Source organism: Camelus ferus, chromosome 1, assembly GCF_009834535.1.
Source record: "Camelus ferus isolate YT-003-E chromosome 1, BCGSAC_Cfer_1.0, whole genome shotgun sequence".
Lineage (NCBI taxonomy): Eukaryota > Metazoa > Chordata > Mammalia > Artiodactyla > Camelidae > Camelus > Camelus ferus.
The window spans coordinates 111,049,813-111,306,629 of record NC_045696.1 but is presented as its reverse complement, the minus strand read 5'-3'; the positions used below and the strand labels follow the sequence as shown (position 1 = coordinate 111,306,629).

Genomic DNA, 256,817 nt, shown 5'->3' with positions numbered 1-256,817 from the left:
GGGAAACCAAATTTACTTACTCTGGTTCAAAAGGATTGGGAAGGGATGAAAGGATGTAAGAAGGTAGGGTGGGGGTGGGAAATATGAGCAGCCTGAGGAGACACTGAGGGCATGTTAGATAAAGGGGACACCCAAGGTGGGCTACATAAAAAGATCATGTTAGGGATTCCAAAAGGTAACAGTCTCATAGGCTTTCATTAACCGTATCAAGCCATTCTGAGGTAGAATTGGAAGGACCAATGCTTCAGCTTTCCTGAAGTCCTCCTATGGCCAGTGGTTTTCAAAGCAGCATCAGCATCCTCTGGGAAGGTGTCCAAGATGTGAATCCTTGGACCCAACTTCAGACCAACTGAATCAGAAACTCTAAGAATGGGGCTCAGCAACCTGGCTCAACAGATACTCCAGGTGTTTCTTACACCCTAAAGTTGAGGATAATTGTCCTACGGCCTGATTTTAGACTCAGACATTTTCACTGGGCCCCAGAGGCAGACAACTAGGATGCTGAACTGAAGTCAGGTGTCTCTGCCTTAGGGCCTCCCCAGGGAAAGGACAGGGGCCGGCTGGGTGAAACACCCAGACCAAGGGCTGGATGGAGAATGCAGACACCAGAGGCCTTTATGACACCGATTAGAAGACTGGCTGAGACCGTAAGGAAACACTGAACCTTGGCCCAGATGAGAGCAATCTCCCTGCCAGCTTTAGGTGAGAATGCAAATAGGACACACGTCGTGCAAGCTACCAGTCAGGGGACATCTCCTCCGAAAGATACCCGAGGAAGCAGAAGACAACACGGCATCACAGGAGCGGCTCCTCTTTCCAGCCAGGATATTCCGCTAAGGACACAACTCATCTCACTCTCCACACACCCAAACAGCATCTTGGAAAAAGGAAAAGGGAAGTCAGAGAAAAGATGAAGGCACAGCTTCCTTATCTGGAAAGTTGTGTTCTTCCCGAAAAAGATCATTTAGGGGCTTCAGAGGCCTGATAAAAGGCTCAACTTTGAATGACCTAATGTTTATAGGGAGAGGAAGGTATTGAATCAGAAGACTCTGGAACTTGTTTAATTGGCAGATCTAAGTCGTTCCCACTCCCCAGGGGAATGGGGCTCATAAGGAGCTTAGGGCAGTGTTAAGTAAGAATAAACTGTATGTGACTCGCAGCATAGTAAACAATCCTATGGTTACTGGAGGAAAAGGGATAAATTGAGAGTTTGAGATTTGTAAATATTAACTACTATATATAAAAATAGATAAAAAAACAAATTTCTTCTTTATAGCACAGGGAACTATATTCAACATCTTGTAGTAATTTTTAATGAAAAAGAATATGAAAATGAATACCTATATATGTATATATATGTACGACTAAAACATTAGTCTGTACACCAGAAATTGACACATTATAACTGACTATACTTCAATAAAAAGAAAAGAATAAACTGTATGTATGAAAGCCAGATGCATGAATTTGTAACCGTGCTAGGCACTCCTGCACCCTTGCAGTACAGTGCTTGCTTTTTTCCCACCCAGAAGGCTCTCTGGAAAGCAAAGTATTTCAGTAGAGAAATGCTAGAATGAAATAATTTTAAAGGGATCTTAAAACTGTGAGGACAGATCATGGATTTTTACTGTTTGCCCCTTGCAAATTCTCCTCCATTCTCCCCCTCCTGTAGATAAATCATCATGCAGACTTGCCAGCAGAGGCTTGACTCAGAGTGCTCAGGTGGAGAGAGTTTGGCAAAATTAGAATGATGGGCAAATTGAAAAGAGTCAGGCAGGAATTCCATATTTGGAGACTCATTTAAACAAAATGAATATGATGGGCCTAAAATGCAGGAATATAAAATATTTTTAAGAACGCAAGAAAGCAATGGATTTCTTTGTTGCTAAGATTAGCCAATCTGCACAGCATTTTTCAATTATTTCAATGTCGAGAGCATAATCTCAGAAAAGCACACCAATGTACCTCTGTTAGAAAGCATGAATAGCTCTTTGGAAATGTTTCCAGGCAGTATGTTTAAAAATGTATGAACAATGTCTATAAATGACTGCTGGCCAGTTGTAATAATTAGACATATTCAGATGAATCGATAATCTTCTCACTGCCTGAACACATGCTGACTGTCTAACATTTACCCTGAAACAATCTTCATGTAGTGTGCTGACCTGATATTTTCCTCCCTGGAAAGACTGGCTTTTTAGTTACCTTTAAAAAACTTAATTGAGGTACAATTTTTATGTAAGCTAAGTGCATAAATCTATATGTATAGCTCAGTAACTTTTTACACATATATACACCCATATGACCACCACCCAGATCAAGATATATCCAGAAGGAACCCTACTTCAAAATGACACCTGCACCTCAATGTCCATAGCAGCACTATTTACAATAGCCAAGACATGGAAACAGCCTAAATGTCCATCGACAGATGACTGGATAAAGAAGATGTGGTATCTTTATACAATGGAATACTATTCAGCCATAAAAACTGACAACATAGCGCCATTTGCAGCAACATGGATGTTCCTGGAGAATGTCATTCTAAGAGAAGTAAGACAGAAAGAGAAAGAAAAATACCATATAAGATCACTCATATGCAGAATCCAAAAAAAACGAAACATAAATACAAAACAGAAACAGACTCATAGACACAGAATACAAACTTGTGGTTGCCAAGGGGGCAGGGGGTGGGAAGGGACAGACTGGGATTTCAAAATGTAGAATAGATAAACAAGATTATACTGTAAAGCACAGGGAAATATATACAAGATCTTATGGTAGCTCACAGCAGAAAAAAATGTGACAATGAATATATGTATGTTCATTTATAACTGGAAAATTGTGCTCTACATGGGAATTTGACACAACATTGTAAAATGACTATAACTCAATAAAAAAAAAGTTTAAAAAAAAAGATATTTCTAGCACCCCAGAGGATCCCCTGTCCACCCTTCTAAGGAAACGACTCCATCCCTAAGCCAACAATTATTCTGACTTCTATTACTGTTGATTACTTTTTCCCTTTTTTGAATGGATGGAAATGGAATCAAATAGCTATGATGTTTTCATGACTGGTTTCTTTCACTCAGAATTATGTCTATGAGATTCATCTACGTTGTTGCATTTGACACTGGTTTGTTCCTTTCCAATGTGTAGTATTCTGTTGTATGAATATATCACTCTTCTTCTGATGGGCTTTATGGTTGTTTCCAGTTCTTAACTCTTACTAATGACACTGCCATGACCGTTCTTGTGCTGGTCTTTTGGTGAATATGTTAGCGTTTGTTTCCATTGGGTATAAACCCAGGAGTGGAATCGCTGAGTCAAAAGATAGATGTTTCTTTAGCTTTAATAAGCATGGCCAGACTTCCAAAATGATTGTTCCAATTTATATTCTCACTCGGGCTTTTTAAATGAAGGAATGTCCACTGAACGCTTTCAAGATGGGCCTTTCTCAATCGCAGCTGCCTAAGGATGGGTTATTTAAAGTCACTTAGGCAGAACATAAGCCCTCTAGAAAGGAAAGTTTTTTTCTTGCTTTGTTTATTTATTTGATGTATTTTATGGGGGGGGGGAATAGTAAGAGGAATAGATTTAATCATTCTTTGAAAAATAAGACCCAGGACAGTATATATAGAGAGAATTTATTTATTTTATGTAGTGTAAATATTAGACACAGACAATAGAAAATGTATTCTCTCCATGAGGCTGAGGGAGCAGTGAAGGATGGTGGTGGAATGAATGACACAGGCGGGTCTGAGTGGGGGAGGGCAGGATCCAGAAGCTGGGAGAAGAGGAAGACCATATCAGCGCTGGGCTTGCAGTGGGTCGTGGGTGCAAGGGTTTCCCACTGGCTGCATCTCTGCCCCATTAACCAACTTGGTCCTGGGAGAGGTGAGACAAGGAAGAGGGTGGCTGGATTCTGCAGAAGGAGCTCCCCTAACCCTTGCTGGGAGGAATCACCACTTAGGGAGGCCTTTTTTAGCACACAGCAATTTCAAGGATAGGTGCGGGGTAAGCACAGTGTACATTTTTATAAAATTTGCATAAGAATGGGAGGTTTCACATGGGCCTCTCACAGAATGATGAAGGAGAGGCAGATACAGGGCCTGAGCATCTGGGAAAGGGAGGTATGGCGAGGTGGACCACAAGCAATCTGCACAGAAGAAACATTGGCTTTCTTCATTCCCAGCAATGAGACAATTTGTAGGGATTCTGGATCTTCACTCCCTGGAAGTTTGTAGGGTGGGGGGAGGGCAGTGACGTCAGCACATGTGTGTCAAAGGACGGTGCTCAACAGTGCGAATTCCCTTCCAGATGACTCGAGGGAGAGAGAAAGAGCTGTGAGGACTGCACCAGGTAAGGTGCTCAGCTTTTCTTAGAGAGACAAACCCACAGGGTCAGTACACAGCCCAAAGCATACACTCAGTGAGGATTAACATATCACTCTAGCTTCCAGACGTTTAAGATAAAGCGATCAACAGTCACTCTCGACCCTCTTCCCTACAACCGCCCCATCCACCAGTCTGTAGCTAAGTCCGATTCCTAAGGACAGTCTGCCTGGGAGAGATGCTGAGAGGAGCTGCAGGCAACAGCGACAGCCCCTGCTTTGTTTTTAAGTTCAACCATGTATATGCCCATCAAGGAAGATGGCTTATGCAGAAAGTAACTTAACTGCTTCAGAACCAAAAAACCACGTTATTATAGGGGGCCATTCCTTGGGTATAGAGTTTTCCCTACATTGAGCAATATATGGGTCCATCTCACCTCTCAGGCTTCCCTATCCCCCACATAACACATTTCTTCTTAAATCCTCCTTTTTTCCATATTGAAAAGTATATATGGAAAATAGAGTAGGCTATGCATGTGTTGAAATAGGGAGTACGTGGGACATCTCTGTACCTATCCCTCAATTTTGCTGTGAACCTGAAACTGCTCTAAAAATACAGTCTTAAAAAAAGCATATATGCTCTGTGCAGAAAATCCAGAAAACATAGGAAAACATTTGGAAGAAGATAAAGACCCATAACTTGACTATGAATATTCTGTTCCTGAACTTATTTTTACATGAAAGAATTTTAGCTGTATGGAAATTGTTTCTTTACAAAGGTTTTGTAACTTGTGTTTTTGCTTTTGTTTGCTCCTTTAAAAAAAAACCTATTCATAGACATCTTTCCATTTCAATAACTATAGATGTGCATCATTATGTTTCATGGCAGCAGATAATTTCATTGAATATAAATCTGTAACTGATTTAGCTTCTCCTTCATTGGTGGATATTTATATCAAAGCTTTGTTTCTCTTTTTAAAACAATGATAGGATCACCAAAGACCAAAGATCCCTTGTAGCCGAAGAAATATTGAGAAAGAACAAAGCAGGAGGCATCGCAGTTCCCAATTTCAAGCTGTAATGTAAAGTTATAGTCATCAAAACGGCATGGTACTGGCATAAAAACAGACAAATAGACCAATGGAACAGAATCGAGAGCCCAGAAATAAACTCAGGCACATATGGTTAGCACAAGCAACAACAACAACAACAACAAAAAAAAAAAAAAAAAAAAAAATGGGATGACATCAAACTAAAAAGCTTCTGCAAAGCAAAAGAAACCATCAACAAAGTGGAAAGACAACTGACAGAATGGGAAAAAATGCAAACCATAAATCTGATAAGGGGTTACTATTCAGAATATGTAAAGAGTTCTTACAACTCAATAGCCAAAAACCAAACAATTCAATTTTTAAAAAATGGGCAAAGGACCTGAATAGATATTTTTTCAAGGACTATATATGAGTAGCCAATAGACACATGAAAAGATGCTCAACATTACTAGTCCTTAGGGAAATGCAAATTAAAACCAATGGAAATGACGTATCACCTCACACGTGTTAGAATGGCTATCATCAAAAAGACAAGAGGTAACAAATGCTGGAGTGGATGTGGAGAAAAGGGAAGCCTCGTGTACTGTTATGTAATTATAAACTGATGAAGCCACTATGGAAAACAGGATGGAAGTTCCTCTAAAAAATTAAAAATAGATCTACTATACGATCCAGCAATTCCACTTCTGGGAATATATTCAAAGGAAATGAAATCACTATCTTGAGATATCTGCACCATAATGTTCATGGCACTATTATTTACAACAGTCAGGATATGAAAATAACCTAAGTGTCCATCCATATATGAATGGATAAAGAAGATGTGCTGTGTGTGTGCACATAATGAATTCTTATTCAGCCATAAAACAATAAGAAAATACTATTATTTGTGAAAAAATAAAATATTACATATTTTAATAAAATATTTAAATAAAAATATAAAATATTAAATATTTAAAATATTTAATATGGAAAATATTAAAATCGTTACACTAAGTAAAGTAAGTCAGAGAAAAAAATACACTATGGTCTCACTTACATGTGGCATCTAAAACGAACAAGACTCCCCACCAAACACAGAGAAAAGATCAAATTTGTGTTTCCCTGAGGTGGAGGTTGAGAGGAGGGGGAATTGGACGAAGGTGGTCAAAAGGTACAAGCTTCCAGTTATAAGATAAATAAGTGCTAACGATGTAATGTACAGCATGATGCCTGTAGTTTACACAGCCATATGCTAGATAGGAAAGTCGTTAGAATAGATCCTGAGAGTTCACTTCACGTTATTTTTTCCTTTTCTTTTTATCATACCTATACGTAACAATGGATGTTAACTAAACCTATTGTAGCAATCATTTTATAATATATGTAAATCAAACCATCATGCTGTACACCTTAGATTTATGTCGTGATGTATGTCAATTATTTTTCAATAAAACTAAAAAAAATAATGTAGTAAACATCTTTTTGTATACATCTTGTGCACGTGTCCAATTATATTCCTTAGGATAAACTTTCAAAGTTTAATTTCTAGGTTAAAAGTGATGTGTACAGTCAATTTTAAAGTATATTTTAAAAAATACCTCCCCAAAAGCTGCGCCAATATACATTCTTGGGGGTGCATAATTCCCAAACTCCCAGTCAGTTGCAGTTTCTTTTTAATCACGAATTTATTGACATTCAATAGTACTCATTTTCATTAATAATTATTTAATTATAAATAAGACTACATTTTTTCAATAATTTGTAGGTTATTTGCAGTTATCACTTGAAAAATTACCTTTTTTGCCACATTAGCCCAATTTCTTATGCTATGAAAAAATTATGTAGAAAATCTATTAAAATGTGTTCACCACATTAAAAAAAAATCTACCTTTTTATTTTTAGCAAATTAGTATTCCATAATTCAAATCTTAATCTATATTCCTTAGTGGAATGTTGTATTTTTATATTCATAGGTTTTCTTCACAGTCCTCGTTAAATTGATTTCTGATATATTTTGCACAATCATTGTTAATTTGAATTGAATTATTTTAATTATATTACTTTATTATAGTCTATACTAGTTATTTATTAAAATAATTAATTAAGTTTTAGTTGGTGTTAGTTAATTAGTTGAGTTGATTATTGAATTATATTAATCTCTTGTTATTAATATATTTCTGTGGTCAATACTTTCTTTGCCTAATACTTATTTTTAATTTGTAAACATTTTTTATTGATTCTCTTGGTTTTCCCAGTAAGATAATTAAATTCATATGCAGATAATAATTTCTTCATATTCAATATTTATAGTTTTCATTTTGTTCTGCTGTCTGATCACAATGGAAGTGCTCTAGAATATCGTTAGATGAAAAAATGAAAAAAAACTCACATTCTAATTTAATTTAATTCATTTTACTACTAATCTTAATGCTGACATTAGATTTAAGATACAATGTTTTTCTAAAAAATCATATAAAGAGAATATTCTATTTTTCCCTATTTTTAAGTGTATTTGCCAGGCATAGATAATAATTTTTATCAAAAATATTAACATGTTGAAGTGATCATATAAGTTTTTAAGCAATAGTAAGTTGATTTGTATAAATAAAGCTTCTAATACTGAACTAGTCTTTCATTCAAAGTATAAACTCTACTTTGTCATGGAACATTTTTCTTTTCTTATACCCTGGGATTGGCTTGCTCATATTGGATCAAAAATTTTAGACTTTATAAGTAAAATGGTTAAGTCCACAGTTTTCTTGCTTAGTAATCCTATTAGGTTTTCTATCAGAGTTATGCTCGCTTAGTGAAATAAATATGATAGTATTCATTTTTTTCTTTTTCTGTGAAACATTTTCAAGAGCAAATGCCATTTCTAGTTTCTTCCAACAATACCTACATTACATATTACTCTATGCCAGGCGCCGTGCTGGGTATTAACAGTACAAATGTAAGTAATAAAGACAGTGTGCCTCTCTGAGAACTTACAGTGGAATCTGTCCCCTTTGAAGTTTGAAAGAATTAGCCTGGCTGCATTTTGGAGAAGTGAAGGAAGAGTGAATGCAGTTTTGACAAGTCTTTCTAATTTCTTTCATTATAATGGATATAGTTCAGCTTTCTGCTTTTGTCATTCACATTTTCTTGAGAGGAAAACTATTTCTCTCAAGGAGAGTTTGACGTTGTCTTTTAATAGATGAATATTCTCCATGTGTGGTTATATTCCAGTTTCAAATTTGTGTGTTTCTTTTCAGCTTTTTTCTTTTCTTCTCTTTGATGTAATTGTAGTAGATATATATATTTTTAACTCTAAGGTGAAGAATAAATCACCCTCCTATCACCACATGGTCTATTTTTGTCACCTTATTGGTAATATGAGAATATTTGCCAACTTCAGGAGAAACTCATGAATACATTGAAGATGATGTTTTTTAAAGATCACTGTGCTGTGTGACCTTGAGCAAAGAATGAAACTGCCTGGGATTCTGTTCCCTAATCTACTACTTGAGAAGAATTTGAATTTCTCAAAACCAGGAGCCATGTCTTCTGAATCTGCTCCAGGATTTAGAACAGTGATTCTTATGCGGCAGGCCTTCAATAATAATTTGTTGAATTGAGCTTTTGCTGGAGGGCAGAGAGCTTGATTAGATAATTTCTTGAGGTCCCAGATAGAGCTCTTCTTTCTGTGAAACCGTTCAGCAACCTTATTACTCATTCTTTTTTCATCATTTACCGGCCACATTGGTGGGAAAATTTTGAATTATTTTATTCTGAACCTAATAAAGTTGATTCTTTAGCTATTGTATAAGGGGAAAATGAAATAGTTTAACCAGATGCTTAAAAAAAAAAGTCCTTTCACACTTGTACTTAAATCACTTAATTTTCTGGTGCCAAGATTTTTTTATTTGTAGGTTTTTCTGAAGCTCAACCTATAGGGTGTGTCAAGGGAGTAATTCACATTGTTTCGAAAAAGAGATAAAGGAAAAAGAGATCTCACACTTCAATATATCCACAATTTCCTATTAAGCATTAATTTGAGAGTTGGACTTAATAAGTTACAAAAGTTAGGTATTTTTCTTACTATTCTCTCTTACTAGCACATTGATCCATGGCTACCATTGCATTTTTTGTTTTTTTTCCCTCATGGAACATTTTCTTCCACATTGAAGGTTATACTTCTGAGAGCAATGCCTAATGGCTTTATTTTCAGATTTCCATCTATTGTAGCTATCAGTGGTAAATGCTTTCTCTCATAATCACCTACAGTAAATAACTGTGTATCATCAGCCCTACAGTTGGGACAAGATGTGTCACATCAGATTCTCGCTTCACTCACTGAAAATTCCATGGGGACACAATCATATTGAAAAACTAAGTGCTGTTATAATCCTGTAAAGAGTATTGGTCATATTAGACAATGTTCTTTAAGTATTTAGACTTAGAAGATCGTGTTATACAAGCAAGTTAGAAAAACAAGATCAGCCAGTTGAACTCATTGGATAATCATGTTAAATTTTTTTAACTATTATTTTGATTAATTATGTTAACAGAGGCTATAGTATTGAAAGGACTCCTACTTTGGACCCAAGCCCACTCTACCTTTTCAGATAGAGTGATGGATGAGCAACCTAATACTATTTTTGTCTGGATGTCTTCCTCTCCAAAACTAAGCCAGTTTTCCCGCTGAAGTAAAGTAAACACATATGGTCATTTTTATGTCTTCTTTGAAATAACACACAAAAAAAGACATCTGATAGAACTTTTTCTAGAATCCCCTCCTGCAAAAAAAAAAATAAGAAAAGCATACACTGGCTCAGCTCCAGGCAATAGTGATTGCAATATTTTGGGGGGCAGGGGAGCTAGGACTTAAAGTAAAGGATTCATCTAAGACATCAATGCTGAATTTACTTCTCATGGGATAGATTTACAAAAGCGTTATGGCAAAACTCCATTTCAGTTTTTATATCCCACACTGTAAAGAAGTACTTAATAACCTGAAGTTTCTTCTAATCTTAGGTATTTGGTGATCCATGAATCTGTTTCCAAGAGCTCTCAATACTGATGTTCTTACCTGGAGCAATTGTTGGGAAAAGAAAGATAAAGTATGACCTGAATGACAAAAACGATTTGAGGGAAAGAACAGCAGATTGTTGGTGCAGGAGATGTGTGTGTTCCCTGAGGGTTTGGTCTCTTGGCTTTTGTTCAGAATTGATGATGAGAAATATTCATGCATGGCAGTAAACTGAAAAGGCACGAATCAGAAGGGGCTGGTGGACTCTGCATTCTTGATTTTCATTACGTAGAGAAGCGTGAAAGGTATTTTTAAACTGAGTTCTTCCACTTACCTTCTTTGAATGACGAATGCTCCTTGATAGACTTCAGTGATTTTACTGAATACCAGGGTGAGCAGAATGTTTCATGTGGAATACTGTCTGCAGAATCCTTCTCCTGAAGCCCTGACACTTCCCCCTTCTCCTCCGAGTAACCCCATTATGATGGCACTTCAGCATGAAAGCGAATTTCCATTTCACTTCTTGCTAAATTGAAGCTATCTGATAAACGGCACACATGCCGCAAATGTCTACAACAGTGTATACAAACTCTGTGCTGTTCGACAGAAAGCAATTTTTAAGCTCTTACTTTTGCATTTTATATCCATGCTTATAGTCCACACTACCTTGGGAGGTGACCAGGGTATCATTAAATACATTCCAATATGGGCTTGAAGGTACATTTCAGATAGGAAGATACAAGTTTCTGGTCTAGTTGCAAATACATACATAAATACATACATACATACATACATACATGCATACATACATACAACAATTGTGTATTCATTCATCGCATAATATCAAACTTCATTACGTACTTTGGATTTAGAAATCAGTTTATCGGAAATTAACCTTGTGTACTTTTTAGAAATAGGATGGATTTGGAGCATCACACTGATGCCTTTCACGAACCAGTGATGGTGTGAATGATGTGATTGATGACCCAGGTTATACTTTGATGTTGCTTGGCTTCTGTTCTTCAAAAACATAGTTCTGAAGATCAGCAACTCAAAAAAATGCTGGAAGGCAAATTAATTTCCACCTTGTGCTGTCAGCTTCTTTTCTTTCATTTTTGATATTTCATTGTCAAATTTAACCTTCCTTAGTATCTTAGGAAGGGAAGAATGCCTAGTTACTCTTGAGAAAAATTGTATTAAGTAAAAAGTTGGTGATGGAAGTTCATAAATGACAGTAAATTGTCAGTATTGATCGCAAGTCAGTAAATTTATACTCATGTAACTTGGCTTAAAAATTTAGTGTGACTGTCATGTTCCCTTTTCTATTATTCTCTTTCTCAATTTGAAAGAAAGAGAAAAAGTGGGAAAAAACTTTGTGACATCGAGGGGAACTGTACACGCGCACAGTGGTACACAATTATTTGTGAATCTGTGGGAACTCCATGCCAAACTAAGGAATATTTCTTCATGGGTGTTCCAGACACAAAATAAAGTGATTTCTTTTTTCTTGTGTGAATTCTCAGAACACTCCTGGATTGGCAGGAAATAGAAAAATCCACTGACTGTGATGGAGGGCACTAGGGAGGTGTCTATAAGTCTCAAAAACTTCTCACACAGTGTAGAAGGGATCTAATGTGGTGAGGTGGGAAGCAGGTAACACACGTGCCTGGTTCTAAGTCTGCCACTTTGGGGCCATCTCATCTTGACTAAGTTGCTTGGGCCTTTCTAAGTGTCCATCACCTCTTGTATAAAACTGGCAGGGATGTGCCTTGGAGGTAGAGTTGTTAAGATTAAAATTGATAAAACATAGATTGTGCCAGACTTAGTGAGTCCTCAATAAATATTATGTCTTCCCCATATTTTCCAATTACTAATGTTAGAAAATTTAAAAAAAAAAAGAAAAAAATGTAACCAGCAGAATTAAATAAAAAAAGGTCAGGCATCTGGAGCCTCCAAATAGCAAAAACTACTGGAAGGGGCAAGGATTTAACCATTAGTGAAATTATTCTTTTTATGCTGCATGAGCGCTGATTAATTCAATGTCTGGTTTCATGGCAGGAGTGAAACAGAGATGGTTCCAGCAGCATATACTTGACCATTTATTGATAATCTTTCATCATTAAAAACATATATATTAATTTTACAAAAAGACACCAAAACAGAGAATTTTATTTTTAATTAACTTCAGTTCCATGGTTCAAAGACCCTTTCTAGCACTCTTCCTTTAAGATACCATTGCTCTGACTTTTCTTCCTTTACATTTCCTTGGCAATTATTTTTCTCCTTTGGAAATGAGCTCCAAATCAAAATAAAAATTTCCCCTTTGGCAAACAAGACTCTGGCTAGAAGAGATTCTGTGCTGAATAATGGAGTGTCACACCAATGCTCTCCTATCTGAGTTTGTGAGCCATCCAAGTACTTTTGTTTTCATGCTTATAAAAGATGCAAAACTATTGAAAATTTAAACTTCATCATTAACGTAAGTGGTAGTCCTTCCAGTCATCCTGTATTATCAAATAATCAGACTCCAGTGCTCAGGAAAGCCAGCATTGTTATCATTAAAGGACCTGTGAATCTCTACACAGTGGCCTCCAGGTATGCACAGTTTTTAGACAGTTTACAAGGTGATGATGGTGATCCATTAAACATCAAGCCAAATTTTAGAAAAAAGATTTAAAATTGTTAATTCCATTAAGATTTGATTTTGAATTTGAATCATAAAGGTTTCTCTAGCCTAACTAGAATAAAAAATATATTCATTAAATGTGAGCCACTACATGGTGATATTTGAAGAAAATTATAACTGCAGATATAAATTACTTCCTGATCCTTCCCTATAGAACCAAAATAAAAGAGGAAACAATATTTATTATAGCGTCAACATTTTTTGGTCCCTTTTTAAGAATAGTTGCACCTGGGTGTTTTTTTTGTTTGTTTTTTTTTTAATTATCCATTCTCAAAATGTGAAACCAAGCAGAACCTTACAGGGCCCTCCCAAGTGCAAAGGTCCCTCCATGTCCCCTGCCTCTTGTTTGTAGAAAAGCTGAAGTCCCCCAGGCCTCCCTCGAGTCACAAAAGAGCAGGCTCAACACTTACTAATTAGGACGACAGAGTCACAGCATCTTTAAAGTCCCCCTAAAGCACATAGAAGACAGTGTCTGCTGCACGTTCCTGAGTCGTTAAGTGTCACCGGAGGGAAAAGTCTAACTGTACAATGACCAGACTGTAGACATGACATAAGTTGCTCCATCTTAAGAAATACTGAAGCTAGGGCTTGCCCGAATCCAAGAATTGGCCTCATGAGGATGGGATTCACACTATTGCTCATAGTAATGTCTACCTTTGTGGGCATCAATGTAATTGCAGCTTGTTCTCCCTGAATATGCAAGCAGGCCAACTGATGTTGCAGGTAAAGAAACGCTATAGACCCATATTGACATCTTCCACTCAAAGACCTTGACACCCTTTCTCAGCCTGAAGCAGCTACAGAAGACAGCCCTCTGCTCCCGAGCCCATAGAAATGGAATGTCTGTACAGTGGGGATTTGCAAGCAACCCATAAAATCTAACAGATAATAGACTTCAGCAAGATATATTTTAATTTAACATTTACGCCAGGTGCCCCCATGATCCACTGACCTCCAGCCGAAGCATACATCTTTAATCTCTTGATCACACAATGCCTTGCTTAACCTGTTGATTCTTTTTCAGTTTAAAGAAGTGGAGATAAAGAATAAGTAATTAATGGAAGAACAGACCTTTTTCTCAGCTTCCCTTTCAGTCACCCCAGGAGAAAACTGTGTGAACGAGATAGTGCCTAGAGGAAGACCACGAGCAGTCAGCGAGTCTGCCCGCGGTGGGAAGTGACACAGAATCTGACCCCCATGCTTCATGATTACCTGACATCATTCCCCTCTTTTTCCCTTCCAAAGCTGCCATGGCCAGCAGAATCTTCATAGCTGGTTCTTAGACACAAGTCTGCCTTCTCCCCCTGTTGTCAGGCTCCTGAATAAAGCAATCTTTCATTTCCTTTTCCAACTAACACTTGTCTCTCAAGTATTGGCTTTTGAGTGGTGAGCAGCCAAACTGAAGTTTGGTAACACATGGATCATAACATTTCTTGTTTCATCATATTTTTATTAATAATATTTGAGTTTTACAGTATGGAGATTCCTCAAAAGACTAGGAATAGACTTACCATTTGACCCAGGAATCCCACTCCTGGGCATATATTTAGAAGGAACCCTACTTCAAAAAGACATCTGCACCCCAATGTTCATAGCAGCACTATTTACAATAGCCAAGACGTGGAAATAGCCTAAATGTCCATCGACAGATGACTGAATAAAGAAGATTGTGGTATATTTATATGATGGAATACTATTCAGCCATAAAAACAACAACATAATGCCATTTGCAGCAACATGGATGTTCCTGGAGAACGTCATTCTAAGTGAAGTAATCCAGAAAGAGAGGAAAATACCATATGAGATCGCTCATATGTAGAATCTTAAAAAAAAAAAAAAGAATATAAATACAAAACAGAAACAGACTCATAGACAGAATACAAACTTGTGGTTGCCGGAGAGGAGGGGGGTGGGAAGGGACAGACTGGGATTTCAAAATTTGCAGATACTGACAGGCATATGCAGAATAGATAAACAAGATTATACTGTATAGCACAGGGAGATATATATAAGATCTTGTAGTAGCTCACAGTGAAAAAAAATGTGACAATGGATATATATATGTTCATGTATAACTGAAAATTGTGCTGTACACTGGAAATTGACACAACATTGCAAACTGACTATAACTCAATAAAAAATAAATAAATAAAAATAATATTTGAGTTTTACATGGAAATGTGATTTTTATAGGTGTGTTTACTTTCTATAGAAAAGCAGTGTATGCTTATTGTAGAATATATAGAAAATACAGAAACTTATAGAAAGGAAAATAAAAAGAATCACATCGCCAGATGTAATAACTGTAATTATGTTAAAACATTTCTGTCAATACATTTTTTATTTTTGATTGGTTTTGTTTTTGATTTTTTTATGTAGTCAAGTTCATGTTAATATACAATTTTATAATAAGATATTGAAACTTTGATCTTTAACACATATTTCTCCATCTATTTTTTAACACTTTTTATTGATTTATAATCATTTTACAATGTTGTGTCAAATTCCAGTGTAGAGCACAATTTTTCAATTATATATGAACATATATATATTCATTGTCACATTCCTTTCTCTGTGAGCTACCATAAGATCTTATGTATATTTCCCTGTGCTGTACAGTATAATCTTGTTTATCTATTCTACAATTTTGAAACCCCAGTCTATCTCTTCCCACCCCCCACCCCCTTGGCAACAAGTCTGTATTCTATGTCTATAAGTCTATTTCTGTTCTGTATTTACGCTTTTTTTTTTCTCCATCTATTAAAAAATACTTAAAAACATTATTTTAATTGGTACATATCATGGTATACATTTATGTAACCTTTCTTTTCTTTTCTTTTTTGTTTACTTGTTTTAGTTTTTTTGTGTGTGTTTTCTTTTTGGAGGGGGCAGAGAGGTAATTAGGTTTGTCTGTTTGTTTATTTATTTATGGAGGAGGTACTGGGGATTGAACCCAGGACCTAATGCATGCCAAACGTGCGTTCTACCACTTGAGCTATACCCTCCCTCCTTATTTTTTTTAAATATTAGACTTCCTTCTATTTTTAAAAAATATTTTAAGTAACATGGCAATAAACATCTATTGCATAAAACCTTTTTTTGAATTTGATGTTTCTTCTTTTCAGTATATTTCTGAAAATTATTGGATCAATGGGCATAAGCATTTTAAGGCAAATTGCATTCCAAAAGGAATACACCTGTTTGCTCACCTGTGAGTACCTTTTTCCCACTGTCTGGCTGGCTCTGAGACCTGTAGTGTTCATTTTCCCCTTTCTCAATTAAAAAGTTCTTGACATTCACATCAACTTTTCTTTGCTCTCAATAGAAGGACAGCAAAGCCCAAAAGGAGGCACTCTAAGACATAATCCCAGAAACTTTAGTTAGGAAATGAGTGTTGAAGATAAATGAGACCACTCAGGTCCCTAACACATGCACAGGGTGCTTGGAAGGGGTCAGAATATGAAAAGGGGCTAATGTCTGTCTCTAGAAAAAAGAGACAAGAATTAACTTCAAAAAGGTGAACAAAGTGTTTGATTTCTCACTCGAAAATCCAGTAGTCTCATTTCAATCAATGAGGAATAGAATGCAATTTCTGAAATTTCCAAAGGAATTTGGTAGTAGGAAAAAAAAAATCTTTAGTTCTAAGTTCCTTCTAGAACTCTTTCTTGCTTTCCCCAGAGTCAGAAGTGTCATCAGCTTTTGAAGGTGATTGATCCCTCTGGGGCTTGTGAAACTCCTCCTCCACACCCTGGTTTCACACTCAGGTTCAAGGCTTTACAGGTAACTTTCAGGTTGATCTTCCACCGTTAGGGTTCAGGCTCTCGCACAGTAGCTCAACCAAATTCTCCCACCTCAGTTATTACCAGGACCCCAAAAGCCTTTCTTGCAATGATTACCAGCTGTTACTTTTCAGTCTGAAAACCTTTCTCCCAATAACTGTCTCCTTGGAAAGTTAACTACTCTTAAAACACTAGAGAATGTTTGCCTGCGTTAAAATGTTATATAACTACCACACAGTATACATGCTTTACGTTAGCCTTCCTTCATTCAACTTATACTTGCTTTTGTGTTTTTACCTGTAATGAGTTTGTTCATTTTTTATTGCTGAATAGTATTTCATTATATAAATATATCACAACTTATTTATCCATTATATTATTGATGGACATTGGGGTCATTGCCACTTTGGAGCTATTATGAATAGTGCTGCTATGAAAATTTTTGTGTATGTCTTCTGGTGAGTATACGTATGTATTTGGGAAAGTACATCATAGAAGTAAAATTACTTGATCATAAGAGATGCAAAAGTATTAACTTCAGTAACTACTTCCAAACATCTGTCAAAGAGGTTATACTAATATACACTTCCACCAATGATGTATCAAAAGTTCAGTTGTTTCATATCATTCACCAGCACCCAGTATAAGTATTTACCTGTCTTTTAATTTTTCCCATCTTGTTGGGTATATTATGATATTGGATTGTGGTTTTAATTTTTATTTTTTTATTGGCCAATGGATTGTTCACCATTACATATGTTTACTGGCTGCTTATACATCTTTTGTAAAATAGCTATTGAACTATTTTCTCTTTTTTTTAGATTTCTCTCTTTGTCTTATGATATATAGGAGATTTTTGTGTATTCTGGAAACATCTTCTTTCAAATATATGTATTGTATTTCAAGTACCTTATCTCATAATCTTGTTCTTTGACATTTTTCTGTCTTTTGATGAATAGAAGTTTATAATTTTAATATAGTCCAATTGATAAATTTTCCTTTATAGTTAATACTTTCTGCATCTTACTTAAGAAATCTTTGCTTACTCCAGGCTTATAAAGATATTCCCCTGTGTTTTATTTTAAAAGTGTTTTGTTTTACTTTTCACATTTGGATAGCCATTCATCTGGATTTTTAAAATGATGTGAAATTGTGGTCCGAATTCACTTTTTCCTTATGGTAGCTAATTGACTCCATACAACTTACTGCAGAGCACTGTCACCTTTGTCATTTATCAACTGACCATAGAATGTGACAGACTTAAGTTTTAAAATGTCGCTTTGGCCACAAGGCAGAAAATGGAGGCGGGTTGTGGAAAGAATGGCCATGGGCAGGTCAGGCAGGAGACTTCTGTAACAGTACAGGAGGAAATGGTGGTGCTTCAGTTAGGAAGCTAGCAACAGTGGTGGCAAAGGGATAGATTCATCTGACATATGCTTTCAAGGTCAATAAACAGTATTAAATGGAGAATGAGACAGAGGGATGTGAGAAAGAGGAAGGCAATGAAAAAGTACTTTCATGATCCTGGTTGAAATATCAAGGTGATGGTGATGCCGTTCACTGAGATTAAAGGTTTTTTGATCATCTTAATTGATTTTTCAAGATTTACATCTTTCAGACCAGAAGGTTTTTACAATGCCACCAATAACTTATAGAATGGCTCTCCTGACACCCTGATTTTAGATTTTTAGCTTCCAGAAATATGAAAGACTAAACTACCAGGTTTTTTCAGTCTTGAGGTATAACTGACAAATAGAAATCATATATATTTAAGTTGTATACTTGATATTTATGTATACATTGTGAAATAATCATAATTAAGGGAATTAACAGATCCATCACCTTCTATAGTAAACATTTTCTATCTTTTTTTTGTGTGTGTGTGGTGAAAACAAGTTAACAATACTGTATACATGAAATTTGCTAAGGATGAATCTTAAATTTTTGGTGTTTTAAGCCACCAAGTTTGTAATATTTATTAAAGCCATCCTGGGAAGCTAACACACACACTCTCAAATTTTTCATTATAACAAAAAATGTTTTATTTTAAAGTTTTACAAAAGTTGTGTATGTAATATTATCCCAATTTCTGTGTTTTATTTTTATTCATCTTTATATAATATTAAACATATTATATAAGGGAACCAAAATGTATGAACTTCCATCTATAAGATAAATAAGTCCTGGGGATGTAAGATACAGCATGGTGACTATGATTAGTGATATTCTATTGCATATTTGAAAGTTGCTGGGAGTAGATCTTAAAAGTTCTCATCACAATAAAAAAACATAACTATACATTGCGAAGATATTAACTAGACTTATTATGGTGATCATTTCCCAATATATACAAATATTGAATCACTATATTGTACATCTGAAGCTAATATAATGTTGTACATCAATTATACCTCAATTTAAAAAAATAATGCATTTTCAACAAACTCCATATTAATGTACACAAATCCTCTCCAGTTTATTAGTGGATATCAGATAATTATTACAATTTTCTATGTGTGCAAGATGTGAAAAAATTTGGGAAACATGGCTCTTATACCTACAAAGACAGTTTATTTTGCAGTCACTGCGAAGAATATTTTATCAATTTATTAAATTTAGTTGATAGTTTTTCAAGTCTTCTATATTCCTCATGATTTTTTTTTGTCTAGTTGATCTATTATTCTATTATTTATACCCAAGAGCATCTAAAAAAATTAGATTTGCCTTATGAGGTTGTTACAAACACTCATAAAGGTTTACTAAAATAATAATATTATCATCATTATTATTATGATGATGAGTCTCAGTAACAATTACTTTTAGTTTTCTTAGTACTCCACCTCTAGATTTTGGGTCATTTGCAGCTTAAAGCCTTCTAAGAAATCCTGCAAAGGTGTGGATAATATAAAACTTTACATAACGGTGTTTTGGGAATAAATAGCACCAAACTGGTGTCCCATCTCTTACCCTGAGAAATGACAACTACAGATGAGATGGAGAATACAAATGAGCTATAATACTAGGTTGGGAGGCTGATTTTACGGTGATACCGTTAAGTGTCATAGAGGGAAAATTAACTGAGCTTTTGCACATCTACTGATTCTAGGATGAGATGCCCTTGAGTCTTAAAAATAACTACATTTTCTAATTTTGGGAGTAAGTTGGGGATGAAAGCTTGTTGAAAAAAATGTACCCTAATTGATTTCTTTACAAAACACCTCTCTTGTTTTTTCTGCAACTCTACACTCACACCCACCTGGCAGTTTCACTGCCATCTCATCCCAGAGATTTTTGAAAACTGACCTTAATATATCTGAATAAGCCAAAGGTGCCCTAAATGACCATAGTCCTTGATGCTACACGTGTCTCATTCTGATTATCCAGACCTCATTGTCGCGCGGTTGAGAGACCTCATTTCTTTGTGTCTCTGTTTTGTGATCTACAATATATTAGAGTTAGACTAGATAGATGAGTTATTGCTTTATGATTCTGGACCCTGGTCTGCTTCTGTTTCTTCTGTTGCTTATTTAGGCTCTACAATTAATTCTTCTCATAACTTAGATTGACTTAAACCTCTCTCCTCCTCTGGACTTTAATCCCAGAAATTGTCACTAGTCATGACCTATTTTTTGCCTGCCTGGATCCATTCTGACTGCTATCTTTTAAGCTGTAGGTACCAACAATGTATGCTTTCAAAGACCAGGCACGCGATATAAGCCAAGCTGAAAGTCACTGGGAATTATGGGATCTGAGAACACGTACCATGTAGAGACAAAATAAAATAATCTGCTCAAAAAAAAAGTCGAAGATTGCTTTATTTTTGTCACCTGGACTTTTGTAATCCCTTCAAAACATTTCTTTATATAACTATTATTTTATCTCCAGTGAGAGAAATGCTACAAGTATTAATTACGTTTTGATATTACAGTGTGTTCTCTTATTTATTCAGCACTTTGGGTTTAAGTCATCACCAGCATTGACTTCTCCGGCTTTTTATGCTATTTATATAGTCAGTGTCCATAAACGCTTCCTTAAGAACCAGAGACTTCAGATAACAGGACTTTCCTTTATCATGAGGAAATAATACTTTCAGTTGATACAGAATAAATGGCAAGCATGGATACTGCAAAAGAAATAGTTAAGAAACCCCCAAATTGAAAAATCTACACCAGAAGAGTGGACCCAAGAAAATGCACTCGCTGTGGCCACCAACTAACCTTGGTTCATGATGACATCACAGAGTGAGTGCTGCTCCCAGAGGGCTGCATCTCCAGGCTCGGAGTCCCAGGGGAGTCAGCCCTTGTCATGGTTAAAATGTGAGCAAAGATGAGGTTTGGCTGGCTATCTGCTCCAAGGATCTTCTCAGAACTGACAAACAATTGTTTGTCTAGTCTTCAGCCAATTATGATAAATGTCAGTCTAAAAATCTCCCTGGGAAGAAACCACCACACATTGAGCATTGAAGCTCTTGATTTTAAATGATTAGTAAATTGTCAGTTGTAGTGAGAGCCAGAGAAAGGTGGAGGATTTTTTTTTTTTTTTTTTTGCTTTGTCCTGTCATGTTTTTGGTGTGTATTTTTCTCTTATTGCCCCTTTGTATTTCCTGATATATAAAATTCGAGGTCTTACTCACTCATCAATTGAGAACTACCAAATGATTATTTTATGTTATTATCTGATTCAAGGTTTCCTTATACTCTCTGATCTCAATGTTGAGTCTCCTTTTTGGTTAGTTAAACTTTTTTTCTGGTGAGCTAGTTTATGGTTACCATTCACTTATTCAAAATAGATTTTCTATTCCTGCTCCCAACCCACAGAAGGGCCACTGAACAAACCCAGATACCAGCTACTCACAGCTCCATAACTGATGGGTCTTAGTGCATGACAATACAGTAGTACCCAGATGGCCCTGGCCACTGTCCTGAAACCTCTTTGCAGTTACCGTGTTCTTGGCTTTCTCCTACCACTATTGCCCTGCATGGTCCTGATGCTTAAGCCACTAGATCCTCTTCCCTAGGTCTTTAAATACCAGGTAGATGTTCCAAAGAAGTCCTTTAATGTCGTTTCTCCAAATCTGAAAACTTACAGCTAGTAACCCCATTTTACATGGAAGATGAAACCAGCTAGCATAATTTCTCCATCTTTTCTCTTCATTACCCCAGCCAACATACAGCTATCTCTGCAGATTTTCTCTGATCCCACCCAGAGGTTTAGGAGAGGAGGTATAGCCTTTCCACTTTTGTAACCCGAATCCCTCTGGTAATCTGAATTGTACCTCACTTCACCTACTCAAGGGTTAGTCTTCAACTCTTAACCTCTTCTTCTCCAGTAACTAACTTCCCCATTTGACTTCAATCATGCACAGTTCTTCTGTACACAAGAAGCACACATATTTCTTTTCTTGGTCCTCCAGTCCATTGAATTTTTTTCCAAACTACTCTCTGTAAGGACACCAGAATCACCTTCTAGTCAAATCCAATAATTTCTAGCTGTTTCTTCCCACCTTCCTTCTGTATGGCCTATTGGAAATGACAGACTTTGTTGATATCCTAGTAGGTAGAGCAGATGGAGCAGTCCTTCTTAACTGGAGCAAGGGACATGGCACTGTGTTCCACTCAGCACGATGCTGGCTGCACTGAAGAACCAGGGTCCCATGTTGCTGCCGCAAACTGAGAACTGCAGAATATGAAGAAGCTTATGGATCAAAATGACAAAGCACGTATTTTTTTTAACCACAGTTTTGGTGCAATGGCTTATTTTTTTTTAATCACTCATCTGCACTATTATTGAAATAATGAGCAAATTGACATATACATTAGTCATTAGTAGCACTAAATAATCATAAAAAATATCAACAGACCAGAACCCTGAGTATTTTTACTTCAGTTCAAAGCAATAATGTGAATTCGCTCATATGAAAGGGGAGACCTACCTTTGGAGAGATCTTGAGAGAGCTGAGCACCCAGGGGTCAGAATTTTGCTCCAGGTAACTTCTAGCACTGTGGCAAAATGGAACCTCTCTGCCTAAAAGAGGGACCAGTCCCCTCTCACTCTTTTCATTGCTACTACCCTGATTGGTATGGCTCCTTTATCCCTGGTCTGAATTTGCAAATACTTCCTAACTAGTGTCCTCACTTCAGTGTTTATTTTTCTAAATTCAACTCTTCACAGAGCAGCCAGTGATTCTATTAAAACATAAAGTCATGTCATTAATTTGCTTAAAATCTCATGCAGGAAATGCCTAGGCTGTAATAGTGGACCCCAAGACCCTGTACAACCTCACCCAGAACAAGCTAATGGGCTGTGTGGGTTTTCACTCCGTCAGATCTTGCCTTAGACAATGAGAAGGGAAACAGCTGTACTGGCCGAGTGTTGGCAGGGATGAAGAGAAGGAGGAGACTGGAGAATTGGTGACAGCATGATTAAAATAGTTACTTCTAGACACATAAACTGAATCAGGAGAAAGCACAGGAGATAATAGGCTGAAGTGACGTTACGAGTTGCCCAAAATGAATACATGGGTTGGAGTGAAACACCACAGCCTTGATTAAATGCGGAGTTAGTGGTGAAGTGGCAGCAATGCGGATCAAGATGGAGTCATGGGAGGAGGGTGTTTGAGTTAAGGAAACTGAGCTTTGCCCAAGGGCGTGGGCGAGTAGTGGTCTGGAAGGATCATTGTGCAACAAGGAACGAATTAAGCCAACTCCAGCACGATTGACACATGAAGTTGGAGAGAAAATGTGACTTGAGATGGATGAAAAGGAAGCAGAGTCTTCAAGGATCACCCCTTGTTTCCTTTAAATGAAGGAGCTGGAGGGGCTGCTCAAGAGACTGAAGAAACAGAGAATATTATTGTGGGGTATTGCCTGTAGCAAATGAAATAAAAGGATTTGGGAGAGAAGGAAGAGATACATCAAGCGGAAAAGCAAGTTGCAGAAAAGTGTGTGTGTTACAATTCTATTTTAATTAAATATGTATGTCAAACCCCATATCTACATGTGGAAGGATGTCAACACCAAAGCCATAACAACAGATTTCAGAAAGTATCCACTGTCAGCATTGTTGTGGGACTATGTGGGCTGGTGCGGGGTTGATAAAAGAATTTACCAGAGACAAAGGAGGAAGATAGCAAAGGAGCTTGCTAGATACACTGCTGTAGGCACCTGGGAGGTGTCCATGCGTCCCAAGGTTGCTGAGGTCTTTTATAAGGGAGGACAGACATCAACGCCTTGTGCGTATGTGGCCTTGGGCACAATCGAGTGCAGGGTGCGTGCTCAGCTCGTGCACAATTCTCTGATTGGTTGATGTTAAGGTAACAGGGAGAGGAAGTGTCATGAAAGTGCAGGGCTGGGGATTCTGGTAGGAAGTTGTGACCAGTCCTGGTGGTCAGGCTTCCGGGCATCTTACACATGACCATTATCTCAGCTAAGGCAGGTGTGTGATAGGAAAGAATGTTCTCTGTTATCTTCGAAGGGCAGCAGCCGGGTGCCTGAGGGGCCCTGGAGCAGGCATCCGCCTCATGTCTGTAGACCCCACAAACAATATGTGTTTCTGTGTTGGTTTTATTTTTAGCAGCTATCGTATATTACCCCTGTGGTCAGAGTAAACAAAATATAGTTTTAAAAATTACTTGAAGCAAATCAGAGTGAATATAATTGTGCCTCAGCAAAGATGGAGACTGTCATGGAGTTGTCACATAATTTTAAGAAGCAGTGATAAGAGTGTATTCTTCTAGGGGAATGTTCATCTTTTGACTTAGAGGTTTATGGGTAAAGTTATTCTGTTGGATGCAGTAGAGGCAAGTGCAATAATCTTTTAAGAAATTTTATGTTCTTTGTTAGGACATCACTCAACTTTCTGGAGTGTCAATTTATCAATTAAATTATAGGGTCTTTTGGTTTTGTTTTGTGTTTTTTAATCTGTCTTTTTTGTGGGTTTTTTTTTTCTCTTGAAGAGTTCTGAACTCAAATCTTGGTTCCGCCGGTCACTAGCTTTGTGACCATAGGTATGTCACTCAATTTTTCTAAACTACAATCTATTTATGTGTAAGATGGAGATAGTAATACCCACCTATAGGTCTGTTGTAAGAATTAAATAAAACAAGAATGTTTAAGTGCACAGTACAGTGCCTGGCACTGTAAGCCCTCAATAAACTGAGCCTGTTAGTGGCTATTCCTGTATGAATTAACTCTGAAAACATCGTAATATGTCAATTCTTTGTTAATTGCAATGCATTTTCAAAAATTTGACCAAAAATATAAGCATAATAAAATTGTAATATGCAAAAATCTATGCCATTTGTCAATAAAATCATTGGTCTTCCTTACTGATTACTATTACTTGGAATTAAAGAGATCTGGAGTTTACAAAAACATTGTAAAATTTGACAAATATTACTGCAAATATTCTTGTTGGTATTACTAAATTAAAATTGATCCTTTTTATAACTTCTCTTTATCAGATACGAGGTATCATACTATCCTTTCTAAAGAATTTAATGTAAAACCAGAAACGTCTTTGAATGTCTCATTTCTACTCAAGTGATTTTCTTCAAAATCAGAAGACAAAATTTATTTTTTGTCGTTCAAGAGAAATTGTGAATATTTAAAAAGTTTTAAGGATATCACAGTGAAATGTTATGCCCTCGAGTCTTCAAATATTTCAAAGGCAAAAAAAAAAAAAAAGATGCTTTTCAGATAAAAAAAAAAAATTTCAAAGAAAATAAATTCTGAAGAAATAAACTTCATTTTATTGCCTTTCAGTTCTCCCGTGCTCTGTTTTCTTCATCCTTGAATTCTAATTTAAGGAAATTTGAGACTAGGATATATTAGACTAGAATTTGACAGTGGTGCCTTCTGGGAAAGTGTGATGTTTTAGGCTGATAGACATTATATAAATTTAAAACAAAGGATAGTGTTGCAAAAAAAAAAAATGTTATTGGAAACTACAGAAACTACCTGGAGCCAGAGAATCCTAAAAAACAAATAAAATTCCTGAGATTAGGAAAAGTGGGTCAGTAAGAATGGATTTCATAGCATACCCAGAAAGTGGTTCTGACAACCATCATATCCCGTGGTTACCCATGATTGCAGAGTAAAATACCTCAACTTAAATGCCTGAAGCAACAGCCATTTTGCATGTTCATAACTCTGAGGGGCAGAAATTAATACCAGCCACAGCAGAAATGACTCATCCTTGCCTCACATGATGTATGCGGGGGCTGGAATATCCAGTCGTGCTCTCTTATTCACATAACTGGACCACCAGCCAGGGCAGCTTGAAAAGCTGGGGCCTCTCCAAGCATCAGTCTCTCTGGGAGGATAGAAAGGGCCACCAAAGAGGAGGAGATGATTGCTGTTGTACCAGTTTGGTACCTATATTCCATTTCAGTTTAAGGGGTTAGAGAAATTAAGTCCATATTCTGTTGGAGAAGTAAAAAAGAATTTAGCGTCTTCTTAAGTCCAGTACAGCAGAGGTTAAATTCTGTCTGCTGAAGGATCTTAGTAAGTATTTTGAAAAAAGGAAGTAGATTTTATTTTATAGAAATTGGCATTAAAGCAATGAGCACTTCAAGGACAATTTCTTGTCTTCAGATTCTCATTACTGAGTCCTGTGGCTGGCACACTGCGAGCATTTAATAAGTGGAAGTTAAGAGAATGAATACATTTTGTAAATAAGTGTGTTTCAGTGCAGGCTAGGTTATGCTGTTGTAAGAAATAACCCCCAAATCTTACAGGCTGTTGTAGGTGAGTTAAAGCTCTGCTCTAAGTTGCCGTCATTCTGGAACCCAGACTGAAGGAACAGGCTCTCTTCGGAACATTGCTAGCTTTGTGGAAGAGGGAGAAGAGAAAGTGACAAGCTCAAATGGCTCTTGAAGCTTCACCTGGAAATGGCACCTGCTACTTCTGCTCGCATTCCACTGGCCAAGCCTGACTGCAAGAAGGCAAGGATGTTGTTGGGCTGCACCTTGCAGGCCTGCAAGCCCCGTACTTGCCCAGATTCAGGACCGAAGAAAGAGCCCAGAGTCAGTGACAGAGACCGTCCGTGGTTTAATGGATGGGAGATCTTACATGTCTGAAGCAAGGTCCTTGAGTGACACCCCGCCGTCCTGTGCTGCAGATGGCAGGCAGGAAGTGGTGGCAGTCTTCACTGGGGGGGTGGGGGTGGGGTAGAGGGAGGTTTACCAGTTATAGTGGGGACTGATGTCAGGTTGGCTCATTGGCTACCAGGGAAACCAGCAGAAGGGCACGTCCCTGACCGCCCCTTTGATAAGCTATCGTGGTGGCTAAAGTTAGACCATTAGCTGGGGTGGGGGCCGGGGCGAGTCTGTAGGAAGGTCAGGCACGTGAGTCGGGTGTAGGTGAAGCACGCACTGGAGCAGCGGATGTACAGAGAGCAAGACAACAGCCGCCTTGGGTGGCCTGACCATACAGCTATGTAATCCTCCACAGGGGGAAGCAGTGACTACGCTGAATAATAGCAGAATCCATCATACCAAGATATTGATAACAGCACATTATTATTGGTTTATTTTTTTCCTGAACAAATGAGATTGCAGAAACATTATGTTTTATAGAAATTGTTAGCATATGGTTTTCATGTGATATTGTTTCAGAAGCTCTTTCAAAAGAATCACTGAGATGGGTTTCTTCCTTGAAAGAAGGTGCTGACAGTCACAGCAAAACAAGTCTATTAAACTAGGAACCTGGTAGATAGTAACAAATTGCTAGATCGCTACTAAAGGTTATCTTTTTGTTGACGTTAGTAGAAAATAGAAAATATATGTTAACCTAATTCACTAATATGGTTTGCATTGACAACCACTTCCTGTAACTGAGTTGCCTTGAAGGGACAGGTCTGCAACCAGGGTGGGCCAGTTAGCGTAAACAAGTTGGTTTCATTTTTAAGTTGCCTTTGTGCAATTCTGGTTTCTATGATTTCCACCTCAGTTGTGAATGAAGCACTGAAGTCCGGAGGAAATATTCTACATGTCAGTAGCTTCAGAAGGGGTGCGGACTTCTAAAGGGGGTCACATGCAGTTGATCTGAACTTCATGAGGCATACTGTGCTCTGTTTTTAAATACATGTAGTGGCCATTATTTTGGTATTTATCTACATATGATATTTCTCTCCCACAGGTTTGAAATAAAAAAATGCTGACTGGCTTCAGAAAATATCTTCAAAGGATTAGATGAAAATGCTGCATGTACCCTGGAAATATGGGAGATCATTAGTAAATTTCATTCCTTGCAAGAGCAATTTACATCCTTTTTCATTGTTGCCTTTGGACCAAAAGTCACAATGCATGGAAAGGAAACGGCCTTGCTTAATTGCGGATGTCTGTGCCTGTCCCATCACTTCCCTGCCTGTGTTGCTTTCAAAAAGGGGAAAAGCCTTTCTGCCAGCCAGAGAACTGATTACTGTTCTGAAGTTGGTTGGCAGCTTAGTTTACAGATTCACATTTTGTGGATGCATATATTTATGGTTTAGAATCCCAAGTACTCCCTTTCTAATAGAATGTGAGGGAGAGATGATACAGTGGCACAGCCCAGCCCGTCATCCCCATGGCAACAGTATCACAATGAAAAGTTACTGCTGTGAAAAGGCAAATGCTTTTCTCCTTGATGGAAGATACTGCCTTTGAAATCTGCAAACTGGGAAGGGGCTCAGAAGAGCTATCTCTCTTTCCATTTCTTTTTCACTCTCTCAGTAGCTTTCTTTTCTCTCGTCTTCTCACCTGTTTACCAACTTCTTTCTCCTCTCTTCTAAGTGGCCACAAATAGTCAAGGAAAATGGGCATCCTTTGTTTTCCCCCTAAGTATTCTCATCGTCCCTAAGTTTAATAGCCAGGAATACAATTGTAATGATGCAATTTTCAAAGAGCAAGGATGCCATCTCAGAACCATGGAGACATCCTACGTGTTTGGGGTTTTTCCTTTCTCCACAGTGCTCTGCTCCTTTGAATATTATGTTCTCACTAAATACACAGAAATGTTTGCCTAACGATCATTCTGCACATCTGTCATTTGTCCAGGTGAATTATTCTGAGCCCTATTATAAATTAAAGGCGAGAAGTTCCCCTAAACTTGACCTAACTTTATTAAGTACTGGATAGCTATTTCTCTTCTGTGTGTTTGGTTATTTCCCTCCTTTCAATAAGTTTGGCATTCAAAGTGCCCCCTAATTTCAGATGGTGTTTTATATCTGTTACCTGTATATCTGTATACCTCCTCCATACTGGAGAAGCAGAGAGGAACTTTTTGCTATATAAATCGTGCTTTATAAATGCAATTATATATATGACTCTCTGTCTATATGGGCACTTATGTCAGTATTTGCTGGTGATAACTAACAAAAACCTGCTCTTTTCTCCCCAAGCAGTTACTTCCAATTGATTAGAACTGACCTATAACAACAACAGCAAAAAAAAACCTATGTACTATTCATAAATAAAGCAATCTATTAACTGAAAAAGGCAATAGATAAAATAAAATCCTTGCCAAAAACTGAACCCAGTTAACACAAGTTCAACTGCATGTAGAAAGTCAAGCTTTTGTTACCAGACGCAAATGCAGGAGAACCATGGACTCAGCAATGAATGGGAGCAGATCCCACTTGGAGCAGACGGTAAGGCCGTCAAGGGACGGGCACAGGACTTGCTTATCCTCAGACCCCAGGCTCCCCCTCCACTAACGGAATCGTTGGCCTGAATCAATGCTTGTTGCATTGGATCAAAGTTCCAGGGCAGCAGACAAAGAGAACACAGCACGTGGACTAAGCAGTCGTTTAGGAAAGCAGGTGAACGCCGAGATGGACACACATCAAGTGGCCATTCTGCTTAAAGCCATTTCCCTGGCTGCAACATTTGTGCTCTTTCTTCTTTTTCTCCAACTCCTTCTTTGCTGCAACCGATTCAGGTCAACCTTAGAGTTTTCGCCTATAACCACGGGGAAATGGACAAGGGAAAGTCATAATCTAAGCGAGGCCAGTCAGAACTCTTCAGTGGGGCTTTTCCAACCAGAGTATATCAAGAGAAGCCCTCTTTCCCCTTTGATCACTGAGCTGTGAGGACAGGAAGTCTGAATCTTCCAGTGGACACAGCCCTTACTAAGGAGAGGAAAATAGCATGAGACGATGAGCTTCTAGAAATAGCTGAGGGGCAAAGAGAGCCACGAGGGCATTTGAAAATCTGGTTCTCATTTTTCTGAGCCCAGAATATCCCTGCCTTTTGCATGATTTGACTCTGCTGGCTGAAACCTCTTTTTTCCGTTAGTTTGGGTTGGGTTTCTATTTCTTGCGTCTAGAGGAATCCTGAGGTGTTTTCCAGCTTTTATCTCATCTTTTCCTTTCCAAGGAAAGGAGGGATTTTTGTCCTTAGTTAGTCTTGATCAGAAGTGTCACGGTGCCATTATATGGTGGGTACTTCTGAGACAGGAGGGAAGGGGACCAGACACAACCATTAAAGGAATGACACAGCCATTGAGGATGTGACAAAAACTGGTTAGAACCAACTAGGCCCAAGATGGCAGAAAATTTGTCTTGAGACTCATTATACACTCCCTGTATACATTAGCTGCTAAATGACACACAGGTATTATGACAGTTCTGAAGCTGACCGTAATAGACCAAGAAGTGGGCAGCGGCCCAGTTCCTAGAAATCCCTGTTCCTTCCCCAAGAGTTGGTTGTTGGTTCTAACCAGTTTGTCCTGTCCTGAACTGCTGTGTCATCCCTTCAGTGGTTGTGCCCTGCCCCCTTTCCTCCTGTCTCCAAAACCTGTTGCATCTTTAATTTACTCCTCCAAGCCCAAACACTGTTTAGATTCTTCTCTAACTGAGCACCTAAAACTTGTTTCTTTGTCCTGTTAATTTCTCACAAAGTTATTGTTTCTTTGTCTAAAAAGTGTAAAAGCTGCCTGCCATAGCCACTACTTAGGTCTCATCTCTATGAGACTTCCCAGGCACTAATTAAAATATACTTCTTTTTCTCTTGTTAATCTGTCTTGCATCAATTTTATTATTAATCCAGCCATAAGAATTCAAGGTTGTAGAGGAGGAAGTTTTTCCTCCCCAACAAAAATTTTTCTTTATAAAAGAGCTAGTAAGCAGAGAAACGGTGGTTAAAGTCCAGCTCTGTCTAACCTCAAAGCATTAAACTGTGTCCTAAAAATAAAACAACAACAACAACAACAAAAACCAGTAGTTCAGTAGACCCTCCAAACCAGTGTTAAAAAAGCGAAGCACAGTGGGGAAGGGTATAGCTCAGTGGTAGAGCACATGCTTAGCATGCACGAGGTCCTGGGTTCAATCCCCAGTGCCTCCATCAAAAATAAACAAACAAACAAACAAACAAACCCAATTACCTCTCCCCCCAAAATTTAAAAAAGCAAAACACAAATGAAGAATTCAGGGACAGATAAGAGTAAAGTTTTGAAGTGGAGAATAGTTGAGACAGCCTAGAATAATTCCAGCACAGTGTTTGTATCAGTTTTTTTGTTTTTTTTTCCAAATGTTTCTGCAACTGGGACAGGGACGGGGGCTTAGGGATGCAGTCTGGGGGTTAACAGAATGGAGCCCACTGGTGAGAAGCTGCAGTCCCTTCTGGAGGGGAGAAGGAGCACCAGCTGGGACAGGCAGGTGTGTGGACATCTCCTCCTGTGAGTTCTGGACCTTCTCCATCCTCCTATGGGCATCGTCACCATCAATCTTTGCTTTAAAAACCAAATTGTTTGTTAACTATGAAAGGCATATATCCATCCTCAAATCCCGCCAAATCCTCCTTAACAAAAACCATAAAGAAAAAAAAAGTGTAGAGAGTTTCTTTCACCATAATTTTTTTTATGAATAAAACTCCATGAGATGATAAAAGAAATTATGAAACTAGAAATCATTCTTTAATTCTTAGAGGAAAGACATTTCACACAGTAACAATAAAATGATAAATACTATTTATTCAGTACTCACCACATGAGAGACAATGTGCTAGGTGCTTCCCACCACGCCATCATGCATTTATTTCTTTGTGGAAGCCAGTGAAGTAGCAACTAGCCCTATTTTACAAGCAAAGAAACTAAAGTTTAGTGTTGGGGCAAAATATTCTGATCCCAATAGCCACTGTCCTGTTAGCAGTTACATTATATTCCTGTTAGCAAAACGTATATTTCCTTTAGTCTTGGAAGTGATTCTTCATATATTTAGCAATGGCACTCATTCAGGAGGCTCACAGTGTTACTGAAATAGGCTCATTTGCCCAGCACACAGCAATCCAAAACACTGAGGTGCCAAGGTTTGCCACAGAGAAAGGGATTACTCACAGGGCAGCCAAGCAAGGAGACAGGAGAGCAGATCTCAGATCTGCCTCCCCAAAGGTGAGGGGCTTGAGATATTTATGGGATAAAGAAGCAGGGTGGTCTTAGATGTGGGGAAAGGTGATTGGAGGTAGGGAAATGCAAGATAATCAGTGTTTTGTGCAGGAGCATCTGAAGAAGGTTACAGGCTTCTTCATGGGATGCATGTTCAAAAATAGAGGTGCTTAGAATAATCTGAAGGTGGGGTTTCTGGCCCTGTGAAGTCATTGGACATCTATGCAGGCCCAGTTTTAGAATCTGTGGTCCCAGTAGGTCTTAGCCAGCTTGAACTGGGAGGGAGCCAATGCCAAGTTCCTAGACAACAACTCAAGCCTCCTGTTACTATAGTGACCTACACGTCAGAGGCATTGTCTATAAGGGTGGTTCCATCATCTTCTGATGTATTTCCTAACTACATGAAGCTTGGAGGGTATGCAAAGAAAGAGAGAGAGAGAGAAAGAGAAAGAAAGAAAAGAGAGAAAGAAAGAAAAAGAAAGAAAGAGAGAGAGAGAGAGAAAGAAAGAAAGAAAGAAAGAAAGAAAGAAAGAAAGAAAGAAAGAAAGAAAGAGAGAGAGAAAGAGAGAGAGAAAGAGAGAGAGAAAGAGAGAGAGAAAGAGAGAGAGAAAGAGAGAAAGAAAGAAACCAAGAAAGAAACCAAAAAAGAAACCAAAGTGAATTTAATCAGTAAAGGCAAGTTACAAGCAGAGGGGTTTTTAACAAGCTGTTCCTTTATCTGATGTTCTGTAAGACAAGCTCAAGGATTCTGTTAGTCACCAGCTTCTGTTAGCCATAGAGGGCACAGTTTTAATAGGGTAGAAGTATAAGTTACTGGCCATTAAAACACAGCCTGGATACTTGCTTGTTCCCTACTGTATGTCTGTAGCAGTGCTTTGCAACCTTCATGTACATGGAAGTCACCTAGTTTTTTTTTTGTTTTGTTTTGTTTTGTTTTTCTTAAAGGCGGGTTCTGATTCAGCAGATCTGGGACGAAGCCTGAGAGTCTGCTTTCCTAACAAACTTCCCAGTGGCTGGTTTCTGAGCCACGCTTTGAGTAGCAAGGGTCTAACGCTTTGCTTCTGAGATTCAGACTTGCAGTGTTGAATGAATTCTGAATGTCGCTGAGGGCATCCCCGCCATAGGTTGTTGGGTGGGTCCCTAGGTGTTGCACCACAAAACTCATGAAGATGTGGGTGTTGGGGCTGAGAGGACAGTACTTTCTGAGGGTACACACAGCTCAGGAAGGAGGAGATTTGACTCTGCCTCCTCTCCAGTGGCAGCTACAAGCTTAAACTACTGAGCTACTACAAGCTCACATTAGAATGTTTACATTAGTAACAGTACCTGGCCCTAGGTTAAGTTATTTTCTACTGGATTTATCATTAAGTGCTATCTTAAGATTAAGAGTTTATAGCTGCATGGTTGATGTTGGTGAACAAGAGTTCTGATTATTATTTCCATCTTTTCCTGGTGGCCAAATGGAGACCAGGTGCTTTACATTCACGTGAGTGAGTAGCAGCATAGTTCTGTTTGGTGACTCCTCAGAGAAGAGTGACCACAGGCTTGCCTCACACAACAGATGGTTTTGTAAATTATCTTTACCCTGAACGTGTGTGAGGTAAGTATAATTTTCCCGATGACTTACACCATGATTTCTGATTGAGCTGATTTTTTTTTATTGCTGTGTGATGAGTAGACAATGAGCTTTAGCTTACTGCTTTCTTTTTGTGTAATTAATTCTGTAACCTTGAGCAGATGGTCACTGTCCTTGAGAAAGAACATACTCAAGAGGATTGGCAAAAGAGCATTGCGCACACACAACCATACACAGCACACTGAGCTCTAGGAGAGTTTCTGTATCCACAAAATGACAAGAGTTCCTTCCACCCTTATGAATTTGTAATAAAATTCTAGAGCAAACTTTTTAAATGTTAAAGAGTGTCATTCACTTGGAGGTCTTATTGTAATGCAGATCCTGATCTGATAGGTCTGGGTTAAGGCCCAAGATGCTGCATTTAACAAGCTGCCAAGTGATGACAGTAATGGTGCATGAATCAAAGCTCCACTAAATAATTTTGATGCTCCCTCTGCCATCAAGAAATTAATGTTTTCTTTATATAAACAGGGAAATATACAATTAGGAAAGTTTTTGTTTAAAGAAACTCTGATAAATCATTTTAAAAATCTAACTATGAAGTGTTTATCCACCTTTAAAATATATCAACTTTACCACTACACACTTATTAATTAGAATGACTAAAGTTTTTTTTTTCCAAAAATTAAAACCTGAAATTGTACAAGATGGCCTGGAGAATCTTGTAGCGCCAGCAATTAATGAAGTACTCAAACAACAACAGTAAGAACGAAACACCTACAATTATGGAAGTAAATCAACGGGCAGAGGAGCCAACTGCAAAAGCTTCCTGCTGCCAAATCCGGAACAATTTGAGCAAAAAGTGAAGTTGTATTTCATTACCATCTAGAGCATGAAACAATCCCATTAAACTTACTAAAATCAAGTAAGGTAATTGTTGGGCTGATTTTGATACACAATTTGCCTTCGTGTAGAACTCTTATCTCTTTCTGTTAAGTAATTAGTTGTCTCCTAGAGAATGATGCCCTTTGAACATCACAGTTTGCTAATCTATTAGGCAGCCAATCACTCCACAAGCTGGCTAAGCCAAAGGTACTGAACGTCTTGGTTATGAGGGATAATTATGTGACAGTATCCAATTCAATGGCTCCTTGCTGGTAAATGTTAAGTTATCAACCTTGGGCAGGTGTCCTCGCAAAAGGGCAGGCTACGATATTATGGTGCATCCTTTGTAAGAAAGGTAAAGGGATCACGTAAAACTGATATACATGCTTATCCCTGATCTCCCTGTGAGCCTTGCTGCTTTTGTCTGGAAATGTTAACGCCTACAGAAGTGTTAACACTTACATAAACTTCAACCAAAGAAATGAAACTCTTTGAAGGACCCACCCTTCTTTATTATTGCGATATGCTGAGATCTACTTTATGAAATAGCTCAAGAAAGCAGAAGTAGCGAATCAGATATTTTGCCACTCCTGAGACTTCCTCCCTTCCTTTCTTTCACAACCCGTGATTCTCAAGCCAATTGACAGGATTTGATTGGTCTCAACTTTAAAAGAAACTCAAGGTAGGTCAGGTGAACAGCCTCACTGGTCCAATTTCCTTCCATTGCATGCAGGACACATCCTTCCTATTTGGAAAGTGTGTTGCTGATGTCTTGTCACTAATGATCCTGGCCTGCTGTGAGTAACTGGGGACAACAGTGGTTTTCAAGCAAGGTTGTAACTGTTAAACTGGAGATCCTTGTTGTGCACAGCACTTACCTAATACTCACATTGCCCCCTGGAGAATGAAGCTAAAGCCTACCTGTGCCATCTGGTGTATACAATTTTTAAAAGAAAAAAATAAATAAAACCTCTAGTATGAAGCTGTAATCCAACTATAGTAAAACCCAAGGAAGGAAGAAATGAGTGATAATTTAATCAGAACAAATATATAATAATTGCCTTTGTATCCAAAACTCTGCTAGTGAAAAGGATGTGAGGCTCTAGAAAAATATGGTCTCTGACCTCAGTAAACTCACAGTCTGGTGGGAAAAACCGATGCCATAAAGGCAAATCGATCCCTAACACAGTGAGAGAAGGGGCTCAATTGTGTTTGGGTGGAAAGGACTGAGCTAACAAGGAAGGACTGATTCTTTATAGGGCAGAGGAAGCATTACCAAGGGCTTATCAATAAATTGGGCCCAAATTTTGGGGAACAAAACTTTCCCCAAATAAAGGGCCAGGGAAAGACTGTTGAGGTAGTGTGCTCTGCTCTTCCCTAAAATTCTGCTTGGGCACCTTGTATTTCCCTCCTTCTACTTATATCATCTTTCTCAGACCAATGTGAACTTTAGACAACAGGTAGCCAGATTTGAAAAATGAGACTAGAGGCCACAGACAAACAATTTCACTCTCAAGGTGGTCGATACCCTCAAAATAGAAAAAAGTACTGGAGAATATGCTGCAAACCTGCTATTTGTCGGGACTTGGCCCATCCTGGTGAGGTTAACTGCATCATGATGGGGTGCACCAGGAAGGGGCTCGGGTCTAGACCCATCCTCTGGCATATGGCAGGTACTAGGGAGAAGAGTCAGCCTAGAACATAGAAGGCAGCTGCATCCAGTGGCAGAATGGACCAGCAGAAGAAACAGGAGCACACAGCAGGTGATGGTTCAAGCAGTGTTAGGGAGTCCAGCATGCAGTATTTGAATGTCCCGAAAGGGAAGTCAGAATCCCAGATACTCACTCAGTATCAGGGTCTGAACAGTTGATCAAATCGAAGGATGAATCTGATCCTTGGTGAACAGAGTATAGAAAGAATCAAAAGTACAGAATAGTAATGATTGCAATTCTCAGTACGAAGTGGGGAAACTCTGGAGGAACCATAAGAACAGAAGAATGTCCAGGGTAAATGTTGAATATCACAAAGTAGACAATTCGGACCTAGATCAATTTCCAGGTAGAAAAGGCATGAGCTAATTTACAGAGATAATCTGAGCACTTGATGGGAATCAGTGGCAGAAGCTGGATATGTCCCAGCTGATAGAGACTCAAAGACGTCTGGCAACCTCACCTTGTGTAACCGTTTGCAATCAACTCTGTTTCTGAGAGAGAGCCAGATGTGCTGTAGGGACAACAGAGGCTGGTTGATAATGGTGCAAGGACAGGCAATTTGTCTCTAAATCTGACATTTATTGATTTAGAAATTATTTATTTGTATATATATGTGTATTCATTCAGAAAAAGATATTATTTTAATCCACTTAAGCTGACTTTTCTTTAGTTCCTTGTTTGTGTTATGTGCTAAATCATGTGATTACATTAACTCCCCTGGCCTAACATTCTTCTGAGTGAGCGTGCCTTGCTCCAGACTGTACTTCAGGAATGACCTGGACTGACATGGGGCTGAAGTCCTCTTGGATCTTTCAATGCAGCCTGCTGAATGAGGCTAAGTAAATGACCCCAATCAACCCCACATGGAGCAGAAGAGTCACCCAGCTGAACCCAGCCTGAAATCCTGGCCCACAGAGCCATGAAAAAGAATAAAATGCTATTTGCTCTGCAGTCCTCACCTCACCCATTACTCTTAGAATAGAGATTTAATTAGAGGGAAGAGAAACCATGTGTAACGCTGGGGAAAGCATTCTAGGAAGGGTGAGTGCACATCTGTGCAGGTAGAGGAGGTTTGAAGGTTCACAGACCCAGAAGCAGGCCAGTGAGACTGGAGCACAATGCCTAAGAGGAAGGTGTAGACAAAGGGGAGGAGGAGGGGCCCCCCAGAGACCTTGCAGACGATTATGAGCAGTTTGGGGCTTATTCTATGAATAGGAAGTCATAGGGGTGTGTGTTAAAGATGATCTGATTTATTTTTGAAAGATCCTGTGGCTGCCGTATGGAGAAGGAACAGTGGTGGGGCAGGAACAGATGCTGACGGAGCACTTAGGAGCGGACCAGGTAAGACAAGATGGTGAGTTGAATTAAGAAACTGGCTCCAGACTTGGAGAGAAGTGAACAAATTAGAGATTGATTTTTGAAGGTAAAGTGGAAAGAACTTAGTGACTGTTTAGAAGAGACAGTGAAAGAACAGGGAATCAAGAATGACTCCTGGACGTGGGGCTTGTGTTACCAGGTCGTGCAATTTAACAACGGAGCAGACTAGTCCTGGTAGGAGGGACACTGGGGTGAGGGATGTAGGGAGCTTTTCAAGAGCCCTGTTATTTGAAATAACTATTACAAAACCTGGACAGATCTGGGCTGGATTCGTGGGACTGGATAAGATCTCACAGGGGACTATGTTGATGGAGAAGAAGGCGATGCTAGGCCAAGCCCTGGGACAGGTTGACCTAAAACGGCTGGCTTGACAAAGACCAGCATAGGTCAGTGGGGATGGATCGTTTTTGAGGGAGAGGAAAATGAGGAGGCTAAACCTTTTAAGAAAGGAGGAGGAGTGAACTGTATCAGGCACTGCTGAGAATCAGACAAGGTAAAGGCCCTTACTGGACAAAATGGAGGATGATGATGGTTTTGACAAGAACAGCTTCCTTAGTGTGATGGGGCTAAAGCCAGATTTCACCTGATTGAAGCAGCAAATCTGGACAAGTCAAGAGATTTTGGTATAACAGGAGAGAAAGAGGCGATGGGTGCAGAGAAAGGTGGAGTAAAGGGAGGGTGCTGTGGTTGTTCATTGTTTTATATGTTTATTTATTAATCAAAGTCATACACGTTTTTATTTTGAAAATTTTTATGGTATTAATAAATTTATATTAAAAAAAAAAACAGTAGTTTCCTGGCCCTACCCAAGAGGGTCACCACTTTTAAACCTTTTAACTCTTTCTTCTTGTCATTGCCTTTATATTTCTATATAATGAGTTATATTCCTATTTCTCAGTTTATTGAGATATTTTCTCTTGACTTACTTCTGTACGAGATTTTTCTTTTTCATTCATGACCTATACTATAGCAGAGGTTGACAAACTCTCACTGTGAAGGGCCAGATGTTTTAGGCTTATGGGAGCCGTTTGGTCTTGGGAGCAACTATTCGATGCAGCTGTGAGCATGAAAGCAACTTTAGGTAATACATAAATGAATGAGCCTGGCTGAGTTTCAGTAAAACTTTGTTTCCCAAAACAGGCTATGGGCCACACTCAGCTCACAGGCTGCAGTTTGCCAGGCCCTCTTCAGGGCATGACTGTGCACTTATGGGACCAGCTAGGAGAGACGAGTGATGGGTGACTCAGATCCTAAATACCGGGTTTGAAATAGAAAACCGCAACCCAGCACTGCGGCGGGAGAGTGGGAGCTCCCTGGTTTCCTCAGAGTCTGCACAGTGTCACTGTAGGCATGCCTGCCCCCCTGGGCGTGGCTCTCACTAACATGCTATATTTCCAGTAGGCAATGCAGCAAGCGAGCTCCACTGTGTATCCGGCTGTATCTGCCGACCCTGCCCTCCACTCACCCAGAGCTCAGAACTCAGAGACAATCAACATAGTCTATTAATGCCTATAAAACCAAAAAAGACACAGGAAGCCTCTAAGTTCCCTCAGGAAAGTTTGGTTAAATGGCAATTATACCCCAGGTTCCCCATGCTGCTGCCTGGGAGCTGTGGCGCCTTCCTGGAAATGGCTCTGGCTTTCTGGGCCTCTTGGCAGCCAGAGTCAGGGTGGTAGGGCGCCCATGCTGTCTCTGCCGCGCCACGGCAAAAGCAACAAGAAAGGCCACCAGGAGTACCGCGTTTGGAGAAAGCACGGATAACTTAAGTGTCTGTTTTTAAGGCTGTTTGCAGTTTATCCATTCTGTCAAGGCCAATACCCTGTATCAGCTGGTCATGTGGTTCCAGCAGCCTGAGTGGAGTCCTGTTGAGAGACAGCCACATGTTCTGCCCTTGCAGAGCACATGGAAGCCAGAGAGGGCAGACAACCGTGGTCAGATACTCATCTGAGAGGACCTGGAGATGCTCAGAGCACGGACGTAGTCCTCCTTGGCGCATTTAGCAAAAGTGAAAAAAAAAAAAAAAAGACAAAAGACACAAAACCTTCCATTTGTTAACCTCTCCACTCTTGTGAGGCACTGTTTTAAATACTGGCATACATGACCTCCCGACTCTATCTAAAGGTGAACATTACTGTTCACCCCCTGAGAACAGCAGATGAGGAAAGTTAGAATCAAAGAAATTAACTTGCCGCATGTCAAACAGCTCCTAGGATGCAAAGCTGGAATTTGACTCCAGGTTTTCTTGACCCCACCATCTATGTTCTTAAGTATACAGTACACCTTCTCAAAACACTGTCACTGTACACAGGTTTGCCAAACATCACATGAAATTTGACCTTTCTGTGCCGTTGCTTGGCAGGCCTTCTCTCAAATGCCCTTCTTCTGGGTCTGTGTGCTGGCACCCCTTTCCTTTGTCACAGCCCACCTCCCTTCACTGTCAAATGTGCTCTGACAGCACTTCAATCAGTCACTCTTCCTTTTGTGCTTCTGCCAGCTCTATGTCACCTCAATGTGAAACCAAGAACTATGTGTCTGAAATATAGGACAAGTGGGAACAGACCAAGAAAGTCAAAGTGTTTCAGATCATGGGGAGCTTTGGATGCTAAACCATCTGCTAAATGGGATGGTTTTATTGTGTAGACAATGAAGAAACATGTTTTATGTTTTTAAATGAGTGAATATATATGCAGTGGTTAGAATCGTGCCTGATACATAGTAAGTTCACACTAAAGGCTGACTAACACCTTTATGATTTTGAGCAAGAAAATGTAAGTAATCATGACTATATATATGTCATAGGGTGGATGGACAGAACTGAGCAGGGAGATTGGCTGGAAGGCCTTTATCAATGGCTACAGCCAAACTCATGTTGTCTGCACTTTGGTATCAGGCAACAATGGAGGTAGCTGCTATGTCCCCCAGAACAGAAGACACCCACCACAACTCCAAACAAGCAGGGGAAAACAAAGATGAGGCCGGTGAGCGCAGTAAGGCAGTCCACCCCCAGGACTAGGCGCCCCTAGCTCTAACACCGGCTTGTGTGCGTGATGCACTGAGTTTGGTTCATTCTTCATACACCTGACTTACGCTTGAGGATGGATTCCATTATAACTGGGCTGAATTTGGGATAATCCTTTCAGAGTCCCGGGGAGTGGGGTCAAAGGTGGTAGCAGAAATCTTTATGATTCTATTCTTCCCTAACTGATGTGGAGACCAGTTCTGGCCATATAACTCCTTCATTCCAACCGCCACCACCCCAGTCTCTATCCCTCACCTCCCCACTCCAAGTCCAGTCTCGAACCAGGAAGCCCAAGTGGACTCCATCAAACAGGAGAAGAAGACCCATGATGCCTGTGTCTCGCCCTTCCCTAAGAACACTCTTCCCTTACAGAGGTGATGCTTGTCAGAAGCTTCTCAGTATCTCTTTCTCTTTACAGCAGGCTTTGAATCTCCCAATTCCTGCAGTTTGGAAGGGAATGACTTCGTCTCCTTCTCTGGGTATGGACCCTACCTGGATTTAGCCAAGCCTCTTATTCCGTGTCCTCCTGCAGCTAATGGTTCAGGGATGAGCCCATGGTCCAGGTGAGGACAAGCAGGGACAACTCTTTCTCTTTCCCAAAGCATCAGAGAAGCCTGTAGCCCCCTGAGTGCTCGCATGACCATAGGAGGAAAGCATCATTGATGAAGAAGCTGAAATGAAAGAGGGAACCTGCGTTCCTGTTAGATTGTTCGACTGTTGGATGAGGCTGACTTGAAGCCATTTCTACCATTTCCATGATAGGAGAGAGCATTAAAGCAAAACAAACAAGATAATAATCGTCTATCAGTTTAGATACTGTTTTTTCCTAGTTGCGACCCAAATCATCCAAACTGATACACCCCGATCTTCCTTTGCCTCACCTGCTTGTCTGAATCACCTGGAGTACACTGTTGTCTACCAACTCACCCTCTTTTACAGCATGAATGCACAAAGTTGTGAACAAGAAGATATGTTTACAGGCAGCTTGGAAGTATAGAGTTTGAGTCAGTTACAAATGCCATAACAACAATATCCTACACAGTTGGGACAGTGACAATCCTGAGTCATCATCTGCTTTATAAATAACAGACAAGTTTCTATTCACAATGAGTAAAACCCAAATGTTTTCTTAACTACATTTCTTTTGAATTTTATTTTAAAGATTTTCCCCTACAATAACACAGTTCAATATAATTTTTTTTTTTTTTTTTTTTTTTTTTGCCATCAGTTCAAACACGTAACCAATAAATAGTTTAGCAGCAAGGCTTTGCTGATCTGTCTACTCAGTCATATGACATATAACTTCTGGCCAAGGGCTCCGCCCAAACTTGGTATTCATCTGAACTTCAATTTTGAAGAGATGTGGTCATTACTAAAGATTGCTGTCTGCTTTTCCACCCTTTAAAAACAAACAAAAAATGAATAAAGAAACCAATTTTGAATTTATTTTGGAGGAAATAATTCGCAGAGGCACAGGGATCCTTGTAATAGGAGGATTCATCTGACACTACAATACCGACAGCAGGCTAATTTACTAGCATTTCTCATCATTTAATTAGATTCGAAACCTGAGAGATGCTCTTCCTGAAGGGTGTTTATTTCTGGACCAACTTCAAAATACAGAGAATATCCACGCATACCCTACCCTGATTCAAGAATATGTTCTAAACTATACACCCAGAGACACTCACCAGGACTGAACCCACCAAATAAAGGACGCATTGGGACAATCTGTTTCTAATTTGGGCTCTGGGAGTTTTACTAGATTTAACATTATCTAAGTAGGACCTCTTGGGGAAATAAAAATAAATCTCCACAACAACCAGCAAATGTTTGTACCAGGAAGTCTTCCAGAAGCATCATAGGCTAGTGGCTAAAGCATAGGTTTTTAAAATTTTTTGAGATCTTCAATCATTGGGTGAAGCCAGCAGATCTCTTCTTGAAACATGTTTTAAAACCCATCAAATAAAGCACATAAAGTTACCAAGGAAATTAATTATATTAAGATTCAGTCATCAAAAATATTGAAACAGTGTGATCGAGTATGTTTTCTTCTTTATTAATAATTTAAATAACAAAATCTAGCAGTGGGTCTGAAAAGAAGTGATAAAACAATAGGCAAAAGATTTGAACAGCATTTCACCAAAGATGGCAAATAAGCACATGAAACTCTACTCCACATTATTAGTCCTTAGGGAAATGTGGATTAAAGCTACAAAGAGATACCACTACATACTCACTCACAGTAAAAACACTAACCACACCAAGTGTCGGCAATGATGGGGAGAGTCTGGGATGGTCATACGCTGCTAGCGAGAATGTAAAATGATATAATGACTTTGGGAAAAAAAATGTAGCAGCTTCTTAAGAAACATACCATTTGATCCAGCAATTTATCTTTTAATCAAGAGACATGGTATCATATGTTCATACAAAGCCTTGAATATGAATATTCAGAGCATCTTTATTTGCAATTGTCAGAAACTGACATGCCCATCGATAAGTGAACAAGTAACCACTTGTCCTAAATCAATGAGGTGGAAAATATTTGACCCTGAAGATAAATTATTGATACATGAAACAACATGAATTAGTCACAAAATTGTTATACTAAGTTTTAAAGAGCCAGACCAGAGTGCATACTATATGAGTCCCTTTACATACAATTGTCTAAAATGCAATGATAGAAAATGATAGATCAGTGGTTGCCTGAAAAGAAGAGGGGATGGAAAAGGATTTACAAAAGGGTATAAGGAAATTTTGAGGTTAATGCATTTGTTCACTATCTTGATAATAAATATATTTATACATCAAAATTGATCAAACTGTATAATCTAAACATATGCAGTTTATTGTGTGTCAATTAAAGCCATTAAAAATACGAAAAAATATTCCCCTGTTTTAAACATGGGAGAAATTTCTCTCTCCCCCAGGTATGGCAGTTCTCAAAATGCAGGTGGGAAGTGGCCACCTACTTCATCTGCTCACAAGGTCACAGTTAACCTGCTCCCCCCAGATTTCTTATAAAAGAAATGTTAGTAAAGATTCTTCAGCCCCTGAATCTGTACACGTGTTTATATTTGTGCGTTTCCAATTACATTGGGATTAATGCTTTAAAGTCTCATCTTCATGGTCATTAATCCCAGATCCAGATGGCAGTGTGTCCAGAGAGATTAAACTTCATCCTCATCTGTCTTTAGAAGGCTGGACAAATACTTCCACTCGGAGGTGCTCTGTGTCTCACTGGAAAGAAACACGCTTATCAAGGAAGACGTTCACCCTTATAAAGGAACCCTGCATTTTAAAAATAAAGCAAACACTTGCTTTGTAAATAAGATACTTATATAAGGAACTCTCAAAAGTCAATACTAAGATAATAAGCAATAAAACAATAGGCAAAAGATTTGAATGGACACCTCACCAAAGAAGATACATAGAAGGCAAACAAGCACATGAAAATCTACTTGTGGTAAATGAGTGGATTACAAATTAGCTAATTAGTGGCAGATGTTTTACGTGGCCCATGTCACAGCCCACCATGGATCTCAGAGTGGCTGTGGAGTCCGTGTGCTGGCCACTGCTGCTATGCCCCTGTTTTTCTGTGTCTGGGCTATCTTCAGATGCTAGGAAGCCCTCTCAGCCAGTGACACAGGCCAGAATTGACAGGATTTAATGCCCTGTGGGCAACCCTCAATTAACGGTGCATAGGACTTGACAAGAAGAGCTACCTGCATTCAACAGTCTTTAAGATGGGAAATTCCAAGGCATAGTCTACGTGATGCCTCAGAGGTACCCTGGCAAGATTGAATCCCGGTGCACAGTGGTAAACAAATAAGTTACACTTCCTGATTGCCTTTGATAACTTTTCTTTCCCTCTTCCTCATTCTTGCTTCCATGAATCGCCTCCCAAATAAAGTTAAATACATCTTAGTCCTGGTCCCAAGTTCCAGTTCTCATCACTACCACACCAGAATCTGCATTTTCAAACTGTGGAGAGGACCAACAACTAGCTTACGAGTTGGTCTGTAGAATAAGTTGAGCAAAGAGCTTTGGTAGTAGAGGGGAGCATGCTTGGTAAACCCTAAAGCCTGAGAAAAATCTCGAATTTTTTTTCCTTTTAACTTAATTCTTTGTAAATAAAATTTTGACGTTCCAGTCATAGTTAAATAAAAAATTACTTGAGCAAGAAGAATGAGGAATAAATATTTGCATTTAAAATCAGAATAAGAGAAACTCCAAACAAATGGGGCCCTTTGGGCTCATTATCATTTGACAATCAATGACACAGATACGCTTGAAAATATCATCTTAAAGGTCACATTGCTGTGCCCCAAATGGGCGTACTGACATTAGAATTCTCACTCCATGCCACTGCATCTGTTTCTGCCTCTATATTGACCGTTTATTTTGCCCAGAAGGTTCTTGCTGTCATCAGCTACAACTTTGAATGGAATTAGCAGACAGGAAGATTAAACACCTATTATAAAATATGCTCCAAAAGCTAAGCAATTATGAGTATAATGAAAAGAGAAATAAGGCTATAAAAAAGAACCAAATGGAACTTCTAGAGCTGAATATTACAATATCTGAAATGAAAATTCCACTGTAAAGGCTTAACAGCAGACTAGTTGCTAGCAATAAACTTCAATAAATTTGAGAACCTAGCAGTAGAAATAATCCAAACTATAGTTCAGAGAGAATAAAAAATACTTAAAAAAATGAATAGAGCCACAAGGGTCTTTGTGACAATATCAAATGGCTTAACATATATATATATAATTAAAGTCCCAGAAAGGAAGGTGAAAGACATAAACATCAAAAATATTTGAAGATAGAACAATGAAAAACTAACAGTTTCCAAACTTGTTGAATGGTAAACCATGTAGATCCATGACTTCAGTAAATCCCAACCAGAATAAACACAAAGACAATGATACCAAAACAAATCATAACCAAATTGCTGAAATAAGTGATAAAGAGGAAATCTTAAAAGCACACATGTGAAAGAAAAAATATATTATATACAAAGGGAAAAAGATAAAAATAAATGTTTACTTTTCATTATAAACAATGCAAGGGTGAAGACAATGAAGCACCCTCTTTTGTGTGTTTAAAGGGGAAAAAAAAAAAAAACCTGTCCAACTAGAATTCTATGTTCAGGGAAAACAGCCTTCAAACATAAAGCCAAGATAAAGATTTTTGTTTTTAGACCAAAAGAAACTGAGTTAATTCATCATCATCTGTAGACCTTCCCTAAGTGAAATAATAAAGAAAGATTTTAGGCTGAAGGTGAAATAATATTAGATAGGAATTCAAATCAATAAAAAGAAATGATAAAAAAAAATAGCAAAGATGTGGTTAAATACAAAGATGCAGGAACATAGATGGACCTGGAGATCTTCATTCGAAGTGAAGTAAGCCAGAAAGAGAAAGAAAAATATCATATGATGTCACTCATATGTGGAATCTAAAAAAAGAAAAAAAAAAAAAAAAAGAGGACACCAATGAACTCATCTACAAAACAGAAACAGATTCACAGACTTAGTAAACAATCTTATGGTTACCGGGGAAAAGGGGGTGGGAAGGGATAAATTTGGGAGTTTGAGATTTGCAAATAATAACCACTATATATAAAAATAGATGAAAAACAGTTTTCTTCTGTATAGCACAAGGAGCTATATTCAATATCTTGTAATAACCTTTAATGTAAAAGAATATGAAAATTAATATGTGTATAAATATGTATGACTGGGGCATTGTGCTGTACACCAGAAATTGACACATTGCAACTGACTATACTTAAATTACAAAAACAGATAATGATCTAATTGTTTATATCTTTAAGATATTTTGTTTAAACCAAAAATAATAGCAAAGTACTGTGGGATTTTTAGTATGTGTATAAGTAAAATCTATTAAAACTATTAAACACAGCACTGGAAAGGTTAAAGGATTGAGTGTTTGTAGGATGGGTCTCATAAGTGAAATAATACACTGATATATGAATATACATGTACAATATATACAATAGCAGAAGAAATGCATTGTACATTTTAAACTATTAATAACAATTAAATCATTTTTAAAAAATAACATGTAGCCAATAAGTTAACAGAGGGGATAAACTGAACATTAATTCAAAGGAAGACAACAAAAACTGGGACAAAATAAATGGGACAAATAAAAAAATAGTAAGATGGTGGGTATAAACCCAACTTCTAATTTTTTATCTACATATTTATATAGATATCAGTGTAGGTCAACTAAATAGTCCAGATAAAAGCAGAGGTTATCAGATTAGGTTAAAAGGCAAAACTCAACTATATAGTTTCTACATAAACTGCATTTTAAATATCACACAGGTAAAAACTTGAGAGTAGAAAGTATACACCATACAAACACAAATGATAAAAATGGCTACACTAGTATCAGGGAAAGTAGACTCCTCACTAAGGAATATTATTAAAGACTAGAGGTACATTTTATAATAAGATCTAGTTCAGTTGATAGTATTGTACAAGGTCCATTTTTTACTCTCGATAAATGCATGATGGTTGTAGGATGTAAGATGTTGACATTAGAGGAAGATAAGGGAAGGATAAAGAACAACACTTTATATAAATGTTGCAACTCTTCTGTAAATCTAAAATTATTATTTTTAAATTAAAGGCATCCTGATTGAAAAGGAAGATGAAAAACTGTCTTTATTCATGGATAACATGATTGATTCTGAAAAAAATCTTAAATAAACTACAAAAAAAAAAGGAAAAAAAGACTAGACAGATTAGATTTTTATGGCTTCACCATTAACTCTGTATTCAGAAAGAACAAATTCTTCTGGGAAAATTAATGTCAGAGCTTCCAAATTCTCAGATTGGACTGTGCCCTTGAGTTTTCAGAACATTGCACTTGGGTCCTCCTTCAAATAAAACAGGCACACAAGAGCCTATTTGTGTGGAGCAGACTCTGAGCAGAGAGTGTGTTAAGTATTGTGCACAATTATCTCCATCCTCTAGGGATTTGCTGTTTCTGAGAACATGTACAAAGTGTAAATTGAGTAGCCTTGTCAAAAAAAAAAATACTCAAAACTGAGTACATGGGAGTGACTTATCTTTTCCCTGATGTCATTTGGTCAGTGCTGGGGAATCATTTTTGCAACAGATTCCCTGGCTTTTAACAAAATAATGTGTTTACGTGCATTTGGTTAGGGAGTTTGCCTTCATTTTAACATTTTTCATTTTTGTTCAGGTTTTTAGCTAGATATGCAAGTAGCTTTACCAATCAGTTTGTATTTTCTATGAATATTGAGAGCAGTAGCTGATAAACCTGAGGCAAACACAAGGGGTTTTAGGAAATCTATACGCTATAGACAGAGCACCTATAGGGCTAGGACAGTGTATCTCAGGTACCTCGCTCATTTTCTGGTATGTGATGGACACCCCATGAATGAATGAATGAATGAGAAAAAGGAAGGAAGGAAGGAAGGAAGGAAGGAAGGAAGGAAGGAAGGAAGGAAGGAAGGAAGGAAGGAATAAAGGGATGTATTCATTCTTCAAAAAAGTATATTTCCACTTGGGAGATGTGTGTGTGTGTGTTTGTGTATATATGGAAAGTATAGGTGGTTTACCACATGTATGAGTTATCTATGCTGTGTAAAAATGTACCCTCAAACGTAAAAGCTTAAAACAACATTTATTATCTCACACAGGTCCTGTGGGGCAGGAATTCAAAAGTGGCACAGCTGAGCTGTCTGGCCTGGGGTCTCAAATCAAATATTATTGTCAATATATCAGCCAGAGCTGCTTAGAAATAGACCGACTGGGACTAGGAGATCCACTCCCAAAATAGCTCACTCACTTGGATGTGAGTGATTCTGGCTCTTGGCAGAAGGCTGCCTCACCGTGTGGCTCCTCCATTCAGCTACGTGAGTTCCTTGTATCACATGACATCTGCTTCCCCCAAGAGCAAGTTGTCCCAGAGAGCAAACGGAAGCTACAGTGGTTTTTATGATCTAGTCTCTTAAGTGACACTCCATCATTTCTGCAATATCTTCTTTGATTCACAGGCCAACTCAATTCCCTGGAACAGACTGCATAACGGCATAAAATAGCAGGAACGGGGCATCCCTGGGGGCTGCTTTGGAGTCTGGCTACCACACCAGGCTCTGGATTCTTTAGGGCATTTCCCTAGCATTGACATATAAGCACTACTTGGACTTTGCAAAAAGCACCATGTTCATGATCACCATGGTTCTGCGCCCTCAGTTTACGTGTCTATATTAACTATAGGATCTTTTGGTAGGTGGCCAACAAAAAGAACCAATACATCTTTATTTGAAGGCTGATGGATCCGCCCAGCTGATACAGCCAGTATTCCACCCAGACCTCCTCCAGTCCCAGTCCCTTTTACCATTTATACGCACGCCTTTCCTGGCTTCAGCTTTTTCTTGTTGTCTACTTCTTTCATTTGTTTGTTTGCTTTGTCTTTGGCTGCCTATATCTGCAACTCTCTTTGAAATATTATCATTGTGCTGGTGGAGTCACTTCAGTTTCATGCGCAGACAGCTAAAAGTGTCTTGGATTTTATGTCCCCTTGGGCCAGTTTTTAGCCAATGACTGACTTATACGGAGGTATGATATCCCGGATCACTTGCTTTGGGTTAAGGATAAATTATGAGCAATTTAACACTACAGGTTCCATCTCAGAATAAGACTGAAGCTGTCCCCTGTAGAACTTAGCCTGATAACATCTCTGCTTTCCCCACTCCCTGGTTCCTCCTAGAATCCCTGCCCTAATAAATAACGTGCACATGAATCCTTGTCTTAGGGTCTGATTCTGTGAAACCTGACCTCAGGCAAACTAGGTGCTTACAGTCACAAGAAATAAAAAATCAACTCAAACAGGCGTAAACAATAGAAGTTGTTTATTGGTTCAGACAACCAGATATTCTTGCGATAGAGAAAGTTTCAATGATCAGTGATGACATGAAGGACATGGTTTCTTTATGTCCCTTTGCTTTCCCTTATGTTTCATTTTTAAGCTGCCATCCCTCGTGGTGGAAAAATGGCTGCAGCAGTTCCAACCTTTACATCTTCACATTATCATCCATGAGAGAAGAGGTGGTCTTTTATGACAATTACTTTGCACAAGCAAGAATGATTTTTTTTTCAGTTTTCTCCCAGAAAATACCTCCTTGTATCTTTTTGGACATTAGGTGCTATGTCCAACAACTAAGTGATCCCCGTGGCCCAGGGAATGAACTGGTCTGTTACCTGGACCACTCACTACGACAAGGGAAACTTGGGTTAACTGATTGAGTTGGTCTTACCAGTGTCCACATCTGACTGAGAGTGAGTCTGCTTATCCACAGGACAGACCTTGAACGTCAGTCAGTATCCTGTGAGAAAGTGGGAACTGAGGGGTAGACAAATGAATGCCGATCATACTTACCTTGGAGTCTTCGGATCTATTTAAGGACCTTGGCTTTGGAAAGAAAAAAAAAAAAAAGATTCAGGACCTCATCTCCACATGGACTCTCCTTTCAAAGTTCTACTACCTTGAAGTTACTCAAGACCAGTAGCTCTTGTTCTGTTTCTTCATTCCAAACTTTAAATTCCTCAGAGATCAAATCTGAATCAGATATCCAATCATCCTGGCCAAAAGGGTGGGATCACTCAATAAACTCACTGCTGCTAAAATTTCATTCCTCTTATGCTGAGGCCATTCCTAAAAAAGACAGCTGCTTGTCTGTTGGAGAGGTAACCCCAGTGCCCTTAGGGCTAGGAAATTAATTCGGCTCTGACTGTGTTCATCTTCATCCTCAGGGCTGTGTTAACACCATTAGAAGCCCTGAGCTCTGGTTACCATGCCTCCCCAATCACCAGCCCAATCATTCAGAATGAAAACAATTCTAACAATGAAAGGAGGGTTGATAAAATTGTATTATTTCCTGTGATCATAGTTTCAATGCTTTTCTCAAAATCTTTTTTTTTAAACCACTATTAATACCCTAAGCCCTCATTTACTGTTCTCCAGTGATTCAACATGGATCAGTTTCATAAATTTACTATAGAATTCAGGATCAAAGTCAATGAACACAGCGAATCAATAGGCTGATGCACGGAATGCAAGAGTGCAGTCTCACATGTTGTTATCTCTGAAGGCTACCCGAGAGACATCACCAATGTCCCACCCAAATCTTGTCAGAGCTCACTTTTTCCATGCACCCTGGGAGTGTCCACTGTCGATACCAGCGACTCTGTGGCTAAAGGCTTTATCTGGCCAAAGAAGTCTACACAGCCTAAACTGGATCCCCAGGAGTTAATCCCCTGGGAGCAATCCTCAGCCAATGAGGAAAGTGATGAAGAGTAAGTTCTTCTCCCGTGGGACAGCTCTGAGGCAGTTCAACAGTCTTCCAGAGTCTTCCAGAGTCTTCCAAAGGGACTGAATTTCAGTTGACCACGGTGGCTTCTTCCCTCCTCTGACTCCCTCCTCCTCCTCCCTTTTGGTGCTCCTGAGGATCATTTCCAAAGCAAGCTAACTGCAGTCAGAATATTTTCTCAGGATGCTGAGAATCCAACCAAAGACAGACAGTCCCCAAAGAGAGGCTATAATCAAGGGAGGGCTGTGGCCTGGCCATTTCAAACCCTTACAGGGTACCATTTCCTAGATGAATTAATAAACCAAGGCTGGGATTCAACCATATAGATATAGAAACTAGGCTTTCTCAGTTCACTGGCAAGATCAGTGTTTAGTGTTAAATATCTCTTAACTAAGTACATATGACTATAGATGAAATGCCAGAAACTCAACGCATAATGTTATGGAAAGACAGAGCTTATTCTAAGAAAGTGCAATTTTCCTTTCCATTGATAGTATCCCCATCGAGGTGCCTGGAGCTCAGTAAATAATCAGACATGTGCTAGGTTGGCACTGATATAGACCAAAAGGGAATGCATGTTTGTGGAGCTGTTTATCCAGGCCATGGTGAGGTCAGATGAACCTCTCCCACCCTGTAATAGAGACCTCCCTGGCCAATGGCCAGAATTTTTATGACCACCCCCAACCCCAACCCCAGTTTATGTTTAGGAACTTTCCCTACAATAATGGTGGACTGTCAGGTTGGGATCTTTGAGCCCAGTTTTGTACCCAAGTTACCTGTTTCGGTTGAACTTCTGAGGGTACATATTCCTGTGTACAACCACACCCCGTGGGACACAGCGTCCCCTCCATGGCATGGGCTCCCTTGATGTTTACCTCTACAGGACAACCTTCTTTCCAAGTATTGAGTGGACCTCTCATTATGGCTGATTTTTTTTTAACTTTTTTTTTTTTATTCCTCATTTTCTTCAAAAAATAACTCAAGGTAGCTCACAATAATGTGTAAAATAACACAATAGACTAGAAATTAGAAAAAGTAAGGGAAATTATAGGTCATATCTAGGAAAGTGTCACAAAATGAAGCTAGGAATAATGTTAAAATCAATACAATAGGCCATTCTAATTTTAAGTTTTCTTAACACCATAAAGGGATTAAGTCTACAAATATAAACCCCCCTAGTGGGAATGTCAGTACTCACAGCTTCTGGATCCTGACATTTGTTCTCTATTTGGACACACGGTCTTTGGCTCATCCACACAGGCGCCTCCATCACATTAAAGACAGCACATGTTCAAAGGACTTATGAGCTTTCCTGCCACCTCCAGTCAAAACAGCAGTAAGAAAAGGTGTTCTCCATCTTTCCCCAGCCCCCTCCTGCCAACAAGAAACAAGAGTCAGAGAGGTGAGAGCCAGGAAAATAGACAGGCTCAGTGCTCACGAAAACAGTAGCTGAAGCTCTTTGTCATTTGAAAAGAATCAAGCTGAAAAGATGTCTTTGCTGCAGTTCAAACTAATGTGGGCCCTTCCCCTTCCTTCCCTCCCTCCCTCCCCACCATCTCTTTCCTCATTTATTTTCATGGTGACAATTTCCAGGACTTTTCTCTTTGATTTTCTTATAATGAAATTCACTTAGGAGAGAACAGAGAGGTTTTAGAGGAGAATTAAAAGTTTGACAGACTATGGCCCTTTCAATTATTTTAATTAAGTCCTAGCTGCTTCAAGACAACATAACACACTAAAGACAGTAACAAAAAACAAGGTAAGGGCCTCAGCTTCACTGCCAGCAAAACAGACAGAAGGAAGTGGCCCCATTCTGTCCAACACAGATCTCCCTTCCTTTGCTCCTCAGGTGGGGCTCACAATGAGTCTGTCCTGTCTTATTGTTGTTGTTATGTGGCCCAGGACAGAGCTGACCGAGGAGCAGCCTCTGGTTGTGTTCTCGCCCCTGGGCGCTGAGGTCTTTGCAGGCTGACACGCCACCCCCAGCTTTCCTTTGTCGTTAGAAAAGATAACTGTGTTTCAGAGATGCCCAGTCCAAGCTGAAGGCTTCTTAACCCATCTGATTTCCCCTGCACAGCTTGTTCTCGGACTACAGTCACGGAAGGACTGCTCTTTGACATTTAAGCTTAACCATTGTTTCGCCGAAGAAGCAGTTATTAAAACTATGTTCCCCTTCTGAAATTTTTTTTAAAAAGGATGTGAATTTTATTCTGAATGATTTGCCACATCTCTACAATTGTGGTGAGGCCAAGACCTACCACATAAGACTAGTGAGAGAATTAAAAGAAAATAAAATGTATAGTGCTATGCAGTGTGTCTGCTACATAGTAAGCACTCATTTAGTTAGTAACATTTATTAGCAGCATTTTCTTGATTTTTAAATGATCGTATATTGAGCACATATTGTGTCATGTACTGTAATAGACAGTTTTTTTTGGTACAATTATCTATTATTCTCCCAAGATCCCAGAAAAACGGGCTTTATAAATTTGCCTTTTTCTAGTTATAGTGTAATAATACTCATTGTAGAAAACCTTAAAATGGAGAAATTATAAATCAAAATGATTTTCTCATCACCCAAAATTAATCTTTCAGCATTTTTGTCTTGATTATTGCCCTTGTGTATAAAATATATGTACTTTACAAAATTGGACTCATACTGCAAATCAATGTGGCTTCCTATGTTCATTTAACTCTATAGCATGAGCCTTTCCCCAGGACATTTAATATTATTGAATAACATTGGTTATTGTATATGCCATCAGAAAGGTGCAAAATAATTTACTTAATATTCTGTGAGATAGCAGCTACTGTTGTTTGGGTTTATAGCTGGAAAAATTGAAGACACAGAGACAGGATGGCAGGGAGCAGGGCACAATTATTAAAAGAATGACATAGCAATTGAGGATATGACGTAAACATATACGAGTTAGAACCAAATCAGCCCAAGATGGCGGAAGATTCAACTCCCAGTGGACCTTGAACCTCATTGTAAATTCACTGTAATACATCAGCTGCTAAATGACACTCCCACAGATGACAGAACAGTTTCAGGACTGATCATAAAAGGCCAAAAGGTGGGCATGGGCCGAGTTTCTGGAAATCCCCACCCCTTCCCCCAAATAATTAGAACAATCCTCCCATTCATTAGCATATGAAACTCAGCCCATAAAAACTAACAGCCCCATTCCCTGGGGCCACCTCTCTTGCCTTCTGAGACAGCCCGCACTCTGGCTATGGAGTGTGTATCTTCAAGAACCTAATCTCTGGCAACAGTAGGGGAGCTTGTTACCAAATGCCAAATTCATGATCCTGACGCATAGTGAGACCAAACAAACTGAAATGTCAGAGTTTGGAGCAGAGAGAGGTTTATTAGGAGAGGAAGTGTGAACCTGGAAGACGGGAGACTCAGACTCCTCTCAAATCCATCTCGCTGGCTGGCCAAGGCACAAGGGGAGAGAGAAGAAAGGGGAGTCTCTGTGATCCCTTAACTTCATTTTAAGAGAGAGCAAAAGCAATGGTTGAGGCTTTTATTATTTCATAATTATTTAAGAATTTCAATTCCTGGTTGGCCCACGCTGCTTCAAGACCTTTTGGGTTTGCTCTTCCTTTGCTGCTTTGATTTCTCCCTTCCCTAATTAGTGGCCGCTTGAATCTGCTCTTTGGAACCACGGGGAAGCTTAGGAGACTAAAGCCTTTTTCCTACAACAAGAAATGGGGGACACAGAGGGGCTTTTTCACCCAGGAGGCCCCAAAGGGTCCTGCTCTGTTTCACAGTTAGCTCTGTAGGGGAGGGAACAATTTTCCTCTACCCATCTTAGGGTCACAACTGAGGTCACTGTAACAAAAGGCAGATTAACAAGAGAAAAGCAAACTAGTTTATTAACACGTGTTTCACACACGTAGTGCACAGGACTGCCCAGAGATGAGCAAGGCAAAGAGGCGGCGTAGAACTCCGGGTTTTATAGCATGTTCAAGAGAGAACACCACACCTGCAGAGAAAGACCTGGACGATGGAACATGGTTTTGGCTTCCCAGGCGGGCAAACTGCGGGAAGGTAAGTGTATGGGGGGAAGTGAATGGAGTATGCTTTGTTTGTAGATTCCTCGGGTAGAGAGAGCTGTCCCTGCTTTTGCTGCTTATGAGTTGCTTCCAACTCAAAATAATTTTTACATCAAAGAAGTATATTTTGGAGTTACATATTCTGGTTTATTTCAGCTCCAGCATGTCACAGCCTAGAAGTGCCAGGAGTTAAGGCCGCAGGAGCAACCCTTCCGGGTGAGACGGGAGGTGGTGGCTAAGTATCCAGCTTCCTCCCCCTGCAGGGGGACATTCCCAGGAGTGCTGTGCGCAGCCCTGCAGAGAAAGTCTACGGTGGCGTCAGCTCATATGTGCCCCCTTCATTGCCCTTCTTGCCCCCGATCGGCCTTTCCCACTCCCTCAAAGTGCTTTCCCAATAAACAAGGTGAGCAAGCCACTTGCCTTAGAGCCTCCTTTTGTGGGATACTCAAAGTAAGAGAATCTCAGATACACCCACATTCCACATCCTGCAGAATGTTAAGAGCAGGCAGATAGCCAGATGTAAGCAGAGAAAGTGGGGCACAGGCCAAATGGCAGGAACTGGACAAAAAGGAGAGACACACGCCTAATACAGGAGACCATACATCATGTAAAAAACAAGGGTTCCTGGGCAGACAAAAGCGGGAAACTCTGGGCAGATAAATGATCACACATTTTGGGGTGACAAGTGGCTTGGAAATCCACAGTGAAAGATAGGAAAAGGCAGGAATCTCCAGTGTCCAAATGTAAACTTTTGCTCATTTCAATAAAATTAACCTTGCAGATTAGAAGTATTATGCACCGAGGCCATGACACTTGTTATCCAGGACAAAAATCCCTCCTCCTTTCAGAAAAGTGGAGTTGGGATGAAAATACGACCCCAAACCCTTCCCTCCCCAATGCATATTCTGCCCATTCATTTTACACCCAATGTAGCCAACTTGCCAAAGAAACTCAGCGCAGCCGCTCACCTGAGCCTGCCCGCTCTCCCCTTGAGTGTCCCATGCATCCCTTAATAAATCCCACTTTACTTTCTTAACCTCCATGTCTCATCTCTGAACTCTTTCTGCCACAAGATAAGAACCCAGTCACTGGCGGCAAGAGTAGCTTGGTGGCCTGCCCACCGAAAAGCTCCCCTTTGTCAACCTCATCATTATGCTGAGAGGAGCATCTTGTAATCTTAACGCTGAGGACAGTGATAACCTTCATGCCCGTAAGCTTCATGGCTTAGAAAGTTTTTTCATACGTTACTCCCTTTTTTAAGATCAGCCTTCAAAGAAACCTTTTAAATGAGCAAGACAGTTCTTATCAGGCCCATTTTACAGATGAGGTAAAATTAACCCAGATAGGTTTGGTATATATCTCAGCATCTCAAAGAGAGATAATTATTATTTTATATAATTTCCTGTTTTAATCCCATTACATATAGATTATCTGCTAAGTATTCCTGGATTGCTCCATATTTCATAATCTGAAGTAGAAAGGAACTATGGTTGATTGGCAATTGGAGGAAAAAAAATAATAATTGGTTGATTAAAAATAAATAAGATGCTTAAAATTCTTAGTACTACTGTTTCAAGATTTTCCCGGTGAATTCAATGAATTAGTAATACAGTTTAAATAACAATGAGGTTAACCTTATCTGCTAAAAAAAAAGGTGAATAAAAAATGAAAGGTCACAGTTTTCAAAGGTAACTGTCTCTCCCTTTTTTGTATACATTTTTTTAATGTCTGACAAAATGTCTTGTTAGAGCTAATTGGTCAACATAGAAAAATGTGCAAAAGGAATTTCATTCCGTGTGGAAGATTTTGAACTGATGGCATAAAATGGAGTTGCTTTGGGCAAAAGTCTGAGATTTCAATCTCAATAAAATTATGTAGGCAACAACTTCCTGCTGACTGTTTCCCCTTTGAGGCTGCCCCAGACCCTGCAGCCCTCTGTACCCCTTTTCTTGGGTTCTCAGTTGTAGAGACCCGATCACCTCCATCACTTTGATGTTTTCTTAATCTAAAATTCAGGATCTCTTTTATTCAGACTGTAACCTCTTTTCTTCAGCTATGAACTGGGAATTTTTATTTGGATGCCCTAGAATGGCCTCAAACTCAATGTCTTCAGAAGTAAATTTTGGGGTTTCTTTGAAACATCACTGTCCTATGTCTATAGCCTCATTTACTCCAGATATTTTGCATCTTCTCTGACTCATTCTTCTTCATCGTTCTCCATCCCCAAAGACTAATTCTTATAATTTTTTCCATCCAAAATGGGATTCCATTGCCGCACAGTCATGCAATGACATCTGCTTGAGTTACTCAACTGCATCTCAGGCCACTCCGCCCAGCCCCTTTCTCTGCTTGTACGCTGCTCCCAGCACCGTCAGGCATTCCTCTGAACCAGTCTCCCAGTGACTCCCTTTACCAAGTGTAATTTTGTTTGTTGGATTCTCAGAACTCTTCCTAATAAGCTCCTATTTTGGTCAACCCTATTCTTCTTATCCTGTTACGTGTACTCTCTGTATTTGTCCAAAGTCCCAGAGATCACAGCTCTTTCAACTCAGTTTTTGTAGTAGTTCCCACAGGCGCACAAAATAGATGTTCTCTGAAGTCTGTTAACTAAATTGTCTGTGTTGCACATAGTAGAAATTCCACAGTTATTCATTGACTTGTTACTGAAATCAGGTTCGGCTGTTCGCCATCACTCAAAAGCCAATAATCGAGAGGCAAGTGTCAATAGAAAGGAGAGGTGCTTTAATCAGAAAAGCCAGCAATCTGGGGAGAAGGTAGACTTACGTCCAGAGACCAGCTCCGAAGATTCTGCTCAGCCGTGACAGTTTTTAAAGGGAATAATGCCCAGGAGAGGGGAGGGGGGAGAATCTCAGCAAATCATCGAGGCAGGAGTTTGGGCTCTGCATCACCTCCACTGCATGCATACTGGCTGACTCTCTCTTCAGATGCCATCTTGTCCCCGTGATCTGCCTGCAGGATTGCTAAGGGAGCTGTTGAGCATAAAGAGCTAGTCATTGTTTAGCTACTTCATTCTTCATTCTTACTCCTTCTAATCTTGGTAAAGAATCAGCAGGTCAAACAAGGTATGGCGTGCATCAGGAGACATAAGTCAGGAGTTAGTTTCGATTGCTTAGTGATCTCATTCCTATAATTAGGTTCTTTTAAGGTTGGAGGGGGACAGAAATGGGCAAACAGGAAAGGGGCAAAGAGCTGCTTTCAATACCCCACTGTCAAACACCATTCCATTTCTATGGGATGAGGGGCAAAGACCCATCTTCTGTAACTTCTTCATTCTGACATAGGGCGCCATGTTCTCAGAGTGGAAGATGTTGACATGCGTCTGTAGCATCTCTTTGCTGACAATTTTAGTTGCCCACTTACATATACAGGCAGAGCAAGCCACGACTATTTTGATGCCCACAAAGACACGGATTATGATAAGCAATAGTGTTCATCCCATCCTCTTAAGGCCAGTCCTTGGAATTGTGCTAAACATAGATTCAGTGCTGCTCAAGATGGAGCAGCTTATGTCATGGTTGCAGACTGGTCACCTGATACAGTTAGCCTTTTTCCTCTGGGGACAGTTGTAACATCTGTAAAAATAATTCAGTAATATGCATCAGACACCGAGTCTGACTCTATTGTCCTAATCATGAACAATCTGGTTTTGTACTGGGGTTGGGGGGAGACTTGCAAGGTTCTGCTTGGGTCCAGACTCAGTAAGTTTAAATGTTAAATTCTCATTTTTGAAAGAAGGGAGTACATAGTGTAGAGGTCAATAAACCAATGTATTATACCAATATCTTAGGCTGTAGATTAAGTTTTAATTTATACAAATTATAGTCACTAACTTCTTGTGTCGGCCTTTGTAACTATTATAACTGAAGCATTGCCTCAGGGCTCGTAGGCTGAGAGGGACCCTGGTAGCCCACTCCCCGGGCAAAAATATATCATTGCCCAGGTCGGGGGTGTGGCAGCCAGCGGGCACCAAGTCCAGGCTGCACAGGATGCAGCGGGCTAGCTCCATAGTCTCTGCTCAGACCCCAGTTGGCTTAATGGGATTGTCGCTGGTGGAACCTTGAAGAAGAGAAGGAAACTGTCTGTCCTCTCCAAGAAGTGGCTGGTGGAGAAGACCTTGCGTACACTCCTCTCTCCCCACTCAACCGAAATCTCAGCCTCGCTTAGTCAAGCTCTTTTCTCCTGACTATAGAAGAAATGGAAAAATCAATTCTGTATATGGAAAGAAGAAAACAAATTAAATACTGCATCAGGCCTCATTTTATAAGTTAAATCTCTTATATGAGTCAAGTGTTGCTTGAATTTGACCACTTAGAAGCAGGGTATCAATGGTAGAAGTAAGTTTGATTTCCAGATCAGTGATTCCGAACTCTGGCTGTTCATCACGGTCACAGAGTGGAGGGACGCTTTCAAAGGGACTGGTACGTGGGCCCAGACAACCACAGATTTTAGCTTGAGGGTGGGACTCAGGCATGTGTATTTTTTTTAAAAAAGCTCCCCAGGGAATTTTGATGAACATTCAGAGCTGGAAACCATCATTTTCCGATGTAATAGCACGGGGTAAATATACGTTTAAGTCCCTTTCTGTCTTAGGAGTCCAAGGTTTGACTGAATAAACCAAGTACTATGTCAATACTATGTCAAAGAAGGTAATTCTGGGCCAGAAACATATGACTTGTTGGAGAAAGAATATGTTCTGTAGCCCATATCATTAAATTTTATTTTCCCTTAGAATGGACTGTAAAACAGCTGTACGTTTAAGCTATTCCCCTTCCGAAAGTTAAAGGAAACAGACCTGTTGGCTGACATTGGATTCTGAGTGGCCACAATTTGCAACACCTACTGACCTCCCAACTCAGAGCTAGGAAGTAATTTAAACCTAATTACAAACATCCTTTTCAATCTTTTCAAGTAAGAAAGGTTCAAAATTGAATCAACAAGTGGGAAAGGTTCAAGGAGGAAATCTGTCAACAAGGACAAATTCAAGGACACTGAGACCTTTAAAATGAGGGAAAGAGAAACCAGGACTTTCTCAAAATAGTGAACGCCGTCCTAAGTCCCCTGTAATCCCTGGAATGTTTGTCGCTTCCTCCTGTGGTCCTTTCTGTGTTTCCTATTCAGATAAGATACTGAATTTCCATCTAATATGTCAGGTGACGTCACTAGTCCATCACTGACAAAGTTACATGGAAACACTTTGATCTTTCACAGGGGGCTTTTGTGCATTTCTGTAACTACCTTTAGTGTGTTTTCGATGTAAACCACCACCAAATGAGGAGTAGTCACTTTGAAACAGTTGTGATCATTCTTAGAAATAGGAGGTTTTGTTTCAGAACTTAGATGACTCCTATGCCTGGACTTGAAAATACACGTTGGGGAGTGTCTTTTACAGACCACTCTTAGCCAATCAATGGATTTTTTTTTTTTTTTTGCCTTGGTTTCTGTTGACTTAGGCTGGCCCCACAGAAAGGAAAAGATGTATTTTCCACTTCAAAGTAAAGCCTCCATGGATCTGAAACTCCCCCTAAGATATTCGTTCCTCTGCATTAATTTGTTGCTGAATGTTAGACAGTTAAACCTATTCATAGTCATTTACACCATAGCATGAGCTAGTTCATTAGCCACGTTCTGCTGTGACTGCCAGCTGTTATTTTCATTTGGATCAGAGAGAATGAGATGGATGGTGTCATCTCCAGGATAGCAAATTGCTCTGAAGACCACTGGTCCCTTGGGGAAAGGACAGGAATTCCTCTGTAGCAATTAAAGACTTCTGTCTGAAGTAGCAATGATGTAAGGCAGCCTGGGGCCAAGGAAGTTGTTCCTCCAGCAGCAGTGAGAAATTGTCTGAGATGCAAAGGCATACCCTCAGCCTCTTTGTCTACGCCCCTTAGCTACGAGCTAGAAAAAGAAAATTGCTATGTTTTTAAAATCCACACCTGGATTCCCAGCATTCTCTGGGTGAATTTTGAAGGTCCTTTTCTTCCTGTGCTTAATTGTCCCTTTAACTGATTTTCAACTGTTCAGTAGTCGTGAAGCGGGGAGAGTGAGATGTAGAGTGAAGTGTGAGGTAGTCCTGGGCTGACGGAGGGGTTTGGACTGTCAATCTCTTAGCCAGGTCTGACTGGGGACATCTTTAAGGTCAGGGCACCTGAAAGTCAGAGGAAGAGGCTGAGAGCCTGGGAGAAGATAGACATATTCAGAAAAGAGCAGTGGAAACATCACCTGCAGACAGAGATTTCTCTCTGTCACTGTGGGGCCATCATTTTCCTTCTCACCCAAGCTGGACCTTTGGAAGGCACCTGAGCTGCTTTCTCTGCGCCGTCAGTCACCAAGCACGATCTACGTTCCATCAATGGCTTCCCTCCTCCCCAGCTTCACGGCACTTCTCAGGCAGCCTGCATCGCCTCTCCCCTGGGCTGGGGCAGTCTTCTACCTGATCTCCTGGCCACCAGTCCCAGTCCCCATGAACCCACACCTCACAATATAGCCAGAAAGATGCTCTAAAAAGGTAATTGCTCCTCCCTCAAACGCTTAAAAGAGGTTCCTATCAATCTCAAAAAGTTCCCCTAATTGTGAGACCCTTGCCACCAGCAGCTCTGAGGATCCTTTTAGACCCTCGTGGTGACAGCGTCACCTCGCAAGATTCTACATCACCAAGCCCGTTCCCTTTCCAGCTTCATTTCCATCCTTCTAAGCGAAAAGTTTGCCATATGTGCCTGATGGCTTTCACACTCTTCTAAAACCTACTGATTTCCCTTTTTAGCCAAGAGACAGTGGGCTCAGAGCCTTTGCAGGCAAAAGTATCCAGCAAGGGTTTACTAAAGTGCTTTGTGTTCACTCTACTTGTTCCCCCGTTATATTTAGGGCAAAAGATACGGGTTATTACTTACAACAATAATAAAGCTCTTTTATAAAGTAAGTTTTTTTTCAAGTTAATAAAAGCAAATCAATTTAAAGAAAATATGAGATAAGAGTTTGAGTAAGAGATATTGCATCACTCGGATCTGGCAAAGATTGTGAAGGTGAAACTGACTGAAGCTCAGAAAACACTGACCCCGGGGGTCATAGTCCACGCTGGTCACCTCGCCACCCACGTGGTGGTCTCCAGCCACGCTGAGAACCACCTCATCCTGGGGCACCCGGTCCCTCCTGGAGTGGGGGTTCTGGCCACGCCTTACCCAGCAACGACTTCTGCGTTCTTCTTCTCGAAGTATTTCTCCTGCCCCGCTCCCCTTCCCCCAACTCCTGTCCACTAGGACAGCTGGCCTTTCTGGGCTTTTTATATTCTTCATCTACTCTAAGGCAGACCCCCGCCCCTGCTCTGCCCCCATGGAAGACGCAGCTGGTGGGGCTGAGACCCCCGTGAGAAGGAATGATAGGACTGCCCTGTAGGGCAGTAAACGCTATGCCAACAGTGGTTTACAGTTACAATATGCTACTAGCTAAGCAATATTTATTGAGTGTGTATCATGTGCCAGACATCCAGCTCGTATACAGTATTTTAAGTAACTTTCTCAGGGCCACAGAATCACCAACAGTAACTAACCATACCAGGGAGGCAGTGGCGTGGGATATTTTTGGATGTGTGCGATTGGCTCAGGGCACGTTTAAATGTCCGTGCACCTGGCTGTGTCTCTGTCTCTGTCTCTAACATTTGCTAGGACACAGAGGGACACAAAGGAGATCAGAGACCTTGCCGGAGGCTGGAGTCAGCAGTGCCTGAAGCACTTCTCTTCTGCCCTGGACTTGTGGAGGAACGAGGTAGAGGAATGCACAGAATAGTGTTTGTGAAGCATCCCAACTGGACCCCTCAGGGGTCACGGTGGTAGAAGCTGATTGTATTTTCCTGAGATTCTAAAATGACACTGTGATCTCTCGTGTAGTCTAAAAGCTCACTGCTTTAAGATAGCAGTGTGTTTCCCTGCATATCGTCTCTTTTCTGCTCACACTCCCCCTGCAAGGTATGCTTTCTTAGCCCATCTTACCGTTCTGAACACTGAGGTTCAGGGAAGGTACGCGCTTTTTCTAAGATCATAGAACTGCTTAATGCAAAGTGCTGGGGCTTAAATCTGAGTTGTTGGTTACAAAACCTTTTCTTTCTTTCTTTCTTTCTTTCTTTCTTTCTTTCTTTCTTTCTTTCTTTCTTTCTTTCTTTCTTTCTTTCTTTCTTTCTTTCTTTCTTTCTTTCTTTCTTTCTTTCTTTCTTTCCTATGCTCCCATAATGAAGAGGTAAGAGTTTTGTTGGTTTAGATTCGTGTTACTTCTGATAATGACATTGCCAGATGGTTGGGGATGATTTCTACCCTGGGAGGCAGGGTGTGGAGAAACATGGATGAACCCAGACGTCATTCTAAGTGAAGTAAGCCAGAAAGAGAAAGAAAAATACCATATGATGTCATTCATATGTGGAATCTAAAAAAAAAAAAAAAAAGACACTATAAACTCATCTACAAAACAGAAACAGACTCACAGACATAGTAAACCCTCATTGGTTACTGGGGAAAGGGGCAGGAAGGGATAAATTTAGGAGTTTGAAATTTACAAATGTTAGCCACTATATATAAAAAATAGATTTTAAAAAAAGTTTCCTCTGTATACCACAGGGAACTATGCTTAATATCTTATAATCTTTAATGAAAAACATGAAAACAAATATATGCATGTATATGCATGACTGGGACATTGTGCTGTACACCAGAAATCGACACATTGTAACTGGCTGTACTTCAATTAAAAAAATAAAATATATAGAGAGAAGAAAAATGCTACCCTTGATACCTCCATGAACTCAGTAAAACGCCGGCTCTCTGTGGAATGGCTGGGTCCAGACTGGCCTCGCTGTGGGGCATCATCTGTGTTGCCCTCAGGAGCGAGAAGGGACGCCTTCCTGGCAGATCCAGTCCCCTCTCTGCCTCTTGAGCCACCAGGCTCAAGTCTGAGGTTCAGCTCCTCCCTGTGTTCTCCCCTGCTGCCCATTTCCCATCCTCGCACCCCAGTGGCTGTGCCCCTTGCGGTGTCTACACTTCCGTGTCCCTGTCTTCAGACAGTGATGCAGGAACTCAGCATCAAACTACGGGCAAAAGGCTGATGTGGTGGAACGTTTCCTATGTGAGGTGCATCCTAGGACTTTCTCCATCCTCCCAGCCCACCACTGCCCCTAGAGATGGGCTGGCATTTCTGTCAGGTTGAAGATGTCCCTTCTTGACCTTGACCCTAGCTACCTTTATCTCCCACCACCTCCCCAAGATTTAGCCACATCAGACCCCTCCCCATTTCCCTGGGAAGTTCAAGGCTCCAGTGCCCTTTAGAGATTTTAACATTTCTTGGTCTCAAATGACCTGCTTTATCTTTTCCACACGTAAAGCCCTGCCCATCTTTAATACTCAACTCAGATCACCCCTCTCTGGGGAAGTTCTCACCGTCTCTCCCTCTATCCCATTTCTGAAATTTTGTAACTCCTTAGATCTGCTACAACACATCACAGTCATTACAAGCACTTGCTTCAGAGTCATGTAGATCTAGGCTCAAAATCGAGTTCTTCCCATTGCTAACAATAACATTGGGAAAGTTATTAACTGGTCTGAATATCTCCTCATTCATCCTAAAATAGGAACCACAATAATAGCTTCCTCGGGAGGCTGGTTTGGAGCGAAATGACATGGAATGAGACATATATAGCATGATACCACATGGTAGACACAGTGCCATAACAATTTGTTTCATCTCTTTTGCTACAAATCAGATTTCCCACTTCATCCTTTGTAGAGTGGTTACTTGGCTACCTGGCTACACCGACTGCAACCTCAGTTTCCCCGGGGGTGCAGCCTCTGGGTCACCCACAGGGAGAGGGTGAGAGAGGGGAAAATGATGACGACATGGAGACTCAGCCAGCACAGGTGTTATTTGCCATCTTCTGCCCAGGAGAAGGCTGCTGCGGACTAAAAAGGCGCTCCTGCACCTCCAGGCTGCAGCCTCTGAAGCCGGAGCGTCCCTGAACTGATCGGTACAACAGCTTCCTTCTCAAAGCTTCTGATCCCTTGAAGATCTGAGATGCTTGGCTCTTGTTCCTGCTTCTGGACAAAAGCTCTCAACTCTGGCTTTTCCCACTGGTTAGCAATAAAGACTCCTCACGTCATCCCCGCAGACCTTCTCAACACCGGTGTCTTGACTTCCCCTTTCATACACCCTGATTTTAATTCCCAAGACCCAGGAACAGAACTGTGAGGCGTTCCGATGGAAAATTTTACTCTCTCTGTAGATGGAAGTAACTAATTCTCAATTAAAGCTTATTTATGCTAGGCACTCTTTTGAGCACTTTGCAGATACTCAGCCATTTAATTCTCATAATGACCACAGTGACTCATTTCTCTTATTATCCCCATTTTACAGATGAGGAAATGAGGCAGCAAGAGACTCACTTGCCCACGGTTGCACAGCTAATGAGTGGCAGAGCTGGGATTCAAGCCAGAGCCCCCCTGAGTGTAATCTTAATCCCTAATGGGCACATCCCTTAATGGATAGATAGATGGAAAGTCAGTTATATAGATGTGTATTTAAAAAATGATTTAAACTCTCTGTTTAAGATTCCACTGCAAGTTCACTTCCTCTTGAAACTCATCCCTCTCTCCTCTTTCTCAAACTGAATTTTGTACCTCCTTTTTTCTTTCTTTCTTTTTTTTTTTTTTCTTATCATTCTGGATCCACTTCAATCCTAATCCTTCACAAGACTGTGAACTCAGGAGAATAACTGATTTATCTTTGCCACAACAGCGTCTAGCACAGTGCCTGATATAGAAGTGTTTGGGGAATGAACAAATAAGTGATTGAGTGAAGTCTGTCTGGCACATCTAAGGGAATCAATCAATAATATCCCACTTCTGAAAAGAAGGGTTTGTGCTTTAATATATTTTAATATGCCCCCAAATGCTTAGCAGCTGTCTCATATTCAACACTACCTAAGAGCTGGTTGAAGGAGTGAATAAATAAATGATTTCTTGGAACCCCTGATACACTCCGCCCTGGCTCCGAGGCTCGCTCATCTGATGCTTTAGCCCCTGCAGGCTCCATTTGTGTAGCTTATTCATGTTTCAAAATGAAGATGACTCTCCTAGACATGCTCTCAACTCCAACTGCCATCTTTAAGGGGCTGAGTGCAGTTGTGGTTACTGATCTGTTTGAGGAGCAGCGGGAGTTTATCATTTGTTGATGCTGTGGAATAATTCCAACACCCAGGGTTCACTTCTCCATCTCTTTCACTGGGTTTCCTTAGTCCCAAGCTGGATCATGTCCTCCATGTTATGAGAAAAGCTGTACTAAATGTGATGGCGAGTCTGTGTCCAGGGAAATGTAAGTTCTCGCTTTCTCTTCTGTCTCTTTCTACCTCTTGTCAAAAATGGGCGTGTGTGTCCTGAGAAGGATTAACTACTTTCAACCTATGGCACCCAATTAATGTTATCAGAGGCACCGTGAATGATGTGAAAAAAACCAATTTTAGGTAACCCTCCTCTTCCCCTTTTTCCTGGTGTCTTATTAAGGAGAAGATGCCTGGAAAAGCCTTCCCCCACATTCTTCAGCCAGGTATGAAGCTGTAGGGACACCTCGAGTCACAGTGGCTGCTGGGTCCCCTTTCCAGTGATGACATCAAGCTCTGGTATGCAATTAAACCCAACATCCAAGGCAGCCCATGAGCCTGTCTGCCTCCTGGGAGGGACACCCTGCTACAGCGCCCTCATGTTCTACCTCTGCGAGCAGTAACATTTTATGACAAAAATGACTGTCACTTCTGAGATTAGATTAGCCATGCCCTAGAGCATTCATCTTGGTCAGCTTCTCTCTCTCAGATCATTCGCTCTGAAGAAGGCAGCTGTCACATTGATTGCAAGCAGCTCCACGGACAGGTCTACACGGTGAGGAGCTGAAGTTTCCTGCCAGAACCCGTGTGAGGGAGTTTGGATCTTCTAATCCAGTGAAGCAATGGGTTGACTCCAGCCCCGGGAAGCATTCTAACTGCAGCATCTAGAGTGATTCTCAACCAGAACCACCCCTCTGAGGCTCTCCCAGACTCCTAACCCTCAGAAACTGAGTGAGATCATCAGTGTTGGTTATTTTAAACTGCTAAATTTAGGAGTAATTTTTTTATGCAGAAATAGTTAACTAGTACAGCCTTGCAGTTGAAATTAAACAGACGGGGCTGGCATTGCCACTTTCTTGCAGTGTGACCTCTGTGGGCTCTTTCCTTGTCTGAGCTGCAGCTTTCTCATTTAAAAATTTCAGTTTTATCTCATAATTCCTACCTCATAGAGATAGGATTAAATGGGGGAAATCTGTGTGGCACACTTAACACTGGGATTGCCGAGGGTTAGTGATACTTCAGTGCTCATTAATTCTTAATTAATTTAAAGGAACACCAGATATTAATCTAAACAGCTTTAAAAACACCTCTTAATCTACATTTGGTGTGGATTTTTTGGAGAGATTTTTCAGCTTTCCAGCGGGACCTGGAAAGTTTTTGCATGACAGCCCATACCTTAGAGGGATGTCCTGCTCAGGTAGACATGAAAAAGATCTTTTCTCCTTAAGGATGTTGGGTTGTAAATTTTAAAAACCTCCTGTTTACCTATAGCTTCGGCACCTCCACAAGCAGGCTGTGAGCACCTCTCCCAGGGACCAGATGCGCTAGTGTTAGAGGGCTGGTCCCTGCCACAAGTTCCCCTCCTGCCCTCCCCTGCTGTGACCTAGTGACATTCAGATGCACCAGTGAAGTTCCCTCCCTTCTTTGCTCCTGCCTCCACCCTGAGCCCCAGTAAAGGCACTTGCCCACAGGTCCTTGCTCTCCCCTGGCTCCCCACCTGTTGGGTTGAGTCTCCTGCCGGGTCCCTCCTGCCACGTGGCCCCTGCACCGTGTGCACTGCCTTCCTCCGCTAGGACCTGCAAGTGTAATAAATGTCTCACTTTCTTACACCTCTCTCGTGTTATTTTGTGTCTGCACCTGACTATCAAAAAATCTCATTTTAAATAACATAATTATTACTTACAACATAGACGGTTTATCCTCAAGAATATTTTTATTAGAGATGAGGAAATAGCTTCCCATTGTACAGAGAGAAACACTGAAGCACAGAGAGTTTGCCCTCTGGCTAGACGTGCATGGGGTTAGAAGCCTGGTCCTACTCTCTGCATCTTTCCTCATCTCTGAGTTGCAAGGACACATCCCAGAATAGCAAAAACACATTTAATCCCTTATTCTTGCTTCACTGGAAGGAAAAAGATTATAAAGCCCAGCATGGCAACCTGTGCCCAGTGCTTGGTAGATAAAGCTCAGGCCAAATGCATCCCCTGGGACTTCTGCTCATGCTCTGCTTCATGGTCTCCACGTACAAACTGCAGTCCAGCAGAGCGCCTGCGGATGAACGATCTGCATCTAAGTGACCCTCAGGGGGTGCCGATGCAGTCTTAGGCCAGCTCCATCATCTGGGGTTGCTAATGACACCCTGATGCTTCTGTGCTGTTGGGGACAGGCTGCCCTCCTCGCGGCTCTGCGATGCACAGGACGCTGCGGAGCTGCTCATGGCTCCTACAGCACCAAGGATGCTGCTGACTTCCCCGTGGTCAGAAGCAGCTCGCTGGAAAGCAGGGCTTCCCTGTGCAGACCGTGCTGGGGAGGACTCCCAGCTCCACACTTGCCCTCTGCGTGATGACTACAGTCCTAATGGGAGTTCAAGAGTCTTGCGATGGTAGCAGGTTTTGCAGAATGGTTCCGTCAATCTGCCAGTTTCACGCACACTTTTTCATTTGTTTTCTCAGGTTTCTCAGACTGGGGTTCCACATAAGACAAACTGTTAGATTGCAAGTGGCTTATCTAAGGGACGGAACGGTTTCCCTCAGTTCTCTTAGGGTCCCTGGCTGGGTCTGAAAATGAAACTGACAAAGACAGATTAGGAGAAAAGCATGCACATTTCCTTGAATTTTCACATGCGCATGGGAGTCTTCACAAGAGAATGAAGACCCAAAGGAGTAACCAGAGCAGAAGGTTTTTGCTTTTAGACAAAGAAACAATACATTTGTTAAAGAACTGCAAAAAGATTGGGGCTGGAGGTTATAAACGAAGAAGTAACTAGGAGCATAAGGGTTATTTGCACAGATTTCTCAGCCCCAGATTCCCTGCCTCTGCTGGTAAGAATGTCTTGGGGGCCGGGCACCCTTCACAGGGGAGACTTACCTCCTGCATTCTTGAAAGAAGGGTGAGGGGTGGGCCAGAGTGATATTTTGGTTTCTGCCATTTAAACAAAGTCCTTCAGCTGAAGATATTAATATGCTCAAGGTATTAATACTGGGGTAGCATGTCCTGGACCCCATAAGTTACAGCATTCTCAGAATCGGGGTCAGCTAAGGTCACTTTTCTCTTTGCTGGACAGAGACACTCTCTGCTTGCTCCCAAGGACCACAGCCACGGAGAGAGAAGGTGTAATGAGCTGGGGCTGGCCACCAGGGCAGTGCTTACCAAAGTGTGCTTCTTGGAACCCCAGACTGCCTGACCTCCTGCCCAAGCTGTTCCTTCATGGTCTGTACTCTCACCTCCTTAAGGTTTTACCCAAATGTCATCCTCTCAGTGAGATCTGAGCCGCTTTATCTAAAAATGCAACTATTGCCCCCAATACTTCTAGCCTTTCTTCTTTTCTTTTCCCCTCAGGACTTAGCACCTCTAACAAACTGAATATTTACTTATTTTGTCTATACTAGGATGTGTGGCAAGAAAGTGTTTTATTTACCCCGTGTCCTCAGCACCTAGAATGCTGTCCAGCATCTCACATATACTCCAGAAATATTTGTTGCATTAATTAATTCTGGCAGAATTAAGAGGAGGTGCACACAACTTGCTTTGCAATATTGCAGTTCCCTAGTATGTTATAGCATCACGTTTGCCAAATCTTTCCTACGCCTTGCCCCGTTATGATCCTCACCTTAGGCTGCCAGAGCCAGCTCTCCTGTCACCAAACCAAACTTGGATCCACTCACCTGCACGTAATAAAGCCAACCTACTGACACCAGGTAGCGGTGAAGGAAAGTGCAGTGTTTGTTTCAGGAGCTGAGCAAGGAGCACGGTTGCCTCATGCTCAAGAGACCCAACTCCCCAATGGGTTTCAGGGGAGCGTTTTTAAAGGCAAGGTGAGGGAGACGGTCGCAGGGTGCATGATCAGCTAGTGCACATTTCTCTGATTGGTTGATGGTGAGATAACAGAGGGGTGTCACAGGGGTTAACATCCTCAATCCTCAGGCTCTGGCAGTCTGGGGGCTACGTGCTCATGGTCATCATGCAGTTAACTTCTTCCATTTGGTGGGGGTTTTAGTATCTGCAAAGCAACTCAGGAATATGTATCAGACACTATCTGGGTCCTTCAGGGAGGAACTAAAGATTCTGTGAGTGCTATATGGCCGATTTACTGTTTCAATTGTCACCAGTTCTCCTGGCCCAGCTGCTGCTTTTGTCATTGTATGTTCACATCCTTTCAATCATTAATTCTTGAGCCGGACTTTTGTGACTCAGAGGAGGCCTGAGAGACCAAAACTTATCTACAAACAAGAGGCAGGCAGAGGCCGTTGGGGGCTGCCCCAGGAAGGCCCCAGAGGGTGCTTCTTAGTTTCACCATTACGGCCCTCACTTTGCGAAGAGTCAGGCTGAGAGGTGAAGGGATTTTGCTAAATTTGCGCAGCTGAGAAGTGCCAGAGCATCCCGCTGCCGTGTGCTAGCACTCAAGCGTTTTCTTCTTACACTTGTGGTTAGTGATACAGGGGAGATGCAGAGAAGAATTCTGAAAACCTTTGATGCTTTTCAAAGAAGGCTTTGATGTTTTCTTAAAGCCCAAACCTTATTCTTTTTCCCCTTTCTTTGGAAGAAGAATAAATTCATCAAACAGCATGTATTCTGGTAGGATCAAGGGTCAGAAACGTTCAAAGCAAAATCTTCTTTTATTTCTTGTTGAGGAATTTCACGTTTTGGAAAACATCCTGGTGGGAGTGTGGGCAGTGTCAGGCTCCGCGGTGGCTGGGTGATTCCCTCCGATTCTACCCACAGGGTTGATTTTCTTCTCTGCACAGGATTGTTGGGCGGAAGGAAGCAAACTGTCACTGAATGGGGCTCCAGCTGACATGACCAGTCTTGTTCCCCCAGAGAACCAGGCTGAATGCATTCAGGGGCCTGCAGGAGAATTTTGTTAATTACAGCAGGCAAAATGCAACGGTTGCCGACAGCCATGGGTTCTCATCTCAGCCTTGTTGCTTGCCATCTGTGTGACCTTTGGCAAGTTAATTAACTTCTCTGAACCTTGATTCCTTATAGGAAAAAATAGCCAGGCTGCCTGGCTGAGAATCCTGGTTCCTCTCCTAGCCAGTTGTGTGACTTTGGGCAAGACAATTGATGTTTTATGTCTTGCTGTACAATTTATCTTTAATGGAGATAATATCAACACCCAGATCATTATGGTGATGTGAGAATGAGATGAGCTAATACGTAAAAAGCTCTTAGAAGAGGAAGTAATCATTATCAATATTATATTACCTGACTTGGCTGTTTATCATTAGCATCAAATGAGAGGTATAATTTGTCATGCGTATGCCTCCCTCAGAAGTAGATCCTGCAGCAAGAATCTGAATATGAACCGTTGTCTGGGAGGTGGTCCCAAGTGCACTGCTGGGGGCTCAGGAGGTGGAAGAGGCGGGCCCAGGCGGCTCCCAGGTGTGGTCTAGCGGTCAGGATACGTCTGTGGGGACTGGAGACTCAGACCTCTGGGGCCCTTTGGGAAACTGGGTAAGACGTGCCTGAAAGCCGTGTCTCTGGCGGCTGAGGGATTTACTCATCCCCTGGTTGCCATCCACTGCCATTGAGAGTTGCTTCTCGATCACTCAGTTCTGAGCAGGAGCTGGAGGGATCTGTGGTGAGCAGCTCCGTGTGCAGGGGCGGGCGCTGAGGGCAGGCAGACAGCGCGGTCCCAGGCCTGCCCCAGGGCAGGCGCCAGGCAGAGAACCTGGCTCCTGTTAAGTTTTTGATAAATGTCTGAAACTTTCTGCCTGCCCTTTGAAAAAAGTTTCCATGGCCAGATTTTATTTTTCAAGTTGACCCTGGTTGTAGCAGGCAATTCCTTCCAAAGGAGTGAGACGGAGATGGAGGGCAAGTGTTTTACTTGACAGGGGGAACCTGAGAGCAAGGTTAGGGTGGCAGGGGTGAGGCAGGGGGAAGACAGCCACCGGGAGAAGCTGTCTTATTATCTACCAGGGTCCTGAGGCGGGTGCCTGGGGCTCAGCCTTTCGGGGACTCTGGAGACATTGCAGGGAACCTCAGAGCCATCTCTGCACAGGGCGTGGATGTTGGGCGGTGTTCAACTGCCAAGTCTCCATCGTCACGGGATATTGGTTGCATTCTCTCCAGTGTGAGGGAGAAACGCTGCCAATATCTCTCTTTCCTGTCATATTTCAGTGCTTGGTGACTAATAGTTAAAGCACCGATCTCCCCAGGTTAGGAACTAGGTGTTAGTGCATTTTGCCAGCTCTTAGCCACACACCCTCTGCTGTAGCAGAAAGCAGTTTGAGCAAGTTCTGGGAAAGGACAGTGCCCTCGGGCCATTGCCACTCCATCCGTAGCCTCTCCATCCCCATCCCCATTAAGCAATGCTGCACCGAGCCTGTCCCTACCTGGTCTGCCAAATGGAGACGTGGTGCCTGACCCTGCCTGACCCATGCTGATACCTACATGACCCAGACAGAGCATCCCCCAGGCTCTCAGGATGAACAACCTGTCTTTAGTGGGTCTCTCCCATGTGCTGTTTGCAGGTCACATCTGTGTGGCAAGAACATCCCAGAGACTGGACTTGCAGTTGCTAATGCCAAATGCATTTTCAGAAATGCTCTGGGGCTGAGTCACACTGGGAGGGATTTCGCTGAATGAAACGTGAGGCTGACATTATGATGCCTCGGCTCAAGCAGGCTGGGTTACATCTCCTTCACGATAGTGAAGACACAAGAAAGCAGGATGTATGAGAGTCGGCTTTGCACACGCTGGCTTGGGCTGCTGTGGGCTGCGGGGTGCTCCCTGGGATGGGGGCAGGTAGCCCGCTAGGTCAGTCCAACTCCGTTACCCACGGAGGCTCCCTATAGCAGGATGGTCTTGGCTGCCACTGGTTTGGAAAGTCTCTGTACAACATCCTCTTCTCTGCGTATACTCTTCCTCCTAAAAAGAAACAATGATTTTTTAAAAATATCATTTCCTATTCCTGGCTATTCCTTTTCTACCTCTAGACTGTTCTCAAGCACTCCAGTTTATAGGCAGCTATATTCAAGGGCTTGTAGTAACCTATAATGAAAACGAATATGAAAAAGAATGTGTGTGTGTATATATATATATATATATTCAATTACATATTATATATTCAAATATATATTCAATTATATATATATAATTCAATCATTAGGCTGTACACCAGAAACTAATATAACATTGTAAATTTTAAAAATGCAAAAAATAAAAATTAAAGATAAGAAAGAAATAAAGAATAAAGTCCAGTTTCTCAGCTTGGGGAAATCCTCCTGGGATGATGATATTCTGATGATGGCAGTAACAATGATTCTAATACAACACCATTGACAGCTATAATGATGATATTGATCATAACCACCATTCACCGAGAACCTGTGATTTACTAGATGCTTCGCTCAGAACTTTACACATTTTATTCTCTCAACAATCCTATTTCACAAGATTTATTATCATTCCCATTTTCTAGATGAGGACGCTGAGGGGTGGGAAGCTTAGGTAAGTTGCCCAAGCTCATACTGACAGTGGGAACTGTACCTTTGCTCTTAGAGAGCCTGGCTGCAAGGAAGTGTTCACTATGATGGTTGTCCAGAAATCAGGCATAGGGAACTGGAAACAGACAGGAAAACCAGGTGGGAGACTCTTGTGAGAGTCTTGGCAAGAGATAGTAAGTTTGAACATGCACAGTTCCCACAATGGAGAAGAGAGGATGAATTCAAGACACAGTATCTGATGACTAGTTGGATGCAGTGAGGGAGAGAGAGGTGGTTGAAAATCACATCCAGGTTTCTCTTGAGGCAGCTGGGTAGCTGTTGACGGTATCAACAGATGTATGGAGAAAGCAAGACGTTGCAAAGAAAAATAGTTGGGCATACCATAGTGTGATGTGTTGGCACTGAGACATCTGTGAGGCATTGGTTCTGCTATAACACTTGTTTTGAAACCTCAGATTTGTTCCAATGTTATTAATATATTAAGAAACAGTTTGAGGGTAACAGAATTTTGTGCTTGCTCATGTGTGATTTCAGCCACAAGAAGCACTGGGTGAGTGCAGAAAGCTTCACGGAGTTGGACGGAGCCACGCAGGAGCCACACCCACACCTACCCACACACACACACACACACACACACATCCACCAGCTACCTCAGGTCATCACACGTGTTATGAGCCACATGCATGCACGTCTAGTGCTGCAAGTTTCTCAGTGATCTCACATCACCCTCTTTCTGCCACATCACCCTCTTTCTGCCACTTCCCAGGAGCTCACAAAGCACGATGGTTCCAAAGCACATTTCTACTGGGGAACTTCAGGTCTTTTTCAAGGTAAAGTGCTGTATTTATTGTAGCATTGTGTACTCCTTAACCATTTAACATGTGTAAATTGTAACATCACTTTGATTAGGTTCCTATCTTTTTCTCTGTGTCACTAATGGAATTTTGGGTTGTTGTCCCCTTAACCCTACTTTTTTTCCCTATAAGCCCTATTGTTTTTATGTGTAATTTTGCATCATCTTCCATAAGAGGGCCCTTGATCTGAGGCTGGCAAACTATGGTCCACTGGCCAAATCTAGATCATTGCCTATTTTGTGAATATAATATTACTGGAACTGTTTAATATATTGTTTATATCTTGTCTATGGCTGCTTTTGAACTACAGTGACAGACTTGAGTCTCTGTGACAAAGACCAAATGGCCCACGAAGCCTAATATACTTACTTTCTGGCCCTTTACAGAAGAAGTCTGTTGATGCCTGATCTGAATCAAAGTTAAGAGAGTGAAGCTACGTTCCCCAGTCCAAGCTCATAAACCCTTTCTTCCAAGATCAAGGTCAAGATAATTGATTCAATATCAAGACGTTTGCAGGAGGTTGAGGAGCTCAGAGTTATCAGCACTGCATACCCAACAGACAAACTACATACGGGAAAATATTTTTGAAAAAATGTGATATTTGATGTTTCCAAAAGATTATCTCTATATTCATCATGGGAACCACTAGTACTTTCTCGGGATTTCCTACATTGATTTCATATTGTTTATCATTTTAATTTGAACTGCATATGGCACGTGGGGCAAATCTCCCATACTTAGGGCCAATAATGTCTTAATTTGAGGCAAAATTGTATCTCTAGGACTGGACTTTACAGGCAGGCCAACAAAGGGCTGTCAGTGCATTGTGGCTATTTCTCTAGGTATTCGTTTTCCCAAACCACCAGCTGTCTTTGTAGAAGCTGACCTGGCTTGTCTATTTTCCAATAGACCCCTTCATTTTCTGTTACTTGGGGGAAATTGCTTAAACTCTCTCTGCTTCCTATTCCTCATCTATGAACTGGAGATGGCTGTACCTACAGATAATCCATGTTAAGTGCCTGGAACAGTTATCTGGTACACATTTAAGTGTTCAGAAAATGTTACTTTAAATGCCTGGGTAAATTTCCATCCTATTTTCCCTAAAGAATATTTAGTAAAAACTGAAAGGGGACAAGTAGGAGTGACATCCTTTCCAATTAGAAGGAATTAGTTTTTTTCTCTATCAACCTTAGATCTTTGAAGTTAAACCACACTGCCTGTCTTAATTTGTATGAAATGGTCCTTTAATCACTCTTTTTCCCGTAAGAATGCAAACCACTTTTGAAAGTACTTTAGTCCAGAAGGAGGAAGAGCAGTGACCGACGTGGACTCATGTGCCAGGATCTACGCTACCTCAGGGCCCTCTACCCAAATCATCACAACTATCCTGCAGGGTGGGCATCACTCCCACTTCACATTGGATTAAACCCAGGTTGAGAGCAGCTTGTTAGCTTGCTCAAGACACGCAGCTAGTCAGCGGCCCCGCCCTGACTCCACAGACTATCCTGGGTTTCTTGGATGGTTCTCAATCAGGAGCAATTTTTCTCTCTAGGGGACATCTGGCAATGTGAGAGGGTGGAGGTGGAGCAGGGGTACCGAAACCTCCAGTAGGCAGAGGACAGGGATGCTGTAAACATTCTACAATGCCTAGAACAGCCTCCAATTACCTGCCCAAAATGTAAATGAGGCCGAGTTTGAGAACCCTGGGCTCTATTACGCTTCTCCAGAGATAGTTTTGTTTGTTGTGTTTAAAGAAAATAAGTGGAAAGAAAATATATGCCAACAAGATTTCTAAAGAACTTGCTGAAATGGTTTCAATTGATTATTATTCAAAAATTGCTGGTAAAATGGGACTCCTTTTTGAAATCTTTAAGTTAGATGATTTAACATCTATTTTTAACCTCTTCCACTGTTCTCTGAGACTCGTTAACATGGCTTTTTGTAAAATGCTTGGAGCACTTCAAGGAGAGAACACGATGCTTTTCGACATTGCAGATACCATGTGGACATTGCCCTCCTTTAGCACAACTCCCCGGGAAGTAACTCAAGACGCCAGACGTGGCGATGCTCAGGGCCACTGAGAACAATGCTGTGGCAAGCAGTGCTACTTGAGAAGGTGCTTTGGGGTATTTTTCTTAAAGCTGTGATTACGGTCTCTTTGGGACTCTGGCAGACAAGAAGCAAATGCTGTTTGTGCCTCATCTAAGTCCTCTTGCAGGATCGGGGGCCCAGTGCTGTGACTGTTGGCAGCTATGGGGCCACAGCTGCCCCCCGCCAGGGAGGTCATACCCCATCCCACTGAGAAAAGGCCCCAAAATGGAGGGACAAAGGGGTACGAAAGGAGGGTCCCCCTGCCTTAAGGGAAACCAACTCCATGGTACACTTCACACTCCAGAGCCCTCCATGTGATCAGGTTGAAGCTGGACTCCAGCTGAGATTTGGCTTCGATTTCTCCCCCTGTTCTATTCTATACCTACACTCCTAGTCTCCTGAGAGTGGCCCCCAATAAATCACTTTCACAAAAATACCCACTGAGGCCCTGGATCTGTGGGACCTGGCCCAAAACACATGGGGCAGCAAATCCCCGCGACGACGAGGACGCCAGGTGCCTCCTTCTCCATGGCACACTCTCCTCACTCTGCTACAGGCCGGCCTGAAGGAGACGCAGGGGGCAGTCAGTGCTCAGAATGGTGTGGTCCAGGAGGATGACAAGCTCTGCCCACTGAGCAAAGGACTGCTGGGAGCTTGTCTCCAAACTCAAACCTTTCCCTGAGAGGAGCAGTCTGTCTCTTTGGCCTGAAACCAGGCCTCAAGGCAATCGGAGCTTTGCCAGACACCCAGCTCCCATCAAAGTTAATGCAGACAAAGTCTTCTTACTTCATCATTCCTATTCAATTTCTACATTTAAGATTATCAGCCCAAAACAGTCCATGAAACTGCATCCCTTAGTAATACTATTAATCATGTCTTATGGGAATCGAGCTAATGGAATGTTACCCTTTTCTTCCATGATTCCTGAAGTTCTAGAAAAATATCCTGATCTTGGAAGAGAAATGAGTGAGAGAGAAATGTCATGGAGAATGTTAGTTTGCGGCTGTGATTGTTTTTGTTTTTCTTAGAAGAAAGTGTTAGAAATAGACAGTTACTTTATCCTTTTTCGGTCGTGTGTGTGTGTGTGCAAGCCTTTGCATTTGAATGTCACTTCTATCCCTGGGTCTCTAGGCCTCGACACTACTGTGCTGATGGAGAACTGTTTTGTAAATTATAGGATGTTTCAAAACATCCCTGGCCTTCACACACCAAGTGCAAGAGATCAGTACCTTCCTCCTAATGTGACAACCAAAAGGGTTTACAGACACTGTCCAATTTCTCTCGAGGAGCAAAACCGCCATCAGTTGATTGGCAAAAGCCACATGGAAGCTGTGATCATGGCTCTGCCCCTAATGCAGTGACCTGGGGCAAGCTCCCGATCTCTCAGGGCTCTATTTTTTCCTGTATAATTATCGTAAATATAAGTAAGATGTTTGATAACCCAAGTTGGAAACGATGTAAATTAGTTAATCAACTCTGTCTTTCTGAGGAATTAACTTCCACTGAATTTCAGATGAAGAATGTCTCAAAACTATCCTAATATAAACATTAAAAAAAAATGCCCCCACTAATTATAGGACTGATTTTCTCAATGTAAGCCAAATTTGAAAAGGCGAAATTTGCTAATAGGCATTCTGAAAAAGCATCTGCAATTTCCCTATTTGCAAAGGACAACTGAGGACTTGTAACCATAGCTGTCCATATGTGGTTGTCCGTGGTCCTTACTGGGCAATTTGGTCTAATAACGTTTAGCTTTTGATTGACAATATGGGATTATGGCAAGGCCTGCTAGGGACTGTACAGCTACATCATGTCTGCTTCTTTGCCTAATCAGAGCTGTTGGTAATAACTGTATGTGTTTTCTTATTTACCCTAAAGTTTGAGATTGAGAGTGTTCAAAATCAAAAAGATGGTACTCATTGGAGTCGCTGAGGCTGAGATGGGCTCATGTCTCCCCTCTAAGCAGGGTGGAGCTGGAACCGGAGCCCTGGTCTCCTCACCTGAGGTCTAGACTTTGCTCAGCACACCTGCAATGTCTGCTCTTTTGCCAGATGTTGAGGAAGCAGGTCAGCACACAGATTTGCTGTGGGCTATGAAGCTACATTTACAAAACCGTGGATACAACAGAGAGTCAATCCACATTGTGATGTATTTGTGTGTGTGTGTGTTGTAAGATGGCTGAAAGCTATTCTGTGTATGTGTGTGTGCGTGTGTGTGTGTCCTCTATTGGGATGACCTACATGCAGGGTTTCCATGCTATGAAATCTATGGATGCTTTTTATTAAATGAAAAAGAGAAATCAATTTTCTATGTTTAAGCCCTGCATTCTAACTTCTCTAAGCTTGGCCACTGCCAGAGATTTTTAAGGAAAGCAGAGCCAGCTGAATGGACCTACCCTTTTTGGCTTTTCCTGAATTCTAGATGGCTACGGATTCCCTTCCTGGCCACACTGAGTGGTCAGTGTTCAATGCTAACTGGTAGATTGATCTGTGGCATTGATCATTTTATATTAAGCAGCATATGCACAGAGTGGTCCCAAGAGGGTTGAAACTGGTGACTTTGACATGGGGAACCTTGAGATGACTTTCATTATTCCAGTGACAATAAAGCAGCTAAGCTTTTATGGAGATGGCAGTGGTGAGGTCCACCATGAAGAAAGCCCAATAGTTACTGGGCATCTTGCCTCTGAAGAGCTCTGTCAAGCAGGGTTCTATCTGGAAGAGTGGTTGAATAAGAAAACAGAATACACTTACAATGCAAGGCAGGGCAGCAGCATGCCTTAGAAGCCATTATGTCTACTTCTTGGACGTTCTAAAATTTTCATCGGCCAGAGGAATTGCAAAGAAATGATTACTCCCTTTATTCTTTCATTCAACAAATATTTGAATATTTGTTGTCACAAAGCTTAATGCTAGGCATAAATGGGAAGCCGAAAGTCAATAGGAAGTAGAGCTTACTCTTAAGGAACTTATGAGGTTTTACGGATCAGACTGTCATGGACAATTCTAACTGTACTACATATACGTGACAAAATAAAATGCATACTGTGAGAGAGAGGTGGTCAAATGTTGCAGAATAACACAAAAAGTACAATTAATTCTAGTTATAAAAGGAGCTGTATCTAGTGAGTATATTAATTAGGATGTTTCAACACAAGTGACAGGATACTGTACCCAATTAAAAGTGGATTAAACTAGTGCTGGGGATCTTGCTAAAATGCAGATTCTGCTTCAGTATGTGTGGGGTAGTGCCCCAGATTCTGCAGTTTTAATAAGTTCTAGGTCATGTTGATATACTTGGTCCACTGACTACCCTTTGAGCAGCAAGAACTTCTAAAACAAGATTTTGTTTACCTGGTATAACAAAAGTCTGGAGGGAAGCAGGTGATTTCAGGGCTGATTGAAAAGCTCAAGCAACCTCAGTAAGGATCCGGGTGCTTTCCATTCTTCTCCCCCATTCTCAGCATAATGGCTCTGTCTTCAGGCTTTTTCCTCAAGGTCTCAAGATTGCTGCCAGGGTTCTAGGCATCACACTCAGGTATGACAAAGTTCATGAGCAGTAGAAGAGGAATGTTGTTCCTCTTGTGATTCTTCTTATAAGAAGAAAGGCTTTTACTAAAAAAGTTCCAGCAGCAAACTTCCCCTTCGTTTCCATTGAGTAAAATCATGTCTGATGCCCTTCCTTCACTACAAAGTCTGATGGGAAAGCAGGAGTTCAGCCTCTCCAGTGAGATCTGGGCTCTCTTGGAAGAATGGTGGGGAGGAGAATGGTCATTTGATTGAGCAGCCACCTGCGTCTGCCATAGTAGGGTTGGGATACTCTTGGCCATGGAAGTCTTGAGGGTCTAGGAGCACCCAACTGAGTTAGCATAGGGAAGGGAAGATTGGAATCCATCATATCATGTGTCACTTAGATATTGTCAGATGCCTTAATTTATCTCGGCGCCATCTCCCTCTATAGGTGCATGCCTTCTATCGCCTTGATCTGGGACACTAACATCTCTCACCTAGAGTATTGTGATAGAGTCCCAAATGATCTCACTACCCCATCCCCTCAGTTACACCTCTCATCCACCCTGCACAGAGAGTCAGAGATTTCTAGTCTGCAAATATGACTGTGCTATACCTTGTTCAAAATTCTTTAACAGTTCCCGTATCCTTCATGATGAAATATTAACTCCATAGTATAGTCTTCGAGTCTCATTATAATTTCCTCACTACTACTGGTCCTGTCTCACCTCCCAGCACTCCCCATTAAAAGTCAAAGCCTTCGATGTTAAAGAGAATAATAATTTTATTAGGACCAATGATTAAATTCCATGGGTATAAACTCACCTACTTAAGAATTCCTTTCAATATCTCTGCAGGTCATAAAAAGTGGTTACTGGAATTCCCCTGATTTGGAACATCTACATTTTCTGATCTACTTCACATGCTAGATGTTTGACTATCAAGGTCATCTTCAAATATGCCAGGAGGCTTTAAATTGGGGATTCCAGAGCCTTTCCGTTCACTGAGGGGGCAGGAGTCATTTGAAGTCAAAGTTCTTATTTCCTTAACATTACCTTTAGTTTGACTTTCCTTCTATGATTTATTAAGTTCTACCCAAGTCTAGAAGACTTTCTACTTTACTGACTTTTCAACATGCATTTTTTTTTTTTATTGATGTCTCTGCTCATCTTCTCATTACTTTTATGGTTCTGCCAGATGTGGATCATAGACAGCTTTCTTTCCCTTCATGTCCCTCACTGCCCACCCCACCACCAAATCTAGCATGGAGCCTGTCACATTTTTGGGTGCCTAGTAAATTTTCTTTTCTTTCCTTTCTTAGGAATTGATTGAACTTCTCCTATCTGGTCTGGTGCTAGGGGTTGAAGATCCAACACATGGTCCCAACTTTCAGAAGATCACACTGTTCTCCACAACAATATTAGTTTGATTATTGCCATATTGAAAGCATGTACATGGAACATTGGAAATGGGGAGGAAATAATCCTTAGGCCTTCCTGGTGAGTTATGAAGGACAATTTGGAGAGGGCGTTGGTGTTAGAAACCCAAAAGCAAGGAGAACTTGGCAATGCCAGGCAGTATCCCAGGGGGAGGCACAAGAGTGTGGAGAATTTGAGAGAACCATGAGCAGCTAAGCTCGGCTGGACCCTAGAAGAAGGAGGAGTGGCACTAGGTGAGGCCAGTGAAATGGGCAGCAGAGATTATAATGAGACTTGTAGGCTGAGTAGGGGAGTGAAGATTTTTATCGTGAACCACTGGAAAACAATTTTTTTCAAGTGTGTTGCATTGATTGATTGATTTTAAGGGGGAAGTCAATTCAGTTTACTTATTTATTTTTAGAGAAAGTACTGGGGATTGAACCCAGGACCTGTGTGTGCTAAGCACATGCTCTACCACTTGAGCTACACCCTCCCATCCCACTGAAAAATTTTAAGTGCAGCATGTCACAGCCACACGGGCAGGCTAGAGGGTCACCCCAGCTGCTGAGCTGAGAAGGGAGGAAGCCCGGAGGTGGCTGGGGCTCGGAGACTGAGCCTCTCAGGAGGGAGTTTGGTGTTCAGGTGAGAAATGATAGTGTTCTGAATCAAGACAGCAGTGGAGGGGGCTTGAGAATGTGCTGTGGACCATTGGAGAGCCACTTGGGAGGCACACTTGGCTCTATTAGGTGATTCATACGGAGAGTAAGTGAATGTGACTTAAGAGTAAATATGTGGTGGGTAGAGAGAATATGACTTCCGGGTTCCTTCATTTTGAAAAGACCGCTCCCCTACCCCCTTGCTGAAATCGATGCCTGGCTTTTTGTGTCCCAAGGTGTGTGCCAGACGGACCCGACAGCCTGCGAGTGTAACTCAGCCTTGACTCCTGGAGAAACTCACTAGCAAATGCCTCTCCCGTTTTAACCCTTCAGGAATTGAACACCGCCGCTCATAGAAGCGGAACATTGGCCACGTGTGACTATTGCACTTTTCCTCTTGGGTATGATCTCTATTTTTATTGAACAACTGTCAGTAGACCATGCAGCATTGCCAACAACACACTGAAAATAGAATGAAGGCAATTACCTCAGCAAAGATTAACGCAGAAAGTAAAATTGCACTTATGTAATGCTCATCTTCCAGGCACTGAGACCAGCCTTCCGCTGGCTTCTCTGTGTCTGTGTCAGCATCAAAACAAGACAGCACCATCCGTGTCCACGATGGAGGGACCAGCTCTCTCCATAATCCCCTCTGCCTGTGTTCTCTAACCCTTTTCCCGGAGCAGAGCTGCTCCCAGCGATGAGTTCCCATTGAGATGCTGCAGACAGATGAGAAATAATATTAGCTAACAACATTTCCGCACTCCTCTGGTGTTTGGCAACTACTTGTCAGTGAACTTCAGGAAAATACTTGTGTTTTGGAAAATTGCAGATGTTTTAGGACAATCTTCTCATTTTACAGAGGAAAACACAGAAGCCTGAGGGACCAAATGACTTGCCATGACTTCCTTTCTGTCTCTGAAGTTTAGAGGGAAAACTCAAAGCCCAGCCTCCACTCCAACAAGGGCATTTCCCCTGCGCCCCTGGCTTCTTACAGTGAAACAGGGATAATAGGAAAGGCTTCTGTGTCAAATCCCTAACACCCCCAGAGGGTGGAGAAAACTGGAATACAAAAGAAGAAAATCAACCCCATAATTAGATACAGAACTGACTCCAGACCAACCAGCAGAAATCTTGTGCTGGCTTCCCTAAGTGTTACAGAAGGAGGAAAAGAAAGCCTGCGTCAGCAACTAGAGACTTACATGTGGGTCTGATGGAATGATACCATCTTCATAAAACACAAATAATCACAAAAATAGCTGCGATGGAACGCAAGAGGAACAAGAACAAACTAATTGCTAAGGAGGGCCACTTTGGCATCAATTGTTAATGTTACTCTGATTCCCCTCCTCCCCACCCCCCCCCCCCAGACCTCTGGCATTGCAAACTGAGCTGGCTCATGGCATCTATTAAATTGTAGTAATAAAAATATTAACCTCACTGTTGGAACTCTGACTACACCTTGTCAGGCCAAATCTTATATTAGAAAAGTAACAGGGAGACGTGAAGGGTTAAGGGAGATCTTACTGAGAAATGGGATATGGAGGGGGGAGTGTATAGCTCAGTGGTTAGAGGGCATGGTTAGCATGCACAAGGTCTTGGGTTTCATCTCCAGCACCTCCATTAAAATAACTAAATAAATAAATAAACCAATTACTCTCCCCAACCCCCGAAAAGAGGTTTAAAAAAAACCTAAAACAACAAACAAAATAAAGAAAAAGAATGAGATGCAGTGGTGACTCTGTCTCATACACATGGGTCCTTATGATTTTAGTTCAAATGAGAGAGACAGAATTTGCCAGATACACTGATGTCACATACACTATCTTACTTATTCTTACAACCACCTTGTGGGTTGCCCATTAGAATATCTTTTTCCCTTATAAGTAAGAAAACTGAGTCTGAGAGGTTTTGAACCTCCCCAAGTTTGGACCTTCTCAAGTTTAGACCCACTTTAAAACACTATTTTGAAATAGTTTTACATTTATAGAAGAGTTGCCAAGGTTGTACAGAGCATTCTCATACACATTTTAATCAGCTTACCCTAATCTTAACATTTAGCATCACCATGAAATGCTAACTTTAACAGGTTTGTTGAGGCGTAATTCACATACCATATAATTCACCTATTTAAAGTGTACTTTTCAATGGTTTTTAGTACATTAATAGATGTAGACAACCATCACTCCAGTCAATTTTAGAACATATTCATGACCTCAAAAAGAACCCCCATACTTTTTTGCTCTCACTTCCCTTCCCCCTCCCTCACCCCAACCCTAAGCAACCACTAATCTATTTTCTGTCTCTGTAGACCTCCTGGTCATTTCATATGAATATGATCATATAACATGTGGTCTTCTGTGACTGGATTCTTCCACTTGCCATAATGTTTTCAAGGTCCATCCATGTATCAGTACTTCATTTCTTTTAATGGCCAAATAATATTCCACACATGTGGATATAACATACTTTGTCTGTTTTTTCTCTTGATGTATATTTGCATTGTTTCCACCTATTGGCTTTTATAAATCATGGGGGCCTATTCTAGATAGAATCAAAATGTTCACTATATTGCTAATAAAGCTGATTGGAGAGCATGATCTGAGCTCTATTAGGACTTGGAGGGTGTCCCAAAATATCACTCCTGAATTAAACTGACTTATCCATCAAGTTGCTAATTAAAGACCTTCCCTTGAGGGCAAGCCCTTAAACACATGGAAGAGGGCAGTCCAAACATGCTTGTCCTATGGACTTACCATCACCAAAAGAGAGGACTGTAATGAACAATGCTTAGTTGCTTCTTTGAAACTCATCGATCAGGTAATTTGACCCTCTCTTTTAGGGATCAGTAGTGAGGGAGCAAGAGGGAGGACTTAGCTCGGGTTACCCCAGAGGCAGACCCTTGAGATAAAAGTGAGAGTTCACATAGTTTACTTAGAAAGTCCCATTAGAGGTTTGGGAAATCCTGATAATGAGACTTTCCAAGGAGATGTTGATTAGTGAACACAATGAGCAGCACGTCAGACCTGCACTTACGTGTCTACAAAATGTGGATAATTCTTTGTTCACTAAATCCTTGATAATTAGAGCTGAAAAGTCGTATGTGAAGCAATATTCCAGCCCAACCAGACCCTCTTTCAGCTTACTACCCCAGAGGACATTTCTGCCCTACAGATACAGAGGTTAATATGTGATTGTGGTACAGAGAGAGCACACATTTTGGAAACCGATGTTCCTGGGTTCAAATCTTGACCCCTATTATATATATAAAATCTGTGTGCAAACTGTTTAAGCAAACAGTTTCAGTTCTCTCAACCCAAAGCCCCTCACCTCCTCTACAAAGTCTGGTAACAACTTACCCGAGATGTTTCATGATGTTTATTATTATTATAAACAGTGGCTAGTTTATAATGTGAGTTCAATAATAGTCGTTTTCCATATTTCTTACTGTGAGTAAGGAAGAAATGCAACAAAAATATATTAACTCAAAAAAAAAAAAGAAATACGTTAACTCATTCAAAAATATTTATTAAACCCCTATTATGTGCAAAATCCTATCGTTATCATGAAGCCACCATTCTAATAAATCACCAACACTAGGACCCCATTTCTACATGTCAGGTCCTATCTTTATTGCCTAGAAAAATAAGGTTCAATTTATGTGACTCACTGGGCCTTTAATGTCTCAAAACATAAGCTTCGCATCAAAGTGTCCCCAAGTGTTCACTCTCCAACCTTCAATCAAATGTATTCTGAGAAGCATTTCTCTAATATTTCTTTGATGTTACATTAGTTGGAAATTTTTTGGTCCCAGGTGATAGCAACCAAATTTGAACTAGTTTAAGCAAAGAGGCAAGTTTATTGAAAAGGGAGGATGGATAAGAAGCTGTGGCCGGCCCTCCCAACAGCTGGAGCCAGGGACTCAGCTGCTTTCCCTCCCACACCCGTCCCTGTGCGGCAGCTCCATCTCACACTGCAGGGTGGCTTCCTCCGCCTGGCAGACAGCGTTCCTGCCCATGGCTTCCACGATTTACATCATGTCGCGTTAGCCGCCAGAGATACCAACCCAACCCTCCCAGTTTTCTGGTCCAAACTTCTGATAATTCCACCTTGGGACAAGGATTCTCTATTGGGTCATCAGCTTTGTAGTTGCATGACATTTCTCATAGTAATTATAGGGCTGGGGGATTAAGAGGGTACCCCTAGCATCCCAGAGGTGCCCAAACTACCTGTCGAGACATAGAACCCCCAGAAGGCTGATTCTTACAGCATGGCCACCTTTCTGGCAGGAAGCATATAGAAGCAGGAGGTCTGAAAGCCGGAGAAATGAACAAACAACAGAGCTAGAAGAGGCCACCACTTACTTAGTCCACACAAGGTGTCCATCAGCAGAAATGAGCCAACAATACATTACTTCCTGCAAATTGGTCTAGTATGTTCAAAACAAACACATTAAAAAGAGATTACTCACCATTTATGTGTCAGGGAAGTAATAATAATGTCTTTATTGCACAGATTACTGTTCTTGAGTGCTTCCAAAGGACTATGGAACTTGAAAACATTTTCCAGTTTGAGAGAATTAATTAGCTCCCCTGTGGAGCAGCTCACGAGCAGTATTGCCATTCTGGAGATAGAATGATGGAGTTGGAAAGGCAAGGGGTGTTAAATTATTCATCTTTGCCATAAGTGTGTATCAAGCACCCAATCCGTGCATGGCTCTGGTCTTAGGGTTTGGGGGGCATAAACTAACTGAAATAAAGTCTTTGCTCTCAAGGAACTTGCAGTCTAGTAGGGGAGGTAAACTTGTCAACAGGTACTCTAACACAAATCAAAATGTATGTCCCAGATAGAATAAGTAAACATGAGATGCTAGAGGAGGTTATGAGAAAGGGCTGGGAGAAAGTTAAATTGCAGAGGCTCATCAAAATTAGGAATTTGGTCTTTCCCTATGTGGAGTCATCATTAAAATTAAAATATAAATATAGAAATTACTATGGATTCATTTACATTTCTTTTAAATGCTAGCCTTAAATTTGTTTTGCATTAAATAATAAACTCATTTCTCCCATCCCACCAACCCTTACCTCTGTCAAATACCAATCTGTTCTATGTATCTATGAATTAGGTTTTTTTTTTTTTGGATTCCACATATGAGTGAGCTCAAACACTGTCTTTCTCTGGTAACTTATTTCACTTAACATAATGCCCTTGAGGTCCATCCATGTTGTCACAAATGGCAGGATCTCCTTCTTTTTTTATAGCAGAATAATATTCCATTGTGCATACATACACTACATTTTCTTTATCTATTCTTCTGTTGACAGACACTTCAGTTGTTTCCAAATCTTGCTTATTATAAATAATGCCACAGAGGATGTGGTGGTGTAGATATCTTTTGAAGACCATGATTTTTGTTTTCTTCAAATAAATACCCAGAAGTGGGATTACTGGATCATATGGTAGCTCTATTTTTAATTTTTTTTTTAGGAATCTCCATACTATTTTCTATAGTGGCTGTACCAATTTATACTCTTAGCTAGTCCTCCAATTTTTAACAAAATATATAATCTCAAAAAATGGAAGAAAATTTGATCCCGTTGCCTAAATCAGTCATATGATTAGCTAGTTCAATAGTTTGCTTTACCTGGTGAGCTCTGGACTAAAATTTGTAATATTGATGAAGACTGGATTGTCTGTATAATGGGCAACACTTCGTTCAGGTTTTCATTATCCAGGGAAGGTCTGATTCCTCTTGGGGCTGTCTGAACCAAATTGCCATGACATGAGGAAATTTATGAGAAACTGTGGAGGGACACACGTGGAGAGGTCAACATGGAGAGAAAATGTGGGCCCTGGCCCTAGCCCCTGTTGAATGCCAAGAGCCTGGCGCAGCCTTCCAGACACATGAGTGAGCCATTTGGGAAGCAAAACTTTCGGTTCCGAGTTCAGTGGGCCTAAGCTGACACTGCATGGGCCAAAAGTGAGCCTTCCTCCCTGAGCCTTGTCCAAATTCCAGATTCAGGATAACAAAAGATTGTTATTTGAAGCCAAGTTCTAGGCTGGTTCATTTATTAAAAGATAGTTAATTGGAACACCTTCCGCAAAGATTTCATGACAATAACTCTTTTTGCTTTGGTTTCCCCTTCATTCACTAGACAGCAGAGTTTTAGGCACGGCAACTATTCAGATTTCAGAAAGGCTCAGAAAAGTGCATTTCCATTTCTGTTGAGGGTCTCAAAGGGAGACTGCCATTCAAAAGTCAAGGAATTTCCTTTACATGCAAAATTACTGAAACATTGATTTTAAAACAATTGATCCCTATTTCTAAAAATGTCAAACTGAAACCACCAGTAAATGATATTTGCCTTCATATTTCTGTAACATTTGTAATATACACGGACAAGTTTTACCAAAGCGCCACCTCTAGCCCAGAGGGGTCACTACTGTAAATGTGAAGGTCATGGACCTTCATGGCCCTTCAGTGCTAGGCCTTCTTCTCTAATTCATTAATCAAAAGTTAAAGTACAGCTTCTGATCCCTTCTCTTGCCCCTTCTTTTTTTAATTGGCCCTCAAGACAAGGCAGGGCTAGCAACCAATCAGCTCTCCATATTTAATAGCATATTTTGCTGAGCTGGACTTGACTCCTGGTTGCTACAAAACAAATCTAAGTTTATATCGAAGGTGACAAACTCCATGCCCTGTCATTTATCCTTTTTATAGCATGGGTGACACCAATAGTCAGCAAGTCTTGTTGATTACGTGAATCAACTAGAGCAGAAAGCATCCTAGTCTAGAGATTTCCCGTGTCCACAGTTAGAAACTGTTTGTTTTAATTAAAGCAAAACTAATTCCACTGCTTTTGATTACTACATGAATTTTTAAAAAGAAACCATAATCCCAGTATTAACAGGGATAAACACTGTTTATCCCTGTTAATACCGGAGTGCATATCACTCTAGACATGAATCTAAATACATATATGTAACCAAAAGTGTATTATACCTCAAACTCATCTTTAAACATTTAATGATTGTCCAAAGAAAAACATGTTGAGATTTTACTATGCCTTAGGCACTGTATTAAGTTCTTCATAAATACTATTTCATTTAAAGCACACCACCACTATGAGGTAAATAATATAAACCCAATTATACAACTGAGGTATTGGAGGTCAAGATCGCAGGTAGCAGCAGAAATGTCTGGCTCCAAACCGAGATCTGTCAATTTCAGATTTTAATTTTCACTATTCTCTCATCTCATGCAGCAGAGTTTTTCAATAAAATTATATTATAACCATGATTCATGATGATATTCACCTGTCTATTTACAACAACAGTTTAATGACTGACTAGTATCTTACTTACACTTTTTCAAAATATTTCACCATTCCTCTCTTGTTAGACATTTGAATTTGGTTTTGTTTGTTTTTAGTTTTCTACTAATATAAACGAAACAGCAATAAATATCCTTGTAGATAAAACTTGTTGTAGATCCTTAATTATTTCCTGAGGATGAATTTCTAGAAATAGAGTCATCGGGACAATGTCATGCAAACATCTTACTCTTTCAGCAGTAATGCCAAATTTCCCTTCAGAAAAATTATAACAAATTACACATCTGCCATCCATATGTACCTGCGACCTCATTTACAAAACAAAACCAAAACAAAATAAATACACAAAACTTCAAACTACTTTTCCAATCACAGTATCATCTTAGAAATAGAAGATACCTTTGGAGTCATTTCTTTCTAATCTCCTACACATTATGGACCTTTTTCATGGCGCATTCCTGATCTGGAGTATCTGTGCTATAATTCATAGAAAGTGGGGACAGAAAATAAAGAACAATTTAAGATAGCCCTAAACCATAAAACTCAGACTCTCAGCAGTGCAATCCTGCTCAAACAGTTCTAAAATGCATCCAGAATCAGAGAGCCCCGTCGGAAATGAGGCAATCCTGGCAGGCTTTCAACATACTTGACACAGGTCACAAAATGATAAAGATTTTCTGGTCCTTCTCCACCTGAAGTGGGTTTGCTTTAAGTGTTGGAAGCTGAACACATATCTCTTGCTCTATGCAGCTGTGCAACAGCTTGGTGTTCTTTGCCTCTGGGAATTCAGCACACAGAGGTGGGGTGGTCGGTGGGAGCAGATTGTTCAGAAACAAAAATGAATTAAATGATTTTACATTTCTAGGTCGTAGGGTCTGTGAATTTAACTTTTTGTGGCTTCTCTTCCCCCTAAACTCAAAAACTTTAACCCCGAGTTCCTTTAATTCTAGAGACACTGGGATTTAGCTATGTTTGAAGGAGAAAGTGACCTTCCACTGGTTAAGCTTTCCTTAAGTACCATGCCCTTTAGATGCAAAACATTGCTGGATATTGCAGTGGAAATTGGTGGGGGCAAGAAAAGTAATGCAGGTAAGTGAAGCAATAGAAATCTATAAAAAAAAAAAAACTATAAAAATGTAAATTCTGCAAGTGATTGCCAAACACAACTGTGAAAGCAAAGAGCAGGCAAAGATTAATTCTGCCTGGGGTGAGGATGAGGCTAGGCGTGTGAAAGAAGGTGGTATTTGGGTGGTAATCGAAGACACTAGGAAGCAGGGTCCTCGGAACGCCCCCTTTTATTTGGTGCATATGTGATGAATAATTTAAATCATGGAATACTAGCATTATTAAGACAATTTGCTTTAATTTTACACATACTTTCTTAAGGGACAGATAGGCTCTATTTCGGCTGCACATTCAAAGTCATCCCTGGAAAGGGAAGGAAAAACTGAAATTTCTAACATATTCTGCTTTGGGAAACGACGGGTTGGGGGTAGGGACCAGGGCCCAGAAATCAACCCCAAAACTTTGGGCTTCAGAACTGCAGGGGACCATTCTGGGATCTAATCTTGGAGTACTGGGGGCGAGGGACATCCCACCTTTCCACCTTCCCGAAATGCAACCTAGTGCAATACTTGGCCCCCAGTAGGTTATCGTGTATGGAATGGATTTTATGCAATCGCCTTAAATGCACTGGCGTCTGACTGTCCATTAGAGGACAATCAAATCAACTCAACACCACGTTGTGCTTCTTCTGTCAGCGAAATTTCAGCTCTGATTTCAATAGTTAGAAAAACAGGAGAAAGAATCGGGCCATAGCATCCTGAGAGTGGAGCTATGCGAGGGGTTGGGAGGAAGGAGGGCGAGGGCGGCAGGGAGAGCTAACAGTCCCACCTCGGCTCACCTCCTCCTGCAGCAATCGCTCAGCCCCCGCCCCCTCTCTCCATTCCGGACCCCCCACCCGGGAGGCGTGAGGGCCGCGCCCGCGAGGCAGTAGCCGGGCTCTGGCGGTCACGTTCGTTCCCTGCTGCTTTTCCAGTCTCCAGCCTCCTCGCTCCTCCTCCCTCCTCCCCGGCCCGGGTTTGGAGGCGATTCCCCTCTAGTGACTGAGCCGAACGTATCTGGGCGAGCGGCGCTTCGCCTCCCTCCGGTCTTTGTCTCCTCCTCCTGCAAGGCTCCGGGGCCCGGCGCAAGGTCTGCAGCGGCCGCCGCAGCAGCGGGAGCCAAGCGGTGCCTCGCGCGGCCGCGCGGGGCCGCGCCCTCGCTCGGTGGAGGCGCCGGAGGACGCCAGCCTGGCCACGCACCGCCGGCGTCCGGCGCTCCAGCCGCCGCGAAGCAACGCCGCGGCCGCCGCGGCCGGGGAACTAGCCCACCCGGCCGGCCCGCTCCGAGGCAGGCAGCCCAGCTAGTAGTCGGGTGGGGATAGCGGCCGCTGCGGGTCTGGCAGCGCACACAGGGCGCCAGGCAGACGCACCCCACGCCTCATCCCTGCGCCACGAGGATGGAGCAGGCACCCCGGCCCGGGACTGGCGCAAGGTAAGGTGCAGACGCCTGTTGCTTTTCGCAAAGCGCGGTATCGTCCCCTCTGCCCGGATGCCTAGGGCACCCTTCCCAGAACAGGCAGAGGAGAACTATCACCCCATTTCTGAGCCGTATCCAATCCCCCTGTTTCCCCGGAGTAGATCCTTGGAGAGATCCCTCCTGGCGAGGGCGGGGGTCCACCCGCTTTGCTGGCGTGCAGCTTGGCTGCAGTGCAATAGTCTGCAAACTTTTGTGCCCCCTCCCTGCGCGGTGCTCACCCAGTGCGGTGCAAGTTGCACGTCTACTTTTCGTTTGCTCCCTTCCCCCAGTACCCACCCCCCCTCTTTTGCCGTATGCATCTGCCCATTTCTCACTGTGTGTTCTTGCCAGTCGACTTTTCACTCCCTGCAGCTCCCGCTAGAGAGGCGAGGGTTTGGGACCCAGCAGTGCTTATCCTGCCTGTAGGGGTTGGGTAGGAGCCGAGATGGTGAAATAAGATAGGTGGGACAAGGGGGAAGGCTGTCCCCACCCCTGGGGCTCTGTCCAGCGCGGCGGGAGTCGGTCGGTTCTTACGTAGGCCACCCCCAACTCGGTAATGAAACCCTTGGAGTGGCTTGCGGCTGTGCGCCGTGGGAAGGCAAGTGCAGATCCGGGTGGGTGAAGTAAGTGGTTTGGTGAGGGAAAGGTTGCTGGTGGGGTGGGGGAGGAAGCTGAGGGTGGGGATAGATCTGGTTGAGGGGGGACCAAAAGGCTCTGCTAAAGTGGGCGAGGGGCCAGCCCAGAGCCGTCTTCTGACGCGGAGGAAAAGGAATTTGAGTCTGGAGGGCGCTGGCCCGGGTGTGTAAATAGAGATGGGGGAAGGGTTGGGCACCTGGGGAGGCGCAGAGAGGCAGATTGGAGCCCCGGAATGCTGGGGCCCAGGGGGACTGGGGAAGGCAGGCTTCTGGGTGCCTGGGATGGGGCGATCTTCTTCTCCAGGGGAAACAAACTGCTCGATTCAGAGTACGTTGGCGTCTTGGGCGGCGATTGAGTGGTCAGGTCATGGACCAGGGAAGCTTTTCCTAGCTGGAAGAGGACCAGGGTTCCCTTGTTTCCCCCACACCCGCTTCTATACCCCTCCACCTCCGCAACCGGGTCGGCAGACCCACCTTCCCTGCCAGGAGCTCGGGAGTCAGGGATGTTTCCACAGCCGCAGGGTGGGAAGGGGATTCCGGGACTCGAGGAAGAGGCTTGTGTGCCGGGTAGGGGGGAGTTCCCAGCGCCTGGCGAGTAAACCGGTGTCCCAACCGGTTGGAGGAGAGCGCAGGGGCGGAGGCTGCAGTGGGAGCCACCCCCCCCCCCTCCGCCGCCCCTCTGCACAACGCACCTGGGCGGAGCAAGGGAGTGGGGGGAGCCCCGAGCCGCCGGGGAGGCTCGGGAGCGCAGACCTGGAGGGCGTGCAGCGAAACGCAGGGCCAAGGGGGTGTGAGCATCGGGTGACGGGAGGCCCGGCTCCCAGACCCGGAGCCCCGGGCAGAAGTGGGTCCGTCCACCTCTCGGCCCCCAGGTATATCCTTTCGGCTGTTAGAGACGGTTTGGCGGATGCCAGAAGGCTAGGCGCTTTCCTCCTTTGCACCCCAGCAACCTGGAAAGGAAGGCCATTTATGCGAGGGGACCTCGCCTGCTATGGCGAAGAAGGGGCAGTCCCCGGGCTCCATTTATCCTGCTGGGGGACACACTGGGCTGTCACAGGCCTGGAAGCACCTCATTTAACCCTTCTCTGTCTGAGAAGGCGCACGCCCCTCCCAAAGTGGTGCCTTGAGCTGAGAATCCAATCCTACAGGCTCCAGAGAAGAGGAATTTGGGGGTTGCGTGGGCCCGGATCCCTGCAAAACGCCCTGGACTTCCCTGTTCAGATCTCCCACGTGCAGGCTTTTAGGGCCGCAAACCGTCTCTGCGGTTGCCCTGCAGACAACATCCCCGGCTCTCTGGACCAGAGCTGGGAGAAAGCGGAGCACAGCGCAGTCCCATTTTCTGGGCCTGCCGCCTTGGCCAGACCCTTCTGAAAGAGACGTCGACTGGCCAGGGCTCCAGAAGGAATCCTGAGTTGAGTCACTCCCCTCCGGGCCACCCCTGAAGCAGCGAGCTCCCTGCCTCCCCACCGCCAGCTTCAGAGCCCCAAGGAGGGAACGGGGATTCCCTTGGGACAGGCTTGGGTGCAGCTCCTGAGCGCAAGGCCAGGCGTGGAGGGGGATAGAGCTTTGGCTTCTGAATTACCTGGATAACTGAGGTAGGATTCCAGAATTAAATTCTTTACTCCGCCACGTTGAACTTTTGGCGCCCCAAGGCCAGGTTCTTTCTGGATGCTTATTGCTTGGTTCTGTGCTCAGGCTGGTTCTCTTTGCTTGTAGAAACAGGTTGGAACATGTCCCTTGGCAACTCTTGAAGCAAGACTTCAAATGCACACCATGGTGTTTTGTCAGGTTGCTGAGCTGTTCCGGGGAGGCAGGTAGTCATGATAGTAGTCAGCCCTGGCATTTACTGAGCTCTTACTTTGTGCAGGCAATAGATGTTTCACGTGCAATTTGGGTTTTAATCCTTATGACAACCCTGGAAGACAATTATTTTTCCCATTTTGTTGGTAAGGAAACTAAACCATGGAGAAATTAATTTGTTTGCTCATTGTCATCCAACCAATCAGTGGTGGGACTTGTGGATAGAGAAGTGATGTGTCCCATGCTTTCAACCCCACTTGGTACCAGAGATCCTTTGTCCACAGGAAGGGTGGGTGACAAATGAGAAACCCCGGGGGCATGCTGTCAGTGCCAGTCCTTGCCTGGGAGCCCCTGTGGCTGTGGAAATGGGGAGACTGATGGTGCATATTTCCCCTGCTTAGAGCCCGATGGGGTGCACCTAGGGAGGATGGGGTCCTGGGACTGGGAGCAGATTTAGGGAACTGGCAGCTGTCATTGGACTTCTGTTCTGAATCTTTTCGTGGACATTCCCTTTTTAAATGTGAGGAGAAATGAAAGAGGGGATCCGAATGTGAGCAGAGATGTGCTCCTAGGACAGAAACTGTGGAAACTATTCTGCAAATGCATCTCTTTCTAGTGACTGAATCACAGACTATTAGAGCTAGAGTGATCTCAGATATCACCCCTTCCAATCCAGAAGTGGGGAGGAGACTGAGTGATGTGCTCAAGGCCACTCTGTGTTCCTAGCATCACTAGTGCTAGAACCACTGTCTTCTGACCCTTGGTCAAAAAAACCAATATTTATGCAAAAATGGATTATGTTCACTGTGGCTTCTTTTCAGGCTCTTAAAATTAATTAGGGAAAATTAATTAGGGAAAAACTTGTTTATTTAAAAAAGTAGACGATTTTGCTCATTTTTCATAAATGCCTTGTTCAGCATAACCAGAAAAGGTGACGATCATACAGTGGATGAACCACCACAAGTATGTGCCTCTTTTGAAAAAAATTACAGCAGAATATTTATAAACCTTCGAATAAAAAATTAACTGTGCAACCCTTTAGATTATTCTAAATGAAATGAAATGGATTCTGAACCATTTCAGCCAAGTCCCCCTGTCAAGTGGAGAGGCGCTGTCCTGCCCCACCCCCAAGCATTTGTGAAAATCAGAAAAAATGTACTGCGTCAGAGGGAAAAATCCTTTTGAATACAATGAAATGATTTGGGATTATTTCTTCTGGCTTCTGACCGTTGGGTTAAAGTTTAGGCTGATATAAATCTGAGATAAGCCAACATCTTTCTAAGTAGACATACTTGGGGCTCAGAAAGGGGAATGATAGTTCTTTACCATCTCGCTCACTGAGCCCCTTTGCAGGGGAGACTTGGTCTGGCAGTTTAGGGATTCCATGTGCCCCTAGGCATTCTCGTAGGACAGAATTCTGATTTCTAAGAACGTTCTCTGTCTTGTCTCTGTAGCCACAGTACTACATGTCCCCCCCCCACCCCGGAGTTGAACCAACAAAAAGTCAGCTAGAGGAAACGCAGAGGGGGAGAACTTCGAAAAGCCTGTTTCTCAGAATCACATCGTGGCAGGGTGGGTGGGAGTTCCAGGCAGATGGTGGAGACTTGTTGCCTTTTCTGTCACCTGGAACAGGATTTCTATCCCTGATGCTGTGACAGGCCAGGCCAGAGGCCCCCAGGCGGTGATGGGGGAGGGGTAGTGAAGGAGGAAGGGGGTGAGGGTGAGGCATGGGTTGGGGGCTTGGCTGACAAAGGGCTTTGGTGTGGCTGAGATGGCCCAGGAGAGAGTGCCTGAGAGATGCCGTCTTCCCCCTTCCTCTCTTACCTGCCTCTTCAGTCTTGCCACCCATATTGGGCTGACTGATCTGAATCTGAGTTATCTCAAGGGAAGCATTCACTTTCTAGAGAATTCATTAGCAATACGTATTGTCTTTATGTAAGTAGAGAAGAAAATACAGACAGCTGCCCCACTCCTCAGGGAGAGCCCTAAACATCAGGTCATCCCAGAAGGGTGATCTTCTGAGGCAGAGGGTCTGCATTAGCCGGATTGCAGCAGTGTCAGAGAATAAAGGACGTGACACTGAAATCAGGTGTGGCAGCAGCCGAGAGAAATGGTCTTCTGTGAGGGACCAAATGAAGGAAAACCCGTTTCTACCTGGGCAGATGTTCTGGTTCCCAATTGCTAGCTTTGCAGGGGTGATAGTGGAGTTAGCTGTACCCTTACCCCACGTATGTCGTCCATATCCTCCACTTACTTCCCTTTTCCCGTGTGGTGTAGCGTTAAAGGGCCCGCACAGCACTTCCGCTGGGACAATTCTTTGGTGGTGTATTTATCTTAAATCATATAAATACGCGTTTGTTGACAGAATAACAATTACTGTTAAGCAACATGGTCTGGGACAAGGTTATGAAAAAATGAAACCTTTTTATTCAGAATATAAGGAATAAATATTTTTATGCAATACATCGTATGAATTAAAATTCTCAGTTTTGGTTAGAGATTTAAATATAAAAAATCATCAAGAACCAGAGCATCTGATCTTGACCTACTTTTAATAACAGGAGAAGCCAAATAGTAAGGATCTGTGGAATTTGAAGAAGAGGACAGGAGGAAAAAGAAAAAGAAGATATTACCAAGTAAAACCTGAGATGCTTTTCCCTCATGGATTTTATTTTAAATAAAAATATAATATCTTAATCTATTTTGAGATTTAAGTAGATTAACCCATAAGATTAATAAATTTAGTATTTTATCTTCAGATTGTGGCTTTGATGAGCTGTGTTCTACAAGTGGTTGATGCTCTTCTATCTGACAGACTAGTATGTATCTATATATTCTTTATAAAAACTTAGTGAATTAATGCATGACGTAAGAAATGTCCATTGTACGTAAAAATGAAGTCTGCAGCCTTCTCAAGATTTGGAATGTATTTTCCCAAAGTGGTGAAATTAATAGTAGTAGCTGTAAAATTCAATTAAAATAAACAAATGAATAAATAGTGAAAAAGAACCACCCTGATGAAAACAAGATTTTTTTTTTCAAGCAGATAAATGAACAATTAGTTAAGTTTATAAAATTTATGGTTTCAAATTTATCCTAAGCTCTCTCGGCTGCTTTTTATGGTAACACTTGTCTAGTACAAGGGTCACTACACTTTTAGACAGTTTTTGAAAAAGCATTTGTGCCTTTTGTTAGAAGTAAAATGGAGACAAGCATAAAAAAATAAAATATTGTGAGTCATTCTTAAGCATGGAGTAATTCTTGACAAAACTAAGTATGTTTTCAAATTCAATTTGATTTCCTTTTTTTCTTTCTTTTCTTTTCTTTTCTTTTCTATTCTTTTTCTTTTCTTTTCTTTTCTTTTTCTTTTCTTTTCTTTCTTTTTCTTTTAATCTCTTCTTTCTTTCTTCCTTTCTTTTTTAGGTCATTGATAGAATTTTCAGTCTGCGTATAAGTCATCAGTACCTTGCTGGGAGAGAGCTGTTTCAGTACAAATATCTCCCCTGGTGAAGGCAGGGAGAAAGAACAGTGTTTATTTGTCCGGAGCTAAAGCACAAAGGTCATGAAGTCGCACTGGCTTCTCCCCTTGGGCTCCAGCCTCAGCTCTGGTTTGGGAAGGCAGCCCTTGCTAGGGCCTGCCTACAGAGGGCTCAACCTGTTAGTGGTGACTAAGCATTCTACTTGCCTTGGCTACCCTGGGGATTTATGCTCTGAGAAGAATCCCGGCCCAGTCTGCTGACCTTCTTCAGCCGTCTGCTCATGAGGGATTATCAAGCAGGAATGTTTTTCATCCTTCCTACAAATTCTATTTAAGCCTGGGTTGGCAAAGTGGTATAGTCTCTTTCCACAGAGTGTTTCGTGGTCGTTTATTTGGGTGGTCAGTCAGTCTGTTTTTTCGTTGCTTCTCAAAAGCACTTCCTATAAACAAAATTAATATGCTCCCCTAGTGGAAGGTATGGTGTAGACTCTTGGTGCCCGAAGCATTGGCTTCAAGACCCATGAAAGAGGGATGGTGGGTAGCCAGCCAGGTCAGAGGCCCAAGAGAGAGGCAGCAGAGAAGCAGTGGAGGTGGAGGTAGGCAGGAAGAGGAGGCAAGAGGGGCAAGCTGTCAGGGTAAACGGACTGCTACTGAGTCCAAGCTCTTTTTTGCTCGCCGCATGACAGGCCAGTAAATCGGGAGATGAGGTGTTCCGGCAAGGAATAGCGACTTTATTCGGAAAGCCAGCAGACCAAGAGAATGGCAGTCTAATGTCTTGGAGAACCATCCTACTCAAGTTAGAATACAGGCTCCTTTTATACAAAAAAAACCAGGGGAGGGGGTGTGGCTGGTTGTTGCAAACTTCTTGCTGCAGGAATTCTTTGTTCTTGCAGCCGTCCACGTGGGTCAGGCCATGGTGTCCCTGTAAACCTCCAACAAGACAAAGGTTATTCTCTGTTTTGCAACTTGCCATCTCTGCATAAGTGCAGAAATGCTAACATCCTTAAAGGTCAGAGCCCCGAGAATAGGCTCTCCTGTGTATTTCAGGCTAAAGGCAACATTGTTTTACAAAAGGTGCAGAGCCAGCAAGACTGAGCCTAGAAAACAGGGCACAGTGGTCAAAACTAAAGGAACAGATCCAATATATGGAGTCAGATTTGTTCTCCTCTATTACAAGACCACCCAAAGGAAGAGGACCCAGCAGTTAGCCCGGGAAGACTAAGGCATATTTGGTATAAGCCAACCTCGAAAGATAAGACAAAAAGGCATAAAAATAAGAGAAGACGGAGAGAGCTAATGGGAGTGATAGGGGCCTGAAGGAGAGGCGTACAAGTTAAAAATAATGCACCTAAATCATTCCTCAAGGTCTAGCTCACCTCAAAGGTAGGCTCAGCCCTCAGCCAGCGGGCAGGCATGCTTTCCCACATTCCCTGCCCCTGGTTAATGCGGCTTCTCAATCACCAGACCAAGGGCTCTTAACCTGAATTATGCCCTGGCGCCCTTTGCCAGTCTGACAAGTTTAGAGACCCTAGAAGGATGTGTTTAAATGTATAAATTGCAATACATTAGATTATAACAGAAACCTTATTGAGATAATTATATGTAGTATGTAAGCCACTGTGACCTCATGGGTGCCCAACAAGCTCCAACCTGTGGGAACCGCCGTTTTGAAGCAGGGATGAGCTTAATGCCGCTGTGAGGTGCCTGCAGACCCGCGCTGTGACAGGAAAATGTCCAATTTGGGTTGGTGACACTGTCACGGGTACTGCTCTTGGCGTGTAAGTGTTGTGGCCTGCATTTGCAATAGAATTAAATGCTAAATTGTAGTGCAGTGTTAGAAAACAGATTTGTGGCTTTTTTTCCGTTCAAGTTCACGGATTCCTTGAATCCTGTTGATAGACACTTGTGACTAGGGGAATGTGTCGTCCCTAATCGGGGTACTGTTGAGAATGAAATGGAGTGGGGTTGTCACTCTTAAGAAGTGGGTGTGAACTGGGACGGGCCTGGCAAATTGGAACGTCGTAAGGTCCTTTCCGCCACTGTCACCTCTCTGGGGTCTCTTTCCCCGGATCAGTTTTCACTTCCCTGGTGCAAAGAGTTGGCGTCATCCGCCCTGTTCTTAGGGGTCGTGGCCTTGGATACTGATGGGCTCGGGGAAGTGGACACCAACTTTCGCTGAAAGAAGTCACCTGTCAGGGCCCCCTCCAGGCCGAGGGACGCCGTTGTAAGAGCTGGGAGGTGCGCTTCCTTGGAGCGGCCGCAGCCTCTGGCTCCCGGCTGGGTGAACGCTGGCCGGCGTTTCAGCTCCCGGTGGCTGCCTTGGCCGGGTGTCCTGGCGCTTTGGCCAACTTCAGCCTCAAGTGAGGTTGAATTATGAGACTACGCTGCACTTCAGCCGAAAGTTTCAGCTTCTCCAACATTTTTATTTCTTTTCTTTTCAATTTTTGTTTTTTTAAAGCAGAGCTCCCACAATAGCTTTGAAAGTTTTCTTTCCTTTCCCTGCCCAGTTCCTACTGATCAGAAAGTGGCCTCAGTGCAGGCAGATGGAGGGAGACCCACCGGAAAAGACCAGAATCTGGAGAATGGTTAAACTGGATAGCAAGGCCTTGAGTGATGGCGAGGGCCTGAGGGCCTGGAGTGTTCCCTACGCACGCGGCTCGTGTTGTCCCGTGTTGGGGGAAGGTGACAGGGCATCCCTGCTCCTGGAGATCACGGTGTTTCTTTCTGTTCTGTGGGTGATGTGGAACTTGCTTAGAAGAATAAAAGGCTCTTCCAGGAAAGCTTTTGACTTTGCAAGGGGGATGCAGCCTCTCAGAAATATATATCGAATATTTGATTGGGAGCCAAGCCCCTGGGTTCTAGTTCCAGCTTTGGCCCTAACCAGCTCTGTGTCTTTGGACTGGTTAAGATGACTTCCCCAGTAAGTGGATGATTGGAAGCCAGATGGTTTCGAAAGCCCCTCCCAGTGCGGTGGCTTCCAGAGGCATTGTTTTATTTACGCTCCGGATGATGGTTTTCCTCTTCAAGCTGGTTCTGACTTCTTTGCTTAGGCCTTCCAGCCCTTGTGTACCACAGATCCAATAAGGATAGATGGAGACACTCCACAATCCCGAGGCTCTGTGACTAGAGTCAGGGGGTGGGAGTGGGGAGGTGGAAGGGATTACAGCCAGCAGGCCAAGGGACAGAGTAGGAAAGGACTGGAACACTCTATAACTTTCCTCGCAGCAATGACCATCACTCAGGAAGGGCGTAGGAAAGATGGAGGAGGAGTTCCGAACATTTCGACTGTGTGCTCATCTGTGTCTAACTCCTTATAACCGTATAATCATGTCACTCCCTCCTAAAAACTTTCAAGTGACTCCTGGTTGCATCTCAGAGGATTACATCCTTATTACGGGTTAATAGGTCCTTCATCACCCGGTCCCACCTGTCTCTCCATCTGACATTTTCCTTGGCACACCTACGCCCCGATGTGTTAGAGCTGGTGTGTTAGTACTGGCTAGTACTGACGAGGGTTCACGTGTCTTCTCTCAACTCTGCGCTCAGTGATATCATATTGTAGCTTGAAATCTGGTATGGTAGCGGCATTTACACCACAGAAACTGACAGACGTTATAAAGCAATGCCTTTTTTTTCCCTGGAGTGTCTCTTGTTAAAATTTACTAGCACGCACCGCTGCCCCTGCCCCGTTCGCCATTCTCGACTCCTGACAGTTCATCAGACAAATGAACTCTCTCCTTCTCGCTCACTTTCCCTTCTTCTGTCCCTCCCTTCATTCTGTCTTACTCTTCATCTACCAACTCATCCAAAGGTAGCCAGACTCTATTCTCATTCCTCTTCTGCCCCTTAATAGCTGAGTGAGTGAATCTGGGAAAATTTCCTAACTTTTAATATGCCTCAGTTTTCTCTGTGTAAAATGGGTATAATAATGGGTCATTGTGAGGCTTAAGTGAGGCTTACCATATGTATAAGGTGCTTTGAATAGTGTCTGGCACAATCTTATTTTACCACTATTTTAGTATTTGTTATTAGTATTGATCATAACATTATTGATTGCTTATTATGTCCACAGCACATATGAAAAGAGGTTCAGTAAAACAAGCACAAGATAATGTTTAAGAGTCTTGAACAAAGCCTGGTTAGTTCTCGCAAGGTTATCAGAATTGATTTCTTGGAGCCAGGGGCATTTGAACTGAATCTCGAAAGACTGATTACATATACCCACCAACCGCGCAAGCCTGATGGTGGCATCTCGGGAGAAGGCAAGTCACGTGAGCACAGGCCCAGAAGAGGGACCGGCATGCTCTGCTAGGGTTTTGTGTAGCCAGGCATGAGATCATGGAGGGAGAGGAGTCCTTGATCATATTCAGGTGGCACAAGATCCCCGGGGAAGCGAGCTCAGGGTCCTGCTAGCTCTGCCTTCCTGTTGCCTGCACAAGCGCTGCAGGTTTGAGCTTCGGATTTTCCCCCCAAAGTCAGAAATCTAGGTTTTACTGTGGAAGCTCCTAATGTTTAATGGTAAAGCTAATTCAATTTAAAAAATAAACAAAACAAAGCACATCCAGAGGCTGTCTTCAGGCTCCTGCTGGAGAGTGGGACTCTCCATCCCCAAGCTGTGCCAAGCTAAGGCCTGCAGTTGGAATTTCTGATTTTGAATGTGATCCGGCCAGTCTCTGTGTGGCCACCGTGAGAGTCACCCCAGGGCTCTGAGCCCTGGCTGTCTGCCAGATGGCTCTCCTGTTCCCTGTCCTACATACCTTGCTGTAAGGAGCTAAAAGCCCTTGCAAAGAACCAATTCGAATTGTCCCTAGGCCCTGTGTGCTGTGGCCGAGCGGTACTCAGGACAGCCCCAGCCTGATTTCAGTTCACCCAGAGACACCCGAATATCCTCACTTGCCTCTTCAATTTTAACAGTAGATGGGGGAAGAGACATGTAGGAGTGTGTTCTCCCCCTTCGTTCTGTTGAAAACATCACTAGGAGCTTGACATTCCGTTGTGGAAGTCTGGATGTCACAGACCCAGCTAAGAGCTATTGATTGCTTCTGCATGGATTCAAGATCAAGGGGAAACGGTGCACCCAGCCGCCATGTGGTGTGTGTGTTGATTGTTTGCTTGCGGGGGGCGGGGGGGTGATTCTCTGATAGGTCAGTCGCCCTGGGTGTTAGTTGGGGTCATGTCTAGATTTGCACTTACATGGGTGAAATTTCCCCTCTTTTACTCCCTTTCCATTCCAGGCTGCCTGCGATTGTGCAGGCTTTTAAGAAGTGATCAGACCTTGGAAGAGCTGAATTATTTCCAGTTGAGGGGTTGAGCTTGGTGGATGCTGGCTTCTACAGCCGAGAGGTGGAGGAGCACCCAGCCTACTTCATCAGGCCTGGTTGAAAGCACTCTGTAATTGCAGCTTTGTGAACATCTCAGGCTTATTATAATACAGTGAATCTGGGTATTATTCTGATTTTGTGTTATTTTTGTTTCATTGTATTGCCTGATTGAACTTGATGTTGAGAAGCGTTAGAGCTGCAGACAGGCCTTGAAGGAAGGATTTGTGACTTACCTGGATTTTGGCTTCACTACGGGGATCCCTGCTGCAGGAGCTGACCTGGGTGTCAGAGGCCATTTCACTCTCCTCCAAGCCCTCAGCCTCTTGGGCCCTCAGGACTGAGCTGTGAGATGCTGCAGGAGCTCTCACCCCTGCTGGTGTCTGGGACCCTGACCCCCCCCCCCCCCAACCCACTGCAGGAGCCAAACCCCAGAGAAGCCAACAACCTACTCTTCTGAGGTGGATTTGAAGCAGTTAGGTCTGTTGAATTAACAGAGGTAAAATAGCACATTTGCTGTGAAGGAGGTGTGATGGTGTTTGGAGATGGGGCCTTTGGGAGGTGATTAGGTCGGGGTGAGGTCAGGAGGGTGGGGCCGACAGCAGAAAGCTTGCCTCCTCTTGTTTCGCCCACACACCCCATCGGAAGGCCACGTGAGGATCCAGCAAGCGCACGGCCTTCGGCAACCCAAGGAGAGGGCTCTCACCAGACACTGACCATGCTGTCACTTTGATCTTGAACCTCCAGTCACCAAAACTGGGAGAAATTAATTCCTGTTGCACTCCGTCTATGGTATTTTGTCACGGCAGCCTGAGCCGACCAAGACAGAAGTCGCCATAGCTTAGCCAGGCACCTAGCCACCTTGTGCAACATCTCTGAGCAGAGATGTACCTTTTTCATACCGCCGTATCTGATGCTCGCCACCAACCTGGCACACAGTAGGCCCTCAGTAGCTACTTATTGAATGAAAGAATGAATAAATACTAATGCATGGAGTGGAAAACCTCCAATTTATAAGCAAACATTTGAAAAGTTCATTTGAGTGTTGGAGATTTCCTTCAATTGTGGCTTGAGATGAAGGAAAAATAAATTCTTTTAGAGAAGAAGCTGTTAATAGCTTGCACTGTTTACCAACTCACACCTCGTAGGGTCTCCTACAACTCTTCTCCGTAAAGAGATGCCGCGCTGGGCTGCTGACCTCCCAAAACCTAAGTTTAGTAAAATAGCAAAGAAAAATCATTTCTTTATGAGAGAATCATAGAACCGCAACATTGGAAAGGACTTCTGAGGTCCTTTTTAATTTAAAATATCCAGTGGGCAGATGGCCAGAGAAGGATGTGATGTCTTTTCTGACAAAATGGTGGCTTTAGGGGGTCTTTCCTTCCTCTGAGAAATTCCGCAGACACTGTGAGCAGTTTGCTCCATGGCTTTTGCCATTTGAGAATGAAAGAGCTATTTCCTCAAGATGCTCTTCATCTTTATTCATATCTGGGAGCAGATGAGTTCAGCGTGTGTGGGTGTGGGATTTGAGGAGCTTGAACGGCTTAGGTAGCAGTTGGCGTGCCGGTCGTGTGATGAGGAACATGTATCGACAATATTAAATTGTGGGCTGAATCTTGGTTTTGGCGTTTAAAAAAAAAAAAGAATACAATTTCTAAAAGCATTGTTTTTATGCCAGGGGTGTTTCTCAATGTTGGGTCAACAGTGCTGAGAAATGCAGGCCTCCAATATGCATCACGTTCTTCTCCCTTGCCTGGTTTTCCTATGTCAGCCCTGCTAAACTTCTTTCTGAACTGGAAGGTGCTGTGGAGTTTCTAAATATACATCCATATGGGACTCAACTGATGGAGGGAAATAGCTTCAGTAATAACAGGCAAAACTTTAATCACTTTTCATATTGAAGGTGGAAGAGCCAACTGGGTTCCAAGAGAAATTAATGGTATTTGAGTCGCTAGGAAGTTGCTGTTTGCTTCCCAGGCTCTAAAATCTCTGTCATCACCAGCTTCCAGGGCTTTCTTGGGTGAAGCTGTATACCATCGCTTCTTTAAAAAGTCATCTTCCTTTCTCTACCATTTCTTTGTGCTGACAGTAACAGAGGAGGAGTACAGAGAAACTTTCTTATACTTGGTGGTGGGTGGCGTAAGCAGTGTGAGCCTGACCATGTGCGGCTCTAGGTAACAGTGTGGAGTCTACAAGGAGGAGGTGTCTTTAGTCAAGAACACGTGGCTTTTCAGGGCCCTGGATTAGGAACAGAATGCTTAGGTTGGGGGTTTTAACCATTTTTCTTGATATGTATCCTTTTGGCCGTCTAGTGAAACCTATGTATCCCTTCTTATTTTTTATGTAAAATTCATATTTTTAATTTATTTAAATAAAGTGTAAAAACATTTTTCAATGTAAAAAGTACATAGAATTAGAAAGAACAACAACAAAAAAATACACAGATACACTGACTTTCACAGAAGTTAACATTATGCACGACCTCTCTCTCTGTCCGATCTGTCATCAGTATTTTAAAAATGACTTTAAATAACACACTTTAATAGTTAGCTTACTCATCAGATGTGCTTGAACTTGCCTGGTATAGACTTGTAACTCACATGCCTATCATATTTCCAAAGACAGTGTTAACTTATAAGTAATCCAACATTCTCATTTGAACTGTCCATGTTTGCAAAACTGTAACAAATAATTTAAATGGTTGACTTTTTTCCACACGTGTCCATGAAGGAGAAGCAGGTGTAGATAGGTAAGACCATAAAACATCCTAGAAGTCTGGATCACTAGGTAGAGAATGCATTGAATGACTACCACATTAGAAACTGACCAAGAGTTTTCCTCTGTATATTATGAAGGGCTATGGTCAGGAAGAATTAACTATCATGATTTTAAAGTCATGATGTGCATAAATGATATTTTCAGGATTTCTGGAACAACGGTGTTTTCATGTGAAAAAAAAAAAGCTGTGGTGACATCATAGGTACCGATAATAATAAAGTACTTTGTTGCTGGCCTTTAAAATGGAAGGAAATGCTTAAATCCAGGTGGAGATCAGTGGAAAAAAAAATCAGAAAAGACCTTCCACTGTTGTGGCCCTCTGTATTTTAGCCATGGCCACACTGTGGGTGTGGACCTTGAGTTAAAAACCTCTGCCTCAAGGTGTGAGTGAACACCTGAGAATAACCAAAGCGGTTTTCAGATGGACGAGACCCGTTAGAAGGGATTATAAAAGAACGTCATTTTCTGTTTGGTAGTTTATTTCACAAACATGCCAGAATTTAACCTAAAGACTGAGGTTGGCTTCATAACTGATCCCTTTGGAGAGAGATGCCGTCGACTTTATTCAAAATAGTGCTGGATCTTCTTTGAGAGCCAGTAGTATAATATTTTGAATATATTCATCAATGTTAATTCTTAAAGTGTTTCGGGGTGGGTCTGGTGTTTTGAAATAAGCCAAAGCCATTTGAGGTAAGGCTGCTGAATACAGAGGGTGATCAGGGTGTGGAGACATCAGATTGGACTTGAGAAGCCCCAGGCTTCTTTTCAGAAGGGACTGGTCCACGCCCCTGAAGGATGCTCCATCACGGTGGAGGTGGGGTAGGGATGAGATCCAGAAAAGACTACATTTCCGAAATGATAGCATCCTTGGAGTCAGTCTCTAGTTCTCTAGGGTGACAACTTTATACACTTATGTCACTCTGTAAAGTCACATTCCAAGATGGCTTCAACATATTTAGTGACAATATCCAGGATCACAGTCTGTGCAGTCTTGAGTAGAACTGCATTGTCCTGTAGACCTTCAATGCTAGGTTCTTAGGTGATTTAAAATCTCCTAATAGTCACGCTACACGTGTAAAAAGATAAAGGTGAAATTCATTTTAATAATGTATTTTACTTAACCCAATATATCCAAAATTATCATTTAAACATATAAGCAACTTAATATTTATTAAATTTTCTTTCACACTGAGTCTTTGAGATCTAGTGTGTATTTTATACCTACAGCACCTTGCACTTTGGACACCGAATTTTCCTCGGAGACACTTGACCTTTATTTAGATTTCATAAAATTTACTGTTGAAAAATCAGACTCACACATCCAAGTTGTTTCAGATGTACTTAAATGTTTTCCAATAACTACACTGAATGTTCATTTTTAAGTTTAAATGTAAATAAATCCCATTGAAAATCCAACCTTTAGCTCCTCAGTCTCGCTAGCCACATTTCAGGTGCTTGGTGGCCACATGTGACTTGTGGTCACCATATTGGATGGTGCAGGTCAAGGTTATATGGGGCAACAGTTGGAGAGGGGTCCCGAGGCACAGTGTGGACAGTGAAACTGGAAAAATGAAGGCGAGAGGCTTGGCCCTCCAGTTGTTTTTCCTTTTTGTGAATCAGTTCTTTTAGTCTTCTCGTTAATCCAGTATTTTTCCAAAAGCTTCGTATCCCTTCTTTAGAATCTTTCATACAAACCCCCTTAGGGCTTCTGCTTATGACTGTCGACCATCTGCATCCAGGGGCATCCTGTGTCGCTGCTTCCGGGAGGGAAGGTTTGGGGAGAGGGTAGATTCGGTGGGGACAGGAAGCTCGTGCCTCTGCCCCAGGTTCTGATGACCGAGCAGTCAGACCACAGGAGTAGAGTGTCTTGACTCTAAGCCCCACTGGTTGCCCACCTCTCTCCTAGTACCTCTGGTTCTGATTCTGAAAATTTGGGGTAGGGCGCAGGAAATCGCATTTTTATGAAGTCTTCCTTGCTTTCCCTCTCTCTCCCCACTAAGTGATTCAGAGCGGTTTAATTTAAGAACTACTGACCTAAGCATCCTTCCGCTGACTGTATTCTTTTTGCTAGAGGTTTGTCATATTTGTTCTGAAGAGCCAACCTCCTGTGTCTCATTAACCTGGAGAGTTGTAGGCCCTGCCCCAGACCAGCTAAATCAGAGTGTCTGAAAGTGTGGCGTTAGGAATCTGCATTTTTAACAAGGTCCTGAAGTAATTCTTATGCCTGGTGAGCTGTAAAGACTTTAACCTTTATGCAGCCCCTCCAGCTTAGAAATATGCAATTCTTCAATTCCATCCTTTCTTATGCCTCCCTTTGCCCCCACCCCCGTGCCTGACATTTAGAAATCCACATGCCATATTTATTCTGCCTCCTCTGGGTTAAGGTTATTTAACAAGTGTGCATTTGTCCCAGGGACTGGGGACACAGAAATATAGATCATGGGATTCCGTCTCTGACTGGTGAGAGCTTGTAGAAATAGGAGGGAGAGCCAGATCTACGGGAAACTGAGGTCATGGAGCACCACAGTGGAGTGCTGGGTGCCCTGAGGTCACAAAGAAGACTTGAGTTATATGCACCTGGGTCTTGAATTGATGAGAATGGCTTTAAAAAAGGAGCCTCAGAGACCCAGAGTTGATTCAGGAAAGTGACTGTTGATATTCCATCAGACAGGGGAAGGGAAGGACACCTGAAGACTCAGGATGAATTAGGATGTGGGAAGGGGAGCAGAGCCATTATGGATGACACAGCACAATGGATTTATTGTAGAAATCAGACCTTACAGAGTTAGGTGCTCAGGATGCAGAGGTCCGCAAGGGCACAGGTGGAGGAGCAGAGCAAAGTCCCTGCGCAGGGACCAGGGAGGGAGCTGGTGAGATCTACAGAAGGTAGGTCTGCAGGGCTCACAGGGGAACGATGAGGGCTGAAGTGAGGGAAGAGAGGGCAGCTGGAATCGGGGGGGATGGAGTGGAGGCTGCGCCTGCCGGAGGAGCCGGAGGAGCTGACCACACGACTCAGAACTGACGGAGGAAGTGTGACCGTGCATGTGGGTATATGTATGTTACCTACATGTGTACAAATACGGTTTCTGTATGTGGATGGTGTATATGTAGGTGGTTTTAAATCTAAATAGCTGCGTAGGCTGTGGCCTCAGCATGGGGAATGGAGTGAACTGACATCTGAAGCTGTGAGTGAAGTTCCTGGTTTCCACCAGCCTGACCTTGGACAACCCCCCAAGTATCTCTGAGCCTCGGTCTCCTCATCCGGGAAACGCAGACGGTGTGAAACATCAGGAATCATGCGACCCAAGGCATGTATGTTGTAGACCTCGAAGAGTGATATTTTGGAAGACACAGTAGTTCCATCCGTGTCAGAGTTTGCTGAGCAGCGTTTTCCTGGCCCCATTTTCAGTCTTTGCTGAAGGACTGGGAAATGAATAGAGGCAATCAGCCTGATGTCAAGGGACAGCAGCTGTGTCTCTCAGGAGCTGCAGATCTTGTCACTTGTTTGGAGGTTGTCCCCAGCTTGGCCTGGCAACCCTGGCACTTTCTTGTTTCCTTAATTCTTGGGAAAGCCTTTTGCTCTAACTCTGTACTTATACACACACGCACACGTCCACACGCCCATAGACCAGTTTGACCGCATTCTACAGTGTGTCCCCAAGTACCCCAGTGTGCTAAGGGAGGTAGTTTTAGATAGGCATACTTTTTTTTTTTTTGGTTGTATGTATCCTTTGACAGTATAGAAAAAAAGTAAGCATAGCTAAATCATTTATACTGATATTAAGTAATCTTGAATTTTTAAAAAAGTGCATAAATGCTAATACAGATAAAGCTTGAATGTAGCAACATTCTTGCAGGTAGTATGAATGACTAACAAGAGGGCAACTCTGACTTAATTGTGTTGATGAGGCTTTTAACACATTCAGAAAAGGAGACTCTCTTATCAGGTATTACCTGATACTTATGTCAGAAATGTTTTTATTCTTCATGGGTTTGGTATTTCATCCTAAAAAATTCTTTATAGGGACCTGAGTTTTTTATATCTACTTTATATTGGCCACGTGAGGCACTTAAAAGGTTAGACTTTAACCTGGATTTAACTAGGGGGAAATAATTAGGCAAATTAAAATGAAGAGAAATTCTAGAAAACAGCTAGTCCTGTATTTTACAAAAATGTCAATGTCGTAAAACACCAAAAAACAAAACAAAACAAAACAAAACAAAACAACAGGGCTGGAGAATCATTCTAGATTAAAGGAAACTAAAGTGGTCTAGCAACTAAATATAATGTGTGATCCTTGATTGGACCCTGGATCAAAGATAAGAAGTTATAAAGGACATGTTGGGACACTTAGAGAAATTTGAAAACCAACTGCTTATTAGACAATGATGGAGTTATCAATTTTAAATTTTCTGAGTGTGATAATTGTCATATAGGGGACTCAGGGTGAAGTATTTATGGATGAAATACATCGGTGTCTACAACTAACTCTCAAATAGTTCAAGCCCAAATATACATCTGTTCACATACACTCATACACACACTCATAGTGCCCGCATACACACAGATATATATGCACACAAAACATGCAAATGCATAGACACGCAGACGTACATGCCCATGTACACAGACACACATCGACCCATATGTGTACATGCACACATACGTAGTTACATAAGTACAAGGAGAGGGAAAGCAGATGTGACAGAGTATTAACTGCTGGTCAAGCCAGAGGGCCTGTTGTGCAATTCTTGCACCCTTTTGGTAGACTCAGACTTAAAATATTTCAAAATAAAAAGTTGCAGAAAAAATTAACTTGTAAAATAGAGAAATCTGAGAGATAATCTAAGACTTTCATCATGTCGATCAAGAAGTTAAGTGTGGAGAATTTGGATTACATTTTCTTCTTGACCTGACTGAGGAGCATCCTTACCTTGCACAGAGACCTGCAGTTGCTCCGCAGCTAAGATCCCCTCCTCCACGTAACCACTGGACATAAAGCCGGTCTCTGGTCAGCAGAGCCAAGGGTGGTCCAGGGTGGCTGCCTTGATTCTAGTTTGCCCAGGCTTTACTGTTACAGCTGTTAGAGACAATACTGTTCCACACAGAATAGCCTCTGCTCTGGTGTAATAAGATTGTTGTGAATTCAGAAGTCCTTTAGTAAATCTTCGTTGAGTGCCCACTGTCCTCCGGGCATTGTTCTTAGGAGCTGATGGAAGACAGTTGAGATCCCACTTCTCATGGAGATTATGTTCTGGAGTGGGAGGGATAGAAGCAGCTAAGCAGGTAATGAGATGATGGGGCAATTTCAGAACTTGCTGAGTCTTGTAAAGGAAGGTTTATGAGGGTAACATGAGACGGAGGATGATGAGGCAATAGGGTGGCTTCTCCAAGGAGATGACCGATCGTTAACATCTCGGGGAGGAATTTTTTTTTTTTCCATGTTTCTGTTATTTATTCCTGATTCTCCCAGCCTTTGAGTTTCCCCTGATGTCAAGGTCAAGGATCTTCTGAAACGTGACTGTTCTGCTGGGCTGCCCCCCGGGGTCTGGTGCTTCTGGTTCATCCATGCCAAGCGACCCCAGGGCGGGGCCGAGACTGGGTGCGCACCTGTCTTCACTCTCTTGGTGATGAAGGTAGACATTCTCTGTGCCCTTTTCATCTTTATGGTGGACTTTTAAGAAAGTTAAACCCCAAAACCAGAGCAAGCCCATCGTTTGCTCACACTGACACGTGGAGATGAAACTAGAGTTACTGTCCCTGAATAATGCTTCAGGGAGACTCCCAACCAGCGATTTTCAGTAATGCCCCCCCGGCACCCCTCTGAGTTACTAGCTGCTTTTGCTAATTCACTATGACAGGTTTCTAAAGCAATCTGAGTTCATGTAAAAGCAGTGACACAGAGAATATTCAAACTTGCTTAAAGGAGGGTGGGGGAAAGAACTTCTATTACGTCTTCCTTGTAACACCTACCAGGATCCATTTAGATTCATTTCCTGGAGGCATTAAATATGTTTTATTTTTTCTTTTTCAGTCACCTTTCCAGTTTCATCTGATAATTATATTCTATCTGCAGTGCTTGAATTTATCCCAGAGTGTAGAACCAGTCAGCTGATACTCCAGCCCAGAGGCCACCAAGGATAGGCAGGAAAGACAGTATTGCTTAGCATTAGAGAAATTCCAATTTTTAAAATTCAGGCCAAAAGGAAGTCGCTCATATAAAATCACTCAGGAGATGGGCTGGGAGGTGTAAAGGATCCTATGTAGGTTTCAGAATATCAGCGTTCCTTTTATTTCCCCCGATCCCACCGAGGTGCACGAAAGCCGGCCTTCCAGATGGCAGGGTGTGGGCCAGGCAGCACGGTGTACGATAGATAACACATAAGGGGTTTCGAGTCAGAGAACCTGGTTTGAGTCCCAGCCCCGCCACTTACAACTGTGATCTTGGCTCAAGGCCTGGCCCAGAGTAAACACTCAGCAGACAAGAGCCCCGCCCCCTGCTTCTCCCTCATCTTGTTGCTTTAAGCTTGGTTGCGCGCCAGCCTCCCCTCAGCTGCAGTCAGTCGTGCTGGCCCTTGTTCTGTTTGCAGAGCACGGGGAAGCACATTCCTGCTTCAAAGCTGCTGATCGTGCACTTGCTGCTGCTCGGGGTGGCCCTCCCACAGATCACCCCATGGCTTGCTGCTCACCGCTTCCCGTGCTCGGCTCAGATGTCACCACTCCGGGCAGCCCTGCATCTTGGTCACTCTGACACATTGCCCTGATCGTCTTCCCCATGGCTTCTCTCACTGTCCCGAGTTACCTTGATGATGGCTTTGTTTGTTTTCATTTTCTGTCCTGTCCACCCTGAGCTTTGTGGGCTCAGAGGCCTTGACTATTGTGGGTGAACTAGTTCCTGGTACATACTCGTTGCTCCACAAGTATTTGTTGCATGGAAGTTGCCGGAACTCCACTGGAGATGGAAGGGCTTCCCAGGGCTGTTCCGAAGATGAGGTGATACCAGGTTTCTGAGAGTACTTTGGAAACTGTAAACCCTATGCAAATAACACATCATTAAGTCTTCCCTACCTCGTCTGTGAAGCACTCCTTTCCTGTTGCCCCAGACCAAGGCATCCTCTTCATAATTCTTGCAGAACGTGAGTATATTCTCTATGACTATAGACTGTTCCGTGGAGATCTGGCATTTCTGGCATGTGATTTAACTCCTGACACATCTCATTAGCAGGAGTTTCAAATGAAACTTGGAGGGATTCAAAGCAAGAGGGAAAATCCTCCTGCTCAGAAATCGGTGGTCAGCAAGCCATTCACAGGTGCGGCTTCAGGGCTGAGAGCACACAGAGCGGGCAGCATTTCAGCGATGCCCAGTATTCAAGCTACACACCGCTTCCCTGTGCCAAGTCTGGCTTAAAGAAAATGACATCACGTGCCTGGCTTGGGGGGGAGGTGGACATAAATGCGGAGGGTTCGGCTCAGAGGTGACCACAGCTTGTGTCCCTTCAAGACAGCAGAGCTGTGGTCAAGGAGGGCAGTGCCAAAACGAGCCTCTGAGCGCGTCTGGTAAGGGTTGTGCGCGGCGCATCCTGGGTGCCATGTAAGGGTTGTTTCTTCCATCTACCTGCTTTTGTGGAGACTTTTCCACCTTTACTATTGGTAACCTTTCCAGGCTTCAATCAAGATGCAGTATATTGGCTTTGAAAGAGCTTGATTTGAATTGTGGAGGGACATGAAGGGAGTTTCAAGAATCTCAGTCCATTATGCATGTTTGGCAAGATGTGTTTTTTCAGAAGCGTGAAAATCACCCTGAGAGAGACTGAATCAGGCAATGAACGGCGCTGGTCTCAGAGGGTGAACGCCCTTAAAAGGGGTTCAAGTTTCAGTGGAAACTGAAATCTCTAGTTGAAGAAAATAAAACCAAATCCTGGATTACCTGTGGCTCTCAAAATGAATAGTCGCTCTCTTTAGTAATGATTTTGGTAAACTGAGTCAGAAAATGAGCAACCACTCTGTTCCTCTCCCCCGCCTGCTGCCTGGGACAGGGGGCCTCTTTCGCAAACCTACAGAGGAACCCTCACATAAATGCTCACATTCACTGAAAATAAAAGTATATAGTACAAGGATTTTGATGCTTGGTGCACGAATGTTTTAATTATATACTTTTTAATTTGAGTGACTTAAATTAGGATGAAAATTGGAACACCAAATTTCTAATACGGACTATGCCTTCAAATCAACAAATTATCTGTAATAAGGATAAATATATTGACTGGATAAAAATTCTCTTAGATTTGCACTTATCCCTTAAGTCAACTCACAAATAAGAACAGGGCACTTTTCTTTTCTGGAGACCTCAAGGGTTCTTATAGGAAGCTTTAAAGAGGAGAGATGAATTAATTAGCACAAGAGAAATACAGCTCACTCAGAGGATTAAAATGCAACTCTTTTTTTCTTTTTTTTAAATTTAAAATTTAATTTTTGTATTGAAGTATAGTCAGTTACAATATATCAATTTCTGGTGTACAGCACAGTGTTTCAGCCATCCATACACATGCATATATTCGATTTCATACTCTTTTGCATTATAGGTCACTACAAGATATTGACTGTATTTCCCTGTGCTGTACAGTATAAACTTGTTTATCTATTTTATATATACTAGTTAGTATCTGCAAATCTCAAACTCCCAATTTATCCCTTCTCACCCCCTTTCCCCCGAATAATTGTTAAGTTTGTTTACTATGTCTGTGATGTTTTGTAGGTGTTCATTAGTGTCTTTTAAAATTTTTTTTCAATTGAAGTTGCTTACATGTTCAAGAAAAGAGTTCGAAAGAGAAGGCAGATCCTATGAAGGGGCCCCAGGGTTTCACTTTGCAGCGTCTGACTCAAGGCCAGGCTGTCCCGGGGAGAGGGGGTCCCACCACCACACAGAATCTCCTGAACATTAGACAAGTGACTCTTTTTACTTGTTTGCTTGTTTTGGAGGATGGAGAGCTTGTGTTAGCTTTTGTGGAGAAACTAACATTTGAGCTCTAACGTTCAAAGAGAATTCCGCGTTCCTCTGACTTCTCTATGCTGTTTCTTCTGGACTCTTCAGTTCAGAGTATTTCATCTTCGATTCAGAAGACTACGACGTTCCATTGAAGACAGCTTTCCTAGAGGCCAGCTGTGTGACTGTTTTCCCCATGCTCTTACCTTTATATTCTCCAAGTAAAAATAAACTCAAACTCTAGAGTTTTAAGTTTGTGGTGTTTGACCCCTTGTCTCACGTCGTACATTTCCATTGTATCTGAAGGAGAATTTCCGCAGCTCAGGTCTTTATCATTTTTTTGCCTTTACGCACCAGATTTGTTCCTTCTTTACAAACCCCTTCTTCTACGTCAGTTCTTACTTTATATTGCCACCAGATTCATGTTTTGAAAATACCACTTTGAGTGGGTTAGCTCTTCCTTTAAAGCAGTTGGTGACCCTCAGCTATTTATAAAGTCAAATTCCTTCACCAGGCGCTCAAGGCCACCCAAGGCCCGTTCTACTCCTGATCTGTGTCGTGGTGCATCTCAGTGTCATGTTGTGCCATCGTCCCAGCTGTTGGTTGACCCTTCAGCACACTGTACATTTTCTCTCTCCTCTTCCTCTTTTCTTACCCAGTGTTACTGCATCCTTTTGAAAGCTGGGTCAAATACTCAAGCAGAAGTTTTCCTTGACCACTCCTGATTAAAGTAATCTCTCCTTTTTAAAGTAAACTTCTATCTCTTGAATTAATTAGCTCTGTTTTTCGCCTTTTATAAGCTGTGTCCAAGACTATATGTCTTAAGGTCCCAGACCACATCTGATAACTCTGTGTACCCCCTGGTCACTGCCTAGCTTGCCTGCTTCCACATCTCAGGTATTAGTAATGTCTGTTAATTGCTCTCAAAAGTGGGATGATGCTCTTTCTAATAAACAAAAAGGCTGAGTGGCTTCCGTTTCTAAGGAGTCAAATGAGCTTTTCTGTTGAGCTTCAGCAATGGTGTCTGATCACTTTACTTTCAGGATATGAGCTGTTGTATTCCGGGTTCTGAAAGATCCATGAACAACAGCATGAAACATATTTGAAAGAAGGAATCATGCTAGATCTGGAAATGAGGGGAGAGGGGTCACCCATCTCAGCCTGTCAGTGGCATGTCTTGGGGGGCGGTGGGGCAGGCGAAAGCAGACACACCGAGAATTTTAAACTATTGTAAAATGATCTTAGAATTGTTCTGCTTGTAATTATCACCAAACACTGGCACTTCTAAATAATGTCAGTGATAAAATAATGTTTTTCTCCCCAAAATAGGTGTTGCTGTGGTTACTGTTAAATTTTAATGATATTCATAAGTTCCCAATTAACACATTATTATCACTATTTAATAAACTCTGTATTCTACGTGGGGGTCAGTTTGGAGAAGTCCCACGTATGCAGACGTCTCACAGGACCTCAGTCATCCGCTCCGCAAGGGCAGAGCTGTCCTGGGACCCTTCTCTTGCTTCAGGCACAGCTCACGTCTCCAGCACCTGTGATATGGCTGCATTTAAATGATAGATTTGGAATAAACAACAAGAACACAATGGTGGTAAAAATGAACACACCTTGAGTTACAGTATTTCTGTCATACGCTGCGACCGCTCACGGTTTTTATTTGTGTTTAACATTTGGGTACTTCAAGTACACGATTTTGTTTGATGAGGGCACATTTTAGTTTACACATGAAATAGATTTGTTCCGTTCCGTGATTATCACTGAACATCCTTTTTTCATCTAGCCGAGGGGTATGTTAAAACCAGCTTACCCGGAGAGTCATCGATGCTAAGGATTCCTGTGCATTAGTGAGCTTGTTTTCCTGAAGAACAGTTTCCAAGAAGGTCTCCAGAGAAGGGTCTGCACAGATGCCACTGCACCAGAGAGGCCTTTTCCATCGGCCACCTGCAAGGTTAATCACTCCCCTCCCTCCTCCTGCCCCGCTCTGCGTCATTCTGACCCCAGTTAGTTTTTCTCCATTGAGTTTATCACATCCTGATACATTATACATGAGCGTGTGTGTGTGTGTGTGTGGTGGTGTGTGTGTTCCCTTGTTAGAATGTGTCCCCTCTGCTAGTCTCAGGTTCCATGGGGTCAGGAAATGCGCTTTTTTGATGCTGTATCCTGGGCACCTGTCAGATCATCTGGCATGTGGTTGATGCTCAACAAGTATTTGTTGAGTGAATGAATGAAGGAATGAATGAATGAATGAGTGAGTGAATGAATGAATGACAGAAGCATCAGAATAAATCCCACAGAGACCTTTCATTTCGCTTCTTCTCTCTGGAGCCCATCCAAAGTGGGGAGAATGAACAGCCCTTCAGATGGGTTACAGAAGTAACTTTTGCCTATCTTAAAGAATGTGGTTTTCTTGAAGTAAAGGGAACATTGTCCCAACTTACCTACCCATCACTTTAACCCGCAAACCTAACTCAGAAGGTGGCAGGGTAGTAAAAACTTACCATATAGTGAGAATTGACTGTAGTTAGGCCCTTGAATATGGATTATCTCGATATGGATTCTCAAAAAGCTATTTTATAGATGCGAAAATGAAAGCAACAGTGTGATCACCTGGGCCCGCCCAGTCCCCGGGGTGAGGAAGGAAGGAGAGCTGGGGCCTGCGAGGCAGAACCCAGCCCTTCGTGGGATCCTCTCCATTTCTCACCCTCTCTGCTGCTCTGGCACCTGCTCCTGCCAGCATATGCCGCCGGGAAGTGTTGGATGTCACCGCACAGCTGTGAAGTAGGGCGGAAGAGAAAAAGGAATAGCACAGAAGAGCTGGGGAACCTAACGCAGGGCTCCGGAGAGGTGGGGGAGCGATGTCGGCTCAGATTCTGCAAGAATAAAGACGCCCCCCCTGGGGAAGGATGTGTGAGAAGCCTCTAGTCCACAGACTCAACTGTGCACAAGGTGGACGGGCCAGCTTCAGATGTCCATGTAGCAAATTAAGTCCACCTCTGCAAACTTACTCATTATTTTCTGTCTCACTCAATTCAAAGAGTATAAAAAAAAAATCGACAGATGTTTTAGAGCTGTTAAGTCAACTTTTTTAAAAAGTTGCATGCTTTTTTTATTCAAAAGTTTACAATTCTACTAACAAATTATAACAACATAACAAAGTTATAATAACACTAGGGAAAGTAAACAAAGCATCTCCATAAGTATCACAGTACTACAAAGTAGATTCCATTTGTCTTTCTGGATCCTTCCCCTTCCCATTCTTGTCCACAAGCATGCCTGTTTTTATCACGGCATACACCTGTATCGTTAATGTGAGAGAATCTGTTTCCAGAAGGATTTGCTTCCACTGCAGCCAACGCAAGCAAGGTTGTCAGGGTCAAGGAGGAGGGGGAGGGATGACTGTGCCCCCGGTAGATTCACATTTAGGGAGAGGTCACCGCAAAACCAGAGGCTGAGCTTGTGAGATAAAAGAACAAAGGAGGTATCAGAGAATATACTAAGGAAGAGAGAACAAATGTGCCTAAAAGACTGGCTAAAAAACCTTGAACGTAGGTGGGGACAGAACAATGAGGGAAGAAGAAGATACTCGTGGGAATTAATGAAAGGAAAATGACTTGCATCTTCCTGACACTTAGTTCGACTGCCCTGTGTTAACCACAGCTTATATCTGGACAGTTTCTCCATGAAGTCTGGGATTTCTGTCATTTTTCTACAGGCAGAGTAACAAGGATGGCAAAAAGACTGATTTAAAATATTCTCAAGGATGGACTTAGGTATACATGTGAGTTCAGATGTTGCAGAAATTGATCTGTCATTAATCATGTTTTAGGAGAAACTGACATGTCATTTCTTACCGATTTCAGAACCTGGGAGGCTGAGAGAGATGGGAGTATAAAACAAAACATGTAAACTGTCAGACGGAAGAACTCATAGGAAAGAAAGCCTATAGTGTCTTTTAAACACCAGGAAGCTAACCTAAAGTCTAGCAGAGATTTTTGAGAGTTCTTGATCATGCCGGGTGTTTTAGGCTCTTAAATTTTTTCTCTGATCATAGCTCGTAGCCAGGTGTGAGATTTTGCTATGAATTATAATGTCATGCATTTCAGTGCACTCTGAACTGTTTATTTCTGAGAACAGACCATACCCACGTGTGTGCCATATAGCAGTTAGGCAGAGCCGTACTGAAAGACGCCATATTGAAAACAATGGTTCGTCTAATCGAGAGCATTTGGTTTGTAGAGGTGAATTATATCATGTGGCTATGGGAGAAAAAAGTTTATGGTGTCCATACTTTGTGGCACTAGATGGCTATTTTTTCCCCATGTTTAATCAACAATCTGAAATAGTCTGCATGATGCATTTCCTAGATGGGGAAGCAGCCAAAAGCTTGGCTGAGCTGTCGTGATGCCTTCCTGTTCCCGGTGGTCTGTTTCTAATAACCGGCGCTATAACGTAATAGAGTCATGATTGAAAATCCATCAGAGATTTGGGTGTCCTGGAACCAGAGCAGGCCCAGATAGTCCACGATGCTGAGACGGGTGCTCGAGTCTTTCTCATTGCCATTCCGTCTCTACCAAGGTGAGCAAAGACAAGAAACTGTCCAGCAGTGGGCACCTAGGGGAGGTCACAAGTGTCTATGGCAATGGTTCTCAAACTTCGCTGCAGACCGGAAACTCCTGGAGATTTTCTACAGTCCTCCAAGGCCTAGGCTACACCCTATACACATTAAACCAGGATTTCTAAAGCTGGGGCTAAGGCATCAGCAGTGTGAAAAATCTCCCGGGTAGTTCTGATACACGACTGTAAAATGAGAAAGGCAGATTGCTCTGGGAGTACGTCTGAGAAAAGAGAAATAGCAAAGACTTCTTTGACAGGGAGTAAGGAGGGCGTTCTAGGCCAGGGGAAAACACAGGCCGAGAAACAGGTAAGAAAGCACGCAGGGGGACAGCGTAAAGCTCTTCTCGGCTGCCGTAAAAGAGGAGCGAGTATCTGAGCAATGCTGTGTCGGGGCTTGGACGCCAGGCTGATGAAGTCTTAGTGGGAGACGGGTATCACTTTTCATAAGTAGAAGCTCAACCCTAGGAACCACTACCATAAAAATAAAACAAGGTGGTTCTTGTTACACACTCTCACCGGCCAGTCATTCTGAGTTTGAGGCCTGGTCCCTTTGTGAGAAGAGGACGCTGGCAAGTGGTGTGTAAGACAGAGTAGCGCTGAGTAGGGCGGCGGCCGGGAGGATGGAGGAGAGGTACTGGGAACCAGCCGGCTCAGGGACGGACACGCCCGGTCTTTGACCAGCGGCCCTTGTTGGATCTGCTCGGGGTGCTGGGCGTGCTGTCAGTGTTTTCTCAGAGAATACCCTCAGGGTCTGCCATGTGTCAGGTGGATGCTGAGATGTCTAGAAGGAATTGGCGGAGAAACACGGTAAAAATCACAACAGCAAACTTTGGAAGGCACGCTCGTACCTAATCGTTTCCTTTCATCCTGCCTGCAGAAAAGGCAGCTCCTGATGGTTTGGTAGCCCCGAGAAGAAGGTGCTTGTTCTCAGTGTGAATGAACTTCACTGGTAACATACAATTTAACTAAATAGACTTGGTTTTAGAGGTTATCATTTTTAAAATGCAATACTGAATAACGTGAGAATTTGGAATACCATGGAATTTGAAAATAATGTTCTGCATGGCTATAATTTTATGTGGGCACATTTTATTTTGGTGTTTGGGATTGAAGCGATGAGAAAATTACAGTGTCCATATGCGTATGTGTGTGTGTGTCTGTGTGTATGTGTGTGTCTATGTCATGTTCACGAAGCACCGTGTGAAATGAGAACTTCCCAAAGTGAAGCTTTAAGATCACTAAGCAGAGAAAGTAATGGAAGGCGTGAGCCTGCAGTCATGGAGCAAATGGTACGACCCTATCTTTAGAGTCAGCGACCAGTGCATAAAATTCTCTGTAACCCTCTGGGGTTCTCTCAGAACCCACAAGAGGCATAATCATGTCTGTATTTGGGCTACAGGCGTCTTTGGTTTTGTAGACGGTTAGTAAAACCCAATCTAGAGCCTCCTACGATTGCATGACTAAGGCGTTTGCTGATAAGTGGATCTTACTTGACAGCTGACCCAGGATTATTAGTGAAAGCCAGTAGTACTGGAGACAAGTACGCTTCTGTTCATTTCACTTACTCATCTGTCCCATTTGCATCAATGGCACTTACCTTTATCTTTTTAATTGTCTTAACTGTCTTTCCCAGCTGTGTCCTCTTTAGAATGCCAAATGCAGAGCTCCTGTCTCTACTTCCCCATTACAGACCATCCATATCACCTTCGGCTGTCATTCTCCTTGTGTTGTGGTGACAGGAGGGCTCAGCAGTGCACAAGCTAAAGATGAATGATGCCTCCTGGTTACCATGGGTCCTCCATGTGCCATGGTCTGTGCCAAGCATATCACTTCAGTTGTGATATAGCTTAAAATTCACCACAACGTTATTGCTGTTTATGATCACTGTGATACAGATGAGTAAACCAGAGAGGCTGAGGGACCACCTACCAGCTAGCTAGCAGATGATAGAGCCGGACTTCAGAGCCTTGTCTCATCTGCTGCTCTGCCCTGCCTCCGAATGTGCCGGCTTGCCCAGCTCCCCCTCGTTATTTTGGTGCAGCGAGCTGTGAGAGCCCGGGAGCATCCCTGCAGGGATGGATTTGGAGTCTCTGTGAAGCAGAGCAAGAGAGCATGGTGCTGATGCTGCCCCAAATGAGCTGGCATGTGTCATAGCCAAGAAGATCCAACAACAGATCCACCCAAACGTGGCATGACCCAACACAAGTTTATTTCTTAATCACATGATTGTCCAATGAGGTGTTGATGGTGACGTGGAAGAGGAAGGGGACTTCGCTCTGTGTAGTCACCCAGGGACCTTGGTTGGCGGTGGCACTGATTTGTCATTGTTATCTCCATTCCAGTCAGCCAGCATGGAGCAGGCTTAGAGGTGTGAACCTGGGGGGCTTTCATGGACCAAGCCTTCGGAGAGGCGTACACGCCTTACACTCCCATTTCATTGGCTAGAATTCAGTCCTATGGCTATACCTAGTTGCAAAGAAGGCTGTGAAATATAGTCAAGCCCGACATCCAGGAAGAAGAGGACAAAGATTTTAGAGAGAACTCTCATCAGGGAAGCAGAGGAAAGCTTCCCCGTCTAGGAATCCAAAGACTGAGATTTTGGTGTTGATAACCCGTCACAGAGCTACTTGGCAAGTTTCTCATCTGAAAATCAGAATCTCTGTCTCCTGCTGCTTTCCACTCCATAGGGTAACTGAAGATCAAAATGAGCCCTAAGTAAGGTATGTGGATATGCTTTGTAAACAACTAGGGACTTAGCATGGGAGAGTAGGCAAAGCCCTAGACTGGGATATAGAGTCGAAGTTCAAGTTCTGTTTTCTGCTACTTCATACCTGTGCAAGCATGGCCCCCTCATTTGAGGTCTCTGAGCTGCAAAACCTTACCTTCTTTTTACCTTCTTTATAGGGATCCGGAGTATATACAAATCAGTAGCCTTTGTGAGAGTGCTAGAAGACCATTAAAGGTCAAAGTTTTGTTTTTGGTATCACTGGGGACTGTTACCTGGAGAGTGCTTCCTGAACCCCAAACTCCCTGCTCTGTCCTCTCCTGACTTAATGAAGTAGGACATTTAGGCATGAAAATTTTTTTTTCAAAAAACTGAAATAGGTGTTTACAATCCCAGCACACACCACGTGTGACTATACACTCCCCAGGGAACAGCCTGCATCACCTCCATGTTTGAAATTTCCATCACGCCAGGTACGTATAGTCACTGCCCGATTGAGGCTTTCTGAATTACATTCAATTTTAAAATATACTTTCTGGCCACAGACTAAGTGACCAGGGGGCTGCCACAGTGCTGGTCAGTGACTCTGGCACGTAATGCCACGTCTTGTAGCTGCCATTCTCTCGTTGAAGGTCAGGTTTATCCTGAATGGTCACATTCCAACTTGATTATTTGCTAAGTCACTTCTCTGAATGGACGGTGTTAGTCACTTAAACAGACTCGTACTTTCTTTCTGCGCTGAGTAGTTCCAGAATTAGAGTGATTCATTAAGTTACTTTCCTTTTCCTCTTTTATTTTTTCTCGTTGGAGTCTCTTGATACTTCTTAATTCCAGCCAAGGCACTCATTAAGTTCCAGGTGGCCTTCTGGGCCGAGTTGTGCAGAGCGATGATCATCTGGCCTGAGTTTTCATTCATTTCTGGGCTCGCTCAGCTATGAATCGACAGGCAGAGCCTGCTTTTCTAATCGCGGAGTGGGATGACTCACACTTTCATTTTTATGGGTTGTTACAGGTAAGGCTGCATCTCCTTTTTTGAGCTTTCGTAAGTAACGAGACATTAAAGAAAATCAGGAAGAGAGGGGCTACCTTTAGTTCTAGAGTGTATCATAGTACTGATTATCAAATTTAGGCTAATCTTGACTTTACCCTCCCACGGGACAGCTAGCAGAATGGCATTCTTTAAATGGCCCCTCCTTTAAAGAGAAAATTAAGGCTCTGGGTTGGGATCAGATGCTAACTTGCTAATAATTTTGCATAGTACATTGGGAATTTTGAGATACCCAATTATAACTATTGGGAACATGACTTCACAAAATATTTGTATGTGTAAAAGGGGAGGTGGAGCAAAACATCTCTACTTATGGTAATAACAGCCACATGTATAATGCCTACTGGGTGCCGAGCGCTTTGCAAATATCCACTCATTTTATCCTGACATCAGCCTTATGAAGTCGGTGCTATTATTGTCTCCACTTTATGGATAAAGAAACTGAGTCCCAGAAAGGTTAAGTACATTTTCCAAATCAGCAGTCTTCAGATTTTGAATCCAGGCAGGCTGGCCGCTGAGCATTCTCGCATCATGCTTCTCCTGGACCCACATGCAGCAAGGACATGTGGGTTCAAGTTCAGATTCTGCCATAAGCCCTCTAGTCTTTCTATCTTAATTCCATCCTCTGTGAAATGAGCCTAATGCTGCCCTGGGAACCTCCCAGGATTGTTGGAAAGTTGAAATGAGATAATGCATGTGAAATTTTATAGATTACATAGAACTGTACAGACAGATGCAAAGATTAGAAAGATGCCTTCTATTACCATTGTTAAATTTTGAATAGTATTGTGTAAATAGCCAGTTTATGTTTCTTTAGTCTCTATTTTTATACATCTGCTGCTTCCTCAGGAAGAACTAGTTGTGCTTGGACACAAACAAAGGACAAAAATACCTTTTTGGATTTGTTTTCTTTAGGCTTTTTGAAAATAGACTATTCTGTTGAAGCTAAAAACTAGTAGACGACCCATCAGCTGACTTCATTCATTCCTGTTTTGTGATATGATTTCCCACAGGTTGTTCTCTGAAGTGTCAGCCCATCTGGGTTGAAATGATTTTCCGACGCCTCTTACATTTAGCTCTTCATTTGGAAAGGTGTTCCGTGGTGACATCAGTTTCACCATAGAATTTTACACTTGGATTTAGACCATGATTCTTCTTGTTAGGTTGCCTCATCCCAGCCTATTTATCATTCTTTAAAGCCCTCACTTTTCTTAGAGTTTTCATTTTCCAGCTGCATGCATTTTTCTCCTTCTGAATTTTAGCTGGAGTTAATAGAGAATTTCTCTCCTAATTATACTACTCCATTCCTCCTCAGCACAAGAGTTTAGGGGAGATGAGAATCCAGAATTGTGAGACAGAAGGATGACCGGGGTCTTGCTCGTGTTGCTGGGGCCAGGATTTCTTATGTTTTTGGTTTCTGGGTACAGATGATCTATCGGTGCCTCCTGATTATTAAATCATAAAAATCATAATTAGAGATTAATTTTCTTTTCTTTGTGTCAGAAGTCCATGGCTGCAAAGCCAGTGAATTTTAAACCAGAACTTTATTCCGTTTCATTTAATTTAGCCAGATCAGAATCTATTTCCTTTTCGGCAACAGATCATGATAAGTCTTTCAGAGTAAATGTTAGCACTAGATACAATTAGCTCTCTTAAATAAATCAGCAAATTCAAAACAGAATAAAGATGGAGTGAATTTTATGGATGCAAATAGGTAACATTCTAACGCTGATTTAATAGAAGCAGAACCATCAGACAATTGCATCATCCTTTTCTTTGAACTGTGGTTTCCAAGATAGGGTTCACTTAGGTTTCTGAAGTGGCTAGTTAATATGTGTGTGTCTTCCAGAACCTGGCTTGCCTTCTCCAGGCTTGTTCTAGAGCAGACATTGGTAGGGAAGGATGGTCTGTGAGGACTACCTACTTCCAAGACATGTAGGTGTGTATTATTGGTGTCAAACCGTGCAGACAATATAGAGTAGTGGTCAGAGACGCAGACACTGAGGTCAGAGAGTATGCAGTTCAAATCCTGGTTTTTCCATTTCTTTCTCTTTTTTTTTTCCTTAACTGAAGTTTAGTCAGTTTACAATGTGTCAGTTTCTGGTGTACAGCATCATGTTTCAGTCATACATAGACATATGTATATTCATTTTCATATTCTTTTTCATTATAGGCTACTATAAGATATTGAATAGAGTTCCCTGTGCTATATGGTATAAACTTGTGGTTTATCCACTTATATATAGTAGTTAGTATCTGCAAATCTCCAACTCCCAATTTATCCTTCCCCACCCTCTTCTCCCTTCTGGTAATCGTAAGTTTGTTTTCTATGTCTGTGAGTCTGTTTTGTAAATAAGTTAATTTGTCTTTTTAAAAAAATTTTTAGATTCCACATGTAAGTGATATCATATGGTATTTTTCTTTTTCTTTCTGACTTACTTCACTTAGAATTCTTAGCTGTGTGACCCTGAGTGAGTTACTCATGTTGCCTAAGCCTCTGTTTCCTTATCCTTACGATGGAGATGATAATGGCACTGAGCTCGGGGTGTTGGGGAGGGGGGCATACTATCACAATGTGTAGCAAATCATGTATTTCTCAAAAAGTAATAAGATAGTTAAGATAAAAGTTAATTTTGATATAATTTTTTTCTTTGACCTACTATTAATCCGTGTGGGGTCCTAGTAGCTCCAATAAATCTTCATAGACATTTGAACACTTTCAAAAACACTCTGAATAGATTATGAGTGTGTTTCAAATCAGCCCATAGAGATGCTGACCCCAGAACTGTGCGCATGTTTAGTTGAAATCTCCTCTCTACACACACACACACACACACACACACAGATTGGCCTTTGTTTAGAGGAAGGTCTTACGGGAAGAGCATGCAAAGTGTTATGGCTTCTAATATGGAGCCAAAAGAGTATTTTCTCTCTGAAGACCACATTTACTACCTACAGAATTAGTGTAAGCACCTGCACTTCGTCCAAAACACACTGTTGGTTTTAATTCATTTCGTTAATACATGCTTATTTAAAGTAAATTGGGAAAATACCAGTAAATAGGAGGATGAAGAAAGGACACTCAAAATCTCAATTCCCACCCACAAATATTGTTAGTATTGTGGTGGTTTTTTATGACTTTAGGTATTTTTTTGTTGTTAGTTATGATCATACTATGCAGATAATTATATATCCTCCCATATATATACATATATAATATGTGTATATGATTATAAAGTTTTTTACAAACATCATTTTAATGGCTGTGTAACCTCACACTGAATGGGTGTGAGGTTGATTATCTAACAGACTTGCTAAAGTAAACATTTATGCTTCCCCAGTTCTTTGCTGGCATGCACACTGCTGCCATGAACACCTTTGTACACAATGATTTTGTGTTGTTTATGTCAGTGGTCATCCACGATCAGCGTGTGCCAAACTGTGAAAGCTGTTGGAGCTTGGTTGATGGAACCACTGTCAGTTTCTCACCCTGCATTTCCTGATGTTCTTAGAGTCCTCGGGCTCAGGATCAGAGTGCAAAGTTGGTCTCTGATGTTTCTGTGCTTTTTTAAAGGCTGGAAAGTCAGGAAAGTGCAAAAAGGTTCAGAAAAGAGAGAGGGTACTCATCCTACTCGGATAAGTTGTGCTGATAACTATCTTCTTGGAATTAAAACTCCAGACCCCTGTGACCCCTCAGAAACTCCTAGTGATTATCTGAGGATCCTGTGGCTCCTTTGAAGAAATGCTTTTGTCCTTGACATTATCCCCCCAGCATTCCCTAATCTGTTCCAGAAAACCCGTCATGTCAGCCTTTAAAGAAGTAAAAATTTCAGGTTTTTCAGTGAAAGTCTTCCTTTAGCCTCTCTTGAGTTGGATAATTAAGTCATTTAGTTTAGTTTATATTAAAGCTCGCCTTTCCTATCTTTTTTTTCCCTCCTCTACATCATTGTAGTCAATAATATTCATTACTGTTCTTAAACTCTGCCATGCCCTACTTGTGATCCACATTCTGGGATTTGGGGAGTTTAATACCAGAAAAATACCCTTGTTTCCTAGGACTGATATTCATCTGATAGACATGGGACCAGCATACCAATTGCTGAAATGCTGAAATGCATTGGTACTAATTAATGAATACTTTCTGCCACTAGGTCCCCTTAAAGGGCCCCCATTCACCCCTAACTTCCTCCCACTCCCACCATACCCTGGCAGCCCCAGCCCCTCCTGTGAAATTTCTCGACCATCCACCTCCTCAACTCTGCTGTAACTGTGGCAGTGTCCGTGCTGGTTGGTTTCTGTCTATGTCTTAAGACAGACAGGTAGCTGTGCATGTGTGTGCGTGCGTGCGTGTGTGTGAATACCACCCTTTGCTTTTTTCAAATTGGGATCTGAGTCTGTAACTATAGAGTCCTTGGAAAGTGTGCAGCTAACCTTGGTGGATCACTTGATTTCTCCCACCGCTTCTTGCTCTTACCCAATTCTTTAGCGGAAGTCTTTCCTCAGATTGATGGTGGGATGATGAGGCCAATTGACGTCTCCACTATTTTTCGGAGAGCCTGAAACTGATCTTGCCTTTTGCTGTTTCTCTCATGTTGCATGCCAAGTTGTTGAAGTCACATAGAGCAGAAAGGAGGAGGGACGTGAGTGTGTGCATCTTTGTCACTCGGGGGGCTTTCTGAGAGTCAAGAGACTGAACACTTGGCCAGAAGGGCAACTGAGTGCTTGCGCTGGCTCTGCCATTCTGTCATTTTTGCCCCCAGTGCATCACGTACAAGAGGATGAGGCTAGATTGGGTTGTATTGTAGCCCTCCACCCCCACCCCAGGCACAATGACATCAGCCCAAAACCTCTTCCAAGCCATTTCCACAGGCTTCTCCCTTTCTGCAGGCAGCATTTGGCCTGATTGAGTTCTGCTTCTGGGAGAGGGGAACATTTAACGGTTAGTATTCATGAACCACAGTTAGGTGTTGCGTTTGCTTCTGTCCAAATACTAGTGTGTGGGACTCATTTTGCAGTTTGCTGGTTGATGGCTCACACTGATTCTGTTTTTGCTTCCCCTACATTACTGTTCATTTTACTGTTTCCTCATCTAGTAAACTTTCCCATGTCTCTACGTCTACTCTTATCAAGACTTAGAATTTTATTAATGACTTAAATACTGGGAAATTTTATAAACTTTCTATTTAAAGTAATCATGCCTAAATTGTGTTTAACCAGAAGGACTCGAATATTAATTGTGCCTCGTGTTTGTTTTGACTAGGTGACTGTACCAGCGCTAATCAGACCAACAGTTTTGACTTAAAATATTAGTGTATTTAACTTTCCCAAGGTGCAGGAGCCATTCTCAGCATGATTATTTTCGGCCTAACTCCAGACTGGCAAAGTGGAAATACTTATGACTCTAAGTTAAGCATCACTCGAGCCAGAAGCCTGTTTTGGTCCTTGCCTCACTTGGTCCCTGTCATTATTACATTTATTCCGTCAAAGTCCTGCCAGTTTCACCTCCTAAATATTTCTGGGTTCCATACAGTTCGGGCCCTTGTTATATCTTGCTTAGTCTGCCACTGTAGTCTTTGACTTCGTCTCCCTGCTATGGAATTGCCCGTCTTAATTCAGCCAGGAGAATCCTTCTCTATGCTTCCAAGCATGCTGCTCTCATGAAGGACTGACTTGTCTGAGTGTGAACTTCAAACCGAGCTTCGCTTTGCTGTGATTGAAAATCACACTTGGCTAAACTATTTCTTCTTACCATCTTTAGTTATCTTTTTTCCTTCCTCTCTTCAGTTCTGCTAAAAATATTTCCTGGATGTGCCATTGCTTTGCCTTTTTGATGTTTTTCTTCCCAGCTGACCCTTTGTGTGTTATTTTATTATAATTTACCTGAACTTCAAAATGTTTTTATTAGAAAAGAGTAGAGTTCAGTACTAATAAGTATAGAAAGAGAATTGAGGCAATAAATCATAAAAAAATGTACGATGTAAAAAATAAATTACAAGATGCTAAAATTGGCTAAATGAGCAAGAAAGAACCTAGAATTTAAAAAAAAAAAAAAAAAGCATTTTGTTGATTTGCCAGACATTCTTTGGAAATTGTGAGGAATCTTTTGGCAGTTGTGGGAATTATGGTTAAAACTAAGGCATGCTTTAATTTTACTAAGAGAGGACTTCCTTTGCTGTTTTATCCTGCTTGATTGAAGGAGTTCACAGAACCCCCGGAGGCACCTGGTGTTCATAAGAGTAGCTCATATACTGGAAAACCTGTCTAACTTGGTGCTTTGAAATAAATATGACAGCGCAAAAGGTTAGTGTTGTAATTAAATCTGACATCATGCTGGAGTGCTTGCAAAGGTAATAAATGATTCAAAAATCATGAAACAGACCTTACACTATGCTTTGTGTTCATTAATTTAAATCAATTTAACAGAGACAACCTGAGAACCTACTCAGTTTAAAACCTTGGGAGAGAGAGAGGAGGAGGGAGAGCCATGGGAAAAGGGGAACTTTGTCCTTAAGAAGCTTACCGTGCGATGCCTTTGTGAGAGCAGTTCCTATGATTTGGATCCTAAATCTAGTCATATGTGTAGAAATGGAAAAGACTACAGAGAAACAAGCCTTCAAGAAAGGGCAGGAAAACATACAGCCATCTTCAGATTCACAAAAGTTTATGGCAAGAGGTTAAGTTTTTCAGCCACGCCCAGACAGAAGTACCTGTCACAGAATTTATCTGATAACAGAAGGCCCAGAGTGGGGGGTGGATTTTAAAGGTTTCCTTGGGAGAAAGTGTATTAACATTGATTGGCTTCCTTCTACAAGCCTTTCTACCGATTATCTCGACAAATCCTCCTGGCTACTTAGCAATAGATATTGCTGTTTTTATAAACAATTTAAAATTTAGAATAATTTTAGACATACAAAACCCTTGTAAAGATGGAGCAGAGATTTTTCTGTATACCATCATCCAGTTCCCTCTGCTGTTCACATCGTCCATTAGTTCTTTTTATTTGTCACTGTTGCATCTCCAATATTGGCACATCATTGTCAGCCACATTCCAGACTTTATTTGGGTGCCACCAGTCTTCCACTATGTGCTTTTCCTTTCCAGAGTCCAGTCCAGGACCCAGACTGCCTCTGCCGTCACGCCACCTCATCCCTTCTGGTCTGTGACAGTAACTCAATCCTCCCTTGTTTTTCATGACCTTAACAGTTTTATAGACAACTGATTAGGGGAGAAGGGTGTAGCTCAAGTGGTAGACGACATGCTTAGCATGCTCAAGGTCCTGGGTTCGATCCCCAGTGCCTCCTCTAAAAATAAATAAACCTAATTACCTACCCCCTGCCAAAAAAATAAAGACAGCTGATTAGGTATTTCATAGGCTAGCAATTGCTGGTTTAATAGAAATATATCAACTATAACATTTTCATCAAAGATAGAAATTCCAGCTGAGAAAGTTATCACTAATAATGTTTGCTAGCAACAACATTTAAAACTAAGACTGGAAGTTTTGTAGCAATAACTGGGTGCCTTGAATTCTGAGAATTCTCCTCCTGTGAGTTTTTTTTTCACTGTTACTAAAGGCCAATTCCCAAGAAAAAGAAAAAAAAAAGCCTTAGTTTAAACAGGAATACCCAATCCCATGGCCTTTAAGCCCTTGGGAGGCTCAAAGAGGATGCTAACTTTCTAAATGAATTCTTAAAGATCACTAATAGTTGATAGTCACTAACTTAACTTAGTGTGTTCTTAAGTTTATTGCAGGTTCTAATTCTGTATTCTGCTAAAATGCTTGGTTGTCACGCAAAGCTCCATATATCCTATAAGATTAGGTTTGGCTGAAAGTACAGAGACGGGAAAAAAAATTGGCCTGCAAATACAGAGACTTAAAGAATGTAAATATTTAGCCTTTTCTTGCCTAGAAACAATTCAGAGTAGGCAATCCAGAGCTGGAATGGAAGCTACAGAAATTACTCATTTGGGGACCTCGGCCCCTCTGAGCTCACAGTTCTGTCATCCACATCCTTATGGTCCAGAAGTGCTGACAATACTCTGGTCATCACATCCGCATCCCACGTAACAGAACGCAGCAAGAGAAGAGTGTGCTCTCTCTCTCGTAAGAAGACGTACACACACCATGCTGCCTCTTTATAGCTCTTTAACCAAAACTTGGTCACACGGACATTCCCAACCACCAAGGAGGCCGAGGTGTATGATTCTTGTTATGGAGGTCATCTGCCTGGCAAAATGAAATATCTCTCACCAGGAGGAAGATGAGACTGGAAACTGGGAGATAATAGTGGTCACTGCCACCCTTGGCGGTGCTGTGCATCCCCTCGTGCACGCATACACACAGATAATCGGATTACTAACAGTTTGCAGTACGCCAGCAGTGTGCAGTTTGTGGACTTGACATTGTTTTGGACCTATCCTAAATTTCTGCCTGAACAGTATTTTGAACCTGTACTTTTCACAGAACTAGATGATGAGAACATATCTGGGTGGTAGTTCAATTCTAAGGAAAATAGATTTGCTGGCTTTGTAATTTGTCTTGGGGATGCAAGACAGCTTCCCTTCTCCCTGTGTGAATACACCGTTAGAAGAATTAGGGAGCCTTTGTCCAGAGCATGTGCTCTGGGAAAAGCTAGACTCCTCTAAGAAGTAGCAAGCAAGATGGTTCTGGAGGGCCATGACAGATCTAGAATTGGTTACTCAACACAGTGGTTAGATATGAGGCTAAAGAGTTTAGTGAGCAGCGTCAGACAGTTTTAGGGACCATGATGCTACCATAACAGTCAATGAGGTGAAGGACTTAAGCAGAAGCAAGACAGGTTGATTTTTGCAATGAAAAGGTCCTTTTCTTTTTTGTTTAGATTCCACATATGAGTGATATCATATGGTTTTTTTCTTTCTCTTTCTGGCTTACTTCACTTAGAATGACGATCTCCAGGTCCATCCATGTTGCTGCAAATGACATTATTTTATTATTTTTTATGGCTGAGTAGTATTTCATTGTATAAATATACCACAGCTTCTTTATCCAGTCATCTGTCGATGGACATTTAGGTTGTTTCTATGTCTTGGCTATTGTATATAGTGCTGCTGTGAACATTGGGGGTGCATGTATCTTTTTGAATTATAGTTTCTTCTGGATATATGCCCAGGAGTGGGATTCTGGATCATATGGTAAGTAAACCTAGTTTTAGTTTTTTGAGGAAACTCTATGCTGTTTTCTATAATGGCTACACCAAACTACTTTCCCACCAGCATAAATTTTAGCAATGTTGTTTGCTTTTACTACAAAAGGGATGAATAATTATTGCTGAAATTTTGGAAAAACACAGAAAAGCAAATTTTATGAAATAAACCTTCCTAAACTATTTTATTCAGCAATGGGCATTGTTTATTTCAGTGTATGATACTCTGGCTCCTTATCAATGCATAGAGACTGCAAATCTTTGCTGGACAATGTGCTGGAATACCTTCCAAAAATCTATTTTTAGACCACAGTCTTTAGTAGAAGAAAAAATGTTCAGTAGCTCCCATCTGGCAGCTGAAGAATCCTTGGGAGCCATGGATTACTTATAAGGGTCTTCAAAATCGCAAGCTCATCAAACATTGTCTGTAGATTGAACAAAGTAATATGTCACACACACACGTTCATCCACTGGGGAAACATACAAATATGCTATTCATTGAGATTCATAAATGCAAATTTATTCAAAAGCGCTACCAAATTTAGAGTAGCTTGCCGCCATTAGTTATTTTTTTTCAGTCAATGAGTATTTTAAAATGTTCAACTATTTTGCGGAAGGTCCACAGGTGTGCTGATATTCCAAAGGGGTTCTTAACGCTTTTAAAGATGAAAACAAAAATGTGATGAGGGGATGAGTGCCTTGCAGAGTCACTGCTGTTTCCACCAAATCATGTCAGTGTGTCCAGAACACCTCCTTTGCCTTTGATTTTCCCATTTAGCATGATTCATTAAGGGCGAGCAAATTTCTCACATTGTTGGGTGGTCCTTCTTCCATAGTTGGATTCACAAACTTTAACTGGCTTAGCTAGATCCAGAAAATGAAAGATTTGATCATTGGAGCAAAAAATATTATCTAAATGTACTAGTATTTCTAAAATAAAGAGATGGTGATTTTTACCTTTTTATCCCACAATGATCCCAAGGGTCCTAAAGCTGAACCTCAAGTTTTACTTCTTACTCAATACTTACTCTTTAAGATTTACTCTCTTGGTAAAATCTCTTATTTAAAGACAGCAAACCAATAACTTGAAAAATAAAAGAGGCTTCCTATTTGCCATTCTAAAGGAAAAACTGTTTCACACTTCATTACTTTTCTTTCCCCAAAGTTGAATCTGACTTAAAGTCATACAGTTGCTGGTGAAAGATCATTTCTTGGATTTTCCATAAGCAGGTTGTGCTAAAAGATACTCTGTCCCAGCCAATTATTTTCTCTTATTTTGTTTCAGTCTGGTTTGGTTCAGTTCAGTTACCTAGGGTTGGAAACTGGCTTCCAGAGTGAAAGATTGAGCCCTCCTCATCCACTCCAGTAAATTCCAACTTTAACTACTTTTTTTTGAGTTTAATAAAATGCTCTCCCCACCCCTACCTTGCTTAGCTCTCTCTTTGTAAATTATTTGAGTTAATATTCCCAAGTATCTCTGTACCTGACTGAGTTTGTCATCAGTTTAGTGCCTCTTCCTAATTATTTCTCTCTCCTCTGCCCCATTCATTTTTATCCGGTGTGTGCTGTTAGTTACTTTCATCACAGGAGCAGTGGGGGTGGTTTGGGAAAGGATGTACATCTACTGGTGGATGCTCAGTTCTGAAGAGAAGCAGTTTCATCACTTTGCCTTTCAGTAATGAGGGATGGGGGAAGTGGTCTCCTGGAATACGGAGCTACAATAAGTCATGTGTACCCCAAAATAACTAAAAAGATTTGGTTTTGAGTCCTGTCCGCTCCTTCCTACTCCTCTGCTTGCTAAACGTTCACGGTGGGTGATACAAGGGAATATTCATGTTATTATTATGAATTCCTTTTCACTCTGTCTCTTATATCCTTGGGCACATTGTTTCTGCTTTCTGAGCTTTGAGAGTTTTAATCTATAAAATGGAGCTAATGCTATTCCCAGGCTATTTGGGTCATGAAATATCACATGTGCAATAAAAAGATTAGGAATTATTACTGCATCAAAAATTTTATTAACAAGCTGAAGGCAAAAGCCGTTTGTTTCTTACTGGTTTCTTTATTGTGGAAGGAGCTAATGAGTCCAGGTACAGAGTCCCTGTCCTATTCGCTAACTACATGGCCTTAGACTAGTGACTTGACCTCTTTGTGTCTCAGTTTCCCCAAGCATAAAATTGAGATAACCATCGTTACCACCTCTTTAGGTTAGGAGAGTGGAAAGCAACCACCAGCATAGAGTTCAGTGTGGGGTTGGGAGAACCGCACGTGAGGTGAGGGTGCTGGATGCGGGCTAGTGATGCTCAACTGTACAAAAGTTCCACTCGCCTAGCCGCCTAGCACTTGGGATTCCAGTTTTAGCCTCAGCATATGGAGATGCTGCCATGTGAAATCAACCTTAGAGATCGCTCTTGAGTTGTCCGAACAAAGGTCTGCTGTAGTGGTGAGCAATCCCTTTTATACAAATATCAACTCAAAAGAAAAAAATGTTCAAAGATTGCTTTCACTTATTTTTTAAATTGAAGTACAGTCAGTTACACCGTGTCAATTTGTGGTGTACAGCACAATGTCCCCAGTCATGCATATATATACATATATTCATTTTTGTATTCTTTTTCATTAAAGATTACAAGATATTGACTTATAGTTCCCTGTGCTATACAGAAGAAACTTGTTTGTTTTTTATCTATTTTCATAGATAGTGGCTAACATTCGCAAATCTCAAACTCCTTAATTTATCCCTTCCCACCCCTTTTCCCCCAGTAACCACAGGATTGTTTACTAAGTCTGCGAGTCTGTTTCTGTTTCATAGGTGAGTTCATTAGGGTCCTCTTTTTCTTTTTTTTAGATTCCACTTATGAGTGATATCATATCTTTTTCTTTCTGGGTCCCTTCATTGTTTTCTAGAAATCATAACTTTAAACAAACGACCATGAAGTATGTAAAAAGAGCTTACACAGTCTTTTACTTCTCTTACGCTAAGGTGTTCATTTCAGGCAGTGACCGTAGTGCTGTGCCGTTAGATGTGCCCTGTGTGAGATGACAGCCCAGCTGTGTGGAGGGGCTACTGTGGAATTTGTAGATGGAGAGGAAAACTTGGCACCCGCGTTGAGCCACAGTACAATGACAATGTGCTTCTCTAAGGTTTTCTCAGCTGGGTGGGGGCGGGTTTGAGACAATGGGGCAGTGCGATGGGGTAGGGTGGATGCACATGCCTACTAGTGAGTGCTGGCCTGTCCCCAGTCTGTGACACCGAAGGGAGAGAGTAACCCAGTGTTCCCAGTCCCCCGGCGTGGGATGACACAGAGGCAGTGCCCTCAGCCTTGCTTCCTGATTTCCATCTCTCTGGCTATTCTTCCTTCTACTGTGTTATAGGCCCTGTGAGTCCCGCCTGCCAGTACCCGGCAATGTTCCCATGCCTGCTTCAGTCCCGGGACAATGTCCTCCCCAACCTTCTCACCAGGTCCAACACCTGGGTGTCCACGTGGACCAAGTCCTGTCCATTGTCCCTCCTGACTATGTATAGAAGAGCATGTGCTCAAATCCAATTTAAAATGGATTCAGAGTAGTTTTGTATTGGCTATTTATTGTGTTGATGCTCCATGACTTGCCTTGAAATAACTAGAAACACCCTGAGGTATCACAGGCAGAAAGGACAAGAATCCTTCTCTCAGTCTTTCCTAGTGCGTCATGTATGTTTTCTGTGTGCTTTAGTACAACGTCTTCCGCACAGCGTTCTCCCCGATTTCTCTTGCATATAAGCAGATCTCTGTAGGGGTTGACAGAGACAGTACAGGTAGAAACTTGCTTGTGTCATTTTCTTAAAACAAAATAGAGTCTTTCAGGCATAGCACGTAAACAAAGCCAGTGATTCTTACAGTCGGGTCTGCACTGCGATACGGTGACCGACGACTTGCAGCTGACGAGGCGGTGGGGCTGTGCGTCAGGGCCATGCCCTCAGTCCTGGGTCTTTGCCGTGGCTCCAGGTGCCACACCCCCCTTCCTTCAGCACTCGCTACTGACGGCCAGACACATGCTCTGCCAACTACCCACTGCCTTCCTGGCGCTCCAGAGAGAGAGCCGGTCAGAAAAGCAGCTGGTGGCGTGGAAACAATTAATTCCCAACTTCTTTCTTTGCCCAGAATAGTCAAAAAAGCTGCGTGAGGAAGCGCCAGAGAGTGTCATTTCCAAACAATGTATGAACCTGGAGATTTGGTAATGATATTGATCAAAATGAAGTTAATTGGAGTAACGGTTTTTCCCTACGTTGTTGAATATATATTTACACATGTATTTGTGTGTATATATACATATATATATATGAACTCAGATCAACAAACTTGTGTCGATTAATAATTATATACAAAGCATAAAGGAAAATTATTTAAATGTTTCTGCATTTAAATTGAAAAATATAATTATATTTTTAAGAATGGAATGACCTAAACTGCTTTAATGGTTGTTTCTTAGGAAAGGCTAAACCCTGATTCTAAACTATTTCCCTTCCTATTTTTATGGTGAACATGTCACTTCTTTAATGAGATAATGGTGGTAGCTGGCGCAACAACATGGGGCAACCCTCTCTCCGTCCTTGGTCTATTTCATTTTCAAATCTTGCATGCCTGTGAACACTGGTCTACAAGCATGGTTTTGGGAGTCTAGGCTTCCCTGCAGGCACTCCCTGGATGGATGTGTAGAGCGAAAATATTTGCAATTCAGAGCCACAGTATAAAGTAGGAGTTGGGTCAGGCGTCAGAGCAGAATAGAAATGACGCTGGTCTAGGGGTGAGAGAGCATGGATTCTCATTCTAGGTCCATCGGACTGGTCCTCAAGATGAGTTATCCACCTCCTCATCTGTAAAATGGAGGTACCATGTCCCCTTTCCTCATAGAAATGCTGAACAATCAAAGAAAGTGATGGGCGTGAAGCACTTTGAAAGCTGCAGGCTACTCTACAAAAATAAGGCATTCATCACACAAGGAAGCCATGCTTTCCTCTGGGGAAGTGGGGATGTGTGGGTTGCTATTGAAAATATTTAACCCCCAGTGCCATGTGCCACAGAGACCATACTTCCTGTCATCTTTCACAGGAGGGTGAAGCTGAGTGGGGCCCTGCTAGGCGGGTGACTGGGGTGGGCACTCGCCTGTCTGGGACCTAGCACTGCCACCGGGACCGGCTCCTCCACCATAGTCCTGGCCACGGCGGGGGGTTGCGGGGGAGGCTGGCCGGCTCGTATGTGAAGAAGGGAGAGTCTGTGTGAGTCAGAGCAGACTGGCCAGTTGGCTGAGGGATACTGGGAGCACCCATGTGTCAAGGCCATAGGTATTTGAAGGATATTCAAGGTGGGCAAGGACAGTAATCCTGTAACCCCAAAGAAACACGTTGTACACATCTAACACAGTCTCACTGTTAGTTAAAATGGAGCTGCCAGTATGATGAGTAGCCAATTGGGATTTTTAAAAAAATTGTTTTCAGTAAATATGAAAGCCCCAGAGAGGTCTTCCTGGTGAAACTTCCCGGTGATCATCTGGAGAAGCAGCGGGATTATCGGTTAGGCTTGGTGCCTGAGGCACCCCGGGCCCCTCACAGCCACACGTGATGCTAGTTCTTGACACTTCCTCTCGAAAAGGGGTTGGAAAAAGCACCACAATAAGAGGACATAAAATCACAGATTCCTAGAACCAGAGATAAAAAATGGCTTTGGAGGTCACCCAGTACCCAGTTCACATTCTGCTGAAGCTCAGCATGAAACCTCTGGGAGTAAAGATGGAAGAAGAGTTTTCTGGGAGGAAGGATTATGAATTTCTTTCTTAAATCCTGACTGAGAAAAATGTGTATTTTTCTTGTTATCTCCCATTACAAACAAAGTGAAAACTAGAATTCTCCTCAGACGTGTAGATCTTCCATAAATATTTGGGTGGACTTTCTGTTGACAACACGTCTGCTGGCCTACAACAAGTCCAGACAGATTTGATGAGGAAAGGTTTTAATGAATATGAAATAAGCACAAGATTATTTGCCTTGGGGAGCCATAATCTGGACAGCTAGAACCATCCATTATACATTCATTCAGTTATTTATTCAGTCATCAGATGTTTGATCAGGAAGGCACAGAGTCCTCAAGGATGGATACACTGTGGCTTTGGAGGTATTTGTAGGGGAAGTGATGGCAGGTGGTAGCCTCGGTGCGATCACAACCACCAGAGTGATTTTCTAATGTATTAATCAGACCATCTTGCTCTTCTGCTTACAATCCTCCAAAGGCTTCTTACGCTTAAAATAAAACCCAGCACCCCCACAATGTTCTTTAGGACCTCCATGGTCTGGCCCCTGCTGCACTCCCCAAACCTACCTCTACCATTGTGTTCCTGCCCACTTTGCTCCAGCCGCACACATGGCACTTCTCGCTCTTCCTCAGAGAGTCTTGGCACATGCTGTTCCTTCTGCCTGGAACACTGTTCCCCCTACTATCTTCATCAGTCATTTCCTCACTTCAGTCAGTCCTCTGCTTAAAAAGTTACCTCCTTGGAGAAGCTTCTACCAACTGTTGTATCTGAAATAGCACCATCGCACCCCAACGTGCTCCTTTTATTCTGCTTTATTATTATTCATGTTGTTACTCCTTGATAGTAAGTGGTTCCTTTATGTATTTGCCTCCTGGCCACCCCATCCATCCCCTGCCACCACCTGATCTGTCGTGTTCGTCAGCACGGGGAACAGTGCCTGGCCTACAGCGGACTCGTAAGAAAACATTTACTGAACGAGGAAATAAGTGAATGAAAGCAGAGCGATATAAGCACTGCGGTGGGGAAGAAACCAAGGAAGGGCGCATAAAGGCTAGTCAGGAGGCCCCGAGCTTCCCGTCTTCACTGGCCACTGCCCTCCCCTTGACAGTGCTCGCTCCTGCCCCCCGCCAGCCCGCAGCCGGGGTCTAGCGCGGTTCCAAACCTCCTCCTGCAAAAAAATATCTGGATTTTGGGGAAATACAGATCCTTACGTAGTAGGGCTGGGTGGGGCCTGAGATTCTGCTTTTCTAAGGATCTCGAAGGTGATGCCCACGCTGCAGGTCCACCGCGCAGAGGAAGAGGAGGTAACGAAGCCCCGCCCCTGCCCCCGCGAGTCCCCGCCCCCGCCCCGCCCCACCTGTGGTCTCAGCCCAGGTGATCTTAGTCTGATCCGTGAAAGGCGAGGGGGAGAATCTGAGGAGGCTGTGAATCAGTTTGTCACCAGCAGTTCAGACAAACCCCCCACATCTCCTCATCTGAGGCTCTAGTTCATGCTGTTTTTTATTTTTAAGAAAGTTATTAAAGGGCAAAGAAACTAAAAAAATAACAAAACTCGGACTACCTGGTATTCTAGGGTTTACGATTTTTCGACTGTATTTATTCAAATAAAACTTGTGTTCCCAGGTGTTGCTTTGCATTTCAAGGCAAAATAAAAAAGTTTGTCCTGGGTCCCCCTCCTCCCTTAAAATCACATAATTTCAATTTCCATGTGTCTGATCTTTGCTAAGGAGTCAAAATAACAAAAGTTTTTTATTTGGATAGTTTCTTAATGCATTTTGGTATCAGTTTATAAAGGGTTATTTGTCCTTTTCACTCTGTTTCTACTGGTAGTGGAAAAAGGCACCTGCTGGGACAGTCTGGTGATGAACTGTGAGCATGATCGCATAATTTCTTGAACAGCTCAGGGTCCTGGGTTAGCCACTGAAAAGTGATGGTGAGTAATCTTTTCCTCTAGGAAATGAGAATTGTATTTTGGACAGAGTTAAAGATCCTTTGTCGATAGTCCTCCTGAAGATTTTCTTACCAGAACAAGAAAGTAGCTCCTCTCTGTGTTTCATTTATGATTTACATGAAAAGACTATGAAAGATATGCAAGAGACCGTATGGACTTCTTTTTGTTTTGTGGATAAGTTCAGAGAATCTCAGATCGGTTAGGTCATCAGCCTGGAACCGCACTGCTGAGCCCGGACTGCGTGTCCATCAGCCTTGAACTTTTCCTGCCTCCCTGTGATGCCTTGTTGTCACTGAAATTTAGACGTAGAAGCTATTTGACAAATAGGGAGGTGGTACCCATCTTTCTTTTGTGATGTCTTATAGTCCTTGATATGAAGGCGGGGGCTCACTTTATTATGTTTATTTCAGCCTTCATAGCTCCTTAACTGGGGCCTAGCATATAGTAAACCCTCAGTAAATAGTTGCTGAATGAATGAATGCCAAGTGCTATTTGCTAAGATGAATATTCCATTCTATGGAAACTTATTCCTGACTCACAAGTTGCAAAACCCGTATGCTAAGAAGAGACTAGGACACACTGTGGTTATGCTTCACTGGTCACGATTTTTTCCCTCGTAGTGTTTCACATCCTCCTTGTACTCTCAGGGTTTATTCTCCTTCCCACCCCACTCCCCCTCAACCCGAGAGGCACAGAGGCACCCCTGGCATCCTCATCCAGCATCCCTTAATAAAAAGCTTGGCCCTTCCTCTTACCACTACCTCTCTGCAGCCAGATACATGGAAGAGATGCAAGGCCCAGCACAGGGGCCCACTTTGTGAATGAAAGCTGTAATTTAAAGCCCAGACACCTGCTCACCACCTACCTGTTAGAATTCAGCATGGAAATCCGTCATTTTATAACCTCAAGGATACCTTATTAGATTAATGCATGTAATGTCCATGTGATGTTTGGTGGGCTGCAGAAAAAAATAGCTGCCTGGAGGATCCATTTCATTGCAAGGTTGTTGTTGTTGTTGTTGTTCTGTGAGAGGGGTATTTGGAGCACTAACTACCATTACAGTGGTATCAGAAGTGACCAGGCTTGGATGAGACTCTCTTCCATCTCACCTGCAGGCTTGGATCACCTATCCTTACAACTCCACTTAAGAGTCAAATTACAAGCATAGATTAAACAAAAAACAAACAGGTTTCTTCTGTATAGCACAGGGAACTATATTCAATATCTTGTAATAACCTTTAAGGAAAAAGAATATGAAAATGAATATGTGTACTTATATGCATGACTGAGACATTGTGCTGTACATCAGAAATTGACACATTGTAACTGACTGTATTTCAAAAAATTAAAAAAAAAAAGAGTTAGCAGAATGCCATGGAAGCACATATGTACATCTTGAGACAGGGGCAATTGTTGTCCCCATTTTACAGATATGAAAACTGAGGTTCAGAGAAGTTAAAGTAACTTGCTGAAAGTTACACAGTTGATAACTAGTAAATTCAAGCCTAGGATGACAACTGTTTTTGTGGAAGAAATGTCAAATACGTTTAAATAACCTATTTTTTTTTAATTGAGAAAGGGATGCATAGAGCTTTATTATTAACTGAAATTTATAGGAGAGCCTCAGCACGTGTCCATAGGAATCTGGATCTCCTGGTTCTTGTCATGTCAGAATATTTTCTCCTTATATTAATCCAAAAGTATCAATAAATTGTGATTATTGTCCCGAAGTTTCAAGAACTTTCTCAGTAAAAATATTCACTGAGGGAAAACAAAAATTACATGCATAAATGCTCTTTTTGAAGTTTCTATGTTTAGGAATCATAAGTTGCATTTTGAAATATTTGTCTTCTGAATCTATGTAGAAATTGACTATGTCTTTATTTCACAAATAAAAAATAAAAGGAGGTTCTGATGGAATTTCTCCTGGATGAGGTCTAATGCCATGGACAGAGATTGTAAATTTCCCAATGGGTTTGGGAAATAGGATTTTACATTTTATCCATTTGCTGAAAGGGTATATCAGAAATGTCACACGTAAAGTGCTTCTTTAGTTTCCTGAAACCTCTCTGGCTTCCTAACTCAAAAATGTTCAGTTTCTACTCTGCAGCCCAGAGTTGTTCAAACAATTGATCTTTCACATCTTCAAAAAGAATGCCTGCCAAAAGCCGATGGGTAATATGCAAATATTGTCTGGGAATTGCATTTGGTAGAGGAAACTGTAGTCTCCAGGACCTTTCGTTTCCCTGTGATCAAAAGGATCAAAGTATGTTCCAGCCCAGAGAGAGAACCTATTTTGGCATATCTTAAAACATAGATTTCCAAATATTTCAGACAAGTAGCCTAATCTAGAAAAATGGCTTTATCTTTCCTATTTCATTATTAATCATAGAATTTTCTTTTGGAAGCTAAAACCCAAAAGTAACATTGGACAGAGGAGAGAAAACTTGTTCTTTTGTTCTCTCAAAAATATATTTTGTCACTTACATACTATACAAGACAATTTATTTTTCTTTTTTATTGAAGTGTAGTTGATTTACAGTGTTAAACATATATATATATATACACATATATATATATATATTCTTTTCAGATTCTTTTTCATTATAGGTTATTATATTGAATATAGTTCCCTGTGCTATACAGTAGGTCCTTGTTATTTATCTATTTTATATATAGTAGCATGTATCTGTTAATTCCAGATTCCTAATTTATCCCTCCCCTATTCCCTTTTGATAACTGTAAGTTTGTTTTCTATGTCTGTGAGTCTATTTCTGTTTTGTATAAGTTCATTTGAATCATTTTTTTTTAGATTCCACATATAAGTGATATCATATTATATTTGTCTCTCTCTGTTTGATTTAGCTTAGTATAATAATCTCTAGGTCCATCTATGTTGCTCTAAGTGGCATTATTTCATTCTTTTTTTGGCTGAGTAATATTCCATTGCATATATATATATCTATAGATATAGATATATATATATATATCTCACATCTTCTTTAGCCAATCATCTGTTGATGAATGCTTAGGTTGCTTCTATGTCTTGGCTATTGTAAGTAGTGCTGCTTTGAACATTGGGGTGCATGTGTCTTTTTGAGTTAGAGTCTTCTCCAAATATAGGCCCAGGAGTGGGATTGCTGGATCATATGGTAACTCTATTTTTGATTTTTTAAGGAACCTCCATACTGTTCTCCATAGTGTCTGCACCAATTTACATTCCCACCAACAGTGTAGTAGGGCTCCTTTTTCTCCACATCCTCTCCAGCATTTATCATTTGTATACTTTCTGATGACGGCCATTCTAACTGGTGTGAAGTGATACCTCATTGTGGTCTTGATTTGCATTTCTCTAATAATTAGCAGTGTTGCAATTCTTTTCATGTGCTTGTTGGCCATCTGTATGTCTTCTTTGGAGAAATGTCTATTTAGAACTTGTGCCCATTGTTTGATTTGTTTGTGCTTTTTTTTTTAATATTGAGCTGTTTGAGTTGTTTGTATATTTTGGAAATTAATCCCTTGTCAATCACATCATTTGCAAATATTTTTCTCCCACTCCATAGGTTGTCTTTTTATTTTGTTTATGGTTTCCTTTGCTGTGCAAAAGCTTTTAAGTTTAATTAGGTCACATTTGTTTATTCCTGGTTTTGTTTCCATTACTCTAGTGGGAGACAGATCTAAAAAAAAAATGCTGTAATTTATATCAAATTGTGTCCTGCCTGTATTTTCATCTAGAAGTTTTATAGTATCTGGTCTTACATTTAGGTCTTTAATCCATTTTGAGTTTATTTTTGTTTATGGTGTTAGAGAATGTTCTAATTCCATTTTTTTACATGTAGCTGTCCAGTTTTTCCCAGGCCATTTATCAGACTGTTTTTTCTCCATTGTGTTCCTTGCCTCCTCTGTCGTAGATTAATTGACCATAGTGTGTGGGTCTATTTCTGGGCTTTCTATCCTGTTCTGTTGACTGTGTGTCTGTTTTTGTACCAGTACCATACTGTTTTGATGACTGAAGCTTTGCAGTACAGTCAGAAGTCAGAGAGTGTGATTCCTCCAGCTCTGTTTTTTTCCGAGATTGTTTTGGCTATTTGGGGTCTTTTGCATTTCCATACAAATTAAAAATTTTTTCCCCAGTTCTTGCACAAGACAGTTTAAATACTGTGGTGTAGGTCAGGCTTTTTTTTTTTTTAAATAGCATTTAAGGGAATGAGAAAGAAGCAGAGAAAGGTTGGAAGATGAGACAGTTAATATATGGTTTCTGTTCTCATTGGCATTTACTTGTCTTTTTTATTGTTCTTCTGTGTTTACAGAAGTTCTTTTAGGAATTAATCTCATGTCAGTCCTTTGAGATCACAGTAAATCATGTTAACAAATATAATTACAGGTGTTGATTTTATGGCTAAAAGACATATAATATTGAATATCTAGTTACAATAGGGAAACCAATTTGAAAACCAAGGATGAATTAAATATACTTAGGAGAAAATATTGACAACATGTGAAATCTCTCTTCCTCACAGTCTCATAGGCAGGAATAGATGTAAACCCCATCAGTCTCACTAAGCAGGAGATGATATTCCATAACGTTTATGAACCCGGGATTCTGAATTAGCAGATCTGGGTCCAAATCCAGGCTGTGCCACCAACTCAAGCAAGTTTCTCTGGGTCTTCATTCCTTCATCTGTGAAAGGGAATGCTGGTGGTTTGCACCTTTCTGGATAGCGCTGAGGGTGGAATAGGAGGATGTGATGTGTGTAAAGCATTTGGTCCGAAGTAAAGGCTTTTGTGTCAACCACTGCAGTTATAATCATCATTCTCACCACTGTGTTATCATTAATGTCAATCACTGGTACTGGAGTAGCAACCAGATGGTTGATGAGCCTGGGATGAATAAAAGTATTTCTGAAATGGGCAAAGACTCTTAAACTGGAAATCTAAACAAAATGATCCATTCAATAAACCAGTACGTACAAGGTGTTTACCGTATTTAGCAGTTAACCAGCCCCATTTTACGCTCTAGCCAGGTTACACAATTAACCCCCCATCCCTTCTCACTCAAGACTTGGCAAGAATTTTGCAGCCACTCCTTCCTCTGTGTCCAGCCCATTTATTTTATGCTCACTTTGTTTCTCTCATATGCTGCCTAGAGTTTAGACCCCTCTACCATTACCTGTGTCCAGTTAGCGCCACCTTTCCCTCGCAAACTCTCAAGTTCATTCTCCCTTTCTCCTTTGCTCCCACGCCCCATGCATCCACACATTTGTCTGCTGCAGAAGAGAACTTCTTTGGTTGCTGTCTCATCACCTGGTTTCCTGTCTGACTAAATTTCCTTTTGCTTTTGTTCCTGGTGGGAAGAGCTATTTATTTTCCCCCAGGAAGTCAGGTTGTTGAGATGGGAAAATATGCTTCCTGCCTAAGTGCCACCAGGACAGTCCCCTGTCTGGAGAAAAATGAAACGCTCCCTTTGGTGGTGGCATTGTTCACTCTGAAGCACCCCTGGACCCATTCAGCATCCCCACTCAGGGCACTCACACCGGGGGCATCGTTACCCCAGTGGGATGGCTCGCTCTCTTCCCATTGCTTGCTGCACATGGTGTTCGCCCCCAGAACACTAGCGTCAAAAGATTGCTGTTTTTCCTTCTTCTACGTCAACTATTTCCTATTTTACTTTTCCATTGTGTTTACTCAAAACAATGCAAGAGTTGAGATTTCCTAATTTACACCCCGTGTTTCTCCAACACAGGCATTCTGCAGCATGTACGAAGAACGGCTCACCGAAACAATTCTGTCTGCATTTTCCAATACCAGTGAAACCCGGGCAACACAAGTCTGAGATCTTTTATATTCCAGTCAGGCAGAATTCCAAGGCATGCTAGGGGTTCAGCAGCACCTTTGGGGAATGGAAGGAGAGATTAGGAAAGATCTAGATTTAGGAAAGAGAAACTAATGAGGCATTCAGGCTTTCCTCACCCCATCCAGGAAGGCGACAGCAGCTCAAATCAGAACGTCAGGCACGTGGTTTGATACAATGTGGCATTAACACCACACCTGTCTCGTCTGATGGGTAAATTGGAGCAGCAGCAGCTGGAATCTCAACCGTTAGCAAAGCCAGGTTTGAGCAATCACAGCATCACAGTTCCTGGGGAGCCCTAGGGGTTTAGACCCAGCGTGAGCTCTAGCAAGTTCTAGAGAATTGAAGAAGAGGATTGACGAGGATAGGCAGGGGGTCGGATCCCCAAGGAACAGGGAGGTTCCTGGCAGGACCCCACCAGGGTTTGTAGAATGCAGATGAAGAAGGAAAGCATAACCATTTTCAAAAGATGAGTCCAACATGGAAGGACTTTATGGACTCCTCGGCGCCTGAGGGTTCTGCCCTCCTGAAACAGAGAAGGGAATCCCAGACTGCACTCCTAAAATTCTGCAGGATGCTTCCACCCCTCTCTCCAGCCCAGTGGTCATCAATTCTTCCAGTCCAAGAGAACAGCCACACCAGGCTTCCAGTTTTGTATCTTATTTAACAGCACTGGGGTGCCACTTTTCCTGAAACACCTGCATCCGAATTTCCTGGGAATAAGCCTCTATTCTTACCTTACAACACTTTTCCAGACAAATCTTGGCACCAGCTCTTTGGGCTCTTTTCTGAGCGTGAGGCATAGTGATATCTGACCGAGGCTGGTCCTCAGTCTACAGGGCTTGCTTCTCTCAATAGTTTCCCAGGATCCTCCCATCTGAACTGTCTGCCGTGGCCTTGTCCCATTTCTGCTGGTGACTCAGCCAGTTTAGATAGTCTGCCTGGCCTATTCAGTCAGGATCAAAGCTGGATGAACAATTCCCTTGAAAACTTTCTCCTTCCTCCCTTGTCAGGAACAAAGTTGATAAAGTTCCAGCCCTCTCTGTGAAGGCTCTGCATTTCCTGATAGTGGCCAAGGAACCAAAGGCAAAAGCAGATTGCATGGAGCTGGTCAGGAGAGCTGGTTCCCAGGACATCAAGTCCAAGAATCAATCTAGGTGGCATTTAAAGGACTGGACAGCGTTAGGAATTGGGCACGTTGGTAGGAAAATCTCGATGGTGCCCTGGCCTTGACCACAATATGTGTTGCATCTGTGTTTACACCTTTCTGTCTCTTTTCTGAGAATTTCCAGTCCTTTGGTCCAACTTTCTTCCTGACTTTCTAGAAACATATTTAATAGTTCAAAATGAACTTGAGGTTCAGGTGGAATTCAGAACTTTGATTTTGCCCCAGTCAGCAGCTCTCCATTCCCACACACTGGAATGTTTACAATTGCTTAAATGTACCCTTTTGCCTTCTTGACTTCGCTGGAGTTTGTGTGTGTGTGTGTGTGTGTGTGTGTGTGTTGCTTTCTAATGTGATCCATCTCCTCAACCCCTGCATGTCAAACGGCTTCTCATCTTCCTAGCTTGTGCCCATGGACCAGTTGGTAAACTTCTCTGAACCTTAGTTTCTTCAGCTGTGGAAGGAAGATAAGCTCTTTAATGGTGAGAGCGGGCTTGGTAATGCTGCAGTCATCAATGATTCCCCATATCTCAGTGGCTTAAAATGATAAACGTTTCTCATTCACGCTGTATCCAGCATGAGTCAGTAAGTTACTCACTGACCCAGGAAGGCGGAGGTGGGGATGAGGGAGTCCTTAAAACTCACTTAAGTTCTGCTCTGAATTCATTCGCCAAAGTGATCGTATGGTCACACCCAACTTCAAAGAGGGTGAGGAAGTGCACTGATGATTTTTTGAAGCACTGTGATGACAGCCACACCTCCGTCAAGGCGCCTGGTGAACCCTGGGGTATCATACAGATGGCAGGTGATGTCACTATTCTTCCTCTTTGCATGGGCCAGCCTCAGTTTGGTGACGAGAGAGACAGAACGTGCATGAGTGAGCGCGCGCGCACGCACACACACACACACACACACACACACACACAGATGAGAGAGAGAGAAGTGGTTTGCATGGATTCTGCATCAGTTCAAGCCCTGCCTTAATCAGTTACCTACCCTGTGACCTTGGGAAAATTGATTAACTTCTCTGGGCCTTAATTTCTTCACCTGGAAAATGAAGACAGTATTGTAAGTTCCTTCAAGGTGGTTATGCATGTTACATGTTAGTGACCATGAAATTATCAGATGTCGTACCTGATGCCATATACATATTTGCTTATTCAGATGGAATTATACAACTGGCGTTTTTCTTTTAATGTTAAGATGTGGTAGACTTCATATGTATATTTCTGTGTATATATATGTGCCTATGTGTGTGTATTCATCTTGCTTTTAAAAATAGCTGCACACTATTCTATTTTTTGGCCATATCTTAATTCTCTTACGCAGTTCAATTGATTGAAACTTCCTATAATACAAGAATATCTTGGTTTCATGAATCTCCATCCATTGAGCTATTTCCTGCTGCACATCCTCAGACGGAGTGTCTAGAGTTTGTGTCTAATGCCATTCAGTGGGGAAGTATTTGTCCAGATCTACTGATAATTTAGTCCAGTCTCTGTTGTAACATCTTCATCTGGTGACAAACATTCTCTTAAGATTGTATTCCCCAGAGTTCCCCCAAATAGAAAGCACCGTGTTCTTAGGTTTAGTCCCAAATGGTTACTTTCCATTAATGGACTCAGCTCTGCTATAGGGTTCACGTAGACTATACCCCTTGCCTTCACCTGGTGACCACCACGCTTGTCCCCTTCACTCTTCTCCCCACAGTGCCTGGACCTGATACGTGTGCCGTGAACATTTCCTGAATGATGTAGCTCTGACTGCTTAGTGCCTCATATTCCTTATGGTTACGTCAACACTGCTTCTTTTAATATTTCATTTGAAGCCCAGTCTCGTCATTCTAGTCTCAGTTGGCTCATGCATAGCCTTTCTGACTCCTCCATCCCCCACCTCCCCAACTTATTTTTCTTCTTTGATGCTTTTTATAGCTTCTTTTGTATATACTGATAGCATACACAGAAGTAAATCTCCAGCTCAGAAAAAACGATCAGCTTTACATCCCAGGCAGGATGGGGCCATTGCTTGTCGAGCTTTCCAGGGAGAAAACTAGAGATGGGACTTCGCGTGTGAGAAGTTCATTAGCAAGAACTCTTGAGATCAACATTTATGGATGAGATGGGATGGGCTGAAGAGAGGGAGAAGTTAAACTGTGATGCAGACCCAGTGATGGCCTCAGCCAACCCCATGGCAGCTCAGAGTTGTCCCAGATTGAGCCAATATGGCCACAACTGTATCCCCTACATTGGTCAGTCATTGGATGTAGGCTGTTCCTGGAAGGCCAAGTGACTGCTGTGGAGACAGTGCCTGAAGGGGATCCTCCTCTCCAGCAGCACTCCTGGTAGCTAGGACAAGCCCTTCACTGAAGGGCCATGTGGGTGGCAGATCACAGTGTCCACTACAGAGCAGGACAGGACATTGGTCACCATAGCTCAGTCCCTTCCTATATTATAAGTTCAGAGAGAAGAGGACATTTCCTGCTGCTCCAGTGTTCCATCCTCTCCTGCCAGGCCGCCTGTGTTGGTGATAGTGGGCTTAAAGGTCTTACTTACTGTGTTTTTCTGACTTTTCATTATTCTTTAAGGTTTGCATGCAGTCCTTGTTTCTGCTTTTACTGTCCTTGGTATAATCTTTTAAGAAGACTTTTCTTTTGTTGCTATGACAATCAGTGCATCTTCTGCATTATAATTGCTCTAAATATGATCTCAGCATCCTTTTTCCTCTAGTTCTGAGCGGATAAGATAATTCCAAACATGAACTTGCTTAATAAAACCTGGGCTACTCTGGGTGGCATCCTTTTCCTTCTCTTTGAAGAAGCTGCTCTTGGAGTGAGCTCCCCCCTCCCACTCTCTTCTTTCCTCCCACAGATCATTTCCATTCAGCCCACTCAGTATTGCCTGGCAGCAAGGGGGGACGGGAATAGCGAGGAGAATGGAGACCCACAGAAGAGCTGCAGCCTCCTCCCCCTTGTATACTTGCAAACTGAGCTGCTAACAAGTGGCAGAATTGATTCATTTGAATTTCATCTCCCATTATTTCCTCCGCCTTCCCTCTGGTGCTGGTGATAATGAGCAGTGAAAATGACCCGGGACCCAGGAGGGAGATGGAAGCGAGAGAGAACCCAGGGGCTGAGAGAATCCATAGCTTGACTAATCAAGCATTAGCCTTGGTTCCTCCACCTCCCACGGCTGTAACACTTTGTGGCCCCGGGCAGAGCCACCAAATAAGGAGACATTCCCAAAGTGGCCTCTGGAAAGCTTTCTATCAGATTCTTCCTTTGTTGACACTATAACGTCATCTTATTGAAGCTCCCATCTTGGTCATCTCAGAAAGAGGCTCGGGTGCCCCAGGTGCACCCGAGAAGATATAACATGGACGTTTTATGATGACAGATCAATAGAAAAAAGATCTTTAAAAATATGTCCACAACCAGACACGCAGGCTTCTGCCCTTCTCAGGTCAGCAGATAAGGGGGAAGAGGGGTGGGAAGGGATAAATTAGGAGTTGGAGGTTTGCATATACTAACTACCGTCTATAAAATAGATAAGCAACAAGATCCTACTGTACAGCACAGGGAACTATAGTCAATATCTTGTAGTGACCTATGATGAAAAAGACTATGAAAAGGAATATATATATATAGTGAAACATTACGCTGTACATCAGAAATTGACACAACATTGTAAATTGACTCTACTTCAATTACGAAAAGAGTAATGTTCCCCTGAGGAGGAGAACAGACACACATTTTAAATAAAGGACCACAGGAAGACTAGCGCTTGCTGCTGCTTTGTGTGAAGGGAAGAAGTTCAGCCCAGTCAAGGGGTATTTGCCAACACAGATCAGTAGAGGATAACGTCCTTTTCCAAATCACCCCCCGTGATCACTACTTAGAGTATGCTTTTCAGCCACTCCTTCCTAGTTCTGGCTACAGAAAGGCATGATCCCCACCTGTCCCATTGGAACAGACCTACCTGTATCCCCAGATAGTTAAGAACCTCCCACCTGGACAGTAGAAGAATCAGTTCTTCACGTGGCCAAGGCCTCGGTTTCCCCGTCATGGGATGTGTGCCATCTGTTCCTGCAGCTGGAGAGAACTTGGTGTCTGAGTCCTGCCAAGCTTGTCTTGACTCCGGGGAGTTGCCGGCAGCTGAGCACAAAGAGGCCTTGCAGACTCATAGACGCTCCATCTCCCTAAGGGCTGATGCCGCGCTGAGACAAAGTATAGGCAAAGAGGGAAATGCTGCAAATTTAAAGTGAAGAATCCACTTGCTACAGATTCAGGGTCTATCTGTCACGTCACCGGCTCCCCATAAAAATTTTACCTTCATGTTTTGATGATATTTTTCTGAAACTTGTAGGCCAGGCTGGTGTCACAGGCTCCATGACAGTGCGTCTGGGAGACCAGGAACCATCTCGATGTGTTAAACGATGGTGAACCCTCCCAGAGCCCGACCTCCGGCGACTGTGGCCATCCGGGGTGTCGTCCTGATCTTTCTAGGTGTTGCTTTTCATGCATTGGACGCTGCCTTTTCCGTTTCCCCCCAGTGGGAGAGGCAGTGTGTTTTTATTTGGAGCCTGCTTACAAGAGAAGCAGCTCCTAATTAGTAGCTCTCTCTCTCATCCTGCATTTCCATGTGGACGTCCCTCTGGGGGAAGGAGGGGAAGTCCACACTGGCAGCAATGGGGGCTCACTCCCGAGTCTCCAGCCCCCACCCTGTCAGGCTCTTAGGTCCTTCAGAAGCTTCCACTTTGTTTGCAGCCATTCAGCCCTTCATTGAGCAAACAGGTCCTGAGCACCGACTGTGTTGTTGACCCCAAGACAGCTCTAGGGATGGCCATACCCCCACCCTGACGCATGGGTGTTTTGCTCTGCTCTGTCCAACCGTCCCACCAGCAGGTGGGATTTACTTTAAGAATGGCTGAAGTGGAAAGAGCAAAAAGGAGAGAAGTGCTTGGGGTTGGGGGGAAGCAGACTCATGCTTAGATCAAGTGTTAACTGAATCAGGGAGTCAGGGAGACCAGCCCAGCCTCACCTCCCTCCTGTTCTCACATCCTGAGACCATACAAAAGCAAAAAGCCACAGGTGGAGTAAAAATAACACACTGTCACCTGACCAAACATTATTTGAACTGAATAGGTATCAAACTTGGTTTAATGCATAGTAATTTGGTCATAATTCCTGAAACCATCTTATAAGCAATGGGGTTTGTGACTGCATCTTAATATTGTGATGGTTTACATTTTTTAAATTGGACAAACATTTAGAGGAGACAAGATGGGAGTTCACCTTTTTCTGGGAATGCTTTTCTCTTTCTTATCTTCACCTGGATGGATTCTTACCTTTTTACTCCTCTTACCTGGCTGGTTGGTTCACCAAGATAGAGAAAATGTAGGGTGGAGAATACTAATTTAGTTTTATTTAAACTAACATCTTACATCTGAGCAAGGAGATGAGGAAATCTTACTGCATCCTGCAGACAATTAAATGAGTTTGGAAAGTTTTATTTGGTTTGTTGTTGACTAAACCTAAGTCCCTGGGTAGCTGTTAATTTTTCCGGTGATTCCCAGAGGGAAATGGAGCCAACACAGGGCCCCACATTTCCCTATGAAACTTTAGTGAACTCAGTTCTGATTTCCTTTTTTTGTTTGTTTTCTGGAGTTTCCTTACTTTGAAAGGAAGTTTTTTTTCTTTCTTTCTTTCTTTCTTTCTTTCTTTTTTTTTTTTTTTTTTTTTTTTTGTATTTGGGAGAAGCCTATGTTTAACTGAGAAGGTAAAGGACTCGTGGAGAACAGGAAAAGATAAGAACATTTCTAGACTGTATCCAACCCATTGATCTAAAAAGGGCTGCCTCATTCATCCACTGGCATAATTTCATAAACAGGAGGCAGCCTGTCTGATGATCCTTCTGTTAGAATTAAATTCTCATCTGTAGCATCCAAGCAAGTTCTTTGAATGACTTTATAGTTCTACAGATATTGGTTGGTTTTTCCATTCTAACTTCGTCTTTAAGGAGGACTTAAGTTTTTTGAAAAACGTATGCCATGGGATAAAATTAACGAGGAAAACTTTGATCTTACATGATCCCCCATGTGATCATTGAGAAGATGAAATTGTAAAGTGTACATTAGGGTACTTAACAGAATGAAGAATCTAAGTCTGAAATCAAAGGCAAATCACATGAAGATTGAGGATGATTTAGGCACCACTTGGTTTCTGCTAACAGATTGGAGGGGTAGCAATTTTACTTGGCTTGACAGGCAGTCATTCTGGAAAGGAAAAATTTATGAGGCTCTAGAAGGAAGGATAATCTGAGTGCAAATGAGTTATCTATTCACCTTTAATTGAAATCAGAGTCCAGGTGTCAACCTCAGGTTTTCAGCCTGGATTATACAGTGACAATTTGTATGAAGTCGTAGGTCTGGGGAGGGGGCTTGGTGGCGGGTTAATGGCCAAAATGAAATTGGAGAAAGCAGTCCTTTGGCGTTCTACCTTCAGGGCTATGTAATGGGGTGTGGGTTTCATTTGATGGGAACCTTTTTCCAACAGAGCAATAGATGAGAACCTCAGAGTATCTACATGCTGACAATAGCTTCTGAATTAATAAGATGTTTATTTCAGTTCTCTTTCATAACGATTGCTAAGACCTGACATTTAAATTCATCACTGAACCTCTAGAAACCTCACTTTCTTTGTAGTTGTGTCTTTGATGTTTGTCTCTGTGTTGGCATGATATCTTCCAAAGCCTGAGAGAGCTGGCAAGCACTGGAGGGCTGTCTCCTTGTGCCCAGAACTACCACACAGGCTTTGTTCCCAAGAGTATGTTGAAAACAAACATCACTCAACAAAGAAATAACTAACATTTACCGTGCACTGACTTTGTGCAGGTGCTATTTTAAGCCCTTTACCTGCATGATTTCACTTGGTCCTTGCTACAAAGAGAAGAAGTAAGCACTGCTGTTACCCTCACTTACAAGGCAGGGCGCTGAGACAAGGCAAAGTTACGGACAGAACTGGGATTCAGTCCCCGACAGTCTGATTCCTGAGCCCCCACTCCTCGCCACTGGGCTCCACTGACAGAGCCCTGACCCCGGGCTGGGCACTCCACCAGGCACGAGGGACATGGGAGCAAACAGTATGTAATAGATTATTCAGATCTGACCTTGGAATCGCGTGGATATCTGTCATCTATGTATCATTTTTTCTGGGCTATTTGGAGGATAGCGTAAGAATTTGGAACATTATTGACCATCATGGTCAGCAGATAGAATTAAATAATTTGGTTTCTACAGATAACGTAACTGCTGGTGTCCTTCAGCACTGAGCAATTACAGCATTCTTGAATGAGGTCTCCATTATACTTTACTAAAAAGCATACTTTTCTATTCATTGTTGGTGTAAACATGGTAAACAAGTATCAATGAGGCCTTGTGATAATTAGCATAAATATATTAATTTCTTAAATTGTTAAAATGGTCATGTGCATCAGCTAGCTTTTGCTACGTAACAATGTCCCCAAACTCAGTGGCATTTATTACTGCTTACAAGCTCACAAGTAGCTGGGTGGTTCTGGTCTTGGCTGGGCTCACTCATGAGTCTGTGGTCAGCGGCAGGTCAGGCAGCTGGCTCTGATGACCGGGTTGGGCTTTCTCACATGTTGGGAGCATGGCTGGCTCTAGGCTGGAGTGCCTCAGCTGGGACAACTGGCCTCCTTTTATGATCATTAATTATCCAGCTAAATAGCTAGGGATTGTTCACACGGTGGCTGGGGAGATTCCAAGAGCAAAAACAAGAACATGTCTGGACTCTTGAAAAGGCCTAAGCTTAGAACTGGCATAATGTAACTTCTGCCTCATCTGTGGTCAAAGCAAATCCTAAGGCCAGCCTAGATTCGAGAGGTGGGGAAATAGACTCCACTTCTTGATGGGAAGAACTTGAAGGTTACATTACATAAAAGCATGGATAATACAAGATGGTGAATAATGGAAGACATTTTTGAAAACAATCTACCACACCATGAAAAATGAGTATTATCATGCCCATTTTATAGATGAAGAAGTTGAGGTTCTTTGCTACATAACAAGACCCAGAATCATAAAACTAATAAGTAGTAAGTTACTAGCACTAATTAGTAATGACAAAGTTAGACAAGCTTAGGTATGTCGAACTCCAAAGCTCTTTCTTTGAAATACCACTCCATAAGGTTTTCAAGGCCTTTAAGGGTCGTGTTTGGTTTTTTTTTTTCCTTTTTATATGGAAGTATAGTAGATCGACAATATTGTGTTAGTTTCAGCGCACAGCAAGATGATTCAGTTATATATATACATATATATATGTATGTGTGTGTGTGTGTGTGTATATATATATATATATATATATAAAACTTTTTCAGATTCTTTTCCATTATAGGTTATAACAAGATATTGAATATAGTTCCCTGTGCTATATAGTCAATTCTTGTTGTTTATCTATTTTATGTATATTAGTGTGTATCTGTTAATCCTGTACTCCTAATTTATCCCTCCCCCATTTTCTCTTTGGTAAACTTAAGTTCATTTTCTATGTCTGTGAGTCTATTTCTGTTTTGTAAATAAGTTCATTTGTAATATATTTTTTAGATTCCACATATAAGTGATGTCATATAATAGCTGTCTTTCCCTGTTTGACTTACTTCACTTAGTATGATGATCTCTAAGTCCACCCGTGTTGAAGCAAATGGCATTATTTCATTCCTTTTTTATGGCTGAATAATATTCCATTGCATACATAACACCTTCTTAATCTATTCAAATGTTGATGAGCACTTAGTTTGCTTCCATGTCTTGGCTATTGTAAGTAGTGCTGCTATGAACATCAGAGTGTGCGTATCTTTTTGAATTTAAGAGTTTTTTCTTTTCCAGATACATGCCCAAGAGTGGGATTTTTTGTTTTCTAAGGAACTTCCTTACTGTTTTCCACAGTGGCTTCACCAATTTACATTCCCATAAAAGATTACACTACTAATGATCTTTTCAAAAATGAAAATGGTATCTGAGGATGAGGCAATAGGAGAGGATGAAATTCAAACATAATTATAGCCCATTCTTTGCAATTTATTTATAGGCATGAATATTTTAATCAAGGGACATTTCTTTCATTAAACAAAATGATCCTCAGTGATCACTCTGGATTATTCATTTTTTCATCTCTACCTGCAACAAACACTAGTTGGTGTTGGATATTTCTGTATGGTAAAAGTATATGACCCGGGAGGGATCAGCGGCATATAGAATTCTCATTTGCGAAGCCTGTCACCATATCCCTTCAGAATATCTGGGCAACGTAATAGTAGGAGGAGGAGGAATAGTAGTAGAGTGGTAATAGTAATAGCAGTAGTAGAGGTAGTATTAAAGCTTCTTTATCGTTTTTCTTATAGCTTCTTCATCTTGGATCTGAATTTAGCAAATGCCATCATCTGTGGGTGGTTATGCTATAAATATAATGGGGCAGGAGGAGGCCTTTGGCAGGGGGACCAATTATCTTTGGGAAATTCTGAGTTAACAGGTTACTTGGCTGTGATTTTTCAGAATCTTTAATAAGCTGATGACTATCGTGACTCTCAAAGAAGGTGTTTCTTCGATTTATGTAATTGCAGAATATTCATTTGGTGAAATTCTCAGGCTGCTAGAAACCCTGGGAAATCTGAACTTGATTCTGATCCCTTTGAAGGTATAGTTGGAGTCAATATTGTTTGTCAGGCGTCCGCTGTGAGGGAGGCAATGTTAGAAACCATATCAGAAATCCAAGAAATAGGTATGATTCTTACTTACAGCTGAGGAAACTGAGACTCAGAGCAGTTCCTTTTTTTACTCAAGATCCCTGAGCTGGTACCACAGCTGAGAGTCGGACCTTGTTTTGTCTAACTCTAGGCCCATGGTGTTTCTTGCACACTTTGCTGAGATTCAGAAAGTTTAAGTGACCTCTTAGGATGACTCAGCTAGTCAGAGAGACACCACATCTCGTATGCTTTTGTAATCCCTGTAGCTCCTAACAGAAAATAGGTTATCAGTCAGTGCCTACTAGCCAAGCCCTTTGTTTATTACCTAGTAAGTATTACAATCATGCTTGCAATAGTGGAGAAGAGTATAAGATAAAAAGTAGAAATTCTCCTTCATAACAACAGCTCCAGAACCATATTCTGAACGTGAGACTATGATCCATTTTTCATTGCTCTTCCCTTACTTACACAACTGTGTGTGTGTGTGTGTGTGTGTGTGTAGATTCTTCTCTTTTGTCTTACACAAATGGGATCATATATGTACATTTTTCACTTAAGATATAATTGACATCCTTTTTATTAAAAATATAATTGAAGTATAACATTTATATTAGTTTCAGGTATACAACATTGATTTGATATTTGTATATATTGCAAAAAAATTGCTGCAATAAGTCTAGTTAACATCCATCACCACGTGTAGTTACAATTAGTTGATTTACAATATTATACTTGTTTCAATACTAGGTATACAATATAGTGATGCTACATTTTTATAGATTATATTCCATTAATGTTATTATAAAATATTGGCTATATTCCCTGTGCTGTACATCACTCCTCGTATCTTACTTTTTAATACCTACTAGTTTGTTACCTCTTAATCCCACTCTCCTGTTTTAACCTTTCCCCCAGTCCTCTCCCCACCATTAACCACTAGTTTGCTTTCTGTGTCTGTAATATTGTTTCCATTTTATTATACTCATTTGTTTGTTTTAATTTTTTAGATTGCACATATAAATGAAAACATAAAATATTTGTCTTTTCTCTGACTTACTTCACTAATCATAATATCCTCCAGGTCCATCCATGTTGTTGGAAAAGACAAGATTTCATTCTTTTTATAGCTGAATAATATTCCATTCTCTCTCTGTCTCCCTCCCTCTCTCTCTCTGTCTCTCTCCACACACCACGTTTTCTTTATCCATTCATCTGTTATGGACACTTAGGTTGCTGCCATACTTTGTCTATTGTAAATAATGCTGCTGTGAACATTGGGATACATGTGTCTTTTTGAACTAGGGTTTTTGTTTTCTTCAACTATACACCCAGGAGTGGAATTACTGGACCATGTGTTAATTCTATTTTTAGTTAAGTGAGGAACCTCCATACTGTTCTCCATAGTGGCTGCACCAATTTACATTCCCAACAATGTACTAGGGTTCCTTTTCTCTATAGCCTTGCCAACATTTATTATTTGTTGTCTTTTTGACAACAGCCATTCTGACAGGTATGAAGTGATATCTCACTATAGTTTTGATTTGCATTTCCCTGATGATTAGTTACACTGAGCATCCTTCCATGTCTCTGTTGGCCATCTGTATGTCTCCTTTGGCAAAATGTCTATTCAAGTCTCCTTCCCATTTTTTATTTGCTTGTTTTTGACATTGAGTTGTATGAAATCTTTATATATTTTGAATATATCCCCCTTAACTGTGGGATAGAAAGGTTACATAATTAGTAAGGGGCCAAATCATGGTCTCCACATTGCTCCATTCAAACTAGGTCCACCTTACGCGTGTGTCCTAAGTCAATGTGCCAGTCCTTTTTCTAGTCTTGATGCTCATGAAATGCAATTTTAAAGAACCACGGCTCATTTCACCTTGGGTTTCCATTTTGTGTATCTCTGAGGAGATAAGCCATACTCTGATCAGCATTCCTAAGGTTCTCCTGCTTTACCAGCTAGGGATTTCTTCTATTCTTGAAGTTATTTTTTGTTGTTGTTTATTTTTAAAATGTAGAGTCCCCTCTCCAAATTTTCATTTGAAAAAATTTGAAACGTTCAGATAAGTTGAAAAATTGATACAATGAACACTTTTATCTCATCACTTTCTATTTACCCAATTGTTAATCTTTGTCACTTTTATCTCTCTCTTTCTACATACAAATAAATAGATAAAGTTTTTTTTTTCCCCTGGACAATCTGAAAGTTGCAGTTGTCATGATACTTTACCCCCAAATCTTGTACTTTCAAAGAACAAAGACTATCTCCTTTCTATTTGTATCATGGTAAAACCCAATAAATTTAACTTCGATACAATATCTAACATTCACTTTATATTCAAAATTCCCTCTAGTTGTTCCAGTTATGCCCTTTTCTAGCATCTTTTTTTACAAATCCAGAAATCAATCTTTCATATTACCTTTGGATGTTGCCCCAGAATCATCCTTCTGCCCCTCCTTCAAATGGAAACCAATTACTCTCACCTAAGTTTCAGGAGGAGGCTGCAAAGAGGAAAATGAGAACTGGTTAGAAACAGCTAGGCTCAAGATGGCGGAAGACTTGATTTCCAGTGGACCTTGAGCCTCATTGTACACTCACTGTAATACATTAGCATGCTAAATGACACACTTACCACCACCATGACAGTTGACAATTGCCATAACAACAATCAGAAAAGCCCATACAAGGACTGAAAAGGAGTACTGCCTCAATTTTGGGTCCAAACCACACCTCTGTTCTTGAATAAGTCATCAATATTCCTCCCACTCTTTCCAAATCCCTCCCTTTTACCTCGACCCTGCCTATCTCCTACTTCCCCATCTATGGTGTTTCCATCCACATTGGGTTGAGAAGTTGATTTGTGAACTAAGTTCCTGCTTCTTCATTCCTTGGCCAATGAATAAAGCCTTTGCTGTTCCAGTCTCAGCATTGGTTTTGTTCCTGTCTGTGTGAATCCAATGGGAAAAAGAACTTCCAGGGCTGAGACAAGGGGTCTTGGCCTGGGCTAGGACCCCGGCGCAGTTCCAGACAACAAATTTGGTGACATCTTTGGTTGTCACATCTCTTATTTTTAATCTAGAATAGTTCTTCAGCTTGTTCTTGTTTGATTTTGCTTTCTGTTTGTTTGTTTACTTGTTTTTTTTTCCTTAAAGCACTCTAAAGAGTCCTGATTAATCACCCTGTACAATGTCTCAAGTTCTAGATTCAGGTTAAATGTATTTTTGCATGAATACTGTATAGGTGATGTGAGAACTATTTCATGGTTGATTAAAAAGAAATGTGAGGTTCTGGAGAAAGAATGACTGCTATTTTAGAAAAAACAACTAAATGCTAAAACCCATAATAGAGCATAATCTTTGAATAGTCATTGACAGTTTCTGAAGCACATTTCATATATATTCATTTCATTTTATCCTCATGAGACCAATGAGGTGGGTATTATTGGTCACAGTCCTAGGGCAACGAAGGCATGGAAGTGTAATTGATTTGCTAAATTCCTTGGAATTCAAGGAAACTGGAGTTCAAATTCCAATTTCTGGACCTTCATTTTGGATCTGAATCCTGTACACTTCCCACCAAGTCAATGGCTAGGGTTAAGTAGGATAAGTTTAAAAAAATAAATGGTAACAGTCATTCATCCCACTCAGAAGTACAACTGAATTCAGCATAAATTAGTGCTTTCTAAAAGCAGCTTTCAGGTTGCCTCTGGACCCTGGAGAGTCTTTGGGAGCCTACGTTTGTATAGATTATGTGTTAAGAGTTTGCCAGTCTCTCACTGTTGTAGATGCCGTAGGCACTTACTAGGAAATAATAATAGAGAAGCAGAAAGAAACTGAGATGGATGGGTTCCCACTCAGTCTTTCTATAAACTTGCAGCATTTTGAATAATAAATACAGATGTTCGCAAAGACACAATCTTATCTTTATTCTTTGTTTAGTACCCAGAGAGGGAGAGATGCTAGGTTCCAAATAAAGGTGTTGTTTATTTGTTAGTGTCGGCTGAACAAAAATGCACAACCTGCAAGTTTGCAGTTACGTTTTTTTCAGAGACCTTACTGAGGACTATAGCCCAGGAGAGACAGCCTCTCAGATAGCTCTGAGGAACTCCTCCAAGGAGGGAAGGGAAGAACCAAGAGATAGAGGAGTTTTTGCTGGGGAGAAAACAACAACAAACAACAACAACAAGAGAAGCAAGTAGGTAGTTCAACATGGAAAGATTACTGCTAATCACAGAAAAGCAGACATCTCAAGTTAGTGATTTTAGTGTTTTTCTTTGTATGGGAAGATGCAAGAGCCTGGGCTCATTGAAATGATTCCTTAGAGGTGAATCTGAACTATGTAGAACCAGTATCCTGTTCCTCTCCTCCCTGAATTCCCTCAAGGCACGCCTTTAGGGGTTTTTCAGGGGGTGGGTGCACTGGCTGATGGCCTGACGGCAGACAATAGTCTTTGTTTACTAAAATGGCAGGCAACAATTTTTTTGTCTACATTAGTTTTTCCAGTGGGTTCATGGGTGGGAAGAAGGTTTAAAACCTGTCTGGAGATCTTCAGGTATTAGATGATGTAGGGAAGGTGCAATGAGTTCAAAAGAGGTTGTTGGTTTTTTGAAGTTTTTTCCCCAATAAATTAAAGGTTTACTTAGAAATTTACTTTGTGAAATAAGTTTCAAACGAGGAAAAGGAGTGCCTGAACTGACACATTGGAACAAATCGATTTCATGTCATTCTGATAAAAGTTTTGTTTCTAAATAGCCTTCAAGAGATCCTTAGGGGAAAAGGGAGTTTCCTCTCCCGTTATTGACTTTCCCAAACTTTGTAGGAAGTTGTCAACAGAAGGCTGGTTCGGCATTTGAAACTCAGCACTTGTATTTACAGATTCTCCATATCAAAAAGTGGCTGGTAGAGGAGCTATGTAATTAATGGGTGTTGAATGGGATCTGTTCTGCTGAGCATCTGGGATCCACGTTCTGTCTTTCAACTGACCTGCTGTGTGCCTGTCAGCGCCCCCATTCACTGAGATCTCTGCAGTACTGAAGCAGGACTAGTGATGTCCATCATGTGACTCTCACAAGGCTGTTCAGGGGTAACTAAATGAAAGTACATCCATAGCCTTGCCCCACAAGCATCTAATCACAGTTCAAAAATGTAAGGCAATTGTATAATTTTAGAGCTTTTGGCTTAGAAAAAGAGGCTTCAGCCTCTCTCCCGGCCTCCCCACATCCTGCTAGTCTTTCTTTGCAGCACTCAGCTATCCCCTCAGTGTAAAATCCATCATGGTCCTTGTTCCTTATCTTAGTGAAGTCAGCTGAGAAAGAGAAAAAAAGGAAAAAATTACTGAGACAGGAGGGAAGGAGGCAGGGTAGAACCATTTAAAAGAATGACACAGCAGTTAGCACCACGATGGTGGAAGATTCAGCTCCCAGTAGACCTTGAGCTTCAGTACACCCTCACTGTAATGCAGTAGCTGCTGAATGACCCTTCCACAGGCGCCAGGACAGTTTCCAGGCTGACCATGAAAGGTCAAAGGGTGAGTGATGGCCCAGTTCCTGGGAACCCCAGCCTCTTCCCCAGAGTAGTTGGAATAACCCTCCCACTTGTTAGCATATGAAGCTACCCAGCCCATAAAAGCTCACAACTCCACATCCAGGGGCTGGAGTGCTCTCTCTCTCTGCCTTCCTCTTCCCTTTTGAGAAGGCCCACATTCCACCTGTGGACTGTGTATCTCCTAGGTCTTTCTCTTGCCTTTTGAGATGGCCTGCACTCTGTCTATGGAGTGTGTTAATCTACTTTTGCTTTAACCACCCCCGTGCCTCGTGGACTCTCTGGCCTCTGAGACGACCTACACTGTGACTATGGAGCATGCATCTCTCTGAATAAATCTACCTTCCCGCTACTCTGGCCCACTCTTGAATTTTCTCCTGGGCAAAGCCAAGGACCTTCACTTGATGGGGCCCGCCCCAGGGACTCATCTGGGACCTGGGACATGGCCGTCCTCTCATGCCCCATTTTTCCTGTATCATCATGATGGATAGTTTATCTGTAAAGGGGGATGTGGTGCCATATTTGACCACACCGACTCTGGAAGCCAAAGGACGTGAGCTCAGATCTTGCCTCTTATCGCTAAGCAGCTAGGACAGTAGGCAGGTTATGTAACCTCCTTATGCCTCAATTTGCTCATCTGTACAAAGGTCGCAATTGGTACCTCTCAGGGTTGTAGTGAGGATTGTATAAGGTGATACATGTGTATCCAGGATAAAATGCAGCTGCTTTTTTGCACCCACCAGTCCTTTAATCCCTGTTCTGTGCAGGTGATCACCCTCTAGACCCTGAATGAAAACATCTGTCAGCCCCAGAACTTGTGCTTAGTCTTAGGTTGTCCTACTATTACTTTAAGTCACCAACTCAATTAATTTAAGCCAAAGTAAAAAGTAAATGTGATCATTTAAATATCTAGTCCAAGAAAGCAATCATTACTCTGAATTTCGTTACATAGTCAGTTATTTTCCTCCCTTCCTTGTTTCATGCTCAAAGGGAAAGGGAAGGGAGGGGGTGTGGTAGGCAGCTTGGTTTTTTTCTCCTCGCCCCTCCTTCTCCCTATGGGCAACATGAGGTTGTTAAAATGGGTAAGACCCCGACCAACACGCTGAAAGCTCATGGTCTAGTAGTTAAGAGAAACAGTAGTTAAGATAAACAACTTTGAGTTGAAGATAGTAAATAACGTTACAGAGGCTAGGATACCAGAGAAGGGAGAGTTTGGAGATTTCGGGAGCTCCCTGACCCACGGAATTCTGGATGTGCAAGCGGAACATACTCCTTTTAAATATAAGCGTTCCCAATTCTTCCTGTGTCTGTCTTTCCAGCTCATATTCTTAGCTAAGTGAGCATAGCTGCTGTTATTAATGGACCAGCTAGATGACTCATGGGCCCAGATCTTCATAGTCAGAATTGAAACCAACAGGAAAGCTATTCCAAGCTGTGGAGGTCTTCAGTTGGGATGGTTTCTGATAAATCTCATATGTGTGGGATGAAGTGGCATTCACCAATATCTTTCTAACCATTGATCTACGTTCATTGAGCTCAGCTTTGTGTGTCCATGTAAGGAAGTGTGGGAGGAGATGAGATGGGAGAAGGAAGATTGTTATGAGCAGCAACAGGGAGTCAGTAAAGCTTTTTGACCAGTGAGATGACAGGGTCAGTTACTTTAATTAGACATTCGGAGAATGGAAGCAGAGAGAGACTGTGCACAGACAGCCCAGGAATGAGGCTTTTGCTTTCTTTCAGAACAAGATGTTGGAGGTTTGAGTGGCAAAGAGGCAGTGGGAATGCAAAGGAAGGGAGAAGGACAAGGGAGAATGAAAACGAAAACTTTTCAGGAAATCAGGAGGGAAGAGCAGGTGGTTTGTGGTAGAGGAGGAAGGTGGCTGGCTGGGGCTGGAGGGTGAAAACGACCTTGCTTTTAGGTATGCCCGGTTTGAAGCCCTGGTGGAATCTTGGTGATCAGAGGTTGTGCATGAAAATGTAGAAGTAAAATCCGTGGCAGGTCTCAGTGCTAAAGATGTGAATTAAGGAGTTGTACTGACAAGCATGATCTCAAAGAGCACCAGTAGAGAAAATTACCGCTACAGTTCATTCACTTGAATTATTCAAGTCCCAGTACTTTTCCCCTAATTTTTTGGTCAGGAATTATACAGATTGATGGCTTATGCAACCCACACTTAGTTTATAGGAAACCTGAGCAAGTAGAGCAATCAGTATATCATTTCTGTAATCGGCTGTAAAGCTAATTTTGTAAATATTGCATTGAAGAGATCATGTACTCAAACTTTAGTCTTTGTGGAAATAAATGAGAACTACCCAAATAAGAACAGGCAAAGGCTATTTATTCAAAGCTTTCTATAGCAAGGGAGTTAGCCACCATCCCTTGCCTTTGGCAAAAATTCAAATGCAGGCAGGGGTGTGTAAAAGCTTTAAAAAGTGGAAAAAAAGAAAGGCTTCAAATATGCCTTGACTGGAGGCCCTTGGCGTGGGGAAGCTGGAGGCAGGCTCACGGGAACCCTGGCTTCCTACGTGATGGGTATAGCAGCAGATTCGGTTTTCTCAGGTTGGTCCTAAATTGGAAGCAGGAACAAAGATCAGGAAAGCTGGCAGTTATCGATCAAAACCTGGATAGTTTGGGCCTGCAAACTACACCTTGTAGTTTTGAGATGGGGGGAAAGGGGCAGGGCACAGACATTAAAAGAATGACACAACAATTAGGACCAAGATGGTAGGAGGTTCAGCTCCCAGTAGACCTTGAGCTTCAATATACCCACATGGAAATACAGTAGCTGCTAAGGGTCCTCCCACAGGCGCCAGGACAGTTTCAAGGCTGACCATGAAAGGTCAGAGGGTGAGTGATGGCCCAGGTCCTGGGAATCCAGGCCCCCTCCCCAAAGTAGTTGCAATAATCTTCCCACTTGTTAGCATATGAAGTTACCCAGCCCATAAAAACTCAAAACCCCACACCTCATGGCCGCTCTCCTGCACTCTGTCTATGGAGTGTGTATCTACTTTTACTTTAAACTGAGCACCCAACCCCCACATCTCTTGGCCTTTCTCTTGCCTTTGAAACAGTCTCTACTCTGTCTACGGAGTATGCATCTCTCTGAATAAATCTACCTTTACTCAACTGTGGCTCGCTCTTGACTTCTTTCCTGCATGAAGCCAAGGACCCACACTTGGTGGGGTGCCTCCCAGGGACCCAGCTGACCCCTGGGACACGGTCATCCTCTCCCCACATTTTCTTATGTCAGCCTTACTCTATAATCCCTTTTTAACTCTTTTTTCAAGCTGCTTTTGGGGTCATCTTTGGAGATCTTTACCTCAATACGTCAATCTAACTCATCTCAAATTTTAAATTTTTAATAGATAATTCTAAATTTCTCCTTCAGAAAAAAGTGTCCCATCTACCCTCTCACCCAGGGTTTGAGAGTGCTGTGTGCTTCACCCTTTCATTGACACTGGACATTCTTCCTAATTTTAACCAAGATGAGAGGTACTTTAACTTGAATTTATTTTACTGTCAGTGAGATCAAGAATCTTTTCATATAATTTGTTGACCATGTATATATATTGTTTTTCTGCCCATTTTACCATTGAATCACGTTATTACTCCTCTGTAAGACCTTGTGTATTAGAGAAACCATCCCTTTATTTTATCATCGGCCCTTTCATTTTGTAAGTTTGCCGTACGGAAGTCTTCATTTTAAGTACTTAAATTTATGTTTTGTCTTATTGATTTGAATTTTATGTCCTGAATTGAAAGCCTTTCCTGTTTTGCTATTTTTTGTGTGTTTTAATCAAATCCTTCTGTTCGGTAGCAGCGTTGCACGGGGTGTAATTGGAGGGTTGGTGTGGCTGGTGTTTCTCTCTGAATTGGAGCGTTCAGTTATCTCAGAAGAGTTCATGAAGCCCTGAGTGTCCCTTCGTATCCCCTAATGATGATAAGAAAGAAACAGGAAGCGAGATAGAGTTTTTAAATCAGCCACTGAAAGAACTGTCTTCTCAGGCAGGCTGCGAAGTGCGTTTTTGCTTTTCTTCTGGAAATAGTGTTTGATGTTTGCCACCTAATCTCAGCATTACTTGGTGTAGCTCAGAAACTTGTGTGAAAGGAAAATGTGAGCAAGGCATGAGTACAGGGGAAAACTGATCCTCTTTGGGGCACAGCTCAGGCCAGAACAGCCTATCTGGAAACACTGTAGCTTCCTGATCGCCCCAGACACATTTGAAGGGAATGAGTCTCATGGGTTGAGAATTGCAGACGGGGAGTTAGCAGGTAGGAACGATGCTGTTTAATTTGGTCTGTCCCTTCGGTGGGTCTTATTCCTTATCAGGAGGACAGACAGTGACTGCCGCTGCCGTCACTGCCATCACCAGTGGGACCCCAAGCCTTTGTGTTCTACACACTCATCCTGACGTTAGTAAGGAGGCTTTTTTTTTTTTTTTCCCTAACAAGATGGCTTATTTGCTACTTTGAATTTGTGGGTAGACGTGACTGGGAACAGAGCAGAAAATGGTTTAAGTTTACGGTCTCCTCTTTAGCTCTGTACCCTGCAGGATGATAACTGATGTCAGAAGAATGCTCATTTTTTTGCCTCTGAGGCACATCTCCCCCTGGCTTGCTTTTCTGGGAGCCACTGTTTACCTATCCAGTAGTTTAAGGCGTTGCCAAGCTGATAAACCCTTCGGAAAATAGTAACTCAGCACAACAGGGTGGAGAGGCAGCTCTCCTCCCCTCCCTGCTGAAGGTAACCATGGCCTGATGTCTTTGGATATCCCAGGGCTCATTTCTCTACATCCTGCATCTCTTGTCACGTTGTCCTGGACTGCGTGGAGGCTCCAGAGTTTGAGTCATAGCAGCCCAGCAATCTAGCCATTCCCAGGAGATTTTGTTCCCCTTTTATCAATCTCAGAGAGAAAATGAAATAGTTCATTTGAATCCAACATCTTTGAACACAAGGACTACTCAGTGTTTGTGCTCCCAGTGGGCATTCCATCCAGTGTATAAGCGGACCGTTTGGGGCATGAAGGATTTCCTCTCCAGAAGAACTACACTCTGATGTTGAAAACTCAACGTGTGTCCTAAGCACTTCTTATCTGTGACCATGACCTTTGGACTGATCATTCTGGACAAACAATGATTAAGTCTAAAGATGTGTACTGAGAAGACGTTCTATTCTTCCTTCTATGAACTAGGAGTCTGCACTCATGATTTTCTCAAAGGTCACCATTTTGATATGTAAAATCAAGATGCATTTGATGAATCAATGTTTATGTTCAACATAATAAAAATAATTACCATAGAGAAGGAAAAGCGTAGCTAGATTCTTCAATACTTCATTGGTTCTAGTCCTTACTACATGTCAAGCACTAGGGTAGGAGTTGGGAATGTATCTGACAAAGTCATAGCAGCCATCGCTAACACGTATCGGGTGCTTATGACCTGTTAGGCATTGTGCTAAAGACTCGACATGCATCTTCATGTAATTCTCAAGTCAGCATTGTCCCCGGTGCTTTTGTCATCACTGTATGAAGATGAGGGGGTGTAAGGCTGCCCAGGAGCACACTGCTAATGGGGATTAAAGCTGAGATAAAACCCAGTGTACTTTCCACTTCTTAATTGTTTGCTATTGTTTCTGCATGAGGCAGAAGCAACTCCCTGCCCTCACAGAGCTCATCGTCTAACTTAGAGAACACTTTTCTTCAGGTAGACTCAGAATCCACCTCTGGAGAAGTGGAGTGTCCTCCCGAGAAGGCTTTCCACCTCCCAGCAGGATTCAGGCAGCTGGCACAGACTCAGCCAGTGGAAGTTGCTCGAGGACATGGACTTCCTTTATTTTCTCTAATCCATTTATTTCTCCCATCTCCTATGTCCTTCTTATGTCCTCCTCTGAAGCAACCTTTTCCTTGTTCCTCTGCCACCCTTCTTCTTCTCTGAGAGTCCTCCCCTCCATGCCTGTTTATTTTTTTCTCTCCCATCTGGACGATGTCTACAGTCCCCAAATGCCATCAATGAAGTTTTGAAGGAAAACATGAAAGGGAGGTAAACGTTCACTGCCGATGGAATGAGCTGTTGATGGATGGCTTAGTAAGCCTAGGGTCCTTCTGTAGCATCTCTGGCATTTGAGAGACTCGAGGTTCCAAAAGCACATCCACTTCATTCTGCTGTTGCTAATCTTACTTTTTTTTTCCATGATCAACAACCTGTTCATTATGTTTTCAGCTCACATTAATCTTTTCTGTGAGTTTGGTAACGCTTGGAGTCATTTTTCCTCTGTATTTGCCCATCTGGGATCTTTAGAAAAGAAAAGTTCGCCAAGAGTGAGTCTGTTGCTCACTGCTGCAAGAGGATAATGTTCTCCTTGTTTCTCGGATCCTGAGAGAGAATCCTCTGAAGTCAGGCATGGATTCCCTCCACAGTGCAGAGAGCCCCTTCACTGGGCTCCATGGGGTCCTCAGTTTGGGACTGATCTGCCACACAGCAGCAGCAGAAGTCACAGCAGTGCCTGGACCCTGATTGTCCTAATGGAGCAGATGAAATTGGAAAGGAGCTGTCCGGTAGTACAAAGAGTTATGGCATTAATGAGTCAGAGCAAAGTCTTTGGCTTGGTTCCTGCCTCTGCCGCCTACAGGCTGCTTGACCTTGGGCAAGTCACTTAATCCCTCCAAGATCCACTCACCTAGTCTGTGAGGATGCCTGTCCTTTTTGTATGAGAGAGTAGTTTTGAATGTTAACTTATATTCACATCTCTATTTTGGGGTAAGTTTATAACCTTGCTCATGTCACTAATTTTTTGCAATTTCTGAGGCTGTTTCCGACACTAATAATATGTATATGATTGGAAGGAAAAAAGAGGATATTGAGGAAGTCTTAGAGGCTAGTATTTCTAAATTCTCTATTATATTTTTTAAAAAATGGCTTGGAGCTGCATGTCCTACTTGAAGACCTATTGGGGACGTGATGCATTGTTTAGAAAATGGAGAGAATCCTTTGGACATTCAGTTAAGGACATCCTTCCAGGTACAATGTAATCTCAAGACGTCACAAGGGAGGCAGCTCTTTTGGAGATTCCAGGCTATAGGTCCCAAGAACATTTTGTTGTGGAGGTTGGAATGCGCTCATTTATTCTGCAATTCAAGTAAGATATTTCTTTAGAGAAGGTACTCCAAACTGAACATCCATTCAAAAGCTATGAAAGATATTGTTATCCATGGTCCATTACCTGTGAAGCATCAGTATTATTTCTCATTGCTGCCCAAGTGCAGGGCTCACTTGCATTGACGGGCCTGTTATTGTAGGAAGAAGGAAAGAAGGGTAGTTACATTGTATTATTGTAGAATTTAGATAAAGGGTTCAGAATGTGGTGACAGCCAGTAGAGACAAGAGAAATCTAGACTATTTGCTCTAATTCTGCCCAACTAAAAACAAGGCGGCATAATTTGGAAATGCTGTCATTTATTGACACTCTTCCAACATCTGGGATTTGAGCAGGAGACTCCCATTGCACAGGTAACTCCCAGTGGTATGGGTGGAAATTACCTGCATAACCAACTCTCCTGCCCACACACAAGGCCAGATACCTGAGAGCATTTTTAATTGCACTGTGCCTCCCTTTGCAAAAGAGCTGATTGCATCTGCTTCCCTTTCCTTTAGGTACCCAAGCGAGGACAGGAATAATGAAGAGACGCGTGTGTTAGTTGCAGCCCTGTGAACTACGCGAGAAGGAAGTCAACAGTGTGGACAGAGCTGGGGCCGTCACCACGCTTGCCTGTTGGAATAAATGAGGAATGGGCTTGTGATTATGCTGACATTCCAGCATGAATCTGGTAGACCTGTGGTTAACCCGTTCCCTCTCCATGTGTCTCCTCCTACAAAGTTTTGTTCTTATGATACTGTGCTTCCATTCCGCCAGCATGTGTCCCAAGGGCTGTCTTTGTTCTTCCTCTGGGGGTTTAAATGTCACCTGTAGCAATGCAAATCTCAAGGAAATACCTAGAGATCTTCCTCCTGAAACAGTCTTACTGTACCTGGACTCCAATCAGATCACATCTATCCCCAATGAGATTTTTAAGGACCTCCATCAGCTAAGGGTTCTCAACCTGTCCAAAAACGGCATTGAGTTTATTGACGAGCACGCCTTCAAAGGAGTCGCCGAAACTCTGCAGACTCTGGACTTGTCTGACAACCGGATTCAAAGCGTGCACAAAAATGCCTTCAATAACTTGAAGGCCAGGGCCAGAATCGCTAACAACCCCTGGCACTGTGACTGTACCCTGCAGCAAGTTCTGAGGAGCATGGCGTCCAATCACGAGACCGCCCACAATGTGATCTGCAAGACTTCCGTGCTGGACGAACACGCCGGCAGACCGTTCCTCAATGCTGCCAATGATGCTGACCTCTGTAACCTCCCTAAAAAAACGACTGATTATGCCATGCTGGTCACCATGTTTGGCTGGTTCACCATGGTGATCTCCTACGTGGTGTATTACGTGAGGCAAAACCAGGAGGATGCACGAAGACACCTTGAATACTTGAAATCCCTGCCAAGCAGGCAAAAGAAGGCAGATGAACCCGATGACATTAGCACCGTGGTGTAGTGTCCACACCGACTGGCACTGACCAAGAAATCCCTTTGCAACTGCAGTAGAATAAGTGGTTTAATTCTCTCATCCATTGTAAACATTTAAAACTTTGTATCTCGGTTTCTTTTGAATTATGCCACTGTTGAACTTTTAACAAACATGACAACCTAACAAGTCATTTTAGTTTAGGTGACCCACCCCTTAATTGTACCCCTGGTGGTATATTCCTGAGTAAGCTACTCTCTCAACGTTAGTTAGATCCATCTCACTATTTAATAATGAAATTTATTTTTTTAATTTGAAACCAAATAAAAGCTTAACTTTGAACCATGGAAAACAGAGTGACTTATTGGTCAAGAGAACAGTACGGTCATTCCATTGCTTTACAGAGGAACAGATGACCCTTGTGAACCTAGCAGCTATCACAATGAAAGATGTTATTAAGCTCTGCTGTACACTGGGGAGCCGTGGCTGAATTACCAGCCAAGTTAAATATCTGTCAGACTTCAGAATACTAAGCCTTAGCAAACGCAGGTGATACACATGGTGTGGCATCCCACAGAGGCTGAGGCTGGGCTGCCTCTAGGTGTTTGTTTCCAGAAGTCAGTGTGTTCAGCTAAACACGCCACTTCTACTCTATATTAGACACATGGAAAAGAAAAAGACAGCCCATATTCTGTCCTCAAGATCACCTGCCGGTGGACAGAGATGTGTGACAAATGTAGATGTTGCTATGCCAAAAAGCAGGTCCCAGTAATCACGCGGCATCAACTGTGTGCAAGCCCTTTGGGTACCATTACCGTGTCTCCAAATGCTCCCTCCCAGCGGAGAATGCGACAGACACCTCACCTGCAGAGGAGGAAGCTGTGCATGAAGGTCTAGGTAGAAAGCATCAGAACGCAAATCTGAACCAAGGCTTCCGGTCTCCAAAGACTGATGTCTTCTCATTGCATTCTTACTGGGTTGGTTTATAGAGGTACAATTTACGTATTAAAAATCCCCGCATGTTAAGTTACAGCTCTATACATTTGACAAGTGCCTGCACCTGTGTATAAAGATAGTGTGTCCCTGATACTGTTCAGAGATAGGAGAAGGCTCACGTGGTTCTTGGAGTGGGCAGTTGTGTTTCTCTGGTTTTCAGCTGCAATTACCAGGAATCTCTGAAACTTGGGTGGGATCTCATCAGATGGTGATGTAGGTAAGGAAGGTGGAGGAGACAGAGGGAACAAAGGGACAAAAGTATACGGAGGTTTGTAGGATAAAGGGGAAGCGAGAGACGAGGCTGGAGCCACATCATAGGGACCTGGACTCCAGACTCAGGAATAAAAGTAACTAATAACGTTTATGGAACACTTACTGTAGACCACGTGCTTCCTTTGGGTTGTCTTAATTAACCCTCCAGCTACCCCTATGAGATAGTCTTTGGTGAATGAGGAATCAGACACAGGAGTTTAAGCAGCTAATTCAGGAGTTAACAAGAAGTATAGCAGATGCCGAAACCCAGTGAGTCACTCTGGACCTCTTGGCCGCCGGACTGTATGCTTTGCAGTTGTAGACTTCACCGCCTTAAAGTTGCTGGTTCGCCCGACCTAGAGGTTTGCAGATTCCTAAGTGATGGCTTCATTAAGAAATAACAGCAAAAAAACAGCCCTTTGGGGGCCTTAGGTAGGAAAGAGGGATCCTTTTCTATTTCGCCCCACACAGCCATCTCCAGTTAAGTACTGGGTTATCTCTGGGCCTCCAGGACTCACATTTCTGCCCTTGGGAAGCACTGCAGTTCCTAGCCATACCCATAGCTTCCAAAAGGGTTCCACGTGAGCCCTGAGGGTCAGCCAACCCAAGACTTGTGATCGGGCATTCAGAGCAATGGTTGGTCTTAACTAAAAAGTGTAAGGTCTAGTCTAAGAGCCTGAGATGTGAAATTCAGGATATGAGCCCGAGCACTCAGGCATCCAAGGGAGGAGGAAGCCAGATTGTCTGTCCTGCTAACTGGATTTGAATGCCTTTCAGCAGTGCTGGAGCTCTGCTGAAGATTGAACACCCCCTGGAGGACAACGCTGTAATGTATCTCTGTAAGTATTACCATAGAAAGATGCCTGACTGAATACACTTCCCCCCTCCCACCCCGCTAAAGAATATGGAAATCAAGTCTTTGCTAAGATGACCCTTTTGAAATATTAAATAAATTGAGTGTGTTTATTTGACTGTATGAGTCACGTTCCTTTTAGAAAAGCTTTCACAAATCACATAATCCATTTCCGGTTGCTTCTTCCAAAATCATCTTTATATGCTTCCTAGTAAGAGTTTATTTTCCTGCGGACCAATTACATTAGTCAAGTGAAAGTAACTGCCAAGGACAGACCTCCGAGGGTTGTTCAGATGTATCAAAGGTAAATACCCACATTTTAGTTTCTAATCCTCCACACACATAGAGTTAAGACTGCATCCTAGGTTAATTGCTTTCCCTGCCTGTAGATTTTTCAGTTAATAGTGCCTTAAGTGCATTAAAAAGAAAAAACAAAAACCTTTTTAAAATTGTCATGAGTTGGAGTATATAGATCACTGGAGGAGAAATATAATTCTTTTTTTTTAAACAAACAGGCTCCAGGACCCGTTCATGACCAGAACTGAAAGGAAATGCTCTTCCCATCAACTTATAGGGCTGTTCCACCCACTAGACCAACCGAGCATGATGCCAGGGAGCGGGGAGAGCTTCCCGAAGCTCACAGCTCGCTGTACAGAAGAAGGCTCAATGTGCGTGCCCTGGCTTTGGTCCCGGCACACGCCTTCGTTTCCCAAACCCTTGCACGTGTTCACATACGTGGAGAGCTACCCATTTTAGGGCTGTAAGGGTTTTTGAAATTAACTATTGTCTAAGGCACATCCCCTCTTACCTTCTAAATAGTCTCTAAATGACAGCTTCTTTGCTCATCTCTCTTCCTTTGGTATCATTCTTCTAACCTCAACTTTTTAAGTTAAAAAATACCAGGAAAATGTAGTCTCATTGTTGACCATGGACTTACCTCTGCAGCAAGGCAAATCATAAAACATGCCAACCCAAACTGGAACATTTTTGAGAAAGTGATTTTAAGAAGTTACATAATGGAAGGTTTAACTTTCAAGAACACTTGGGGGAATTGTAATGAACTGATCTGCAAACTCTGCCATTGTTCTTTCTTACGTCCTTCTCTGTTTCCCCATAATTCTTGTTCTGACATCAGCCAGCGTAAGGCAGTCTGGGATGTGGGTAGGTTTTTCTTACTGGTGCAAGACTTTTGATTCATACAGTGAGTCCTCTGACCTGGCTGGCACAGTTGGAGAATGGCAAATGCTGCTTACTTCCAGGTTCAGGTAGACCCCTGGAATGTCGGGGATGGGAGAGTCCTAGAGGTGATCTCATCCACTGATCTTTCAGGTGTTGGCACTGAAAGCCTTGGAAGCTGGGCGATTAGCACTCATGCTCCACCCCCCATCCAGGGTCCCTTACAGGACACAGACTGCCTCTCCTGAGAAACTGTTGCCCAGTCTTCACAGAAACTGAACAACGTAACAATATACACGATGAAAACAGCGCTGGCTGTCAGCAGCAGTTTCTTTGAAGATTCAGAAGGCACTTAAGTTTCCTACATTGTCACAGAGTTGTAATAAAGAATATCTATGATTCTAAAAAGCTGCTTGTTCCTTCAAGACGTGATGGGAGGATTCATTTTCCTTTCACAAATAGCCCCTTGGTAACACACTCAGTGCTGTGCGTGATCTGACTTCCCAGTGGAGAGAGGGAGGAAATGATCTTTATGCAACGTCCTGGGAAGGGAGAGACGATGAGAATTTGTTTCTTTGAGCCGTAGCATGAACCCTGAGGGGCCGAGGACCATCCTGTGGGCTAGGGGGCAGTGACTGCCTTTACAGGATGTTCTTAGCTTCCAGAGCTCTTGTCAGCCTGGCTTCCCAATGTGCTGTCACTGATTCATCAAATTGGCTGGATGGGACCCAGACAAAGCCAACTCGAGGCAAACTCATTTCTCACACAGCTGTAAATGTCCTCCCCAACCCTTTTCTAAATCCAAATAGGGGAATCAGAATTTAGGGAAAAGGAAGGCCTGAATTCCTCATCCCACATTTGCCCCTACTCGTTAACATGGATAGTCCCAAATGACCTAAGGGGTCACATAGACCCAGCAGGGGCACTACTCAAGGTCCCAGACTTTTTCCTTCCAACCCAGGGAAATTATTACTTTAAGGCCACAAGACTTCATAGGGCCACATAGAGCCCTACATTGCAGGGGCTTCATGAATGAGTGACAGTAAATGGAAAGCCATCTCTCTTTATGGCTCTAACTTCTCCACTATTAAAAGAACCAGAAGCTAGTGTGAATCGTTTAAGAAGTGTGTGTGTGTGTGTGTGTGTGTGTGTGTGTGTGTGTGTGTGTGTGTGTGTGTCTACATGCACATTGGGGTAATACAGGGAACTGGGTCCTGAAAGCATCAGGAAAAGAGATGGAACAGTGAAAACAAAATCTATTTGTCAGTAATTTGGTCTAGAGATGGCCCAGGTTTGGGTTTTTCAGAAATTATTAGATATATTTTCAGGACTGTCCCCAAGTTCAGTGAGAACAGCTACACTTGTGATGAAGGCGACTGAGTTCATCGGGTTTGGGAGCCGTGATCTTTCTCTGGCTGCTGACAGACAATCTGCATTTTGCTCACTACTTCCAAACAAGAATCAATGCATGTACCTTTGCCTGTGGTTGTTTGAGCTCCCACCCGACAAAGGTTTTCTAGATCTGATCTTGAAAACGGGCCTGAAATGCATACATGGTGGATTTCTCTGGGGTTGGAACCAAAATTCCGTTTTTTCTTTTATATTTCATTTATGTGTTTCCTCAGAGAAGTGTTTGGAGAAATGTAAGGCAATTTAAAACCTGGCTGTTGGTCTAAAGGTTAACAAGCTGGCCATTGAACTAATGGCATTACTTGTTGAATAGATTTTAAAATAAAATAATCCCTAGGGAGTAACATGGCGCTAATTTACGCAAATCCAGCTTCCTTAGGATTGTCCGCATTTCTTCTGGCAGAAAGATACGGGAAGGATGCTCTGCTCTCCGTCTTTCATCCTCTGAGAAGCGAGCTGCATTGACGAGAAGAAGAAATGAAGAAAAGCTCTGGAAAGTGATGCCCGGGAGCAAGGCTTTGGGGAAACAAACTAAAATTGACATTGACCATTGATTGTTGACAAGACGTTTTTATCTTCATATTGTCAGGTACTTAAGTAAATGGGGGCCCAGGGCAGATAAGGTGGAGGAGAGGGAGGATGGTCCGGAAGATGGCAGTATGCCCGCCTCCAGCATAAAGGGGCTTTACTTCTTCTAAATGAGTGGCAGCAAGAAACCGGTTAGAACCCGGTGGCCGCAAAGACTTAACCGGACATGACCGATGCTCGTTGTATTATATAATTAACATTGCAGTTGAGATTTTTTTTTTTTAATTGTTTGCTGCTGCAACAACTCTTTATTTGAAAGGGTGGGTGGCTTTGAATAGAGCCTTTGATTTCGCAGGTGCCCCTTCGAGATGAGGACTGGGTAGGCTTCTGGCTGCCAGGCTCACTTCCCCTCACCCCTTCATGGGATTTTCTGCGTCACGGGTAAGGACGTGCACAAAGGGGACAAACATGACTAAGCACTCCAGGGACAAGGGCTGTCAATCAAGAGACCACCTCTAAGCGAGGGTCTGAGAGAAAGGAGAGACAAGAACTGCCGCTCTTCCTCCCTTCAATCAGCCCGCCTCCTGTTCTTGGAGGAATACTTTTCCTTTTTTTAAAATAAAGGTTTTAAAATCTTTCACTACACAACGCACTGTCTCCCGACTGTAAACTTATCTTTCAGGTATGCAACAACTGGAGTCTTTACCTTTTAGGGTAACAATACTAAAACAAGGACTAAGGAATCCCTGTGTGTAAGTCACAGATAAAGAATCTTTTATAAAATAGAAGAACCTTTCATCAAATGATTATTTGATGCTTTTCCCTCAATACAGTTACCGTTCACCTGGCTAAGGACCAGGTTCTGTTTGTACCTTCGCTAGTTCTCACAGCAGTCTGGCCAAGGACGTATTAGCAGTGTTCCCATTTTACAGATGGGGAGACTAAGATCCAGCATGACCCAGGATCACAAGGCTGATGTGCAACAGTGAAGCCCAGGTCTAGCATCTGCAAAGGCCTTTGCTCCACCTAAGCGCCGCCGCCTCGTTTTGCTTCATCCTTCCCTTTTCCAAAGTCTCATCTTAGCTCATGACATGAATAAAGGAGAACAGAGCCAGATTTTTTTTTTAATTTTCAAAAAGGAGAAATGAAGTTCAAAAGAAGGAAAACAAGCTTTAGCTCACTCAGCCAGTTAGCAGAGCCTGTGTTCAGGGACCACGCCTGTTCTTCCCCTTTTGACACCCATCCCTCTGTGCCTGGCCCTGAAATTCCCTGCACACATAAAGCAAATCATGTTCTTGGCGGGGCAGATGTATGTGTAGCTCTCAGTCCTGGGAACCTGACCTCAGTTCCACGGCTGCGCCCGGGGTGGTGGTGAGGGTGGTGCTCAGTGCACTGCTTTCTGGACCCACATCTGCCCTCAGGCCTACCCTTTCCGTCCACACCCTTCAAGTTCCCTGGCAGCTCCCGCATGCATTCCGCCGAGGGTCCTCTGCCTTCCACAGCATACTGTGCGCTTGCACAGAAGGTAGGTTGGGGATGCCAAAGAGCGGCCAGCCTCCAGGAGCAGCCAGCAGTCCAGGACTCCTGGGACTTGGTGTGCAAACCCAGCTGGGACCCACTCTGGGTTGCAGAGTTTCCTCACCCACCCCATGAACCTCCAGTCGCCTCCTGTGGCAACAGGCTTAGTATGACCCTAATTTTGCTGCCTCCCTCCCTTGTCTCGTTTCCACTCCTGTACCAGTGTTTCCTTACTTCCCAGTGAATACTTTGCACTCAGGTCTTTGTCTCAGAGTCTGCTTATGGGAATAACCCACTAAGATAACTGAGTATGTCCCCCCATTGGTGCTTTCCAAACCTGGCTGTGATCAGACAGATTGAGACAGCTCTTGAACAATATGAATACCTTTGGTTGACCCAGAATTGCTCGAGTGGAGTCCTGGAAGTCAGGGTTGCTCCTCTGCATTTTCTGACAACTCCCTTCTTCCGTGGAGATGTAGGGAGATCAGTCGGGGTGGTAACGCTGACTTAGAGGACAGCTTGTACTAGAAACTTCATCTCGAACATTGAGCTTGGCAAATCTTTGCTTCCATAAACAAGTGAACTGTCCTCTCATGGAGAGCGAGCATCAAAGGAGCTCATAATAAGAGTTTCCCTTCCGACTTCACATGTCAGGAAATTAAGAGAAAAAAAAAGTCTGTGCATTTAATTTAGTAACTGTATATGATCTCCATCTTAGTACAGTTTCATTTCCTTTACTTTTGACCTGTTGTTACATATAAATTGTCAGTTATTCTGATTTTTCTTATTTGCATGTTTCTATTTTATTATAAATATTTTCTTATAATACTTCAAACCCTTTATGTAACTGAACTGGGAAAACATTTATGTTTATTTGCTGCCTTTTATGTTTCCCTCAAATGGATAGATTGTTTTAGATTCATCTCTTATTCTGTCTTGCTTAAGTTCTGCGGTCTTACCATTTCTTTTCCCTAGCTTTCATGTTCCAAAAACATTTCATATCCAGTCATCCTTTGCTGTGAAACTACATATGCCTGAATCAATAAGATTCAGAATCAAACACAAGTTTAAGTCTCACAGTCCCACAGCCCGCAAATGGATTTTGCTCGTGTGAGTCCCTCACCCTCCCTGGAAAGAAGGAGGTAGTGGGTATGAGAGCATCACTTTCCAAATGAGAGAACCAAGATCCAGAGATGCTAAGTGACCCGCCAAGGCATCTCCAGGTAATAGGTGAGAGCCGGGACTTGCAGGATGCTCCCACGACACCAAAGCTCCAGCTCCATCCACCTCTCATTTGTGAAGTATGAACACATTTGAAGGAGAAGGGTAATGATCTGGTTCGAGAGAATACTTGGCTTTGGGGAGGGGGTTGGAAAAAAATCCCAAATTCGTCTCTACTCAAAGCTGGCAGATCATAGTTATTGTTGCTGATATTCTAAGACGATAAGCAAACTTTCAATGCTTTATTGTTTTTTTTTTCATTTGCTCTTTCTAACTGATGCCATATGTTATCAGCTGAGTTGTAGCCCCCTTAAAGGTTATGTGCTGAAACCCTAACCTCCAGTATCTCAGAATGGGACTGCATTTGGAGATGGGCCTTTAAAGATATAGTTAAGTTAAAATGAAGACTTTAGGGTGGACCTAACCCGGTATGACTGGTGTCCTTACAAGAAAAAGAGATTAGAGCGCACCACACAGAGACACCAGGGACGCCAGTGCCCCGAGAAAGACCACAGGAGGTCGTGGCGAGATGGTGACAGGCTACAGCCAAGTAGAGGCGTCAGAGGAAACCAACCTGTTGGCATCTTGATCTTAGGCCTGCAGAACTGTGAGAAAATATATTTCTGTTGTCCAAGCCACCCTGTCTGTGATCTTTTGTTATGGCAGCCCTCGCAGACTAATACATCATGTTAACCTTTGATTCCCGGGGAGTGTTTTGGAAGGTTTGCTTGAGAAGCAATATGAGAGCATTTCAGGAAATGCAAGTAATTAACTAATGCCATCACATATCTGGATCTTTCTGTGTGGCCCTTAGTTTTCAGGGACAATTTTGGTTTTGAAATGGACCTACCTCTGTCCTCTGGAAATCCCCCAGGGCTGAAAAGTAAGTAAAACTAAGAAATGAGACTTCCGTGTAGACGTATTGAGAGCAAGAGAGAGAATGAGTAAGTGATCCGGTTGTGCTGGTTTCATTTCTAGGAAACAAAGACTATTTTTAAAAGGGAGAGTGGCCCTTGGTAATAAAACATCTTCTTTGGAAGAATGCTATAATTATCTGGGTGCACAATGTTTAAGCGCCTCGAATTCCCACCCCTCCTCTTGGCCCAGCCTCATTAGGAGTTTTCCTCAGAGCTGAGAAGCCCAACCACTCCACGAAAACAGTCGTCCTTGAGAGCAGGGACACTAAAATGGAAAGGTTTTATTTATCAGTTCTTTTCCAGCAATTCTCGCAGTGCATTGGCTCAGTTTACAACCTGGATGATCACTTCTCTGAGGCGGGGCTGTGAAACCCGACCAGCACTCCCACGCGGTGACTCTGGATGCTAACTTCGCGCAGAGCGAGGCAAACGCTCTCCCGAGGGCTGGCTGCCGTTTGGTGGATGGTGCACATGGCTGGCTCCCCTCAGCTAAGAGATTCAAAAGACTTTTCTAGAGAAGATAAATTTAGAAGCCAGAGACACTGGGAAACCCAGGAGGAAACAGTCAGTTGTGCCACAGAGTCAGGTCTGTGAGTCAGGAGCTCAGAGAGGCCCAGCGAGCGCAGTGTTCGAATGCGGCTTGTGGTGTAGAAACAAGAGCACAGGATTTGTCTTCTTTGGATTACAAAGTCAAAATAAGTTGGGTTTAAACATAGGCGAATACAAAGTCATGAAGAAAATGAGAGTGATACTAAAGAACATGAAGAAAACAGTGTGAGTTATTCCAAACCCCACCACTCAGAACTACTGCTAGTGTGTTCAGCTTTCTGGTAGACCTGTCTCCCTGTTCACACACGTATAAAAGGGACATGCTATCTTTGTTTTTGTTTTAAATTTTTATTTTGGGGGAGGTAATTAGGTTTGTTTGTTTGTTTATTTATTTATTTTAATTATATGCCTATTGTTCAGATACATTTAATGACTCCCTGTTCCCCTCCAATAATGTCAAGGCCAGGCCCCTTCATGCTACCGTGTCCCTTCCTGACCAACTCTGTCCAGTTTTCCAGAATGGTCTCTTGCCTCTATAGCCCCCAAATTCACCAGATGTCTGCCTCTCCTCTCTTGAAGTTCCTGGAAACTCCCACTGCCTCTCATGGGATCCTTTGGAGAGTTCCAGGCTGAGACGAGAGTGTGGTCAGCTTCACATTTCTGAAAGATAATTGGCAGGAGTGGTCAGAATGAATCTCCAGGACCAGGGGGATGATGGGAGATGAGGAGCCCTCAGCTCAGGTGGGAAAAGCTGGTGGCTTGGGCAGAGATGGTGGCAGTAGAGATGGAACATGAGTGAACTGGAGAGAAGTTGGGAGATGCGATCAGACATGTGGGAGATGCTGCTAGCATCCTCATCGTCACCACCATGACCCAGTTGCTATTGTTGGGGTGGTGTTCCACTCCTAAAGTTGAGTGATTGTATATGGAAAGAACGGAATCAATGAAGAGGCTTCATAAAACCAACCTAATTATTCCAGCCAGGCAACATGATTTCACTGTCAAGTTCAATCTGATGTAGGCCCAGATAAGTTTGATTTAAACTGCATCACAGATTAAATGGTCTTACATTTTCCCTTCTGGTTGTCATAAAAGGATGAAGTTCATTTTATTCGAAGACCTCTTTTAATGAAGACTTTAAATCAAAAACTTTAACTGCTTGTCACTGTGCAGGGAGATGACTGAGCCCACGTTAATGCAGCTCATTAAGTTTCTCGCCTGATGCTTGCCCTGAGACCTGGAATCAGCTGGAATCTCTGCCTGAAAGCTCCTCCCACATCTCCACCCATGAGGGGACCTGTTTCTTTGGAGGCCTGGGCAACCTCTATACTTTCATTCAGGAGATTAGGCTGAGATGCCTGGACCTTGAGCTCACAAAAGAAGATGTTCTTTAGAGTGGATGGGAACAGCTGGAATATCTGGGCCCATGCCACTCAAACGCCATCGTGTGGAGTCCAAAAGGCCCATCAAAAATGTTATGTTATAAAGGATTAACGTCTAGTTGTCAAAAATAAGATTAAGTGCAATGTTTTTAAGACTCAATATCATTAAAATTGAGACCCTCTGGGACCCTTTTGTGTTGTAGAAATTTAACATCTACCATAAAACAACACAATCACGTCAACTGATAACATTTATTAAGCAATTACTATGTGCTAGGTATCCTGCTAAGCACATTCTTGCTTTCCTTGGTTGCTTTCCAGAGCAACCTTCTGAAATAGATGCTATCATGGTTCACATTTTGCAGATGAGGGAACTGCAACACAGAAAGGGCAGTCACCTCCCTGAGGTCACACCTTCTCCAAGGCACAGCAGAAATTTCATCCAAGGCGTCAAATGCTTCCACTCACCCTCTGTGCTCCTGCTGTTCGTCATGAGAAAAGCATAGCTCAGGTAGCCACTGGTCTGAGGAAGATGACAGACCCCTGAAGCAGACTTCCTCACCTTCCTGAAACAGATCATCTGGTACTTGAAGTAGTCACCCCAGCTGACTGTCAGAACTGTGAGCAAGAGAAAGAAAGGTTTCCTCCTTGTCTTAGTCTGTTTGGGCTGTTCTAACAGAGTACCTTAGACAGGTTGGCTGCAATGACAGATCTTCATTTCTCACAGTTCTGGAGTCTGCAAAGTCCAAGATCAAAGTGCTGGCAGGTTCAGTGTTGGTGGGAGCCCCTTCCTGGTTCACAGACAGCTGTCTTCTCATTGTATCCCCACATGGCAGAGAGCAGAGAGAAACAGGATCCCCAGGATCCTTATAACAGCACTCATCTTATTCACAAAGGCTTGGCCCTCGTGTTCCAATCTACTCTTAATCTTTTCCCAAAGGCTCTACCTCCTAATATCGTCAAGAGGTTAGGGTTAGGGTTTCTACATATGGATTTTAAGGGGACACAATTCAGCCCATAACACTCCTTTAAGGCATTGAGATGTTCGGGTTGTTTGTTATGCAGTGTCATGGCACTACAGCTGACTATTACAATCCATAAGAATTACCCTAAAACTACACCAGAAGGTAAAGGATGAGCAAATTTTCCCTCAAGGATTCTACCTGCTGCTAGAAGTTAATGGTCCCCAAGACCAGTGGGGAGAAACAGATCAGTGCTCTTGCTTTCAAAGTCCAGAGGGAACACTTTATTTCAAGAGGAAATAAACTATGTATGTGATGTACCTAGAAACCACCCATGCCTTATTTTTTAAATTTTCCAGGCAAACCCTTCACCAATACCAAAATGCCACTCTCATGCATCCAATCTGACTCTCACAAAAAGACGAATGACTGTAGGTATGAATATTTAGCTCATGTCCAAAATTCATCATAGATAAGATTGATTAGAACGAGTCCAAGTCATGTGTCTACATTTTAATCTAAAGCATTTCCCTGAGGTTGGCCTGAAAACTTCACAGGACTCAATGGACTCATAGTCCATGGGGACCGAAGTGGAGGTTTTATAAGATAATTAGTACTTTGCTTAGGGACCAAGGTGCTCACTGTGCCTGTGGGCTTCCCTTCAGCGGAGCTGCTCCTCACTGAGGTGACATTATGTAGGTGGCAGAAGCATCAAGAATTTCCACTTCAAGTTCTCAATTCACATCCTGGTGTCAAAATGCATTGTTGGTTGGAAGTGCGGCCTTGTGTTATTTGCAAATAATCCTTCAAAGCTTGATCAGCTATCTGGGATGCTCAGCACTGAATCTCGGATTTTTCATTTCCTGAGATGTCACCTGAAGTGACTTAAGTTTCTTTACAACAAAGTAATGATAACTATTTCCTGGGATTATTTTAAAGGTTCAGTGAGGTATTGTGTGTCAAGTCCATGCTGTGACACTTGGATACAGGATCTAAGAGTAGGTTCGGTATTACGTGCTGCTTGGACATCTGGTGAGATTGGGGAGTGCATGAATGGGTTAACCACTAATTCCCCTCCCCACCACTCTGCTCCGATGGGTAAGTTCCCCCAGCCAAATAGCCATCCACAATCCCTCCTGGGACCAGTCACAGTCCTTGCTTACCCCTGAACAGCAGGCTTCGGTTTCCTGCCAGCCCACAGAACTATCCAAACAAGCCAATCACTTCCTCCTGTGGAAATCAGGAGTTTCTGTGCACTCTCAGGACGACAAAGCCTGTCTCCCCCAGCCTGTTGTCCCACTCTGTTCTTCAGTGCCACCCCGGGTAACTCTGCATGGCCTGCAGTGTTCTCCCCTGGGTTGTGAGTATAGGTAACTAATAAATGGCTGTCCATCTTATCTGTCCAGTGTTGAATGTCTTCTATGTGGCCATCCCTATAATGCAGGAATTTCTCTCTACAATGTGGTAAAGAGGGATGCTCAAAATAAATACCAAGCACATGGAAAATAATAAATGGTAAGCGATGTCATAATTTTCAAGACAAATTGCTCTCCAGCCGCTTAGAAATCCCTTTAATAAAGTTGCCTTTCCTAAGGTACAGGTGTTCATCCTCTGTCTTTTGTTACCCAGAGCTGACATGTGGATACCGGAGAACAAGGGAGAGGGGCGAGGGCCACCAGTGGGGAGAAACCAAGGGATCTGCTCAATTGATTTCTCCTCAGTGTGACCCAGAATGTAAAGGAAACAGGAGTAAAAAGCCAGGTTCCATAGCCACTATAATCTCTCAACGTTTTTAGGGTGTCTGGCCCCACTGTGACCTGACAGGTTCACCCCAGGGCACCCAGAGCCACTGGCTCTGTCTCAGCACCCTGGGAGCTTCCTGGTCTGCGAGCCTGGACTTGTGCCCTCAGTGAGGCTGGAGTGTAAACAGGACCTCTGAAGGATCTCGTGAGGACAGAAGTGAAGCTAGCACATCCTCTGTGGCTCGTTGCTACCGCTTCCTGAAGGATACTTCTTCCTGAAGGATACTTCTTCCTGAAGTTCCAACCATTATATTAAATAAGGTGTAGCGACCGTGTTGGTCACTGTTGCCTTTGCTGCACTTGGAGTAATGGCTCACATTTTGAGGACTCTCCTCAAACATGTGTTGAATGAATTATTGATTAGTGAATTTAAAAGTCAACTAAATTTACTATGTACCTAACACACCGTAAGAATATAAGAATTATAAAACAAGATCCCTAAACAGAAGGAGACACTGTATATTTGACAAGACAATAACCAGAAACACGCAGAGCAAGGAGGAACTCAATGTGGAAAGGAAGAGTTGGTGATGGCTCCTTGAAGAAGGCGGGGAATTAAAACTGAGTCTGAAAAGAGAATGAGAAGAAACCAGAAGGCAGCAGGAAGTGGGCAGGTGAACAGACACCTGTGCTGTCCCATTGGAGGCTAGCCTCCGTGTCTCTTGCCCCCTGTTTCCAGAAGGAAGCAAGAATGTGGATGAATAGGCACGTGTTGTGCTGCAGGAAATACCTGTGAACCTTTCAAACAAATCATCATCTCAAAGTATGCAAATTAAATCAAAGGATTTCTTGTGAAAAGAAAGACACAGTAATTTCGTCCCATTTGGCTTTTCTATGAACAGCAACATTACCAATTTTGAATGTTCTCATCTGAAATGTAGTGCACCCAGTGTACCACTAAAATATCGATACGATGTAAATGTATTCCCACCTCAGGATAAACTCATGAAAAGTGTCAGTTTTCCCTTGATTTTTTTTTTTTATTATCAACAGAATAAAAAGGGAGCCATGGTGTAATGAAGATTTGACAAAGCAATGTTGATGCGACAAATATCTGAGGCGTGGAAATGGAAATGTGACATAAAATGTGATCACTAAAGGAAAATAATGGTACCTTCCAACTTGCCCCCCAAAATCCCATTATAGAAATAGGAAGCCAGGAGTCATGTTCTTAGGGAAAGACTTCAAGCCAATTTCTTTCTCTGCTACTCTAGGAGTGTGGTTCTATGTCAAAATATTAGAATTATGAGTTGAAATATAGTCTTCAAAGCCTGGATTAATGAACAAAAATCATATTACCAACCAAAAAAGAGCAGCTAACCTTTCAAGTAAAATAAATTGTTACATTCTGAGATATTATCCCAACTCCATTGTAGATAGAAAAGATATAGGCCATTTACTGATACTTTTCAAATGTTTTATGGCTGATGTAAATAACTTCTGCTTGTCAATTTTTAACTTGCACACACAGAGTTCCTCAGTTATTATTTTGGAATAGAAATTTCATTTTTAAGCCAAACTGACAATGCTATCTGTTTATGCCTGATATGTTTCTGTCACAATATCTCACAATTCCGAATAGTCCGAAGCATGTAATTCCTTCTTGTAGTTAGAAACTCGAGATGGCTAACATTGTGTGGTGTTGCCTGAGCATTTTCCAGGGATTAGGGATTTGTGATTTAGGTTTAGAGAGTCTCATTGTCCTGGTGATGTGAGATACTTTTGATATAACTCAGGGAAAGTGGCGAATGGTTTCTTTGTAGTTATAAGGCCAAGCTATTAATTCATAAGAAAGAAAGTCAAAGTTAAGTTAATATGAAGAATAGCTTTGTTCAAGTTGTCCAGACTTGAGAATCCAGGAAGGAAATGAAATTTTGCAGCACTGTGATGTGCTTGGATTTAGATATTCCTGGAGAGAACCGTCCACTTCTTGGAGAACATCCTTCTCATTCTTTCCCTCCCCACTTCCCTAATTCCCCATCCAGAATGCATGGGAGCCTAGACCAACTCCCTTCCTGTGCGAGTCTTGGACACCAAGACCAGAGCAGCACAACTAGGCAGAGGCTAAAAAGGACTGCACTGCCGATCGATGCCCAAGATTACGAAAATGTATAGGATTAACGAGGGGTTGAGGATTAACAGGCACATATTACTATATACAAAATAAACAACAAGGACCTACTGTAGAGCACATATGCAATTTCTTATAATAACATAATGGAAAACAATATGAAAAGAAAAAAATATATATATATGTATGTATATGTATAATTAAATCACTTTGCTGTACACCTGAAACTAACATTGGAAATCAGCTACACTTTAGTAAAAAAAAATTTTTTTAAAGTATAGGATGTTAGAAGAGACAGACGGAGGCTACGATTTGTTGGAATCTGGTAGTTCGGAAAAGAAAAAAATGAACAACTTGGATTAAAAAATGTGGGAAAAGTTTAGAGAGAAAAGTTGAGGAAGTAGGAAGATAAAAGCAAACAAGTAACAAAGAGGTCATGTTTGACACTTCCTTCCAGGATATGACCTGTCTCGCAGGCATCACCTGGAAGTGGAGACAGGATGGGTTGCCATTAACTCCATCTTCCTACCTAAGTGACTTGTTTCTTTGGGGTAGTCACCCAAGCTCCTTCAGCTAAGGACTTTGAAAACCCTCTGAGTAATCTAGTGACTGGGCAAGATGCTCCTTTCCTTCCTGACCACTGATGGGCCAACGTAGCATCCTGGACAAACAACTCAACAGGCAGGGAGAAGCTTGCATCTGAGACCCACTACCTGGTGGGAAACATGTGGACGTTGACTCCCTGCAATCTGCCACCTTGTCCCACAGCTCACAGCTAGAGAGCCAGCCTGCGAGCAGAAAAGCAGGGAAATCAGAAGCGAGAAGGGGTTTCTCCTTCAGTTATATTATTCCTGTTATGTTTTGCGGTTATGGAACTGATGGTGTCAACATGAAAGAGAAAATAAAGAAAACCAATTTGGGCACAATATGTAGGATGACCAACAAGTCAACCAACCGGTGGAAATCCACACCCAGCTGGTGCCTCACGTCCCGTCCCATGAGCCGAGGTCTCGAAGAGCGGGCGCTCAGCTTGCTCCAGATGGAGACAAAGTCTGTAGCAGTTTCCTCAGTCAGGTTTGTCATGGCAGCCCCTGCAAAAATTTAGCAAGGAATGGAGATGAGTAAGAGGAAGGAAGGGAGAAGCGGCTAGGACAGCATGATGTGAGCTCTGTGGTCTTTAGAATCTGGTCTGGAGATTCCCAGTCTTGGCTGCACATTAGAATTGCCCCAGGGAACTTTAAAAGTCCCGGTGTTCATGCCTGGACCAACTAGCTTAGCAGCTTGATGGGTGGAACCCAGGCATCAGAATTTTTTTAAGCTTCCCTGGTGATTCCAACATGCAGCCAAGATCATGGTACATTTTCATGTCAGGAAGATACCAGGAAGCACAGATTCAATTCCAGCAGCTTGGCAGTTTGGGGAACCCCTCGTGGTAACATGCAGATCTACAGAAACTATGCTGTTGACTATAATGATTCTCAAACTTAGCTGCATAGTAGCATCACCTGGTGAAATTTCTTTTTTTTAATTGTACTGCCCAGGTCACAGTCCAGATGAATTAAATCAGAATTTTATAGGTCAGAACACATGTATCAGTATTTCTTTACTTTCTAGGGTTATTTCAAGTGCCATTTCTATATTGCAAATGTTTCTTAGTTTTATATGCAGAGAAATCACCAGTGGATGTTGATAAAATGAAGACTAAAATTGAATAAGTCTGGATGAGAACTTTCTAACAAGCTCGGTGATGCCGATGCTGCTGGCCCATGGGTGACACGTGCAGTAGCAAGACTTTAGTCCATTTTCTCTTCAGAAAGTGACCAGAGACATAAATATAGGTCAGCAGATGCCTTAGGAATTTCAGAGGAGCCCCAGTTCTCTTGCCAATGATCAGAAGGAGGGAAGGAGAGAGAGAGAGAAGAAAAACCAGAAACTCATCATTTTGCAACATATACATTATAAAATCATTAAGTTGCACACTCTATTACAAAGTTATACGTCAATTATATCTCAATAAAACTGGAGAAAGAAATCGTGCACCCTCATAATATCACATTCTTTCATAACCAAGTCTAAATTCCCTGCTCACAGGAGATAAAATGTGCTCACAATTTTGTGGTCCACATCCCTGTGACATTTTTGTATTAGGTACCACGTTTGCTAGTTATGCAGTGGCCAAAGGAGCAACTTTCTCCCTTTGCACAACCATACAACTCTGAGACGTGAGTTTGCAAGTCATCTTTAAGGCTCTGTTTGTCGGTGCACATAGAAAGCACAAGGGAAGGGTGGGATTCCCAAGAGTGGAGATGTGGCCAATAAAATAAAAGACAATCCAAGGTTCCGCATTTGTCAAATCTCCCCAGGAACACACTCCAGTATAACCTACATCACTTCCCGCTTCCTTCCACGGGAGAGCGGGAAAAGGGACATCATAAAGTAGCTGGTTCTCAATTGTCCAGCCATTTGAAAAGTGTTAGAGAATTTGGATCCAAAAGACACATAGTGCATTAGATCAAATCTAAAATGATAAACGGTATTATAATAAATGGAATATTCCACACCTTCAGTCCAAGAAATTGACTGTACAAGTTGCGATTGGGGAGATCTGAAATGATAGGAGTAATGAATACAAAATATGTACATATTTTATCTGAGTGCAAGTACAAATTAAGTCAATTAAGGTTGCTGTCACTTATTCATTCCATTATTCAAAAAAATCTAGGTCATGTCCAGTGCTAAACCTTATGCATACAGAAAGTCAGACAGGCTCTCTGGCCTTCATCAATGCATAATCTAGCGGTGAGAAAGTTGTAGCTGAGGTAATTGGCTGCAGAAATAAGCACAGTGTTGAACCAAAACCACCTTTGCACATTTCTTCTTTTCACCTGGTGTGTATTCATCTCTGGGACAGATGACGTAAGAGGAACATTGACAAAGCACATGCCTTTCGGAGGCTGTCATTAGAACAAGTCTACAAACACAGCTATGTTTGAAAAACAGGGGACCCTGGGATAAATTTTGCTATGATTTTCAAATACGGGAAGAGTGATTATTGACAAGTGGATTGGAGTTTATTTTGTCAAGCTCTGGAAAGCTGGCCCAGCGCCAGTGGGTGTTACTTACTAGGCAGCAGATCCGACTCAGAAAAGAGCAGAACCAGAGGGGGCGCCCTGCTCAGAGAGCGCCGCGCACACGCTGAGTGCTCGCTGTGCAGAGCGAGTGCCTGTCCCTCAGGGCCCGTGCACAGGCACTAGAGGACACTTCGTCAGGGAGGATCTAGGGAGGATATCAGCCGTGGGTAGGAGCACAGGACGACAGGCTCAGGGAACTCCCAAATCTGAAAACCCGTGAGTGCATCACAGGCTACATGGTCATTGTCTTGTCTGTGATGAAAAGAATAATCTGAAAGTGCATTCAAATTTCTCAGACACTCTTTTGGTTATAAAGCTGCACATCTAAAAGGAGGCGGGGTCTGAATGTGCTCAAGGTCCCAACTGGAGACTGGGGTACAATTGACAGGGGTTCACAAGAGGCTTAGAGGCTAGATGTCCCATTGGACATTGAGAGCACACTGACAGGAAATGATCGCAGGCAGGACCATAGAAAGTAAGATTTATGACAAATGTGAGTGTTGAAAAATAAAATACAAGAGGCAAAAATAACACCTTGGAAACATGATCAGTCCCCCATGCATCAATAGACTGGAAAATGAGGATGTGTGGAAGATGGATTCGGGTAAATGACTTGGATCAGACTGGGGAAGTCCTAAGAGTTTCACAGGCATCTTTATGTGCTACGAGTCATGTGTTTAAAGACGCCCACTGGTTCTGGCAAAACAGGCACATTGCCTTAGCCCAGACCCTGGGCCTACCTGCTGGCCTTCAGCTCCATGACCAACTGGTTTCCCTACTCTCCTTCCAGGACATGGATCATGTAGAGTTGCAGCGAGCCCCTCCTTTAGTTAATCACAGGCCTGATGAATCTCAACCAGACCACCTGGGCTGATAGCCAGAGCGCACACACAGCCAGTGGGCTCCAGAGTGGACAGCACTCGGCGCTGGCCTGGGTGAGAAAGGGGAAGCAGGGTTTCTCATATTTCTAAAATACCTTGTCTTATTAATAGCACCCTTACTGATCCAAAAAGGGAAAGGGCTTTAAACTTTAACATCCTTTCTGTCATTTTCTCATTTCGCTCATTCTGTACAAGCGAAGTACAGGTTTAGTTTCCTAACGATACCCTATTAAGTTTTCATTATTATTACATGTGGGTCTCTACTGATGCTATGAACCATTTGTAAAAAGTTACTTTCTTTGAAATTTTCTAGAACTATTCTGGAAACAGCACTATTTTCACTAGAATTAATAATGAACCCCTCACCCATTCCACCAACCTTTTTTAATCCTTCCTAGAGCCCAGATTTGTGTCCTAGGATCTTATTCTCCCTATCTCACCAGTCAACAAACTTTATTTGAACTTTCTAGGATTTGGGTTTAAACATTAGGTAGAATACAAAACAAAAAAATCAGGATAAAATAAGAAACCATTCCTTGGTTCAAGGAGTTGATTTGGATAATCCGATTGCAAATCCTTCTGTTAGGGGCAGACTTGCAAAACCCCAATCAACACGAAGAAAATCTTTCATAAAAGCATCTCCTTGCCACAAAATGTTTTGCTGCCTCTTCCTCAAAAAGCAAGCCTTCTGTGAAGACACCTAGCACGCTACATGATTTAAAGTGGTTTTTATCCTGTTTAAAATGTTGTTGCATTAAAAAATAAGATCAAGGTATCGTGTTGCAATCAAGGAAGGTGTCGCAAAAATAACAGGTACGTGCAATTTGAAAATTTTTCATATCCCTATAATTATTTACACTCCTACTTCCCTTCTTTGTCCTTATCATTTCTTTTTTGTTTTCCGTTCTTATTCTTCACTTTCTGTTCCATCAGCCTTTCCTTCCTTTACTCCCTTTGCTTCCCAGTGCAGAGCCAACCTAGCATATAGTCCAAGTGAAATTTCTACAGAAGTATCTTTTTTTCATGAATTTTCAAAGAGACAGATTCTTTCTACGCAATCCTACCTCTTTTGCAATGGAACGTGCGTCTGGGTTATAAGACAGCTTCCAGGCTTCTCAGCCTCTTTGGATCTGGAGACGAAGGGGGAGAAAGGGAGCTGGTGACTGTCGGGTAGGTTTCTATTTTTATCTGTGGAAGTTTCAGTTGACAGCTCTGCTTGTAGATGATTTTTTTTCTATCACTTTAAAAGTTTAAGGAGGACAAAGATTGATCCACTTCCTTTCTAAAGAAAAAAAAAATCTACAGCAATTGTGATAATCTTGTAGAAATATGTCCTCTCAAGAACAAATTGCTTTCATTTGAGAGGTTTCTAGAATCCTACAGCATTCTTCTGGGAGAATGACCGGGTATCCAAAGGATGGAGATTGCTGTAACTCGACTGGAGTCATCCACCAGGAAAAACAAGTGGTCAGCTCCAGGGAGACTCGTCAAGATGGAACCTGGCATTTGTCATCAATTCAGCCAAGAGCTACATAGCTCAGTTCAGGGTCAAGATACAGCCAGTCTCTCTGCTTTACAGAACCATATAGGAAGAAATTATTCTGGCCAAATAAATACATTAACCGGGTATTTCTAACTATTACACATTAATTCTACACCAGCACTTACAGCCTTGTACTGTAAGCATCACTCCACCTTTTTTTTTCTCTCCCCTTCAACTAGTGGCTCACTATTTGAAGTTAAAGACCATGTTACATCTATCTCTGTGACCACATACTAAGTATATAGGAGACACTGGCATGAATTAGGCTTTTTTTTTTTTTAATGCGGTAAATAGTGAAAAATGCAACTCAAATTGGTGTAAATAAAGAAAATCTGAACAATCTACAAATAGATCTGGCTGCAGGTGAAGCTTGATCTGGTCTTCAAACGCCCGGCTTCCTTGTCTCTTCGCTCTGCCTTTCGTGGTACAGCTTCCATTCCAGCTGTGGCATCGACTGAGTGCAGCAACTCCGCAGCCTCCTACACTAACACATAGTATTCTGAAAAAGAAAGAACACCTCTCAGGAAATAGAAAAAAAAGCCCCTGTATCCAGAATCCCCAGCGATAGTCTCCTTGACTGTTTCAGTCTTTCATCCGGTCCCTGAGCCAGTCAAGTGTGAGTAGTGAAATGAGATGTGCTGTTGAGCACAGGCCAATCAGAACCCTCCTTCTGGAGTCTGGAATAATCAAATCTATCCGGGCCACATTCCCCATAATATGGAATGGGTGAATTCCAAAAGAAGTTAGGGTAACTATGGTAGACAAAAGGGGCAATGGATGTTTGGGGAAACCCCTCTCCCAAAATTCTTTATAGTACTTAACTAAGAAGTAAATTAATGTGTTTTTAAGGTAAAAATCTTTTATCCAAGTGTTAGAAACGGCGTATACTGTTTACTGAAAATGCGCCTGAGAATTTTTGAAATGATATTTATTTAAAAACAATCTAAGTCCTCATGGCCATCAGTGTACTTGATTTTTAGATACAAAAACACAATATTTTCTTTTCGAGCTTTGTGCTGGCTTGAATTCTAGATAAACATACTGGTTTCAAAAACCTTAAATACCAAACAGGAAACAGAGGAAAATATATGAATTGTGCCCCAAAATGTATGAAACAGCAAACCAAGCCAAACTTTTTACTGGTAGGTTTGGTTCTTAAAACATGTAAAAACTATTCAAGAATCTACAAGCATTTGCTTCCCAGACCCACAGCCAGAGGAAAGGTGACCAGTTTCTATAAGTCATGTGATTGAAAGAGGATATTAAATGGTCCCAGTGCTTTGACACAAGTACCTTGAAACCTGCACCTAATGGTTAAAAACCCTTTCCTAATGGACAGAGAGACATGGCTTTTACAAGGCAAGCATCTTTGGGAGAAAGATTAAAACACACTCTCCCTCCAGAAGGCACCTCCATAATCAAATACGTTTCTGAATTATTGAAAGAAACTTTGCAAGACAGAATAGTTGTCTTCTGGACCAAGCGAAAGTCATGACTGTAAAGGACTAAACGCATTGATCCTGCCACTTTGAGATATCCCCTCGCTTTCTCCTCAGGAATTTCTATTAATCCTATAAAAATCCGACTCTTATTCTTATATCCCCAGTGCCGACCTCAGAGCCTGGCTCAAACTAGGCTCTGAATAAAGGTTAATTCTAAAAAAAGGAATAAAGTTGAGGGAAGCCTTACTGAGACATTTTTATTGTGAAGGGATAAAAGGGGTGCCATCCATTTAAAGATGGGGCCTGGGTGACATCTGGGTTCCATATGACTACAGAGTTAAAAGCAAGCCACCCTCTGTTTTCAGCTCCCTACTCCATAGTTGCCCCATTCATATTGAGTCTTTTGTCACCGTTCCTGCATCTTCTGGCCACTGACAGGTGTTCTGAAAGATTACAGTGTAATCCTTTCCATTTGGACTTCACTCATGGTCTTCTAACACTCAGTTCACTGAAGCTAACACATACTTAGGTCACAAATTATACATCAGTATTCATCTACTGCTTTAAAATGGATTCTTCTCTTTCAGGGAGGAAATTTGTAATTGGGTTGAATTATTTTAATTAGATGCTTGTGTCTCATTTCTATTTATCAATTTTTCCTGAAGGTCTCAGGTGGGGATTTCACTAAATTCTGTTTTTAATTCATTCTCCTGAAGTAGATACACCTCTCAAGGGGGTGATCCATGGGACCAGAGCCCCAGGTGAAATGAAAAGAACCTCACATTCTGCAGACCACAGAAGTCTTCCTTAAGACAAGCGGAAATGACTGAGGCCCCGAGAACCGCCCTCTCACCAAAAGGCAGCACCGCTGTGCTGAGCAACATCTCCCCGCCCCCAGGAGGGAGCAGCTTCTTGATATTAACGACAAACAGTGTCATCACGCGTCTCCCGCGGGATCACTTCAAGCTCCGGCCCAGCACGCTGCCCACCGAACAGTTCTCTGAGGCAAATGGCAGGTCGAGTTTGAGGGGCCACGCAGTGGTGGTGACAGTCCCTTAGCAGCTCACTCACTTGTCAGTCCAGGTGGCTGTAGTCAGTGTTGGCTCTGATGAAACAAAGAAAGCAAATAATGCAAGCTGGCACTGATGGCGAGCGGCCATGGTCCAGCAACGTCTAGGACACATTTCTCCTCACTGTATGCCTAGCACCAGCCCATCAGACGTTCAGGAAGTAATGTGGAGGGTGTAGCATCAGCCAGCCCAGGAATCAGAGGACCTGAGTCCTACTTACAGCTACTAGTTAGCAGTGTGGCCTTGGACAGCCATTGCCTTCTCTGTCAAGTAGCTCCCTCATGGAAAACAGAGACTCGAGCAAGATCATTCTGGAGGCTCCTCCCTTAGCAGATGTCATGGAGACCCTTATCACAAGCCCTGTCTTCCTTCAAATTTATCATCTTGGCTTGATATGCCCTCAACAGCCTGACCCCAACTTATATTCATGTCCTTCCCTCCACCCACACCCAACACACAATCCATTCATGCTAAAGAAGGCGAGAGATGAGCACACTCACCCTGAGGTTCACATGACTGTTGGTCTCCCCCGTAAGTCCCTACCAGGAACGAAGCCTTTTTTTCCCTTCATTGAGTGCCCAAGCCAGCCCAGAGCTTGGCACTTTATAAGTGCTCAATAAATGCTTGTAAAATGAAAGAATTCAATGTGTTGCTTCTCCCGGGGTTATTTATTTATCAAGTGGAGATGCACAAAGCTTAAAATTGCTGATTTTCGAAACCAGTAGTTAGCAAGTACATTTCTGAAGGATAGGGGAGTCTACTGATACACCTGGTGGTTTATTTCCTAGGTGCCTATATACATGTATCCCCCAAATCCTGCCATTGTTCTCAGTCCTTTTTTCATGCATTTGCTGAGTCCTGGCGTGGCTTTCTCTCTGTCTCTCATTTTTTCCAAGCCCTGTACCATTCATGACAACTTCTCAATCTCCAGGCCCACATTTGTCTTTCCTCTTCTAAAGTCCTGTATCACTACCATTCACTTTTTATTTATTAATATTTAACATTTCCCAGGGAAAAGCACGGAGATCAAGAGATTCAAATTCTAGTCCTAAATCAGCACTGTCCAGCCCTAAAATTATGAATGTGTCTCCACTTTACTGAATCTGATGACAGGATTTGATGAATCTGGCCCTCAGATAAGCTTCAGCTTTTGTGCTTGGTGATTGATAAGTTCCATCTGGAGCAGGATGCTGTAAAGATTTCCAAGGCAGTCCTCGGGGTCAGCGAGAAAAAGTTCAGTTAGCAACTTTTGCCATTGCCAAAGCAAAAAATCACAGCCAAGCAATAGACCCAGGACTAAACTTCAGGAGTATCTGGGCACCTGCTGTCTTCCTTATGAGGTCCTAACATGATCTTTGTCTCACCCTTCTCCGAAAGGGCTCTTCTCTGACAAGGGCTGCTCAACTCTGCATCCTGCCCATAGCAGCCACTCCATTAATATATTTTGAATGAACAAATGACCTAAAGCTTGAAAAATCCTGAAGGCATCCATTTTAATTAAATCAAAACATATTGAAAGAAATCCACAGGTCTATTTTTCCAAAGCATAGTTTTTCAAGAATTTATTTTTACTTCACTCTCCTAAGACTTAAAACGTGGGTTTCCCTGGAAGGAATTCCATTTATCCGATGTGATGATGAAAAGCTTCTGTATGCTACTAGAGGGCTACAGCCACATGCTTGATGAATTCTGTATGGTTAAGCAACTGAATTTTTTTGGTATGCAGCATTTATTTTTATTTCTTTAATAACAGCTTTATTGAGATATAATTACATCCCATAAAGTTTATCTTTCTGAATGCTAGAATTCAATGGTTTTTAATACATTCACAGAGTTGTATATTTATCACCACTATCTAATTCGAACATTTTAATCACCCCGAAATAAGCCCCATATCCATTCGCAGTTATTCTCAATTTCCCCCTTGCACTAACCTATGGCAACTACTAAACCACATTCTGTCTTTATGGGTTTCTATCTTTGGACATTTCATATAAATGGAATCACACAATATGTGGTCCTTGGTGTCTGGCTTCCTTCATAGGGCATCATGTTTCCATGTTTCATCCATTGGTAGCATATGTCAGTACTTTGTTCCTTTTATGACCGAGTAATATTCTATTGTATGGATAGACCACATTTTGTTGGTCTATTCATCACTTGATGGCATTTGGGGTGTTTCTACTTTTTGGCTATTGTGAATAACACTGCCATGAACACCTTTAGGTTTTGTGTAGGAGGAATTGGGTCAAGCGGTAAATCTATAATGCACTGAAGAATGCCTGAAGCTGAGCTGTTGGGGGATAGACAGATGCCAGGCATATTTTAACTATACTATTCCCAAATGGTAAGTCCTAGCTCACCCTCCCACTCTTAAAATCAAGCAACTTAGTGACATACTTGACCAGTAGCAGGGACACTGACGAGAACGTTGGACCTGACTTGCGAGTAGAGTGAACTAGCCCAGAAGGGAAAGGCCACATCGTAACTCTGCTCCCCACACCCCTTGTGAAAATGATGCCAGTTTCCAGAAATCAGTGGGGCAGGAAATTTTAGCAAAGAAAGGAGTTATCTATGAGACGTCTTCTAAGGACTGGGTCCTGAGTCTGATAGGCACAGCACATCCCCTTCCTCCACAGACTCTGGAATTTATCATCCATGGGCTGCTTCTGAGTCTGTGTCCTTATCTGTAATAACACCTACTCTAGGGGTTGTCTTGAGGAAATGTGGAGTAACAAGTGAAGAGTGTGTGAGATGGGACCTAGCTCACAGAATATTACAAACGATCATTTCAGGTGTTAGTCCTTCCTTTCCGTATGATACAGATATATGTGGTCCAAAGCATACTAGGCTTGTAATAAGAAGATGTAGATTATGGTTTTAGTTTTGCTTTTTACTAGCCCTATGAACTTGGGCAACTCAATGGAAGCCTACATTTCTCTGTCTTTAAAACGAAGATGATCATGTCTCCTTTTCCTTCTAATTGTCTGACTTCCAAGACTCCTACTATGTAGGAAGAAGTGCTTTGTAATTGTACAAGTGTTCAATAAATGTTTTAATATGATTTTTTTTCCTCCATTCCTCCTGACAGGTGTCATGCTGGATTCATGTCCTCATCGGCAACAATGAGATCAGAGAGGAAAAGAACACACCCAGACTCCAAATATGTGCTGCCATGGGTTGCTGCACTCTATCACATGATGACACATAGACCAAACTCCTGATTTCTGAAACTCAGGCCTGAGATAAACATAATGCTGCACTGAACCTAAAATAGACTTCCCCCGCACGGGACAGTAGTAAGTTTCTCAGTTTCACAGAGATGCCACAGAATCACTGTGCATCTGGCAGAGGTCAAGGACGCCCACAGTCCATGTAGCTTTAATTATTGACCTTCTATGTTGACAAAAGCACCCAGGACTAGATACATGCCCCTACATGTGCATGTAGGGGGAAAAACTCCAAAGAAAGAAGCCTAATGTTTATGATATGTGCTATAGATTGTTGGCTTCAACAGATTCTAGCTTACCTTTCTGAGGTATGGAAATTGTCACATTAAAAATTATATTTTAAACCTGTTATAAAGTTAGAAATCCATATGTGAACTAAATTTCACTGCACAGGCACTATCCCACGTGTCTTGGAAGGGAAGGGAGAAAATCGAAGCAGTGCCCTACGTTGAGAAGATCTAGTTTTTGGCAAGCAGGGCTATGGCTATTCTGAACCACAGGGTACGTTCTAAGGTCTAGGCCTCGGCATTGTAGCGCTGACTGGTAGGTGGTGTCAGTAGGAATGTTTCTAGTGGAGAGCTTTGCTCCATCTGGCTGCACTGCTCTTCCCTGCATAGCATCCAAGCCTCGATCTCCATGAACTGCTTGTACCAAATCAAAGCTCCTTCTGATTAATAGCTATAGTGGATTCTGTTGTCAGTGACTAACAACCTCCACCAAGAGTACTCCATCATGACACTTGAATGAGGATGAAAAAGAACCATGGAATTCAGATTTCACAACATATTTGGAAAAGGTAAAAGGAGGTGTTATTGTTTTAAAATTAGTTACATGTAAGATCTCTAATGTGAAGTTGATAGAGAAATAGAATTCTTTTTTCTGTGATTGTGGTCAATTTAATATTCTATGTATGCAAAGTTTATGTAGCCACATAGTCTTTTTTTTGTAAAGTCCATTTTTATTTAATATTTCCAGACCTTTCTTCTAAATCTGTTTTCTTCAACTGAGGCACAGCAGTGTCCTGCCAAAAGTTAATAAGGATATTTCAATTCATGTTAGGAAAATTTCCCAATTTACAAATACAAATATTTTAACATCGTGATTTATAAAATTAACAGTGTTAACCGTAGGTTGCCCTTTTGGGGACTTTCTGCCAGAGTTTTTCATGTCTACGATCTTAAGGCACCATATATAAATCATAGTTTGAATCTTGGAAGAAATTTAATTGGCAAAGACACCTTATTTTAGACATGAGAGCCAGCCAAAGGTCATTCTAGCAATTAGCTCCTGCCTATTCTTGCGAAAACAAAAAAAAAAAAAGAACAAAGAAGGAAGGGAGGGAGGGAGGGAGGGAGGAAGGAAGGAAGGAAGGAAGGAAATAAATAAGAAAAACACCCTCTTGTTGTTCTAGGAGTTGGACATTTGTCCCATTTCTTCTAAATTGGAACCATATTTCATTCTTGTTTGAATTCTACAGACTGTAGCTCTTGTTTAAACCTAAATAAATCCCTTTGCTAGGGAACTGGGCTGTGCTGGAGAAAGTCAAAGATGATCTTCCTGTCTACCCAGGGGAATGCTTGTTCTCTTCTCATAGTTAATTCATTCATTCACCTGTAGTGAAGACTGCTGTATATTCACTGCAAACTGTTTCCTCTGTGTGGTTGAAAGAATAAGCCGCCCCCCCTGCCACTGAAGGTGTCCAAGATGCCTACATCCTAATTGCTAGAATCTGTGAATACATGACCTTACATAGAAAAAGAGGAAATTTCCAGATGTGATTAAGTTAAGGATCTTGAGATGGGAAGATTATCCTACATTATTGGTGTGGACCAAATGTAATAAACTCAAGGGTCTGTAGAAGATAAAAGTGGTAGGGTCAGTGTAAGAGAAGGTGATATGATGACAGGAGCCAAGGTCAGAGAGAGAGAGAGAGAAACTGAAGATGTTATACTGTTGGCTTTGATGATGAAGGAAGGTAACATGAATCAAATAATCCAGGTGGCCTCTAGAAACTGGAAAAGGCAGGAAAACAGATTTCCCTCTAGAACTTCCAGAAGGAATGCAGCCTTGCCAAAATTTTGATTTTAAGACTTTGGACCTCCAGAACTATAAGATAATAAAGTTGTGCTGTTTTAATCTACAAATTTGTGGTCATCTATTAGAGCAGCAATAGGATATTAATACATTCCTCTTGGATACACAGTTGAACTACATCTCCCAAATTCCTCTGAGGCTAAATGTGACCATGTGACTGAGTTCTGGCCAACAGAAAATGGCAGAAGTGTGATGCACCACTTCCATGTCAGGGCAACGAGATCATTTCTCGTGATCCTCCATGATCTCTTTTTGCTAAGTGTATAAAAATGATGCAGCAGAGGACTCTAAGACTCTATGACAAGCTAGAACCAGAATGTGGAAGGATGCTGCTCCTCTTAACTCCCACCTGGAAAGTATCCCACCAATGAACCATACTGAACTGATGTCTAAAGCAAGAAATAAAGTTCTGACGTGGTCAGTCAAAAACATTTTAGGTGTGTATGTTATTCAGTCCTCATCCTACTTGGCTAATGCATTTTTCAAGCAATAAATATCTATTAAGCGTCTATACCTAGGCTCTAGTAAAATGGTGAAAAAGAGATAAACACAATTTCTGCCCTCATCAAGTGTATCATGTTCTTTGACATCTTTCTGCTTATTTAGTGAAAACATCCTAATTGCTCTTATAAACACTGAATTGTTGTAAAGCCTATCCCCTATGTGGTAGTGGCGGTGCGTGAAGAAAAATGTAAAATGATGTTAGTGACTAATCATATATTAGTGACCCACCTGTAGAATAATAATAACTCCTAGTAATCAGGCTATGCTGACTTTATGACAAATAACCTGAAAATCTCAGTGCTCAAAGGCAGTAAGTTTTTTTTTTTTTTCCTTCTCACTCCGGGAAAGTCCACCATGTGGTGACGGCTCTGTTGGGTAACTAGCATGCGAGAGTTGGCGCAGGGACACATGTGCTTCCATAGCGAAGCCCCAAGGTTCCTTGAATCCGTACCAGTCAAAGATGGAGAGAAGGAAGCAAGAGGAGGGTACACAGGTATGCCTAACCACCTGGGATCCAAGGCACAGCACACCTTTTTCACCCACATACCATTGGCCAGAACTGGCCATTTCATCCTCTCTAGATGCAGGGGAGCTGGGAAATGTAGTTCCTGATGGATAATTATCTTCTATCCATTACTGTGGAGAACTTATATGACCTACATAGCAAATCAAAGAAACAGACAAAAAAATGAAACAGAAAAGAGACCAGCACGTAAATTTCCTGTCACAAGAGAAGATGGCACCTCACTTACAGAAAGGAGCATTTATGGGTTGAGGGAGGGGGGATGGACTGTGAAATGCAAGAGCCCCAATATTTTGTCTGCAGTGGTAATGATGTCTCTTCCTCCCCCTTCGGTACCGCAGAGAACTTGGCGCCACCCTCACAACAGGATTGTTCAATGTTGGGGAAGCATTGTCCATAACATAACCTCCCACCACAGCCTTTACAATGTCTGTATTCTCCCCTGGAAGTTAAAACTCGAGAAAGTTTTAATGCTGCAAAAGAAAACTCTATCCAGGTGTGAGTAACTCCTTAGCCTTCTGCTATCTACTCACACTTCCTCACAGCCGTGTTAGAGGGCCATGTGCTTCCCAAGAGTTATCTCCTCTCCTACTGCCCAGGAGGAGAAGCCAAAAGAATCCCAAGTTTTGCTTTTGGGTAATTACACTGGGTGATTACTTTGGAGAGACGCAAAAATTTGATGCAGTTGTGTGATGCTCTGTGTTGAGCTGCACAGAAGAGGAGGCTTTTTCTTCCCCAGAATCACTCTCCCGGGGAAGCCTTTATCTGCACTTCCAGGCAGAAATCACTGGAGCTGTTGCTTGTATCTGATTGCATTGGGCCTCTCTGTGTCCTCCTGGGTCCCACGCTCCCTAGGTAGGACCAGGGTGGTAAGGAGCAATTTTGTATCCAGGCTCAGGATATACAGTGGATCCTGGTACATAAATATAGCAGTATTTCCCATTTTTCCTGCTTCAGCAGCTGTCTATATTGACTATATATGGTCAGTGTAGTGAGAAAAGGAGGAAAAGAATATCTAGTTTTAAAGCTAATAAAGAGAAGGGGATGGGGCAGGCAAGTAAAGGAAGAGAGCTGGTCCTCTTTAGAAAAGCATACTGCTCTGCCCAAGGCAAAGGGAGCAAATGTTCTCTGCATGGTCTATTGAAGGGGCGTCCTCTGTGGTAAAGAAAGTACAATAAGTTTTACTTTTTCTGGAGGTGTTCAAAACCCAAACCAAAGGACTTTGGAGTACTACCTTGGACTTGGGGAAGAGAGGAAATTGGACAGGAGTCTATTCTGAATGCTGACAGTCCTTCAGGGCCCCTGATGAAGGAGGCAGTGTGCATTAGAATTCTCCAGGTAGAAAGGGTGTATGTGTGTGTGTGTGTGTGTGTGTGTGTGTGTGTATACATGTGTGTGTGCTGGGAGAGTGAGAGAGTGAGAGATGTTAAAGAATTGGCTTACTTGCAGAAGCTGGCAAGTCCGAAGCCTGCAGGATAGAGCAGCAGGCTAGAGAACCATGGATGAGTTGATGCAGCAATTCAAATCTGAAGACAGAATTCCCTCTTCTCAGGAGACATCAGTCTTTTTTCAACTGGTCAGGTGAGGCCCATCTGTTACCCAAAATGAGAAGGGAAAATACTCTAGTTCTTGTCATACCTGAAATATAATTCAGATGGGAGACAAAGCATTGTGTAGTGAAAGATTTTAAAGAATTTTTTCACAAAGGGAAAGTGCACATCCAAGAATGGGTGGTGGGCTGATCCAAGGGTGGATAGCAGTGGTCTTTGCCCTTCTCGTAAACCTCGCTCAGAGATGGGCTTTTGAGTGATTGATGGCTCTTGTCCCTGGAATGCTGAGTCATGTTTGTCCCCTTTTGCACATGTCCTCACCCATGATGCACACAGAAGAACCCATGGGGGGTTGCTAAACCACAATGCTAATTATATTGCAGTGAGCATTGGGTCATGTCTGGTTAAGGCCTTGTGGCCACCACACAGTTGCAACTGTTGGGTTCTAACAGATTTTTTTCATTTAGAGTAAATAAAGCCCCTTTATGCTGAAGGGACCATCCTCTGGACCATCTTCTGGACCATCCTCCCTCTTCTCCATCTTATCTGCCCGGTGCCCCCACTTATCTGACTACCTAACACATCCACATTATGGAGGGTCACTGCTTTACTCAAAGTCTACTGATTTAAAAATTGTTCATCTCACTGAAAACTGCGTTCATGGAAAGCCTTGTGTTTGAGTAAATATCTGGGTCTCCTGGCCCAGTCAAGTTGACCCAAAATTAATCATTTCAAAGTGCTTCTGTGAGATTCATCCACAAGATTTACTGGTTCCTGGGGCTCTGTCCCAGCCACTCTGCTCTTCTCTGCATAGTGCAGGGGTCTGGAGTCTTGGACCTGACTCTGCCGCCTTAACAGGACAGCTCAGATTTTGTAGGGTTTAATGCTTATGTAAGTTGAGTGGCTCCCTTTAAGAAAAAAAATTATATAAAACAATATCTTTTTTTTTTTAAATCTCAGACATTGCCAGTAGGCAAGGGAAAGCCAAGGGGGAGGTAAAAACACTTTGGAAATTAGCTAGGCAGTTTCTCAAAAAGGTTGCCATTCATCTACCTATGACAAAGCAATTCCAAAGAAAATAAAAACTTATATCAACAAAGAAACTGAACAAGGGTTTTATAGCAGCTTTTTTCATAATAGACCCAAACTGGAAACAACCCAAATGTCCACTGAGTTGAATAGATTAAAAACAATGGTATATTCACATAATGAATGCTACCTAGCAATGGAAACAAATGGATTACTGATACACACAAAAACATGTTTCAATCTTAACAATATGCTGAGTTCAAGATGTCTTGAAAAAGAGTGAACAGGGCATTATTTCATTCATATGGCCTCGTACAACAGGGATAAAGCTAATCTATAGTGAGGGCAGATCAGTGATTGCCTGCAGCTAAGGTGGAAGGTAATTGATCTCAAAGGGGCACAAGGAAACTTTCCGGGATATTAGAAATATCCTAAATTTTGACTGGGAAGGTGGTTACCTTTGTCAGAATTTGTCAAACTGATTTAATTATACAGTTAAAATTGATGTATTTTATTTTATGTAAATTATTCCTGAATAAAGGTAACTTAAACAAAATTACAAAACAAAGTATAAAAGTGAATGTTTATTGAGAATTAGCTTGAAAATCTCAGCAAATTTTTAAAATTTAAGCTGGACAGTAGAAATATCTCCAAATCCAGAAAAATAAATAATTGCTATCAATATATCTGACATAACTTTATAACACTTTTTTTCTCATATTTTTGACTATATATTTTTATTTGACTTTTCATGTGATAAAGTATTGCAATCCATCTCTCGGGAAACTAGGAATTGATTTCAATATTTCCCATGGCATGAATGCATAAAATTTGATTTTCAACTGTTGATAATTTAGAAGAGTTTCTGCTTCTCAGTACCTTTTTGGTGATGACACATCTGTAAGTTCTCACGCAGATTTTTGCTAAGGAGGTTCCTCTTGCCCAGGAGCAGTCTTGGGTGTCTCCAGACATATGATGTCCCTTGGCTTGGCCCCTGAGGATCACTCAGCAACTGTCTCAGCTCAGCCAGGTGGTCACTGGGCTGCCCTTGAGCTCCTTCCTCAACTTCTCATGCTTGATCCTGGAGGTGAGTGCTCCTAAAACCTGAGTGACAGTGGCCCCTAATGGAAAAGCATTTCCTTTAGATCCTTATCTTGGGAGTAAAGTTGGAACCCAGAGCTTGATGCCTAATGCAAGATTTTAGTGTGTCTGAGGTAATATACAGGTCATGCTGGCAGCCCCAGGACCACTTCCAGGGCACAGAAGTAACCCCCAGACTGGGACATTGTTCTCCGCCCCTTGTAATTGGATGGAACTACTGCTTCCTGCCTGCATCCTCAGGAGAAGCATGCTAAGCCTTGGAATGGACCTTGCAAGACAAGAGCCCCAAAGCTTAAGCATCATTAGCATTCACCTATAGCTTTGTTACGTTGTTGACGTCAACTTCAGCTTCTCCATTTGGAAAATGGGGATGAGGAGGAGGAGGAGGAGGAGGAGGAGGATGATACATGACTCAAAGGATTGCTGAGAATTAAATATATGCAAATTAGTTAACAGGATGCCTGGTCCACAGTAAATACTGCATGTTTGTGCTTGGATGACCACACCCACACTCATTCCAAATCCATCATCTCCAGCTGATCTCTAACCTGAGGCTCCAAGCCAGGTATTTAACATATCTGCAAGGTGAACGGCTCCACGTGCAAGTCCAACAGGCATTTTAAAGTCAGCACACTTTCTCATCCCTCTAGTACTTTCCTTTCTCTGTTGTTTCCGCTTTGTTGATTAACAACACAATTCTCAAGTCATTCAAGACAGACAGCTGGGGTAAATCAGTGCTGTCCATTAGATATATAACATAAGCTACAAGTGTGGGCCACATATATAAGGTTTAAAGTTTCTAGTAGCCCCATTAAAATGGTAACAAGAATCAAGTGAAATTAATTTTGATAGTATGTTTTACATAACCATATATACCCCCCAAATGATCATTTCAACGTATAATCTATGTGTAAAATTATTAATGAAATAGTTCATATTAGATTTTCATGCTTGGTCTTCAAAATTTGGTGTGTATTTTATACTTAGGGTACATCTCAAATTATATTAGCCCTGTCTAAAGCGTCCATTAACCATATATGGCTGGTGGCTACTTGTGTTGGACACCACAGCTCTAGACTCTCCCCAAGTTGGCTTTCTGTCCAACATATCCTATTGATCATCCACTTTTACTGATGCTACTCCTTGTTGCCTACATGTTCTCTTATCTGATTCTTTCACTTGTCATAGATGAGGCTTTGTCCCCTTGAACTGATGTCTCAGTCCTTGAATCAATTTCCTTTTCTTTAAACTACTTCCCTTCCAGCCTTCTCCCTCTCTCTCTCTCTCTCTCTCTCTCTCCTTTGCCAGTGGACCCCTCCCCTCACTGCATAGAACACATTTAAGATAAAATGCTAAGCTTTTGGCTCATTACACAGAGTCCACCATATATGCCTTGAGACATCCCCACAGTTATATCTCCTTCTTCAATCTGATGCACTCTTCCTTCTCACATCAAGGAACATTTGAAATTTTCTCTACAAATTTTTTTTTTATATTCAATATCTTTTTTTTAAATTGACTTATAGTCAGTTTACAATGTTGTGTCAATTTCCAGTGTAGAGCACAATTATTGATCAAAACACAATTTCTTGTCCTCAATGGATGTTCTGTCAACATGTACATGCACAGGCAGTCCCCTCTTCCTGACATTACTGTCCTTTCCAAGACAGGGCTCTAGCTCTTTTCCTTCAGAGCTTAACTTCCACCACATTTCCCTCTGGCAGAATTATCCCCCCTACCCCATTTGTCAGGATGCCTGGGTCTGTATCCCTACATGTCTCTCTTAATAGAACCATTAAGATATCCATTATACCCTACTGTGATTGCTGATCTTCTCATCTGTCTCCTAGACTTCACTGTGCTGAGAGTAAAGACAGTATCTTATTTAAATTCTGTACTTAAATTTCTGCCCCAGCAGTTGCCATGGGGCCTGGGATGTTGCAGGTTCTCAGTGCTTTTTGAGCTCCCATGTGAGCTCCCAGAAAAGGCAAACTTGAGTTCCATTTAGTTTGTTTTTCATCAATAAAAACCAATGTTCATATTTTAAAGGCTGAAATGTCATTTCCTCCCACTGTTTAGCAAAAAGGACATTTCCCAGAGCCATTTGAGGTTACCAAAAAACCATATAAGAGCTTTTTAAATGTTTTCCAAAACCATACTCTACACAAAAGACATCTCAAAAGAAGATAAATAAGCATTTACATAAGAAAATCTGACAATTGTATATTTATGTGGGCGTATTCAGGGTTCCTAAGGATTCCAGCCAAAAAAAATACTAGTTTGTCTTCTTGGCTATATCTTATTATTTTAATAAAAGTTTCACATTTAAATCAATTTTTTAGCGTGTTGCATGAACAGCAAAGTGAGTGGATGTGCTCCCCTTTTAGCTAACTGATTTATACAAAATCTTATTCACTGGAAAAAAATATACAAGCGTATTTTTTACATTAGGAAAAGATTTACCTACTATGTCTCTCCATTTAGAACTCACTACATGTTTAATGTGATTTGTTTTATTTAAAATGCATGCATGAAAAACTTTCAGAAGTAATAACACTTCAAATTATTTTGATTTTTACAAAAAAACACTTTTTGAAAATGTTTTGCCAACTAGTATCTCATTTTATTTTTACATAGTTCTCCAAAGTTGATAAGGCAATGATGATTATCTCAATTATAATGAATAATAACAACAATAAGAAGAAATAACATTAGCAAATAATGATGGTAATGGTGACTAATGCTCACTGACCATTCGCCAAATGCTGGATAGTGTTTTTAATCTTTTCTTTAATCCTCCCAATAACTATATGAGGTAGGTTATTATTCATGTCTCCATTTAACAGGTGAGTATTGAGTCTGCTGTACTAAATTGTTTTTAGTTTCTCACATTGGCTGTAGTGAGTTGAATAGAGTCCCCAGAACAGTATATCCAAGTTCTAACCCTTGGTTCTGAATATGATCTTATTTGGAACTAGGGCCTTTGGAGATACAAGTAGGTTAAGGATCCCAGGATGAAATAGTCTTGGATTTAGCATGATTCCAAGACCCAATGACTGGTGTCCTTATGAGAGAAGGAAGCTTTGAGACACAGAAACATGGAGAAGAAGCACATATGGAGATGGAGGAGGAGTTTGGAGGTAAACTGTCACAAGCCAAGGATGTCTAAGAGCCACCAGAAGCTAGAATTTGTAGGGAAGAATTCTCTAGAGACTTTGAGGAAGCATGGCCCTACTGACACTCTAATGTTGGACTTCTGGGCTTCAAAAAACGAGATAATCAATTTCTGATATTTTAAGCCACCCAGTTGTGGTAATTTGGTATTACAGCCCTAGGAAATTAGTATATTGACTATGCTCCCTTTTGCTGTAGATTTTTATATGCACTCTTCACTCAAACTCTCCCCCTAGAATGCAGGGAGGAACAAAGAAAGTTCCTGTATCAGTAGGCTCTTGCTATAATAATGCTGCATAACAAACAATTCCCAAAATCTCAGTGACATTCAAAGATAAGCTTCTATTTTTCATATGTCTGCAAGTTGCCGAGGACAGCTTTACTGATCTTGCGTAAGCTCATTCTTGCATCTACAAGTTGACTATGGGTCAGCTGTTGTATATATGATTGGCTGGGCAGCTCTACTTCAAGCTGTGTGTTCAGAGGGGCTGGCTCTTCATGTTGGATTGGGCTCAGGTCATCTCCGTATACCACTTATTTTTCTTAGACCATCACACTAGAGGCGTGGATTCTTCTTATAGTAACGGCAGGGAAGTCAGAAAATGCAAGTGATATTTTATGATACCTCCCTAGACCTCAGCCCTGAACTATCACATTTTCATTTCTGCCCACACTCTGTTGGTCAAAATCAAATAGAATTAAAGAGGAAAGAACATTAACTCTATCCATAGAGGTGGGAGTAAGAGAAGTGGGTTTATTTTTAATGATAATTTAACCTACTAAAGATCCTTTTCTTCTCTGTCTCACTCTCTGTCCCCATGCCAACCATCTTCTACTTCTGTTTCTAGAAGCAATCTACATACTGCCCCTTCCTGGAAGACTTCCTTGCAATCCAAACCCGACTTAGGTATTTCTCCCACCCAATACTCTCCCCTTTCTATTATTATGACACTGGATATAATTCATATTTAATTATTTTCAGTCATGATTTCTTCAAATACCTTTTGATCTCTTTCTCTTTCTTCTCCTTCTGGGGCCCCTATTATGTGTAGACTGCCATGCCTTATATTATCCCATATATTGCTTCCATTAGATTTCACTGGCTTTTCTATCTGTTGTTTTGATTGGGTGATTTCTGTTATCCTGTCCTCTGGGTCACTTATTTGTTCCTCTGCATTATCTAGTCTGCTTTTGACTGCCTTTAGCTCAGCTTTTATCTCAGCCATTGAGTTTTCTGTTTTTAATTGGCTCCTCTTCATTGTTTCTATTTCCTTGTTATAGTTTTCTGCATTATGATTCATAATCTCTCTTATTTCCTTCAGTGCTTTTATCATTTCCCTTTTGAAGACATGATCTAGTAGAGTGTCGAGGTCTATGTCATTAATCATTCTTTCAGTGTACTTCCCTTGTTCTTTTGATTGAGAGTGGTTTCTCTGCTTCTTCATTTCATTTGTATTTCTCTGACTCTGGATTTAGGAGTACCAGTTATCTACTGTGATGCTGAAGGGCTGTTGTTTGCTTGGTGTTTGTTTGTTTTTAAAGTGATAATGTTCCTGTGTAGACTGTGAGCATCTAATAATTTTTGTCACAAGGGCTGTTTTTAGTGTGGATGGTGATCACGTCTTTTTCCATGTGTGTTGGCTGTTATCCTGTTGATCGGGTGTGTTGTTGGTATGGTGATTAGAGCCTGCTCTGGTTGCTAAGTGGGTCTTCTTTTTTGTTCTATGGTTTTCACAGCCCTGACAGGGGCCGGACTGCTCCTCTGTTCTTAGAATAGAAGCTTCCAGACCCACTTCTGAGCTGTGGTGTGTGATAGGCATGGTTGGAGTCCTTCAGCAGGAAGAAGAGATGCTGAGTATTCCTCCTTGCAGGACATGTCCACCAGGAAGTGCCCTCTGTGGTGTTGTTTGCTCTCTGTGATGTGGGCTTACACAGTTCTCTTTGTTAATGCTGCCCTTGTCCCCACCTCAGCTGCAGGAATGTCAGCCACCCACTCTGGTTTCCCCTAGATTCTGTGCCCACACAGCCACCAGTGCAGATTTGCTGACCTCAGTCACTAGGACCTGCCATAGCAAGCATGCAGTCATGCACCTGCACCCACAGCGCACTACTGGGTCAGCGCGGACTCAAGCCCTGTGCCTGCATCCGGCACATAGCCCTGCTGTAAACACTAAACTCACTCCCACCGTGCGCCAGAACTCTACTAGTTGCTCATTCGTCTTAGAAGGGTGGGTCCACAAAGGCACCAGTGGAACAAATCTGCCCCCTCCGCCTGGGGCTGTGAGGTTGTGGGGCCCCTGGGTATGCATTCAGTTTCAGTCCCACCTCCGCCTGGGAGCCATGCACCAGCAATTGTTATAGTTATCACTCAGCCCTGTCTCACTTTTCATGAGAATGTGCCAACAACAGTGCTGAGAAAACCCTCTAGGCTAGCAAAAACAGTGGCTATGGCCCAGCTGCACTGCAGCCCTCCCCAACATGTGCACCAGCAGTGGTGCTTTTTTATGGGGGGCCCAGGCTGTTCTGTTCTGCACACACTCCTTGCCACAGCCCGCACCACACTCCAGCCCCCTGTGGCTGCTTCTGTGTAGTTGGCCCCAACCCTCTTCCCTGCTCTTCACCGAGTTCCGGCGGCCAGCCCCAGCCTGCGCCCACAAGCTCACATCCTGCATTGAGGGTCACAGAGACCCTGTGTGACTGTCTCTCTCAGTTCTCTCTGCCAGGTGGTTGCTATTTTTTCCCTCTGAGCCTCAGAAGCTCCCTTTCTGTCCCCACTGATCTCCCTGCTGGAAAGGGGAGCTGTTGGGGAAGCTGGACAGCTGCATGTAAATCAATGAAGTTAGAGCACTCCCTCACACCATAGACAAAAATAAACTCAAAATGGCTTAGAGACTTAAAATAAGACAAGACACTATAAACCTTTCAGAAGAAAACAGGCAAAACATTATCTCACATACATCTCAGCAATGTTCTCCTAGGGCAGTCTACCCAAGCAGTAGAAATAAAAGCAAAAATAACCAAATGGGGCCTAATTAAACTTACAAGCTTTTGCACAGCAAAGGAAACCTTAAGTAAAACAAAAAGACAACCTACGGAATTGGAGAAAGTATTTGCAAAAGATGAAACTGACACGGGCTTAATTTCCAGAATATATAAATAGCTCATTAAACTTAATAACAAAACAAACAAAAAAACAACCAATCCAAAAATGGGCAGAAAAACCTAAACAAGCAATTCTCCAATGAGGACATACAAAAGGCCAATAGGCACATGAAAAAATACTCAGTATCACCAATTATCAGAGCAATGCAAATCAAAACTCCAATGAGGTATCACCTCACACCAGTCAGAATGGCCATCATTCAAAAGTCCACAAACAATAAATGTTGGAGAGGGTGTGGAGAAAAGGGAACCCTCCTACGCTATTGGTGAGAATGTAGTTGGGGACAGCCCTTATGGAAAACAGGGCTATGGACATTCCTCAAAAAACTAAAAATAGACTTACCATGTGATCCAACAATCCACTCCTGGGCATATATCCAGAGGGAACCTAAATTCAAAAAGACACCTGCACTACAATTTCATATTGACAAACCAACTTCAGAATTGTGAACAAAGCTTTCAAAACAAAACTGAGAAAGGAATGACAGATTGCCAACCTCCGACTAACATCCCAGCCGGGTTCATGAACAATGCATATGAAATTTATAGTTTCAAATACTTACTTGATGTGGGAAATTATACTAAAGGAGATCTCAACCTAAAACAGCCAAACTGGGGTTCTTTTGATATTCCAAAACTAGTTTTTTGTGTGTACACAGCTAGATAAAGCCAGCTGTGAGATCAAACAGACCGAATGGAATGCTTATTTTGATCAGTATTTAGAAGTTTCTAAAAGAGGTAATGATATAGTAACTTCTTTGCAGGAAACCAACAAAACATGGCTTAAAATGAAATCAAAATTTAAAAAGGCCACCAGTGTAAGCCCTGTATCTCCCTCTTCTCCTCCTTTATATTCTCTTTCATCTGAACTGCCTAACCCAGACGCTGTCTCTTTCTCTCTTCCCTCCCTGCACCTCTTGCTGCTTCCCTTCCTCCAGTAAAAGAGGACATAAAATCAGAAGTAATCATAGCTTCCTTTAGAGAGAAACCTATTACAGGAAGAAGCCAACCACCCTTGGTGCATGTACATCCTAAACCTGAGCAGAACTTAGAGCTTTAGCTAAGGAATTTCTCCATCCTAGCCAAGACCCACTGGGATTTGCTAAGGAATTCTGGTTATCTATCTGAACCTATGAGCCCAGGTTTTCAAATCTATATCAGTTAGTACAACTGTTAGTTTCTGAAAATAAGGCAAATGAATGGATAGAGAAGGCAGGATTGAAAAGCCCTTAATGGATTTTGACTTACATAGTTCACAGGCTCAGGTTGAATGCAAGGAATTAGCTCACAAATTATTCAGATTTACCCTAGAGCTTTTTCCAAACAAAAACATAGACGGGTCAAAGATTCAGTACAGTAAATAAAGACCAGATGAATCAATTCTGGAGTATGATGAAGGGGTCAAGAAAACTTTCAAACAATATTCTGGCATGACATGTGAATCATTATCTCACCACCAAAATGGTCTCTTGCTTAACTCTGCCTTTTTAGAAGGTACAGACCAGGAATCTGCTACTCTAGTTAACAGACATGATTTAGATTGGTCTACGTTACGTACAAATGCCCCTATCTCACTGGCTGACCAACTTCCCAAAATCATTAAAAGAAAGGAGAGAAATGCATCTATAAAAACTATGAACCTTCACTTGTGCCAATTAAGTAATTAAGGTCAATGATGAACTAACCTGTGTTCAATCCACGACTGACAAAGGAAACTAGACTTTGTTTTTACTGTAAAAACCAACTAACCAAATAAAAAAACAAAAACCAAACAAAAAAAACAAAAACCAAACAGATCATTGGAAAAGGGACTGTAGAAAAATGAAGACAGATTTTGAGGACAAACTGGATTTCAGATCAGAATACCAAGCTAAACAAGAATAGGGCCACCATGTTAAATTAAATTATACTAAAGATAATGAGCCTAATAACACTAGAAAATATGTCTTATGAAAGATGCCAATACCTCATTTCCCTTAAAGATGGTGATTGATATGGAACATATTGGGTCAGGTGACCAGAAATATACTGGGTTGCACCTAATGGAACTCAATGATTTTGAGGCACCAATCTATGGCCCTGGCTTCCACCAGGGTGAACAGAAAGACGTACTTGAGGATTCTCCTGGACTCAAGGCCGCTTGAGTGCCATTTTAGATACGACTCCAGCAAATTTGCCGTTAATATGAGCCCAATGGACCAAGGGATCTGCATTCCATCAGTATGACTATTTAGCAGATATTTTTGTACCTTCAGTAGAATTGGAAGATGTAATTGCTCACATCAAAGCCTTAACAGAATTCACCCAAAAGAGTGTAAGTGATGGTAACCAGGCTGTTAGCCTACTGAATTCTGATGTCTCTGTGATGAAGAAAGATGTGTTGCAAAATTACAAAGACTTTGATAGCTTTAGAGCATCTCAAGGAAGCACCTGTGCCAAAATTCATACTGACTGCTGTATTTCCATACCAGAAAAACCTTTCAATATTACACTTTTAATGACACATGAAAAATCAGATTTCTGCCTTAAGTGATTCACTTCCCAGTCTTTGTGATCTTTTAGGAAGTTGAGTTGGTTCCAGAAGTTCATGGTTTAAGCCCCTACATTATTAGCTGTATTGCTTATATGCTGTATTATATCCTTGCATTACCCAATGCTTAACTAGACCTCTAACAAAATTAATGATGGCTTAATGTCTTGAATATATATATATATATATATATATAGATCTACATAGAATAATTGTCATAGTGCAACTCCAGATATGGGAAGAAGCAACAAGAAAACATTTCCTGGATCATAATAGACTATTAAAACAGGCAACCCAGAGAATTTTAGATTATCAACAGAACCTGGTCCAAAAAGCAACATGTTGCGTGGCCTATCAACTTGATCTAGGAGTAAAGCTTCTTAGTGTTCTGGGACAAAATTGGTCACGAAATGCCTCCCAAACCTGGGTCCAAGTTCTGACCAAGAGGAGGTGCTGTGGACAGAACAATGTTGCCTGCCATTTCAGTAAGCAAAGGATGTTGTGGCCATCAAGCCATTAGCCACTGCAGCTCCCGACAGTGCACCCTGGGGAGAGCTCAGGATGGAGAAAAACAGGCTACTGGTCCTGGATAGTGAAGATACATATTAAAGGAATTATTTCAAAAAACTCAGACTCATTTTTTTTCGGTTGGCATACACCATAACCCAGCAGGATAATGGTTTGAAGAATTTGGTCTGGAGCACAGAAGAGAGCCCTTGCCATTTGATTTATGAAGAAAGGTGTGAATTATTCCCACTATTCTGCCTTCCCTACTTGACTTACTTTATTTGATTATAAGTCTTCATCTTTCAGCTATTTCCATGGCACCCTTAGTTTACCAACGTTTGTCATCAGATTTGACTCCCTGCCTCCTAAACTAATGTTAATTCAAAAATCTCACATCACCTAGTCATTTCACTGAAATGTGTGAATATTTACTGCCAGCATTTAATTGCCCAAGACATTAAAATAGCTATCAAAATGCCAAGCCTGGCAGACACAGTCTATTGTCTGCAAATGACATTTTCACCAGTTTCTTTAAAGGGCTCAGCAGGTATCATCCCCTGGGCAAGAGCTGGCCTATTGTTTTGGAAAATAGCAAATTCTCTCAAGATGGAAACACATTCTGCTGGCTATCAATGCCTCTCTTTGAAAAAATAATTACAATACTTTACTTTTAGATAGTTCTTCATACCTTACAAACCGATGGAAGTATGTCATTGCATTCTATCATCACATCTCTTTAAAGTCACTCTTATTCCCATTTTATGTAAAAGGAACTCGTGATTGTTTCAATTATTAGTCAAGTATTTAAATCATCCTTGTATATTTTCTCACTTCTATCAATGCTAGGGTTGGTCATGTGACTTGCTCTGGTCAATGGAATGTCTAGTGTCTATGAGGCAAACAAAGGCATGGATCAAGTTTGTGACGTTGGGCATGCCTTCCTCTGCCTCTTCCGTTACCTTGTGAAGAGGTTCCTCCCAAGATAGCTTCTGTGCCTTCTACCTGGGCCCCAGAATTGACCCATATAGAGGAATTCTGAGTTTAATCCACAGTGAGGAGGCAAGCCCAGATCACAAGTTGAAGGAAAGCCACTCCAAATCGGCCAACCGACAGTGGACGTTTAGACTGTAAACACAAGAATAAATACCCCTTATTGGAACTGAGTTTTGTTTAAAAGTATTATTGTAGATATAGAACCCAAAATTTGGAGAGGTGTGAATGAAAAACATCGCCTGCCGTATCAGTAAACAGAGGACGCTGTGGCCATCAAGTCATCTGCCGCTACTGCCACCATTTACATGGCTAGTAAATGTTTAAGAAGAGATTCACACCCAGATCTGTTATACTCTGAATAGATACTCTGCTTTCCCTACTGTACAGCTCCATCGGGCATATGTAACAGAAAACATTCTTTATGTACTTACTCTTTCACTGTCTTTAGAGGCACTCCTCCATAGCCCCGTGTCCAGTGGAATGGTTTTACGGAGGCAGAGCAAAGAAATATATTTTCCTCTTCTGGTTCTGTATGTCAGAGCAGATCCCAGATGAAGCGGGGAGCCCTTTCCTTATGTTTTGTTAATAGCAGACTTGAAACTGAAACTCCGGAAGTCTAGAGACTAAGGAAGGAATATATCATTGTGATCAAGAGCATAAACTTTAGAATCAAGCACTTCGGCTTCAATCCTGGATCATATATATATGGATATATACATATGGATTTTGGATACATTATTTAATTTTCCTAAACTTTAGCTTCCTAATGTATGAAATGCGTACAGTAATACAGACCTTACAGGATCGTTGTGAAGACAAATGGGCTCATACAAAAATAAGGCCTGATGTTTCTTAGTATTAAGAGTAAGGGTTCCATACTTACGCTGTCTAGGTTTATATGTGTGATCTTTTATTTAATGTGTGAACTTAAGTAAATTCATAAACTTTCTGTTCACTAGATTTCTTTCATGTAAAATGGGGACAAGATTGTACTCGCAGGATGATTTCATAGATTAAATATGATAATAAAAGATCTGACATACAATGTGTGCTCAATACAGATTAGTTATTCTTTTTTTCTTCCTTACTAAGTACAAACTAAATAGTAGTCTTGTAAAAAAATTTCATTGTGATTTACTATCCTACAACACTACTGGAGATTGGAAAATTCTGGTATATTCTAAACCCTTTGAAGGGAGACACTTTTGAATATAAATCCAGCGCTGAACATGAGAAGAAAATTTCCAAAGGTCAAGTTTATAAAAGCTTAGACTTTTAAAGCTGGAACTTTGATCAAATGTTATGTGACCATTCTTATTTTATCGAATATTACAATGAAGCAAATGACCCCATAGATCAAGTTCTATTCTCCCAATTACCAGGGAAAAAAGAAATGCACATGGAATAAGATAATAGTGAGTTTGGGTACAGGTGAAATGTGAAAATGAAGCCCTGCTTTAAGAAATTCAGTTTCCAAGTTCCTAACACATTGTGTTGACAAAACAAGACAAACCTACGAGCTACATTCAGCTGTGAATTGCCAGCTGAAGTCCCTCTTCTGGTGGCAGGGGAAGGAATTTGTTTCATACTGTCTACTGATAGAGGAAGGTAGTGAGACTCGTCTGTGTCCATTGATGAACTGAAGATGTCAAATAACCTTCTGAATCTATTTTCATGGGCTGATTTCTACTTGGAAGAGACTATTCTGAAGAAGACTGTGTACAGGTACCAGGGGGCACATCCTGGAAAGGAGAGGTGATCTTGCTGTCCATTCCCCTGTGCAGAAGCCCATGCACAGTTGGGCAGGTTGTGCACTGCACAACCCAGGGGGTTCCATTCACATCATCATCTGTGAGAATGGCACCACTTAGGACTGAGCATTAAATCACATGTATGTGTAGTGACCCTGGAGGGATTATATATATATGTGCAAGCGTGTGTGTGTGTGTGTATGTGTGTGTGCTTATGTGAGCCTCGTGTAAGGGTGGCTGTTTTCTGAAAAGCTCTGTCTAACAATGTGTAACAGAAAAGAATAAGCACGTCTTCCCCTGCTCAGGAGAACAGACAGCAGGTGATTCTAACAGGAGGCAGTGTCATCCCCTCGGGAGAGCACAGCAGATGAGGAACAAAGTGTGTCATCTGTAAAACTGTATTCCAAAATGATTTGACTATGTGATTATTTTTCATCTATTCAAGCACCTTTGATGGAACATACGGTATTATTTTTATCCACATATTAAAGATAGCCTAAGCTTTGTCATATCATGTCAGCCATGTCATTCCAAGTGCTCCTGAGTCTGGTGTACATGGCAGATTCCAGAAGATGCCTGAGGGTGCAGACTCCTTCCAGAGTGCGTGGCTCTCCCCAGAGGGCTCTGAGAAATCTGTGTTTCTCAGGGCCTGAGCAGAAGGGGCAAAGAGCTGGGGAATTTGAATTTGAACATTCCTGTTACTTTCCTCTTCTGTGCCCACAGGCTGGAAAGTTCTGGGGGAACAAGGAGATGAAGCCCAGAGTTTGAATAAATGCCAGTGAATGTTATAAGTTTTTATATAAGCTAGTTCTTAATTTTAAGAATAATTTAGATATTTCCACCTTGTAATGTGGCCCGTGTTTTGGTGGCATGTCAAGTCCCATACTGATAGATCTGTATATCTATATTTATATTTTATAAGGTGAATACTTTCAAGCTGAATACTGTTACCTGCATATTAAAGGTGAGAAAACAGAAACTAAGAAAGGTAAGCCACTTGCCCAAGAGCCCACAATTACACCAGAGGTGTTCAGACCCAAGCCTGACTGACGCCTAACTCCGTAATGCCTACTTTGCTTCAGAGATCGCGGGACCTACTGTCTAGAACATACTGACTGTCATGTTGACACCACATGCTGGGTTACAGAAAAGAGAGAGCTTGTTGCTCCAATTATTTCCACTGCTTATCCATGCAGAAATTATCCAGAACCTACTCAGCCATCTGGTTCACTGTCTGTGTGCGCAGCATTTCCACAACATCCCATTAAGTTCAACATTGAATCTGTTTCATCCAGGTAGTCGGTCCATGAAGAACTCTGAGTCATCACTGGCCCAGTGAAGTGATCCTTGGGGCTGTGGTATCAGCCATTCACCCCTTCATTAGATAACAGTTTTTACCACTGAATCTGAATCGGAGATTATAAGCAGGAAGGAAACTCCTGTCCTGACTTTGCAGATCAGAAACACAGACTCGTGTATATAAATATGCACCTTTGAGGAAAAACATTCTACCCTTCACACCTAAAAGGGACAGAAATATTTGCATCTTTTTAACTGAAAAGTGACTCTGTTTCCTTTTAAACAGCGAGTCATTACCTTGCTGCATTCTTTTCAGATTCTTTTAAAAAAATAATTGTATCGAGGTGAATTGATATTTAAAATTTACACATATTTAATGTATACAATTTGATGTTAATGAATACTTGATTTAATGTTCACAGTTTGTACATATACATATACCCTGTGAAATCATTACCACAATCAAAGAATAGACATAACCATCATCTCCAGAGTTTCCTTTGAGTCCCGTGGTTTTTTGTTTTGTGTGTGTAGGGGGAGGTAAGAAACTCGGCACCAGCTACTCTCTTAACTTTCTAAGTGCACAGTATAGCATCAACTGTACAGAAGATCTCTAGAACTTACTCATCTTGTATAACTAAAACTTTATGCCTATTGAAGGGCTCCTTATATGTTGATCTTTGCAAAACATACCATCTGGTATGATGTGAGGGATACCATCCAAGTCTGTTATGGTGCTAAGGACCTGTTGGTTGAGAGAGAAATTCCACAGGGCAGGTTTGCTATTCCCCATACACCCCTAATCCTAGAAAGAGATGAAAACATATGCAGAATAATCATTTGAGTCTAATGTTTAAAAGTGCATTACCAAGTACTTACTGTGTGCAGAGAAAAAAAAAATAAGTTTGGCTATAAAGTTTTCCCAGGAAGAAAACATTATTCAAAAAAACAGAAAGTGCGGGGCTGTGGTTGATTTTGTTGTGGGGACCCTCTGTGCTGTGTCATCAAACAAACAAGAAGCAAGGGGGGAAAGGCGTAAATTGTGACTACCCTAGTGCATCGCAATTCTGATCAACTTATCAGGACAATGCAGGGGCCCAAATTTCAGGAGCAAGGACCCTGAATAATGGTTTTGGTGTCCCGGAGAGCTGGGAAACTGAGAAATATTCCACCTTTTGGTGGATGTGCATCTAATCACAGGGAGGAATCTTTTAAATTATTTATTTACTTATTTATTTATTGTGGACTTCTCCACTGAGCAGCAGAAAATCTTCTCAGACTGGAGCCCTTAGCTGCACTCTACTTGAGTGCCAATTTCCAGTGTTTTAAAACAAAGCTTTCAATGAATACTAATGTTCTCAAAAGAAACCACCCAGAGGCCAGCAAAACTGTGTTCCTGGCTTCAGGACGATAAATGGGAAAGTGCTCAGCTGGAAGTGTGTGAACTCAAGCTCTTGTCCCAGCTCTGCTCTGCACCAACTCTGTGACTTTAGGCAACTCACTTTCCCTCTCTGAGCCTTAGCTTTCTCCTCTATAAAATAAAGACTTCTGCATCATCCAGTATGTTAGTCCCTAAGTATGTGTGAATTAGATCAAAATTCACTTTCTCTGCTCCTGGGCATATACCCAGAAGGAACCCTACTTCAAAATGACACCTGCACCCCAATGTTCATAGCAGCACTATTTACAATAGCCAAGACATGGAGACAGCCTAAATGTCCATCAATGGATGACTGGATAAAGAAGATGTGATATCTTTATACAATGGAATACTATTCAGCCATAAAAACCAACAACATAACGCCATTTGTAGCAACACGGATGTTCCTGGAGAATGTAATTCTAAGTGAAGTAAGCCAGAAAGAGAAAGAAAAATACCATATGAGATCACTCATATGTGGAATCTAAAAAAAAAAAAAAAAAACAAACCATAAAAAAACATAAATACAAAACAGAAACAGACTCATAGACATAGAATACAAACTTGTGGTTGCCAAGGGGGAGGGGAATGGGAAGGGACAGACTGGGAGTTCAAAATTTTAGATACTGACAGGCATACATAGAGTAGATAAACAAGATTATACTGTACAGCACAGGGCAATATATACAAGATCTTACGATAGCTCACAGAGAAAAAAAAATGTGACAGTGAATATATGTATGTTCATGTATAACTGAAAAATTGTGCTCTACACTGGAATTTGACACAACATTGTTAAATGACTATAACTCAATAAAAAATGTTAAAAAAAATTCGCTTTCTCAGTAACACTAGCCAAGTTTAAAGTGCCACTTGTGATTACTGGCTACAGTCTTGATAGCACATAATTTCAATCATTTTCATCCTTAACACAAAGTTCTTTTGAATAGTCCTGGAAGAGATGATGTATCTGTTTTACTGCAACTCACAACTTTTGAATCATGCCCACATACCATCTGTGTGATCAGGATTAGGCGGCCTGGACTCCTGGTCCTAGAACAGTAGCCCCTGTCTGCTAAACATGACAATGAGGTGGCATTTGCACCAGAGCGGGGAGGTACTGGCTGGGCTCAGCGTTCACCCACCAAGCAGATGCAACACACAACACAATGGAAGAGAACCCCACTACAGAAGAATGAAAGAAAGAGGGGCTGGCCAGATGGCATGCCTGGATTCCCACCCCCAAACGGCCCACACGGGCAAACCTCAGAAGGGGGCAGAAATGTTAGACCCAGCTCTCAGAGAACAAGAATGATTATTGTATACTTACCCATTGCCAGTTGATTCAGGGTAATTCACAATTTAGAACCTGGTTAATGCTGTGAGAACTAAATTCCAAAAGAACCTGTGTCCAGAGAACATAGCATCATAGACTCAACTTCCCAGTGAATCATGAAGAAAATGCCGCCCAGGACTGTCTCTCGGGGCCTCAGAACATGGCGCTCAGAGAGCCGGATGGACGTATTTCTGGCCACTCAGCCCCCGTTCTTTGGCCACTTCTCTCCTGTTCTTTCCTTGGACACAGCTGACTTCTAGTTGCTCTTACAGTTGCTGGGTTTTTACTTTCTGAGTCAAGAGAGCTTTGAGTGTAGAAAAGGGGCACAGTTGGAAGGATATGGGGATTCAGGCCAAATTAAAATAATTCCTGCACATTTTTCATTCTAACGGAGTGAAACTAAGCCCACAGCTGACTCTCGTTGACTGCTGGCCTCGGGGTCTAGAGCGCTGGGCCGAGAGAAACTCCAGCGCATCTCTCTTTCAGCCTGACGTTTACATTCTCCATGCAACCTGTGTCAGCCCCTGCACTCATAAAATAAGGCTGATGATCACAAACATTTATCTAGCGCTAATTACGCACTTGGAGTGCTTCCAGATGCTTTGGATCTATTTACTCATTTAATCCCCACAGTAAACTTACAAAGTGGGTGCTATGACTGTCCCCATCTGACAGCGTGACCCTAAGGCACAAAGAGTTTAAAGGATTTACACGAGGTCTCACAGCTAGGAAATGAGAAGCATGAATTCTGCACTCAGGGACCCTCATTGCAGTGTCCAGTTTAAGCACGATGCTGTGCAGCTTTTCTGCATAAAATAGTTTTTTGGCTGAAAGCCAGCTTGTAAATAGCCGATCATTTACAAATGAGGTGGTTTCAAAGTTGACATATTAGAAGAGGAGACAGAGCAGAGTGACTGTGACAGGAGCAGGGGGGAGCCTGGGTGACCTTGATGTTAATCCAAATCAGTGACCACACCAGGCATGCAAATTAAAACTCAAAGCCCATTTTTACAACAGAGGCTCTTAGCTAACGCACCATCAGTTAACTAGACGTTTACCTTCTTCTGCTTACTCTGCAAGTGCAACAAACAGTGAGGTAGTCAGAAGGAAGGACGTTAAAAGGTCTTATGGGGACATGAAAAATGAGCCATAGAAAAGCAAGAAGTTAAGTGTATAAATTTGAAACATATGGGAGGAGCCCACTGGAGATTGGGCACGAACTGATGATGTTGGTCATCGTTTAAGACTGTCTACTCTACCAAGTTGTACAAGGGGGCAAGGTACTTGTTCCTGCAATCCGGGCAGCTGCTCCCCCATAGTTAGGGAATCTCCTCTGACGGTCGTCGCATTAGACTGTTCCCCACACAGATATGAGAGAAGGCTGAAAGGTTAATGTAGACATATGCCTAATGTGATTTGTCAATAGAATAACTCTCTTTTTTGAAATAGCAATATGCATTCTCTAAGATGTTGAGGGACATAAGTAACAACTTAAAAACATTAGTTTATCTGAGCTATGTGTCTACCTCTTTCATATTCACTTCGTATTGATCTTTGGTAGTAAACATTCTTAAATTTGTTTCTGAGACAGAGGCCTGCCTTGAGAAGGTTTTATCACCATGTCTAGTTCTCCCGTCTTCAACATCCTCATTTCCAACACACATGTGTACACTTACACGCATTTGCACGCACGCACATACACACATACACACGCCCCTCAATCTGAATTCCAGCATCAAGTTCAAGTGTTTAGCATTTCACTTCCCTGCCTCTATTATTTCTGTTCACCTCCTTTTGGACCCCCAGCTCCACCTTCCATTCCAAATGATGAACTCCTCTCTGGAGGTAAATTCTGTATATTTTAGAATCAGCCATTTCTAGGTTGTAATTGGTTCTCCCCTGTGAGCCTCATTTTCCTCATCTGTAAAATAAAACTGATATTTCCTGCTTCCCAGGGTTGTCGAGTGCAGATAGAATGTCTGGTGCATAATAGGTATTTAAACAATCAGTTTCTTTTGCCTGTTTCTTCCTTTTTTTTTTTTTAAGCAATGGAGGGTAGACAATGGTAGATATTAATAAGCTTATTGACTGCTTATTATGAATAAAAGAGGATGGATTTTCAGTGCATAGCAATGGTTCTGAACTTGACACAGTAAAAGCATCTTCTGAGTACACTGGTTAACTAGATTTCGATCCCTTGCCTTCCTACATTCTTGTCTCTGTATTTTTTCAGAGTGTGCATCCCAGTCCTTTTTGGCCATGCCTTTGTAATGGCACGTCTGACTCTTCAGAAATGTGGTATCACTTGAAGCTGTACAGACCTAATAGCTGGGAAGATGATGAAAATAACGCAGAATTAAACAAGCAGTTGAATCCAGTAGAGGTTAAAACAGCATGGATTGCAAATGTCCTTAAACAGACAAAAGAATGAGATGCTGATAGGATTCACCACCCAAGATGGTAGGCGATCTGCCTTGTTTACTGTCTCTGACACAATGATCATTAAAAGTCTGCAAATAAATTGTAATCAGGGTCCTAGACAGTATCTCTAGTTCTTAGGTAACTTTCACAAGTTGAGAAGGTAATTTCAAAATTGTTTAGATACTATAATTTTTGTTAGCAAATAAGAATCTCTTAACATTGAGAAAATTTGGAAATAAATGTAGACATGCTTAAGGGAATTATGGTATTAATATTTTGTATGATATATGTGATTGATATTTTAAGAGTTTGTGATATTTAAAATAATTTTGCCTTTGAGAGTAACATATCAGCTTTGTGATTCCAATGTGAAATGTGTAACAGCAACTGATTTAAATGTATGACTTGAGGTTGAAATTTCACTACGCATATATACAATGTGAGACTGCTTAATACAAATTTAAAATTTCTATTTTTTATAAGCTTAATTTCCAGATTTGAAAAGGTGGTTTAGGTACTTAAGAATATTTTTCGCATGCCAGTTATCTGAAGGTCTTAAAAAAGAAATTTAATGTATTAATTAATTAATTAATGTATTAATACATTAAATTTATAAATTGAATTTATAATGTTCAAAAGAGTTTAAAATTTAAAGTTATAAATAGAACAGAATATTAGTCGAAGTCCCTTTAAAACTGAGTGGTATAGAGTGGTATATTTTGCTAAATTTATAAGTAAAATAAAAAGATATGTAAGTATAACTTAAAATGAGAAAAAACTAGAATATTTAATTAATTTTAATACATTAAATATTAATATGAAATAACAATTGGATAATCTTTCTATTAATGTCTTCCTAGGGAACCCCAAATCTTGCCTTAACAGTTCATTAAACTAGTTTCTTCAGCCTTCTTTTGGTGAATATCCCATAAGAACCGGATGTCAGGTCATGTGAGCACTGAAATTAAACAGGAGAATGACTCCAGGTAACTCAGATTTTCACACATAGCGTTGTCTATAATGGACAAAGTGTAAATACAGTCTCCTCCCTCAGAAATGCCCACTGTCTTAGAGGAATAAAAGAAGATAAGGAGAGGGAAGAAAGAAAAGAAAAGAAAAAATAACACAAAGTAACAGTAACAGGAAAATTAAACAAACAAACAAAAAAACAAACAAAGCAGAATTCACCAACCTGAACTGAAGTCAACCAGTTGGGAAGGCTGAGTCTGAGGTTCGTACCTCAAGCAGAAACCAAAGCATGACTGGGAAGTGCTGTTCCAGCGTGATGAGGAGTGACTGATCCTAATCACTAAGCATCAAGCCATGTCATATGCATTACGAAAAAGAAAACTGGAGTGAGAACAGGAACTACAGAGAAGTGGCAAGTATTCAACATTCACGAGAGTATTTCAGGAGATATTTCGTTGCTTGGTGCATATACGTTATGTCTGTCCATAGGGAGTGAAAATGACCATCCGTAGTCAGCTACAAGTACCAAAATACAGTGACATGAAAGGTAATTTCAAATAAATCACAGCCTTGTATTATGTGAATACATACAATAAATGCCTTATTTTGAATATATAGAATGGAGTCTACAATTTTATTAACGAACACTTAGCTGCTCACCAATAAATGTTAAACAAAAACAAAGAACATCAGTTTGAATGGTGAGCTGAGTTATGGCCTATTGGCTACGTGTTTCAGTCTAGCCCTCTTATTTAGCCAGGGGTAGAACAGGAAAATATGCTACAGGAAAATATGATACTCAAAACGCATAATAGAGACTATACTCCCCCAAACGAAATCAACATTTCATTTATTTGGCACCACTGTGATTCCAGAAGCACCCTGCTTTCTCTCCCTCCTTTTCTAGTTAATCCCGCTTTGGTGTTTCCGGTAGCATTTAATAATCTAATTTGCTACTAAAGATTACACTGTTTTAAGTTTTCTTCCAGCAGATTTTTATTTTAAGGGAAGAAAGAGAAGGCCCCGAATTTCAGCTATTTCAAAAACCTATTTCAAGGTGTTTGAACATTTCCATTTTCTGAACTTTGAAGATACACTTTGATCTGGATAGAATATAATCATTTGAAAACACAATTTAACAGTCTCCTTGCCCAACCCATTTAAGACAGTGCATCTGAGGAACAAATAATTTACATTTACTGAATTCCTTCCAGGTGCCAAACAAGCTCGAGCTAGACCCCCTCAGAGGTACAATTTTGTTCTCTCTCTTCCTTTGGTATCTGGCACTAAGTCATGCTTGGCAGGAGTTTGCTAAAATGCACCAATTTACTGACCTAAAGGAGTCACCATATTTAAAAGGTCCAAATCCTAACTACCACAGAGAACCGAGAGCTGTAACAGAAGCCTTCACAAAGTACTAGGAAACAAGGCAGAGAAAATGATGACTTGTCCCAGAGATGGGAGATGCGGGTAACTGTAATTCTAGGGACTTCAACTACACTTGGGTCAAATTTCCATAAGCTTCTATGGCACTAGGAATTTTCAGTGGACATTCTTACTTAAATGGTATGGTTTCATTTATAAATTCAGTGTAAAAAGCTGAAATCTGTGTAGGAAGGAAAATGTGAAAAGAGGAAGACACGAAGCAGAGAACAGAATAAGCATTCTGACAGTAATGGGTCATGTCAGGCTACATCCACCAAAATGAGATTGCTCTAGAGAGAACCAAGTTTATAAATCAGCTAAGGCTAAGTTAGACCACACATTTATGCCAAACTGTTACGATTCTACAAAGGCTAGTGTTAAAATTGGTGTAGATTCCTGGGTCCCTGGAAGATCAGGTTTAGTTTGGGTGGGCCTGGCCTTTTGCCTTTAAAAAAGTACTATACAATAAAATACTACCCAGCAAAGAAAAAGAGCAAATCATTAATATACCCAAGAATGGATTAATCTCAATATGTTGAGCTAAAGAACCTAGACTCAGGAGTGTACTGTATGTTTCCATTTGTAAGAAGTTCAAGAACAGACGAAACCAATCTATGGTGTTAGAAATTACAAGCGTGTGTCCAGAGAGGATAGTGAATGTTGTGACACAGAAATATTCTACATCCTTACACGGCAAGTGGCTGTTACATGGGTGTATACATTTGCGAAAATTCATTGAGCTTTACCCTTAAGAGTTGAGCAATTTCAATAATATTTAAATTACATTTTAATAAGGCATTTTAGCATAAAAAACAGAGAAATAAGGGGAAACTACTGTACACCACAGTGGAACTATGTGGCTAAATTGAAAATGATGCAAACAACCTGGCGTTGCAAAGATTTTGCAGCAGCTGGAACTGTCATACACCACTGCTGAAATATGAATTTGTATAATAATGTTGGTAAAAGTGTTTGGCAGTTTCTCCAAAACTAAATATACACCTATGTGATGGCCCAGCAAATCCACTCCTAAGTATACACACCCAGCAAAAATGCTTACATAAGTATACCAAACCTATGTATGTGAATTTTTCTATATTTTTGCAATTAGCCTCCAACTGGAAACTGCTCAAATATTCATCAAAGGTAGAATAGAAAGAGAGATCGTGGGTCAGCAACACAGTGGAAAACTGTACAGCGATGAGAAGAGTGATAATTTTACGTACCAACATGAGTGAATTTTGCTAATATAAAATTTAGCAAAAGGAGCTAGACACAGAGGAGTGCCTACTGAATGGTCCCATTAATATAACGTAACAAAATAATATTGGGCTGTACACCAGAAATTGACACAACATTGTAAACTGACTATACCTCAATTAAAAAAAACAATTAAGCAACAAAATGGACAAAATTTTTTTACAATGTTAAAAAGTAAAATAGTTTTACCCCTGGCGATATTGTGACTAGAAAGAAGCAGGAGGGGGACTTTGGGGGTGCCGGCCATATTTTCCTTCTTGGTCTGGGTTCTGGTTACACAAATGTATTCAATTTGTTAAAAATTATGGAGCTGTACAATTATTATAGGTGACAGGTGTACCTTCCTGTATGTGGTATATACATATATGTTCTGATTTTTTTTAAGTAAAAACAAAAAGTGTTTGTCTGTATTCACCATCTTTTGCTCTTTCTGCTAATCTGCCTTTTACTTTGGACCTACAACCAACCTTCTCTATTTTCTTAGCAGCCACTTACTTAGTATCTTTTCAGTTTGGGCTCCTTCTCTCCAAGTGTTCTCTATTATACTGCCTCATATATGGCCCAGTGGTGCTTCAGACCAAGTTGCAGCTAAGAAATTTCCTTAGTCAACTATCTGAATATCCCAATGTCTAACCCAATGTCTAGCTCATAATAGACACTCAACATTTGTTTAATAAATAAACACATACAGAACAAATATCATCAGATGCTCCCAATAGCTGTTCTCTACTGTCCTCATCTGGGTATTTATACTTTGATCCTAACAAGTCTTGGATAGGTGGACGGGAAAGCATTACCTTAACTGACTGAGAGCCAGCAGAGGTGAAGAATTTGTATAAGCATATCCAGTTCCCCTGTCTGCTCCCTGTACTGCATGAGGAAAACCAACATGGAAGCTGCATGGCAGCTACTACTGTGTCATCATCAGGGTCATGGTTGGTAACATTGCTGTGTTATAACTGGGGAGTCTTTTATGGTGTGACTCCCTCAGGTATAGTAAGAAGAATCTAATGGCTTATCAACTGTGTCATTAATGAGTACAGCTGCAAATAATGAAAATGTAACCCCAATGGTTTAAAATAGATGAGATTATTTGTCTTCATAATATCAAATCTGGAATTAGGTGCTTTAGGGCCAGTGCAATGGCTCAAAATTCCGAGTTCTTCTGTCATTCTGTTTTGCTGTCTTGTGTGTACTCTTCAATGCCTGTAGCCTCATGGTTACAGGATGGCTGCTGTAGCCTCATCTTTGCATTTTAGAGGTTAGGGTTAGGGGTGGAGGAGGAGAAAAGAAAGAGAAAGAAATGACACCAAGAAAACTCGCACCTACATTTTGCTGGGTTGCATGATTATGATGGAATCCGAGCTTCAAGGAATTCAAAAAACAGAGTCTTTCTAGTAGGCACAGATAAAAGAGATAGTAGGTAGAAGTGGAATTTGAATCTATACCCCACAAAGTTGCTTTACTAACATTAGGGCAACATAGGGTGTTACTATCACAAACGATTATCTAGTCACCCATTGGATTCTTAATCTCTCATTAAAAAATGGTACCAGTGGAGACTGTTTAACGGGAAAATCCTGTGATGGAAGTTAAGTAAGCTTGCACATATAAAAATATTGCAACTTAAAAAATATAGTTAGGTATAGAGACTAAGATTGGAAGGAGATACGTAAGAATAAAAACATTCTTATATTTAGATAGTGAGATTAAAGATAATTCTTTTAAAAACTTAAGTTATTCTAATTTCATAATGTTTTTACAAACACAAAGGACTATAAAATGCTTTTATGTGCTTAAAACAATAACAGAGTCACTTTTATGAGAAACAAGAGACACCCTTGTTTGTAAAACATTATTTGTGAGAAAATGGCCCTTAAAAACAATGTTATGTTTAAAATTTACTCAAAAAAAATTAGTCTCGGGATGGGTGGTGTGGAGCATATAGCTCAGTGGTAGAGTGCGTGCTTAGCATGCATGAGGTCTTGGGTTCAATCCCCAGTACCTCCATTAATAAATAAATAAACAAATCTAATTATCTTCCCCTCAAAACAAAACAACAACAAAACAAAACAAAAAAATTTTTTTTTAAATAGTTTCTCCAATAATCAGAACAAAGGAGTCTCAGAGAAACTGTGACGTATGTCAACTACATTCACTGATTATTCAAGCTCTCTAGGACAATTTCTTTGTTTATGATTCTGGCTTCTCTGAGAATATCGACTGTCTAGTATAATTGTATAGAGATGACAGAGCATGAGTGTAGGCAGAAAATGAGTGGGTGAACATGGAAATAAAAGATGCTAGGTTCCATATTCATGAAGACAAGTTTTGCTTGGAAAAGATCTGGGAGAGCAGGGCTGCAAATGTTGCCTGAAGACTAATGGCCTGGAAGGTACTATTTTGAGTGGAAATGAGAAAATATTCCCTAAGCCAACCTTAATGATGAATGGTGCTCGTTGGAGTGCTTGTTTGCTTATTAGTCACTGGGTTTTGTACAAGATGCAGGTCTTTCTGGCAATCAGTCCAGGCTGGCACTTTTTTCCTGAGTGGTGAATGGAAAATTTTTTCACTGACAGGAAAAAGGGTGGAAATCGTGATTACTATCAGTTAGATAAAAAGCTAGTATGAGTTGAGTGGTTTTCTTTATTTTTAGTGGGAAATGAAACAGGTGAGAGACAGACAAAGAAATGGTTCATATTAGTGTCCACAGAAATTCATTAAACATTTAAGGAGGAAATAGACTTATTGGTGTTCATAAAAATTGATATACTTGAGGATGGGGACCTCAATTTATTTTGTCTTCTGTGCTGGTTAAATCCATGTTTAATACATGGTTAAAATAGTGTCCAATTCAGCTTCATCCTGATACCAAAGTCAAGTGACAATATCATACACAAAAAAACCAAAATTACAGGCCATTATTACTGACGTACATAGATGTAAATATCTTCAACAAAATATTAGCAAACCAAATTCAACAATACATTAAAAGGATTATAAACCATGATCAAATGGATTTACTCCAGGGATGCAAGGATGGTTCAAAATCCAGAAATCAATAATGTGATACACCACATTAACAAACTGAGGAATAAAAATCATATGATTGTCTCAATAAATGCAGAAAAAGCTTTTGACAAAATTCAATATCTATTTATAATAAAAACTCTCCATAATGTGGGTGTAGAGGTAATATAGTTCAACATTTTAAAGGCCATATATAGCAAGCTCACAACTAACATTATACTCAATGGTGAACAGTGGAAAGCATTTCCTGTAAGATCAGGAACAAGACAGGGTTGCCTACTCTCACCACTATTATTCAGCATAGTATTGGAAGTCTTATTCACAGCACTCAGACAAGAAAAAGAAATGCAAGATATCCATATCAAAAAGAAAGGGGTAAAACCGTCCCTATTTGCAGATGACATGATATTATACATACAAAATCCTAAAGATACCACCAACGAACTACTAGAATTCATCAATAAATTCAGTAATGTTGCCAGATACAAAATTAATGTATAGAAATCTGCTGCATTTCTATACACTAACAACAAAATATCGGAAAGATAAATTAGGGAAACAATCCCATTTACAACCAAATTTTAAAAGAATAAAATACCTATGGATAAATCTAATTGAAGAACTAAAAGACTCAGATAATTCTAAGACACTGATGAAAGAAAATGAAGATCACACAGATGGAAAGATATACCATGTTCGTTGATTGAAAGAATTAATAAAAATGCCCATACTGCCCAAGGCAATCTAGATTCAATGAAATTCCTATCGAAATACAAGTAACATTTTTCACAGAACTAGAACAAATAATTCTAAAATTTGTATGCAAACACAAAAGACTGAAAAAACAAAACCATCTTGAGAAAGAACAAAGCTGGAGGTATCATGTTCCTGGATTTCAAACTATACTACAAAACTATAGTAATCAAAACAATATGATACTGGCACAAAAATAGATACATAGCTCAATGGAACAGAATAGAAGGTCCAGAAATGAGTGCACATGGATACAGGCCACTAACCTACCACAATGGAAGCAGGAATATAAAATGTGAAAAAGGCAGCCTCTCTAATAAATGGTGTTGGGAAAACTGAACAGCTACATGCAAACGAATCAGACTGGACTACTCTCTCATGCCATGCACAAAAATAAATTTAAAATGTATTAAAGACTTATATGTGGGACCTGAAACCACAAAATTTGGTGAAGAAAACATAAGTGTTACTCTCTTTGACACCAGTTTTAGTCATATTTTTTTGGATATTTCTCCTCAGGCAAAGGAAACAAAAGCAAACTAAATAAATCAGACTATATCAAACCAAAAAGCTTTTGCACAGTGAAGGAAACTATCCACAAAACAAGAAGTTTGAAACCAATGTGTTTGTTAAGGGTTAATACTCAAATTATATGAAGAACTGACACAACTCAACATCAAAAAACAAACAACCCAGTTGAAAAATGAGTAAAGTATCTGAATAGATATTTTCCCAAAGAAGATGTGCAGATGGCCAACAAGCACATGAAAAGATGCTCAACATCACTTATTAGCAGGGAAATGCAAACCAAAACCACAACGAGATACCACCTCACACCTGTCAAAACGGCCGTTATAAAAACGACAACAAATAACAAGTGTGGCTCCACAAGGATGTGGAGAGAAGGGAACTCTAGTGCACTGTTGGTAGGAATGTAAACTGGCTGAGCCAGTATGGAAAACAGTATGGATATTCCTCAAAAAATTAAAAATAGAACTACTATATGATCCAGCAATTCCACTCCTAGGTATTTATCCAAAGAAAGTAAAAACACTAATTAGAAAAGATATAAGCACCCATATATTCATTGCAACATTTATTTACAATAGCCAAGACATGGAAACAACCTAAATGCCCATCAAGAGATGAATGGATAAAGAAGATAAATATAGATATACATATATCCATCTATATTGTAGATATAAATATACAGATGGACTATTACATATACAATGGACTATTAGCCACAAAAAGAGAATAAAATCTTGCCATTTGCAACAACATAGAGAGTTTACTGCTAAGTGATTTCATTTATATGTGGAATCTACAAAACAAACAAACAAAAAATGAACAAACAAAACAGAAATATAGTTACATATACAGAGAACAAACAGATGGCTGCCAGAGGGGAGGGGGATGAGGGAAGGAAAGAAATAGGTGAGGGAGATTGAGGCACAAATTCTAGTTGCAAAATAAATGGGTCAACAGATATGAAATGTCCAGCGTGGGGAATATAATCAATAACTATGTAGTGTCTTTGTGTGGTGACATATCATAGTTAGACTTATCATGGTGATCATCTTGAAGCGTATATAAATACTGAATCACTACGTTGTGTAACAGGAACTGACGTACTGTCATAAGTCAGTTATACTTCAAAATTAAACAAACAAAAAACTCATAGAAAAAGAGATGAGATTTGTGGTTACCAGAAGTGGGGGTGGGAGGAGGGGGAATCAGAATAAAAGGAACTTGACTGGAAAAAGGAAAAGTGTGATTATAGAGGATTCGGGGAGCAAGACAAATCATATACAGGAATAAGTATCCAGAGAAAGTTCAGTAACTTCATTTGGTTGAATTTTAAAAGCCTACAACCTTTGAGGATGATGAAGTCCATACCTTTATTTCATGGATGAGGAGAGATTACAAATCTTGTCCAGGGAGGGGTAGCGCCTGGAATAGAATACTTGTCACGAGCTTTCCAGCCTGATTTCCTTTCCATTGCACCAGGGTCATTTGGAAGGTGATGCTTGATGGTGGGAGTCAGCGATAGGCACAGAGACTGGCTGGGCAGCTTGCCCATGCAGCTCCCTACTACTCTACCTCTGGAGTTGCTACCCATCTCCCTCAGAAATGGAGAGCTCTCTTCTAATTAAATTTCACTGACCAAAACAGGTGGTTATGCCAGGAGCTACAGAGTTTTGGGCAACCTCTTAAGTTTTGCACCAGAGGCAAATACCTCACTGGCCTTGCCCTCATCCCAGCCCTGCCCCGACTTACCACTTCTTGGTTAGGAGGAAGAAATAACTAGCTCCTACAGAACAGTCCTCTACCTGGCATCTGGTAAGGTGCAAGGACTTAAGTAGCCACAGAAAATTTAAGTCACCGTCCTCCTGTTTTCATTGGCAATTTTCCTGCATGGATTGTGTAATTTTATTTCCTATGTTTAATGCTCAAGATTCTCCAGTGATGATATATTAGAGAAGAAAATATTGCCCATTTACTTTAAAAAGTTCTCAAGATACTTATAAAGAATCAAAACTAACATAATTTAATGAGCTGCAGGAGAGAGGGTGAAACTGGTCAGAAAGAAAAAAATGGGAGGATAATTTTCCTCAAGCTTCCATGAAAAAGCCCAATTATAGCCAAGAGACTATGGGGGCTCACACCAGGTGTTGCAGTGGAAATGAGGAGAAACCATCAGGTTTTGGATATGTTTAGATACATACCCAATAGGATGTCCTACTGGATTGAATATAGGATATGAGAGGAAGACTAGAGTTGGCATTGATTCCACAGTTTTGGTCTGAGCAACTGAGGATAGAATTATCATCAACTAAAGTGGAGAAATTCCTGAAAGGAGCAGGTTTGATAGGAGGATTAAGTCTTCAGTTTGGGATTTGTTAAATTTGAAAACACAATCACTGAGTAGGCAGTTGGACATAAATTCATATAATAATAATAACAACAGTAATAGAATTCCTTGAGTGTCAGATACACTTTTAAGTAATTTATATTAGTATTAGTATTATTTTATTATCCCCATTTTATAGATAAGGTCAGAGAGGTTAAGTGTTTTAGTCTTTCGGGGCTGCTATGAAAAAATAAAGCCATACATTGGGTGGTTTAAACAGCAAGCACTTGTTTCTCACTATTCCAGAGGATGCAAAGTCCAAGATAAAGGTGCCAGCAGGTTCAGTATCTGGTGAGAGCTCGCTCCCTGGGTCATAGATGGCTACCTTCTCACTGTATACTCACAGGACAGAAAGTGCAAAGGAGCTCTCGGGGGTCCCTTTTAAAAGGGCACTAATCTCGTTCATGCGGTCTCCACCTTCATGATCTAATCACCTTTGAAATCCCCTCCCAACCACCTCCAAGTGCCATCGCACTGGGATTAGGACTCAAGGGTAGGATTCAATTTTGGAGACAAACATATTCAGCCCATAGTACTAAGTAATTTTGCTTAGGTCAGGGGTTGATAAACTACAGCCTGTGGACTAAATCCAGCCCAATACATGTTTTGTTTCTTTTTTTAAGTAAAGTTTTATTGGAACACGGTCATACTCATTTGTTTATATAATGCAAGTAGCTGCTCTCATCTACAGTGGTAGAGTTGAGTAGTTGTGACAGAAACTACATGGCCCACAAAGCCAAAATATTTATTATTAACAATGAAAATTTTTTTGCCAGCTGATTCGGGTGATTCACTAGTCAGGGGTAGAATCTAGTTTTGAACCCAGCCAGACTGACCTGAGAACACACAGACTGGCCTCTGTGCTCTCCTTTTTCCCAGTAGTATGCAGTCTATTCAAATTTTCAAGACAACACTCAACTTTATTTTTCTTTCTCTGGAAACAATTGGGCCCATATTTTTGCCCCTAATTCCAATCCTATCACACACTTGGGGTAGAATAAACACATTTTATGTGTGTGTGTGTGTAAATCATGATTAGGGGCTCGGATCCAGAGAAATGAGGTATGTCTAGATATCTCATGCACTCTTTCTTGGAGTAAAAGGAGCATGATGAGGGCTTCAGTGTAGAAGGGAAAGGGGATCATTGGTGGAAACCCAAGGAGAAGAGATGCCAAATCAGAAGGTGTAGAAACCTTGGGGCCCAGACTTCAGAGGGGGGCTTGGCAGTGTGGAAAATGCTGAGGTATACAGACCAGCACAAGGACGCTGCAGAGTCACTATTGTCCTGCCGAGGAGTGTGAAGGAGCTCACCAATCCTGAGGTTCCCGCTGGGGTGAAATTTGCTAAGGCTGGCTAGCTTCCCTTGAGCAAGTCACAATGTCACCTGTTTCATACCCAGAGACCCTGCAAGTCACTTCTTAAGTTGCAATGTAAGCAGGCCAACATCTTGCCCATGCTTCGTATCACTGACAGTCATAGTTTTGGGCTACTCTGTGAGGGTCTCTTCCATGACCCATGTCAGCATATTTGAAAGCATAAAAGGGGCCCAAGGACATTGGAGGGTTATTGGTGTTAGGTAATTGTTCCTGAAATTCGGACTTGAATGGAGCAGGCTAAGAACACCCCACACTGATGTTGGGAGTTGGAATCTTTTCATATAAGAGGATTAAATAAAATTAATGGATCACTTAAATGAACTGTTCATTACAGTGCCTGGTATATGGTAGGTTGACAATAATGATAATGGAGGAAGTAACAGAAAGGACACTGCTGTCTGGGCAGTGGAGGAGGGAGACTAGATACATAAGGCTCTGGGTTTTAGAGAATCTCTAGAATCTTTTACCAGATTGGTAAGAAACTCCATTTTGTGAACACCAAGGGACCTGCTAAAGAGATTGAAATTAATTTGTTGGCCTTTACCCTGAAGGCAGATCAACACCCCCCATGTTTATTCTACCCATTTGCTCAGCAAACCCTTTGAACCATATATATTTGGTCTACAGTGAAAAGATAAATTTCAGCCCAACCTCTGGAATTGTAGATGAGAAGATGCCACAACAGTACAGTGTGTCTGTTGTAGGATGAAGCTATGATACTGGTGACAGAATCACTTTCTGAGCCAGGAGCAGAGTTTGTATCCAAGGCTACAGTGTTAACGGTAGAATTAAAAAGTGTCAGGACTAGACAGTCCTGGATCTTTTATAGCAACTATAGCACCTCAAGGCCAGTGTTTCCTCTATGGTTGTCAGTTTTATTGAACTGCACACTGAGTGGCTGGATTTGCTCTTCGTAAATATTCAGCAAGCATGCAACTGGTAATCAGCAATCCCGTCAATGCCAGACAGAGTGGTTGGGGAATTAAACCTTTTAGGGAGGATATGACTATCAAGGATCTGTCGTGTCTACCTAGGGATAAATGAAAACCTCTCCTGATCATTTTTCAAATCCCAACCAGTGTCCTCTTATCTTCTAATCCCCTATCTACATTTTACACCTGGTGGGAGTTCTTTTCTCTGAACTACAGCTAACGTGGAGGTAAACAAAAAGAAATTTCATTGTGCTTTTCCCAAATCCCACCTATAATACCAGGAATCATGTTTTTTCAAGTAGTCTTTCTTTGCAACGCAAATCCAAATTTAATTCAGTTCAGTTTGACAAATATTTAGCAAACATTTTCAATGCTTCTAGAACCTTGCTGGCTATTTTCTGGGGACCAGGATTGCCCAAGGTATGGAGATTGCTGGAATAAATGCCTAAAATGCTTCCTGCTAAAGAAAACTTTAGGTTTAAAGCCTCTCATAGAGTCTAAAATTGTGCTGAAATGGGTGAAAGTTGTCAAGCAGCTTGTCTTCAACCAAGACTCCCAGGAGGAGGCTATAATCGGGTTAACATTTTGAAAAATACTTGACAACGTGGTTGTGTCATTTCACTTAATGATGAGCAGGCACTAGGGTACTGATTGCCCCAGATCTGACACTCTGTTTGTATCTCCATTATTGCACCTACAGTATTGTTTGCAACTCTCTCCCCTGCTAGGTCTGAGAGTAGGAAATCTAGTAGTCATCTTTATTAACTCAGATGCATGGTACAGTGCCTGGACCAAAAGAGATGGTTATTAAATGCTAATGTATTAAATAAAAAGACAAGTGAATATGTAATTGTCAGAATAGGGGATTGACAACATTACTTGTGTAATTTAGGCAAAATTCTGTTTTCTTTGAGTGATTTCCCTCAAAAATATCCATGTCTTAATCTCCAAACCCCTTTTATCTTACAGAGTAAAAGGGACTTTGTAGATGTGATTAAGGATTTTGAGATAGGGAGATTATCCTAGATTACCCGAGTGGGCCTGATATAAGGGTCCTTGTAGAGGGGAAGCAGAAAATCAGAGTAGTAAGAGATAAAGGTTGGCGTGATATTAAAAAAGGGGGGTTGATCCAGGAGAGGCAAACAGCCTCTAGAAGCTGAAAAGAATGAAGAAACAGTCTTCCCTCAAAGCCTCCAGCAGGATCCAAACCAGTCAACTCCTTAATTTTAGTCCCATTAAGTCTCATAGCAGACTTCGCACCTCCAGAATTATAATATAATATATTTGTGCTATTTTAAGACACTAAGTTTGTAATAATTTTTTTTGTAACAACCAGAAGAAATGAATACAGATTTTGGTATCTGGAAACGAGGTGCTTCTGTGGAAAATATCTAAAAATGTAAATGTGGCTTCAGAATTGGGTAATGGTTAGAGGGTGGAAAACTTTTCAGCTGCATGAGAGAAAAAGCACAGATTCCCTTGAGCAGGCAATTGGTATAAACATGGATATTAAAGGTACTGCTAGTGAAAACTCAAAAGGAAGTAAGCAGCATGATAGAGAACACCTGTATCATTTCAGAGAATATTTATATGATCATTAAAGACTGTTAATCAAAATATGGACATTAAGGGGACTGCTATTCAGAAAGAATTAGTAACATGTTTTTGAAAACTAAAGGAAAGGGCATCCTAGTCACATAGTGACAGAAAGCGCAGCTGAACTGTGTGATCCAGTTGAGAGAAAAGCAAAACTGATAAAAAGCAAAACTTGGATATTTAGATGAGGAGATTTCTAAGTAAAATGTTGAAGATGTATCCTGGTGTCTCTTTGGTGCCTATACCACAGTGTGATAGGAAAGAGATAAATAGAGAAAGAACCATTAAGCAAATAGGAACCAGAACTCGATGATTTAGGAAATGTTTAGCCTATCCAGATTGCAAGAGATACGAAAAGCAGGAGATTCACTATCAGGGAGTTATGCTCTGGAGAGATATCCGAGAGTGCTGTTCAACAGCTTTTTGCTAGATCTCTGTAAGAGACAAAAATCACAATATTTAGTCACACAGAAGGCTCTTTGAAGTGACTAGGCGTGTCAGTCCTGGTCCCCTTCAGCCATCTCTGCAGAAGCCAAAGATAGAGATAGATTATCTAGAAACGATATCTTGTCTAGCAAAATGAATTCCTGAGATAAACAGGAAACCCACCAATTTTTTGAGGATGTTTTATCAGCAGCAATACCATCAGCTTGGACTAAAAGGGACTGATGGAGAATGAATTTAAAGGAAGTTGTTGGACTCCCAAAATTTTATAGGCAGGAAGCAAGTTAATAGAACTACTCAGCTTCAGACTCACAGTGTCCTTCATGAAAAAGGTAAGCTGGTTCTGGGCAGAACTATTGGTCTAGAGGACAGAACCTTGGGCCCAGAGAGTGGATCCATGGGCCATGGAGGAATTAACTAGTTCTGGGCCTTAAAACACAATTCAGTTTACCCAGTTGAATTTCAGAATTGCCTGAAATCTCCTTTTCTCCTTTCCTTTTCTCCTCTGGAGGATGGGAACTCATATAATTATTACCCTATGCCTGTCTCATCATTTTATTTTTGGAGCAGATAACTTAAGGCTTGAGTGTCGTTCACAGATGGAGAGAAATTTTGTGCCAGGATGAAATATATCTAGAGTTTCATTCCTACCTAATTTAGATGATTTAATGATGAGATTTGGGACTTTTGAACTAATGAGACTTAGATGAGATTTCAGACTTGAGTTGACACTCTGATGGTTGAACCTGGGGACAGGAACTTGGAATTTGGAAACTTGAGTATGGGATGAATTTATTTTGCGTGTGTAAAACACAAATCATTGCTACAGATGTAAAAGAAATTCAATACGTTGAGTTACAGAAACATTTCCAAAAAGACCCTGTATTTTCCTATTGGTTTGCTTTTTGTTACTTAAGTGAATGTGAATAATTCGGGAAGAACTTCTCTTCTCCTTAATTATTCTTTTAATTTAATGGACTCTGGACTAAAGTATTCAGAGAATTATTTTCTTTACTCTGTAAAACTGTGTGTGTGTGTGTGTGTTTGTATATGTGTGGTGTCTGTAGGTCAGAGAAGTCAGTAGTTTATCCTAACATTCTGATTGGGTGTTGCAGTGTCAGGAAATCCACACAATGGATATGTTACTTTCAGTTAAGATACAGTCCCTGGCAAACCGTTGCCAAGATTTTTATGAGACACGACCACACTCTTTGTTTAAATAATCACTCAGCCATATTTCTCCTTAGGTTACTACTTTCTAGTCACACATACTGAATGATAGCTTCAATTATTTTTGTTTGACTAATTATCATAAATTCTCATACCTAAACCATGTCTCAACACAAAGGAAGCTTTCAGGAAATGTCAATGTTGTTGATTTTTTGCTGAGAAAATCTCTTGGTAACTAAGAGAAAAGCCATATTGTTTCTTCAGGCCTGAAATACTACTGATTTAAGCTGACAAAGTATTAAATTTTGTTGTTTTGATACATTTATAAAAATACATGTATCCAAAAAAAGACAACATAACACCATTTGCAGCAACACGGATGGACCTGGAGAATGTCATTCTAAGTGAAGTACGCCAGAAAGAGAAAGAAAAATACCATATGAGATCGCTCATATGTGGAATCCAAAAGAAAAAAGAACATAAATACAAAACAGAAACAGACTCATAAACATTGAACACAAACTTGTGGTTGCCAAGTGGGGAGGGATGGGAAGGGATAGACTGGGAGTTCAAAATTTGTAGATACTGACAGGCATATGTAGAATAGATAAACGAGATTGCACTGTGTAGCACAGGGAAATATATACAAGATCTTGTGGTAAGTCACAGCGAAAAAGAATGCGACAATGAATATATGTATGTTCATGTGTAACTGAAAAATTGTGCTCTACACTGGAATTTGACACTACATTGTAAAATGACTATAACTCAATAAAAAAATGTTAAAAAAAAAAAAAAAAAAGCTTTTGGACAACTAAAAAAAAAAAAAACTTCTATCCAAAAAATGTACACTGGAAATTCCCCACTCTATTTCAAAGTACTAGTCACTGTTCTATTGTAAAGTGTTGGAGGACACATATGTTAAATATTTAGGGCCCTTCTGAGAGCTATAAAAATGACAATGACCATCTAACATTCAAATCCAAGATACTAGGCCTAGACTCATTTCCTAAACTTGCAAAGAATTTAATGAAACTTTCCTGATTGTTGCTACAATCAATTCAATGACAGAAAAAAAAAAAATCAATTGATTTGTGTCGACTAGCTAAAACAACAAATTAGCATTTCCCTTTACTTCTCACTCAGGACTCATGGTGTGACTGTAGAGACAATGTACCTCTGGTCAACCAAGGAAAAGGACTCTGCTTTCAGATGTTCACAGGCCTCAGAATCCCACACCCGTTTCTGAATGGCTGGCCGGTGAATCAGGATCCCACATGGGGTAATTCTAGAGAAAAGGAAGAAGGAGGACATGTTCCTCAGCCACTGTTTCCTATTAGTTTATGTGGAAACAGAAAAGCGCTCAAAGTTTATTTTATTATTTTGTTCTTAAAAGCGATTCAGCTTGGTAAGAAAGCAGACCACCATAAAAAAAGGAATTTAATATTCTACTATATGAATAGAATGATGATCTTGCAAGGAAGAGAAGATAAAAGATTACGATGCCTCTGTTAGAGCTTTTTGCTTTTCTGTCCTGTACCCCAGACTCCTTCTTAAGGAAAATGGTGAAAGGCTTCTCCTCATCCATCTCGCTCATCTTTGCTGTCCATCCTGTGCTGCTTAAATGCCAGCTAGACACAGACCACCCCAAAATATAATCTCTAGCCCGAATCACTGTATGAACTCTGTTTATGGGACCCCAATTGCTTACGGACAAGATCCACCTGAAGGCAGCCTAGACTTCTCAGATGTAGCAAACCCAAAACAGAAATTGTCTCTTTCTCTCCCAGCCTATCCTCCTTTGGCGTTTGCCATCTCAGGGAACCTCACTATGATCCACACAGCCACCAAAATCAGAAACTCAGACATCACGGTGAATGCCTTTCTCCTTCATCCCTCACACCTAGTCCATCTCTGAGGTGTATTCATTCCACATGAGCAGGACATCCATACTTTCTTCCCCATTCCCTGTGCCACTGCTACTTGCAAAACTGCTTTAAAATTTTAAAAATTAATCTAATTTTAATTAAAGACTTTCTCATTTCTAAATTAGAATTTGGGGAAATATAAATAAAATTCTAATACAGTCTTATTACAAAGAAAAACAAACAAAACATAGATGCATACATAATAAAGCATCTCACATTTCCCCACCTCACTTTTCCTCCCCAGAAGTAACAATTATTAACATATTGATTGTGTCCCCCCAGATATTTTTCTACACATTCATATGCACTTATACATATAATCATAGCTATTCAAACATAAAGGGGATTATAGTGTCTTGATTTATAATATTGTGTTAACCATGTCTTGGAGATCATTTCATGTTAGTACATATAATTACATTGAACATTTATTTAGTAATTATTATGTGCTAAAACTATTATAAGTGTTTCATACGTATTGTCTCACCTAATTATTACACTATATCTGTGTAGTTAGTAATATAAATTGTATCTCTATTTCACACATCAGAAAATAGAGGCATATAGAAGTTAACTAACTACAGATAAAATAGACTTGAAATGATTTAGTGAGGTTGCAGAATATAAAGTCAATTTAGATTTCTATATACCAGCAACAAACAAACTGAAAATATTTAAATACACAAAATAAATAGCATAAAAATCAAGTAACAAAAAACAGAATATGTTGTAAACTAAAATCTATAAAACATAATTGTATGAACTTCAAAAATAGCTAAATAAACAGAGAGAGATTGTATTCCTGAAAGACTCTGTTTTGTAAAAAAATTAAGTTTCTTCACAAATTGGTCTACAGAATCCATATAATTCCAAATGAAATCCCACAGCACCGTATGTGTGTGTAAATTGACAAGAGGATTCTAAACTTTATATGCATATGGAAAGGGCCAAGAATAGTCAAAACAATACTGAAGAATGTCAACCCTGAAGAACACTGACAGTCAAGTATCACATGTATTTTTAAGGACTAGGAATTAAGAAGGTAGGGACAACAAAACATATGTCACAGAATAGGAACTCAGTAACAGACCCATCCTTATACAGACGCTTGATTTACGAATAGGGCACCACTGCAGAGAAAATGAGAACTAGGTGGTCTTTTCAATAAATGACACTACAACAACTCAATAACCCATAAGAAAATGAAGTCCTGACAATATCTTATAAAACACACTCACACAAATTCCAAATGAATTACGTATATCAAAATAAGAAACTTAAAATAATAATTTTTTAGAAGAAAGCACAGAAGGATATCTTTGAAACCTTGTGTTAGGCAAAGATATTTTAAGCGAGTCTCAAGAATAGCAAAAGCCATAAAGAAAAAAATGGATAAATTGGTCTAAATTAAAATGAAGAAGATATTCTGTTCCTCAAAAGACACCGTTAAGGGCAGTGAAAGGACAAAGTGGAGAGTGGGCAAAGAGATTTGCCCTGTACATGTGGGATGAAAGATCTGTGTCTAGGATATATTTTTAAGAATTTAATGAGAAAAAAGCAAATAGACTAAAAGAAACCAATCACAAGAGACAACCAAATGACCAATAAATACAAACTCATAAGTGAATGAAAACACAACGAAATACTACGACACGCCACCAGAATGGCTGTAATGAAAAGACTGAGAATCCCAAATGTTGGCGGGGATGTAGTACAACTGTGCTGATGAGAGTGCAAGTAGGGATACCAGCTTAGAAAAATGTTTGAACGAACTTGCTCACACCCTGCGACACAGTGGTTCCTTCCAAAAGGCCTGTGTAAGAATGATCTGGAGCAGTTTATAAAGAATAGAAATTATGGGTTCATAAAAGTCTGGTGGAGCTTGTCCCTAAATTATCTATTTAGAGATAGTCAACTCCACTTTAATTTTCTTCCATTTAAGAAATGGCCCACTATGTAAGTTTATAAGCTAAAGATCTAATCTGTTCTTAGAAATCCAGCCTCAATGCATGCACTCTTGACTCCTTATGATTGAATGATTAGCCCATACAGATATCTATTTTTAGAAGTTCCTGTGATAATACATGGGTTACTGAAATATAATAAATACACTATATTATATGAATAAATACTGTTTTCAAAAAAAAACTCAAAATAAAATAAATAGCCCAAACTGGAAACTACTCAAATATCCATCAGAAGCAGCATACATACATATATTTGTGTAGTATTTACACAATGGAATAAAAACTAAGACTACACAGAATTAACAACACACTAATAAAGACTAACAATAACTACGTGCTATAATATGAATAAATCCCTCTTAAGAGGAAAAGCCAGACACAAGAGCACACCTGTGTGATTCAGTTTACATAAATGTCAAAAACAATTCTAGTCTATGATTGTATGAGAAAGAATAGTGGTTGCAATGATGTAGTTTTCTTCAGAGAGAATGAAGGAAACTTCTGAACACTATTTCATTACTTTTTGTGAGAACTGCTTGTATTTCTATTTATTTTTGTGAGAAGGAATCTACCTTACAAGTGCTTTGTGCACGTTATATATATATGTGTGTGATATTCTGATAAAATTAAATTTAAAAATAATAAAAGAATGAAATTAATGTTAAGATAATAACAATTTTAAACTTATAAGAAATGGATGAGATCCAAAAAAATATAACTTTTCAGAATTGACTCAAGGAAAAAAAATAATACCTCTAAACTGTTCAAGGAAATGAGACTTTTTATGCATTCTTTTCTCATTTGTGTTGTCAGAGTTATCCTTGTAGGGTGATTTGGGAAGATTTCCATATTTAGCATAATTTCTGTGCTCTGCAGAAATTTCTGTTTTATAGAAATTACGTGTTCTTGAAAATCTGGAGACGCACAAGATATAATTTTGACTTCATATGGATTTAGGGGGAAATATTTGACTATCTTTACTTTTCTTGGGTTCAAATATGCTAGCTCTTACCTATTAAGTTTTTTTTTACTTCTTTTTGAGTTAATTTTGAAGACTTGAATTCTCCTGAAGACTTGTCTGCGTTCATGTTGACATTTATTTAGCTGCATCATCAATTGTTAGGTAGCTAGTTGGTCTACCCTGGGAGGTAGGGGTAGAGCTCCTTCTATGAAAGCAACCTTGATTGCTTGAGCTGCACCACACTGGAGAAGCACCTGAAAGGGTGGATTTGTACACTTTTCAGGGGTGTGTGGTGGGGACGATCAAGTGGCAGAAGAGCAATCCTTTGACAGGATGAAGACGGAGCCAAAAAGACAGAAGAAAACAAGAAGGTGTATCATTTGATACTTTCACAACATCCTTCAATGTTTCATTAAAGTTTTTAAAGTCAGATAACCCTGTGTATGATTCAATTTCTCTTGGGAACTGACAATGGGACTTACACCAGTCTGTTTGTTATCATGGGTCTTGAACAGGAAGTGTGCACTGATACATGGATGCCAAGTCAGAAAAAATGAGAAAAGAAGTATTAAAATTATTGGAAGAATGCTGAAATGAAATTACAGTTTAGATGAATCAGGTTTCCCGTGTTTAGGAGATCAGAGCAGATGTTCCGACTACATTTGTCTGCCCAGTTCTTACCACATTGGTTGGCACAATGCAGGCACTCAATATATGTGTGTTAAATTGAAACAGTGACTTGGAAACTGAGTATAAGAGAGCATTACATCCTCTCGTACAGTGATTAGTAGATTCTGGAAAATATCCAAGATGACAGAAAAAACAAATGAACTATTAGTTTACAACCCCCAAAAGTTGTGAGATTCCTTCTGTGAGCATGACACAGGCTTCCAACAGGCTGATGGAAAGACCCAAGATCTGGGCAACATACCTTCACCATCACATCAAACTCCAAGAAAGAGAAAAGAACCCAGGAGAGGGGATAATAAAGTAGAAAGGCTTACATTTAAGGATTAAGGCTTCTTCCACAGAGCAGCTGGGTGTAGAAGGGATTCTGCTTGCACTCTCTCTCTCTCTCTCTACCAGAAATATCCCCAGGGTGCCTTCTGCCCTCTGTTGTAGTCAGCTCAAATTTTCATGAGTCCATTCATTTTTCTAGCTAAATTCAAACATTGTAGAATGTAATTAACCATTAAGTCAGGCATAAAGACGTGATAAAATGTGTATTTGTAGTTCATTCTTGGGTTATTCCGGAGACAACCTGACAGAAATGATTCTCTAAACTCTTGGGCTTTTTTCCTTTCAGCAGCATGGCAGATTTAATCATGTGAGTTTTAGGGTCCACGTGTGCCCTCCTTTGTTTCAGCCTCCACTTCGGATGTTAAAAGTAAATGATTCTCTGCTCTCCTCCAAAAGAATGATGAGCTAACCTGTCTGATTTTGAAGTTGAAATCAATAATTGGATTTGTATTCTCCCCTCAAATATTTCAAGTTCTGTCTAGAAGGCCTCACTTGGCATGTACTGCATTAGTGTGTAGCCTAAGAGCTTATTTCTATAAGAAAAACCTTCTCCAGCTTGCCCTTACTGCCACCTAGAGATGGAATAGGAAGGGAGTAGCTTATAGGTGTGGGTCAGAAGGGACCCTGAAGCAGGGCTCTCAGTGACGTGTGGTGGATCAGCTGCTCTGCTGGGTCAGGAGTCATGGCGGCTCTTTCCTGGCCCCCACTCTCAGGAACTTCTCCTGGGGTCACACATTTAGAACCACTGTTGGAAGGGACTTGGGGTTACGTTTAGTGCAAGAAATATATAGATAACCCACCCCACCCCGAGGGTATCCAAGCGTTGGTATACAGCAGTGAATGCTAGTTCTAAAGTTTTACTAATTACATTAAAACACAAAATGATGACATCTCAATCCTTGGTCTATCCAGATGGTCACATATGAAGCAATCAATACAGTACTGCCTCTGTCAATCACACTAGCATCTAAACACAGATCATGAACATACAGAATGATTACTGAAAAGTGAGTTACGGTACTGATATTAGGACCTACAAAAATTGCACAAAATTACTGATTTAAAAGAGAAATAAACATGAAGGAAAATATAAAATAATCAATCTAGATCAGTGTTTCTTACTGTTGTCTATCAAGCTTTGAGCACATGCAGAGTACACGGTGCATATTCGAGAAGGAGGGTATTTTGAGAAGGATAGAGAGAGAAATATATAGATTAGCTCTAAAATGAAATAAAACATGACTTACCTTTAATAAATATCAATAAATGTAGATTATTTTTCTTAAATAAAATATAAAAGGAAATATGAAGTGGAAAAGAAAAAGGATACTATAAAAGGGACCAATAGACATGACGGTCCCATATGTGAATGAAGTTATAAAGAAAAGGATTAAACAAGAAGATGATGGCTTTTCATACAAGGATAGTGGAAGAGCATCAGTGAAAAATCATAGCAGGTCGAGGACCAATAAATAGATTAGTACCTACAGTGGCAGTAATTTTAAGTAAGTGCCAGGCTAGCCTAACCCAATGTCTATATTCCAGTAAATGATTCATTACTGAAAGCAGAATAATTTTCTACTAATTTGTCAATCATTGGACTACAGTAGCCAGTGGATAGATGTTAGCTTAAAAAAAAATCAAAGTACCGTGCAGCTAGCAAATCACTGTCAGCAAATCCCACTGCACATGTCTAAAATGATACCAACATAAAGTTTAAAAAAAAAATGCTTCAAACTGCATTTTAAAAGTGTTAGGAACTTGCACTTCCAGAAAGGATAAGGAAAATCACAAATCACCATTGCTTTCATCCTAACGAAAGCAAAAAGATATGCGATAAAATCATAGGTTTTGGAAAATATGTCAGAGACCTGATGATGCAAAGAAACCGAAATCAATGAATTTCCAGAACATGAGAGTTCTTAGGACTGGATCATTTTTATGACTAGCAAAGCAGTGAAAAAGGGCAGAATATACCCTAAAGAAGGACAAAGAGAAACAATTAAAAAAGCAATGAACTTCTAAAGTTGTATGTTACAGAACATGATAAAATGGAATCCTAAACTGCCCAACGACAGAGCAGTCTGCACTCCTCACCTACCAAATCCTCCCCTGGAGCCTTCACTAAGTGCGTGCGGCAGTAGGCTGAAAGCTGGGGAAAGGCAGGAAAGCCAGATAAATCCCTGCAGGAAACTTCAGGCCTCATCACATGTGCTGTATTCAGCCTTCCAAAGTTGGAGACAGGACAGGAGAATAAATCTTTCTAAGAACAGAAAGGCAGTGGTAAGAATGGAGAACAAAGAAAATTCTTTAGCAACCCAGAGAGAAGATGACAAGGAACTAAGCTGTAATCCAGAGTGAGAGTACGGCAGCAGGGCTATAAAAAGAGATTCCTAAAATCTCAGAGATGCTCAGATCCTAAGCCCTGCTGAAGAGAAAGTACATATCCTATTATTAAAACATTCTAAGCCAATGGTAAGCTGAATCTAACAAAAGTTACAAAAATTTCAGCCCTACCTCCATTACAGAGTAGATTAGCCAAGCTCCCCCAACCAGCCCTATAGTAGAAGGTGTAAGCCCTTTTTGGACGAATACACACACACTAACACACACACACACACACACACACACACACACATATATATAAAATATATAATTTATTTTTCTGTACACTCAGAGTTCAGGTTTGTATTAGACAAAGGAGACTTCAAGACAAAGGGTATTATTAGAGATAAAGAAGGATATTTTATGATAAAAGATCAGTTCATTAAAAAACATAACTTTTTATGTCTATGCACTTAATACAAGTCCAAGATCAAGGTGCCAGCTGTTTTGATTTCTGGTGAGAGTTCTTGTCCTGGCTTGCAGATGGCCACCTTCTCACTGTGTCCTCACAGGTAGAGAGAGGGAGAGAGTGGGCTCTCTGCTACCTCCTCCATAAGGGCATGAATCCTGTTGGTTTAGCCCGAATAACCTTATTTAACCCTAATTACTTCCATAAAGGTCCAAGTACAGTCATCTGAGGACTTCAACACATGAAGGTGGGGGGAGGGGTAAGACAGAAACATTCAGTTCATAGCAAGTAATAATAAATATTTTATTTATTTATATATATAAATATTTATTTATATAAAACATGAGTTTATTAGAGAGCTGTTGATTTTGTTTATTTTATTGTGGCTTTTTTATTTATTTCAAAAATACCCTCCCATGGAATATAGAAATTAAATGAGACAAATGAAAAAAAAGTATAATTCTGCACCTTGAAAAGTATTTGGAATGTGCAGTATTTGGAAACAAGTTGTTTACTTTTTTGAAGTAATTCTCCCAATGCAAAATAGACAACAATTAACTTAGCAAATGGAAAAGTTTTTATAACAGCCTTTCAGTTATGAAGATGTGAATAATTCCAAGCATTTGTAACACTTCCAAGTATTCCATGAAATAATATTTTAACATCCTGACTCAAAATATAGTAGCAAACCAAGCCAAACACCAACTGAACCAAATTATAAATTTCATTTTGAGAAATATGGGAAAACCACATGGCCATAATGAAAAATAATGACTTAATCAGATAGTGTCTTGAGAAGATTAAGAGAAAGAATTCTACAGGAAAAATGTTTTGGAAGAAAAATTAATCTGAAGACACATACAGGCTGCTCCTTACTCCTAAAATAGATCTCAATTTCAAGAGGAAAATAGCCTCTTTTTCTAAGATTGCATCTAAGATATTCAGGGCACACACTACAAGGCTGAAAATATGAAAAAGGAACTGGGTTCCTGACCTTGTATACGTTCCCCAGGAAATTTTTTATTTTTTGCTCATAGCCAACAAAATAAAAGCCACATGTATGCCTAAGATGTGATCAATGACAAGAAATCGATGTATGTACATATGTTGAAAACAGTATTGCTCTCAGCTAAAAATAGTATGAGTCTTATTTATGTGAGAACCATAAGAAACCAATTTTTTTTTCTAGGTTGACTGTTTGCCTCTCAGCCTCAAAAGCAGCAAAGATTTCTAACTAATTCTTCTTCTGTGTACTTTTTGGCCCAATATGTGAGGTGCATTTCTTTTCTTCTCTAGTTTTATTTGACATTTAGAACCTGCCTATATTTATAAGAACAATTTCTAAGGTTTTTATTTTAAAATAAATTTTAATGTTGGGATCCACAGCATCTTTGACTTTAAATATCATTTTTATGGAAATAATGATGAGATCTAGTTAAGAGAGGAGAAAATTTAACATCAGTTTCTTTAAAACATACTTTCAAATATTCTTGGGGAAAATCTCATGGAAAATAATTGAAATCAGTCTTTTCCATGAAACTTGAGTAGATTCATTAGGATTCCTGTGCAAAGACTATGTATTATTTTAAAAAAGACAAGTCAATTTTATATTTTCATGGTCTTTAACCATACGTGGGTCCAAGTGTCTCATCATCCATGTAGCAAATTTAAGGACGTTAATAATTCATTATGTATAAAAGCTGTTAGCTGTGCCCTACCCAAATTCTCTAGCACACCCTACTCAGTGCATACCTGCTAGACTTCCAGCTGCATCCTACTCTACTTGAAGTCTTTCCCTAGCTCTTGGAACTCACTTTGCTGCCTACATGGCAGGTTGGAAGTGCCAGGAAGCTAATGCTCCCCTGGAGTAGCCTTCCATCAATGCAAGATTTGAATTGTTTTATGAATTTCCCAGCTCCCTCCCATCTTAGGAGGAATAACTCTGTGGTGTAGTCCTCACACTGGCATGGTCCATAGAAGGATTAAGCTCCATCTTCCCCCAGTTATGCCAAGTTATCAATGGTAACTTTATTGATATTAAACCCTTTATTGGCTGCCTTCCTCCTCTGTCTTATCTCCACTCCTCTTCTAGTGTTCTCTGAGATTGCCTCCCAAATAGGTTTTTTTAAAAAATTGAAGTATAGTCAGTTATAATGGGTCAATTTCTGGTATACAGCATAATGTCCTAGTCACTCATATGCATACATTTATTCATTTTCATATTCTTTTACATTAAAGGTTATTATAAGATATTGAATATAGTTCTCTGTGCTATACAGAAGAAATTTGTTTTTTAATCTTCTTTTATATATAGTAGCTAATATTTGCAAATCTCGAACTCCCAAATTTATCCCTTCCCACTCCCTTTCCTTTGGTAACCATAAGATTGTTTATTATGTCTGCGAGTCTGTTTCTGTTTTGTAACTAAGTTCATTGGTGTCTTTTCTTTTGTTAGACTCCACATATGAGTGATATCATACAGTATTCTTTTTTTTATTTCTGGCTAACTTCATTTAGAATGACATTCTCCATGTTGCTGCAAATAGCATTATTTATACTAAAAGAACCCAAAGAGACCTACACCAAAACATATTATAACTAAGATAACCAAAGTTAAAGATAAAGAAATTATTCTAAAAGCAGCCAGAGAAAAACAAAGAGTTAATTACAAGGGAAACCCCATAAGACTTTCAGCTGATTTCTCAACACAAACATTGCAGGCCAGAAGGGAGGGGCAAGATATATTCAAAGTCCTGAATGAGAAAAAGCTGCAACCTAGGATACTCTATCCAGCAAGACTATTCTATAGAATAGGAGAGATAAAGAATAGCCAAACAGATTTTTTATTCTTTAATCTCAGGGTTTGTTTCTATGGGACTCAAACAAAGATATTATGAAAACATTGCTCATCTACTCTGCGATTGTCTGGAGATTTAATTTTCTCAAATGGGATGAATCAGCTCTACTTGACTTCAGTTGTAAAACTGACACTTTTAGTGGTTGAGCCAAAAAAAACGTAGCCAATGAGACTGTATTGCAAAACTATATTGTCTATAACAGAGCAGATTTTATACAACTTCAGTCTGCCATACATAGATAGCCCCTTCATTATGTCTCTCCAAAGGTCATTATCTACAGGTCTTTACTGGGGGGCCCATTATTTTCTAGAGAAGGAGCCTATCATCTCCTTCTTGGGGAACTTTAAGCCCTGATACTGGAATTCTGAGGACAGGGAAGAAGGGTTGCTGAAGAGTCTCATAATTTAAGAGAGTCTTCCTGTTTTGATTTTGGTTTTTCACCTTTAACTTTACCCATGTTGTATGTCTCAGAGGCTCAAGACTCTCAAGACAATAAACCTCTACCTTTTCTCCAGGGTTAAGAGAAACACTTGTAGCAAGTGAGAATGGTAAACATCTTATTATACATTAATTTAACTAATATCCCTCTTCTCAGCCCCATGCTTTCACCCATGTTTCATTGATTCTCCAATTCCAGGGACTTTCCAAGGAGGAGTATGGGACATTGATTTCCCCTTAGTAGCCATCCTGTGCACTCTTAAGTTTCAGCTTTCTCTGCTGTGTTAGTCATCATGCTTCCAACTGAGGCCATGCTTCCCCTCCTGTTGTTCTGTCCAGTTCTCTTTGTCCTCATAGCTTTATTCTTTTATCGCTTTTTCCTTTTACGTAATTTTAGTGAGATTTCAATACGGAACAGAGAGAAACACTTAGATTAAAACCGCCAAGCTCCACAGAAGATAGAAATGTTTTCTTGTTTCTTTTTGCTTTTGTTTTTTGGTTTTGGGTTTTTGGGTTTCTTTGCAAAGAAATGTTGGCAAAGGTTATCAAGACAATCATGAGTCCCACAGTCTTTCCAGTTTTGCAAAGTGCATGATCTGAGGATGTGTTGTGAGTGCTAGGTGGCTTCTTTATACAGAAGTTTCATTTTTATAACAGGGGAGAATCAAGACCTGAAAGAAAGAGTCTGATTTCTCTGCTGCAAAATCATGTTCAAGACATAAAAGCCCTTAACATTTCTGTGGAAGCTGTGCTGTTTTTGAAGCTGTAAATAAAGTTTTATTTAATCTGCATGAACCTAGCTTAGTTGGTGTCAAAATGGTATTTTTTTCATCTTAAGGGAAAAATAAAAACATTAAGAGTTTGAATGTTTACTCACACCATGGCTTTCAGAAACCATCACACAGTCAGTGGACTAGATCAACTATATCAACTATACTATTTTGAAAATCAAATACTTAAGAAATACTAAAGGCCAAGAAAAGGAACCAAAAGAGAGATTTATAAAAATTGATCTAAGTTTATAAAAATTAAGATATATCTAATGAAGCATGAACCTAGAATGTAAAAAAGAAAAAAAAATCATTACCTTGTAAATAGGGTGACCATATATATCTCTACTCAGTACAGCTTGCAACCAATGGTAACCAAGACCCAGATCAGAAGCAATTTTTTAACATCACATCAACAAGAGAAAGGACAAAAACCACATGATCATCTCAATAGATGCAGAAAAAAGCATTTGATAAAATTCAGCACCCATTTATGATAAAAACTCTCACCAAAGTGGGTATAGAGGGAACATAACTCAACATCATAAATGCTATATATGACAAACCTACAGCCAGCATAGAACTCAATGGTGAAAAACTCAAATGCTTTCCACTAAAATCTGGGACAAGACAAGGATGCCCACTATCACCACTCCTATTCAACAGTCTTGGAAGTCCTAGCCACAGCAACCAGGCAAGAGAGAGAAATAAAAGGGATCCAAATTGGAAAAGAAGAGGTAAAAGTGTCACTATATCCCGATGACATGTTACTATATATAGAAAACCCTTAAAGGTCCACACAAAAACTACTAGAGCTGATCGAAGAATTCAGCAAGGTAGCAGGTTACAAGATTAGCATTCAAAAATCAGTTGCATTTCTTTACACTAATGATGAATCAACAGAAAAAGAAAGAAACAATCCCCTTTAAAATAGTACCCAAAGTAATAAAATACCTAGGAATAAATCTAACCAAGGAGGTGAAAGAATTATACACAGAAAACTATAAACCATTGATGAAGGAAATTAAAGAAGACTTTAAAAAATGGAAAGATATCCCGTGCTCTTGGATTGGAAGAATCAATATTGTTAAAATGGTCACAATGCCCAAGGCAATCTACAGATTTAATGCAATCCCTATCAAATTACCCAGGACATATTTCACAGAACTAGAACAAATTATAATAAAATTTATATGGAACCACAAAAGACCTAGAATTGCCAAAGCATTACTGAAGAAAAAGAAAGAGGCTAGAGGAATAACTCTCTCAGACTTCAGACAATACTACAGAGCTACAGTCATCAACATAGCATGGTATTGGTACAAAAATAGACGTATGTACTAATGAAACAAAATAGAGAGCCCAGAAATGAACCCACAAATTTTTGGTCAACTAATCTTCAACAAAGGAGGCAACAATATACAATGGAATAAAGACAGTCTCTTCAGCAAATGGTGTTGGAAAAACTGGACAGCAGCATGTAAAACAATGAAGCTAGAACACTCCCTTACACCATATACAAAAATCAACTCAAAATGGATCAAAGACTTAAACATAAGACAAGATACAATAAACCTCCTATAAGAAAATATAGGCAAAACATTATCTGACATATATCTCAGAAATGTTCTCCTAGGGCAGTCTACCCAAGCAATAGAAATAAAAGCAAGAATAAACAAATGGGACCTAGTGAAACTTACAAGCTTCTGCACAGCAAAGGAAATCGTAAGTAACACAAAAAGACAACCTACAGAATGAGAGAAAATTTTTGCAAACAATGAAACGAACAAAGGCTTGATCTCCAGAATATATAAGCAGCTCATATGATTTAATAAGGAAAAAACAAACAACCCAATCCAAAAATGGGCCAAAGACCTAAACAAGCAATTCTCCAAGGAAGAAATGCAAATGATCAATACACACATGAAAAAATGCTCAATATCACTAATGATCAGAGAAATGCAAATCAAAACCACAATGAAGTATCACCTCACACCAGTCAGAATGGCCATCATTCAAAAGTCCATGAATGACAAATGCTGGAGAGGTTGTGGAGAAAAGGGAACCCTCCTACACTGCTGGTGGGAATGCAGTTTGGTGCAGACACTATGGAAAATAGTATGGAGATTCCTCAAAAGACTGGGAATAGATTTTCCATATGACCCAGGAATCCCGCTCCTGGGCACATATCCAGAAGGAACCCTACTTCAAAATGACACCTGCACCCCAATGTTCATAGCAGCACTATTTACAATAGCCAAGACATGGAAACAGCCTATATGTCCATCAACAGATGACTGGATAAAGAAGTGGTGGTATATTTATACAATGGAATACTATTCAGCCATAAAAACCGACAACTTAATGCCATTTGCAGCAACATGGATGATCCTGGAGAATGTCATTCTAAGTGAAATAAGCCAGAAAGAGAAAGAAAAATACCATATGGGTTTGCTCGTATACAGAATCTAAAACAAACAAACAAGCAAGCAAGCAAACAAACAAACAAACAAAGCATAAATACAAAACAGAAATAGACTCTTAGGCATAGAATACAAATTTGTGGTTGCCAAGGGGGTGGGGGGTGGGAAGGGACAGACTGGGATTTCAATATTTGTAGATACTGACAGGCATATGCAGAATAGATAAAGAAGATTATATTGTATAGCACAGGGAAATATATACAAGATCTTGTGGTAGCTCACAGCAAAAAAAAAAAAATGTGACAATGAATATATGTATGTTCATGTATAACTGAAAAATTGTACTCTACACTGGAATTTGACACAACATTATAAAATCACTATAATGCAATAAAAAACGTTAAAAAAAAAGAAGCAATTTTTTATCTGAAGTGCTTCCTTGCCACTGAAATCAAAAGTCTACCATGAACCAAGAATCTCAATAAAATAACGTGACTTCATTTTAATCAATCAAAGGAGGAATATGCAAGTTTTAAATTTGATTCAGATTTGGCAATATCAAAAGATTAAAGAAACTATTTCACCTGAGAGAAACATGATGGATTTGTTAGAAGTATAAATATCAATATATAGTTTATCTGGAAATTTCAGTTGCGCTTTGTAAGGATTGCCTGGATCACCAAACAGAGAAACTATTTCTTCACAAGTGCTGCAACTAAGATGACAAATTATTAACTGCTGGGGGGTTTAGCTGGTCTTCAGTCTTTCACTGTGGCATGGATGTCTTATGGACATGTTATGGCTGCATTCACAATGTGTTGTATATGCCAGGGAAAGTGGTTCCACCTCAGTGTGCTTATGTTTCTTTTGGTCTCTAATTCCTTTTGGCCTTTAAACAACTTGTAGAGGATGGTGAAGGAAATAATACAAGGTAACTACTGTATGCATGAAGGCTCCAAAAAGTACATTCTTCATGTTTTATCAATAACAGTTAAAATATGCAAGAAAATATTAAGATTGCCTTTCTCTAGCTTCCCCTTTCAGTTGCTACTGTTTGAACTGCAAAATTAGAGAAGAAAAAGGAAGACGCTGTATTTTACATTTTATGTTAAGAGTCTTAGAATAAGAATAAATACCAATTATTTTACTGTGATATTTCATTAAAAAGCAATGAGGCATTTGATATCAATGAAAAGGAGGGGTTCGTTCCTAAGAAATATATAAATAGATAGGTGATAGGTAGGTAGATAAAGAAATAGACACACATGTAGGGGTAGAGAGGGAATGCCTCTTAACAGTTTGTGAATAACTGCTATTAATAAATCTCAGAATTTAAGCAGAGAATCTGTTTAGAGAAAGTATAAGGAAGGAAAAGCTTCTGTTGTGCCAGATTTGCCTAATTATTTAAAAATAAACTTCAAGCTCTGCCTAGGATTCAGTAACTTTCTTTTTTCTTTTTTTAAGTATTTTTTTCTTTTAAAAAATTTTATTGAAGTATCATTTATGTACAAAATTATATGTTACAGGTGTACAATATAATGATTCACAATTTTTTTACATTTTTTATTGATTTATAATCATTTTACAATGTTGTTTCAAATTCCAGTGGAGAGCACAATTTTTCAGTTACACATGAATATATGTATATTCATTGTCACATTCCTTTCTCTGTGAGCTACCATAAGATCTTGTATATATTTCCCTGTGCTATACAGTATAACCTTGTTTATCTATTCTAGAATTTTGAAATCCCAGTCTATCTCTTCCAATTTTTAAAGGCTATACTTCATTTATAGTTATTACAAGATATTG

The 256,817-nt window shown here is 41.2% G+C and overlaps 1 protein-coding gene and 1 long non-coding RNA gene across 7 annotated transcripts; one reads left to right on the top strand and one right to left on the bottom strand.

Moving 5' to 3' along the window:
* Positions 1-91,759: 91,759 nt before the first annotated feature.
* Positions 91,760-171,996, top strand: LRRC3B (leucine rich repeat containing 3B). 6 transcript variants are annotated; one of them, XM_006176292.3, is made up of 2 exons: positions 91,760-92,424; positions 170,736-171,996. In XM_006176292.3, the coding sequence occupies exon 2, from the start codon at positions 170,900-170,902 to the stop codon at positions 171,677-171,679; it is 780 nt and encodes a 259-aa protein (XP_006176354.1). In that variant the 5' UTR covers positions 91,760-92,424; positions 170,736-170,899; the 3' UTR covers positions 171,680-171,996. The 6 variants fall into 6 exon arrangements, with proteins under 6 accessions (XP_006176354.1, XP_014407499.1, XP_014407497.1 ...); XM_014552013.2 differs by lacking the exon at positions 91,760-92,424 and adding an exon at positions 92,946-93,062; XM_014552011.2 differs by lacking the exon at positions 91,760-92,424 and adding an exon at positions 92,962-93,071.
* Positions 171,997-193,069: 21,073 nt separating this feature from the next.
* On the bottom strand, positions 193,070-216,325 carry LOC116666315. Its single transcript, XR_004323098.1, has 6 exons — positions 216,182-216,325; positions 215,717-215,882; positions 205,163-205,404; positions 203,148-203,296; positions 195,137-195,388; positions 193,070-193,340 (listed from the first exon to the last, which is right to left on the bottom strand). It is a non-coding gene; the product is annotated as an uncharacterized LOC116666315 (long non-coding RNA).
* Positions 216,326-256,817: the final 40,492 nt, after the last annotated feature.

What these genes read in the sequence shown, in the direction of transcription:
- LRRC3B (XM_006176292.3), top strand. Translation starts at nt 170,900, where the DNA reads ATGAATCTGGTAGACCTGTGGTTAACCCGTTCCCTCTCCATGTGTCTC.